This window comes from Myotis daubentonii, chromosome X (genome assembly GCF_963259705.1).
Source record: "Myotis daubentonii chromosome X, mMyoDau2.1, whole genome shotgun sequence".
NCBI classification, from domain to species: Eukaryota; Metazoa; Chordata; class Mammalia; order Chiroptera; family Vespertilionidae; genus Myotis; species Myotis daubentonii.
The window spans coordinates 43,663,428-43,912,949 of record NC_081861.1 but is presented as its reverse complement, the minus strand read 5'-3'; the positions used below and the strand labels follow the sequence as shown (position 1 = coordinate 43,912,949).

The 249,522-nt window shown below is 48.2% G+C and overlaps 1 long non-coding RNA gene and 3 pseudogenes across 1 annotated transcript; 2 read left to right on the top strand and 2 right to left on the bottom strand.

The window, feature by feature from the left end:
* Positions 1–18,551: 18,551 nt before the first annotated feature.
* LOC132223468 (heterogeneous nuclear ribonucleoprotein A3-like) lies at positions 18,552–19,841 on the top strand (annotated as a pseudogene).
* Positions 19,842–22,063: 2,222 nt separating this feature from the next.
* On the bottom strand, positions 22,064–214,163 carry LOC132224186 (uncharacterized). Its single transcript, XR_009450617.1, has 3 exons — positions 213,860–214,163; positions 164,931–165,135; positions 22,064–22,231 (listed from the first exon to the last, which is right to left on the bottom strand). It is a non-coding gene; the product is annotated as an uncharacterized LOC132224186 (long non-coding RNA).
* Positions 208,708–213,356, top strand: LOC132224563 (elongation factor 1-beta-like; annotated as a pseudogene).
* Positions 214,164–231,259: 17,096 nt separating the features above from the next.
* Positions 231,260–232,914, bottom strand: LOC132223986 (ER membrane protein complex subunit 10-like; annotated as a pseudogene).
* Positions 232,915–249,522: the final 16,608 nt, after the last annotated feature.

The window sequence follows — 249,522 nt, the reverse complement described above, 5'->3', positions numbered from 1 at the left end:
CAACAGAAACAGTAAGGAAATCCTGAAGTAACTTCAATGATACTCTACAATTTCTGGAATGATAGAAACCTTGATTACCTCCAAGATAAGTCATATTCTAAAGAGACAAAGTATGCAAGCACTTTATCTTGCTATCAGAGGCTGAAAACAAGAGGTTTCAGACTTGTGCTTCTCTCTTCCACCACCAGAAGAGAATTATTGTACTAAAGTTTCATAGGAACAAAACAGTTGGTAGAACCTAATGTAATTGCAGTTATGCTTTCATGAAAAAATCTAGATATAGTAAAATTCCATGTTTATTTAACATCCATTACATACAGTTTATTGAAACCAGATTTTGTAAAGACAAGTAGCATTTCTTTGTTTTTCAGGATTTTTTTATTTTAAGAAAAAATTTTTTAAATATAATAATGTTACATGCAATAAACCTTAATATTTCAAGAAAAATGATCTTAAATATAATGTTACTGTATAAACATTACTATCTCAAGAAAAATGATTTTAAATACGATACTGGAGGAAACCATGATGGCGGCATAGGTTAACGCTGGAGTTTGCTGCCTCGAACAACCACTTCAAAAATACAACTAAAAGATGGAACGGACATCACCCAGAACCACAGGAAGGCTGGCTGAGTGGAAGTTCTACAACTAGGAGGAAAGAGAATAGCATACCGAGACTCAGAGGAGGCGCAGTGCTGAAGTCAAATACTAAGGTGCGGAGGTGTGTGCGGAGCGGGCTGGCAGCTGAGGGTGCAGTTGTCTGTTTCAATCGGGAGGGAGTCTCAGACTCTGAACTCCAGATCCGGGCGAGTCTCTAGGGACCCAGACTCAAACGGGAGAGGCGGGACTGTCTGTCTTTGGTTAGAACACGAGGGCACCTTTCTCTCCGAGGTTTGCAGTGGTTGCTGGGACTCTGAGAGGCAGAGCCTCTGGGGATGGGACTGAGAGCAGCCATAACTGCTCACTCCACCCGCCCTGTAGATCCCCTGGGACCCACCCTGCCCAAGCCCTGCACAGAGGCATTGCCGGATGGCCTCAGGCAAAGGCTAGATTAGCACTGCCCTAAAGATCAAGCACAGAAGTTCTCCCACTGCAGACACAGCTGATTCTCATAGCCAGTTGGCCTGGAGGTCAAATCCCCACCAGTGTTACCTACAACAATCAAGACTTAACTACAACAAGACTGCACACAAAGACCACAAGGGGGTGCACCAAGAAAGCATAAAAAATGCAGAGACAAAGAAACATGACAGAAATGGAGTATATAGAGCTCAAAACCACACTTTTAAGGTCTTTCAATAAGTTTCTAAAAACTGCCGATAAATTTAATGAGCTCTACAAGAAATCTAATGAAACCCTCGATGTTGTGATAAAGAACCAACTAGAAATTAAGCATACACTGATTGAAATAAAGAATATTATACAGACACCCAACAGCAGACCAGAGGAGCGCAAGAATCAAGTCAAAGATTTGAAATGCGAAGAAGCAAAAAACACCCAACCAGAAAAGCAAAATGAAAAAATAATCCAAAAATACGAAGATAGTGTAAGGAGCCTCTGGGACAGCTTCAAGCCTACCAACATCAGAATTATAGGGGTGCCAGAAGATGAGAGAGACCAAGATATTGAAAACCTATTTGAAGAAATAATGACAGAAAAATTCCCCTACCTGGTGAAAGAAATAGACTTACAGGTCCAGGAAGCGCAGAGAACCCCCAACAAAAGGAATCCAAAGAGGACCACACCAAGACACATCATAATTAAAGTGCCAAGAGCAAAGACAAAGAGAGAATCTTAAAAGCAGCAAGAGAAAGAAACTCAGTTACCTACAAGGGAATACCTATACGACTGTCAGCTGATTTCTCAACAGAAACTTTGCAGGCCAGAAGGGAGTGGCAAGAAATATTCAAAGTGATGAATACCAAGAACCTACCACCAAGATTACTTTATCCAGCAAAGCTATCATTCAGAAGTGAAGGTCAGATAAAGAGCTTCACAGATAAGGAAAAGCTAAAGGAGTTCATCACCACCAAACCAGGATTATATGAAATGCTGAAAGGTATCCTTTAAGAAGAGGAAGAAGAAGAGAAAGGTAAAGATACAAACTATGAACAACAAATATGCATCTATCAACAAGTGAATCTAAGAATCGAGTGAATAAATAATCTGATGTACAGAATAAACTGGTGATTATAATAGAATCAGGGACATAGAAAGGGAATGGACTATCTATTCTTGGGGGCGGAAAGCGGTGTGGGAGATGCGGGAAGAGACTGGACAAAAATTGTACACCTATGGATGAGGACAGTGGGTGGGGAGTGAGGGCGGAGGGTGGGGCGGGAACTGGGAGGAGGGGAGTTATGAGGGGGGGAAAAGAGGAACAACTGTAATAATCTGAACAATAAAGATTTAATTTTTAAAAATAAATAAATAAATAAATAAATACGATACTGTTACATGCAAATAAACACCAATTGCTCAAGAAAAATGATCTTACATATATTACGTGCAATAAACATTAAATTTCTTTTTTTAAAACATTAACATTTCAAGAATAAAAGGATTTTAAGCATAATAATATTATGAAAACTGTCCTCTTTTTTTTGTTTGTTTGTTTTGGGTTTTTTTGTTTGGGTTTTTTTTTTTTTTTTTTTTTTTTTTTTGCTTACAGTATTACAAAGGGTATTACATATGTGTCCCTTTTTTCCCCCCGCCCTTGACAATCCCCTGGCCTCCCCTACCCCCCAGTGTCTTATGTCCACTGGTTATGCTTATATGCATGCATACAAGTCCTTTGGTTGATCTCTTACCCCCCTCCCTCCTGCCCCCCACCCCTCCCCGGCCTTCCCGCTGCAGTTTGACAATCTGTTTGAGGCTGCTCTGCCTCTGTATCTATTATTGTTCAAAAAAAACTGTCCTATCTTAATAAAAAGGGAATATGCTAGTTGACCCTCATTGTGTGGCAAAGATGGTGGCACCCACAGCCAATAAGAAAGGAATATGCTAATTGACTGCCCCACCCTCAAAGATGGTGGCACCCACAGCCAATAAGGAGGGAATATGCTAATTCACTGCCCCACCCTCAAAGACGGCGGCACCCACAGCCACAAGATGGCCAGCAGAGGAGGGCAGTTGGGGGTGACCGGACTGGCAGGGGAGGGCAGTTGGGGGCAATTGGGCCAGTAGGGGAGCAGTTAGGCATCAATCAGGCTGGCAGGGGAGTGGTTAGGGGTGATCAGGCTTGCAGGCAGAAGCAGTTAGGGGTAATCAGGAAGGCAGGCAGGCAAGCAATTGGGAGCCAGCAGTCCTGGACTGTGAGAGGGATCTCAGATTGGAGAGGGTGCAGGCCGGGCTGAGAGACATCCCCTCCTCCCCCAGTGCACGAATTTCATTCTCTGGGCCTCTTGTACTAATATAGTATGATATCACAAAAGTTGTAGTAAATATTAAAAATCTGCAAATAACAGGATTACTTCTAGTATATTCTAGTATATTCCCCCCCCCCCCCACTCTGGCTCTATTTTTGTTCAACAGTTTATGTTGTTCATTATATTGCACAAATAAATGAGATCCTGTGATATTTATCTTTCTCGGACTGGGTTATTTCACTTAGCATGATGCTTTTAAAGTATATTTTGTCGGATATGAGTATTACTACTCAGCTTCTTTTTTTTCTTTTCCATTTGCTTGAAAAATTTTTTTCCATCCCTTTACTTTCTTTTTTTTTTAATTAAATCTTTATTGTTCAGATTATTACATTTTTTTAATTAAATCTTTATTGTTCAGATTATTACATTTGTTCCTCTTTATTTTTCCCCCCATAACTCCCCTCCTCCCAGTTCCCGCCCCACCCTCCGCCCTCACTCCCCACCCACTGTCCTCATCCATAGGTGCACGATTTTTGTCCAGTCTCTTCCCACATCTCCCACACCCCTTTCCCCCCCAAGAATAGTCAGTCCATTCCCTTTCTATGTCCCTGATTCTATTATAATCAACAGTTCATTCTGTTCATCAGATTATTTATTCACTTGATTCTTAGATTCACTTGTTGATAGATGCATATTTGTTGTTCATAATTTGTATCTTTACCTTTTTCTTCCTGTTCCTCTTCTTAAAGGATACCTTTCAGCATTTCATATAATCCTGGTTTGGTGGTGATGAACTCCTTTAGCTTTTCCTTATCTGTGAAGCTCTTTATCTGACCTTCACTTCTGAATGATAGCTTTGCTGGATAAAGTAATCTTGGTGGTAGGTTCTTGGTATTCATCACTTTGAATATTTCTTGCCACTCCCTTCTGGCCTGCAAAGTTTCTGTTGAGAAATCAGCTGACAGTCGTATAGGTATTCCCTTGTAGGTAACTGAGTTTCTTTCTCTTGCTGTTTTTAAGATTCTCTCTTTATCTTTTGCTCTTGGCATTTTAATTATGATGTGTCTTGGTGTAGTCCTCTTTGGATTCCTTTTGTTTGGGGTTCTCCGCGCTTCTTGGACCTGTAAGTCCACTTCTTTCACCAGGTGGGGGAAGTTTTCTGTCATTATTTCTTCAAATAGGTTTTCAATATCTTGCTCTCTCTCATCTTCTGGCACCCTTATAATTCTGATGTTGGTACGCTTGAAGCTGCCCCAGAGGCTCCTTACACTATCCTCGCATTTTTGGATTCTTTTTTCATTTTGCTTTTCCGGTTGGATTTTTTTGCTTCCTCGCATTTCAAATCATTGACTTGATTCTTGAGCTCCTCTGGTCTGCTGTCGGGCGTCTGTATAATATTCGTTATTTCAGTCCGTGTATGCTTAATTTCTAGTTGGTTCCCCAATATAAGATCGAGGGTCTTATTAGTTTTCGTGTAGATCTCAAGTTTATCGGCAGCTTCTAAACAGTTCTTGAGAGACCTTAAAAGTGTGGTTCTGAACTCTATATCTTCCTTTGACAATTTTGTCCTGTTTCTTTGTCTCCGCATTTTGTTATGCTTCCTTGGTGCACCCCCTAGTGGTCTTTGTTCACAGTCTTATAGTTAAATCTTGATTGTTGTAGCTAATTCCAGGGAGGGTTTGACCTCCAGGCCAAGTGGCTATGAGAATCAGCTGTGTCAGCAGTGAGAGAACTTCTGTCCTCTAGGGAGGTGCTAATCTAGCCTTTGCCTGAGGCTATCCGGCAAATGCTTCTGTACAGGGCTTGGGCAGGGCGGGTAGCACAGGATCAACAGGGTGGGCTGGAGAGAGCAGTTATGGCGGCTCTCAGTCCTGTCCCCAGGGGCTCTGCCTCTCCGAGTCCCAGCACCCGCTGCAAAGCTCGGAGAGAAAGCTGCACTCGCTCTGACCGAAGGCAGACAGTCCCGCTTCTCCGGGTTGGGTCCCCAAAGACTCGCCCGGATCTGGTGCTCAGAGTCTGCGACTCCCTCCCGATTGAAAACAACAACCGCGCCCTCCGCCGCCAGCCTGCTCCGCGCACTCCGCACCTCAGAATTTGACTTCAGCACTGCGCCTCCTCCGAGTGTCCGTGTGCATTTCTCTTTCCTCCTAGTTGTAGGACTTCCACTCAGCCAGCGTTCCTGTGGTTCTGGGTGATGTCCCTTCCGTTTTTTGGTTTCACTTTTGAAGTAGTTGTTCAAAGCAGCAAACTCCGGCGTTAACCTATGCCACCATCTTGGTTCTCTAAAATTATCCCATCCCTTTACTTTCATCCTGTGTGTGTGTTTTGTTTTGAGGTGGGTCTCTTGTAGACCACATATAATTGGGTCATGTTTTTGTATCCATTCAGCTACCCTCTACACCTTTTGATTGGAGTCTTTAATCCATTTACATTTAGGGTTACTATTGAAAGGTACTTATTTATAGCCATTTTAATTCTGTATGGCTAGGTTTCTTTCTCTGTTTCTGCTTCTCAGTAATCCCTTTAGCATTTCTTATAGTGCTGGCTTGGTGGTGATGAACTCCCTTGGCCTTTTATTTTTTTTTTTTGTCTGGGAAGCTCTTTATTTAACTGTCTATTTTGAATGATAGTCTTGTTGGATATAGTAATCTTGGTCTCAGATCCTTGCTTTCCATTACCTTGAGTACTTCATGCCATTCCCTTCTGGCCTGTAGAGTTTCTGATGAGAAATCAGGTATCAACCTTATGGGAACTCCTTTGTAGGTAACAATTTTCTCTTGCTGCCTTTAAGATTCTCTCTTTGTCTATAATTTTTGGCATTTTAATTATGATGTGTCTGGGCGTGGGTCTGTTTGGGTTCTTGTTGTTTGGGGTTCTCCGTGACTCCTGAACTTGAGTGACTTTTTCCTTTACCAGGTTAGGGAAGTTTCCTACCATTATTTCTTCAAACACCTTCTCTATTCCTTTCTCCATTTCTGCCTCTTCTGGCACACCTACTATTCTAATATTGTTACATTTCACATTGTCCCACATGTTTTTAAGCTGTCCTCCTGTTTTTTAATTGTTTTTTTTCTTTTTTTTTTATTGCTTACAGTATTACAAAGGGTATTACATATGTGTCCCTTTTTTGTTTTTTTCTTTTTGGTTCTCTAATTGAGTGATATTTTCAACTCTGTCTTCTAATTCACTGATTCAATTCTCAGCTTCCCCCAATTTGCTGTTTATTCCTTCCAATGTGTTCTTTATTTATGTTATGTCATTTTTTTATATATATATATTATTGATTTTTTACAGAGTGGAAGGAGAGAGATAGAGAGTTAGAAACATCGATGAGAGAGAAACATCGATCAGCTGCCTCCTGCACATCTCCCACTGGGGATTTGCCCGCAACCCAAGTACATGCCCTTGACCGGATTCGAACCTGGGACCCTTCAGTCCACAGGCCGACGCTCTATCCACTGAGCCAAACCGGTTTCGGCTCATTTTTTATCTCAAACTGTTCTTTTTTCATAGTTATTATATCTTTTTTCATACTGTTGAGCAACAAATAGCATTTCTGATTAACATAAACAATACCATATAGTTGAAATTTATTTTGTATTTGGACATGAATAAAGATGTCATTATGCAAAAAAGAAAGAAAATCTAGGTATAAATAACATTAAGATATTAATAAAGCCATCATGTGTACAGAGGCATTTATGTAAGTCATTCACATGGAGAGAAAAGCCAAACTCAAATGTCAGCCGCTGTACATGGAGTAGCACTATCATTTGAATTTTTAATTAGAAACTTCAAAGAAGCCAAGTGGGTTCACTCTAAGCAGAAAAGGGAGGAGCAATTGCACCATTTTGTTGTTATCAAGAAAAATTACTTTGTAATAGTATTGCAATAACTATGTATGGTGCCAGGGGGAACACTTAGTAAAGTATATGATTGCCTGACCACTATGCTGTACACCTGGAACTAATAGAAAATAATATTGAATGTAAAAAAGTGGCTTTAGAGACCATAGCAGATAGAACTAGGTAACTATCTCAGTTCTATCAGAAACTACCTATAGTAGTCATAAGGAGCTAACATATAGCATACAAAGCTGATGTCTTCTGAATGCTGACCTGCTTACCATGTCAACAGGAGAGAGTGTGACAACAATATGGTTCAAAAGCCAGTACAACTATTGTAAAAGAGTACCTTTGACACCCTCATCAAACTTGTATAACTTTCTAAATCACCTATACGTGTATTACTACTAAAATAACAACAGAATAATGCATCATAAACGGCATACGCTATTGATCTTTGAATGTTATTCTGAGCCTCCGTTTGATCTAGACCAAAAAAATAATATAAAATTGGCATTTGATAGCTGTGCTTTTCTTCCTGTAAAGAAATGACAAGTGAGGTCATGCTGTCTCCTTCCCAGTAAAGATTTCCATGAGGAATAAATAAAACCACTTAACTAGAAGGCCCGTTAGCAAAGTACCTTTCACAAGGGAAGTTTCACATGATCCTGTAGAGATTCCAATGTGGGATGATAGAAGGTGCTCTCCTCAGCTTTCCTAGCTCTAGGGCTTCTGAAAATATCAGGCTAGTCTGATCGCTTCAAAAGGCCTCAGGCTACTGAAATACCCTGTCTTGTCTTCCTTTGCTCAATCTTGGGCACTAAGAACATAGCAATGTAATACTTGTCGAAGCCTAACGTACACATGACTTCTACCAAGCCTCCCTGGCACTAGTATAAAGTGGATGAAAACATTGGAGAAAGTCATGCTTGTAAAACTCAAGGGGTACAACATAGAGTTTGTACAACTGAGAGGTAGAATCCATACCTTTTAGATGTGTGAAGTCAGTTCTAGTAAAATAATGGCCTCTCTGGGCTTCAAGTTTCTGGGACCTGAAAAGGAAATAAAGTATTGTGAATACCTTTGCCGCAAATACAAATCAACATCTCTAAGTAAAGATGATCATTTAAAAAAGAAAACAAGCCTGGCTGGTGATGTTCAGTGATTGAGCGTTGACCAATGAACCAAGAGGTCACCGGTTTGATTTCTGGTCAGGACACATGCCCCGGTTGTGGGCTTGATCCCCAGTAGGAGGCGTGCAGGAGGCAGCTGATTCAATGTTTCTCTATCATTGATGTTTCTTTCTATCCCTCTCTCTTCTGCTCTCTCTAAAATCAATAAAAACATATTTAAAAAAAAAAACAAGTACCAGTCTCTTCCTTGGTCTGTAAAAGAAACCCTTCCAGCCACTGCACATGCTGAGGAGAAATAAGCCTAGGTCTAAAGATGGTCTGGACTTGATCCTGCAGACCTATTGTGATGTAATCAACTGTGACCATGTAGTGACATCACAAAGTACATTGCTGGGGTTCAGGCTTGTGGCCAATATACTACTCAGCCTTTCTACTTATTTTAGCTACTGTCCATGAGGTTAATGAAATAAGGAACCTGTTAGCCCTACATCCAGGGATACAGAAATGTTCTAGGAACTCATTGATTCCAGAGAGAGATGAGTGTCCTGGCACTGGGAGCCAAGTGGCCGTTGGGTTTTGTACACCACTGGCGCTCAAGTAGCTATGAACAGCTTACCAAACTAGACAGGGACACTTAACATGCTAGGCAAGGACCAATTTCTATACATATTCCAAAAAGATCCATTTTACAGAGGCACACAGTACCTGTGACTAGAGCCTCAATTTATTCAACGTGAAAAAGGCCTTATACCATGTCTTAAGTATGTAAACTATCAAAGTAATTGTAGCCTTAAACCTGACTGATTCCATACCGCCAAAATACAACAATGGCCCAGAACCTCTTGCATCAAACAAACCTGGCGTGGAAATGACTATTTGTCAGTGACTCAAAAATGTAACAAAGCAACAACAGTCAGTAAAAAGCACAGGATATTCCCTCTCATTACAACTTTCATCCCCAGATCTCCACGGCGCTCTCCCTTCCCCTCACTTCTTTTTTTGGTCTTTATTTCACCTTCTCAGTGAGACCTTTGCTGCACAACACACCTGAAGATGCAAATCCCCACACCTTCCCCGTGCCCTGTTCCAACTCCCTTTTGATTTGCTGCATAGTATGTGCCATTATCATGACGTTTGTGTCTTTTTTAAAAAGATGTTTTTAGCCGAAACCGGTTTGGCTCAGTGGATAGAGCGTCAGCCTGCGGACTGAAGGGTCCCGGGTTCGATTCCGGTCAAGGGCATGTACCTGGGTTATGGGCACTTCCCCAGTGGGGGATGTGCAGGAGGCAGCTGATTGATGTTTCTCTCTCATCGATGTTTCTAACTCTCTATCTCTCTCTCTTCCTCTCTGTAGAAAATCAATAAAAAATATATATATTTTTTAAAAAGATGTTTTTATTTTATTTTTAGAGAAACAGGAAGGGAGAGGGATGGAAACATTGATGAGAGAGAAACATCGACTGGCTGCCTCCTGCCCCCCACCTGGGATCGAGGTCACAACCTGGGCATGTGCCCCCAGAATCTAACTGGTGACCTCTTGGTCCATGGGTTGATGCTCAATCGCTGAGCCACACCAGCAGGGTGCTGTTTGTGTCATGTTGGTCTTATTTTTCAGCCTCCCTCACTGGAATGTGAGCCCATCTGAGCAGGTACTTTTTTTGTCTCTTTCATGGCTTTAGGCATTTCCAGCATTAAGAACAGTGTCTGACACATATGCGGTAATCAGCAAATTAATGGAAGTCACCTTTTCCCACCAGCCATGATGTTCATGCCATTTCCAGAGGTCACCATGTTAAGTGTACAGTGTACATCTTTCAGAATTTTATACCACATATTAACATTTTTGTAAAAGGGATCACTAAAAATAGATAAGCCGCACTTTGATTAAGCAGTTAAATATTTTTACAGTACTTCAAACAAATATCACCTGTCTCCAGTCCTAAATGGAGACACAACCAAATACAGATCTGTAAATGTAACCGTAATCAACTCTCTTAGGTGGTATTTTCACCTACAATCTCAATAACATACTCAAAATAGATTTACTTTATCAGTTTTGGTTTGGCATAGTTGTTTTTGTTCATCTTTTTAGTTCTTTAAAATAGGTAATTTTAAACAAAGCAGACTAAACAATATATAAATCTAAGTAGCAGTTGTCTTCAATAATAGTCAGCATTTTCCCAGTGATTTATCTTTGTATTTTTTGCTGGCATATTTCATAGCATATGCCAGATATATAAATTATTTCCTCTGCATGCTCTACTGTACCATAAATGCTAACAAATAGGGCTTTGAAAAAACATCACCAAAATACCATATTACATCTAACAAAAATTACAATTATTCCCTAGTGCCCCATGAAAACATCCATGTCCAATGAATATGCTTCATTTGTAGATGTCTCTTAAATTTGATTTGTTCTTATTAGGATCCAAACTCGTACCATACACAGAATTGGCTGAAATATTACTTCATCCTCTTTTAATCTATAACTGCCCTTCCCCTTTTTTCTTAGCCATTCCTTTGACAAAAAGATTGGATTATTTGCCCTGTAGAACCACTCACATGCCGGATGGCCCCGTAGGTATCCTTGGGCTGACCATGTTCCATTAGAAACAGAATGTCCTATAGTGAGATCTATGGACTTGGGTAGATACAGGCTCAATTGCTTTAGCGAGAACATGTCATAGTTGATGTTTTGTACTTTTATTGCATCATATCAAAAGCACCTGATATCTGTTGCTCACATTTTTCATGATGTAAAGATTGACCAAATGGTTACAGAATTCTTACCTTGATTCACCCACCCTATAACATTTCCCACTTGTCTTTTACCTCAATTGTATTGAAGTCATGTGCTGGTTTACATTTTTATTATTGATATGCTACTCACTTATCCTATAAGTCACCATATTAAAGTATACAAGTCACAATACAAAATAATATGGAATGTAAACTGTAATAGAAAAAAGTAAAATTTTAAAAAGAAATGTACAGCCCTAGCTGGTTTGGCTCAATGGATAGAGTGCCGGCCTGCAGACTGAAGGGTCCCAGGTTCAATTCCAGCCAAGGGCACATGCCTGGGTTGTGGGCTTGATCCCCAGTAGGGGGCATGCAGGAGGCAGCCAATCAATGATTCTCTCTCATCATTGATGTTTCTATCTCTCTCTCCCTCTCCCTCCCTCTCTAAAATCAATAAAATATACTTTTTTTAAAAAAGAAAAAAATGGAATGTACAAGTTACTATTCTTTAGTAAATCCATACAAGTGTGGGCCCATTACCACAGGAAATTGTAAGCATTTTCACCCCCAAAAGAAAATCCATACTTATTATCAGTCATTCCCCATTCTCCTGATGGGACTGACCACACACCTGAAGAGTTGTAAAGACACTTCAAAGTGAACACCTCTGAGCTACAACAGAGGCAATAATAAGCCTTTACTGAGCTCCCCTTATCTGACTAAAGCAGAGCTTTATAAGAGGCAGCTGCCAACCCACCCCCGAAATTTGGAAGGCATGATTAGGAGGGCTTGAGCTCGGACATTACAATATTCCAAAAGAATGTGTAAACAGGCTCATTGGATCCTTCCATACTTTGAAGTCCTAACCCACCAACTCCCTTGTGAAGCTGGGATATGAACCACTATATCTAGCTGTTTAGGGAGCCTCTCTATATGAAAGCTCCCATATAATAAATAAACTTTTCTCCTCCTAAATCACTTTAATTAATTTGCAGGACCCTAGCCTCTTGAACCTGAGAAAGAGGTAACATTTTCCTCCCAGCATTCCCCTCTCACTCGCCCCTGGCAAACACTAATTGACTTTCTCTCTCTGTAGATTTCACTGCTCCAGACATTTCATATCAATGAAATCTCACAGTGTTCTTTGGTGTCTGGCTTATCACATGTATCATCATGTTTTCAAGGTTCATCCATGTGTCAGTACTTTATTCCACATTTCACCTAAATAAAAGTCCATGGTATGGATATAGCACATTTTGCTTACACATTCATCAGTTGATGGGCATTTGGGTTGTTTTCCCTTTTGGCTTTTGAATAATGTTGCCATAAACATTCATGTACAAGTTTTTGTTTGAATGTTTTCAGTTCTCTGTGCTACATGCCTAGGGGTGGAATTGCTCATTATGTGGTCACTTTATGCTTAACTTTTTGTGAAAATGCCAAACTGTTTTTCACATTGTCCACACACCATAAAATATCCTCGCCAGCAGTGTAGGAGGGTTCCAATTTCTCCACATCTTTTTTTTTGCAGAGAGGAAATTTATTTTACTTTCCAAGGGAAGAAAGGGACAAGTATTGCTTGCTAGTTAATACGTTAGGGCAGGGAACAAAGAGTAGCTTCCACTATTAAGTAGTTGCTGTTGCTAAGCAACAAGGAAGTGGGGAGTGGGGTGGGGGTGGGGGGGGAGATTGTGTTGAAGTCTACCAAATACCCCAGATTGGGGGAGGGAGGGTGTTGTCTTGAAAAGTTATAGTTTATTTGCTTTCCGGGAGACAATTCTATCAGTAAAGGTCCTAGGGAGGTGTCTTATCAGTATTTTCCCCAAGCCTGTAGAGCAAGTTTAGAGCAAAAATTATAAAGGGTTCAAAAGACTCCTTGGTGTGAATTATCCCAAAGTTGTTAAAGCAGCAGGGAGGAGGGGGATGCAAGAAGGCAACCTTGAGAGTCTAATCTTATCTTGTCCCTCTGTTTGAATAGAGGAGCAGCTTGAATCAGGGGAGTCAACAGTCTTCCCACTGAATTACCAGATTCTTCTCATAACTTGTGGAAGGCCACAGCAAAGAAAAGAAAAGGTCTGTTTTCTGTCCTTACAATAAATACATTGAAGATGAAGATGAGACGCTATGGAGTTAGGGAAGATGCACTTAAGTTACACAAACATTGAGGTGCTTCTAATTAAGAAAACAATGGGAAAAATGGATGGTGAGAGTAAAATAGAGAAGATGGATGTAAGCAAGGAGGAGCTAAGTATTACAAGAATAGTTGCAAAGAGTTTTTGTGATTGGGGGTTAAGAAAATATTAATAAAAATAATATATAATTTTTAATGTTTTGTGTGTCTATGTGCCTTGGAGATATTAAGTAATGTTTAAAGCAAAGTTGTGAAAATTTAGCATCAGAAAGTCCTATATTCCCAGACTGACAACCTAAAAACATCATGATGAAAGGGTTAGCTAGCTAGCTTAATTAGGAAGGGTTAGGGAATAAAGAGGGTCCATTGCTGGGGTCCAACCCCAGCAGGTCCAGGGGTCCCCAAAGGTGTGGATGGAGTCGGCAAAGAGGGAAAGACTCGGAGGCAGCGTTCAGTTGATCAGCATGGTTGGGTTCTCTTGCCTGGTTCTATTGCCAGGTTCTGTAGGTTCTCCCGCCAGGTTCTGTAGCCATGTTCCCTCGCTAGGTTCTGTCCAGGTTCTCCAGCCAGGTTCTGTCACTAGGTTCTTCAGCCAGGTTCTCTCGCTAGGTTCTGTCTCTAGGTTCTGTGGACAGTTTCTGTCCAGGATCTTTTGCCATGTTCTCTCGCTAGGTTCTGTCTCTAGGTTCTGTGTCTAGGTTCTGTGTCTTCTCCACATCCTTATCACACTTATTTTGCATTTTTTAATGTTAGCAGCCCCGGGATTTTGATTTCCCAATGACTACGGATTTGAGCTTTTTGACGTGCTTATTGGCTAGTTGCAAGGAGTGAGCAATGGGGTTGTAGCAGGAGCACCCCTGTGTGTGAGACCATCCTGTGCCCGCCTGCTTCACAATGCCTACGCCACTTAGACCTCAGTGTCCTGGCACAATGAGCAGTTATTAAACCTGTGTCAGTCCAGGAAATGGGGACAGAAAAGGGGCTATGACGTGGATTTCTGCATGGGGCAGTGGCCACTACTCCCTAAAGCAGTGGTTCCCAACCTTGGCTGCACATTAGAATCACCTGGGAATCTTTTTTTTAAAATATATTTTACTGAATTTTTACAGAGAGGAAGGGAGAGAGATAGAGAGTTAGAAACATCGATGAGAGAGAAACATTGATCAGCTGCCTCCTGCACATCTCCCACTGGGGATGTGCCCGCAACCCAGGTACATGCCCTCAACCGGAATCGAACCCGAGACCCTTCAGTCCGCAGGCCGACACTCTATCCACTGAGCCAAACCGGTTTCGGCCTGGGAATCTTTTTAAAATCCCGATTTCTGGGCCTCATCCTCCGGAAATTCTGTTTCTTTGTTATGGGGTGGGGCCACAACATTAGTAACAAACAGAGTTTCCGGAGGATGAGGCCCAGAAATCAGGATTTTAAAAAGATTCCCAGGTGATTCTAATGTGCAGCCAAGGTTGAGAACCACTGCCCTAAAGTGAACGATAAGAAACACTGGGAGGAATCCAGCAGGGCAGCCGAGATCCACAGCCCTGGGATTGGTCAGGTAATTCTACCTGGAAGGAGGCGGAGGCTCTTCCAGGCTCCACTTTAAAGGTAGGGAAGTTGTGGCAGAGCCTTAAGCCGTCCCTTCACCCCCTGGGAGTTGAAGGCAGTTGTGTTTTGTGCGATTTCCTGTGTTGACCTGAAATGCAAAAAGGCAGCCGCCTGGCCCGGACAAAGCACCTCGGGGTCCTCACTATCCTCCTCCCTCCTGACCGGAATAATCCCACCCACCGCTGCCCAAACTGCAAGGGAATGAGTGGCAAAGGGGCCCGAGCCCACGGCTGGGAGCAGCCAACAGCAGTGGCTGGGGAAGCCTGGGCTCGAGCAGGTCCTTTGTGGCCAGGAGAGGAGCCGCGGGAGATTCCAGGAGCCGGGGGCCAGCAGGCCCGTGGTGCTGCGGTCTTCCCCTCCCTCTCTGCCCCACACGCGGCTCCCTCATGTGAACATGATTTTGCAAGAGGAGCGCGTTCTTTTCTCAATCGGAGGGAAGGAGTAAATCCAGGCCCCAGTCAGGCGGGAGAAACCTGCGAGCGGCTCTGACTTCGGACCCAGCACCTCCCCGCCCCCCGCCAGGCGGTGTGGACGTCCAGGGCTGCAGCCGCGGGAAAACCGAGGACGGGGCGGGGGCTCCCCAGCAGGTCCTTGGGGAAGAGCAGGCGGTGGCGGGGCGCCGGGAGTGCTGCTCTTGGGAACCTGCCTCTCACCTGAGGAGGGAACAGTGAAAGTCTGATGCCCTCGGACAAATGAATGATGCAAACTTGCAACATCAACATCGTTTGAAAGCATCACTTGTTTAAACAATTTTCCCTCTAGTTTTGCGACTATTGAGCTGTAAACTTTCCGTTGTGCTGTTCCTTCTTTCGCATTCGCCGTTTGCCCCCTTGCCCGCAGGGAACCTACAAGGGAGACAAATAGGTTCTCCTGAGGAAATGGCCCAGGACTAGAGGTTTCCCCTCCGACTTTCCCAAGCCCACCTCTCCCCGCCCCTTCTCGCGCTGTGGACGGTCTGAGGCCCTCCCACCCCTCCCCGGGGCGGGGCCAACGCCGCGGGAACCCGACTCCCCCCTCCCCCGGAGGAACTGGAGGTCTTGGGGGGAGGGGTGGCGGCATCCGCTTTAGGGCGGTGCTGGGTGGGGGTCGCAGTGGAGGCCCGCCGGCCCGCGCGAGGAGCAGCGCTGACCAGGTCTTTCCATGCCGCGTGGCCTGAGCCAGGTGGGTGCGCTCCGCCCTCTTCCCTTTGCCTTTCCCAGCTTTTTCGCGATGCGGGGTGCACGCGGGGTGGACGCGGGGACTGGGCACGGACGGGACCTTGCCGGTCCTGCGAGTGGGCAGCCCGTTGACCTGGGCCTGTGGTGGCTCGGGGACCGGGTCGGGGTCTGGAGTTTCGGTGAGACTGGCTGAGTTCTGGGGCTGTTGCCTGTATCGAGAGCCTCCAAGTAGATCCCCTCGGACGTCCGGCGTCCTGGGCCTGGAAGCAGCTCCCTGTGGCCCCAGCGCGCGGCGGGCAGTAGGATCGGGTGGGCCCGCGGATCCCATCTCCCCCCCCCCCACCCACTTAAGGGGCTGCCCGAGGGTCTCCCTAGTATGTTCGATGGAAAGCGCTGCCCGCAGGGACTGGGCTCCCCGGAATGTATCCCTAGAGAAGGAACCTTTCCTTTAATAAATTTTTGAACTGAAACATCTAGCTCCATATCATTGCATGCATTTAACCACGTGGAAGAACTAGCCCCCAAATCTTCAGGGGCTTCCCCACGTGATGGGAGCCCTGGTGGATTAACCTTTCATCTATGTACAGTTCGGTGCAATAGGAGGGATCTGAAAAAAAGGTTGATTATTAATGAAAGAAATAATGAAGCTTTTTAAAGAAATAATTTCTAGTTTTCGAAGATAATAAAAGGTGGTGGTAATAATACAAAAAATATGCATAAGGAAAACCCCAAAAGTTCAGAAGAAAACAATTGTGGTATTTATCAAAGGCGTTAAAGGCATGGGGGGAGGGGGATCACACACGTGCCCTCATGTTTCCAGTTACTAATGGTGAGGCAGAAGATTTCCAAAATTTAGAAACTCAACTTCTGCAGAGAAGATTTGATGGCGTGAGAGGGCAATCGAGATCTAAGGGTCGAGGATTTTCATATAAAGGACCGCACTTGGTTTACAGTGGGATTATAATCATTTCATGGGTAGAGCAATCTGGGGCCACTTGTCACAAGCCAGGTCCAGGAGAGGTCAGGAAATGGCAGGTAGGTAATTCAGGCCCCTCAGATGGGCAGGTTTTGGTTGGGAACTCATAATATGTAAGAAATTATACAAGAGTGTGATTTTTGTTTGTATTTCCCTTATATGAGTGGCTGGGGAATCTTTTCCTATATTTAAGAGGTGTGTGTGTGTGTGTGTGTGTTCTGTGAATTGTTAATGTCTTTTTGGCCGCTACTCTTTCCCTTAAATGATATCAAGAACCTTGCTATATAGGGAAGGCCAGGGGATTGTCAAGGACGGGGGGGGGGGGGGGGGGGAGGGACACATATGTAATACCCTTTGTAATACTTTAAACAATAAATAAATAAATAAAAATAAAATAAAAAAAAGAACCTTGCTATATATGAGGAAGACTGGAGATGTGAATTGAAAATATTTTTCCCCATTTATCATTGTTTTTCTAAGTCTGATTGTTTTTTTTAACATGGTGAATTTTATGTTCATGCTAGTAGCGTCCCTAGGCCTGGCCGGCCATCAGGGCTGATCAGGTTCCCTGCCTCCCTCAGCGCCCTGCCTCCACCTCCGGTAGCCCGCCATGTTCCGCGCTACCCCCTGGTGGTCAGCGCAGGGATTTTTTTTGGATTTCTTTGACTCAGGCTGTGCAAGGCGTTCCCCTCTTAGCCTCTACTTTCCTCCTCAACATCTCCAAAGAGAGCAATGTCATCTACCTCTTTACTCTCTGTAGCTGCCCTTCCTGTGGCATCGTCCACATGAGCGAGGGCCACACTTGCCCAAAGCTTTCCTCACTCCTGGCAGGCTGACCTTTCCTTTCCAGAAGACGTGATGTGATGGTTATACCAACGTGGGGGATGATACGAGTCGGCAAGTGGTGGGTCGAGGACTGCTTCAAATACTGCCACATCTGCTGGTGGTGCACATACCGCTCCATGTAGCACCTGGTAGTCGCCGGGCATCTGGAGGCGAGGCCGCGGGGTCTTTTCAGGTCTCCGAAACCCATGGCGGCCATCGATGTGGGAGCTGGGCGGCAGCAGAGCAAAGAGCAGTGCAGGCAGTTGGTGCCTAGTGCTGACGGGGGTGTTCGTTGTACATTTACTTCTTCTATGTATATAAAGTTTCTCCGGGTTTATTGTGAGAGGTGTAGAACTAAGAACATGCTATCGATGGCTACCCCTTTGTCCCAAGGGCATGTATACTCTCACTGATTTGGGAGTGTGCCACACTGTATAGGAAGTTTTTGTGGATATTCAGATCTATTCTTGGACTTTGTGTTCTGCTGTATACTGGGGTGAGCAAAAGTAGGTTTACAGTTTTGAGTTTAGTCTTCTATTATTATTAATTTATTAGTAATAATCATAACCTGCATGTAAACCTACTTTGGCCCCTCCCCCCACACACACACCATATTTTCATGTAGTAAGACTGGTTCTCTCACAACATGGCTGTTTTTTCATTGTGATAATTCTCCTGTATATTCCTGCCTGTTTGTTTTTCCCTATGAACAATGGAAAATAGGGTTCCATATTGAACTCGGATTGGAAGAGGTGAGTCCAGTCTCAAAATGGAGGTAAAACCACTGCCTGGTCGCCCCCAGCCTGACTCCAGCCACTGGGGGGTGGGGGAGCAGAGGGCAGGGGAGTAGGGCCATGATCCTAAGGAACCAGAGCAGTTGAGAAAACTGTTTATTGGTGGTCTGAGCTTTGAAACTACAGATGACAGTTTGAGAGAACAATTTGAGAAATGGGGCATACCCACTAATTGCATGGTGATGAGAGACCCCCAAACAAAACGTTCCAGGGGCTTTGGTTTTGTGACTTACTCTTGTGTTGAAAAGGCGGATGCAGCAATGTGTGCCCGACCACACAAGGTTGATGGGCGTGTAGGGGAACCAAAGAGAGCTGTTTCTAGAGAGGATTTTGTAAAGCCTGGTGCCCACCTAACAATGAAGAAAATTGGTGGTGGTATTAAAGAAGATACAGAAGAATATAATTTGAGAGACTACTTTGAAAAGTATGGCATGATTGAAACCATGGAAGTTATGGAAGACAGGAAGAGTGGGGGGGAAAAAGATAATTTGCTTTTGTAATTTTTGACGATCATGATATAGTTAATAAAACTGTTGTTCAGGGGAAAAAATTGTTCAGAAATACCCCAGTATTAATGGGCATAATTGTGAAGTGAAAAGGGCCCTTTAAAAAATTTTTTTTAATTGATTTCAGAGAGGAAGGGAGAGAGAGAGAGAGATAGAAACATGAATGGTTAGAGAATCATGGATCGGCTGCCTCCTGCACACCCCACAGGGGATCGCTGGCCAGGCAAAAAGGCTCTTTCTTAACAAGAAATGCAGTCTGCTTGATCTCAGAAGCTGTGGAAGTGGATCTGGCAACTTCATGGGCGGTGGAGGAAACTTTGGCCATGGTGGAAACTTTGGTGGAAGAGGAGGCTGTGGTGGTGGAGGTGGCAGCAGAGGTAGTTATGGAGGAGGTGATAGTGGATATAATGGATTTGGAGGTGATGGTGGTGACTATGGCAGTGGTCCTGATTATAGTAGTAGAGAAAGTTATGGATGTGCTGGTGGACCAAGATATGGAAACCAAGGTGCTGGGTATGGTGATGGTGGTGGTGGAAGATATGATGGTTACAACAAAGGGGGAAATTTTGGTGGTAACTATGGTGGTGTTAGGAGCTATAATGAATTTGGAAATTACAGTGGACAACAGCAATCAAATTATGGACCCATGAAGGGCAGTTTTGGTGGAAGAAAAAGGGCAGTTTTGGTGGAAGAGGCTCTGGCAGCCCCTGTGGTGGTGGCTATGGATCTGGTGGTGGAAGTGGTAGATATGGATGGTAGCAGAAGTTTCTAAAAACTCAGTAGAAAAGAGCTACAGTTCTTAGAAGGAGAGAGAGCTAGGAGTTGTCAGGAAAGCTGCGAGTTACTTTGAGACAGTCATCCCAAATGCACTGGAAGAACTGTAAAAATCTGCCACAGCAGGAACAATGATCCGTAGTTGGAAAAGTTACTGTAGCTTAAACAGGAAACTGGCCACAGTTTGCAAAAAGTGCACATCTTTACCCTTGTTTAAATCTACTTTTCTGTCCTTTGGGAATTTAAAAGTTTTCCTCATGATGATTTTTATGTGTTTTTCACATTACTCCTGAGCATATAATCTGTGTTTAGTGATTTTAAAAATCCTGTCCATTTTATTTTTAACAAAATATTTATTTGTGGAATTGGCTTGTAAAAATATTGTTAAAGCTCTTGATCGTCAAGAATTTATCAGTATCAGTCAATGGTATATTTTCCATATTATAATCAACCCTGGGAAAGGTTAAAGCATTTTGAAGCATACCACTCTGAGTGTTGGATTTTTGAGCACTGGGTGGATAAAAATAAGTTATATATCTCAGAAATGTTTCCCCTCTTAAATGCACTGTTGCAAACATACTTCAAATGTCACTAATTATTTTAATGCTTCATTGGAATGATAGTGAAACCCTTGAATTGCCCTTTTTTAAAAAAAAAACACTTTTTTTTTCTTTATTGATTTCAGAGAGGAAAGGAAAGGGAGAGAGAGATAGAAACATCAATGATGAGAGAGAATCATTGATTGGCTGACTCCTGCACATTTCCTACTGGGGATCGAGACCGAAACTCAGGCATGTGCCCTTGACCGGAATCAAACCTGGGACCCTTCAGTCCGCAGGCCAACACTCTATCTACAGAGCCAAACCAGCCAGGGCTAAAAAAACAAACTTCTAAGATTGTAAACTTTTAAAAGTTAATATTAAACGGGAAGGGGTCTGTCTGCAACTTTATTTATTAAGCCAGCAAGTAGGTCCTGATCCACACAAACACACGGCCCCTACCCATGGCTGTGAGCCAGGTGGTCTCAATGTGCCCATTTGCCTGAAGCTAACTCTGGTCCATAATGAAGATAGAAAATACAAACCACCTGCTTGAGTTCCCAGGTGTCTGTCCAAACAGGAGAAACTTGATGTCAACTGGAAGCCAGGGAAGAAGGGAATCAATTGAGCATTATGGACAAGAAGTTTGGACAATACACTTCGATGCAGTGACTCCAGAAGATGATGGATATCTCAATGAATTCATAATGAAAGGGTATAGACACACTTATTAATATATAAGTAGGCTTAGGCCTAGCTGGTGTGGCTCAGTGGTTGAGCTTTGACCTATGTACCAGGAGGTCATGGTTCGATTCCAGGTCAGGGCGCATGTCCGGGTTGTGGGCTCGATCCCCAGTGTGGGGTGTGCAGGAGGCAGCCGATCAATAATTCTCTCTCATCATTGATGTTTCTATCTCTCTCTCCCTCTCCCTTCTCTGAAATTAATTTTAAAAATATATTTAAAAAAACAACTGTGGAGTGTATAACCCAGACATTAAAGAGGATTAAAAGAGAAGAAACTACAATACACTTGCATTATCCTTCCTTTTCATGGGCTACTAAAATAAAAATCTCTATTGAAGCAAAAGGTTGCCAAATGCTGATTATTTTCTTCTTGAAAGCCTTCCATTGATATTATTGGTGCTCTTATGATATACACTGACTAACCTTTCACCGGTAATTAAAAATGAAAATGATACATATGTAAAATGTTTTAAAAAGGGAAAAGCTTGTTCTAACATTGCATAAAGGGTAGGGCTTTTTATACTTATTTGGAGCTATTTATACTTTTTTTTTTTTTTTTTTTTTAATCTTTATTGTTCAGATTATTACATTTGTTCCTCTTTCCCCCCCCCCATAACTCCCCTCCTCTCAGTTCCCGCCCCACCCTCCGCCCTCACTCCCCACCCACTGTCCTCATCCATAGGTGCACGATTTTTGTCCAGTCTCTTCCCGAATCTACCACACCCCTTTCCCCCCCAAGAATAGTCAGTCCATTCCCTTTCTATGTTCCTGATTCTATTATAATCACCAGTTCATTCTGTTCATCAGATTATTTATTCACTTGATTCTTAGATTCACTTGTTGATAGATGCATATTTGTTGTTCATAATTTGTATCTTTACCTTTTTCTTCCTCTTCCTCTTCTTAAAGGATACCTTTCAGCATTTCATATAATCCTGGTTTGGTGGTGATGAACTCCTTTAGCTTTTCCTTATCTGTGAAGCTCTTTATCTGACCTTCAATTCTGAATGATAGCTTTGCTGGATAAAGTAATCTTGGTTGTAGGTTCTTGGTATTCATCACTTTGAATATTTCTTGCCATTCCCTTCTGGCCTGCAAAGTTTCTGTTGAGAAATCAGCTGACAGTCGTATGGGTATTCCCTTGTAGGTAACTGGGTTTCTTTCTCTTGCTGCTTTTAAGATTCTCTCTTTGTCTTTTGCTCTTGGCATTTTAATTATGATGTGTCTTGGTGTGGTCCTCTTTGGATTCCTTTTGTTTGGGGTTCTCCGCGCTTCTTGGACCTGTAAGTCCATTTCTTTCCCCAGGTGGGGGAAGTTTTCTGTCATTATTTCTTCAAATAGGTTTTCAATATCTTGGTCTCTCTCATCTTCTGGCACCCCTATAATTCTGATGTTGGTACGCTTGAAGCTGTCCCAGAGGCTCCTTACACTATCCTCGCATTTTTGGATTCTTTTTTCATTTTGCTTTTCCCATTGGGTGTTTTTTGCTTCCTCGCATTTCAAATCATTGACTTGATTCTTGCGCTCCTCTGGTCTGCTGTCGGGAGTCTGTATAATATTCGTTATTTCAGTCCGTGTATGCTTAATTTCTAGTTGGTTCCCCAATATAACATCGAGGGTCTCATTAGATTTCTTGAGGATCTCACAACATTTATCGGCGGTCTCACCAGTCTTTTCGAGGGCCTTACTAAGTTTATCGGCAGCTTCTAGACAGTTCTTAAGAGACCTTAAAAGTGTGGTTCTGAACTCAATATCCTCCATTGACAGTTTTGTCCTGTTTCTTTGTCTCCGCATTTTTTATGCTTTCTTGGTACACCCCCTAGTGGTCTTTGTGTGCAGTCTTGTTGCCTTTAAGCCTTGATTGATGTCGGCAATACCGGGGGTGAGTTGACCTCCAGGCTAACTGGCTATGAGAGTCCGCTGGGTCTGCAGTGGGAGGGCTTCTGTGCTGGATCTCTAAGGCGGTGCTAATCTAGCCTTTGCCTGAGGCTATCCGGCAAATGGTTCTGCGCAGGGCTTGGGCGGGGTGGGTCCCAGGGGATCTACAGGGCTGGCCGGAGCGAGGAGTTATGGCTGCTCTCAGTTCCTTCCCCAGGGGCTCTGCCTCTCAGAGTCCCAGCAATGGCTGCAAACCTCTGAGAGAAAGCTGCCTTCGAGTTCCGACCGAAGCCAGACAGTCCCGCTTCTCCCGTTTGAGTCTTGCTCCCCAGAGACTCGCTCGGATCTGGAGCTCAGAGTCTGAAACTCCCTCCCGATTGAAAACAACAACCGCGCCCTCCGCCACCAGCCCGCTCCGCGCGCGCACTCCGCACCTGAGTATTTCACTTCAGCACTGCGCCTCCTCTGAGTCTGGGTATGATATTCTCTTTCCTCCTAGTTGTAGAATTTCCACTCAGCCAGCCTTCCTGTGGTTTTGGATGATGTCCGTTCTGTCCTTTAGTTATATCTCTGAAGTGGTTGTTCGAGGCAGCGATCTCCTGCGTTAACCTACGCCGCCATCTTGGTTTCTCCTCCGGAGCTATTTATACTTAATAGTCTTGTGTTAAAAGTGAAAGAAATAGTGAACCTTCCCCAATGCTAGTTCCTTTCTGTGTCTCCCGTAGGGAACCCAAACCCCTCCACCTCCCAGTGGTCAGCAAACTGCGGCTCGAGAGCCACATGCGGCTCTTTGGCCCCTTGAGTGTGGCTCTTCCTAAGCCTTAGGAGTACCCTAATTAAGTTAATAACAATGTGCCTACCTATATGGTTTAAGTTTAAAAAATTTGGCTCTCAAAAGAAATTTCAATTGTTGTACTGTTGATATTTGGCTCTGTTGACTAATGAGTTTGCCGACCACTGGTAAGCCATCTGTAAAACCTTCATTCTGGCCTCTCAGCGACTTTTGAGCATGCCCCCTTGAGAATGTGGTCCCCCAGCACTGGTTGGGAGTAGCTTGGACTCTACCCAAGTCAGTGTGTTTCCTGAAGTCTCGTACAAACTCCTTCTAAAGATATAGCCACCCTTGGCTGAGGAGCCAATGGGGCAAAGCTACCATCTGTGGGATTATGACTGAATGGCTCTAAGTCAGAATCCCCCCCTGGTATAACGATAAGGCAGTGCCACGGAGCCTCGGTTGACCTCCATTGACCTCTGTTGGCCTCCGTTAACCTCAGAAAGATGGTCCCCCACCATTTCGGGTCCGGGTATGGAGAGCGGAGAGCCCTTCCTCCTGGGAAACGAGTGCGTTGCGGCTGGAAGGGGCTTGCTCCCTCGCCCTTAAGGCAATGCGTGTTCCTGGGGAACCTGGTACTAAGCCATTCAGTAGATGACCTGGTTCTGGGTCAGGGTTTCTACGTAGCAGAGCAGCTCCCTTGCTGCAATCTATTGACAGTCAGCCCTCCACACAAAGGTTTGTTTTTTTTTAAAAAAAATCTAGCCACCTATAAGATCAGGTCCACTTCTAGGTGCCTCCATGAAGAGCTATTGCTTTTTGGTCACCAAGGCAGGCTAAAAGGACCCACCAGGAATGAGCTTCTGCTCCATGGAGCCCTAGAAGTGGGTGTTTGCCCTTCAAACTGGCCAATCAGTTGAGCTGCCACCTTGGAGAGAGGTTGGTCAAGGGTTGGCGTTTTTTTCTTCAGCGAAGGGTGGAGAGAAAGGACTTGAAGAGGGCAGGTTAGCATTTTTGGTGCAATACTGCCATCAAGTGGAACTTGCTTCTGATCCCATGAGTTTTACACCCTTATTTCGGTTCAGAGCCACAAGGCTGTGAACTCAGAGGCGCAGATAAGAGTTTTGACCCTCCTATACTCCACATCTCCTCCAAGCTCCAAAGCTCTGTGAGCCTTGGGCAATGTGTGGCTAAGTCACAAGGGCCTGGTAACTGGCAGGTCCAGCACAGGAAGCTGAGCCTGGGGAACCTGGCGTCTGCCATGTCTGGGCTGCACTGCCAGAGACAGCCCAGTCAGAAGGAGCCCAGGAGCTACAGCCAGGGGCTGTGGGCATTTGGTCCCTTGCACTCAGAGCAAGAGGACATTTGGCACCAGGCAGGCTTTGGGCCCTGGAAGCCTCTTTTGCATTCCATGCTGCCCAGCCACAGGCCACTGCGAAGCTGCTGTCATTGGCAGCTTGGGTGGAGGCGGGACCCATGATGTCCTGTGTGTGGCTCTGGGGATCCAGTATAGAGCCTGGCTCCCCAATTTCAGGGGGGCTTGAGGTGGTTGCTGGAGGTGTGTGTGTTTTTGTTTTGTTTTTTTTAGTGCAGGGTGGGGGGCGCTTCAGGGCAATGTATCCTTGAGTGGGGGGAGGGTGTGTGTGAGGGGTGTTCTCCCTAACAGAGTCCAGAAGGCACAGGCCCTAAATGGAAAGAGTCAATGTGGAAGAAGCAGCAGCCCCTTCCTTCCAGGCCTGGGTTGACAAAGCAGTGCCATCTCAAGGAGTTTCACCCCTCTGTTCAGACTCAACTCCAGGTGGACCAGTCCCCCAGGTCAATGCCATGGCAGACTTCAAGTTTCTGGGCCACCTTCTCCAAGACCCAGTGAGTCTTCAGAGCATGGAGAAAGAATGACCCTTGCTTCTACGTCTCAATCCCATGCTTGCTTCAGAGCTGGTGGTCATTGGACCAGGGTTGAGAGCCCACCAAAAGGGCTCAGTGCTGTTGGATATGGCCCTGGGCAGCAGGCCCACCCTCTTTTCCCCAGATCTACCAATGATCAGACGTGCCTGGCAGCTCCACGAAGGAGGCCACACTCCTGGGCACACAGACCTTACTTGGCTCACCGGCCATCCCAATCGTCCACTTATGAAGCTCTGGAGCTGGTACTGCCTTTCCTCTACATAAACACACACACACACACACACACACACACACACACACACAAACACTGTCAGAGGTGCATAGGCATGAGTGGGCACATACAAACAGGCAGGCAATCCTACCCCCACCTCTATTTCAGTCTAGGCCAGTGGTTCTCAACCTTCTGGCCCTTTAAATACAGTTCCTCATATTGTGACCCAACCATCAAATTATTTTCGTTGCTACTTCATAACTGTAATGTAGCTACTGTTATGAATCGTAATGTAAATATCTGATATGCAGGATGGTCTTAGGCGACCCCTGTGAAAGGGTCGTTCGACCACCAAAGGGGTTGTGACCCACAGGTTGAGAACCACTGGTCTAGGCAGTGCTTCCCACTAGGCTGCTCTCCTCCATTTTGCCCTGTGCCCTTTAGGCCTGAGTCAGTGAGAGGGTCTCAGGGATCAGCGTTGCGTTTCTTGGGGCAGGTGTCTACTGGTTGTTTCCAAAGTGAGCATTTGTGGGGTGTCATTAGATGGACAAGGAGGCTGGGGCGGGAGAGATCTATTCCCCCTTCTTAACTTATCAGACACTTTACCTGGTTGGTCAGAGTGTTCCCGCAATGCACATGTGTGTGAGAAAGTATGTGGTTTTTCTCTTTATAATCCACCCTGAGCTTAACAGGCATGTTTTCCAGGGGCACCTGATATGATGGTGAGGAGTTTGTCTTAGAATGTGGGCGGATTTAGGGGAAAGAGCATATAAATCTTATGCAGTAGCCCTCCCTGTCATTTCACCATAAAACACGGGAGTCCTCACAAGCATACACACACCTGGATGTTTCCCACCTCAAGCCTTCCCATGGAAGCTGTCAAGAGATTGACCCAGGGCAGGCACCAGGATGCATGTGTCCTTGGCTGAATAGGGGGGTGGGGGGGGGCACCTATGGAAGAAGAGCCAAGTCTTCAGGACCTTCCCTCATTCTGCCATGGGAATTGAACCTCAGTCTTGAACCTTCTCCTGTGCCTTTGTGTCAGGCTGCTTGAGGCCTCGGCCAGGTTGGCCACTCTTGCTGACTTATGAGCAGGCTCTGGTGAGAATGTGCCCTACCTGGGGTTCCAGATAGCAGTGGCTCAGATTCTGTGCCCAAGCTCAGAATGTTTCCTCAGTTTTCATGCAAACCTCCATTGCTAAATGTGCTGTGCCAGCACAGCCAGGTTCAGTGAGCCTGAGAGGGGGTGGTGAAGGATTAAGAAAAGATAGACAAGAGAATAAAGCTGGGTCTGGGTGGGATGCTGACTCTTTGATGGAGAGACAGTGCCATAGCCTGCAAGCCATCTCTTTATTTTATAGCCAGACTAGAAGCCTGTTGCACAAAGATTCACACAATAGGCCTTCCTTCCCCAGCTGCTGGCACCGGTTTTCCTCTGGCACCCAGGACCCAGGCCTTTGGTCCGGCTGCAGCAAGGCTTGGCTTCTCCACTGCAGCTTCAGTCTTCACTCTTCACTCTTCACTCGGTCTGGAGCCTTCAGTCTTCGCTCTGCGCTTGTGTATGCAAATTAACCACCATCTTTGCTGGGTTAATTTGCATAGTTGCTCTGATTGGCTGGTGGGCGTAGCAGAGTGACACCAATTTGCATGTTTCTCTTTTATTAGTGTAGATTCCATGAGGCAAATTAAGGGCAGGGTTACAATGTTCTCGTGGGTTTCAAGTCTACTCAATTACATGCACCTGATCGTGCTTTGTTTACTTGCTGCACCTCCCACAGCCCATATCACTCAGCCACGTGGGACCACAGGTTCAGACCATAAGGTCAAGCTTGCAACTATAGCCTTTGGCTATAATTGTGCTGAGACTTGCACATGGCTTTGCCACGAGAGGATTGTGCCCTCTCATTAGTCCCAGGCTTGAACCTGTCCCAACCCTGTAGCAGCTCTACACAGCTAAGGATATACCCACACGTAGGTTCAAGCCCAATACTGCGTACCTCAATGAGGATCTGTTGCTTTTTGGTCATAAAGGTAGCATACGAGGACCTACCAGGGAGGAGCTATGCTCCATGGAGCCCTAGAAATGGGTGTTGTCCCCACAAACTGGCCAACAAGGTGAGCCTACACTTTGGAGACAGGTTGGTGAAGGGTTGACTTTTTTCTTCAGCAAAGGGTAGAGAGAGAGGACTTGGAGAGGGCAGGTTGGCATTTCTGGTACAATACTGCCATCAAGCAGAACCCGTTTGCCAATCTCATGAACCCTGCAATTGGCTTCCAGGGAAGAAGATACCAAACCAGGCAGTGAAGTCAGAAACGCTGGGAAGAAAAGGGAGGATGCACCTTCCACCACTGCTCCTCAGAGGTCCAGAGATCTGCAGCCACCAGGTATGTGTGTATCATGGCCAGGTTGGCTAAAGGGATGAGCATTGAGACAAGGCCCTAGAATGAGGTGCCTGGTGGGTGGGGCACTGGATGCAAGGCTGGGGACCCTTGTGGCTGCACTCTGGAATTGACTGACTGAAGCTGCACTTCACGAGGAAATCAGACCAGTGGCTGAAGGCATTTGGGTGGTATCCCTTCCCCTTGGAGCAAGAGTAGGTTTAGCCCAGGCTGACCCAAGTCTCTAAAAGCCTCTTTTGGCCACTGTACTGTGGGATTATACCCATTCTAAGTATAAAGAGCTCAAAGTAATTGGCCCCACAGCTGTATGAAACATCTACTTACGAGATAGCATTTGGCTCTCTGCATGTATAGGAGAAATCCTTGCAATAAAGTAGTAAGTAATGACTAGGAGCCACTTGAAACAGACCCAAGACAGGACAAGAAACAATAGGTAATTCAGAACCCTCACAGAGACAGGACATGATATGTATAACCTTGTTTAACAGTGCAAGCTTGGTTTAGACTTTCCCTATTAGTAAGTGGGGAATCTTTTTCTGTGCTTAGGCTTTATTTGAGTTTCTCTATCCATGGACTGTTGATATTTGTTCATGTCTTCTTTGATAGGTTTTCATAGAAAAGATGTCTGGGTTTCAGGATTATGAAGGATTCAGTCAATCACATTTTGTGTTATATGATACTCTTTATTGTACATTTAATTCTTATAGTTTATTGTGTAAGGTGTGGGACTAAGAACTTATTATAGGTGGTACACTTTCTCCAGTTTGTATTTACCCACAGTGCTTAGGGACACCTCCAAATGGTATATTAACTCTGATAATTTTGAGTCTGTTTTTGGACATTGAATTCTAACACATACAGAGGACACAGCTAGTCATCCCAAAACAAGGCTACTCATTGTTAATACACAACAAGGGACTCCTGTCTGTTGTCGCCTTGTTCTACTGAGGCTTCCCTAGGAGAAGTGAGGGAAATGGACCTCAATCTCCTCAATCCTGAGAGTGGTGCCCTCATGCCAACCCATTCATTGTCTGGGACTCTGAGTGCCTCTGTTTTACTGAGACCCTCTGGTTCAGCTAGACAAGATACCCAGCTATGGCCACAATGGTACTGTGGGGAAATACACCCCTTCCTTGGGAATTGTTTATTTAGAAGGCCTAACCTTTCCAGTGGCCTGCCATGAATCGATTGTGGACCCGTTTCTTCCAGAATTTCTCCATTGGAATGGACTCTCCAGAAAGGCCACTCTCCTTTGTTGTTGGGCCTCAGAAGCCTGAGCCAGCATGGCCTGTTGTGCATGCAGTTGGGATATGGGTTAACAGTTTTTTCCTTCGCGAAGGGTGGAGGGAAGAGGACAGGTTGGCATTTGTGGTGCAATACTGCCATCAAGCGGAATGGCTTTGTGCACCCACAAGCTCGACGCCATCCTTTCCAGTGCAAGAAAATAGCAAAAGAGTGAGGACTTGCACACGAGGACAGAGGACAGGATCCCCTGAGCTCAAGAGCTTGGCCAGGCACTGTGGGTTCCCAAGAAAGCTGTCGAGATGGGTTTCGTGAGGACAGGCCACCTGGCCCATGGCTCACAGGAAGCCAAGGCGCTCTGGGAACCATGGCGGCCGCCATGACTGGGCGGGACTAAGGAAGCTGCAGCTGCTGGGACAGAGCCCAGGCTGGGGCCTGTGGGCATTTGGCCTGGTGCCCCTTCTCCTTGGGAGAGAGCAGGTGCGGCCCATCCAGGGACACCTCCCTGCCCTCCAGCCCCCTCCAAAGTGGGCACAGGAGTTCCTTGGAAGTTGGTGGCCTGAGAGGCGGCCAGTGACATTCTCAGGGAGCACCCATGGAATCCCACCTTCCAGGAGCCAGGGGACCAAGCAGCCCAGCTAGAGGGCGTACGCAGAGCCCAGATAGCAGTGCCCCTCACTGAGGCCCTCACCCAGATGAAGGAGGCAGAGCAGGGGGAGTCCTTCGCCCGGTAATGCAAGTGTGGCAGGTATGGTGCCATCCCTAGGGGTCTCTAGGGTCCCACACAGGCCCGCCCCCAAGGATACCAGAGGCACCTCCCTGAAGGGAGAGGACCTAATGGTAAACCTGGGAGTGGAACCGAAGATAGACCACCGGCCATACATTGGCAAAATTAGGTGTTCTTGGCCACCTTCCATCAAGAAGCCCTGAACAGCACTTGGGCGAAGAGAAAGAACAGCCCTGGCTTGCACTCACCCTGACTCTCCGTCCAGGTCTCCACTGAAGCCAGAGGAAGTGTGAAGATGCTGCCTCCAGCTCAAAGCAGCTGGGTTGACAGAAAGGAGCCCCCCCCCCCCCGAAATTGTCCACCTGCCCACCCCAGAAGTAGCCTGTCTGCCAAAGCCAGGAATGAGGAGCATTTCCATTTAGACCCCGAGGGTCCACAGAGCCTGCTGCCGGGAAGAACTCCTGCGGTGGCTCTTTTGTGGCCCCTGGGGAGCTCTTCCCTCCTAGGTGTCAGCTGGTCTCTGGGAGCTGGTCTCCAGGCTCAGCTTCTGCTGTGCTCACACCCTTTGCTTTCACATCTCCAGGAAGGGTGTATACATGTACTTCCATGTTCCCTGTCCCTTCTTTTCTCACTTGTGAGTGCCCCGACCTTTTGCCAAGAAGAATTAGGCCTTGTGCGGGAAGGGATCCTGGAGGCCAGCGTCCTGAGCCAAGCCCTGCCAGGTCCTGACCTAAGTGTTCCAATTGGCCTTCAGCCCCGGGGGGGGGGGGGGGGGTTGGGTACCCTTCTGGCCAGGACCAACTGCTGCATCCCCAGATCAAGGACCTGCCGGACCGAACATGGACCCGCTGCCCCAGTGTGTGTGTGTGTGTGTGTGTGTGTATGGGGGGGGGGGGGGTATGTATGTCCAAGGGTGCGCTTGGAGGGGTGTCTTCCTAGGGGGGAAGGTGCGCAGAACGCTTAGGCTCGGGGCATTCTGGGAGTGAAGTAAGGGAACTGATGTCTATCACCTTAATCCAGGCGATGATGTCCTCTCCAAATAGGAATCCTTGCCCCCTGTGACCTGATCCAAGCGTACTCACACAGTGCCCAGTGGGCGTGGGCACTCTCTGTCCCAGGGAACAGGAAGGGCCCCTGAGGGACACTGTGTGGCCTGGGACGCAGGATCGCTTTTAGGCGCGAGCCCAAGGATTCCACACACACCTCTTCACTTTAACCTGCCCTGCTCCAGTAGGACTCTGCCTTGTCTGGGACCAGCACCCTCAGGAGCGCGCACACACACACAGAGGCTCCGGGGAAATGCTCCAGAGGCTCAGGAAGAGTCCTCACGGGGCTCCCGCCTCTTCCCCTTTCCCCGTCTCCCTGTTGGTCGGGTCACAGGCCTCCGGAGGGCGCTCCCCACAGGGAGCCCACAGGTGGACCTGGCTCTCGCACAAGCCCCCAGTTCACAGGCCCCAGTAGGAGCTGGAGCTGCTGAGCTGAGAACATGGCTGCCGCCGAGGCCACGCCCTTCAGCCCAGGGCAGCCCAGGCGCCCAGCTAGGCGAGCACCGCTGCTTCCAGCGCCCACCCCGTGGCTTCCTTGGCCAGTGTGCAGGTGTGCCAGGCACCCATACCCGGCCCACAGTGCTGTGTGGTCTCCAGACCCAGCCCGCCTGGCGACCGCCATAGGCCTTCCCCAGCGGATCCACAGGCGCAGGGGCCCTGCGCTGCTGCTGCGACTGGAAAAGGATTCCGCTGGATGGCACTGTGGCTCCACAGATCCATCCTTCGGGGAGCCTGGCCTCTCCCTCCGCCCTTTGTGGATCAAAAAAGGTGCAAGGAGGCACCAGAGCCTTACAAGTCTACCCAGCCCCTTTGTTTGTCTTGGGGTATTGGGGAGCATTTGGGGTCTTGTCCCCAGCAGGAAGGGGCCTGGAAAGGCCACCAAAGCAGTTCTGGCATCTCGGGTCCCTCTCCTCATCTCTCTGGGCCACCAAATTCCCCCACCCAAGAAGCCGGAACCGCGTTCTCTCTGCCCACTAGTGAATGGTATCTTCAGGGGTTTCCTCTGGGATTCCTCAGGGGTCTTCTCAGACCATGCCCTAGTGATCCAGTCCCATGCGACATGGAGTCACAGCTCGCTCTGGGCAGAGGGATCTGGAGGTCCCCTCTTCTCCTGGCACCCTGGCCAGTCTTCTGCTCTCATCAGGCGACCTCTGTGGGCTTTCTGGGCTCAGGGGGCCGGCCCCTGCCCACAGCCAGGGGTTTCGCGCCGTCAGGCCAACCTTGGCGGAGCACTTTAATTATGGCGTGCAGCATGAAATCCAATGGATCCGCAGACAGCTGAGTCACAACGTCTCCATGATGTTCATTTGTTCAGTAGCTCATTCAAGGAAAGTTCACTTGGCAGTGTGTGTACTCTTCCCAATCACCCTCAGAGTGGCCAATTGGGTGAGCCCTGGCCTACGGTTCAGATGTGATACCTGTGTATCTTTTTTTCTGGTAGCAAAGGGCGGAGGAAGTACAAGGGGATGGTGCCAGGAAAAGGCGAGATTCACATCAGTGGTATCATACTGCCATCAAGTGGTCTCGCTTTGCTCCTTGCGAACCCTGCGAGGTCCTTTGCAGCCAAGGAGACTGACAGGGGTGTGAAGACATGCACAGAGTCTATGGGTCATGGTCCCGGGGGTGAACAGGTTGGCCAGGTGCTCCCGGGCCAAGGAAGCTATAGAGACGGGTTTCTGACCTTAAGGCGTAGGGCTCTCGGTTGCCTGTCCCCCATAGGAACCCAAGACTCAGGACCATGGCGGCCGCCATGTCTGGGTGGGATTAGAGAAAGTTGCTAGAAAGGCCATTGGCCTGTCTTGTGGGTTTGGTACAGGTGCCCCTTCAAGTGGGCTGAGTCCTTCCTGAGGTCTGTGCCAGAGTCATGTACCAAGTCCTACAGCCAGGTGCTGAGCTGGAGATTCGGATTGGACCTCAGCCCCAAGTGGTCTCAGACTGATCCTCTAGTCAGAGGACACTGTTGTAGATCAAGAACCTGCTGAGCGCATGATCCTGCGTGTGTGTGTGTGTGGGGGGGGGGGTTGTGGGTGTGGGTGTGTCCAAGGGCGCTCTTGGAGGAGGGGTGTCTTCCGAGGGGGGCGGTGCACGGAGCGTTTAGGCACGAGGCGTTCTGGAGGTGAAGTGAGGGAACTGATGTCTATCACCTTAATCCAGAGGATGATTTCCTCTGCAAATAGGCACCCTTGCCGCCTGTGACCTGATCCAAGCATAAACACGCAGTGCCCAGTGGGCGTGGGCACTCTCTGTCCCAGGGAACAGGAAGGGTCCATGTGGATCACTGTGTGGTCTGGGTACGCCGGCTCCCTTTTAGGCGCGAGCCCAAGGATGCCACACACACCTCTTCACTCTAACCTGCCATGCCGCTGCTGCATTCTGCCTTGTCTGGGACCAGTACTCTGGTGAGCACAGGAGCACAAATGCATGGGAAATGCTCCAGGTCCTCAGGAAGAGGCTGTCCTCACCAGGCTCCCGCCTCCTCCCCTATCCCCGCTCCCTGGTGGTCGGGTCCCAGGCCTCCAGAGGGCGCTCCCCACAGGGAGCCCACGGGTGGACCTGGCTCCCTCAGCCATTGCCAGCCCCCAGGACCACAGGCCCCCCTGTAGGAGCTGGAGCTGCTGAGCGGACAACATGGCTGCCGCTGAGGCCACGCCCCTCAGCCCAGGGGAGCCCAGGCGCCCAGCTTGGCGAGCACCTATGCTTCCAGCGCCCACCCTGTGGCTTCCTTGGCCACTGTGCAAGTGTGCCAGGCACCCATACCCGCCCCACAATGCTCTGTGGTCCTCAGACCCAGCCTGCCTGTCAATGGCGATCAGGCATTTCCTTGCAGATCAGGCGCAGGGGCCCTGTGCTGCAGGCCCTGCTCGAAAATCATTCCGCTGGATGGCACTGTGGCTCCACAGATACCAACTTCTGCGGGAGCCTGGCCTCTCCCTCCGCCCTTTGTGAATCAAAAAATCCGAGGGAAGTGCTAGAAGCCTTCCAAGCCCAAGCAGCCCCATTGCCTGTCCTGGGGTGTTGGGGAACCCACATCTCTGCCTTTGTGCTTCTTGTCGCCATGATGAAGGGGCCTTCAAAGGCCACCAAAGCAAGTCTCCCATCTGGGATCCCTCTCCACATCTCTATGGGCCTCCATGTCCCCATACCCAGCGAGGGGGGGGACCTTGTCCTCTCTGCCCACTGACCCATGGCTATATTGAGGGTTCTTCCCCGATTGGCCGGACCTCGTCCAAGAGCTCCAGACACATGGGACCTGGGTACACAGCTGGCCCTGGACACCGGGATCTGGACTTCCCCTCTTCTCCTGGCCCCCTGGACTCTCTTCTGCTCTCCTCAGGACCCCTGGGTCAGGTTCCAGGTCTCAGGCTGCCGGCCCCTGCCCACCTCCAGGGATTTCAGGCGGTCACTCCAACCTTGGGTGCCTCAGTGGAAAGGTGGAGGGTGGGTGCGGTCCACGGACCCGGTGGAGACACTAGCGGTTCCACCTCCACGGTCAGGTGACCGAGGCGAGGGCCATCTGTTCAGTAGCCCCTTCCTGGAAGTTCACTTCGGCAGTGTGTGTGCGCTCTACGGGCATCACCTCTCCACCCCCCTATTCATTCATAGGGCCAGTCAGTCATTCATCCCGCACGTCCATTGGTGCCAGTGTTCATTCTTGAGTGCCTTTGTCCGTCCGTTCATTCATGGATACCAACATAGCAGTCACTGCACACGTGTAAGTCGCGAATGTGCGTGCATTTGTGCACGCGTAGGCCATGTCCTGTCTCCCCTCCTCTTCCTTGTGACCCTGGCCATGCTCCTGTAGATAAGAGTTCCTCCTCACCATGAGGCACCCACCTTGCCCCTGCGTTTTCCCACAGGCACCCTGTGGACCCCACTGCAGTTCCTTGTTGCTTCTTCTGGGTGCTTCTGGGATTGAGAGCAAATGAAAGCCAACAGAAAGGCTCTGAGGGCCCTCTCCATTGGGCCTCTGTCACAGCATGTGGTTCTGCTGGTGGTAACACATGTGTGCAGAGTAGGCCTCCGGTCCCACCGCTTGATTTTCTCCGTCTGTTTGGTGACAGCTAGCCGGGCTGGGCTGGCATTGTCCCTGCCTCAGGGTAGGAGCCTAGGGCATTTCATGTGTCCCTTCTCCTGGGACACCAGGTTCCCCCTGCTCTCTTGCTCTCCTCTCTTCTGTCTTTGGCCCAACTGGCAAGGGGCGGCTTCCATACCGGTAGGGACCACTGTCAGTGTGCGTGACCAGCGTCCATCCAGAGGAAATAGGTTGGTACAGCTTTACATGGGCCCATCCCGGGATAGGTGCCCTCCTCCCCGGATGGACGTTCGGTGAGTCCCGTGGAACTGTGTGTGGGGCCAGAGAAGAGATGGCTGGTGCCTGTGGACCCACCACTCAGACCAGCGGCAGGTGGGTTGAGGGTCTGGGCCCGGGCCTGTTTCAGGCCTCAGCTCCATCAAGCCAGCCTTTGCTGACATGACCTTTCGAGTCTCCCCACCTGGTCCAGGAGAAGCAGCAGTCCCAGGCCCAGGCAGGAACCTTCCCTGTCATGGCGGCCGCTCTGTTGAGGAGGGCCAGAGCTGGCAGGCCATTTGCCTCCTGTTGTGTGAGTGCTGCCCTCTGTACACATTAGCCTAGTCCTGTAGGCTCCCGTTTGCTCTTGTGCTCAGCTCACAACCTTGGGCCTTTACCAGGCCGGGGAGCACTCTGGCACTGCTTGATGCAGGAATATTGTGAGGGTGCGCTGCTTGTGAGGGTGAGGTGGAGGGAGTAGATGGGTGGTTGGGGGAGAGTGAGGGGGATGAAGCAGGCATGTGGCTACCCTTTGCATGGCAGGCCCTTAGGTGAGTGGCGAGCATGCACTGTTGAGAAGGTACCCCATTCCCCCCCAACCACACACACACTAGTTGTGGGTGGTTTGCAGACTGTGTCTGGGAGTTCCCCCGGGGGTCTCGGGGAGGGGGGGGGAGACCTGGACTGCTAAATTTAGAACTCAGATACCTTCAGGTCCGCCTCTAGTGTGCCTGGATGGGGAGTCTCTGCTTTAGGGTCAGGAAGGGGCCTTAGAGCAACCGTCTCAACTTGTGGATCATGACCACTTTGGGGGTCGAACGACCCTTTCACAGGCGTCGCCTAAGACCATGGGAAAACACATATATAATTACATATTGTTTTTGTGATTAATCACTATGCTTTAATTATGTTCAATTTGTAACAATGAAAATACATCCTGCATATCATATTTACATTACGATTCCTAACAGTAGCAAAATGACATTTATGAAATAGAAACGAAAATAATTTTATGGTTGGGGGTCACCACAACATGAGGAACTGTATTAAAGGGTCACGGCATTAGGAAGGTTGAGAACCACTGCCTTAGAGCAGTGGTCGGCAAACTCATTAGTCAAAAGAGCCAAATATCAACAGTACGATTGAAATTTCTTTTGAGAGCCAAATTTTTTAAACTTAAACTATATAGGTAGGTACATTGTTATTAACTTAATTAGGGTACTCCTAAGCTGGCCTTTCCTAAAAATGTCCTCAATCTGATTGAGGTACGTTCGCTAAGGTCGACCCCTTCCAACTCTCCCATCCACACTAGTCTTGTATACTTGTTTAGCCTGTCTTTTGTCACACGTGGACAATTTGCAGATGCGACTAGCACTAACCACTGCACAATGAGACTGCTGACTGACTGGCTCACTCAACACATGCATGAATCTGGCTCCTCCCCCGCGCTGCATATCCCGCGGCCCTCCTGCGCCCTGTCTCCCCTCCCCTGACCAACCGACACCCCCCTCTTCCTCTAAGGCCACTTCTTCAAAAAAGACTTGCCCAGGCCAAAAACCGACTTCTGTGCATGGGCCACGAAGTTTCAATCTCACTGTACGTGCATGCCGCATGAGATATTTTGTGGAAGAGACACTCAAGGGGCCGAAGAGCCACACTCATGGGGCCAAAGAGCCCCATGTGCCTCGCCATTTCCAGGCCACTGCCTTACAGGAACCCTACCCAGAGGAGGGAGGCCCTGCAAGCTGGAGCCCCAGACCTCCAGGCACACCCCCACGGTCACAGTGGCCAAGTGGGTGAGCCTCGGCCTGTTTGTTTGGGGTTCCTTTTATTTGAGTGGTGCCTCTTGACAACCCATTCATTGGCTGGGACTCTGAGAGCCTCTGCTTTTACTGAGGCCCTCCAGTTCAGCTTGTCAACATACCCAACTATGGTCACACTGGTAGTGTGGAGAAATACACCCCTTCCTTGGGTCGTGTTTATTTAGAAGACCTACCCTTTCCCGTGGCCTGAATGAATGGATTGTGGACCCATTTCTTCCTGAATTTCTCCATTGGAATGGACTCTCCAGAAAGGCCACTCTCCTTTGCTGTTGGGCCTCAGAAGCCTGAGCCAGCCTGGCCTGTTGTGAGGTTGGGACACGGGTTGACAGTTTTTTCCTTCGCGAAGGGCGGAGGGAAGAGGACAGGTTGGCATTTGTGGTGCACTACTGCCATCAAGCGGAATGAGTTTACGCTAGCGCAAGCCCTGCGCCATTCCTCCCAGAGGAGGAGACTGACAAGAGAGGCCTTGCACAGGAGGACAGTGGTCGCGATCCCGGGAGGTCAAGAGCTTCACCAGGCACTGGGGGTTCCCCAGGAAGCTGTCAAGATGGGCTTCTTGAGGACAGGGTGCTTGGCCCCTGGCTCACAGGAAGCCAAGGTGCTCTAGTAACCAAGGCGGCCGCCATGACTGGGCGGGACTAAGGAAGCTGCAGCTGCTGGGACAGAGCCCAGGCCCAGGTCTGTGTGCATTTGGCCCAGTGCCCCTTCTCCTTGGGATGGAGTGCAGGTGCGGCCCATCCAGGGACACCTTCCCACCCTCCAGCCCCCTCCGAATTGAGCATGGGAGTTCCTTAGAAGTTGGAGGCCTGAATGGCAGGCCAAAGACATTCTGAGGGAGCACACGTGGAACCCTGCCTTCCCAGAACCGCGGGACCCAGCAACCCAGCTAGAGGGCACATGCAGAGCCCAGAAGGCAGCGCCCCTCACTGAGGCGAGGCCCTCACCCAGATGAAGGAGGCAGGGAGGTGGGAGTCCTTCGCCCAGGAATCCAAGTGTGGCAGGCATAGTGCCATCCATCCCTAGGGGTCTCCAGGATTCCAACTCAGGCCTGCCCCCAAGGATCCTGGACTCACCTCCCTGAAGGGAGAGGACCTTCTGGTAAACCTGGGAGCAGAATCAAGCTGAGCGGATGGATGACCAGCCATACATTGATTTTCAGACTTGGGCGTTCTTGGCCACCTTCCATCAAGAGGCCCTGAGCAGCACTTGGGCGAGGAGAAGGACCGGCCCTGGCTTGCATTCACCACTCACTCTCCGTCCAGGTCTCCACTGAAGCCAGAGGAAGTGTGAAGATGCTGCCTCCAGCTCAAAGCAGCTGGGTTGACAGAAAGGAGCCGACACTCCTCACCCCCATTGTCCACCTGTCCACCAAGAGGCAGCCTGTCTGCCAAAGCCAGGAATGAGGAGCATTTCCATCTAGATGCCGAGGGCCCAGAGAACCCGCATGAGGGAAGAACTGCTGGGGTGGCTCTTTTGTGGCCCCTTGTGAGCTCTTCCCTGCTGGAGGTCAACTGGTCTCTGGGAGCTGGTCTCCAGGCTCAGCTCCTGGCTGAGCTCATACCCTTTGGTTTCACGTGTGCAAGAAGGGTGCCAAATCATGCTCCCTTGTTCCCTGTCCCTTCTTGTCTCTGTTGTGAGACTCCCGTCCTTTTGCAAAGTGGACTTAGGCCTTGTGAGTGTCCTGAGCCAAGCCCTGCCAGGTCCTGACCTAAGTGTTCAAATTGGCCTTCACCCCAGGGTGGCTTAGTTTACCATTATGGCTAGGACCAAAGGCTGCATCCCCAGATCAAGGGCCCGCTGGACCGAACATGGACCTGCTGCCCCAGTCTGTATGTGTGACTGTGTGTGTGTGTGTGTGTGTGTGTGTGTGTGTGTGTGTGATGTCACACATACCTCTTCACTCTAACCTGCCCTGCTACTGCTGGACTCTGCCTTGTCTGGGACCAGCACCCTGCCATGCATGCTCACATTCACAGGGAAAATGCTCCAGGGGCTCAGGAAGAGGTTGTCCTCACGGGGCTACCACCTCCTCCCCTTTCCCCATCTCCCTGGTGGTCGGGTCCCAGGACTCCGGAGGGCTCTCCCCACAAGGAGCCCACGGGTGGACCTGTCTCCTGCAGCCAGCGCCAGCCCCCAGGGCCACATGCCCCTGTAGGAGCTGGAGCTGCTGAGCTGATAACATGGCTGCCGCCGAGGCCACGCCCCTCAGCCCAGGGCAGCCCAGGCGCCCACCTGGGCGAGCACTCCTGCTTCCAGCGCCCACCCTGTGGCTTCCTTGGCCACTGTGCAGGTGTGCCTTCCACCCAGATACGCCCCACAGTGCTCTGTGGTCCCCAGACCCAGCCCGCCTGGCGACCGCCATAGGCCTTCCCCAGCGGATCCCCAGGCGCAGGCGCCCTTTGCCGCCGGCCCTGCTCGAAAAAGATTCCGCTGGATGGCACTGTGGCTCCACAGATCCCTCTGTCTCCTGGAGCCTGGCCTCTCCCTCCGCCCTTTGTGAATCAAAAAAGGCCCAGGGAGGCACCCAATGCCTTCCAAGCCCAAGCAGCCCCATTGGCTGTCCTGGGAGCCCTTGTCTCTGCCTTTGGGCTTCCTGTTCCCAGGAGGAAGTGGCCGGCCCCTGCCCACCTCCGGGGATTTTAGGCGGTTACTCCAACCTTCGGCTCCCCAGTGGAAAGGTGGCAGTGCGTTCCATGGACCCGGTGGAGACACCAGCGGTTCCACCTCCATAGTCAGATGACCTAGGCGAGGGCCATCTGTTCAGTAGCCCCTTCCCGGAAGTTCACTTTGGCAGTGTGTGTGAACTCTACCGGGATCACCACCCCACCCCCATCCCCACACCGCCCCAATTTATTCATGTGGTCAGTCAGTCATTCATCCCACATGTCCATTGGTGTAAGTGTTCATTCTTGGGCACCTTCATTCGATCATTCATTCATGAATACAAATGTATTAGTTGCTACACCCGTGTGCATCGCGAGTGTGCGTGTGTGTGCTTGCATATGCACACACGTAGATACCCTCCTTCCTGTCTCCCCTCCTGTTTCTTGTGACCCCGGCCATGCCCCTGTAGATAAGAGCTCCTCCTCAGGAACGCAGACGTACCTCACAATGAGGGCACCCTTGCCCCTGCGTTTTACCACGGGCACCCTACAGCTCCCAAAGCAGTTTTGTGTTGGTTCTTCCGGGTGCTTCTGGTGTTGAGAGCAAATGAAAGCCAATAGGCAGGCTCCCAGGGCCCTCTCCATTGGGCCTTTGCCACATTGTATGGTTCCCCTGGCTGTGACACGTGTGCAGAGTGGGCCTCCGGTCCACCGGCTGATTTTTTCCGTATGTTTGGTGACAGTTAGCTGGGCTGGGCTGGCGTTGTCCCTGCCTAGGGGTAGGAGCCTAGGGCATTTCATGTGTCCCTTCTCCTGGGACACCAGGTTCTCTTGCTCTCTTGCTCTCCTCTCTTCTGTCTTCGGCCCACCTGGTGAGGGGCGGCCTCCAGAGCAGTAGGGACCACAGTGTCAGTGTGCGTGACCAGCGTCCACCCAGAGGAAATAGGTTGGTACAGTGTCACATGGGCCCATCCCAGGACAGATGTCCTCCTCCCCAGACAAATGGTCGGTCAGTCCCGTGGAACTGTGTGTGGGGCTGATGCCTGTTGACCTGTCAGTCAGACCAGCTGCAGGTGGATTGAGGGTCTGGGCCAGGGCCTGTTTCAGGCCTCAGCTCCATCAAGCCTGCCTTCGCTGACATGACCTTTGGAGTCTCCCCACCTGTTCCAGGAGAAGCAGCAGTCCCAGGCCCAGGCAGGAACCTTCCCTGTCAGGGAGGCCACTCTGTTGCTCTGTGGAGGAGGGCCACGCCCTGGAGGCCTTTTGCCTTCTGTTGCGTGAGTGCTGCTCTCCATATACATTGGCCTTGTCCTGTACGCTCCCGTTTGCTCTTGGGCCCTGCTCACTAAACCTTGTGCCTCCACCAGGCCTGGGAGCACCCAGGCACTGCTGATGCAGGAATATTGTGAGGGTGCACTGCTTGTGGGGGTGAGGTGGAGGTAGTTGAGGTGGTGTGGAGAGGGAGTGTAAGGGGATGAGGCGGGGATGTGGCTAACTTTTGAATCCCACTGCTTGAGACCACGCAGAATGGTTGGCCTTTCGGTGACTGGCAAGCATGCCCCATTGAGAAGGTGCCCCATTCTTCCCCCAACCACACCCCCCCCCCCCCAACCACACACAAACTAGTTCTGGGAGGCTTGGCTGTGTCTACGATTACCCCAGGTCTTGGGAGGAACCTGGACTGCAAAGTTAGAGCTGCAGATACCTTCAGGTCTGCCACTAGGGCACCAGGATGGGCAGTCCCTGTTTTGGGGTCAGAAAGGACCTTAGAAGATCCCTACCCAGAGGAGGGAGGCCCTGCAGGCTGGAGCCCCAGACCTGGAGGCATTCCCCCACCCTCACAGTGGCCCAGTGGGTGAGCCTTGGCCTGTTTGTTTGGGGTTCCTTTTATTTGAGTGGTGCCTCTTGCCAACCCATTCATTGGCTAGGACTCTGAGTGCCTTTGCTTTTACTGAGGCCCTGCAGTTCAGCTTGTCAAGATACCCAGCTATGGCCACAGTGGTAGTGTGGAGAAATACACCCCTTCCTTGGGTCGTTTTTATTTTGAAGGCCTAACCTTTCCAGTGGCCTGCCATGAATGGATTGTGGACTCATTTCTTCCAGAATTTCTCCATTGGAATGGACTCTCAAGAAAGGCCACTCTCCTTTGTTGTTGGGCCTCAGAAGCCTGAGCCAGCCTGGCCTGTTGTGAGGTTGGGACAGGGGCTGACAGTTTTTTCCTTCGCGAAGGGCGGAGGGAAGAGGACAGGTTGGCATTTGTGGTGCACTACTGCCATCAAGCGGAATGAGTTTGCGCTCCCATGAGCGCTATGCCATCCCTTCCAGGGGAGGTGAGTAACAAGAGAGTGAGGCCTTGCACAGGAGCACAGGGGCCGGGATCCTGGCAGGTCAAGAGTTTGGCCAGGCACTGGGGGTTCCCAAGGAGGCTGTCAAGAATGGCTTTGTGAGGACAGGGAGCCTGGCTCCTGGTTCACAGGAAACCATGGCACTCTGGAAACCAAGGCGGCCGCCATGACTGGGCGGGACTAAGGAAGCTCTAGCTGCTGGAATGCAGTCCAAGCCGGGACCTGTGGGCATTTAGCTCAGTGCCTCTTCTCCATGGGAGGGAGCGCAGGTGCGGCCCGTCCAGGGACACCTCCCCCCCCCCCTCCAGCCCCCTCCAAAGCGGGCACGAAAGTTCTTTGGAAGTTGGTGGCCTGAGAGGTGGGTCAGGGACGTTGTCATGGAGCACACGTGGAACCGCACCTTCCTGGAAAGATGGGGTCCAGCAACCCAGCAAGAGGGCACAAGCAGAGCCCAGAAGGCAGCGCCCCTCACTGAGGCCCTCACCCAGGCGAAGGAGGCAGGGAAGAGGGAGTCCTTCACCCAGGAATCCAAGTGTGGCAGGCATGGTGCCATCCATCCCTAGGGGTCTCCAGAATTCCAACATAGGCATGCCCCCATGGATCCCGGACACAGCTCCCTGAAGGGAGAGGACCTTCTGGTAAACCTGGAAGTGGAACTGAGCTGAGAGGACGACCGGCCATACATTGATTTTCAGACTTGGGTATTCTTGACCAACTTCTATCAAGAGGCCCTGAGCAGCACTTGGGCGAGGAGAACGACCAGCCCTGGCTTACACTCACCCCTGACTCTCAGTCCAGGTCTTCACTGAAGCCAGACGAAGTGTGAAGATGCTGCATCCAGCTCAGAGCAGCTGGGTGGACAGAAAGGAGCCCATCCCCGCCCATTATTGTCCACCTGCCCACCCCAGAGGCAGCCTGTCTGCCAAAGCCAGGAGTGAGGAGCATTTCCATCTAGACCCGGAGGGTCCAGATAGCACACATGAGGGAAGAACTGCTGGGGTGGCTCTTTTATGGCCCCTGGGGAGCTCTTCCCTGCTGGGGGTCACCTGGTCTCTGGGAGCTGGTCTCCAGGCTCAACTCCTGGCTGAGCTCACACACCGCGTGCGCGCCGTCCAAGGGAATATATGAGCATATGCTGGCCTTTAAATGTGTTCTGTTGGGGTGCCTCTGAGGGGCAAGGCGTGACTAGGCACTGGTCTTTGTAAAGGAGAAGTGAGGGAAATGCACCTCGATCACCTCCATCCTGAGAATGCGGTCGCTTTCCACATAGGGATCCTAGCCCCCTGTGACCTGATTCGAGGGTATGCACGCAGTGCCCAGTGGGCGTGGGCACTCTGTCCCAGGGAACAGGAAGGGCCTCTGTGGGACACGGTGTGGCCTGGGACACAGGCTCTCTTTTAGGCGCGAGCCCAAGGATGCCACACACACCTCTTCACTCTAACCTGCCCTGCTCCTGCTGCACTCTGCCTTGTCTGGGACCAGCACCCTCGCCAGCTAGCACGTGCCCACAAGTGCAGGGGACATGATCCAGGGGCTCAGGAAGAGGCTATGCCTCCTCCCCGTTCCCTGTCTCTCTGGTAGTCAGGTCCCAGGCCTCCGGAGAGCACTCCCCACAGGGAGCCCACAGGAGAACCTGGCTTCTGCAGCCAGAGCCAGAGGCCCCATTAGGAGCTGGAGCTACTGAGCTGAGAACATGGCTGCTGCCGAGGCCACGCCCCTCATTCCAGGGGAATCCAGGCGCCTAGCTTGGCGAGCACCACTGCTTCCAGTGCTCACCCTGTGGCTTCCTTGGCCACTGTTCAGGTGTGCCAAGCACCCATACCCGCCGCACAATGCTCTGTGGTCCCCAGAGCCAGCCTGGTCTCCAGCTGCCCTTCCGCAGGCCTTCCCAGGCGGATCCCCAGGCGCAGGGGCCCTGCTGCGGGCCCTGCTCGAAAAGGATTCCGCTGGATGGCACTGTGGCTCCACAGATCCCTCTGTCTCCTGGAGCCTGGCCTCTCCCTCCGCCCTTTGTGGCTCAAAAAAGGCCCAGGGTGGCGCCAGAAGCCTTCTAAGCCCAAGCAGCCCCATTGCTTGTATTGGGGTGTTAGGGAGCCCATGCCTCTGTCTTTGAGCTTCTTGTTGCCAGGAGAAAGGGGCCTGCAAAGGCCACCAAAGCAATTCTCTCTGGGATCTGAGATCTCTCTCCACATCTCTCTGGGCCTCCGTGTCCCCCTACCCAGCAAGGGGGGACCTTGTCCTCTCTGCCCACTGGCCCATGGCTATCCTCAGGGGTCTTCTTCTCCAAAAGGCTGGACCTCCTCTGAGCGCTCCAGACACAAGGGACACGGGTTCACAGCTGGCCCTGGACACGGGATCTGGACTTCCCCTCTTCTCCTGGTACCCTGGCCTCTCTTCTGCTATCCTCAGGGCCCATGGATCATGTTCCAGGGCTCAGGCGGCCGGCCCCTGCCCACCTCCAGGGATTTCAGGTGATCACTCCAACCTTGGGCGCCCCAGTGGAAAGGTGGCGGGTGGCGGTGCGGTCCACGGACCTGGCGAGGACACCAGCGGTTCCACCTCTAAGGTCAGATGATCTAGGCGAGGGGCATTTGTTCAGTAACACTTCCTGGAGGTTCACTTTGGCAGTGTTTGTGCACTTCAGGAGATTCCCACCTCGTATTCATTCATTCAGTTAGTCAGTCATCCAGTTCGTGAATTGCTGTAAGTGTTCATTCTTGCGCCCCTTCATCCATTCGTTCATTTATGAATACAGAGGTAGCAGTCACTATCCATGCATGCATTGTGAGTGTGCGCATGACTTCCCCTTAGGTCTCCAGGGCGGGAGTGCGGTGGGGGGAGGTAACCTGGACTGCTAAAGTTAGAGCTGCAGATACTTTCAGGTCTGCTCCTAGGGCACCTGAATGGGGAGTGGCTGCTCTGGGGTCAGGAAAGGGCCTTAGAGGAACCCTACCCAGAGGAGGGAGATCCTGCAGGCTGGAGCCCCAGACCTGGAGGCATTCCCCCACCCTCACAGTGGCCCAGTGGGTGAGCCTCGGCCTGTTTGTTTGGGGTTCCTTTTATTTGAGTGGTGCCCTCATGCCAACCCATTCATTGGCTGGGACTCTGAGGGCCCCTGCTTTTACTGAGGCCCTCCAATTCAGGTTGTCAAGAGACCCAGCTATGGCCACACTGGCAACGTGGAGAAATACACTACTTTCTTGTGTGGTGTTTATTTTGAAGGCCTACCCTTTCCCCTGGCCTGCATGAATGGATTGTGGACTCATTTCTTGGAGAATTTCTCCATTGTAATGGACTCTCCAGAAAGGCCACTGTCCTTTGTTGTTGGGCCTCAAGCCTGAGCCAGCCTGGCCTGTTGTGAGGTTCAGACACAGGTTGATAGTTTTTTCCTTCACGAAGGGCGGTTTTCCTTCACGAAGGGCGGTTTTCCTTCACGAAGGGCGGAGGGAAGAGGACAGGTTGGCATTTGTGGTGCACTACTGCCATCAAGCGGAATGAGTTTGTGCTCCTGCAAGCCCGCGCTGTTCTTTGCAATGGAGAAGGGTGACAAAAGAGTGAGGCTTCGCACAGGCAGGGACAGGGGTCCGGATCCCGGGAGTTCAAGAGCTTGGCCAGGCAGTGGGGGTTCCCAAGGAAGCTGTTGAGATGGGCTTTGAGATGGGCTTTGTGAGGACAGGGCCCCTACACCCTGTTCACAGGAAGCCAAGGCTCTCTGGGAACCAAGGCGGCCGCCATGACTGGGCGGGACAAATGAAGCTGCAGCTGCTGGGAAAGAGCCCAGGCCAGGGCCTGTGGGCATTTGGCCCTGTGCCCTTTCTCCTTGGGAGGGAGCGTAGGTGAAGCCAGGCCAGAGACACCTCCCCATCCTCCATCCCCCTCCAAAGTGGGCAGGAGAGTTCCTTGGAAGTTGGGAGTTCCTGAGAGGCAGGTCAGTGACATTCTCAGGGAGCACAGGTGGAACCCTGCCTTCCTGGAGCCACGGTACCCAGCAACCCAGTGAGCGGGCTCAAGCAGGGCCCAGAAGGCAGTGCCCCTCACTGAGGCCCTCATCCAGACAAAGGAGGTAGGGCAGAGGGCGTCCTTTGCCCAGGAATCCAAGTGTGGCAGGCATGGTGCCATCCATCCCTAGGGGTCTCCAGGATTCCAACCCAGGCCCGCCCCCAAGGATCCCGGACACAGCTCCCTGAAGGGAGAGGACTTTCTGGTAAACCTGGGAGCGGAACTGATGAGCGGACAGACAACGGGCCATACATTGGCAGACTTGGGCTTTCTTGGCCACCTTCCATCAAGATGCCCTGAGAGGCACTTGGACGAGGAGAAGGAACCGCCCTGGCTTGCACTCACCCCTGACTCTCCCTCCAGGTCTCCACTGAAGCCAGACAAAGTGTGAAGATGCTGCCTCCAGCTCAAAGCAGCTGGGTTGACAGAAAGGAGCCTGTCCCCCTCACCCTCATTGTCCACTTGTCCTCCACAGAGGCAGCCTGTCTGCCAAAGCCAGGAATTAGGGGCATTTTAATCTAGACCCTGAGGGTCCAGAGAGCCTGCTGGGGGGAAGAACTCCTGGGGTGGCTCATTTGTAGCCCCTGGCAAGCTCCTCCCTGTTCGGGGTCAGCTAGTATTTGGGAGCTGGTCTCCAGGCTCAGCTCCTGGCTGATCTCACACCCTTTGCTTTCACGTGTCCATGATGGGAGCTGAAACGTTCTCTCTTGTTTCCTGTCCCTTCTTTTCTCAGTTGTGAGTCCCCCGAACTTTGGCCTAGCAGACTTAGGCCTTGTGAGTGCAGAGGCCCTGGAGGCCAGCGTCATGAGCCGTGCCAGTGTCTGACCTATGAGTTCAACTTGACCTTCAGCCCAAGGGGGAGTTAGCATGCTCTTTGGCCAGGACCAACTGCTGCCTCCTCAGATCAAGGACCCGCCGTGCAGAACATGGACCTGCTCCCCAGTCTGTGTTTGTGAGTGTGTGAGTCTGTGTGTGTGTGTGTGTGTATTTGAGCACCCTTGTGCGCTGGCTTTGGACACCCATATATGTGTGTATTCACATGCCTCTGAGCGGCACGGAGCGCCTAGGCTAGTGATGGCGAATCTTTTGAGCTTGGTGTGTCAGCATTTTGAAAAACCCTAACTTGAGAAACCACGATGGCGACATAGGTAAACACCGCAAATTGCTGCCTCCCACAACAAATTCAAAAATACAACTAAAAGACAAAACGGACATCATCCAGAACCACAGGAAGGCTGGCTGAGTGGAAATTCTACAACTAGAAGGAAAGAGAAAAGCACACTAAGACTCAGAGGAGCTGCAGGAGTGCAGAGGTACGGAGGCACATGCGGCAAGGGCTGGCAACTGAGGATGAGGCTGTCTTTTTGAATCAGGAGGGAGTCACAAGCCCCCAACTGTTCTGAACTCCAGTTCCGGGTGAGTCTCTGGAGACCTAGACTCATACGGGGAGAAACTGGACTGTCTGGCAGCAGGCAGAACTCGGAACTCTAGGGCGGCTTTCTCTCAAAGGTGCTTGCAGGGATTACCTGGACACTGAGACGTGGAGCCTCTTATGGTAAGATTGAGGATCAGCCATAGCTGCTTGCTACGCCCTGTTGATGCCCTGAGACCCCGCCCCACCCAAGCTGTGTGCAGAGGCTTTTGCATATGAAAGGCCTGGCCCTTTGCAATCTGAAAATTATGTAACAAACTACAGCTGGGCCAGACAGACCCAGAACTTCTAAGAGAAGGCCCAAGGCCCCATAGCAGCTTGCATTGCTTCACAGCTGGGCCTCATGTGGGCACCTCAAAACCCCAAACAAGGAAGGGGAATCTGCAGATCTCTTCGTAGCTCCTGCTGGGTAGCCTCAGGCAGAGGCTAAATTAGCACCTCCTTAAATCCAAGAGCCAGTGTACCCAGTGGTCAGCGTGGGACCATCCAATTACAACTCCTCAGATCCATAAGGGACACACTCAGGGGGCAGACTCAGTGAGCACCAAAGCTCCACTGAAGCAAGTGTTGCCTCATGTTGTCTTCAGCACAGAAGTTCTCCCACCGTAGACACAGCTGATTCTCACAGCCAATTGGCCTGGAGGTCAATTCCTCCCACTGATACCTATAACAATCAAGGATTAACTACAACAAGACTGTGCACAAAGCCCCCAAAGGGGTGCACCAAGAGTGTCCACCTCAGGTAATTGGGGAGGCTGAGCCACTGGGCCCTATAGGACACCTAGCACACAAAGCCACTCTACCAACACAGGGAAGCAGCCAAAAGGCGGAGACAAAGAAACAGGTCACAAATGACAGAAACGGAGGAAAGCAAACGACTGGATATAGAGTTCAAAACCACGGTTATAAGGTTTTTCAAGAACTTTCTAGAAACTGCCGATAAATTTAGTAAGACCCTCAAAAAGACTGGTGAGACCGCAGATAAATGTAGTGAGACCATCAAGAAATCTAGTGAGACTCTTGAGGTTATGAAAAAGGACCAATTAGAAATTAAGCATACACTGACTGAACTCAAGGATACTATGCAGAGTTCCAACAGCAGACTAGAGGATCGCAAGAATCAAGTCAAAGATTTGAAATATGAAGAAGCAAAATACACCCAACCAGAAAAGCAAAATGAAAAAAGAATACGAAAATACGAAGATAGAGTGAGGAGCCTCTGGGACAGTTTCAAGCGTACCAACATCCGAATTATAGGGGTGCTAGAAGAAAGAGAGCAAGATATTGAAAACCTGTTTGAAGAAATAATGACAGAAAACTTCCCCTACCTGGTGAAAGAAATAGACTTCCAAGTCCAGGAAGCGCAGAGAACCCCAAACAAAAGGAATCCAAAGAGGACCACACCAAGACACATCATAATTAAAATGCCAAGAGCAAAAGACAAAGAGAGAATCCTAAAAGCAGCAAGAGAAAGACAGTTAGTTACCTACAAGGGAGTACCCATACGACTGTCAGCTGATTTCTCAACAGAAACTTTGCAGGCCAGAAGGGAGTGGCAAGAAGTATTCAAAGTGATGAATGCCAAGAACCTACAACCAAGATTACTTTATCCAGCAAAGCTATCATTCAGAACGGAAGGTCAGATAAAGAGCTTCACAGATAAGGAAAAGCTAAAGGAGTTCATCACCACCAAACCAGTATTATATGAAATGCTGAAAGGTATCCTTTAAGAAGAGGAAGAAGAAGAAAAAGGTAAAGATACAAACTATGAACAACAAATATGCATCTATCAACAAGTGAATCTAAGAATCAAGTGAATAAATAATCTGATGTACAGAATGAACTGGTGATTATAATAGAATCAGGGACATAGAAAGGGAATGGACTGTCTATTCTTGGGTGGGAAAGCGGTGTGGGAGATGCGGGAAGAGACTGGACAAAAATCGTGCACCTATGGATGAGGACAGTGGGTGGGGAGTGAGGGTGGAGGGTGGGGCGGGAACTGGGAGGAGGGGGGTTATGGGGGGAAAAAAGAGGAACAACTGTAATAATCTGAACAATGAAGATTTAACTTTTTAAAAAAAAGAAAAGAAAAACCCTAACATAACTCTGGTGCTGTGTCACATGTAGAAATTTTTTGATATTTGCAACCATAGTGAAACAAAGATTTATATTTTTGATATTTGTTTTATATATTTAGATACCATTTAACAAAGGAAAAATCAACCTTTCCTGGTCTCCTTGGTGGTCGGGTCCCAGGCCTACAGAGGGCGCTCCCCACAGGGAGTCCACAGGTGGACCTGGTTCCTGCAACCAGTGCCAACCCCTGGGCAACAGGCCTCAGTAGGAGCTGGAGCTGCTGAGCTGAGAACATGGCTGCCGCCGAGGCCACGCCCCTCAGCCCAGGGCAGCCCAGGCACACAGCTAGGCGGGCACCGCTGCTTCCAGCGCCCACCCTGTGGCTTCCTTGGCCACTGTGCAGGTGTGCCGGCCACCCAGACCTGGCCCACAGTGCTCTGTGGGCCCCAGGCCCAGCCCGCCTGGCGATCGCCATAGGCCTTCCCTGGCAGATCCCCAGGCGCAGGCGCCCTGTGCTGTGGGCCCTGCTCGAAAAGGATTCCGCTGGATGGCACTGTGGCTCCACAGATCCCTCATCTCCTGGAGCCTGGCCTCTCCCTCCGCCCTTTGTGGCTCAAAAAAGGCCCAGGGAGGCGCCAGAAGCCTTCCAAGCCCAAGCAGCCCCATTGCCTATCCTGGGGTTTTGGGGAGCCCAGGCTTCTGCCTTTGGGGTTCCTGTTGCCAGGAGGAAGCAGCCGGCCCCTGCCCACCTCCAGGGATTTCAGGCGGTAACTCCAACCTTGGGAGCCCCAGTGGAAAGGTGGCGGGTGGCAATGTGGTCCATGGACTGGGTGGAGACATCAGCAGTTACCATCCACACAGTCAGATGACCTGGGCCAGGGCCATCTGTTCAGTAGCCCCTTCCTGGAGGTTCACTTTGGCAGTGTGTGTGCACTCTACGGGGATCACCACCCCCTCACCCGCCCCCCCAAACCCCCCCTCCATATTCATTCATAGGGCCAGTCAGTCATTTCATCCCACGTGTCCATTGGTGCCAGTGTTCATTCCTGTGCTCCTTCGTCCGTACATTTATTCATGTATAACAACATAGCAGTCACTGCACACGTGTGCCTCGCAAATATGCGTGTGTGTGTGCACGCGTAGGCCATGTCCTGTCTCCCCTCCTCTTCCTTGTGACCCGGCCATGCTCCTGTAGATAAGAGTTCCTCCTCACCATGAGGCACCCACCTTGATGCTGCGTTTTCCCACAGGCACCCGGTGGAGCCCACCTCAGTTTTGTGTTGCCTCTTCTGGGTGCTTCTGGGGTTGAGAGCAAATGAAAGCCAACAGGCAGGATCCCAGGGCACTCTTTATTGGGCCTCTACCACATTGTATGGTTTCCCTGGCTGTGACATGTGTGCAGAGTGGGCTTCCAATCCCACCACTTGATTTTCTCTGCCTGTTTGGTGACAGCTGGCTGGCTGGGCTGGCCTTGTCCCTGTCTCGGGGTAGGAGCCTAGGGCATTTCATGTGTCCCTGCTCCTGGGACACCAGGTTCTCTTGCTCTCTTGCTCTCCTCTCTTCTGTCTTCGGCCCACCTGGCGAGGAGGCAGCCTCCAGAGCGGTAGGGACCACACTGTCAGTGTGCGTGACCAGCGTCCGCCCAGAAGAAAAAGGTTGGTACATCGTCACGTGGGCCCATCCCGGGACAGATGCCCTCCTCCCCGGAAAGATGGTCGGTCATTTCCGTGGAAATGTGTGGGGCCAGAGCGGAGTTGGCTGGTGCCTGTTGACCTGCCAGTCAGACCAGCTGCAGGTGGGTTGAGGGTCTGAGTCCGGGCCTGTTTCAGGCCTCAGCTCCATCGAGCCTGCCTTCTCTGACATGACATTTTGAGTCTCCCCACCTGGTCCAGAAGAAGCAGCAGTCCCAGGCCCCCAGTGGGAACCTTCTGTGTCATGGCGGCTGCTCTAGACGATGCCCAGGCCCTGGAGACCTTTCGCCTCCTCTTGCATGAGTGCTGCCCTCTGTACACTTGGGCCTTGACCTTTAGGCTCCAGTTCGATCTTGGGCCCAGCTCACTGAACCTTCCGACTTCACCAGCCTGGGGAGCACTCAGGCACTGGTGATGCAGGATTAGTGGGAGTGAGGTGGTGGGAGTGGAGGTGGGGGGGGGGCAGGAGGGGAAGAGGCAGGGAGAAGGGGATGAAGCAGGTGTGTGACTACCCTTTGCATCCCACTGCATCCCACTGAAACCAGGCAGACAAGCCAGCCCTTCAGTGACTGGCTAGCATGCCCCATTGAGAAAGTGCCCTGTTCCTCCCTGACACTCCCCCTGCCCCCCAAACCACACACACACCAGGTATGGGTGGATGGGGGACTGTGTGTGTGTGAGAGTTCCCTTGGGTCTTGGGGTGGGGGTGGTGGAGGGGACCTTGACTGCTAAGGTTAGAGCTGTGGGTACCTTCAGGTCTGTCCCTAAGGTGCCTGGATGGGGAGTGGCTGCTTTGGGGTCAGGAAGTGGACTTAGAAGAACCCTACCCAGAGGAGGGAGGCCCTGCAGGCTGGAGCCCCAGACCTGGGGGCACACACCCACCCTCAAAGTGGCCCAGTGGGTGAGCATTGGCCTATTTGTTTGGGGCTCCTTTTATTTGAGTGTGCCCTACTGACAACCCATTCATTGTCTGGGACTCTGAGTGCCTCTGCTTTTACTGAGGCCCTCCTGTTCAGCTTGTCAAGAGACCCAGCAATGGCCACAGTGGTAGTGTGGGAGAAATACACCCCTTCCTTGGGTCGTGTTTATTTAGAAGGCCTACCCTTTCCAGTGGCCTGCCATGAATCCATTCTGGGCCCATTTCTTCCAGAATTTCTCCTTTGGAATGGACTCTCAAGAAAGGCCACTCTCCTTTGCTTTTGGGCCTGGAAGCCTGAGCCAGCCTGGCCTGTTGTGAGCTTGGGACACGGGTTGACCGTTTTTTCCTTCGCAAAGGGCGGAGGGAAGAGGACAGGTTGGCATTTGTGGTGCACTACTGCCATCAAGCGGAATGAGTTTGCGCTCCCGCGAGCCCTGCGCTTTCCTTTGAAATGGAGGAGAGTGACAAGAGAGTGAGGCCTAGCACAGGCTTTAGAAGGAGGCTCTCTTTAAGGCGAGAGCCCAAGGATGCCACACACACCTCTTGACTCTAACCTGCCCTGCAACTGCTGGACTCTGCCTTCTCTGGGACCAGCACCCTCATGAGCACACGTCCAAGTGCAGGGCTAAAGCTCCAGAAGCTCAGGAAGAGGCTGTCCTCACGGGGTTCCCGCATTCTCCCCTTGCCCAGCTCCCTGGTGGTCAGGTCCCAAGCCTCTGGAGGGCGCTCCCCACAGGGACCTCACGGGTGGACCTGACTCTTGCAGCCAGCTCCAGCCCCCAGGGCCACAGACTCCTATAGGAGCTGGAGCTGCTGAGCTGAGAACATGGCTGCCGCCGAGGCCACGCCCCTCAGCCCAGGGCAGCCCAGGCGCACAGCTTTGCGAGCACCCCTGGTTCTAGCGCCCACCCTGTGGCTTCCTTGGCCACTGTGCAGGTGTGCCAGCCACCCAGACCCGCCCCACAATGCTCTGTGGTCCCCAGAGCCAGCCTGGTCTCCAGCCGCCAGTCCGCAGGCCTTCCCAGGCGGTTGCCCCAAGCTCAGGGACCCTGTGCTGAGGGCCCTGCTCGAAAAGGATTCCGCTGGATGGCACTGTGGCTCCACAGATCCCTCTGTCTCCTGGGACCTGGCCTCTCCCTCCGCCCTTTGTGGCTCAAAAAGGCCCAGGGAGGCACCAGAAGCCTTCTAAGCCCAAGCAGCCCCATTGCCTATCCTGAGGTGTTAGGGAGCCCAAGTCTCTGCCTTTGGGCTTCTTGTTGCCAGGAGAAAGGGGCCTGCAAAGGCCACCAAAGGAATTCTCTCTGGGATCTGGGACCCCTCTCCTCATCTCTCTGGACCTCCTTGTCCCCCTACCCAGCGAGGGGTACCTTGTCCTCTCTGCCCACTAGCCTATGGCTATCCTCAGGGGTCTCTTCTCCTACTCGCCGAACTCTTCCATCAAAGTGCTACAGACACATGGGACCTGGGTTCAAAGCTAGCCTCTCTCTTGCTCTCCTTAGGGCCTCTGGGTCAGATTCCAGGGCTCAGGCGGCTGCCCCCTGCCCAAGTCCAGGGATATCAGGCGGTCACTCCAACCTTGGGCGCCCGGGTGGAAAGCTGGCTAGTGGCGGTGTGGTCCACGGACCTGGCTATGACACCAGCAGTTCCACCTCCAAGGTCAGATGACCTAGGCGAGGTCCATCTGTTCAGTAGCTCCTTCCTGGAAGTTCACTCTGGCATGTGTGTGTGCACTCTACGGGGATCACCACCCCCTCGCCCTATTCATGTACTCAGTCAATCATTCATACCACACGTTCATTGGTGCCAGTGTTCATTCTTGCGTGCTTTCATCCGTTTGTTCATTCCTGAATACAAATGTAGCGGACACCACACACTTCACAAGTGTGTGGGTGCATGTGCACACACATAGGCCATCTCCGGTCTCCTCTCCTGCTCCTTGTGACTCCGGCCATGCCCCTGTAGATAAGATTTCCTCCCCAGGAACACAGGAGCTGCTCACCTTGAGGCACCCACCTTGCCCCTGCGTTTTCCCACAGGCAACCTGTGGAGCCCACCGCAGTTTTGTGTTGCCTCTTCTGGGTGCTTCTGGGGTTGAGAGCAAATGAAAGCCAACAGGAAGCCGCTGAGGGCCCTATCCATAGGGCCTCAGTCAAAGTATATGGTTCCCCGGGCGGTGACACATGTGTGCAGAGCGGGCCTCCGGTCCCACCGCCTGATTGACTCTGTGTGTTTGGTGATAGCAAGCTGGCTGGGCTGGCCTTGTCCCTGCCTCGGGGTAGGAGCCTAGGGCATTTCATGTGTCCCTGCTCCTGGGACACCAGGTTCCCCTTGCTCTCATGCTCTCCTTTCTTCTGTCTTCGGCCCACCTGGCGAGGAGGCGGCCTCCAGAGCGGTAGGGACCACAGTGTCAGTGTGCGTGACCAGCGTCCACCCAGAGGAAAAGGTTGGTACAGTGTTACGTGGGCCCATCCCAGGACAGGTGCCCTCCTCCCCAGATGGATGGTCGGTCAGTCCCGTGGAACTGTGTGTGGCCAGAGAGGAGATGGCTGGTGCCTGTGGACCCACCACTCAGACCAGCAGCAGGTGGGTTCAGGGTCTGGGCCCGGGCCTGTTTCAGGCCTCAGCTCCATCAAGCCTGCCTTTGCTGGCATGACCTTTTGAGTCTCCCCACCTGTTCCAGGAGAAGCAGCAGTCCCAGGCCCAGACGGGAACCTTCCCTGTCATGGCGGCTGCTCTGTGGAGGAGGGCCAGAGCCTGCAGGCCATTCACCTCCTGTTGCCTGAATGCTGCCCTCCTTACACATTGGCCTCAACCTGTAGTCCGCTGTTCGCTCTTGGGCCCAGATCACTGAACCTTGCGCCTTCTTCACCGGGCCAGGAGCACGGGGGCACTCCTGATGCAGGAATATTGTGTGGGTGCGCTGCTTGTGGGAGTGAGGTGGAGGTAGTGGACTGGATGTGGTGGTGGGGGGAGGGAGGAGGGAATGAGGGATGAAGGGGGCATGGGGCTACCATTTGCATCCCACTGCTTGAGACCAGGCAGATGGTCCAGCCCTTTGGTGAGTGGCAAACATGCCCCATTGAGAAAGTCCCTCATTCCTTTCCGACCACACCCCCCACCAACCACTCACACACTTGCTGTGGGTGGCTTGGCGAACTGTATCTGTAAGTTCCCTGGGTTCCGGTGGGAAACCTGGACTGCTAAAGTTAGAGCTGCGAGGGTACCTTCAGGTCCACTCCTAGGGCACCTGGATGGGGAGTCCCTGCTTTGGGTTTAGGATGGGGCCTGAGGGGAACCCTACCCAGTGGAGGGAGGCCCTGTAGGCTGGAACCCCAGATCGGGAGGTACCCCCCCAACCTCACAATGGCCAAGTGGGTGAGCCTGGGCCTGTTTGTTTGTGGTTCCTTTTACTTGAGTGGTCCCTCATACCATCCCATTCATTGTCTGGGAAGCTGCGGGCCTTCGCTTTTACTGAGCCCCTCCTGTTCAGCTTGTCAAGATACCGGGCTATGGCCACAACGGTAGTGTGGAGAAATACACCCCTTCCTTGTGTCGTTTATTTTTGAAGGCCTACCATTTCCAGTGGCCTGCCATGAATCCATTGTGGACCCATTTCTTCCAGAATTTCTCCTTTGGAATGGACTCTCAAGAAAGGCTACTCTCCTTTGCTTTTGGGCCTAGAAGCCTGAGCCAGCCTGGCCTGTTGTGAGCTTGGGACACAGGTTGACCGTTTTTTCCGTCGCGAAGGGCGGAGGGAAGAGGTCAGGTTGGCATTTGTGGTGCACTACTGCCATCAAGCGGAATGAGTTTGCGCTCCCGGGAGCCCCGCGCTGTCCCTTGCAATGGAGGGGAGTGACAAGAGAGCGAGTCCTAGCACAGGCTGTGGTAGGAGGCTCTCTTTAAGGCGAGAGCCCAAGGATGCCACACACACCTCTTGACTCTAACCTGCCCTGCAGCTGCTGGACTCTGCCTTCTCTGGGACCAGCACCCTCATGAGCACACGTCCAAGTGCAGGGCAAAAGCTCCAGAGGCTCAGGAAGAGGTTGTCCTCACGGGGTTCCCGCATTCTCCCCTTTCCCCGCTCCCTGGTGGTCGGGTCCCAGGCCTCCGGAGGGCGCTCCCCACAGGGAGCCCACGGGTGGACCTGGCTCCTGCAGCCAGCGCCAGCCCCCAGGGCCACAGGCTCCTATAGGAGCTGGAGCTGCTGAGCTGAGAACATGGCTGCCGCCGAGGCCACGCCCCTAAGCTCAGCGGAGCCCAGGCCCACAGCTTTGGGAGCACCGCTGCTTCCAGCGCCCACCCTGTGGCTTCCTTGGCCACTGTGCAGGTGTGCCAGCCACCCAGACCCACCCCACAATGGTCTGTGGTCCCCAGAGCCATCCTGGTTTCCAGCCGCCAGTCCGCAGGCCTTCCCAGGCAGATACCTTAGGCGCAGGGGCCCTGTGTTGCGGGCCCAGCTCGAAAAGGATTCCGCTGGATGGCACTGTGGCTCCACAGATCCCTCTGTCTCCTGGAGCCTGGCCTCTCCCTCCGCCCTTTGTGGCTCAAAAAAGGCCCAGGGAGGCGCCAGAAGCCTTCCAAGCCCAAGCAGCCCCATTGCCTATCCTGGGGTGTTGGGGAGCCCAAGTCTCTGCCTTTGGGCTTCTTGTTGCCAGGAAAAAGGGGCCTGCAAAGGCTACCAAAGCAATTCTCTCTGGGATCTGAGATCCCCCTCCACATCTCTCTGGGCCTCCATGTCCCCCTACCCAGTGAGGGGGGACCTTGTCCTCTCTGCCCACTGGCCCATGGCTATCCTCAGGGGTCTCTTCTCTACTAGCTGACCTCTTTCATTAAAGTGCTACAGACACATGGGACCTGGGTTCACAGCTAGCCTCTCTCTTGCTCTCCTCAGGGCCTCTGAGTCAGGTTCCATTGCTCAGGCAGCTGGCCGCTGCCCACCTCCCAGGATTTCAGGCGGTCATTCCAACCTTGGGCGCCCCTATGGAAAGGTGGCCACTGGTGGTTCAGTCCACAGACCTGGTGACAACACCAGCAGTTCCACCTCCAAGGTCAGATGACCTAGGCGAGGGCCATCTGTTCAGTAGCTCCTTCCTGGAAGTTCACTCTGGCATGTGTGTGTGCACTCTATGGGGATTCCCCCCCCCCCCCCCCGGTATTCATGTGGTCAGTCAGTGATTCATACCACTCGTTCATTAGTGCCAGTGTTCATTCTTGCATGCTTTCATCCGTTCTTTCATACGTGAATACTAATGTAGGAGTCACTACACACATGTGTGTCAAGAGTGTGCGTGCATGTGCGCACACATAGGCCGTTTCTGTCTCCTGTTCCTTGTGAGCCGGTCCATGCCCCTGAAGGTAAGATTTCCTCTCCAGGAACAAAGGAGCCGCTCACCATGAGGCACCCACCTGTCCCCTGCGTTTTCCCACAGGCTCCCTGTGGAGCCCACCGCAGTTTTGTGTTGCCTTTTCTGGGTGCTTCTGGGGTTGAGAGCAAATGAAAGCCAACAGGCAGGCTCTGAGGGCCCTCTCCATTGGGCCTCAGTCACAGTGTATGGTTCCCCTGGTGGCGGTGACACATGTGCTCAGAGTGGGCCTCCAGTCCACCACCTGATTGACTCTGTGTGTTTGGTGATAGCAAGCTGGCTGGGCTGGCCTTGTCCCTGCCTCGGGGTAGGAGCCTAGGGCATTTCATGTGTCCCTGCTCCTGGGACACCAGGTTCCCCTTGCTCTCATGCTCTCCTTTCTTCTGTCTTCGGCCCACCTGGCGAGGAGGAAGCCTCCAGAGCGGTAGGGACCACAGTGTCAGTGTGCGTAAGCAGCGTCCGCCCAGAGGAAAGAGGTTGGTACAGCTTCACGTGGGCCCATCCCGGGACAGATGCTCTCCTCCCCGGACGGATGGTCGGTCATTTCCATGGAAATGTGTGGGGTAGAAAGGAGATGGCTGGTGCCTGTAGATTTGCCAGTCAGACCAGCTGCAGATGGGTTGAGGGTCTGGGCCCGGGCCTGTTTCAGGCCTCACCTCCATCAAGCCTGCCTTCCCTGACATGACCTTTGGAGTCTCCCCACCTGTTCCAGGAGAAGCAGCAGTCCCAGGCCCACAGTGGGAACCTTCTGTGTCATGGTGGCTGCTCTAGACGATGCCCAGGCCCTGGAGACCTTTTGCCTCCTCTTGCATGAGTGCTGCCCTCTGTACACTTGGGCCTTGACCTGTAGGCTCCAGTTCGATCTTGGGCTCAGCTCACTGAACCTTGCAACTTCACCAACCTGGGGAGCACTTGGGTACTACTGATTCAAGATTATTGTGAGGGTGCACTGTTTGTGGGGATGAGGTGGAGATAGTGGAGGTGGGGCGGGGGAGAGGCAGGGAGAAGGGGATGAAGCAGGTGTGTGACTACCCTTTGCATCCCACTGCATCCCACTGAAACCAGGCAGACAATCCAGCCATTCAGTGACTGGCTAGCATGCCCTGTTGAGAAGGTGCCCTGTTCCTCCCTGACACTCCCCCTGCCCCGCCAACCACACACACACCAGGTATGGGTAGCTTGGTGGACTGTGTGTGTGAGTTCCCCTGGGTCCTGGGGTGGGGTTAGTGGAGGGGACCTTGACTGCTAAAGTTAGAGCTGCAGGTACCTTCAGGTTTGTCCCTAAGGTGCCTGGATGGGGAGTGGCTGCTTTGGGGTCAAAAAGGGGACTTAGAAGAACCCTACCCAGAGGAGGGAGGCCCTGCAGGCTGGCGCCCCAGACCTGGGGGCACATGCCCACCCTCAAAGTGGCCCAGTGGGTGAGCATTGGCCTGTTTGTTTGGGGTTCCTTTTATTTGAGTTTGCCCTCCTGACAACCCATTCATTGTCCCGACTCAGAGGGCCTCTGCTTTTACTGAGGCCCTCTGGTTCAGCTTGTCAAGATACTGGGTTATGTTCACAGTGGTAGTGTGGAGAAATACACCCCTTCCTTGGGTCATTTATTTTTGAAGGCCTACCCTTTCCAGTGGCCTGCCATGAATCCATTGTGGACCCATTTCTTCCAGAATTTCTCCTTTGGGATGGACTCTCAAGAAAGGCCACTCTCCTTTGCTTTTGGGCCTGGAAGCCTGAGCCAGCCTGGCCTGTTGTGCTGTTGGGACAGGGGCTGACAGTTTTTTCCTTCGTGAAGGGCGGAGGGAAGAGGTCAGGTTGGCATTTGTGGTGCACTACTGCCATCAAGCGGAATGAGTTTGCGGTCCCGCGAGCCCGCGCTGTCCCTTGCAATGGAGGAGAGTGACAAGAGAGCGAGTCCTAGCACAGGCTATGGAAGGAGGCTCTCTTTAAGGCGAGAGCCCAAGGATGCCACACACACCTCTTGACTCTAACCTGCCCTGCAGCTGCTGGACTCTGCCTTCTCTGGGACCAGCACCCTCATGAGCACACGTCCAAGTGCAGGGCAAAAGCTCCAGAGGCTCAGGAAGAGGTTGTCCTCACGGGGCTCCCGCCTCCTCCCCTTTCCCCGCTCCCTGGTGGTCGGGTCCCAGGCCTCCGGAGGGCGCTCCCCACAGGGAGCCCACCGGTGGACCTGGCTCCTGCAGCCAGCGCCAGCCCCCAGGGCCACAGGCTCCTATAGGAGCTGGAGCTGCTGAGCTGAGAACATGGCTGCCGCCGAGGCCACGCCCCTAAGCTCAGCGGAGCCCAGGCCCACAGCTTTGGGAGCACCGCTGCTTCCAGCGCCCACCCTGTGGCTTCCTTGGCCACTGTGCAGGTGTGCCAGCCACCCAGACCCACCCCACAATGGTCTGTGGTCCCCAGAGCCATCCTGGTTTCCAGCCGCCAGTCCGCAGGCCTTCCCAGGCAGATACCTTAGGCGCAGGGGCCCTGTGTTGCGGGCCCAGCTCGAAAAGGATTCCGCTGGATGGCACTGTGGCTCCACAGATCCCTCTGTCTCCTGGAGCCTGGCCTCTCCCTCCGCCCTTTGTGGCTCAAAAAAGGCCCAGGGAGGCGCCAGAAGCCTTCCAAGCAAAAGCAGCCCCATTGCCTATCCTGGGGTGTTGGGGAGCCCAAGTTTCTGCCTTTGGGCTTCTTGTTGAGAGGAAAAAGGGGCCTGCAAAGGCCACTAAAGGAATTCTCTCTGGGATCTGAGATCCCTCTACACATTTCTCTGGGCCTCCATGTCCCCCTACCCAGTGAGGGGGGACCTTGTCCTCTCTGCCCACTGGCCCATGGCTATCCTCAGTGGTCTCTTCTCCTACTAGCCAACCTCTTCCATCAAAGTGCTACAGACACATGGGACCTGGGTTCACAGCTAGCCTCTCTCTTGCTCTCCTCAGGGCCTCTGAGTCAGGTTCCAGGGCTCAGGCGGCTGACCCCTGCCCACCTCCCAGGATTTCAGGTGGTCACTCCAACCTTGGGCGCCCCTGTGGAAAGGTGGCCAGTGGCGGTTCAGTCCACAGACCTGGTGACAACACCAGCAGTTCCACCTCCAAGGTCAGATGACCTAGGCGAGGGCCATCTGTTCAGTAGCTCCTTCCTGGAAGTTCACTCTGACATGTGTGTGTGCACTCTATGGGCATCCCCCCGCCCGCCCCCCGGTATTCATGTGGTCAGTCAGTGATTCATACCACGCGTTCATTAGTGCCAGTGTTCATTCTTGCATGCCTTCATCCGTTCTTTCATACGTGAATACTAATGTAGCAGTCACTACACACGTGTGTGTCAAGAGTGTGTGTGCATGTGCGCACACATAGGCCGTTTCTGTCTCCTGTTCCTTGTGAACCCGTCCATGCCCCTGTAGGTAAGATTTCCTCCCCAGGAACAAAGGAGCCGCTCACCATGAGGCACCCACCTGTCCCCTGCGTTTTCCCACAGGCTCCCTGTGGAGCCCACCGCAGTTTTGTGTTGCCTCTTCTGGGTGCTTCTGGGGTTGAGAGCAAATGAAAGCCAACAGGAAGCCGCTGAGGGCCCTATCCATTGGGCCTCAGTCACAGTGTATGGTTCCCCTGGTGGTGGTGACACATGTGCTCAGAGTGGGCCTCCAGTCCACCGCCTGATTGTCTCTGTCTGTTTGGTGACACCTATCCGGCTGGGCTGGCATTGTCCCTGCCTCCGGGTAGGAGCCTAGGGCGTTTCATTTGTCCCTTCTCCTGGGACACCAGGTTCTCTTGCTCTTTTGCTCTCCTCTCTTCTGTCTTCGGCCCACCTGGCGAGGAGGAAGCCTCCAGAGCGGTAGGGACCACAGTGTCAGTGTGCGTAAGCAGCGTCCGCCCAGAGGAAAAGGTCAGTACAGTGTTACGTGGGCCCATCCCAGGACAGGTGCCCTCCTCCCCAGATGGTCGGTCGGTGAGTCCCGTGGAACTGTGTGGGGCCAGAGAGGAGATGTCTGGTGCCTGTTGACCTGCCACTCAGACCAGCTGCAGGCGGGTTGAGGGTCTGGGCCCGGGCCTGTTTCAGGCCTCAGCTCCATCAACCCAGCCTTTGCTGGCATGACCTTTTGAGTCTCCCCACCTGTTCCAGGAGAAGCAGCAGTCCCAGGCCCAGACGGGAACCTTCCCTGTCATGGCGGCTGCTCTGTGGAGGAGGGCCAGAGCCTGCAGGCCATTCACCTCCTGTTGCCTGAATGCTGCCCTCCTTACACATTGGCCTCAACCTGTAGTCTGCTGTTCGCTCTTGGGCCCAGATCACTGAACCTTGCGCCTTCTTCACCGGGCCAGGAGCACGGGGGCACTCCTGATGCAGGAATATTGTGTGGGTGCGCTGCTTGTGGGAGTGAGGTGGAGGTAGTGGACTGGATGTGGTGGTGGGGGGAGGGAGGAGGGAATGAGGGATGAAGGGGGCATGTGGCTACCATTTGCATCCCACTGCTTGAGACCAAGCAGATGGTCCAGCCCTTTGGTGAGTGGCAAACATGCCCCCTTGAGAAAGTCCCTCATTCCTTCCCAACCACATCCCCCACCAAGAACACAAACACTTGCTGTGGGTGGCTTGGCGAACTCTATCTGTGAGTTCCCTGGGTTCTGGTGGGGAACGTGGACTGCTAAAGTTAGAGCTGCGAGGGTACTTTCAGGTCCACTCCTAGGGCACCTGGATGGGGAGGCCCTGCTTTGGGTTTAGGATGGGGCCTGAGGGGAACCCTACCCAGAGGAGGGAGGCCCTGCAGGCTGGAACCCCAGACGGGGAGGCACACCCCACCCTCACAGTGGCCGAGTGGGTGAGCCTGGGCCTGTTTCTTTGGGGTTCCTTTTACTTGAGTGGTCCCTCATACCATCCCATTCATTGTCTGGGAAGCTGCGGGCCTATGCTTTTGCTGAGGCCCTCTGGTTTAGCTTGTCAAGATACTGGGCTATGGCGACACTGGTAGTGTGGAGAAATACACCCCTTCTTTGGGTCGTTTTTATTTTGAAGGCCTACCATTTCCAGTGGCGTGCCATGAATGGATTGTGGACTCATTTCTTCCAGAATTTCTCCTTTGGAATGGACTCTCAAGAAAGGCCACTCTCCTTTGCTTTTGGGCCTGGAAGCCTGAGCCAGCCTGGCCTGTTGTGCACTTGGTACAGGGGTTGACCGTTTTTTCCTTCGCGAAGGGCGGAGGGAAGAGGACAGGTTGGCATTTGTGGTGCACTACTGCCATCAAGCGGAATGAGTTTGCGGTCCGGAGAGCCCCGCGCTGTCCCTTGCAATGGAGGAGAGTGACAAGAGAGCGAGTCCTAGCACAGGCTTAGGAAGGAGGCTCTCTTTTAGGTGGGAGTCTAAGGATGCCACACACACCTCTTGACTCTAACCTTCCCTGCAGCTGCTGGACTCTGCCTTCTCTGGGACCAGCACCCTCTTCAGCCCATGTCCAAGTTCAGGGCAAAAGCTCCAGAGGCTCAGGAAGAGCCTGTCCTCATGGGGCTCCCGCTTCCTCCCCTTTCCCTGCTCCCTGGTGGTCGGGTCCCAAACCTCTGGAGGGCGCTCCCCACAGGGAGCCCACGGGTGGACCTGACTCTTGCAGCCAGTGCCAGCCCCCAGGGCCACAGGCTCCTGTAGGAGCTGGAGCTGCTGAGCTGAGAACATGGCTGCCACCGAGGCCACGCCCCGAAGCCCAGGGGAGCCCAGGCGCCCAGCTTTGGGAGCACCATTGCTTCTGGTGCCCACCCTGTGGCTTCCTTGGCCACTGTGTACGTGTGCCAGACACGCATACCCGGCCCAAGACCCAGCCTGATCTCCAGCCACCAGTCCTCAGGTCTTCCCTGGCGGATCCCCAGAAGCAGGGGCCCTGTGCTGCGGGCCCTGCTCGAAAAGGATTCCGCTGGATGGCAGTGTGGCTCTACAGATCCCTCTGTCTCCTGCAGCCTGGCCTCTCCCTCCGCCCTTTGTGGCTCAAAAAAGGCCCAGGGAGGTGCCAGAAGCCTTCCAAACCCAAGCAGCCCCATTGCTTGTCTTGGGGTGTTGGGGAGCCCATGCCTCTGTCTTTTGAGGTTCTTGGTCCCAGGAAAAAGGGGCCTGCAAAGGCCACCAAAGCAATTCTCTCTTGGATCTGAGATCCCCCTCCACATCTCTCTGTACCTCCGTGTCCCCCTACCTAATGAGCGGGGACCTTGTCCTCTCTGCCCACTGGCCCATGGCTATCCTCAGGGGTCTCTTCTCCTATTAGCCAAACTCTTCCATCAAAGTGCTACAGACACATGGGACCTGGGTTCACAGCTAGCCTCTCTCTTGCTCTCCTCAGGGCCTCTGAGTCAGGTTCCAGGGCTCAGGCAGCCGGCCCATGCCCACCTCCCAGGATTTCATGCGGTCACTCCAACCTAGGGCGCCCCTGTGGAATGGTGGCCAGTGGTGGTGCGGTTCACGGACCTGGCGATGACACCAGGGGTTCCACCTTCACGGTCAGATGACCTAGGCGAGGGCCATCTGTTCAGTAGCTCCTTCCTGGAAGTACACTCTGGCAGTGTGTGTGCACTCTACGGGGATTTCCCCCCACTCCCTGTATTCATGTAGTCAGTCAGTCATTCATACCAAGTGTTCATTGGTGCCAGTGTTCATTCTTGCGCACCTTCATCCGTTTGTCCATTCGTGAATACAAATGTAGCAGTCACTATACACATGTGTGTCACAAGTGTGCGTGCGTGTGCGTGCATGTGCGCACACACAGGCCGCTTCCTGTGTCCTCTCCTGTTCCTTGTGAGCCCGGCCATGCCCCTGTAGATAAGAGTTCCTCCCCAGGAACACAGGAGCTGCTCACCCAGAGCACCCACCTTGCCCCTGCGTTTTCTGACAGGCACCCTGTGGAGCCCACCGCAGTTTTGTGTTGCCTCTTGTGGGTGCATCTGGGGTTGAGAGCAAATGAAAGCCAACAGGCAGGGTCTGAGTGCCCTCTCCATTGGGCCTCAGTCACAGTGTATGGTTCCCCGGGCGGTGACACATATGTGCAGAGAGGGCCTCCGGTCCCACCGCCTGATTGTCCCTGTCTGTTTGGTGACAGCAAGCTGGCTGGGTTGGCCTTGTCCCTGCCTCGGGGTAGGAGCCTAGGGCATTTCATGTTTCCCTTCTCCTGGGACACAAGGTTCTCTTGCTCTCTTGCTCTCCTCTCTTCTGTCTTCGGCCCACCTGGCGAGGAGACGGCCTCCAGAGCGGTAGGGACCACAGTGTCAGTGTGCGTGACCAGCGTCTACCCAGAGGAAAAGATCGGTACAGTGTTACGTGGGCCCATCCCAGGACAGGTGCCCTCCTCCCCAGATGGTCGGTCGGTGAGTCCCGTGGAACTGTGTGGGGCCAGAGAGGAGATGTCTGGTGCCTGTTGACCTGCCAGTCAGACCAGCTGCAGGTGGGTTGAGGGTCTGGGCCCGGGCCTGTTTCAGGCCTCAGCTCCATCAACCCAGCCTTCGCTGACATGACCTTTTGAGTCATCCCACCTGTTCCAGGAGAGGCAGCAGTCCCAGGCCCAGACGGGAACCTTCCCTGTCATGGCGGCTGCTCTGTGGAGGAGGGCCAGAGCCTGCAGGCCATTCGCCTCCTGTTGCGTGAGTGCTGCCCTCCTTACACATTGGCATCGACCTGTAGTCTGCTGTTCGCTTTGGGCCCAGCTCACTGAACCTTGCGCCTTCGACCGGGCCAGGAGCATGGGCGCACTCCTGATGCAGGATTATTGTGAGGGTGTGCTGCTTGTGGGAGTGAGGTGGAGGTAGTGGACTTGGTGGTGGGGTTTGGGGGGACGGAATGAGGGATGATGGGGGCATGTGGCTACCATTTGCATCCCACTGCTTGAGACCACGCAGATGGTCCAGCCCTTTGGTGAGTGGCAAACATGCCCCGTTGAGAAAGTCCCTCATTCCTCCCCGATCCCCCCTCCGCCTCCCCACCAACCACTCACACACTTGCTGTGGGTGGCTTGGCGAACTGTATCTGTGAGTTCCCTGGGTTCTGGTGGGGAACGTGGACTGCTAAAGTTAGAGCTGCGAGGGTACTTTCAGGTCCATTCCTAGGGCACCTGGATGGGGAGTCCCTGCTTTGGGTTTAGGATGGGGCCTGAGGGGAACCCTACCCAGAGGAGGGAGGCCCTGCAGGCTGGAACCCCAGACGGGGAGGCACACCCCACCCTCACAATGGCCAAGTGGGTGAGCCTGGGCCTGTTTCTTTGGGGTTCCTTTTACTTGAGTGGTCCCTCATACCATCCCATTCATTGTCTGGGAAGCTGAGGGCCTTTGCTTTTACTGAGGCCATCTGGTTTAGCTTGTCAAGATATAGGGTTGTGGCCACAGTGGTAGTGTGGAGAAATACACCCCTTCTTTGGGTCGTTTTTATTTTGAAGGCCTAACCTTTCCAGTGGCCTGCCATGAATGGATTGTGAACTCATTTCTTCCAGAATTTCTCCATTGGAATGGATTCTCAAGAAAGGCCACTCTCCTTTGCTTTTGGGCCTGGAAGCCTGAGCCAGCCTGGCCTGTTGTGAGGTTGGGACACGGGTTGACCGTTTTTTCCTTCGCGAAGGGCGGAGGGAAGAGGACAGGTTGGCATTTGTGGTGCACTACTGCCATCAAGCGGAATGAGTTTGCGCTCCCGCGAGCCCAGGGTTGTCCCTTCCAGCAGAGGAGAGTGACAAGAGAGTGAGTCCTAGCACAGGCTGTGGAAGGAGGCTCTCTTTTAGGTGAGAGCCCAAGGATGCCACACACACCTCTTGACTCTAACCTGCCCTGCAGCTGCTGGACTCTGCCTTGTCTGGGACTAGCACCCTCATGAGCACAGGTCCAAGTGCAGGGCAAAAGCTCCAGAGCTCAGGAAGAGGCTGTCCTCACGGGGCTCCCGCCTCCTCCCCTTTCCCCGCTACCTGGTGGTTGGGTCCCAGGCCTCCGGAGGGCGCTCCCCACAGGTACCCCACAGGTACCCCACTGGTGGACCTGGCTCCTGCAGCCAGCGCCAGCCCCCAGGGCCACAGGCTCTTGTAGGAGCTGGAGCTGCTGAGCTGAGAACATGGCTGCCGCCGAGGCCACGCCCCTCAGCCCAGGGGAGCCTGGGGCGCACAGCTTTGGGAGCACAGCTACTTCCAGTGCCCACCCTGTGGCTTCCTTGGCCACTGTGCAGGTGTGCCAGCCACCCAGACCCACCCCACAATGCTCTGTGGTCCCCAGAGCCAGCCTGGTCTCCAGCCGCCAGTCCACAGCTCTTCCCAGGCGGATGCGCGAGGCGCAGGGGCCCTGTGCTGCGGGTCCTGCTCGAAAAGGGTTCCGCTGGATGGCACTGTGGCTCCACAGATCCCTCTGTCTCCTGGAGCCTGGCCTCTCCCTCTGCCCTTTGTGGCTCAAAAAAACGCCCAGGGAGGCACCAGAAGTCTTCCAAGCCCAAGCAGCCCCATTGCCTGTCCTGGGGTGTTGGGGAGCCCAAGTCTCTGTCTTTGGGGTTCTTGTTGCCAGGAAAAAGGGGCCTGCAAAGGCTACCAACGGAATTCTCTCTGGGATCTGGGATCACTCTCCACATCTCTCTGCACCTCCGTGTCCCCCTACCCAGCGAGCAGGGACCTTGTCCTCTCTGCCCACTGGACCATGGCTATCCTCAGGGGTCTCTTCTCCTACTAGCCAACCTCTTCCATCAAAGTGTTACAGACACATGGGACCTGGGTTCACAGCTAGCCTCTCTCTTGCTCTCCTCAGGGCCTCTGGGTCAGGTTCCAGGGCTCAGGCGGCTGGCACATGCCCACCTCCCAGGATTTCATGCGGTCACTCCAACCTTGGGTGCCCCTGTGGAAAGGTGGCCAGAGGTGGTGCGGTCCACAGACCTGGCGATGACACCAGCGGTTCCACCTTCACGGTCAGATGACCTTGGCGAGGGCCATCTGTTCAGTAGCTCCTTCCTGGAAGTTCACTCTGGCAGTGTGTGTGCACTCTACGGGGATTTCCCCCCACTCCCTGTATTCATGTGGTCAGTCAGTCATTCATACCCCGCGTCCATTGGTGCCAGTGTTCATTCTTGCCCGCCTTCATCTGTTTGTTCATTCGTGAATACAAATGTAGCAGTCACTACACACGTGTGTGTCACAAGTGTGTGTGCGTGTGCGTGCATGTGCGCACACACAGGCCGCTTCCTGTGTCCTCTCCTGTTCCTTGTGAGCCCGGCCATGCCCCTGTAGATAAGAGTTCCTCCCCAGGAACACAGGAGCTGCTCACCCAGAGGCACCCACCTTGCCCCTGCGTTTTCCCACAGTCACACTGTGGAGCCCACCGCAGTTTTGTGTTGCCTCTTCTGGGTGCTTCTGGGGTTGTGAGCAAATGAAAGCCAACAGGCAGGCTCTGAGTGCCCTCTCCATTGGGCCTCAGTCACAGTGTATGGTTCCCCTGGCGGTGACACATATGTGCAGAGCGGGCCTCCGGTCCACCGCCTGATTATCTCTGTCTGATTGGTGACAACAAGCTGGCTGGGTTGGCCTTGTCCCTGCCTCGGGGTAGGAGCCTAGGGCATTTCATGTGTCCCTTCTCCTGGGACACCAGGTTCTCTTGCTCTCTTGCTCTCCTCTCTTCTGTCTTCGGCCCACCTGGCGAGGAGGCGGCCTCCAGAGCGGTAGGGACCACAGTGTCAGTGTGCGTGACCTGCGTCCTCCCAGAGGAAAAGGTTGGTACAGTGTTACGTGGGCCCATCCCAGGACAGGTGCCCTCCTCCCCAGATGGTCGGTCGGTGAGTCCCGTGGAACTGTGTGGGGCCAGAGAGGCCATGTCTGGTGCCTGTTGACCTGCCAGTCAGACCAGCTGCAGGTGGGTTGAGGGTCTGGGCCCGGGCCTGTTTCAGGCCTCAGCTCCATCAACCCAGCCTTTGCTGGCATGACCTTTTGAGTCTCCCCACCTGTTCCAGGAGAAGCAGCAGTCCCAGGCCCAGACGGGAACCTTCCCTGTCATGGCGGCTGCTCTGTGGAGGAGGGCCAGAGCCTGCAGGCCATTCGCCTCCTGTTGCGTGAGTGCTGCCCTCCTTACACATTGGCATCGACCTGTAGTCTGCTGTTCGCTTTGGGCCCAGCTCACTGAACCTTGCGCCTTCTTCATCGGGCCAGGAGCACGGGCGCACTCCTGATGCAGGATTATTGTGAGGGTGTGCTGCTTGTGGGAGTGAGGTGGAGGTAGTGGACTTGGTGGTGGGGTTTGGGGGGACGGAATGAGGGATGAAGGGGGCATGTGGCTACCATGTGCATCCCACCGCTTGAGACCAGGCAGATGCTCCAGCCCTTTGGTGAGTGGCAAACATGCCCCGTTGAGAAAGTCCCTCATTCCTCCCCGATCCCCCCTCCGCCTCCCCACCAACCACTCACACACTTGCTGTGGGTGGCTTGGCGAACTGTATCTGTGAGTTCCCTGGGTTCTGGTGGGGAACGTGGACTGCTAAAGTTAGAGCTGCGAGGGTACTTTCAGGTCCATTCCTAGGGCACCTGGATGGGGAGGCCCTGCTTTGGGTTTAGGATGGGGCCTGAGGGGAACCCTACCCAGAGGAGGGAGGCCCTGCAGGCTGGAACCCCAGACGGGGAGGCACACCCCACCCTCACAGTGGCCGAGTGGGTGAGCCTAGGCCTGTTTCTTTGGGGTTCCTTTTACTTGAGTGGTCCCTCATACCATCCCATTCATTGTCTGGGAAGCTGAGGGCCTTTGCTTTTACTGAGGCCCTCTGGTTCAGCTTGTCAAGATACTGGGCTATGGCGACACTGGTAGTGTGGAGAAATACACCCCTTCCTTGGGTCATTTATTTTTGAAGGCCTACCATTTCCAGTGGCCTAGCATGAATCCATTGTGGACCCATTTCTTCCAGAATTTCTCCTTTGGAATGGACTCTCAAGAAAGGCCACTCTCCTTTGCTTTTGGGCCTGGAGGCCTGAGCCAGCCTGGCCTGTTGTGCTGTTGGGACACGGGTTGACCGTTTTTTCCTTCGCGAAGGGCGGAGGGAAGAGGACAGGTTGGCATTTGTGGTGCACTACTGCCATCAAGCGGAATGAGTTTGCGCTCCCGCGAGCCCAGGGTTGTCCCTTCCAGCAGAGGAGTGTACAAGAGAGTGAGGACTCACACAGGGGCACAGGGGTCGGATCCTGGGAGGACAAGAGCTTGGCCTTGCCCTTGGGGTTCCCAAGGATGCTGTGGAAATGGGCTTCCTGAGAACAGGGCGCCTGGCCCCTGGCTAACTTGAAGCCAAGGTGCTCTCATAACTAGGGCGGCCGCCATTACTGGGCGGGACAAAGGAAGCTGCAGCTGCTGGGACAGAGCCCAGGCTGGGCCTGTGGGCATTTGGCCTGATGCCCCTTCTCCTTGGGAGGGAGTGCAGGTGCAGCCCATCCAGGGACACCTCCCCACCATCAATCCCCCTCCGAACCAGGCAGGGGAATTCCTTGGAAGTTGGAGGCCTGAGAGGCGAGCCATTGACATTCTCAGGAAGCACACGTGGAAACGCGCCTTCCCAGATCCACTGCACCCAGCCAACCAGCGAGAGGGCACTAGCAGAGCCCAGAGGGCAGCGCCCCTCACCGAGGCCCTCACCCAGGAGAAGGAGGCAGGCAGAGGGAGTCCTTCGCCTGGGAATCCAAGTGTGGCAGGCATGGTGCCATCCATCCCTAGGGGTCTCCAGGATTCCAACCCAGGCCTGCCCCCAAGGATCCCGGACACAGCTCCCTGAAGGGAGAGGACCTTCTGGTAATCCTGGGAGCAGAACCGAGCTGAGTGGATGACCAATCGTACATTGATTTTCAGACTTGGGTGTTCTTGGCCACCTTCCACCAAGAGGCCCTGAGCAGCACTTGGGCGAGGATAAGGAATGGCCCTGGCTGGCACTCACCACTGATTCTCCCTCCAGGTCTCCCCTGATGCCAAAGTGTGAATATGCTGCCTCCAGCTCAAAAAGGCTGGGTTGACAGAAAGGAGCCCACCCCATTTCCCCCCATTGTCCAATTGCCCACCCATGCAGCCTGTCTGCCAAAGCCAGGAATGAGGGGCATTTCCATCTAGACCCCGAGGGTCCAGAGAGCCCTCTTGGGGGAAGAACTCCTGGGGTAGCTCTTTTGTGGCCCCTGGTGAGCTCTTCCCTGCTGGGGGTCAGCTGGTATCTGGGAGCTAATCTCCAGGTTCAACTCCTGGCTGAGGTCACACCCCTCGCGCCTGGTCCAAGGAAATGTATGAGCACTGCTGGCCCTTAAATGTGTGTGTTGGGGTGCCTCTGAGGGGCAAGGCGTGACTAGGTACTGGGCCTTGTGAAGGAGAAGTAAAGGAAATGCACCTCGATCACATCCATCCTGAGAATGCGGTCACTATCCACATAGGGATCCTAGCCCCCTGTGACCTGATCCTTGGGTGCGCACATATTGCCCAGTGGGCGTCGGCACTCTGTCCCACGGAACAGGAAGGGCCAGTTGGGGACAGTGTGTCGCCTGGGACGCAGGCTCTCTTTTCGGCGCGATCCCAAGGATGCCACAAACACCTCTTCACTCTAACCTGCCCTGCAGCTGCTGGACTCTGCCTAGTCTGGGACCAGCACCCTGGCAAGCTAGCCAGTGCCCACAAGTGCATGGGAAATGCTCCAGAGGCTCAGGAAGAGGCTGTCCTCACCGGGCTCCCGCCTCCTCCCCTTTCCCCGCTCCCTGGTGGTCGGGTCCCAGGCCTCCGGAGGGCACTCCCCACAGGGAGCCCACGAGTGGACCTGGCTCCTATAGCCAGCGCCAGCCCCCGGGCCACAGGCTCCTTTAGGAGCTAGAGCTGCTGAGCTGAGAACATGGCTGCCGCCGAGGCCACGCCCCTCAGCCCAGGGGAGCCCAGGCGCCCAGCTAGGCGAGCACCGCTGCTTCCAGCGCCCACCCTGTGGCTTCCTTGGCCACTGTGCAGGTGTGCCGGCCACCCATACCGGGACCACAGTGCTGTGTGGTCCCCAGACCCAGCCCGCCTGGCGACCGCCATAGGCCTTCCCCAGCGGATCCCCAGGCGCAGGCGCCCTTCCCTGCTGCTGCGACTGGAAAGGGATTCCGCTGGATGGCACTGTGGCTCCACAGATCCATCCTTCCGGGAGCCTGGCTTCTCCCTCCGCCCTTTGTGGATCAAAAAAGGCCCATGGAGGCGCCAGAAGCCATCCAACCACAAGCAGCCCCATTGCCTGTCCTAAGCTGTTGGGGAGCCCATAGCTCTGCCTTTTAGCTTCTTGTTGCCAGGAGAAAGGGGCCTGCAAAGGCCACCAAAGCAATTCTCTCTGGGATCTGGGATCCCTCTCCACACCTTTCTGGGCCTCCGTGTCCCCCTACCCAGCAAGGGGGGACCTTGTCCTCTCTGCCCGCTGGCCCATGGCTATCCTCAGGGGTCTTCTCCAAAAGGCTGGACCTCCTCTGAGGGCTCCAGACACAAGGGACACGGGTTCACAGCTGGCCCTGGACATGGAATCTGGACTTCCCCTCTTCTCCTGGCACCCTGGCCTCTCTTCTGGGCCTCTGAGTCAGGTTCCAGGGCTCAGGCAGCTGGCCCCTGCCCACCTCCTGGGATTTTAGGGGGTCACTCCAACCTTGGGCCCCCCAGTAGAAAGGTAGCGCTTGGCGGTGCATTCCGTGGACTCAGCGGAGATACCAGAGGTTCCACCTATATGGTCAGATGACCTAGCCCAGGGCCATTTGTTCAGTCACCCTTCCTGGAGGTTCACTTTGGCAGTGTTTGGGCACTTCAGGAGATTCCCTCCCCGTATTCATTAATTTCGGTCAGTCAGTCATTCATCCTGTGCGTCAATTAGTGTAAATGTTCATTCTTGCGACCCTTCATCCATTTGTTCATTTATGAATACAGAGGTAGCAGTCACTACACACATGTGCGTGGTGAATGTGTGCGCGAGTTCCCCTGAGGTCTCGAGGGGGAGGGTGGGCACCCGGACTGCTTAGGTTGGAGCTGCATGTACCTTCCTGCCTGACCCTAGGGCACCTGAATGGGGAGTGGCTGCTTTGGGGTCAGGAAGGGGCCTTAGAGGAACCCTACCCAGAGGAGGGATGCCTGCAGGCTGGAGCCCCAGACCTGGAGGCATTCCCCCACACTCACAGTGGCCCAGTGGGTGAGCCTTGGCCTGTTTGTTTGGGGTTCCTTTTCTTTGAGTGGTTCCCTCATTCCAACCCATTCATTGGCTGGGACTCTGAGGGCCTTTGCTTTTACTGAGCCCCTCCGGTTCAGCTTGTCAAGATACCCAGCTATGGCCACAGTGGTAGTGTGGAGAAATACACCCCTTCCTTGGGTCATTTTTCTCTTGAAGGCCTACCCTTTCCCCTGGCCTGCATGAATGGATTGTGGACTCATTTCTTCCAGAATTTCTCCATTGGAATGGACACTCAAAAAGGCCACTCTCTTCCCGAAACTTGTTTGACTCAGTGGATAGAGCGTCAGTCTGCGGACTGAAAGGTCCCAGGTTCGATTCCGGTCAAGGGCATGTACCTGGCTTGTGGGCATATCCCCTGTAGGAGATGTGCAGGAGGCAGCTGATCGATGTTTCTAACTCTCTCTCTATCTCTCTCCCTTCCTCTCTGTAAAAAATCAATGGAACATATTTAAAAAAGAGAAAAAGAAAAAAATAAAAAGCCACTCTCCTTTATTGTTGGGACTCAGAAGCCTGAGCCAGCCTGGCCTGTTGTGAGGTTCAGACACGGGTTGACAGTTTTTTCCTTCGCGAAGGGCGGAGGGAAGAGGACAGGTTGGCATTTGTGGTGCACTACTGCCATCAAGCGGAATGAGTTTGTGCTCCCGCGAGCCCAGAGCTATCCCTCGCAATGGAGGAGAGTGACAAGAGAGTGAGGCTTGGCACAGGCTGGGACAGGAGTCGGGATCCCAGGAGGTCAAGAGCTTGGCCAGGCACTGGGGGCTCCCAAGGTAGCTGTCGAGATGGGTTTCCTGAGGAAAGGGCGCCCAACACCCTGCTCACAGGAGGCCAAAGCGCACTGGGAACCAAGGTGGCCGCCATGACTGGGCAGGACAAAGGAAGCTGCAGCTGCTGGGACAGAGCCCAGGCCAGGGACTGTGGGCATTTGGCCCTGTGCCCTTTCTCCTTGGGAGGGAGTGCAGGTGCAGTCAGGCCAGGGATACCTCCCACCCTCCACCTGCCTCCAAAGCGGGCAGGAGAGTTTTTTGGAAGTTGGCGGTCTGAGAGGTGAGCCAGTGACATTCTCAGGAAGCACACGTGGAACTCTGCCTTCCTGGAGCCACGGGACCCAGCAACCCAGTGAGAGGGCAAAAGCAGAGCCCTGAAAGCAGCGCCCCTGATTGAGGCCCTCACCCAGGTGAAGGAGACAGGGCAAAGCGAGTTCTTCGCCCGGGAATCCAAGTGTGGCAGGCGTGGTGCCATCCATCCCTAGGGGTCTCCAGGATTCCAACCCAGGCCTGCCCCCAAGGATCCTGGACACAGCTCCCTGAAGGGAAAGGACTTTCTGGTAAGCCTGGGAGCAGAACCGAGCTGAGTGGATGACCAATCGTACATTGATTTTCAGACTTGGGTGTTCTTGGCCACCTTCCATCAAGAGGCCCTGAGCAGCACTTGGGCGAGGATAAGGAATGGCCCTGGCTTGCACTCACCCCTGACTCTCCCTCCAGTTCTCCAGTGATGCCAAAGTGTGAAGATGCTGCCTCCAGCTCAGAAAGGCTGGGTTGACAGAAAAGAGCCCACTCCCTTTCCCCCCATTGTCCACCTGCCAACCACAGGCAGCCTGTCTGCCAAAGCCAGGAATGAGGGGCATTTTCATCTAGACCCCGAGGGTCCAGAGAGCCCGCTTGGGGGAAGAACTCCTGGAGTGGCTCTTTTGTGGCCCCTGGTGAGCTCTTCCCTGCTGGGGGTCACCTGGTATCTGGGAGCTAGTCTCCAGGTTCAACTCCTGGCTAAGATCACACCCCTCTCGCCGGTCCAAGGAAATGTATGAGCACGTGCTGGCCCTTAAATGTGTGTGTTGGGGTGCCTCTGAGGGGCATGGCGTGACTAGGTACTGGGCCTGTTGAAGGAGAAGTAAGGGAAATGCACCTCCATCCTGAGAATGCGGTCACTCTCCACATAGGGATCCTAGCCCCCTGTGACCTGATCCTTGGGTGCGCACATATTGCCCAGTGGGCGTCGGCACTCTGTCCCACGGAACAGGAAGGGCCAGTTGGGGACAGTGTGTTGCCTGGGACGCAGGCTCTCTTTTTGGCGCGATCCCAAGGATGCCACAAACACCTCTTCACTCTAACCTGCCCTGCACCTGCTGGACTCTGCCTAGTCTGGGACCAGCACCCTGGCAAGCTAGCCAGTGCCCACAAGTGCATGGGAAATGCTCCAGAGGCTCAGGAAGAGGCTGTCCTCACCGGGCTCCCGCCTCCTCCCCTTTCCCCGCTCCCTGGTGGTCGGGTCCCAGGCCTCCGGAGGGCACTCCCCACAGGGAGCCCACGAGTGGACCTGGCTCCTATAGCCAGCGCCAGCCCCCAGGGCCACAGGCTCCTTTAGGAGCTGGAGCTGCTGAGCTGAGAACATGGCTGCCGCCGAGGCCACGCCCCTCAGCCCAGGGGAGCCCAGGCGCCCAGCTAGGGGAGCACCGCTGCTTCCAGCGCCCACCCCGTGGCTTCCTTGGCCACTGTGCAGGTGTGCCGGCCACCCATACCGGGACCACAGTGCTGTGTGGTCCCCAGACCCAGCCCGCCTGGCGACCGCCATAGGCCTTCCCCAGCGGATCCCCAGGCGCAGGCGCCCTTCCCTGCTGCTGCGACTGGAAAGGGATTCCGCTGGATGGCACTGTGGCTCCACAGATCCATCCTTCCGGGAGCCTGGCTTCTCCCTCCGCCCTTTGTGGATCAAAAAAGGCCCATGGAGGCGCCAGAAGCCATCCAACCACAAGCAGCCCCATTGCCTGTCCTAAGCTGTTGGGGAGCCCATAGCTCTGCCTTTTAGCTTCTTGTTGCCAGGAGAAAGGGGCCTGCAAAGGCCACCAAAGCAATTCTCTCTGGGATCTGGGATCCCTCTCCACATCTTTCTGGGCCTCCATGTCCCCCTACCCAGCGAGGGGGGACCTTGTCCTCTCTGCCCACTGGCCCATGGCTATCCTCAGGGGTCTTCTTCTCCAAAAGGCTGGACCTCCTCTGAGCGCTCCAGACACAAGGGGCACGGGTTCACAGCTGGCCCTGGACATGGGATCTGGACTTTCCCTCTTCTCCTGGCACCCTGGCCTCTCTTCTGGGCCTCTGAGTCAGGTTCCAGGGCTCAGGCAGCTGGCCCCTGCCCACCTCCTGGGATTTTAGGGGATCACTCCAACCTTGGGCCCCCCAGTAGAAAGGTAGCGCTTGGCGGTGCATTCTGTGGACTCAGCGGAGATACCAGAGGTTCCACCTATATGGTCAGATGACCTAGCCGAGGGCCATTTGTTCAGTCACCCTTCCTGGAGGTTCACTTTGGCAGTGTTTGGGCACTTCAGGAGATTCCCTCCCCGTATTCATTAATTTCGGTCAGTCAGTCATTCATCCTGCTAGTCAATTGGTATAAATGTTCATTCTTGCGACCCTTCATCCATTCCTTCATTTATGAATACAGAGGTAGCAGTAACTACACCCATGTGCGTGGTGAGTGTGTGCGCGAGTTCCCCTGATGTCTCGAGGGGGAGGGGGTGCACCCGGACTGCTTAAGTTGGAGCTGCATGTACCTTCCTGCCTGCCCCTAGGGCATCTGAATGGGGAGTGGCTGCTTTGGGGTCAGGAAGGGGCCTTAGAGGAACCCTACCCAGAGGAGGGATGCCTGCAGGCTGGAGCCCTAGGCCTGGAGGCATTCCCCCACCCTCACAGTGGCCCAGTGGGTGAGCCTTGGCCTGTTTGTTTGGGGTTCCTTTTCTTTGAGTGGTTCCCTCATTCCAACCCATTCATTGGCTGGGACTCTGAGGGCCTTTGCTTTTACTGAGCCCCTCCGGTTCAGCTTGTCAAGATACCCAGCTATGGCCACAGTGGTTGTGTGGAGAAATACACCCCTTCCTTGCGTCATTTTTATTTTGAAGGCCTACCCATTCCCCTGGCCTGCATGAATGGATTGTGGACTCATTTCTTCCAGAATTTCTCCATTGGAATGGACGCTCTAGAAAGGCCACTCTCTTCCTGAAACGGGTTTGGCTCAGTGGATAGAGCGTCAGTCTGCGTACTGAAAGGTCCCAGTTTCGATTCCGGTCAAGGGCATATACCTGGGTTGTGGGCATATCCCCTGTAGGAGATGTGCAGGAGGTAGCTGATCTATGTTTCTATCTCATCGATGTTTCTAACTCTCATCTCTCTCCCTTCCTCTCTGTAAAAAATCAATGGAATATATTTAAAGAAAAAAAAAGAAAGGCCACTCTCCTTTATTGTTGGGACTCAGATGCCTGAGCCAGACTGGCCTGTTGTGTGGTTGGGACATGGGTTGACAGTTTTTTCCTTCGCGAAGGGCGGAGGGAAGAGGACAGGTTGGCATTTGTGGTGCACTACTGCCATCAAGCGGAATGAGTTTGTGCTCCCGCGAGCCCAGCGCTATCCCTCGCAATGGAGGAGAGTGACAAGAGAGTGAGGCTTGGCACAGGCTGGGACAGGGGTCTGGATCCCAGGAGGTGAAGAACTTGGACAGGCACTGGGGGCTCCCAAGGCAGCTGTTGAGATGGGTTTCCTGAGGAAAGGGCGCCCAACCCCCTGCTCACAGGAGGCCAAAGCGCTCTGGCAACCAAGGCGGCTGCCATGACTGGGCGGGACAAAGGAAGCTGCAGCTGCTGGGACAGAGCCCAGGCCAGGGACTGTGGGCATTTGGCCCTGTGCCCTTTCTCCTTGGGAGGGAGCGCAGGTGCAGCCAGGCCAGGGACACCTCCCACCCTCCATCTGCCTCCAAAGCGGGCAGGAGAGTTTTTTGGAAGTTGGCGGTCTGAGAGGTGAGCCAGTGACATTCTCAGGAAGGACATGTGGAAACCCTGCCTTCCTGGAGCCACGGGACCCAGCAACCCAGAGAGGGCACAAGCAGAGCCCAGAAGGCAGCGCCCCTGATCGAGGCCCTCACCCAGGAGAAGGAGACAGGGCAAAGCGAGTTCTTCGCCCGGGAATCCAAGTGTGGCAGGCGTGGTGCCATCCATCCCTAGGGTTCTCCAGGATTCCAACCCAGGCCTGCCCCCAAGGATCCTGGACACAGCTCCCTGAAGGGAGAGGACCTTCTGGTAAGCCTGGGAGCAGAACCGAGCTGAGTGGATGACCAATCGTACATTGATTTTCAGACTTGGGTATTCTTGGCCATCTTCCATCAAGAGTCCCTGAGCAGCACTTGGGCGAGGATAAGGAATGGCCCTGGCTGGCACTCACCCCTGACTCTCCCTCCAGGTCTCCACTGATACCAAAGTGTGAAGATGCTGCCTCCAGCTCAAAAAGGCTGGGTTGACAGAAAGGAGCCCACTCCCTTTTCCTCCATTGTCCACCTGCCAACCACAGGCAGCCTGTCTGCCAAAGCCAGGAATGAGGAGCATTTCCATCTAGACCCCAAGGGTCCAGAGAGCCCTCTTGGGGAAGAACTCCTGGGGTGGCTCTTTTGTGGCCTCTGGGGAGCTCTTCCCTGCTGGGGATCAGCTGGTATCTGGGAGCTAGTTCCAGGTTCAACTCCTAGCTGAGCTCACACCCCTCTCGCCAGTCCAAGGAAATGTATGAGCACATGCTGGCCCTTAAATGTGTGTGTTGGGGTGCCTCTGAGGGGCATGGTGTGACTAGTTACTGGGCCTTGTGAAGGAGAAGTAAGGGAAATGCACCTCCATCCTGAGAATGCGGTCACTCTCCACATAGGGATCCTAGCCCCCTGTGACCAGATCCTTGGATGCGCACACAGTGCCCAGTGGGCGTGGGCACTCTATCCCACGGAACAGGAAGGGCCAGTTGGGGACAGTGTGTTGCCTGGGACGCAGGCTCTCTTTTTGGCGCGATCCCAAGGATGCCACAAACACCTCTTCACTCTAACCTGCCCTGCAGCTGCTGGACTCTGCCTAATCTGGGACCAGCACCCTGGCAAGCTAGCCAGTGCCCACAAGTGCATGGGAAATGCTCCAGAGGCTCAGGAAGAGGCTGTCCTCACCGGGCTCCCGCCTCCTCCCCTTTCCCTGCCCCCTGGTGGTCGGGTCCCAGGCCTCCAGAGGGCGCTCCCCACAGGGACCCCATGGGTGGACCTGGCTCCTGTAGCCAGCACCAGCCCCCAAGGACACAGGCTCCTGTTGGAGCTGGATCTACTGAGGTGAGAACATGGCTGCCGCCGAGGCCACACCCCTCAGCCCAGGGGAGCCCAGGCGAGCCCAGGCGCCCAGCTGGGCGAGCACCACAGCTTCCAGCGCCCACCCTGTGGCTTCCTTGGCCACTGTGCAGGTGTGCCAGCCACCCATACCCGCCCCACAATGCTCTGTGGTCCCCAGAGCCAGCCTGGTCGCCAGCTGCCCTTCCGCAGGCCTTCTCAGGCGGATCTCCAGGCAGAGGGGCCCTGTGCTGCGGGCCCTGCTTGAAAAGGATTCCGCTGGATGGCACTGTGGCTCCACAGATCCTTCTGTCTCCTGGAACCTGGCCTCTCCCTCCGCCCTTTGTGGCTCAAAAAAGGCCCAGGGAGGTGCCAGAAGCCTTCCAAACCCAAGCAGCCCCATTGCTTGTCTTGGGGTGTTGGGGAGCCCATGCCTCTGTCTTTGAGCTTCTTGTTGCCAGGAAAAAGGGGCCTGCAAAGGCCACCAAAGCAATTCTCTCTGGGATCTGGGATCCCTCTCCACATCTCTCTGGGCCTCCGTGTCCCCCTACCCAGCGAGGGGGGACCTTGTCCTCTCTGCCCACTGGCCCATGGCTATCCTCAAGGGTCTTCTTCTCCAAAAGCCTGGACCTCCTCGGAGCGCTCCAGACACAAGGGACACGGGTTCACAGCTGGCCCTGGACATGGGATCTGGACTTCCCCTCTTCTCCTGGCACCCTGGCCTCTCTTCTGGGCCTCTGAGTCAGGTTCCAGGGCTCAGGCAGCTGGCCCCTGCCCACCTCCTGGGATTTTAGGGGGTCACTCCAACCTTGGGCCCCCCAGTAGAAAGGTAGCGCTTGGCGGTGCATTCCATGGACTCAGTGGAGACACCAGCGAACGGTTCCACCTATATGGTCAGATGACCTAGCCGAGGGCCATTTGTTCAGTCACCCTTCCTGGAGGTTCACTTTGGCAGTGTCTGGGCACTTCAGGAGATTCCCGCCCCGTATTCATTCATTTAGTCATTCATCCTGCGCGTCCATTGGTATAAATGTTCATTCTTGCGACCCTTCATCCATTCCTTCATTTATGAATACAGAGGTAGCAGTCACTACACACATGTGCGTGGTGAATGTGTGCGCGAGTTCCCCTGAGGTATTGAGGGGGAGTGGGGGCACCCGGACTGCTTAAGTTAGAGCTGCATGTACCTTCCTGCCTGCCCCTAGGGCACCTGAATGGGGAGTGGCTGCTTTGGGGTCAGGAAGGGGCCTTAGAGGAACCCTACCCAGAGGAGGAATGCCTGCAGGCTGGAGCCCTCACAGTGGCTGAGTGGGTGAGCCTTGGCCTGTTTGTTTGGGGTTCCTTTTCTTTGAGTGGTCCATCATACCAACCCATTCATTGGCTGGAACTCTGAGGGCCTTTGCTTTTACTGAGCCCCTCCGTTCAGCTTGTCATGATATCCAGCTATGGCCACAATGGTTGTGTGGAGAAATACACCCCTTCCTTGGGTCGTTTTTATTTTGAAGGCCTACCCTTTCCCCTGGCCTGCATGAATGGATTGTGGACTCATTTCTTCCAGAATTTCTCCATTGGAATGGACTCTCAAGAATGGCCACTCTCTATGTTGTTAGGCCTCAGAAGCCTGAGCCAGCCTGGCCTGTTGTGCGGTTGGGACACGGGTTGACCGTTTTTTTTCCTTTGCGATGGGCGGAGGGAATAGGACAGGTTGGCATTTGTGGTGCACTACTGCCATCAAGCGGAATGAGTTTGTGCTCCCGTGAGCCCCGCACTGTCCCTTGCAATGGAGGAGAGTGACAAGAGAGTGAGGCTTGGCCCAGGCTAGGACAGGGGTCGGGATCCCGGGAGGTCAAGAGCTTGGACAGGCACTGGGGGCTCCCAAGGAAGCTGTCGAGATCTGTTTCCTTAGGAAAGGGCGCCCAACCCCCTGCTCACAGGAAGCCAAAGCGCTCTGAGAACCAAGGCGGCTGCCATGACTGGGCGGGACAAAGGAAGCTGCAGCTGCTGGGACAGAGCCCAGGCCGGGACCTGTGGGCATTTGGCCCTGTGCCCCTTCTCCTTGGGAGGGTTTGCAGGTGTGTCCCGGCCAGGGATACCTACCTACCCTCCAAAGCGGGCTTGGGAGTTACTTGGAAGTTGGCGGCCTGATAGGAGGGCCAGGGACATTCTCAAGGAGTACATGTGGAACCCTGCCTTCCTGGAGCCAGGGGTCACAGCAACCCTGTGAGAGGGCGCAAGCAGAGCCCAGAAGGCGGTACCCCTCACCGAAGCCCTCACCCAGATGAAGTATGCAATGCAGAGGGAGTTCTTCGTCCCCCTCCCCCCTCAACTCCCCCCCCCCCCCACCACCACCCAATCCAAGTGTGGCAGGCAAGGTGCCATCCCTAGGGATCTTGAGTGATGGGGACGATAAGACAGGTTTGAGGCTAGCAATCTGAATTTGTCCCAGTAACCTGCTTTCTACTTAACACTCTTGCTAGCTGATTATTAACTCCATTTGTGAAAGAATGTAAGAGACTAGCAGACGGACTCGGTACCTAATTTAATCAGTGTCTATAATGGACATTCCTGAAGTCACTGCCCGTTCCTTAATAATCTGATCTTGCAAGAGCTATTTACCCCAAAACTTCCAATATACAGGGGGCCATAAACCAAGGATGTAACAGTTTATCTAGCCGGAGGTCAGTGGCGCCATCCAGGATGGACATTAGATACAATCTAAGTTAACCATTCTAACTGACTTGAGGGGGGCTGTGAGAGTCCACTACAGAAGTTTGGTAGTTAGGAAACAAAGAAACTCAAATATATAAAGAGAAAATCTCATTGTCTAAGTTGTTCAGGATCTGGATTTTAAGAGTCCCCTGAACCAGCAGCGGTGCTGTGAATGAAGGCTTTTCCTTAAACCTCAGAGTGTCCAACTGTCTCTTCTGCGCCGATTCCATATTCCATAACATTTTGGTGCATTGGCCGAGAATGCGTCAGTTGTGACTGGCTCTTGAGGCCACCGCTGAGGAGAGTGGACCCCGGAGCACTCGGCCTGGGCTCTGTGACCCTGGGAAGGTGCCTCCAGCACATTCGCTGGTTCCTGGACTCATGGGGCCCGGGAAGACTGCTGCGCTTCCGTGCTCCAAGCGGACTCTCCTGAGGCAGGAAACACCTTTTCTGGACCAGACGTTTGACGGGTAAGTGACCCTTGGGGAATCAGTCCGATGTCAGGCCTGCCTTTAGGGGCAGAAGAAATAGCTGATCACTACTTAGGCAAAATATTTGCCTCAGTTCAGGGAATTTCCATGAGTGGAAGTCAAAGCTCCGACTGACTGCTGTGTTAATGAGAGTTTGAAAGCCTGTGCTCCATGGCGAAAAGCTACAGAGCCTATGTGAGCCCTACCCCATGGTTCAGTGGTAACCTCATAGTGCTAAGGGAGGCGTTGTCACCTGGGGGACTGAGGCGACTCGGTCCCTCCCTGTGGTGGCATTCCGGGTCCTGGGTTTATATGGATCCTACATCAAAGCTAAGAGTCACCTAAGTCTAGGCCACCGGCATGGCTGGGCGGGCGAAGCGAAAGTTACTTCCTGTTTGTCTTGCGTCTTCCTTCATTGGGTGGGGCTACATACTTGCAACATGGGAAATAACTCCTCAACACCCACTGTCTTAGAATGTATGTAAAGGATTTGCTGGGGACTATGGGGTAATATTAGTCTCTTGGAAGTTAAAAAGAATGTGTGAAATAGACTGGCCGTCTTTTGGAGTAGGATGGCCACTGGAGGGCACATTGGATGTCCCCACAATTAGGAATGTTCACAGAATTATAACAGGAGACCCCGGTCATCCTGATCAGTTCCCTTATATTGGCCAGTGGCTAGGAATAGCTCTGCACTAGCCTCCTTGGATCCGGCTCTGTGGGTGTAAGAAGGGACAGAGTAAGGTTTTAGTGGTAGAAGAAAAGAAGCAGGCAGGAGAAAAGAAACAGGTCCCTTAGAAGGAAACTCAGCCCTCTATTCTACAGGAACCCCTTGAGGAAGCCCCGCCAGTTTTATCACCTCCGTATGTGCCTCAACTGGCACCCAGTGCTCCCTTGCCTGGCCAGGGAAGTTTAGATACACCACCTCCTTCCGTCTCTCCCCAACTGGACTCTTCAGAGCTAGTTGGACGGCGCTTGCGCTCAGCTGATCAGAGACCCAAGCCACATCCAGTCTTCCAGATGCCTCTCCGGGAGATTCAGGGTCCCCAAGTGCTTTGAGAAGATGGGATCCTACAAGAGAGGAGACCGGTCTTTTACTATCAGTCTCTTATCATGAACGATCTCCTGAATTAGAAGCATCCCACTCCTGCTTATTCTGAAAAACCTCAGGCCATGGTAGACCTCCTCAAGTCAATATTCCAGACCCAGAAGCCCAGCTGGGTAGACTGCAAGCAGCCCCTTTTCACGCTCTTTAACCCTGAGGAGCGCATGAGAATAGTTACAGAGGCTCAGAAATGGCTCTAGATCCAGGTCCTGGTAGGGATATTAGACACAGACAGATGGGCCAGGGAGGCCCTCCCAGATGAGGAACTTAATTGGGCCCCAAACTCAGAAGACGGAAGGGCCAGGCTGCCGGGGTCCAGCCCCAGCGGTCCAGGGGTTCCCAAAGGTGTGGACAGTGTTGGCGAAGAATGAAGGACATGGAGACAGTGTTCAGATGATCAGCATAGCCAGGTTCTCTTTATTGTCCTGTTACAGCTGTATTTTATACTACTCGATTCTATAAGCATGCCTCTATATCAGTGATGGTGAACCTATGAACTCATTTTTTTGGTTGATTTTTCTTTGTTAAATGGCATCTAAATATATAAAATAAATATCAAAAATATAAGTCTGTTTTACTATGGTTGCAAATATCAAAAAATTTCTATATGTGACATGGCACCAGAGTTAAGTTAGGGTTTTTCAAAATGCTGACACGCCGACCTTAAAAGGTTCGCCATCATTGCTGTATATCATGGTATGTTTTGGGTCCTCCCTTGACCTTCTACAGTTCCTTGTTTTATGTTTATAGTTTCTTATCTGACCTTTGCTAAAAATCTTATCTCTATCTAGCTCTGTTGATTTTAATCCTATCCATTCTATTCCAAAATTTGTTATCTCCATTCCAAGGTCACTACTCTACTGCTCTACGGTTAAGCTACAAGGAAGTAACTGAAGGAGATAATCCTATTCTGTGGCCCAAGTAAAGGTTATGTCCTTTTAGCCTTGCTGGTGGTCTTCCTTGGGACTGCCCTGCGTCGGTGGGTTTTCATAGGCTTTGATACTTTCTCTGGTGGGTAGACCCCTGGGGATATAGGCCTAGCAAGTCCCAAATTCATTGCCAACAGTCTTAGTCTAAGTTCTTCATAAGTAGTACACAGTATTTCTGTAACACTAAGGGTTTTTACTGATTTATTTCCTTCCTTAGTCCCGTTAATCCCTAACTCCAGGGAAACATCCCCACCCCGGGGAAACAACCTTTCTCGGGGAGGTGGCCCTGTTTAGAACACATAGCACTAAGAAGGAGAGCAAACATATTAAGAACAGTATGCCATATACGCCAGGTCCCTTGAAACATATGCTGTGCGGATGTTTCTTCCCTGCAGCGACTGTGTCAGCAGCAAGGATGGACCGGCTTCCGGCACCAGGCTAGAAAGATATCAGCTGGCCTTCCTCCAGGGGCTCAGGGCCGGGGCCAGGAAACCCACCAATATGGCTAAGATCTCTGAGGTCTTCCAGAAGCCTGATGAAAGTCCACGGCTGACTATGTGAGGCATACTGGGTCTATGCTCCTTTTGATCCTGAAGCTTCAGAATATCAAACTATGGTAAATGCGGCCTTTGTGGGCCAAGCCCAGCCTGACATAAAAAGAAAGCTACAGATGCTAGAAGGATTTGCAGGGGAATAAACGCCACCGAGCTGCTAGAAATAGCAAACAAGGCTTTCATTAACCGAGACAGGGCAGCTAAGAAAGAAGCGGAGGAGAGACTGAAAAAGAAAGCAACCTTGATAGCGCTGGCTATCAAGGACTCAAGCTCCCAGATAGATAAGTAAGGGAAACAAGGACCTAGGCTAGGGGGAAGGAGGACAAACCCGAAGTGAGACCAGTGTGCTTAATGTAAGGAATCTGGACACTGGAAGAATGAATGTCCAAAGCACCAGAAAGGGAAGTCAGGGTCATCCAACCCACCCAGCCGCTACTGGCTGGAACCGCCTGAGGCAGACCTTATTGGGCTGATGGCAGCTGACTCTAACTAGGACAGACAAGGCTCTTTCTGGCTGGGCCCCCATGAGCCCATGGTCAGAATAAAAATTGGGGCCCAAACTGTGGACTTTATGGTTGATACAGGAGCTGAGCACTCAGTAGTCACTCAGAATGTAGTGCCTCTCTCAGGAAAGGAAGTCACCATTACTGGAACTACTGGGGACCAGACCCGTAGACCATTCTGCCGCCCTTGCAGATGCCAACTTGGCGGCCACCAAGTAACTCATGAATTCCTGTACTTGCCAGATTGCCCAGTGCCTCTAATGGGTAGAGACCTTTTAGCCAAGATGGGGGCAGGGGTCACCTTTGCCCCAGATGGCTCAGTACAGCTGCGCCTAGGTGAGGAGACCTCTCCAATGGTCCTGTCCTTAGCAGTTCCCTGGGAGGAAGAATGGAGACTTTATACCTCCAAGTCAAAGATCTCACCATTAGAGCCTGAATTAGAGGAAGAATCCCTCTGGTCTGGGCAGAAGGAAATCTCCCTGGCCTGGCCAAGGACCATGCCCTGGTACTAATTGACTTAAAGCCTGGGCACAGCCTATCAAAATCCTCCAATATCCAATTGTAAGGGAGGCATGCCTAGGAATCCAGGTCCAGTTTGACCGGCTGCTTCAGTGGGGACTTCTTAAATGATGTCAGTCTCCATGGAACACCCCTCTCTTGCCTGTCAAAAAGCCTGGGACTAATGATTACCACTTGATGCAGGACCTGTGGGCTGTTAATGAGGCTGTTATAACCCTGCACTTGGTGCTGCCAAACCCCTACACTCTTCTGGGACTCATTCCATCAGAGGTGGAATGGTTTACATGTCTAGATCTGAAAGATGCCTTTTTCTGCCTTCAGTTGGCACCCTCCAGTCAGCCTCTGTTCACCTTTGAGTGGGAAAACCCAACTATGGGGACCAAGGAGCAGTTCACCTGGACCATACTGCCACAAGGGTTTAAGAACTCCCCTACTCTTTTTAGTAGAGCACTAGCATCTGATCTGTCTATGTTCCCAAGACAGGACTTGGGATATGTTCTACTCCAATATGTAGATGACCTCCTACTGGCTAGCTCCACGTGAGCTCGGTTCTGGGAAGCAATGCGAGCCCTTCTGAGACTCTTAACTGAAACAGGTTACTGGTGTCCAAGAAAAAGGCAAAGATTTGTCAGAAAGAAGTCAAGTATCTAGGCTCCCGAATCGCCTAAGGGAAATGAAGGCTAGGGACTGAAAGAAAGCATGAAGTATGTGTTATCCGAGTCCCTAGCACCCAGTGGCAGATTCTGGAATTCCTGGGAGCTGCAGGGTTCTGTCGGATTTGGATCCCAGGGTTTTCAGACCTAGCTAAGCCTCTCTATGAAGCTTTGAAAGGGGATGAGAAGGCACCCATTGACTGGGGTCCTGAGCAGGAAAAGGCCTTCATCACCATAAAGACAAAGCTCACCGAGGCCCCAGCACTAGGGCTACCAGCTGTGACACGAGCCTTTAACCTCTTCGTTCACGAGAACAGTGAGGTAGCCCTAGGAATTCTAACCCAGGAGTTTGGACCCTGGCAAAGACCAGTAGCCTATCTCTCCAAGCAGATTGACCCAGTTGCCTCCAGGTGGCTCCCATGTTTCAGGGCCCTTGCAGCCACAGCATTATTAGTGAAAGAAGCAGGATAAGCTTACCCTGGGACAAAACTTAAATGTAAAAGTACCTCATTCTGTTGTTACTCTAATGGAAGCTAGGGGGCAGCACTGGCTGACTCATGCTTGAATGACTCAGTATCAGGGGCTCCTATGTGAAAATTGGCAGGTGTAATTAGAAGCAGTGAGAACTCTTAATCCTGCCATCTTTTTACCCATCGCTGAGGGAGCTCCTGAGCATGATTGCCTAGAAGTCCTAGAGGAGGTTTACTCCAGCCAGCCAGATCTAACAGACAAGCCCCTACAGAATCCGGACTTAGTATTGTTCACAGATAGCAGTAGCTTCCTAGATGAAGGAAAGATGAGCCGGTATGCAATGGTATCAGACTTTGAGACAATCGAGGCACAGGCCCTCCATGAAGGATGGTCAGTGCAGAAAGCAGAACTTTGGGCCCTAGTCAGAGCCTTAGAACTCAGTGAGGATAAGTGCACCAACATCTACACTGACTCGCACTATGCCTTCGCTACCCTGCATATCCATGGGGCCATATATAAGGAAAGGGGGTTCCTGATGGCCAGAGGAAAAGGAATCAAAAATCAGAATGAGGCCGAAACCAGTTTGGCTCAGTGGATAGAGCATCGGCCTGTGGACTGAAAGGTCCCAGGTTCGATTCCGGTCAAGGGCATGTACCTGGGTTGCGGGCACATCCCCAGTGGGGAGTGTGCAGGAGGCAGCTGATCGATGTTTCTCTCTCATCGATGTTTCTAACTCTCTATCCCTCTCCCTTCCTCTCTGTAAAAAAATCAATAAAATATATTTTTAAAAAATCAGAATGAGATCTTGAAGTTACTATAAGCAGTCTGGGAGCCCAAGGAAGTAGCAGTCATCTGTTGTAAAGGACACCAGAAAGGGAAAGACTCAGTGTCAAAAGGGAACCTTCACGCAGACGCAGCGGCAAAGCTGGCTGCTAAGGAGCGGGTGGTGCCATTGCGGATCATGTTGGCTCCTGAATTATCTGAGCCTCCAAAGAGGAATGGGCCCAGCAAGAAGGGGGTAAGAGGATGAAGGAAGGTTGGTGGATACTCCCAGATCATAAGGTCTATGTCTCAGAACAGTTAGCCCATAAGGTAGTCCTCCAGCAGCATGAACTTACTCATTTAGGGAAGACTGCCCTAGAAGTTTTGTTAGGCAGATACTACCTGATTGCCTGCCTTCCCTCCTTGTGTGCCTCAGTGTCTCAGTGTTGCCTCCTCTGTGCACAGAACAATGCCAACCAGGGTCCTGTAGGACCGATAGGAGTTCAGTGCTGCAGGCACGCTCCCTCTGAGGACTTAGAAGTAGATTTTACAGAAATAGGGCCTAGCAGAGGGAATAAATATCTACTGGTCTTTGTTTGTACCTTTTCAGGCTGGGTCGAGGCATATCCCACTTGCACAGGAAAGGCAAGAAAAGTCACTAAGGCATTGCTGAAGGACATAATTCCATGCTCTGACCACAGTTGGATAATGGCCCAGCCTTTGTAGCAGAAATAGTACAACAGGTAGCCAAGGCTTTACGAATTAAATGGAACCTACATACAGCGTATAGGCCTCAGAGGTCAGGGAAAGTAGAGCGCATGAACCGGACAATCAAGCAGGCAATGGCTAAGCTATGCCAAGAGACAACCTTACCCTGGACAGATATCTTACCTCTTGTACTCCTGGGGGTATGCTGTGCCCTGAAGGCCAGGGTAGGTTTCTCTCCCTTTGAAATTCTATATGGCAGACCTCCTCCCTTAATTCAGCCAAAGGGAAATTTGGGGGAAATAGGGGACTTAGGAATTCAGAAGCAATTACAGGGACTTGGACAAATTGTCTTTGAGGTCCACAGATGGGTTATTGACTGATTACCCATCTCTCTAGGAACAGCTGTACACCCTTATAAAACTGGAGTCCAGGTTTGGGTAAAAGACTAGAAAAAGGAGCCCCTTAAGCCAACTTGGAAGGGATCCTATCCATTCATACTAACCACCCCTACAGATCTCAAGGTTGCAGAACTGAACTCCTGGGTGAAAGCAGCCCACCAGCCGAGCAACGCCCAGCCTGAGTGGAAGGTGACCTCCAACCAGAAACACACCCCCTGTGGATCACCCTCAAGAAGACGGAGGACCTGGCTGATCACCTGCTCCAAGTAATTCAGATAACACCCTGCTGAATTCTCCCTTACACTAATATTTCTTTCTTATCTCTCCCTAAAGGTAATATGCTCTGGTATTTCTGGATAATCATGGTTTTTGTCTTTCTAATAATTCTTATTTTTGTCTTTTTATGAGTGCCACCGGAACCCGAGGCTAGTACCAGGAGGAGAACTCTTCTGACCTTGCTGGGACACAGAGCACCATAAAATTAGTACCTCCTACACAGCAACGGAACAAGATGAGGCTGAGGCTGGTTCTTTTACTGTTACTGAACTCTCTTAATCTAGACCATTCCCAGGTCTACACGCTGCCTCTTAAGAATCTCCTAAGTCCTCACTATCTCTACCAAAGACTTAACCTCACCCTCTCCCTCTTAAATCAGACCAACCCAGCCTTAGCCAGGGAATGCTGGCTCTGCCTTTCCCTCTCTTCTTCAGCATATATAGCCATCCCTACACCCATTGAGGGATGGAACCAGGCCAAAACCACTCTGGCTTATAAAAAAGAAAAGGGGAATGTATTTTCTGACAGAGCTGACACCCTATTAGGTGATTATCCTACCACCCAGGCAAACCAAGCCTCCCTTCTCTTTCGTACCTATATTCAATCTCTTGCTAAAGTAGCTTCGTCCTCTCTCCCAGTCACAGGCCCTATTGCTCTACATACCCCACTGCTCACCCAGGCCCCTTTATGCTTTACAAGATCACAGGGCAATATATCAATGGGTGACCTCCCATCCTCTGCTTGCAACACCACAGTCAAACTGGAACTACCAAATACCTATTGGTCCCAACGGATTGACTACCAAGTCTCCCCAGAAGCCAATGGTCATTTTCTACAGCCAGTCCGTTTTACTTCTTATCCAACAGTCCAGGCCCGAGACTTCAATTGTTCTTTTCCTTCCCTTTCACTTTTTCCTTGGATAACGTCTCATACTAGTATTCCTACCCACTTTCACTGCAAAAGAGTCTCAACTTCTCACCTGTCACCCCTTATCGGAAGCGCCATGGCAGCCACCCTCTCGGTTTGGAGCGCAGAATCAGGACAGAGACCGCCATATCCTTCAACTCACCTTTTTTCTCTACACCTTTCAGCTTGTCTCCATAATGAAGGCATCTTCTTCCTCTGTGGACAAAACACGTATGTCTGTCTCCCCACAAACTGGACAGGGACTTGCACTCTCATCTACCTCTCACCCAATGTAGATATAGCCCCCAATAATCAGTCCTTGCCCATCCCTGAAACACACCATATCCGATACAAAAGAGCAGTCCAACTAATCCCTCTCCTTAAAACGCTTGGCATTACAGCAGGTGTTAGCACTGGAACAGGGGAACTGGCAACTTCCCTCTCCTACTATCAGAGCCTATCCAAAGACCTTGCTGACAGCTTAGAAGAAATAGCCCAAAGTATTGTTGCAGTACAGGAACAGATTGACTCGCTGGTAGCTGTTACTCTCCAGAATCAAAGAGGACTGGACCTTTTCACAGCAGAAAAAAGAAGGCTGTGCCTGTTTCTTGAGGAAGAGTGCTGTTTTTATGTCAACAAGTCTGGTATTGTAAGGGATGGGGCCAAGAAGCTAGCTGATCAGGCTTCAAAAAGAAGACAGGAATTATCAGAATCTTGGAGTTCCTGGAATAATATATGGAACTGGGCCTCGTGGGTACTTCCACTAGCAGGTCCCCTTTTAATGATACTCCTAGCTCTGTTATTTGGCCCCTGTATCCTCAATATGCTAACACAGTTTATCTCTTCTTGCTTAGAAGCCTTTAAGCTCCAAACGGTACTACAAGCCAGGAACCTGCACTACTACGACCCCTTGGGGGAAGATGATGAAGACTTGGCATGCTGAACCCCTTTATCTCGACATCCCCCTTCAGCCGGAAGTAGTTAGAGCGGTCATCGTCCCTATCCCCAATCACTGAGTCTTCTATAATCCGCCATGCTAAGGCTAGCTTATGGATCAAGGGGGAGGGGGATGACGGGGAGCATAAGACATTTTTGGGGCTAGCAAACTGAATGTGTTCCAGTAACCTGCTTTCTACTGCACCCTCTTGCTAGCCGATAATTAACTCCATTTGTGAAAGAATGTAGGAGACTAGCAGCCGGACTCTGTACTTAAGGTAATCAGTGTCCCTCATGCACATTCCTGAAGTCACTGCCCCTTCCTTAATTATCTGGTCTTGCAAGAGCTATTTACCTAAATACGCCCAATTAATTAACAAGGGGCCATAAATGAAGGATGTAACAGCTTAACTAGAGGTAGGTCACTGGTGCCATCCAGGATGGACATTAGATTTGTCTAAGTTAACCATTCTAGCTGATTCTTAGGGGGGGGGGAGGGCGCGGGACGCTGTGAGAGTCCACTACAGAAGCGGGTAGTTAGGAAACAAACTCAGAAATATATAAGGAGAAAATCTCATTGTCTAAGTGGTTCAGGATCTGGGTCTTTGAGTCCCTTGAACCAGCAGCGCTGCTTTGAATAAAGGCTTTTCCTGAAACCTCAGAGTGTCCAACTGTCTCTTCTGTGCCAATTCCATAAATTCCATATTCCATAACACCAGGATTCCAACCTAGGCCTGTCCGCCAAGGATCCCGGAAGCACCTCCCTGAAGGGAGAGGTTCGCCTGGTAAACCTGGGAGTGGAATGAAGTTGAGCGGATGGACCACCTGCCATACGTCGGCAGACTTGGGCATTCTTGGCCACCTTCCGTCAAGAGGCCCTGAGCAGCACTTGGGCGAGGGGAAGAATGGCCCTGGCTTATACTCACCCTTGACTCTCCAGGTCTCCACTGAATGCTTGGCTGGCCCACAGGCAGGTTGGAGAAACAAGACAAAGTGTGAAGATGCTGCCTCCAGCTCAAAGCAGCTGGGTTGACAGAGAGGAATCCCCCCTCCCCCCATGTCCACCTGCCCACCACAGAGGCAGCCTGTCTGCCAAAGCCAGGAATGAGGAGCATTTCCCTAGACCCTGAGGGTCCAGAGAGCCCCCTGCGGGGAAGAACTCCTGGGGTGCTCTTTTGTGGCCCCTGGGGAGTTCTTCCCTGCTGTGCGTCGGCTGGTCTCTGGGAGCTGGTCTCCAGGCTCAGCTCCTGGCTGAGCTCACACCCTTTGCTTTCACATGTCCAGGAAGGGTGCTGAAAAGTGCTCCCTTGCTCCCTGTCTCTTCCTTTCTCAGTTGTGAGTCCCCCGACCTTTTGCCAAGCATACTTAGGCCTTGTCAGTGCAGAGGCCCTGGAGGCCAGTGTCCTGAGGCGAGCTGTGCCAGGTCCTGACCTTTGAGTTCGAATTGGCCTTCAGCCCCAGGGGGTCTTGGCGTGCCCTTTGGCCAGGACCAACTGCTGCATCCCCAGATCAAGGACCTGCTGCCCAAGTATGTGTGTGTGTGTGTGTGCGCACACGCGCATATATGTGTGTTGGCATGCCTCTGAGGGGCACGGAGCACCTAGGCACTGGGCCTTGTGAAGGAGAGTGAGGATAATGGACCTCGATCACCTCCATCCAGAGAATGCGATCCCTCTCCACAAGGGCTCCTAGTCCCCTGTGACCTGATCCGAGCGTACACACGCAGTGCCCAGTGGGCATGGGCACTCTGTCCCATGGAACAGGAAGGGCCCGTGTGGGACACTGTGTGGCCTGGGATGCAGGCTCTCTTTTAGGCGCGAGCCCAAGGATGCCACACACACCTCTTCACTCTAACCTGTCCTGCTCCTGCTGGACTCTGCCTTGTCTGGGACCAGTACTCGCATGCACATACACAAGCGCCGGGGAAATGCTTCACAGGGTCATGAAGAGGCTGTCCCTTAATGGGGCTGCCGCCTCCGCCTCTTTCGTCTCCCTGGTGGTTGGGTCCCAGGCCTCCGACGCCACACCCCTCAGCCCAGGGGAGCCCAGGCTCCCTTCTGGGCAAGCACTGCTGCTTCCACCTCTTCCTATGGCTTCCTTGGCCACCCAGACCCGGCCCACAATGCTCTGTGGTACCCAGACCCAGCCCCCCCCACCCACTGCCCGCCCGCCCGCAGGCCTTCCCCAGTGGATCCCCAGGTGCAGGGGCCCTGTGTTGCTGGCCCTGCTCGGAAAGGATTCCGCTTAATGGCACTGTGGCTCCACAGATCCCTCTGTCTCCTGGCCTGTCCCTCCGCCCTTTGTGGATCAAAAAAGGCCAGGGAGGCGCCAGGAATATTCCAAGCCTACTGAGTCCAGATGCTTCTCCTGGGTTGTGCCATGCATACAGCCCACTCAGGTGTGCATGTAGAGTGCCCAGCTCAGGTGACTTGGGAGGGCATCTACTACACAAGGCTGCTCTACCTGAAAGCAGCCAAAATGCAGAAATAAAGAAACATGCCACAAATGAAAGAAATGGAAACAAGCAAACTACTGGATATACGGTTATAAGCTTACTCAAGGGCCGTGAAACTTTCAAGGATTTTAGTGAGAATATCAGAGACATGAAAAAGGATCTGTCAGAAATTAAGCATACACTAACTGAAATAAGAACAATTTACTGGGATTCAACAGTAGAGATAGAGAATGTGGAGAATCAAATCAAGGATTTGGAATATGAGGAAGCAAAAAATACCCAATCAGAAGAGCTAAAAGAAAAGAAGACTCCAAATATATGAAGATAGTGTATTTCACTTCTGGGACAACTTTAAATGTGCAAACATTTGCATTACGGGTGTGTCAGAAGGAGGAGAGAGAGCAAGATATTGGAAACCTATTTGAAGAAATAATGAGAAAAAACTTCCCCTACCTGGTGAAAGAAATAGACTTACAAGTCCAGGAAGTACAGCGAGTCCCAAACAAAAGTCCCACACCAAGACACATCATAATTAAAATATCAAGGGCTAGAGACAATCTTAAAAGCAACAAGAGAAAAGCAGTTAGTTACCTACAAGTGTATGCCCATGAAACTGTCAGCTGATTTCTCAACAGAAACTTTGCAGGCCAGAAGGGAATGGCAAGAAATATTCAAAATGATGAGCAGTAAAGACCTATAACCAAGATTACTCTACCCAGCAAAGCTATCATTTGGAATTAAAGGTCAGATAAAGAGTTTCACAAGCAAGAGAGAACTAAAGGAGTTCATCATCACCAAACTGGTATTACATTAAATGGGGAAGGGTAGTCTTTAAGAAGAGAAGGAGGTAGAAGAAGTAGAAACAAAAAACATGAACAATAAAATGGCAAAAAATACATATCTATCAGTAATTGAATCTAAAAATTAAAATAAACAAACAAGAAATTTAATGAACAAAATAAAATGGTGAATAAAATAGAATCAGAGGCATGGAACAGACTATGCATCTCAAAGGGAAAGTGGGGGAGGTCGAGACAGGAAGAGATTAATCAAAGATCTTACCTATGGACATAGACAGTGTGGTGAAGGCCTGGGGTGGGGTGAGAACTGGGTGGATGGGTGCAATGTGGGGGGGGGAGGGGAACATCTGTAATACTCTCAACAATAATGATTATTTTAAAATTTCTTTTTTTTAAATTAAATCTTTATTGTTCAGATTATTACATTTGTTCCTCTTTTTTCCCCCCATAACCCCCCTCCTCCCAGTTCCCGCCCCACCCTCCGCCCTCACTCCCCATCCACAGTCCTCATCCATAGGTGCACGATTTTTGTCCAGTCTCTTTCCGCATCTCCCACACCCTTTTCCCCCCCAAGAATAGTCAGTCCATTCCCTTTCTATGTCCCTGATTCTATTATAATCAACAGTTCATTCTGCTCATCAGATTATTTATTCACTTGATTCTTAGATTCACTTGTTGATAGATGCGTATTTGTTGCTCATAATTTGTATCTTTACCTTTTTCTTCTTCTTCCTCTTCTTAAAGGATACATTTCAGCATTTCATATAATACTGGTTTGGTAGTGATGAACTCCTTTAGCTTTTCCTTATCTGTGAAGCTCTTTATCTGACCTTCAGTTCTGAATGATAGCTTTGCTGGATAAAGTAATCTTGGTGGTAGGTTCTTGGTATTCATCATTTTGAATATTTCTTGCCATTCCCTTCTGGCCTGCAAAGTTTCTGTTGAGAAATCCGCTGATAGTCGTATGGGTATTCCCTTGTAGGTAACTGAGTTTCTTTCTCTTGCTGCTTTTAAGATTCTCTCTTTGTCTTTTGCTCTTGGCATTTTAATTATGATGTGTCTTGGTGTGGTCCTCTTTGGATTCCTTTTGTTTGGGGTTCTCTGCGCTTCCTGGACCTGTAAGTCTATTTCTTTCACCAGGTAGGGGAAGTTTTCTGTCATTATTTCTTCAAATTGGTTTTCAATATCTTTGTCTCTCTCATCTTCTGGCACCCCTATAATTCTGATGTTGGTACGCTTGAAGCTGTCCCAGAGGCTCCTTACACTATCTTCGTATTTTCAGATTCTTTTTTCATTTTGCTTTTCTGGTTGGGTGTTTTTTGCTTCTTTGCATTTCAAATCTTTGCCTTGATTCTTGCGCTCCTCTGGTCTGCTGTTGGGAGTCTGTATAGTATTCGTTATTTCAGTCCGTGTATGCTTAATTTCTAGTTGGTTCTTTATCATAACATCGAGGGTCTCATTAGTTTTCTTGAGGATCTCACTACATTTATCGGCGGCTTCTAGACAGTTCTTAAGAGACCTTAAAAGTGTGGTTCTGAATTCAATATCCTCCATTGACAGTTTTGTCCTGGTTCTTTGTCTCTGCATTTTTTATGCTTTCTTGGTGCACCCCCTAGTGGTCTTTGTGCCCAGTCTTGTTGTAGTTAAGCCTTGATTATTGTCGGCAATACCGGGGGTGATTTGACCTCCAGGCTAACTGGCTATGAGAGTCCGCTGTGTCTGCAGTGGGAGGGCTTCTGTGCTGGATCTCTAGGGCGGTGCTAATCTAGCGTTTGCCTGAGGCTATCTGGCAAATGGCTCTGTGCAGGGCTTGGGCAGGGCGGGTCCCTGGGGATCTACAGGGCGGGCAGGAGCGAGCAGTTATGGCTGCTCTCAGTTCCGTCCCTAGGGGCTCTGCCTCACAGAGTCCCAGCAACCACTGCAAACCTCGGAGAGAAAGCTGCCTTCGAGTTCCGACCAAAGCCAGACAGTCCCGCTTCTCCCGTTTGAGTCTGGGTCCCTAGAGACAAGCTGGGATCTGGAGCTCAGAGTCTGAAACTCCCTCCCGATTGAAAACAACAACCGCGCCCTCCGCCGCCAGCCCGCTCTGTGCGCACTCCGCACCTGAGTATTTCACTTCAGCACTGCGCCTCCTCTGAGTCTGGGTATGATATTCTCTTTCCTCCTAGTTGTAGAATTTCCACTCAGCCAGCCTTCCTGTGGTTCTGGATGATGTCCGTTCTGTCGTTTAGTTGTTTTTTGAAGTGGTTGTTCGAGGCAGCAATCTCCGGCGTTAACCTATGCCGCCATCTTGGTTTCTCTGATTGGAATTCACCTTTGTATTTTCCGCACTGTGCCTCCTCTGAGTCTTCTATGCTGTTCTCTTTCCTTCTAGTTGAAGAATTTCCCCTCAGCCAGTCTTCCTGTGGTTCTGGGCAATGTCCGTTCCGTCTTTAGTTGTATTTGGGAAGTGGTTGTTCGAGGCAGCTAACTCCAGTGTTTATCTATGCCGCCATCTTGTTTTTTCCATCCTGTTTCTCAAATCAATAAAAATGTCCTCAGGTGAGGATTAAAAACAACAACTGCAAAACTGTTACTCTCTGGAGCATTTCAGATCTTGCTGTGTGACATATGTTGTCAGTTTGGTTCAAATAACCTCAGGGAAGTTCTCTACAGTTTTGGACGTTCCTTTTTCTTAAAAAATTTCTCGATTGGAATGGACTCTAAAGAAATGCTACTCTCAACTTTTGGGCTTGATAAGCCATTAGTAGTGGTGGTCTGACCGTTTTTTTTGTTTTGTTTTTTTTCTCCTCTCTCTCTGTGTAGTAAAAAAAGCTTTATTAAAAAAAAAAAAAAGCTTTCTGAGTGTTTCCTACAAATCAGAGTCTTCATTCAGATGGAACCTGCCAGCCAGCTCCAAAGGAAACTGATTGTCATCTATATGATCCAATGTTTGGGGCCTTTGAATTTGTTTGGGACAAAATTGGTTCAGTTGGAAATGTGAATGTGTGTCCGGGGTTTCTTTCTGTTGTGATGAAAATGTAAAAAAAAAAAAAAAAAAGAAAATTTTGCTTATGCGTGAAGAACTCTATGTATATACTAAAATCAACTGAATGTTTTACTTTAAAGAGGTGATTTTTATGGTATATGTTGCAATATAAACATTACTCGATGGTAATTATAATTTTATAAACGTGTATTTTCAAGCAGAACAAACTTAAATCAACCACTTAATTTGTCACTTAGAAATCAGAAAAGATGTGCAATCTTAACAAAAGCTCTCCAAAAGAGGGACATAAAAGTTTAAGACAGGGATAAATGAAATACAGAATGGTAAAAGAATGAAGAAAACTAGTAGTTGGTTCTTTCAAAAATCAGTTACATTCATACATCTTTAGCTAGACTGAATAGAAAAAAGGTAAATGACTAAAGTTAAAAACAAATGAGGGTTCATCATGGCCCAAGTTACAGATATTAGTTGGATAAGATTGTATTGTGTACATTTGTACCCACAAAAATAATTAGATGAAATTACTAGGAACACACAAATCATGCAAAACTGACTCAAGAAGATATAGACAATCTGAAAGACCTACAACAGGTACATTTTTTGAATATTTAATAAATTCTCCTATTAAATAAAAAAACTTGAAATAAATTTTACCAATCACATAAAGAGGAATTATTACTAATCCTCAGGTTTTCCAAGAAAAAGATTAGGAAATACATCTGTATTAGTTAGGGTTCTCCAGGGAAAAGGATGTATATAGAGAGGGAGAGAGGTTTATTTTGTGGAATTGTCTCATGTGATATTGGAGGCAGAGAAGTTCAAAATCTGCACAGTAGGCCGGCATGCTGGACACCCATGAAATGTTCATGCTGAAACTGGAATTCTAAGGCACTGTGAAGAGAGAATTTCCTCTTCCTTGTACAACCTCTTTTTTCTCTTAAAGCCTTCAACTGATTGGACAAAAACCTACCCATATTATGGATAGCAATCTGCTTCCTTAAAATATTAATCTCATTAAAAAAACCCTTCACTTCAACATTTAGACGGGAGTTTAAGCAACTGTCTATGTACCATAGTTTAGCTATGTTGACACATAACATGAGTTATCTTAACATCCCATGTCATTCTTTGAGACCAGCCTTACCGTGATACCAAAACCAGGTAAAAAAAAAAAAATGACACAAGGAAACGACAGACCAATATTTTGTGTGATATACACATAAAAGTCCTCAACAACATTTTAGAAAACCTAATTTAAAATATTATATATATCAATAACAATTGAGCTTTACCCCAGGAATGCAAGGGTAGATCAACATAAGAAAATTAATCAATGTAATACACACACAAGTAGAATGAAGGGGAAAAACCACATGATGATCTTAATTGATGTAGAATAAGCATTTGACAAAATCCAATACCCTTTTATGATAACACTCAATAAAATAGGAATAGAAAGCAACTTCCTGAACATGATAAAGGGCACAAAAACGTGCAAAAAGCACAGCTACGGTGAAAGACTGAAATCTTCCCCATTGAAATCAGGAAGAAGACAAGGATGTCTGTTATTTTCACTTTAAGATATTATTGGGAGTTCTAGCTATAGCAATTAGGCACCCAAATTGGAAAATCTTTCTGCAGGTGACATGATTCTAATACATGAAGTATCCCAAAGAATTTGTAAAAATATACTAGAGCTAATAAACCAATTTAGCAAAAGTGCAGAATATAAGATTAACATGCAAGAATCAGTTGTGTGGCCCATAAATGCAACCTCATCTAGCTCCTCATGGTAGAAGGGAGCTTATACACAGACAGTAGGAGGTGAAGGCAATATTAAGACAGAACACAAATATGTGGCCATGATCTAAGGAATGCCAAAAGCACCGGAAGCTGGAAAATGCAAGGAAGAGTTTATCCCCTATAGGTTTCTGGGAGTCTGACCCTACCAATACTCTGATCATGGACCTGTCTCCAGACCTGGGAGAGATAAATTTTATAAACCACCCAGTTTGTGGTAATTTGTTATGGCATCCTTAGGAAATGAATATAAATTATCCCTGCACTACTTTACTGTTTACTCTTAGCCTTGTACATGAATTTCATGTACTCTATGGCATTTGTAATTATTGAGATACTGTAGTGAAAGAAAAACATAAGATGGTGAGCTCAGAAAGGAAGACAAGAGTCAGCAGTCATATTCTCTCATGTTACACCAGTCTCATACTCAGCTATGCAGTTATTTGCATATTAATGACAACGAGTGGCTAAAAGATTCTAAAAACCTCTACTCAAAATTTTGCCTTTGATGCCGGGGCCGGTTTGGCTCAGTGGATAGAGTGTCGGCCTGCGGACTGAAAGGTCCCAGGTTCAATTCCGATCAGGGGCAAGTGCCTGGGTTGCGGGCATGTCCCCAGTGGGGGATGTGCAGGAGGCAGCTGATTGATGTTTCTCTCTCATCGATGTTTCTGACTATCTCTCTCCCTTCCTCTCTGTAAAAAATCAATAAAATATATTTTTAAAAAAATTGCCTTTGACGATTTGGTTGTCTATGGAGAAGCACGTCATGCAGTTCAAGAATCCATACGTTCAGGTTTACCTTTATTACTACTTCATTTCCTAAGTTAGAGCAGGTGGTGATCCTGAACAAAAGTTGCTGAAGGCTAAAACAGTAGTTAGCATAATAAATGCGAGAAGTTCCTCAGGGGGCGGACGGACATCTTCAGCAGGGCTGAAGATCTATATATTATTACCTGCTGCCAAACAGCTGAGGGCAATTCCCCTAACCTGATAATCATTTGTTGTTTACCATACCTTAACTTTGATATGTATATCTGGTTTGCTAAAGGGCAAAATGTGTGAATAAAAAGCTGAAGGTCCAGACATTCAGGGAGCCACTCCACTAGAGAGCTGGTTTCTGCCTGGCTTTCCCCCATGCCTTCCAAATTTATATTTCTTTTCTAGTCTTTATCCATTTATGTCACAGCCCCTCCTCCAGATTCCTGAACCTTTGCTGTGAAAAGACTGTGGCATTTATGGCTTCCAAACAGGGACATCTGGAGATTATTTGCCTACGCCTGCTGTAGACCAATTCCAGCATGTCACAATTTCAAGAGTTTCATCAAAAGGTTGATGATACTTGGGGACTCGACAGGGTTGAGTCACACATATAGTCACCTGTTGGAAATGGCTAAAGGCATTTCCCCAAACCTGCATAGGAAACTGATTGTGGCTGCCAGACAGTTAAAGGGCATCTTAATCTACATGTTATTGCCTCCTAGTGGCCAAACACCTGTACAGCCATAGGCTATTCCCCAAACTGACAATGCTTCTGTACCCTTAGAAATGTATTATTTCCACCTCGCATTAGGACAAATTGTGTTAATAAAAGCAAGGGTCCAAGACAAGGAGAAAGTCTTCAGTTCCTTTAGCTGAAGGTCCTCTGACCCCCAATGCCTTTCAAAATTATATCTCGTCCCTGGACTCTTTATTAGTCTCTGGATTCCTATGTTATCTACACATGGCCCCTTCTCCAGATTCCTGAACCCTTCTTGATGCTGGGACAAGAACCCTGGCATATGCCCTAGCCAGTTTGGCTCAGCGGATAGAGCGTTGGCCTGCGGACTCAAGGGTCCCAGGTTTGATTCCGGTCAAGGGCATGTACCTTGGTTGCAGGCACATTCCCAGTGGGGAGTGTTCTGGAGGCAGCTGATTGATGTTTCTCTCTCATCGATGTTTCTAACTCTCTATCCCTCTCCCTTCCTCTATTTAAATCAATAGATTTAAAAAAAATAAATCAATAGATTTTTTAAATCTATTGATTTAAAAAAAGCAATAAATTATATAAAAATAAAAATAAAAAAGAAGAACCCTGGCATAAATGGCACCCGAACAGGGACTTTCTGAACCCTGGAAGCACCAACATTAATGGTGTTGGACATCTGGAAAAGAAGGATTTGCCTGAGTGTAAACACCAATAATGGTGGTAAGATTAACAATGCGTAGAGCCCATGTTAGCTTCAGAAGCCCGTGGATCGGCAAGTGCATAGGTGATACTTTGTGTTTAAGTCAGATTATTATGGGAAAAAATTTGATAAGAAGGCAAAATTATAAAGAAATTGGAATATCAAAAGGTACTTTTAAAAATAAGGCTGAAAAAAGAGTGCCATGGTCATCTTTAATATGGTTTCTTGTTCAAATTAAAATCTTAATTCGTATTTGGAATCTAAAATCTGTAATAAGAAATGAAACCCCACTGCTGAATCCGCCTCTGGTGCGGAGAGATTCAAAGGTGGCTGGAGAGGGCAGAGCTATCGGCTCGCCCACAAAAAGACTAGCTTTGTTTAAAAATTACCGGAGAACACGTTTGGAACACCTAAAATTGGCCAAGGTTACCTTGGGTGATAGCTATGATTTTGGAAAGCAAAATACGAAAAAATTTAAAATCTGTTTTTCTATTAAGCATGACTTTGGAAAAAAATACCCTGCCAGGTCACTTGCTGAAACTTCCCCCAAAGCAAGATGTGGGGGAAGGGAGAAAGGGAGCCACATGGCGATCCAATATGGATGCCCCCTCCCCAAGTATGCTAATTTAGTCTTCTTGTAATTGAAAAGTTTTACAAAATTTAAAAATGCATCTGGGATTTCTGTGCAAAGAGAAAACTGGCTGTAAACAGATGTGCACAACTGTCCTGTTTTTGGACATTTACATAGAGTTTTGAGCTGAAATCTCTCTACAAATGTACAAAATAAAACCCCAAGACTGATTATTTCCTAAGAAAAATGGCGAATTTGACCCAAGGAAAAAGAATGCAGGCTGGTCCTAGCAACAAGATTAGTATTTCCAAAATAAAGAGTAGTCTTTAAAATGCTAATGAACCGCATTCCAAAGTTAACTTTTAGGCTGAAAAGAAGATTCACTAAATTGTCTGTTACAAAAATTTGCTTAAAAATATGCCTTAAGGACAGAACCAAGATGGCGGCATAGGTTAACGCCAGAGTTTGCTGCTTTGAACAACTACTTCAAAAGTGAAACTAAAACACAGAACGGACATCGCCCAGAACCACAGGAACGCTGGCTGAGTGGAAGTCCTACAACTAGGAGGAAAGAGAAACGCATACGGACACTCAGAGGAGGCGCAGTGCTGAAGTCAAATTCTGAGGTGCGGAGTGCGCGGAGCGGGCTGGCGGCGGAGGGCGCCGTTGTTGTTTTCAATTGGGAGGGAGTCGCAGACTCTGAGCTCCAGATACAGGCGAGTCTTTAGGGACCCAGGCTCAAACGGGAGAAGCGGACTGTCTGGCTTCGGTCAGAGCGAGTGCAGCTTTCTCTCCGAGCCTTGCAGCGGGTGCTGGGACTCAGAGAGGCAGAGCCCCTGGGGACAGGACTGAGAGCCGCCATAACTGCTCTCTCCGGCCCACCCTGTTGATCCTGTGCGACCCGCCCTGCCCAAGCCCTGCACAGAGGCATTTACCGGATAGCCTCAGGCAAAGGCTAGATTAGCACCTCCCTAGAGGACAGAAGTTCTCTCACTGCTGACACAGCTGATTCTCATAGCCACTTGGCCTGGAGGTCAAACCCTCCCTGGAATTAGCTACAACAATCAAGATTTATCTATAAGACTGCGAACAAAGACCACTAGGGGGTGCACCAAAGAAGCATAACAAAATGCGGAGACAAAGAAACAGGACAAAATTGTCAATGGAAGAAATAGAGTTCAGAACCACACTTTTAAGGTCTCTCAAGAACTGTTTAGAAGCTGCCGATAGACTTAATGAGATCTACACGAAAACTAATAAGACCCTCGATCTTATATTGGGGAACCAACTAGAAATTAAGCACACACGGTCTGAAATAACGAATATTAAACAGACGCCCGACAGCAGACCAGAGGAGCGCAAGAATCAAGTCAATGATTTGAATTGCGAGGAAGCAAAAAACATCCAACGGGAAAAGCAAAATGAAAAAAGAATCCAAAAATGCGAGGATAGTGTAAGGAGCCTCTGGGACAGCTTCAAGCGTACCAACATCAGAATTATAGGGGTGCCAGAAGATGAGAGAGAGCAAGATATTGAAAACCTATTTGAAGAAATAATGACAGAAAACTTCCCCCACCTGGTGAAAGAAATGGACTTACAGGTCCAAGAAGCGCGGAGAACCCCAAACAAAAGGAATCCAAAGAGGACCACACCAAGACACATCATAATTAAAATGCCAAGAGCAAAAGATAAAGAGAGAATCTTAAAAACAGCAAGAGAAAGTAACTCAGTTACCTACAAGGGAATACCCATACGACTGTCAGCTGATTTCTCAACAGAAACTTTGCAGGCCAGAAGGGAGTGGCAAGAAATATTCAAAGTGATGAATACCAAGAAACTACAACCAAGATTACTTTATCCAGCAAAGCTATCATTCAGAATTGAAGGTCAGATAAAGAGCTTCACAGATAAGGAAAAGCTAAAGGAGTTCATCACCACCAAACCAGGATTATATGAAATGCTGAAAGGTATCCTTTAAGAAGAGGAAGAAGAAGAAAAAGGTAAAGATACAAATTATGAACAACAAATATGCATCTATCAACAAGTGAATCTAAGAATCAAGTGAATAAATAATCTGATGAACAGAATGAACTGTTGATTATAATAGAATCAGGGACATAGAAAGGGAATGGACTGACTATTCTTGGGGGGGAAAGGGGTGTGGGAGATGTGGGAAGAGACTGGACAAAAATCGTGCACCTATGGATGAGGACAGTGGGTGGGGAGTGAGGGCGGAGGGTGGGGCGGGAACTGGGAGGAGGGGAGTTATGGGGGGGAAAAAAAAAGGAACAAATGTAATAATCTGAACAATAAAGATTTAATTAAAAAAAAAGAAAAAAAAATGCCTTAAAATAATAATTATTAAATTTAAATCTAAAAATTATTGAAAAATAGATAATTAAAAAATCTAAGTAGCCCTTTGTTAATTAAGAAAGCTAGCTGTGCCTCTCAAATAGAGGAAGGGGCTAGCCGCCCTTCCCTGAGCAGAAAAAAATGTGGTATTTTTAAATTAGCCAGATAGGCCAGAACCTGCTTTGCAAGTCTTAAATGTGGTTTTCCAAGGCCCCTAGCAAGTTGAAACTTTAAAGTTCGCTTAATCAAATAAAAAATTGTTCAATAATCTGAATTTGCCTCATGAAAATTCTAGAGGACAGAATTGAATCTATTGATTGTGTCTTGTATTTTTTTTAAAATATATTTTATTGATTTTTTTACAGAGAGGAAGGGAGAGAGAGAGAGAGAGAGAGTTAGAAACATCGATGAGAGAGAAACATCAATCAGCTGCCTCCTGCACATCCCCCACCGGGGATGTGCCTGCAACCCAGGTACATGCCCTTGACCGGAATTGAACCTGGACCCTTCAGTCCGCAGGCCGACACTCTATCCACTGAGCCAAACTGGTTTCGGCTGTGTCTTGTATTTTTGAAGTTTATTCTTAAAAATATAAGGTGTTATTAATCTAAAGAAATGCTAAATATTTGACTTGCCAGCTAAGAGTTTAAAGTTCTAGTTAAATTAAATTGGAGAAATTATAGTTGTGGTAGTAACTAAATGCCTGAAGTACAGAAATTTATGGCCCATTTTTTGATTGGGCTCTTTATCTTCCTTTTGTTAAGTTGTGTGAGTTCCCTGTAAATGTTGAAGACTAAACCTTTATCAGAAATATCATTGGCAAATATGTTCTCCCATGCAGTGGGTTTTCTGGTTTTGTTGATGGTTTCTTTTGTTGTGCAAAAGATTTTTTGTTTTGATATAGCCCCATTTGTTTATTTTCCCTTTAGTTTCCATTGCCCTAGGAGCTGTGTCAGTGAAGAAATTTCTTCGTCATATGTCTGAGATTTTGCTACCTTTGGATTCCTCTAATATTTTTATGGTTTCCCGTATTACGTTTAAGTCTTTATCCAATGTGACTTTATTTTTGTGTATGGTGTAACTTGGTGATCTAGTTTTATTTTTTTATAAATATACATATTTTTATTATTTAAGATATTACATATGTGTCCTTACCACATGTTACCCCCATCCCCCCGCTCACGCCCCCAACCCCCTGTTGTCCAGTCCATTGGTTAGGCATATATGCTTGCATGTAAGTCCTTTGGTTGATCTCTCCCCCTTACCCCCCACCTCCCCTACCTTCCCTCTAAGGCCTTACAGTCCAACAAATGCCTCTCTGTCTCTGGATCTGTCATTGCTCATCAGTTTATGTTATTCATTATATTCCACAAATGAGTGAGATCGTGTGGTATTTATCCTTCTGTGACTGGCTTATTTAACTTGCATAATGCTCTCCAGTTCCATCCATGCTGTGGCAAATGGTAAGAATTCCTTCTTTTTTATAGCAGCGTAGTATTCCATTGTGTAGATGTACCACCGTTTTCTAATCCATTCATCTATTTATGGGCACTTATGCTGTTTCCAAATCTTAGCTATGGTAAATTGTGGTGCTATGAACATAGGGTTGCATATATCCTTTCTGATTGGTGTTTCTGGTTTCTTGGGATATAATCCTAGAAGTAAGATCACAGGGTCAAATGGGAGTTCCATTTTTAACTTTTTGAGGAAACTCCATACTGTCTACCATCGTGGCTGCACCAGTCTGCATTCCCACCAACAGTGCAGGAGGTTTCCTTTTCCTCCACATCCTCTCCAGCACTTGTCATTTGTTGATGATAGCCATTCTGGCAGGTGTGAGATGGTACCTCATTGTTGTTTTGATTTGCATCTCTCAGATGATTAGTGGCTTTGAGCATGTTTTCATATGTCTCTTGGCTTTCTGAATGTCCTCTTTTGAAAAGTGTCTATTTAGGCCCTTTGCCCATTTTTTGATTGGATTGTTTATCTTCCTTTTGTTAAGTTGTAAGAGTTCCATATAAAAGTTGGAGATTAGCCAAAACCGGTTTGGCTCAGTGGATGGTACGTCGGCCTGGGGACTGGAAGGTCCCAGGTTCGATTCCGGTCAAGGGCATGTACCTGGGTTGCGGGCACATCCCCAGTGGGAGATGTGCAGGAGGCAGCTGATCGATGTTTCTCTCTCATCGATGTTTCTGACTCTCTATCTCTCTCCCTTCCTCTCTATAAAAAATCAATAAAATATATATTAAAAAATGGAAAAGTTGGAGATTAAACCCTTATTGGTGATAACATTGGTGAATATGTTCTCCCATAAAGAGGGCTTTCTTGTTGTTTTGTTGATAGTTTCTTTTGCTGTGCAGAAGCTTTTTATTTTGATGTAGTCCCATTTCTTTATTTTCTCTTTAGTTTCCAATGTCCTAGGGGCTGTATTGGTGAAGAAATTGCTTCGGCATATGTCTGAGATTTTTTTAAAAATATATTTTACTGATTTTTTACAGAGTGGAAGGGAGAGAGATAGAGAGTTAGAAACATCGATGAGAGAGAAACATCAATCAGCTGCCTCCTGCACATCTCCTATTGGGGATGTGCCCGCAACCCAGGTACATGCCCTTGACTGGAATCGAACCTGGGACCCTTCAGTCCGCAGGCCGATGCTCTATCCACTGAGCCAAACCGGTTTCGGCATATGTCTGAGATTTTGCCTTTGGATTCCTCTATTATTTTTATGGTTTCCTGTCTTACACTTAAGTCCTTTATCCATTTTGAGTTTACTTTTGTGTATGGTGTAAGTAGGTGGTCTAGTTTCATTTTTTTTTTTTGCATGTATCTGTCCGATTTTCCCAACACCATTTATTAAAGAGACTGTCTTAACTCCATTGTATGTTCTTGCCTCCTCTGTCAAATATTAGTTGAGCATATTGGTTCGGGTCAATTTCGGGATTCTTTATTCTATTCCATTGATCTATATGTCTCTTCTTGTCCCATTACCAGGCAGTTTTGACAACAGGGTCTCTGTAATACAGCTTGATTATCTGGTATTGAGATCCCTCCTACTTCATTCTTCTTTCTCAGGATCACTGCAGCTATTCAGGGTCTCTTTTTATTCTAGAGAAATTTTTGGAGAGTGTGTTCTAGGTCTGTGAAATATGCCGTTGGTATTTCAATGGGGAGCGCGTTGAATTTATAGATTGCTTAGGGCAGTATGTACATTTTGATGATGTTGATTCTACCAATGCATGAATATGGTATGTTCTTCCATCTATTTATGTCTTCTTCTATCTCTTTTTTCAACGTCCTGTAGTTTTCAGCATATACGTCGTTTACCTCCTTAGTTAAGTTTATTCCTAGGTAACTTAATTTTTTTGTGCAATGGTTAATGGGATTGTATTTTTAATCTCTCTTTCTGTAAGTTCATTGTTGGTGTATAAAAAGGCCATTGATTTCTTGGCATTAATTTTGTATCCTGCTACATTGCCAAATTCATTTATTAATCTTAATAATTTTTTGATGGAGTCTAGGATTTTCTATGTACAGTATCATGTCATCTGTGAATAATGACAATTTTAGTTCTTCTTTACCAATTTGGATACTGTTTATTTCTTCTTCTTGTCTGATTGCATTGGCTAGCACTTCCAGTACCATGTTGAATAGGAGTGGTGAAAGCGGACATCCCTGTCTTGTTCCTGTTCTTAAGGGAAATGGTTTTAGTTTTTGCCCATTGAGTATGATGTTGGCTGTAGGGTTTTCATATAAGGCTTTTATTATGTTGAGTTATGATATTTCTATTCCCACTTTGCTGAGTGTTTTTATCAGAAAAGTGTGTTGGACTTTGTCCAATGCTTTTTCTGCATCAATTGATAGGATTATATGATTTTTGTCTCTCAATTTGTTTATATGGTGTATCACGTTTATTGATTTGTGGATATTTACCAGCCTTGCATCCCTGGAATAAATCCCACTTGGTCATGGTGTATGATCTTTCTAATGTAATGCTGGTTCTGGTTTGCTAGAATTTTGTTGAGGATTTTAGCATCTATGTTCATCAGGGATATTGGCCTGTAATTCTCTTTCTTTGTGGTGTCTTTATCTGGTTTTTGGATTAGGGTAATGCTGGCTTCATAAAAAGGGCTTGGAAGTGTGCTTTCCTCTTGAATTTTTTGGAATAGTCTGAGAAGGATTGGTTTTAGTTCTTTGAATGTTTGGTAAAATTCCCCTGTGAAGCCATCTGGTCCAGGGCTTTTGTTTGCTGAAAGCATTTTGATTACTGTTTTAATTTCATCAGTAGTTATCGGCCTATTCAGGTGTTTTGATTCTTCCTGGTTAAGTTTTGGAAGCTTGTATTTTTCTAGGAATGTGTCCATTTCATCGAGGTTGTCCAGTTTGTTGGAGTAGAGGTATTCGTAGTATTTTTTGACAATCCTATGTATATCAGTGGGATCAGTTGTTACTTCACCTCTTTCATTTCTGATTTTGTTTATTTGGGTCCTCTCTCTTTGTTTCTTGTTGAGTATGGCGAGAGGTTCATCAATCTTGTTTATCCTTTCAAAGAACCAGCTCTTGGATTCATTGATCTTTTTTTATTGTTTTTTTTGTCTCAATGTCATTTAATTCTGCTCTGATTTTTATTATCTCCTTCCTTCTGGATACTGTGGGCTCTTCTTGTTGGTCTCTTTCAAATTCTTTAAGTTGCAGGGTCAGGTAATTTATTACCATTTTTTCTTGGTTTTTTTGAGATAGGCCTGTAGAGCTATGAACTTCCCTCTCAGGACTGCTTTCATTGTGTCCCATAGATTTTGGATTGTTGTGTTTACATTGTCATTTTTTTTCCAGGATGCTTTTTATTTCTTCTTTGGTCTCTCTGGTAACCCAGTCATTGTTTAATAGCATGCTATTTAGCCTCCAAGTGTTTCATAATTTTAATGTTTTTATTGTAGTTGATTTCTAGTTTTATGCCATTGTGATCTAACAAGATGCTTGTTATGATTTCTATTCTCTTGAATTTGAAGAGAGTCTGCCTGTGTCCTAATATATTGTCTATCTTTGAAAATGTTCCATGTGCACCATAGAAGAATGTATATTCTGTAGCCCTGGGGTGAAATATTCTGAAGATGTCAATTAAGTCCATCTGATCAAGTGAGTAATTTAGGATTGCTGTTTCTTTGCTGATTTTTTGTTTAGAGGATTTATCCAGTGATGTCAGTGGGGTATTGAAGTCCCCTACTATGACTGTATTGCTATCGATCTCACCCTTGATATCTTCCAGAAGTTGTTTTATGTATTTGGGTGCTCCTGAATTGGGTGCATATATGTTTACCAGAGTTATATGTTCCTGTTGATTGCTCCCTTTAGTATTATGTAGTGGCCTTTCTTATCTCTTGTTGTGGACTTTACTTTGAGGTCTATCTTGTCAGATATAAGTACCACAACCCCAGCTTTTTTCTCATTTCCATTTGCCTGAAAAAATTTTTTCCATCCTCTCACTCTCAGTCTGTGTGAATTCTTTGTTCTGTGGTGGGTCTCGTGTAGACAGCAGATATATGGGCCATGTTTTCTTATCCATTCAGCTACCCTGTGTCTTTTGATTGGAGCATTTAATCCATTTACATTTAGTGTTATTATTGAAAAGTACTTGTTTGTGGTCATTTTTATTCTTAATGTTTGTGTTTCTTCTTGTCTTGCTGTTTCTTCTTTTTACAGCAGTCCCTTTAGCATTTCTTTTTTTAAAATATATTTTATTGATTTTTTACAGAGAAGAAGGGAGAGGGATAGAGAGGTAGAAACATCGATGAGAGAGAAACATCTATCAGCTGCTTCTTGCACACCTCCTACTGGGGATGTTCCCACAACCAAGGTACATGCCTTTCACTGGAATCGAACCTGGGACCTTTCAGTCCGCAGCCGATGATCTATCCACTGAGTCATACCAGTTAGGGCCCGTTAGCATTTCTTGTATTGCTGGCTTGGTGATAATAAACTCTCTTAGTCCTTTTTTGTCTGTGAAGCTCCTAATTCCACCTTTAATTTTGAATGATAGCGTTGCTGGGTATAGTATTCTGGTATTCAGTCCCTTGCTTTGCATCACTTTGTATATTTCATTCCATTCCCTTCTAGCCTGGTGTGTTTCTGTTGAGAAGTCAGCTGATATTCTAATAGGAGATCCCTTGTAGGTAACTTTCTGTCTCTCTCTGGCAGCCTTTAAGATTCTTACTTTGTCGTTGGTGTTTGCTAATTTAATTATGATGTGTCTTGGTGTTGGTCTTTTGGGGTTCATCTTGTTTGGCACTCTATGTGCTTCTTGGACTTCTGTAGTTTTTTTCCTGCCAGTATCAGGGAAGTTTTCTGTCATTACTTCTCTGAACAGGTTTTCTATTCCTTGCTTCTCCTCCTCTCCTGTTGGTACGCCTATTAAGTGAATGTTGTTTCGTTTTGCATTGTCCCAAAGCTCCCTTAGGCTCTCCTCTTGCTTTTTATGTATTTTTTCCAGTTCCTCCTGTGTTTGTGTGTTTTTTCCTACCTTGTCTTCTAATTCGCTGATGCAGTCCTCAGTCTCTTCTAGTCTGCTGTTTAAGCCTTCCATTGTGTTCTTTATTGCAGCTATGTCGTTCTTCATTTCCTCTTGGTTCCTTTTCATGTTGGTGACATTCTCATTCAGCTCCTTATAATTCTCATTGAGTTTGTGTATTTGTCATCCAGCTGTTTGAGCATCCTTATAACCATTACTCTGAATTCTTTCTCTAATAAGTTAGTAGCTTCAATTTCATTTAACTCCCTTTCTGGTGATTCCTATTTTTCTTTCCTTTGTGGGTTGCTTTTTTGTCTTCCCATGTTTTGCTGTAATGTTTTAATTGTAGCTCTGATCGCTTTGCTGCCCAGTATGTTTTGGGTATGGTGCTACTGGTGTGTCCTCTCAGGTCTCCTGGGCTTGGTAGTCTAGTGTAGCTCTCTACTTGGGCTATTTGAGTTCTCTTGATATAGGCCTGTGAGCTGGAAAGGCGCAACTGAGGTGTCTAGAAGTCAGCAGCCATGGAGGGGATGTCCCAATTTTTGCTGTCTTGTGCCCTTGGTTGAAATCACGCATGCCCAGCGGGAACTCACAGTGGCACCCAGGAACCATCTGTTGGGATGGTGGGGCTCAGGAGGCCTGCATTCTGGAAAGGTATGACTGTGGTGTCCAGAGTTCCGTAGTTGTGGGGTGGGCAGACTTAACTTTTGCTGCTGCCTCCATGGTTGGATACACATGATCCCAGCGGCAGTTCACAGAGGCACCTGTGGTGTGTTTGCCAGCAGGGTGTACTGACACACTCTGAAGGGCCCTGGCACTGAAGCCACTGGATTGCAGTGTCTGTGGGCAGGTATCCCAGAAGAGGGAATTTAGCATTTCTACAGCCCAGCAGTGCACCCCTGTTTATTTAAGTGTGTGTCCAGCGGGGCTCATAGCGGGGCCCCAGGGCTGTCTGTGGAGTGGTGGTCTTGGGAGACCTGCAAGCTGAAAATCATGCAACTGTAGTGTCCAGAGTTCTGCAGCTGTTGTGTGGGGAAACTCAGTTTTTGCTGATGCACCTGTGGTGGATAGGCACATGTTCCCGGTGGTGACACACAGGAGCACCTACAGTGAATTTGCTAGTGCAGGTGCACTGAAGCACTCTGAAGGGCCCTGGCATGCTTAATTGAGGTGTCTTTGGGCCGTTATCCAGGATGGGTGAATTCAGAATTTCTACCGCCCAGGGGAATGCGTCCCTATTTGTCCAAGATCGGACCCAGCGGAGGCTCACTGCGGCTTCCCAAAGTGGCCTGTGGATAGATGGGCTCAGGGGGAATGAGCAATTGTGGCAGTGCTTTTGCTGGGCGCTGAGCTCTGCCGCACTCTGAGGGGCCCTGGCGTTTAAGTTGCACAGCTGGGTGTGTGTGGGCAGTGATTCAGGCAGAGGGAATCCAGAATTTCTACTGGGGGCAGTGCGCCTGTGTCTGTACAAAATCACACCCCGCTGGGGCTCACAGTGACTCCTAAGAGGAGTGTATGGAGTGGTGTGCCTCAGAGAACTGCAAACTGGAGATGTGTGAATGCTATGTCAAAAGTCTGCCACTGGGGAGGGGTAGGCTGCACTTACTGCTGCGGGCGCGGTGCTCCTTTGGAGGTGGAGATCCCAGGGTTTGTGAGTCTGCGGGTGGGCAGCAGGATTTTGGCTGGAGTGGCTGCTGGGTTGCGGGCAGTATCACAGGCCTGTCTGGGTGGTGGTGCTGATGAGTTCCTAGAAGAGGCCGCTCTCCCGTTTAAGGTGGCGTGGGCTCCATGCCCGAGTCCCGCAGTCCAGGGAGTGTCCGCAGCGGTGGTAGTCTCTCCCTGTCCCAGAGAGCCTGGTCTGCCAGCCTCTGCTGCTCCTGCTGGATTTAGCTGTCCCTCACTCACTCACACACACAACACATACTTCCACACACTCTTTTCATCCCCTCACTCACTCACTTCCTATCCCTCACCTCTGTCCTGCCAGCTGCCATCTTTTTCGCTCCAATTAAATATTGTATTTGTGATAAATTACTATGCTTTAATTATGTTCAATTTGTAACAATGAAATCGGGAGTCTCCACAACATGAGGCACTGTATTAAAGAGTCGCGGCATTAGGAAGGTTGAGAACCACTGGCCTAAGCAAAAGAGGAGGTCCACCGGTAAAGGTGGGGATCACTGGAAAATTTGGTGGCGAGATTTACTGTGCATAAAGCTTGCACTAAGCTTTGGAATTCGCGATCCAAAGTGTTGGGGTCCAACCCCAGCAGGTCCAGGTGTCCTCAAAGGTGTAGACGGAGTCGGCAAAGAAGGAATGACACAGAGGCAGCATTCAGTCGATCATCATAGCCAGGTTCCTCAGCCAGGTTCTGTCTCTTATTGTCCTGTTACATCTGTATTTATACCAGTTGATTTTAATCCTGTCAATTTCTATTCCAAAAGTTACAGCGTTTCTTATCTTCATTCCAGGGAGTAAAGATTATGTAGCTTAAGGGTGATTGTTTGTAGTTAGTGATTAACTACCCGGGTAGCATTTAGTTAAGGGGTTTTATTCCCTCCCTAACTTCAGGGAAAAATCCCTACCTGGGGAAACAACCTTTCTCAGAGAGGTGACCTTGGTTAAAACACATAGTGCCAAGAAGGTGAGTAAACATATTAAGAACAGTATGCCATATACCCCAGGTCCCTTGAAACATATGCTGTGCAGATGTTTCTTTCCTGCAGCGACTATGTCAAGCAACAAGGATGGACCGGCTTCCAGCACCAAAGTGGGCAAGGATGTCTTTTTCAAGCCAGGCCATAACCGGGAAGAATTGAGCTAAAAGGCAAAATTATAAGGAAATTAAAATGTCAAAGGGTACTCTCTTAAATCAGGCTCAAGAAAAAAGTGTGCCATTCTCATATTTAACTATGTGGAATCTTGTTCAAATTGCAAAATCCCTAATTTTTATTGGGGATCAAAAGTATGTAATTAATAAAAAGGCACCTGATCCTCTGCCTCTGGTGGGAAAAGGCTCAGCAGGCAGGGATGATAGAGGTGTTAGTTCTCAAGCAGGGGAATTCTCTGATGCTTTGTTTGAAAATTATCATATGACGCCTTGGGACAGGCAGAGTTTAGTTAAAATAACTTTAGAGGGTAGACAATGCTATGGAGAAAAATTTCCAGAAAAAGAACTTTGATTTATTAAATCTTGTCTATATGGGTTTTTTTTAAAATTTTATTGTTTAAGATATTACAAATAGTAGTACATATGTCTCCTTTTATTTCCTCCCACTGACCTCCCGCCAGCCTCCCCTACCCCCTGTATATGTTTTTTTGATTCTGGTTTTTATCTGTCATTTTTGTTTGGTTTAATGTGTTTATTATTAGTCTATTAAGCATGCCTTTAATTTAATTGGGTAAGTACAGAAACCTAAATGACCATTTAAATTCAGAACATTTACTGAATTTCCCCAGAGCAAGCAGGATGTGGGGGTTGGGAAGACATGTGGTGATCCAGTAAAATGGACGCCCACTCCCGAGAGTGCTATTAAAAAGTCTTATTTTTGCCATGTTTTTTTTTTTTTTTTTAATTTCCTGGTCCATCATTGAAAAATTTTGCAGAACTTAGGAATGCGTCTGGGATTTCTGTACTCATGAACAGAAAAAAGCTGGCGTAAGACAAAAGTGTGCTCCATCCGATTTGGGATAGGTCTTGGGCTAAGCTCAATCTCTTTGCGAACGTTATAGAATAAACCCAAGACTGTTTTTCTCAAAAAGATGGTGAAAATCACCCAAGGAAAAAATACAGGCTGGGTTCTAAGCAACAAGATTAGTATTTCCATAATAAAGGGTAGTTTTTAAATAATAATAGACCGCATTCCTCACAGGTAATAAGTTATCGCTGTTACAGGATTTGCCAAAGTAAATGCCTTAGATGGTAATAATTGGATTTAAAATCTCAAAATTGTTGAAACATGGATAAATTAAATGTAACTAAAATGAAGGATTTGTGGTAGAGCTTTTCAGTGATAAATATAGGTACATTTATAGTGGGGGTCCAGTAGCCTGGGACAGAGAATACCTTCGCCTTTCTGATGGAAGAGGGGCTAGTCACATTTCGTGCAGCAGAAACTTTAGGAAGAATATGGCGGTTTTACATTTAAATATCTACAAGCTTGCTTCCCTGCTTCCCCCTCCTTTCGCCAGCCAGAAACATAGTTTTCCAAAATCTTTGGCAACTTAAAATTGTTAGGTTAGGTGGCTCAGGAGGCGGTGAAGGAAATAAAGAGAGTTGATCAGAAAAGGAAGGAAGGAAGGAAAGTTTATTCTGTGTCCCTCCCGGGGAGACCCATGTACCCCCAAGGACAGGGCACGTGGATTCACACCAACAGGGAGGGGGGCGCTTTTTTTATACTGCAGTTGGGTGAGGGGTGGGGACATGAGCTGAGGTATTCAGCTGAGGAAGTTTCAGCTGCAGGGGGTCATCAAGGTATTCAGGAAGGAGTCAGTATCTGTGTGGGGGTTGTGGAGAAGCCAGTATCTGTGTCTGGCATGCTGATCTGTTAGAAATGCCAGGGGTAGTCCATTATCTCGTCACATGTCTGCATGTATCCGATCCTGGGCTCTCTCCGACCTAACAAAATCTTTGGGGTGGGCTAAATTAAATAATAAAAAAACATTAAATATCTAGGTACTTTAAAATGACAAAATACTGAAATATTAATCTGAATTTGAATCATATGAAAAATCTATAGAAGAGAATTGAATCTATTAATTAAATATGTATTGTATTTTATTTGAAATATATTCTTTAAAAATATATATATTTTATTGATTTTTTACAGAAAAGAAGAGAGAGGGATAGAAAGTTAGAAACATCGATGAGAGAGAAACATCTATCAGCTGCTTCTTGCACACCTCCTACTGGGGATGTGCCTGCAACCAAGGTACATGCCCTTGACTGGAATCGAACCTGAGACCCTTCAGTCTGCAGCCCGATGTTCTATTCACTGAGCCAAACCGGTTAGGGCTGAAATATATTCTTAAAAATGGGAAGTTATTACTAATCTAATAAATGTTAAGTATTTAACTAGCCAGCTAAAATTTAAGGCTTTAAGAGTTTAACGTTCAAATTAAGTTGGGAGCAATTATATAGTTGTGATAACAAAATGCATAAAGTATAGAAATATATTTATTTATTTTTATTAGTTAAGGTATCACAAATGTGTCCTCATCCCCCCCGCATTAAACCTCCATCCTCACTCTTAGGTTTTATGCCGATGCAAGGAAAAACCGTGAGTCCAAACAGAGACCAGATTAAACAGGCTTTATTGGGAGCACACGGGCGGGTTCACCAGCTCAGAGAGGGGAGCCAGAAAAGCCGCGCCCAACCTGGGCAGGGGCAAGGTTTTATACTTTTCTGAGGCAATTGTTGCTGGCCGAAACTGGTGGCAGTCGGGGCTTTCCAGGGTCAGGTGAAACCTGCGGTCTGTCCTGCGGTTTGGCCATTGTCCGGCAGGGATTTTTCACCGGGGTGGGGTGGTTTCCAGACGTCAGTGTGGACAGGTCAGCTTCTCACCGGCCCAAGAAAGGGAGGGGGTCCTTTCACCCCCGGGGCAGGGTGCCAGCGAATACCAGACACTCACCCCCCCACCCCCCGCACACTCATGCTCCCATCCCCCTGTTGTCCATGTCCATTGGTTTGGCTTATATGTGAGTATACAAGTCTTTCGGTTGATCTCTTCCCCTTACCCCCTCCCTCCCCTACTTTTCTTCTGGGGATTGATAGCCTGATCTCTGTTTCTCAGTCTTTGGATCTGTGCCTGTTCATCAGTCTATGTTGTTCTCTATAATCCACAAATGAGTGAGATCATCTGGTATTTTTCCTTCATTGACTGGCTTATTTCACTTAGCATAATGCTCTCCAGTTCCACCCATGCTGTTGCAAAAGCCAAGAGTTCCTTCTTTTTTTACCACAGCATAGTATTCCATTGTATATATGTACCACGGTTTTTAATCCACTTGTCTGCTGATGGCCGCTTAGGCTGTTTCCACATCTTAGCTATGGTGAATTGTGCTGCTATGAACATAGGGGTGCACATATCCTTTCTGATTGGGGTTTCTGGTTTCTTGGGATATATTCCTAGTAGTGGGATCACTGGGTCAAATGGGAGTTCCATTTTTAGTTTTTTGAGGAAGCTCCATACTATTCTCCACAGTGGCTGCACCAGTCTGCATTCCCACCAGCAGTGCAGAAGGGTTCCTTTTTCTCCACATCCTCTCCAATACTTGTTGTTTGTTGATTTGTTTATGATAGCCATTCTGACAGGTGTGAGATGATAACACATTGTCGTTTTGATTTGCATCTCTCATATAATTAGTGACTTTGAGCATGTTTTCATATATCTTTCGGCCTCCTGTATGTCCTCTTTCGAAAAGTGTCTATCTGGGTCCATTGCTCATTTTTTGATTGGATTGTTTATCTTCCTTTTGTTAAGTTTCATGAGATCCCTGTAAATGTTGGAGATTAAACCATTATCGGTGGTATCATTGGCAAATATGTTCTCCCATGTAGTGGGTCTTCTTGTTGTTTTGTTGATGGTTTCCTTTGTTGTGCAAAAGCTTTTTATTTTGATGTAGTCCCATTTGTTTATTTTCTCTTTAGTTTCCATTGCCCTAGGAGCATTGCCGGAGAAGAAATCCCTTTGGCATATGTTTGCGATTTCGCTGCCTGTGGATTCCTCTAGTATGTTTATGGTTTCCCGTCTTACATTTAAGTCTTTTATCCATTTTGAGTTTATTTTTGTGTATGGTGTGAGTTGGTGGTCTAGTTTCATCTTTTTGCATGTATCTGTCCAATTTTCCCAATACCATTTATTGAAGAGACTATCTTGCCTCCAATGTATGCTCTTGCCTCCTTTGTCGAATATTAATTGGGCATAGTGGTTTGGGTCGATTTCTGGGTTCTCTATTCTATTCCAGTGATCTATGTGTCTGTTCTTGTGCCAGTACCAAGCTGTTTTAAGAACAGTGGCTTTGTAATACAATTTGATATCTGGTATTGAGATCTCACCTACTTTGTTCTTCTTTCTCACGATTGCTGTAGCTATTCGAGGTCTCTTTATTCCAGATGAATTTTTGGAATGTTAATTCTAGATCTGTGAAATATGCCGTTGGTAATTTAATGGGGATTACATTGAATCTATAGATTGCTTTGGGTAGTATGGACATTTTGATGATGTTGATTCTATCAATCCATGAACACAGTATGTTCTTCCATCTGTTTATGTCTTCCTCTATCTCTTTTTTCAGTGTCCTGTAGTTTTTCGCATATAAGTCTTTTACCTCCTTAGTTAAGTTTATTCTTAGGTATCTTAATTTTTTTGGTGTGATGGTAAATGGGATTGCTTTTTTAGTTTCACTTTCTGTAAGCTCACTATTGGTGTAAAAAAATGTCATAGATTTCTTGGCATTAATTTTGTATCCTGCTACATTGCTGAATTCATTTATTAAGTCTAATAATTTTTTGATGGAGTCTTTAGGGTTCTCTCTGTACAGTATCATGTCATCTGCAAGTAAGGACAGTTTTACTTCTTTTTTTCCAATCTGGATGCCTTTTATTTCTTCTTCTTGTCTGATCGCAACGGCTAGTACTTCCAGTACTATGTTGAACAGGAGTGGTGAGAGGGGGCATCCCTGTCTTGTTCCTGTTTTTAGGGGGAATGGTTTTAGTTTTTGCCCATTGATTATGATGTTGGCTGTGGGTTTGTCATATATGGCTTTTATTATGTTGAGGTATGATCCCTCAATTCCTATCTTGCTGAGAGTTTTTATCAAGAAAGGGTGTTGGATTTTGTCAAATGCTTTTTCCGCATCAATTGATATGACTGTGGTTTTTTTTCCCTCTCAATTTGTTTATGTGATGTATCACATTTATTGATTTGCAGATATTGTACCATCCTTGCATTCCTGGGATAAATCCTACTTGGTCATGGTGTATGATCTTTTTGCTGTACTGCTGGATCCAATTTGCTAGGATTTTGTTGAGGATTTTGGCATCTATGTTCATGAGGGATATTGGCCTGTAATTCTCTTTCATTGTGTTGTCTTTACCTGGTTTTGGTATTAGGGTGATGCTGGCTTCATGGAATGAGCTGGGAAGTGTTCTTTCCTCTTGAATCTTTTAATATAGTCTGAGGAGGATAGGTTTTAGGTCTTCCTTGAATGTTTGGTAAAACTCCCCTGTGAAGCCGTCTGGCCCCAGGCTTTTGTTTGCTGGAAGCTTTTTGATGATTGCTTTGATTTCCTCCATAGGAAATTGAGATTTTTAGATTGTTCCTGATTAAGTTTTGGAAGGTTGTATTTTTCTAGGAATATGTCCATTTCCTCCAGGTTGTCTAGTGTGTTGGAGTAGAAATTTATTTTTGAGAAAAACAATTCTTATATTTTCTCTGGAGAAATTAATATCTACACTAATAAAAGAGAAACATGCAAATTGGTGTCACTCTGCTATGCCCACCAGCCAATCATAGCGACTATGCAAATTAACTGAACAAAGATGCCGGTTAATTTGCATATGCAGGCGCAGAGCGAAGACTGAAGAGGCTTGGCTTCTCCACTGCGGCTGGACTAAAGGCATGGGTCCTGGGTGCCGAAGGAAAACCAGTGCCGGCAGACAGGGGAAGGAAGGCCTAATGCGCGAATCTTCGTGTAACGGGTATCTAGTATATATATATTTGATGGTCTTTCCAAGTTAAATTTCAAGACTTTAACCGAGATGATTTTGGGACAATCCAAGGGCCCTAGAATGATTCAAGGATTTATTCTCTCTTTTTAAAAGAAATATTTTTGAACTGAATTGAGCTGATCTAACATACTTAAAATCATGTGGAAAGTTTTATCAAATAAAAATTAATAACTATATTTTATTTATATACATACATTTTAAATGTTATAAAGGTTTTAACCTCTAAAGTAGGGCAAGGAAAGATTACTGAATATTTCTTAAGCAAAACCAGATAATTCAGCAGCAGAATTTTAAAACAAAAGCACTCAGGCAGCCTGCTTTTTAAATAGGCTGGGGGGATTGGACGGCATCTGTACCTCATGTATCAAACGTATAAGTTTGCTTACTTTGTTTTTTTAATAAAGTTGCCTACTTTAATTACTTAATAAATTAGCTTTTTATAATATAATCAAGGTCTCATATAATTTCAATTATATGAGAAGCCAATATTTTTATAAGCAATTGGGTCAAACGAAGGCCAATGTAAAAATATGCATTCCTGAGACCTCCCATAACCCCTCTGTGTATGCAAATGAGCACTCGCCAAAAAGAATGCTGTTTGAAAGTAAATTTTAAGCTTAGAAAAGATAAAAGGAGAAGTTTTAAAATCTCTTCAGCCACTCTTCACAGGGTAAACTAAAGGTTATTATTCAAGCATTAAATCTGATCATTAATAAGTCACCATAAGTAAAATGAGTTACTTTTGTTTGGTATGTATGCATGGCAGTATTAGCCAGCATCTGAAAAACAAGCAAGTTTGTTGTTCAGTTTAAAAGAAAGACAAAGAAAAAAAAATGTTTTAAAAAAGAAACTCTCTAAATATGACCTAGAAATTACTCTGGGAGAAAATAAAGGGAGATTTCCTTCAAATATTTAGAAACTGCAATTAAAGGTCAAGGTATTAGGGCTCGGAAAGAAAAGTAAATAATTTGCATTTTGCTTCACTAACAAAGCTTATGTATACTCAAAGACTGATAGCAGAAATTCAATTAATGTCATTTACTATCCACACCTAAGGACAAATAAAGTTAGGAAATAAGCCTTATTTCAGACTGATTTAAATTGGCAAATTGAAATAAGTGAATATTCATGGGAACTTAGTTGTACTAGGCAGGAACCTATTCCTGGAGCATTAACAAATTTTTTTACTGATGGTTCATCTCATAGTAAAGCTGCTTATCATGCAATGAATTCAGAGCAGTCATACGTCTGTACTAAATTGAATTAAAAGCTATCAAGGCTGCATTGCTGGATTTTCAAAAGCCAAAATATTGTACAGCAAGAAAAAAAAAGTCCTCCTTCCAATTTAAAATGAAAAAAGGGGAGATAGTGGAGTAATCTCCTGTAAGTAAATTACATCAAGCCGTAATTACTTTAAATTTTTTCACTTTGAATTTTTTTCCCTTGTAATGCGGAGACACACATGGTGTCAGAATTAGCCAAAGGAAAATGGTTTGGCAAAATGAAAACATCCAAGTCTAGTTTATAGAAAGGTCCCTTTATCCTTAACCTGTGGTCGAGGATATGCTTATATATTTCCAGAAGACTCCTCCATGCCCGTGTGGATTCCTGCAATAATGGATCCCTGAGAGGAACTGGCCAGACTACTGCAGCCACAGATAGCAGTGGCCCCAAGCAACACGCTGATGAGACAGAGGAAAAATAGGCCAGAGATGGTGGATGGTAAAGACGCCCTGCCATGCTAGCAGTCATTAGCTATGCATGGCTGCAGGCTGCCCTGGACAAAGCCAAAGAAGGTCAGACCTGCATTGCCATTGCTCACCATTTGTCCACCATCCAGAACTAGAGTCTCATTGCTGTCATGTCACAGGGGGCAATGATTGAGAAGGAAACCCATAAAAAACTGTTGGTTAGTGATTGGAAAGGGGACTCAAAGAACTGTTGGCCCAGAAAGGGGCTTACTGCAGACTGATTCTTTTGATGACTGGCAGCAATTTAAAAGGACATGAAAGAACTCAATCCTTTCAATTGAATTTAAAAATCTTAAAAGGATCTGAGCTCTGCAAATGGCATACATACTTGTTAAATTTATTAAATAAAAAAGGGGGATATGCTGGGGGCTAAGAACAGTAATTAGCATAATGAATGTGAGAAGTTACTCAGAAGGTTGAATATCTACATATTATTACCTGCTGTCAAACAGCTGAGGGCAATTCCCCTAACCTGATAATCATTTATTGTTTACCAAACCTTACCTTTGATATGTATACCTGCTTTGCTAAAGGGCAAAATGTGTGAATAAAAAGCCCTGGGTCCAGACATTCAGGGAGCCACTCCACTAGAGAGCTGGTTTCCATCTGACTCTCCCCCATGCCTTCCAAATTTATATTTCTTGTCTAGTCTCTTTTCATTTATGTGTAGCCCTTCTCCATATTCCTGAATCCTTGCTGAGAAAAGACTGTGGCAAAAAGTGATGGTGGTGGGTTAGTATGCCATTTCATGGTGGTAAAAGAGTTGGGAGGAGGAAGAGCAATTCCCACAGGTAGAGATGGTGTTGGTAGAACTGGTGGTGGTGGGTACAGCACTCCAAATGCCTAACGGATGTGGTGGAGAAGGTCCTGGCATTTATGAGCAACCTGCAATTCTATGTTCCTGTAATATAAATAATCCAATGTTCAAAGATTTTTAGTAGAATATGCAGCCCACAATATAAAGTAATAGATGATTATAGTTTTTAAAGACTATTCACTGTTTAGTAATGTATCAGCATTCAATGATTAAACAGTACATGCAAACGAAATATAGGTATCTGATGAGTATTTCAAACACTACATAATAACTGGATCTGGTGACATTTTAATGCTTAGTACAATTAGTGTCCTTATCAAAGGCCTTGTAAAATACTACTCTAAAATGATGAAAGCCTAGATTTGATGATAAACATGTGAAGAAGAATTACTCTCTATGGCTTTGGCCAGTCTGACTAGTTAGTTCAAATATGGATAATACAAGGTCATGGTTTCATCTCTAAGATAATCTGTCTAATAGCAACAATGACTGAGCCATTTTTAAAAAATTAAATGTTTATTGTTCAGATTATTACAGTTGTTCCTCTTTTTTTCCCCCAAAGCTCCACTCCACCCGATAACCACCCCACCCTCTGCCCTTACCTCCCTCACTGTCCTCATCCATACAGATATGATTATTTTCCAGTCTCTTCCCACACCCCCCACACCCCTTTCCCCCTGGGAATTGTCAGTTGACTCCCTTAATATGCCCCTGATTTTATTATATTCACCAGTTCATTCTGTTCATCAGATTATTTATTCACTTGATATTTATTTATTTATTTATTTTTTAAAAAAATATATTTTATTGATTTTTTACAGAGAGGAAGGGAGAGAGATAGAGAGCCAGAAACATCGATGAGAGAGAAACATCGATCAGCTGCCTCCCGCACATCTCCCACTGGGGATGTGCACGCAACCCAGGCACATGCCCTTGACCGGAATCGAACCCGGGACCCCTCAGTCCGCAAGCCGACGCTCCATCCACTGAGCCAAACCGGTTCCGGCTATTCACTTGATATTTAGATTCACTTGTTGATAGATATGTATTTGTTGTTCATAATTTTTATCTTTACCTTTTTCTTCTTCTTCCTCTTCTTAAAGGATACCTTTCAGCATTTCATATAATCCTGGTTTGGTGGTGATGAACTCCTTTAGCTTTTCCTTATCTGTGAAGCTCTTTATCTGACCTTCAATACTGAATAATAGCTTTGCTGGATAAAGTAATCTTGGTTGTAGGTTCTTGCTATTCATCACTTTGAATATTTCTTGCCACTCCCTTCCGGCCTGCATAGTTTCTATTGAGAAATCAGCTGACAGTCTTATGGGTACTCCCTTGTAGGTAACTGACTGTTTTTCTCTTGTGCTTTTAAGATTCTCTCTTTGTCTTTGGCTCTTGGCGTTTTAATTATGTGTATTGGTGTGGTCCTCTTTGGATTCCTTTTGTTTAGGGTTCTCTGCACTTCCTGGACTTGTAAGTCTATTTCTTTCACCAGGTAGGGGAAGTTTTCTGTCATTATTTCTTCAAATAGGTTTTCAATATCTTGCTCTCTCTCTTCTTCTAGCACCCCTATAATTCAGATGTTGGTACGCTTGAAGCTGTCCCAGAGGCTCCTTACACTATCTTCGTATTTTCGGATTCTTTTTTCATTTTGCTTTTCCGGTTGGGTGTTTTTTGCTTCTTCGTATTTCAAATCTTTGACTTGATTCTTACGATCCTCTAGTCTGCTGTTGGAACTCTGCATAGTATCCTTTATTTCAGTCAGTGTATGCTTAATTTCTAGTTGGTCCTTTTTCATATCCTCGAGGGTCTTACTAGATTTATCGAGGGTCTCACTAAATTTATTGGTGCTTTCTAGAAAATTCATGAAAAACCTTATAACCGTGGTTTTGAACTCTATATCCAGTAGTTTGCTTTCCTCCATTTCTGTCATTTGTGACCTGTTTCTTTGTCTCCGCATTTTGGCTGCTTCCCTGTGTTGATAGAGTGGCTTTGTGTGCTAGGTGTCCAATTAGGGCCCAGTGGCTCAGCCTCCTCCATTACCTGAGGTGGACACTCTTGGTGCACCCCTTTGTGGGCTGTGTTCACAGTCTTGTTGTAGTTAAGCCTTGATTGTTGTAGGTATCACTGGGAGGAATCGACCTCCCCAGGTCAATTGGCTGTGAGAATCAGCTGTGTCTGCAGTGGGAGAACTTCTGTGCTGGAGACACCCTTCTGGGGCAAGACTTGCTTCAGTGGGGCTTTGGTGCTCACTGAGTCTGCCCCCTGAGTTGTGTCCATTATGGATCTGAGGAGTTGTAATCTGGATGGTCCCACTCTGACCACTGAGTACACTGGCTCTTGGATCTCTAAGGAGGTGCTAATTTAGCCTCTGCCTGAGGCTACCCAGCATGAGCTACAGTGATATCTGCAGATTCCTCTTCTTTGTTTGGGGTTTGGAGGTGCCCAGTTGACGCCCAGCTGTGAAGCAATGCAAGCTGCTGTGGGGCCTTGGGCCTTATTTTGGATGTTCTGGGTCTCTCTGACCCAGTTGCAGTTTGTTAGGTAATTTTAGATTGCAAAGGGCCAGGCCATTCATATGCAAAAACCTCTGCACACAGCTTGGGTGGGGTGGGATCTCAGGGAATCAACAGGGAGGAGCAAACAGCTATGGCTGATCCTTAGCCCTGCCCTAAGAAGCCCCCGGTCTCTGTGTCCCATGGTAATCGCTGTGTGTCCTCTGGTAATCGGTTATGTGCCCTCTGGTCAACTGGTAATTTCTGTAACAACAGCAGCTGGGCTGACATAATTTTTAATAGAATTGTAGATACAGACCAATTTAAGAAACAAACACCCACTGAGAATCCACTATGTTAATATGCCATCTTCACATTCTTCACATTCCCTCCAAACATAAGGTGTCTTGAGGAGAGTACTTAATCAGCTGTAACGTATAGATGATCTATTTCAGATCCATGGGAAGAGAATGTAGGTAGAAAGGTAAAGTTTACAGGTTTTTAAATGATTTGTAGTCAAGACCGTAAAGGTCTACAAAAGAATTAATCACTACTTTCTTCATATTCCCTCAAGATGAACGTCTTGAGGAGAATAGTTAATCACTCCTAAAGTTTAGACCTTCTAATAAAGACCCCCTTTTAAGTGTATAAAGGGATCTTTTGGTCATAGATAATGTAGGTAGATCTGTCAAGTGTTTTTAAGATGATTGTAGTCGAATTTTAAAGAGGCACAAAAAGCTTTCAGAATTATTAAGACTATTGATGATTTTCTTTTTGAAAGGAAATACTGTGGACCCAGTTTTTAAATCATAATAAAAATTTCCTCTCAACAATTTTACTTCTTCAATATTCCGGGATGTCTAAGAAACTAATGAGAGAGAAAAAATGGCAACTGAATAGGCAGACCTGTTGGGCACCTCTTTCCATGGCCAGGCTAGAAATACAACTACCTTGGAGAACATTCACCTGGAATTTCCAACTGTGGTCCAGCTGAGGAGGTGACTTATAACAAGGAAGAACAGAAGGTACCTGGAGACTGGGAGGAATGGCGAGATCTAGAGAAGGGGGTGGCCCGGAGCACACACACCTGCCTGCAGAAGCAACGACCAACCAGAAGTGCCACTGGATTTGTAGTGGCGTGACCCACAGCAGCCCTATCATCCAAGGTAGCAAGACTGCTTGTGGCAGCAGAGTCCAGGCCCCACAAATCAGAGCCAGTGCTGGAGAGAGCTGCGGTTTTGATTGTCTTTTAAAAAAAACCTCTAATCCCAGAGCACAGGAGTATTCATTTACAACTACATACCCGAAGCACTGGCGCATGGAGGGAGGTGTGGACTTGAGGTACTTAAGGACAGATGGGGGTGAGAAGCAGGGCAGGAGTGCTGCATTGGGTTGTTCATATACTTCCAAACAAAAGGACCATTTTCCCTGGGAGGAGCTACCTGGGGAAAAAGAACAACCCATCCTAGCTGATACAGCCTGCCACACCCTGCAATTTAAGCTACACTGAGGAAACAAAGGCAGAGGCCAAGCTTACCAGTCTGAACAGTCTCAAGGAGCCCTCAGTGACCTGAGTGGAGTACGGGCCATCTGCTCCACTATTCTAGGAACCAGACTGATAAAAACTCTAGGGTCCCAGCTAACCCCATTGATCTCCTTATAAGAACTTCTGTCCGACCAAGGGTAGAACAATATTTAGGGCAAATCGCGGAGGACTAGCTCTGGAACAGAAAAAAAAACACCCACCATATTCCTTGAGTTAACATAAAAACATTCAAACCTGTAAAAAATTTCTGTGAGTTTTTTTTGAGTCAAACTGTCGACAATTTCCGGGAAGCAGAACCTCAGTGGATTGAGGTAATGCTCCAGAGAGGCGGAAGAAAGCAAAGGGGAGTGGGGTGGAGGGGAAACTCTGGGATTGGATAAAAAATAAAATGATAGTATGTACTTAGGTGGGTGCAGGAGGTGTTAACAGTTAACAATTAACATGACAACAATAATAATGAAGAAATTTGTGGTATCTGTCCAGTTGTCCAGGCACATTAGTTTGTGACCCAAGGGGTCTGGAAAATAGGTAAGTTACAAGTTACCTAGACATTTCAAGTGAAGCATCCATCTTATATAAAAACTGCTGTTTGAAATTTTAACTCTGCTATTTTGGCTTTTGTAAGTGCTGGCTTGCTTTCATAATAAGGAAAATAAGACGCATTTCAGAGAGACCATTAAACCTTCCCCAGATGAAGTTATCAGCAATGGCACCAGGCCAAGCCTTTGGTTGAGGTCTGAAAACCCCATAGGGGATCTTTAAGAACTTGTATAGGGGACCGGAAAACCCCATATTTGGGAGACAAAGAGGGTAAAAAGGTATAAATACAGGAAACTTCCTGTGTGACTTTGCCCAGAATTCTAGAGACATTTTTCTCTGGGCCTGCACATAATAATAATAATCCTATCTAATAATAGAGAAACATGGTAATTAACCGTAACTTCACTACACTTCCCATTGGCTAATCAGCGAGATATGCAAATTAACTGCCAGCCAAGATGGCGGCCGGCAGCCAGGCAGCTGAAGTGAACAGGAGGCTTGCTTGCTCCAGTGATGGAGGAAGCCAAGGTTCCCCGCCTGCCGCAGCCCAGCTCTGAGCTCTGGATGCAAAAATGTTGCAATTATAGAACCTAAACAAACCAAAGATACCTGCTTTCAGCCCTCAATGCCCTCAGAGCTGGAGCCGGCTCTCAGCTCCAGTGACTGCTATAGAAGGTAAATAAATCCCAGAATAAAAAAGAAAAAAAGAAAAAAGGTGAGGCTGGGAGCTTCAGTCACTCACCAGCCTGAAAACAGCCCTCAGCCCCTCACCCAGACTGGCCAGGCACCCCAGTGGGGACCTTCATCCTGAAGGGGGTGTGACCAGCTGCAAACAGCCATCAGCCTGTCATCCAGGCTGGCCAGGCACCCCAGTGGGGACCCCCACCCTGAAGGGGGTATGACCAGCTGCAAACAGCCATCAGCCCATCATCCGGGCTGGCCAGGCACCCCAGTGGGGACCCCCACCCTGAAGGGGTTGTGACCAGCTGCAAACAGCCATCATCCTCTCATCCGGGCTGGCCAGGTACCCAAGCGGGACTCCCACCCTGATCAAGGACACCCTTTAGGGCAAACAAGCCGGCCCCCACCCATGCACCAGGCCTCTATCCTATATAGTAAATGGGTAATATGCAAACTGACCCTAACAGCAGAAGGACTGGGAATGACTGATCAGTATGACACACACTGACCACCAGGGGGCAGACGCTCAATGCAGAAGCTGCCCTCTGATGGTCAGGGCACTCTCACATGGGAGGAGCTCTGCTCAGCCACAAGCCAGACTGATGGCTGCCAGTACAGTGGTGGTGGTGGGAGCCTCTCCCGCCTCCTCAGCAGCGCTAAGGATGTCCGACTGCAGTTTAGGCCTGCTCCCTGCTGGCAAGTGGACATCCCCCGAGGGCTGCCGGGCTGCCAGAGGGATGTCTGATTGCCATCTTAGGCCCAATCCCCTGGGGAGCAGGCCTAAGCCAGCAGGTGGTCATCCCCTGAGGGGTCCCAGACTGCGAGAGGGCACAGGCTGGGCTGAGGGACCCCCTTCCCCCCGAGTGCACAAATTTTTGTGCATTGGGCCTCTAGTAATAATAACAATAACAATAATAATAATAATAATAATAATAATAATAAAAAATGTAACTCCATCTCTCTAAGCATTGCTTGGTTCTTCTCCAGTCTTCTGTAACACAAATTTAGGTTATTGCAGATGCAAAAAGACAGATAGGCCCAGTTAAGGTAAAGGTTGACCTTGTCAATTAAAGTTTAATTTCATACCATCCTTTGGGGTTACTTAGGTCTTTGAATTTGCAAGACCGCTATGTAGGCCTTCCCTGAGCTTGTCAGGTTAGCATTTGGCCCCTTTAATCCACACCTGAAAGCAAAACAATACTAAAGCCACCTAGAGCCCTGTCAGAAACACTCTTTTTTTTTTAAATTAAATCTTTATTGTTCAGATTATTACATTTGTTCCTCTTTTTCCCCCCCATAACTCCCCTCCTCCCAGTTCCCGCCCCACCCTCCGCCCTCACTCCCCACCCACTGTCCTCATCCATAGGTGCACGATTTTTGTCCAGTCTCTTCCCACATCTCCCACACCCCTTTCCCCCCCAAGAATAGTCAGTCCATTCCCTTTCTATGTCCCTGATTCTATTATAATCAACAGTTCATTCTGTTCATCAGATTATTTATTCACTTGATTCTTAGATTCACTTGTTGATAGATGCATATTTGTTGTTCATAATTTGTATCTTTACCTTTTTCTTCCTCTTCCTCTTCTTAAAGGATACCTTTCAGCATTTCATATAATCCTGGTTTGGTGGTGATGAACTCCTTTAGCTTTTCCTTATCTGTGAAGCTCTTTATCTGACCTTCAATTCTGAATGATAGCTTTGCTGGGTAAAGTAATCTTGGTTGTAGATTCTTGCTATTCATCACTTTGAATATTTCTTGCCACTCCCTTCTGGCCTGCAAAGTTTCTGTTGAGAAATCCGCTGATAGTCGTATGGGTATTCCCTTGTAGGTAACTGAGTTTCTTTCTCTTGCTGCTTTTAAGATTCTCTCTTTATCTTTTGCTCTTGGCATTTTAATTATGATGTGTCTTGGTGTGGTCCTCTTTGGATTCCTTTTGTTTGGGGTTCTCCGCGCTTCTTGGACCTGTAAGTCCATTTCTTTCACCAGGTGGGGGCAGTTTTCTGTCATTGTTTCTTCAAATAGGTTTTCAATATCTTGCTCTCTCTCATCTTCTGGCACCCCTATAATTCTGATGTTGGTATGCTTGAAGCTGTCCCAGAGGCTCCTTACACTATCCTCGCATTTTTGGATTCTTTTTTCATTTTGCTTTTCCGGTTGGATGTTTTTTGCTTCCTCGCATTTCAAATCATTGACTTGATTCTTGCGCTCCTCTGGTCTGCTGTCGGGCGTCTGTATAATATTCGTTATTTCAGTCCGTGTATGCTTAATTTCTAGTTGGTTCCCCAATATAAGATCGAGGGTCTTATTAGTTTTCATGTAGATCTCATTAAGTTTATCGGCAGCTTCTAAACAGTTCTTGAGAGACCTTAAAAGTGTGGTTCTGAACTCTATATCTTCCATTGACAATTTTGTCCTGTTTCTTTGTCTCCGCATTTTGTTATGCTTCCTTGGTGCACCCCCTAGTGGTCTTTGTTCGCAGTCTTATAGTTAAATCTTGATTGTTGTAGCTAATTCCAGGGAGGGTTTGACCTCCAGGCCAAGTGGCTATGAGAATCAGCTGTGTCAGCAGTGTGAGAACTTCTGTCCTCTAGGGAGGTGCTAATCTAGCCTTTGTCTGAGGCTATCCGGCAAATGCCTCTGTGCAGGGCTTGGGCGGGGCAGGTCGCACAGGGTCAACAGGGTGGGCCGGAGAGAGCAGGTATGGCTGCTCTCAGTCCTGTCCCCAGGGGCTCTGCCTCTCTGAGTCCCAGCACCCGCTGCAAAGCTCGGAGAGAAAGCTGCACTCGCTCTGACCGAAGCCAGACAGTCCCGCTTCTCCTGTTTGAGTCTGGGCCCCTAAAGACTCGCCCGGATCTGGAGCTCAGGGTCTGCGACTCCCTCCCAGTTGAAAACAACAACCGCGCCCTCCGCCGCCAGCCCGCTCCACGCACTCCGCACCTCAGAATTTGACTTCAGCACTGCGCCTCCTCTGAGTGTCCGTATGCGTTTCTCTTTCCTCCTAGTTGTAGGACTTCCACTCAGCCAGCGTTCCTGTGGTTCTGGGTGATGTCCCTTCCGTTTTTTGGTTTCGCTTTTGAAGTAGTTGTTCAAAGCAGCAAACTCTGGCGTTAACCTATGCCGCCATCTTGGTTCTCAGCTGGTTTCACTTTTGAAGTAGTTGTTCAAAGCAGCAAACTCCGGCGTTAACCTATGCCGCCATCTTGGTTCTCCTCTCGTGAAGATTCAGAAACAGACTCTTGAGTGATTAAGATTGACAGCTGGAGGAGACAGACATAAGCTGTGGACCAGTGGATCGCTTGGAGCTTCAAGCAGGGTGTTAAAAGTCAAAAGACTTTGGCTGACAGTGTTTAGCACCTAAATACCTAACAGGAACTGAGAATTGGCAGACAGAAGAGTGGGGTCCTAAGCTGGTTCCCATGGGGCTGAAGAGAAAGACATTTCTTCATTTTTTTTTATTTTTAGCACCTTTTAATTCCTCTCTTCTCTTTCTTCCCATTTTTCTTCACCTTTCTCCTTTTTAATTTTTTCACTTTCTTTTCTTTTCCCCTTTTTTAGAATTGATCTTCCTTACTTATCTCTTTATTGATTTATTATTCTACTCTCTGTTGTTTTGTTCATATATCTAATTTCCTCTTCCCTGCTCCAACTCAATCTCCTTTTCTCTATTCTTTTTTTTCACCACTCCATTTTTAATTTTTTTCTCTTCTTTCTCTTCTCCTAATTAACTTGTTCCACCTTCTAAATTTAGGACTATCTTCTCCCTCCTCTACTTTCCTTTTCAATGTTTTTATTATCTTATTTATTTTCTCCCTGCTTTATTTTAAACCGTAGCCCTTACCTATTCCTCTAATTCTTTAATATTATTTTCTTTAAAAAAATATTTATATTGATTTCAAAGAGGAAGGGAGAGAGAACGAGAGATAAAAACATCAATGATGCCCTGATAGGTTTGGCTCAGTGGATAGAGCGTCGGCCTGGGGACTAAAGGGTCCTGGATTTGATTCCGGTCAAGGGCATGTACCTTGGTTGCGGGCGCATCCCCAGTAGGGGCTGTGCAGGAGGCAGCTAATTGATGTTTCTCTCTCACCAATGTTTCTGACTCTCTGTCCCTCTCCCATCCTCTCTGTAAAAAAAATCAATAAAATACATTAAAAAAAAAAAAACACCCACATCAATGATGAGAGAAAATCATTGCTTGGCTTCCTCCTGCATGCCCCCTACTGGGGATGGAGCCCACAACACGGGCATGTGCTCCTGACTGGAATCGAACCCAGGACCCTTCAATTCACAGGCCAATGCTCTATCCACTGAGCCAAACCAGCTATGGGGGTGTGCAGGAGGCAGCTGATAGATGTTTCTCTCATCAATGTTTTTCTCTCTCTCGCCCCCTCCCTTCCTCTCTCTCTAAAAAATCAATAAAAATATTTTTAAAATAATACAAAATGTTATGAGAGTGAAGATCAGAGGTGCTAAGCCAAAGACACTATCTGAATCGGGGTAAAGGGTACCAAATATGCCACCCAAAATATGCCTTTTTGGATTAGAGATTATTTCTTTTTGTAAAGGAAATTTCCATTTGTAAAAAGTGTCACTCTCCGTTATCAGGAAGAGGAGGACTCTTACCATTTTATTTTGTTGCCAGCTTTATTGAGATGTAATTGACATAAATATACACTTTAAAACTTAATAAGTTTGAGTTGTACAAGCTGATTTATGTATATACAGTGCGTGCCTCACAAAATGTATACACACTTCAACAACTGATAGCTCAATTTTGAAAATGAGGTTCGTGAGGCGGCTGATGGTCGAGCAATTTCCGCCCCAATACCAACTAAGCCTTCGCCAGGACAGCTAGCTGGGCGTCTGAGGGAGTGGAGCGAGAGGCTCCGGGTGGCGGCTGGTCCATCCAGCAGAGATGTTCGTTGCTCCATCTGCGTCTGTGAGAAGAAGGGCTCGGGGAGACCCCGGGACCGTGAGGGGCGCTTCCAGCACATTGTGAGATCCCTTGGTTCTGGTCGCCTGAGGTGGTGGTGGCTGAGCGTCCCCTTGGATGGCGTCTGTGGGGACGCTTGGAGGGGGCCGTGGCACCCACGCATGCCTGTGTGCCATGCAGGTGCGGGGCTCAGAATGCGGCCTTGTGGGTTGATGCCTTGGGGTTTTAACAAGTTACCCAACCGCTTGCTACTGCCATACAAAGTGAGACTCAATCTCCTTCCTGCTGAATGTGATAGTGCAGAGAGGGGTGCAGAGGTGTCACTGGGACCCACCTTCTTGCCCGAGTTCCCGGGAGACGGCGCTTTTCAACTCTTTCGTTCATGAATGCACCTACGCAGGCTCTTGAGAAACATTTGTTGAGTGAATAAGTTCACAGGGTAGGACGATGACGACCAGTTCTGTAACGCGAGCTCATTTCACTCTACAACAAGCGATGGAACTGCCTGGTAAAGCTGTCTCTCTGAAGAAAATAGGATGGCGGGACCATTGGGATTTTAACCTAGACCTGTTTCGATTTCCGACGGACCTACCCTAACACATCCGCCAGTTTCCCTGAGGCTGTGTGTTCCAGCCCTAATCTCTCTCTAGGGTGGGGCCTGGGAGCCTTCCCTCCCACCCCCAGCAAAAGTGTGAGAAACCCTGCCGGAGCCAGACTTCGAATCCAAACGCGTTATAAAGCATCACAAAGGTAGATGGAAGGGAGGGACAGGAAGGAATCAAATACACACGGTGAAGTTAAATTTTAAATATACAGCGGACATCTGACAAAGGATTTCCCTCCTCAACATCCAGTGGGGCTAGCGTTGTAGGACTAATGGCTCAGTGGGAAAAATACAGAGTCTACACCTGCGTCATCCAATGGTTGCCACTTACCCACCACCTGGGGCGTTTGCGTGCTCGCAAGGAGGCCAGTCCATGGAAGAAGTGCTGTAACTGTGAAGTACACACGGACTTGCGAGATCTCAGTATGAACAAAAGAATGTAAACTGCCCCTGATGATATTTCATATTGTTTTGGATGTGTGGCATTAAAGAATACATTACAAAAATTAATTTCACCTGTTTCTCTTTATAATGTTAAGTGTGTCTACAAGAAAATGTTCAATTGTATATGTGACCATCATTTCTACTGAACTGCACTATCTGGAGACAAACCTGTATTTGATTCTCAATTCTTCTACTTATTTCTTACTCTCTTGTCATCAAGGTAGCTTTACTTAAGGACCCAATAGCCGACCTGTCCTTAAAAGTTTGAAAATCTGAGATCCAGAGAAATCAATAAAATGTTAAGGCTGTGGTCTTAAAGCTTGCTTGTAATGATGGCATTGATGATGTGCTTTTTGAATTCAAGAATGGGAACTTCTTGAGCTCAGGGCTATCCTCTGACTGGCATCTCAGAAGTAAAGAAGAGATGGAGCCCAGTGGACGTGGCTCAGTGGTTGAGCGTCAACATATGAACTGGGAGGTCACAGTTTGAATCCTGATAGGGGCACATGCCCAGGTTTTGGGCTCAGTCCCCAGTGTGGGGCATGCAGGAGGCAGCCGATCAATGATTCTTTCTCATCATTGATGTTTCTGTCTCTTTCTCCCCCTCCCTTCCTCTATGAAATAAATAAAAATATATTTAAAGAAAAGACCACTAGGGGGTGCACCAAGGAAGCATAATAAAATGCGGAGACAAAGAAACAGGACAAAATTGTCAATGGAAGAAATAGAGTTCAGAACCACACTTTTAAGGTCTCTCAAGAACTGTTTAGAAGCTGCCGATAAACTTAATGAGATCTACACGAAAACTAATAAGACCCTCGATCTTATATTGGGGAACCAACTAGAAATTAAGCACACACGGACTGAAATAACGAATATTATACAGACGCCCGACAGCAGACCAGAGGAGCGCAAGAATCAAGTCAATGATTTGAAATGCGAGGAAGCAAAAAACATCCAACCGGAAAAGCAAAATGAAAAAAGAATCCAAAAATGCGAGGATAGTGTAAGGAGCCTCTGGGACAGCTTCAAGCGTACCAACATCAGAATTATAGGGGTGCCAGAAGATGAGAGAGAGCAAGATATTGAAAACCTATTTGAAGAAATAATGACAGAAAACTGCCCCCACCTGGTGAAAGAAATGGACTTACAGGTCCAAGAAGCGCGGAGAACCCCAAACAAAAGGAATCCAAAGAGGACCACACCAAGACACATCATAATTAAAATGCCAAGAGCAAAAGATAAAGAGAGAATCTTAAAAACAGCAAGAGAAAGAAACTCAGTTACCTACAAGGGAATACCCATACGACTGTCAGCTGATTTCTCAACAGAAACTTTGCAGGCCAGAAGGGAGTGGCAAGAAATATTCAAAGTGATGAATACCAAGAACCTACAACCAAGATTACTTTATCCAGAAAAGCTATCATTCAGAATTGAAGGTCAGATAAAGAGCTTCACAGATAAGGAAAAGCTAAAGGAGTTCATCACCACCAAACCAGGATTATATGAAATGCTGAAAGGTATCCTTTAAGAAGAGGAAGAGGAAGAAAAAGGTAAAGATACAAATTATGAACAACAAATATGCATCTATCAACAAGTGAATCTAAGAATCAAGTGAATAAATAATCTGATGAAAAGAATGAACTGGTGATTATAATAGAATCAGGGACATAGAAAGGGAATGGACTGACTATTCTTGGGGGGGAAAGGGGTGTGGGAGATGTGGGAAGAGACTGGACAAAAATCGTGCACCTATGGATGAGGACAGTGGGTGGGGAGTGAGGGCGGAGGGTGGGGCGGGAACTGGGAGGAGGGGAGTTATGGGGGGAAAAAAAAGGGGGAACAAATGTAATAATCTGAACAATAAAGATTTAATTTAAAAAAAAAATCAAAAAAATATATATATATATTTAAAAAAAGAAAATGAAGCCCTAACCGGTTTGGCTCAGTGGATAGAGCATCGGCCTGCGGACTCAAGGGTCCCAGGTTCGATTCCGGTCAAGGGCATGTACCTTGGTTGCGGGCACATCCCCAGTGGGGAGTGTGCAGGAGGCAGCTGATCGATGTTTCTCTCTCATCGATGTTTCTAACTCTCTATCCCTCTCCCTTCCACTCTGTAAAAAATCAATAAAATACATTTAAAATAAATAAATAAATGAAAAAGAAAATGAAATGTACGTTAATAAACACTTCCTTTATAATTATTCCAAGTGTGTGTATATAGTACATTTTGGGGGATGCCCTATATTGTGAAAGGATTACCACAATAAGATTAGTTAACACATCCATCACATCACAGTTATTTTCAAGTATACAATGCCGTATCATTAACTATAGTCACCATGCTCTACATTACATCCCCAGCATGAATTCATTTTACAACTGGCAGTTTGCACCCTTAGATCAACTTCACCCATTTTCCTAACCCTCTTCTGGAAACCACCAATCTACTCTGTTTCCACATACAGTGAGATCATCTAGTGCAGTGGTTCTCAACCTTGGCTGCACATTAGGATCACCTGGGAATCTTTTTAAAATCCTGATTTCTGGGCCTCATTCTCCGAAAATTCTGTTTCTTTGTTATGGGGTGGGGCCACAACATTAGTAACAAAGAAACAGAATTTCCGGAGGATGAGGCCCAGAAATCAGGATTTTAAAAAGATTCCCAGGCCGAAACCGGTTTGGCTCAGTGGATAGAGCGTCGGCCTGCGGACTGAAGGGTCCCAGGTTCGATTCCGGTCGAGGGCATGTACCTGGGTTGCGGGCACATCCCCAGTAGGAGATGTGCAGGAGGCAGCTGATCGATGTTTCTCTCTCATTGATGTTTCTAACTATCTCTCTCCCTTCCTCTCTGTAAAAAATCAATAAAATATATATATATATAAAAAGATTCCCAGGTGATTCTAATGTGCAGCCAAGGTTGAGAACCACTGATCTAGTGTTTGTCTGACTTATTTCACTTAGCATAATGCCCTCAAGGTTCATCCATGTTGTTGCAAGTGGTAGGATTTTCTTTTCTATGAGTGAATGATAGGCCACTGTATATATACGTACCACATTTTCATTATCCATTCCTCCATACATGGTCACCTAGGTAGTTTCCATGTCTTGGCTATTGTGAACCATATCTTAGATACTGTGAACTTAACTAAACCACCCTTGTTTACCATACTTTTGCTGGTCACCTTCCTTTTTTGCTTAGCCCAAAATGATTTATAAACTCAAGTTCTAACCACCCCTTTGGGTTATTCATCACAGGGTGCTCCAACGTGTGCTTGTGCAATATGCATATTAATAAATTTCTGTTTGTGTATTTTAATAATCTGTCTTTAGCCAGTCTAATTTACAGGGCTCCGGGTTTAGAACCTAAAATGGGTAGAAGAAAAGGTTTTTTTCCTCCCTTACAAGGACCGTTCATCTGGTGCATCCTGTCCCACTCCACCTTCCTAAGGCCTCTAAATAGGTTCAAACAAGCCTGAATACTATGGGTGAACCCAGCTAGGGTCTGACTATATAAAGGTAATACTTCCATCCTCTTTGCTTTTTTTTGGATACTTCATCTTGAGTTATTTTAGAACGGTATACTTGCTTCTAAATGACAGAATTTCTGTTTCTAAAACTGATGTATCTTCCTAGCCAGAATTCTTTCTAGAGTATGGGATACAAATTATTTTAATTGTTATTAAATATTCATTCTCAGAGTAGATTTAACCTTTGGAAATTGTAACAAGTCACTTAGATTCAAGTCTGAAGAAAGAGCCGGTGAGCAATATGAAATACTATATAAGAATTACTTTATCCATTCATATCAGAGTCCCTGGAAAATGGGCCACTGTGGCTAAATAAAATCTTCTCTAGGTTCTTTACATTTCAAAACCTCCCTGAAAGTCATTACGCTCATGATCAATCAATGACGTGGTTTCCTAATTAATGATTTGTTTATAATCACAGGTGGCAGGTTGGTGAGGTCATAAGGGATCTATGATGCTGACTACCCTCTCTCCTCCTGTCCCCTCTTCTCTCCCTCCCCCAACTGCTGATTCACAGAACATAGTCATAAGCAGCTGGCACATAGCCGATGTCTGCTTAATTTTGACCTGCTTACCATGTCAACAGGAGAGAGTGTGACAACAGTATGGTTCAAAAGCCAGTACAGCCCTGACCAGTTTGGCTCAGTGGATAGAGCGTCAGCCTGCGGACTGAAGGGTCCCAGGTTCGATTCCGGTCAAGGGCACGTACTTTGGTTGCGGACACATCTCCAGTAGGTGCTGTGCAGGAGGCAGCTGAGAAGATGTTTCTCTCTCATCGGTGTTTCTAAACTCTCTATCCCTCTCCCTTCCTCTCTGTAAAAAATCAATAAAATATATTTAAAAACAAAAAGCCAGTACAGCTATTGGAGAAGAGTACCTTTGACACCTTCATCAAACTTGTATAACTTTCTAAATCACCTACATGTGTTTTATTATTAAAATAACAACAGAATAATGCATCATAATTGGTATACACTATTGATCTTTGAATATTATTCTGAGCCTCTGTTTGATCTAGACCAAATAATATAGAATTGGCATTTGATAGCTGTGCTTTTCTTCCTGTAAAGAAATGACAAGTGAGGTCATGCTGTCTCCTTCCCAGTAAAGATTTCCATGAGGAATAAATAAAACCACTTAACTAGAAGGCCCTATAGCAAAGTACCTTTCACAAGGGAAGTTTCACATGATCCTGTAGAGATTCCAATGTGGGATGATAGAAGGTGCTCTCCTCAGCCATTAGGGGGACAAATCAGACCCCCTTGAATGCTTTCCTAGCTCTAGGGCTTCTGAAAATATCAGGCTAGTCTGATAGCTTCAAAAGGCCTCAGGCTACTGAAATACCCTGTCTTGTCTTCCTTTGCTCAATCTTGGGCACTAAGAACATAGCAATGTAATACTTGTCAGAGCCTAACGTACACATGACTTCTACCAAGCCTCCCCGGCACTAGCATAAAGTGGATGAAAACATTGCAGAAAGTCATGCTTGTAAAACTCAAGGGGTACAACACAGAGTACAACTGAGAGATAGAATCCATACCTCTTAGATGTGTGAAGTCAGTTCTAGTAAAATAATGGCCTCTCTGGGTTTTGAGTTTGAACTGAGTTCTGTGGTGTTGAAACTTACCCAATGGGCCAATATTTCCGAGGGCACAGGCAGAACTGTCATGATCATCATAATCAACAATTATAGCAATGGAGTATGCAGAGACAGTGCTGAACCAGATCTTGACAGAGGAGGTTCAGTGAGAGACCTATCTAGAAAAAGGAGCCTGCTGTACAGAGAGGGATAGCACAGAATCAAAGTCCAACTTAGAGTTACATACCTAATAGAAGGGTGAGATCAGGATCCGATGTTCACCTATGCTTGAACTCTGGGTCACCCCACGTCAATGCCGCAGGAGCTCTGGATCATGCTGTCCAGTTTTCTAATAAAACTGGAACCTGTAAAGAAAATAAAGTATTGTCAATATTTTTGCCACAAATACAAATCAACATCTCTAAGATCATCATTTAAAAAAGAAAACAAGTGCCAGTCTTTTCCTAGGTCTGTTAAAGAAACCCTTCCAGCCACTGCACACGCTGAGGAGAAATAAGCCTAGGTCTAAAGATGGTCTGGACTTGATCCTGCAGACTCATTGTGATGTAATCAACTGTGACCATGTAGTGACATCACAAAGTACATTGCTGGGGTTCAGGCTTGTGGCCAATATACTACTCAGCCTTTCTACTTACTTTAGCTACTGTCCATGAGGTTAATGAAATAAAGAACCTGTTAGCCCTACAACCAGGGATACAGAAATGCTCTCGAAACTCATTGAACTCATTGATTCCAGGGAGAAATGAGTGTCCTGGCACTGGGTGCCAAGTGGCAGTTGGGTTTTGTACACCACTGGCACTCAAGTAGCTATGAACAGCTTACCAAACTAGACAGGGACACTTAACATGCCAGGCAAGGACCAATTTCTACACAAATTCCAAAAAGATCCATTTTCCAGAGGCACACACTTAGTACATGCAGCTAGAGCCTCAATTTATTCAAAGTGGCAAAGGTCCTATATCATAAGTATATAAACCATCAGGGTAATTGTGACCTTAAACCTGACTGATTCCATAGCGCCACAATACAACAATGGCACCGCTTACATCAAACAAAACTCACAGGCAAATGACTATTTCTCAGTGGCTCAAAGATATAACAGAGTAACATCAGTAAGGAGCACAAGATATCCCCTCTCATTACAACTTCCCCTGATCTTCACAGGGCTCTCCTTTCCACTCGCTTGCTGGAGGCAAAGACCAACAAGTAGTTAGCATAATAAATGTGAGATGTCCATCAGAAGGCTGATGGACTTTGGGGCTTTAGCAAGGGCTAAAAGCTATGCACCGATTGTTCTGTCCAGACAATGGTGGCTGAAGGCAATCTTCTAACCTGATAATCTTTTATGGTTTACTAAACCTTACCTTTGATATGTCTGTTTGCTTTGCTGAAGGGCAAATGTGCATTGTAGTCAATAAAAAGCCATAAATCCAGAGATTCGGGGAGCCACTCCACTAGAGGGTGAGGCCTTCACCTGGCTTTCCTCCATGCCTTCTAAACTTATATTTTTTATCTAGTATATCCATTTCCATGTAGCCCCTTTTCTAGATTCTCAATCCTTGCTGCAAAAGGTTGCAGCCTTTCTGGCCCCTTAACGAAGGACATCTGGAGAAGAAGATTCACTGGAGCAAAAAAAGGAAGTTCACTGGCAAAGGTGGGGATCACTGGAAAAGGTGGGGAAATTCACTGCATGCAAAGCTTGCACCAAGCTTTGACAATCGCCATCCAAAGTTCCAGGACATAATGGAGAAGAATTCGGTTAAAAGGCAAAGGTATCACTGTAAAATTTCAGCTTGTATTCTCAAGGATAAAGAAATTCTCTTAAATCAGGTTCAAGGAAAATGAACATCCTTGTCATTCTTCACTGACTCTGTCCACACCTTTGGGAACCCCTGGACCGCTGGGGCTGGACCCTAGCAACTGGCGCCCGAACAGGCCGAACAGAATACCTCTAGGTAAGCTCCCCTCCGCCCTGCCCCTGCACTCAGGATGAATAGGACTCCACCGTAGGGTGCTGCAGACCCCCCTATAGAGGATAAGTAGGGTAAGAGGGTGGATAGTACAGAACTTAGATTGAGAAGATGGGCTATACTGAGTCTAAAGAAAAAAGACTGTCTTGATCTTTTAACACATATGCATGCTAGCAGAGGAGTTAAGGTTACTCCCAGTCAGACAGTATGTTTTTTTTAAAAAATATATTTTATTGATTTTTTACAGAGAGGAAGGGAGAGAGATAGAGAGGAACATCGATGAGAGAGAAACGTCGACCAGCTGCCTCCTGCACACCTCCTACTGGGGATGTGCCCGCAAACCAAGGTACATGCCCTTGACCGGAAACGAACCTGGGACCTTTCAGTCCGCAGGCCGACGCTCTATCCACTGAGCCAAACCGGTTTCGGCCAGACAGTACGTTTTATACAAGAAGTATGTCCATGGCTTCCTGACGAAGGAACTGTTAATTTAGAAAATTGGACTAAAGTAGGAGAACAATTAAAGACTTATTACAGCTTCCATGGACCTGACAAGGTCCCGGCAAATACCTTTTCCCTCTGGAATTTAATTTGTGACACCTTGGCACCAGAGGCAGAAACGGTTAAACTTTCTCAAACTTTAAATAGTCCCTCTGCTCCACCTAGAGAGGACACATCATTATTATCTCCAGCTCAATCTAAGAGCAATTTAGTTATGCCTACTGATCGGAAGGAGAATAAATATGATGAGCCTCATTTCTTTTCACCCCAAGATCAGGAAGATTTAGAGGAGACAGCAGTGCAGTATCATAAACATGACCCTTGGTCCTTTCCAGTCAATAGAGAGGAGAAAGGCCTTCCTATTCAAAACAGGTTCCCTAAATTAGAAAGGAAGCCTAAACCAGGTCCTCCAGCTCCTATGAGCTCCATGTCTAAATTTCAAAGGGTGTTAAGAGAAGCTGAAGCTAATGGAGATCTTGAATTCTCACTCTGCTTCCCAGTTGCATATGAGAATGAGTTTGGTGAGGATGATCCCATGTGGGAGCCTATACCTTACAAAGTACTTAAAGAATTAAAATCGGCCTATTCTGAATATGGACTTCTAGCTCCTTACACACAAACGTTGGTTGAAGCCCTAGCCAGTAAATGCATGACTCCCTATGATTGGTCACAGGTTTGTAAAGCCTGTCTCTCAGGAGGCGATTACTCATTATGGAAAACTGAATATAATGATCTTGCTAAGAGAGCTGCAGCCACTAGCAAAAATTCCAGAGGAGGAATAACCCTAGACATGATATTAGGAGAAAGTGATTTTATCATGGCTCAGGAGCAAATGGTAATGCCCAAAGAGGCACTTATTAAAGTAACCAGTTATGCAGTAAATGCCTGGAAATCCCTACCTTGTACAGCAGGAAAAACAACTACCCTTACTGAGGTTAAACAGAAGGTTGAGGAACCGTATCAGGATTTCCTTTCTCGCCTCATACAGGCTGTCAAGTGAATAATCACTAATGAAGAGGCAGCCGATATCCTAATCAAACAACTGGCTTTTGAAAATGCTAACAACACCTGTCAGGCTTTATTAAGGCTGATTCGCAAAACGGGAACTAGAAATCATTTTATAAAACAGTGTGCCGTTGTAAGTCCAGCGTTTATACAGGTTCTAGCTATAGCTGCAGCCCTCAAGGGGGAGACATACCCTCAATATGTACAGGGCATAGGACAAGCCAGCAATAATACAGATAATAAAAGAAATATGAACTGCTACTCTTTGGCCAGCTCGGGCACTTTAGCAAAGAATGCCCAACTAAAAATAATAATACTCAGGCCAGATGGCAAGCTCCTCAACAGCCTGGAAATACATCAGGGAATAATATTAATTCTCCAAAAACTGTTTGTCCCCGATGTCAGAAAGGATTCCGTTGGGCAAAGGAATGTAGATCAAAATACCATAAAAATGGTCAGCCTTTAAATTCTACAAACCTCTCCCAAGTAGATTCTATCCCATCACCTCAATCGAGAAACTTGAGAGGGGGCCAGCCCCAGGCCCCTGCAATAATAGGGGCATCAACCCTCAACCGCTTTGCAAATTTCAATCAGTCAGTGACCTCTTCAGGGCAACCCCAGGCAGTGCAGGATTGGACCTCCATTCCAACACCCACCCAATACTAACCCCAGACTCGCCGGTAGCAGCCATTCCTACAGGTGTGTCTGGGCCGCTGCCTGAGGGAACTGTAGGTTTAATATTAGGACGGAGCTCCACCTCATTACAGGGGATCTTAGTCATCCCAGGAGTTGTTGATGCAGGCTTCACAGGAGAAATATAGATGTTACTTTCCCCGCCCACCACAACTATACAAATTTAGCCCAACCAGAGAATTGCCCAATTACTCCTGTTACCAGTACATAAAAACTTGCATTCATAAACGAGAAAAGGCTTTCTATCTATATTGGACATATTAGAGCTCATTCCTGCCTACCAGGACCCTTAAGCGAAGGAAATTATCTGGTGGATCTACTAACTCGCCCAGTAGTTTGTACAGCTCTAGAAGAAGCCCGGTGGTCTCATGCCATTCACCATCAAAATGCTTCTGCTCTCCGACTATATTATCGCATATCTCGAGAAGCTGCTCGAGGTATTGTGCATGACTGCGGCCATTGTCCTACTCATTTTCTTAGCCCTGCTACTGGAGTTAATCCAAGAGGACTTAGACCCTGTGACTTATAGCAGATGGATATTACTCATGTCCCATCTTTTTGCAAACTTTGCTATGTGCATGTTTGTATTGATACCTTTTCTCATGTTATCCTTGCTTCTGCACCCACAGGAGAAGCCTTTAAAGATGTAAGTCAACATTTATTCCAATGTTTTTCCTACCTAGGAATACCAAGGGCACTTAAAACAGACAATGGGCCTGCCTATACCTCTACAGACTTTAAAAACTTATGCTCTGCATTCGGCATCACACATACTACAGGAATATCCTACAATCCTCAAGGCCAAGCAATAGTAGAAAAGGGCTCACCAAACTTTAAAAACACAACTTAAAAAATTACAAGAAAATGAGTTTAAATATTCCTTTCCTCATCATGTTCTACAACATACTCTATTTGTAATTAATAAACTAAATGTAGATTCTGAGAGAAATTCCCCAATGTACAGACATTGGAACCCTGATGTAACTAAACCTAAAGCCCTTGTCAAATGGAGAGACTTACTTACAGGAGCCTGGAAGGGACCTGATGTACTTTTAACCTGGGGGAGAGGATATGCTTGTATATTTCCACAGGATGCAGGCTCACCTGTGTGGATTCCAGACCGTCTAGTCCGACCTTATGTCACACCGCTCTCTGTCTCTGCCTCATCCTCCTCCTCCCTGGTATCATCCATATCGGCTGACCCAGAGGGGACAGCTGACTCCTCCCCAGAAGCCGACACCACCATCAAGCACGGCACTGAAGGACCAGTTGATCCAGCTGTTCAATGCGTTGATGCTTCAGGAAGCCCGAAGCCAGCGACGCCACCCACTAGCCAGATCAAAGAGGACAACGAAACCACTGACTTGGGGACAGTTGAAACCCTTGACTGAAGAGGCCAGCAACCTTCTACAGGAACAAGGCTCCGTGTGCACTCCATCCACTATGTTTATTGCTATGCTCGCTATCATTGCTTGTCAGGTACCTTTAACTTTCGCTTTACCACAAACTCATTGGGCTTATATACCATAGCCTCCAATATTAGAGCTAGTATACTCAGCATCACTTGTGGAGAGCAATTGCCGCCACGGCGCCTATAACTCTTTATAGACCCCAGTCCCCGCCTAATGGCAAAGAAACTTATCATATTAGAGCTTGTCTACCATCCCCATATGTCTTTCTACAAAAAGATTCTCACAGTAACCTAGGTATGACCACAAATGAAACCATCTTCACTGTTTCCTGTCACAAGTGTATTTTGACCACATGTATTGATTCTAGGTTATCTATTCAGACAATTTTATTGTAAAGCAACCTCTTTATCTAATGTTACCTGTACAATTGCATACGCCATGGTATGATGATTCTGGGTTACAAGCTATTAGAAAAATTACCAACACTTTAACATGCTCAAAAAAAAATTGTAGAATTAGTCTTAGGCATAACTGCACTCATTACAATTATAGGATCACTTGCTACTGCAACAACAGCCTTAGTACAGGAAGTCCATACAGCTCAGCATGTAGATCAATTAGCAAAGAATATTTCTTTCACTCTAACTACCCAAGAAATAATAGACAAAAAATTAGAAGCCAAGGTTAATGCTCTTGAAGAAGCCCTTACAAGGATACATCTCTAAACAAAGCATTATCCCCATGCTTTTAAGCGCAGGCCTATTTTTATTCATAACATTAATAATTATTTGTCTTTTTTCCCAGTCTTCTTCCGAGTCTTTTTTTTTTTAGTTTCTTCTTGTAAAAAAAATCTTTATTTTTCTGATTATTACAGTTGTTCCTCTTTTTTCCCCCCAGAGCTCCCCTCCACCCAGTTCCCACCCCACCCTCTGTCATTACCCCCATCTCCACTGTCCTCATCCATAGGTGTACGATTTTTGTCCAGTCTCTTCCCGCACCTCCACACCCCTTTCCACCCGAGAATTGTCAGTCCACTCCCTTTCTATGCCCTGATTCTATTATATTCACCAGTTTATTCTGTTCATCAGATTTTTTAAAAATATATTTCTTTATTGATTTCAGAGAGGAAGGGAGAGGGAGAGATAGAAACACCAATGATGAGAGAGAATCATTGATCAGCTGCTTCCTGCACACCCCCTACTGGGGATAGAGCCCACAACCCAGGCATGTGCCCTTGGCCAGAATCGAACCTGGGACCCTTCAGTCCTCAGGCTGGCACTCTATCCACTGAGCCAAGCCGGCTAGGGCTGTTCATCAGATTTTTTTATTAACTTGATTTTTAGATTCACTTGTTGATAGACATGTATTTGTTGTCCATAATTTTTATCTTTACCTTTTTCTTCTTCCTCCTCTTCTTTTTTTCTTTATTGAATAAGATATTACAAATGTGTCCTTGTCCCCCAATGTCCCCTCATCCCCCCAATCCTGCCCTCCCCCTCCCCCCTGTTGTCCACATCCATCACTTGTGCTTATATGCATGCATACAAGTCCTTTGGTTGATCTTTTCCCCTCACCCCACCCTCCCCTGCCTTCCCTCTGAGTTTTGAGCATCTGATCGATGCTTCTCTGTCTCTACATCTGTTTTTGTTCATCGGTTTATGTTGTTCATTATAATCCACAAATGAGTGAGAGCATGTGATATTTATCTTTCTCTGACTGACTTATTTCACTTAGCATAATGCTCTCCAGCTCCATCCATGCTGTTGCAAATGGTAGGAGTTCCTTCTTTTTTACAGCTGCATAGTATTCCATAGTGTAGATGTGCCAAATTTTTTTAATCCACTCATCTGCTGATGGGCACTTAGGCTGATTCCAAATCTTAGCTATGGTGAATTGTGCTACTATGAACATAAGGATGCATATATATCCTTTCTGATTGGTGTTTATGGTTTCTTGGGATATATTCCCAGAAGTGAGATCACTGGGTCAAATGGCAGTTCTATTTTTAGTTTTTTGAGGAAATGCCATATTGTTCTCCACAGTGGCTGCACCAGTCTGCATTCCCACCAGCAGTACAGAAGGGTGCCTTTGTCTCCACATCCTCGCCAGCATTTGTCATTTGTTGATTTGTTGATGATAGCCAGTCTGACAGGTGTGAGATGGTACCTCATTGTCATTTTGATTTGCATCTCTCGGATGATAAGTGACTTTGATAAGTATGTTTTCATGTCGCTCAGCCTTATGTCCTCTTTCAAAAAGTGTCTATTTAGGTCCGTTGCCCATTTTTTGATTGGGTTGTTTATCTTCCTTTTGTTGAGTTGTATGAGTTCCCTATAAATGTTGTAGATTAAACCTTTATCGGAGATATCATTGCAAATATGTTCTCCCATGCTGTGGGTCTTCTTGTTGTTTGGTTGATGGTTTGTTTTGCTGTGCAGAAGCTTTTTATTTTGATATAGTCCCATTTGTTTATTTTCCCTTTAGTTTCCATTGCCCTAGGAGCTGTGTCAGTGACGAAATTCCTGCGGCATATATCTGAGATTTTGCTGCCTGTGGATTCCTCTAATAATATTATGGTTGCCCATCTTACGTTTAAGTCCTTTATCCATTTTGAGTTTATTTTTGTGTATGGTGTAAGTTGGTGGTCTAGTTTCATTTTTTGCATGTATCTGTCCAATTTTCCCAACACCATTTATTGAAGAGAATGTCTTGAGTCCATTGTATGTTCTTGCCTCCTTTGTCAAATATTAATTGAGCATATAGGTTCGGGTTGATTTCTGGGCTCTCTATTCTATTCCATTGATCTATATGTCTGTTCTTGTGCCAGTACCAGGTTGTTTTGAGAACAGTGGCATTGTAATATAGCTTGATATATGGTATTGAGATCCGACCTACTTTGTTCTTTCTCAGGATTGCTGCAGTTATTTGGCGTCTTTTTTTTAATTGCAGATGAATTTTTGGAGAGTTCGTTCTTGGTCTGTGAAATATGCAGTTGGTATTTTAATGGGGATTGCATTGAATCTATAGATTGCTTTGGGTATTATGGATATTTTGATGATGTTGATTCTACCAATCCATGGACACGGTATGTTCTTCCAGCTATGTCTTCCTAAATCTTTTTTTTTTTCAGTGTCCTGTAGTTTCCTGTGTATAGTTCTTTTAACTCCTTAATTAAGTTTATTTGTAGGTATCTTAATTTTTTGTTGCAAAGGTAAATGAGATTGCTTTTTAAGTCTCTCTTTCTGTAAGTTTACTATTGGTGTATAGAAATGCCATAGATTTCTTGGCGTAATGTATCCTATTACATTGCCGAATGCATTTATTAAGTCTAATAATTTTTTGATGGCGTCTTTGGGGTTTTCAATGTACAATATCATTTCATCTGTGAATAAGGGCAACTTTACTTGTCCTTTTCCAATTTGGTTGATTTTATTTCTTCTTCTCTGATCCCAGTGGCTAGTACTTCCAGTACTATGTCAAACAGGAGTGCTGACAGTGGGCATGCCTGTCTTGTTCCTGTCCTTAAGAGAAATGGTTTTAGTTTTTCCCGTTGAGTATGATGTTGGCTGTGGTTTGTCATATATGGCTTTTAATATGTTAAAGTATGATTCTTCTATTCCCACCTTGCTGAGAGTTTTTATCAAGAAAGGGTGTTGTATTTTGTCAAATGTTTTTTTCTGCATCAATGGATATGATTATATGGTTTTTATCTCTGTTTGTTTATATGGCGTATCACATTTATTGATTTGTGGATATTGTACCATCCTTGCATCTCTGGAATAAATCCCACTTGGTCATGGTATATTATCTTTCTAATGTAATGCTTGATTTGAGTTGCTAGAATTTTGTTGAGAAATTTTGCATCTATGTCCATGACAGATATTGGCCTGTAATTCTCTTTCTTTGTGTCGTATTTATCTGGTTTTGGGATTAGGGTAATGTTGGCTTCGTAGAAAGAGCTTGAAAGTGTGCCTTCCCCTTGAATTTTTTTGGAATAGTCTGAGGAAGAGAGGTTTTATTTCTTCTTTAAATGTTTGATAAAACTCCCCTGTGAAGCTGTCTGGTCCCAGACTTTTGTTTGTTGGAATTTTTTTGATTACTGCTTCAATGTCCTCCATACTTACAGGCCTATTCAGATTTTCAGATTTTTTGATTCCTCTTGGTTGAGTTTTGGAAGGTTGTATTTTTCTAAGTATATGTCCACTTCTTATAGGTTGAGCAGTTTGTTGGAGTAGAGTTGTTCATAGTATTTTTTTTTTTTTTTTTTACAATTCTTCCTATTTCTCTGGGGTCTGATGTTATTTCCCCTCTTTTGTTTCTGATTTTGTTTATTTGGGTCCTCTCTCTTTGCTTCTTGGTGAGCCTGGCTAGAGGTTCATCAATCTTGTTTATCCTTTCAAAGAATCAGCTCTCGGTTTCATTGAATTTTGTATTGTTTTTTGGTCTCTATGTCATTTATTTCTGCTCTTTATTATTTCCTTCCTTCTGCTCACACTGGGCTTTTCTTTTTTTTAAAATAAATATTATTGATTTTTTACAGAGAGGAAGGGAGACGGATAGAGAGTTAGAAACATCAATTAGAGAGAAACATCGATCAGCTGCCTCCTGCACACTTCCTACGGGGGATGTGCCTGCAACCAAGGTACATGCCCTTGACTGGAATCGAACCTGGGACCTATCAGTCCGCAGGCCGACGCTCTATCCACCGAGCCAAACTGGTTAGGGCTTCTTGCTCTCTTTCTAATTCTTCAAGTGGCAGAGTTAGTTTATTACCAGTTTTTCTTTTTTTTTTGAGGTAGACCTGTAATGCTATGAACTTTCCTCTCAGAATTGCTTTCACTGTGTCCCAAAGATTTTGGACTGTTGTGTTTTCATTCTCGTTTGTTTCCAGGATATTTTTAATTTCTTCTTTAATCTCTTTGGTAACCCACTCATTGTTTAATAGCATGCTATTCAACCTCCAAGTGTTTGAACTTTTGTGAATCTTTTTACTGTAGTTGATTTCTAATTTTATGCCATTGTGGTCTGAGAAGATTCTTGATATGATTTCAATCTTTTTTAATTTGGCAAGACTTTGCCATTGACCCAATATGTGGTCTATCTTTGAAAATGTCCCATGCACACTTGAGAAGAATGTATATTCTATAGTTTTGGGGTGGAATGCTCTGATAATTTTGATTAGGTCCATCTGATCTAGTGAGTCGTTTAAGATTGAAGTTTCCTTGCTAATTTTTTGTCTAGAGGATTTATCCAGTGATGTTTCTGGGATATCAAAGTCTCCTACTATGACTGTGTTGCTGTCAATCTCTTCCCTGATATCTTCTAGATGCATTTTTATGTATTTGGGTGCTCCTGCATTGGGCACATAAATGTTTACTAGAGTTATATCCTCTTGATGTATTGATCCCTTTAGAATTATGAAGTGGCCTTTCTTGGCTTCTGTTGTGGTCTTCACCTTGAGGTCTATTTTGTCAGATATAAGTATTACTACCCCTGCTTTTTTTCATTTCTATTTGTCTGATAAATATTTTTCCATTCCTTCACTTTCAGTCTGTGTGAGTCCGTTGTTCTGAGGTGAGTCTCCTGTGCAGAGCGTATAAACTGATTGGCCAGATTATCATGACCACCTGACGTTTGTAGGCAAATTAGCTGTAAACTGCATTGTATGGGATATGGAAGCTGAAGGCCTGTTCGAATACCTTTGCTGTCTGCACTTACCAAGATAAAACGTCTCCAATTTACATAGGATCACAAGGATTGGACAGTCAAGCATTGGAAAAAAAGTCATGTGGTCCAATGAATCACATTTCCAGTTGCATCATGCAGATACCAGAGTGAGAATTTGGCGGAAACAGCATGAAAGCATGCACCCCACATGCATGAGTACAACCCTTCAAGCTGGTGGGGGCAGTGGTATGGTTTGGGGCATGTTTTCCTGGCATAATTTGGGCCCTTTATTTTGTGTGGAACAACGTCTCAATAGCACAACATACCTAAGTATTGTTGCTGATCAAGTTCATCCTATCATGTTGATGGCGTATCCCAATGGACATGACTTCTTCCAACAAGACAATATGCCATGCCATGGTGCTCGTATTGTGCAAGAGTGGTTTTAAGAACATGAGGGAGACTTTCTCTTGCTTAGGTGGCCCCCACAATAACCAAATCTCAATCCAATTGAGCATTTGTGGGACGAAGTTAAAGAGCCATCAGGCAGCTGGTTCCACAACCATCAAATCTCACAGAACTGGACAGTGCTATTCATCAGGCATGGTGTCAGATTCCTCGCATCACCTTTCAACATCTCGTGGAATCAATGCCAAGAAGGATCGCCACAGTATTGAAGGCAAAATGTGGCCCAACGAAGTACTGACGGGGTGGTCATAATAACCTGGCCACTCAGTGTATATGGGTCATGTTTGCTTTTTTTTTCTTTTTTTCTTTATCTTGCTCTTTTTTTTAATTTAATTTTTCTACCTAGATAATACATTGATATGATTTAAAAATTGAAATAAAATAATAAGCCATGCAGAATACATACATATAGCTAAACAGAATTCTTTTTCAAGGTAGCTCTAAGCCTGCCGAGTAAGCACCATTGCTGGGGTCCAACCCCAGCAGGTCCAGGGGTCCCCAAAGGTGTGGATGGAGTCAGTGAAGAAGGAATGACACGGAGACAGTGTTCAGTTGATCAGCAGCCTAGCCAGGATCTCCAGCCAAGTGTTGTCCGGTCATGTTTTCTTATCCATTCAGTCACTCGATGTCTTTTGATTGGAACATTAATCCATTTATGTTTAATGTTATTATTGATAGGTATTTGTTTGTAGCCATTTCTGTACTTTATGCCTATGATCCTTCCTCCCTTTCTATTTTTTCTTTTTACAGCATTCCCTTTAGCATTTCTTGCATAGCTGGCTTGGTACTGATAAACTCCCTTAGCACGTTTTTGTCTGTGAAGCTCCTGATTCCTCTTCAATTTTGATTGATAGTCTTGCTGGATAGAGTATTCTTGGATTCAGTCCTTTGCTTTGCATCACTTTGTATACTTCATTCCATTATTTTCTGGCTTGGTGTGTTTCTGGTACAGTGTTTCCTTGAACAACTTGGGCTAGAACCAAATTGTTTGATATTAGAGAACTGAGGTTGGATTGCAACTCTTTCCCTGGTGGTTTGCTACATGTTACAATTACACCATAACAATGTAAGATATTAATAATAAGGGAAATTGGATATAGGGCATACGGCTACAATCTTCACAATTTTTCTGTAAATCTAAAACTATTCTAAAATAAAACACCCATTAAAACAACACACAAAATACTAGGTAATGATAATATCTGGGGGATAATAGAATGGACCACTGAATGGATGGGGGCAGGGGAGGGTATGGGAAATGGCATAGAGAAAACACCACCTCCCTGCCAAATGCTGGACAATCATTGAACTAGAGGAAATGAGGGAGTGAGAGGTCCGTTTGGGAAACATTTTAGGAGGTATTGTGGAAGCTCCCCTTTCTCTCACCAGAGCACCTGAGTCTTCCGTGTCCTCTACCAGCTACCCCTTCTGGATGGTCAAGCTGAGACTTTGTGATGTCAAGCCACACCATGAAGACCACTGACTATTGGCCAATCAGAGCTCAAGGGTGTAGCTTCTCATTTTTCTGCAGGGTATATATAGAGGCCAGGAGCCTTGGAGTAGGGTCTGTTGCTACAACAAAGCCAAAGTTACTAAGAAAATACTGTGGCCTCGTTTAGATAAGGAATCAAACTCCAACTGCAAGGATGGACCAAGAAACTTCAAGTACTAAAGTGAATTGGAAGACCGTTTCCCAACTCTATGACAAAGAAAAGGATAAGGTCAGACTACCCTACTCATATGCTTCCTCTACTTCCCCAATAATTCCTCACCCAAGACACTGGCCTTGTTCTTTTTTGGCACAGACACTTCCTCAATCAATCCATTCTCATTCTATTACATGCCCCTTTTCCAACCATTGTCCAATTTCTGTCAAAGTCACATGTCTGGGTTGTGCTCTCAATCCCGAGTAGGGGTCGTGTAGGAGGCAGCCGATCAATTTTTCTCTAACATCACTGATGTTTCTCTCTTTCCCTCTGCCTTTGCCTTTTGAAATCTATAGAAACTTAAAAAAAAGAAAACCAAACGATTTTTCCCATTAGATATATACTGAGTGGCCAGATTATTATGACCACCTGATGTTTGTAAGCAAATTAGCTATAATTTCACGCTGAAATTGCTTGAGGGCCAGATCATCATAAACGTCTGAATAGCACAACATACCTAAGTATTGTTGCTGATCAAGTTCATTGTATCATGTTGATGGCGTATCCCAATGTAGATGGCTTCTTCCAACAAGACAATATGCCATGCCTCGTTGTCGTATTGTGCAGGAGTGGATTCAAGAACATGAGGGAGACTTTACCTTGCTTAGGTGGCCCCCACAATTACCAGATCTTAATGCAATTGAGCATTTGTGGGACGAAGTTAAAAGAGCCATCAGGCAGCCAGTTCCACAATCATCAAATCTCACAGAACTGGACAGTGCTATTCATCAGGCATGGTGTCAGATTCCTCGCATCACCTTTCAACATCTTGTGGAATCAATGCCAAGAAGGATCTTTGCAGTACTGAAGGCAAAAGGTGGCCCAACGAAGTACTGATGTGGTGGTCATAATACTCTGGCCACTCACAGTCAACATATCCCATGTTCAAAGGCTGTTAAATCACGTTGTTTACCCATATCTTCAGAAAAAAATCACTTCTACTGTTGTGGTAAACAACCTGCTTCCCTATTTATAATCGTTTGGCCCTCTAGCAACTTTAGCACGAAATTATAGCTAATTTCTACAAACGTCATGTGGTCATAATAATATGACCACTCAGTGTATATATCTGCCCTAATACAAGAGCAAGATGCAAATTGACCATACCTCAGTGATAACCACCAGCCAATCAGGAGTGAGCATGCAAATCAATACAACAAAGATGGTGGGTTAATTTGCATATGCAGGTGCCAAGCGGCCCAGGGCCAGGCAGGACACTTGCGTCATCACCATGCCAATGACACAGGCATTCCACACCGCCCCTGCCGCTCTAGCCCTTTGGGCAGCATGGGAAGGAGGAAAGGTGGCTCTGGGCCAGAATGAAGGCAGAAACGAGGCTCCAGCCATAGCAAAGGTGGTACCAGCAGCCAGAGGAAGGAAGGCACATTCTTACACGAATCTTCCTGCATCATGCCTCTCTCTCATATATATATTTGATATATTTGACAAAGCTTCCCACATGATTTCAAGCAAGTACATTAGACTAATAAATGCTTGAATCATTCCAGGGTCCTTGAAATGTCCCAAAACTATCTCTCAGTTAAAGTCTTGAAATTTAACGTGGAAAGTCTATCAAATATACATAACCCAAAGATTATATTACACATTTTTTGTAATTATTCTAAAAGACATTAATTGAATTTTTTCTTTTTATTTATTTATTTATTTATTTTATTTTTATTAGTTAAGGTATTACAAATGTGTCCTCATCCCCCCCCATTTAACCCCCAACCTCCCCCCCACACACAAACTCATGCTCCCACCCCCCCGTTGTCCATGTCCATTGGTTTGGCTTTAATTGAATTTAAACTGGTTTTAATATTAAAAATTTGGTTCAGACCACAGATTTAATCCTTTTTATTAATCAGACAAATAATATTATATCCTACTTTAAAATTTTACCACACATAGTATACAGACACACTTATGCCTAAAGGCTATAATGTACTTCAAGCTACTAATTTTTCAGAAAAAATCAAGAATTATTTCTCTCAAAAATGAATTTCCATATTTCATGTATTCTATTATCACAACTATATAATTTCTCCCAACTTAATTTGAACTTCTAACTCTTAGAAGCCTCAAATTTTAGGTGGCAAGTTAAATACTTAGCATTTCTCAGATTAGTAATATATTCATATTTTAAGAGATATTTCAAATAAAATATAAGACATATTTAATTAATAGACTCAAATCTATCCTCTAGATTTTTTATAGGAGGCAACTCAGCAGTATCTTGTTATTTCAAAATATCTAGATATTTAATATTATTTAATTCAGCAAACTCCAAAGTTTTTTTTATCCTCCCAAAGTTTTAAGTTATCAAAGACTTTGTAAAACTACATTTAGGCATATATACTAGGCAATTATCACAGAAAAAGATTTACCAGATACCCTTTATTTTAGATATATATTTTTTGCCTTAACAACTTTGAGATTTTAAAGCCAATTATTATTACCCAAGGCATTTTTTCGGGGGGCAAATTCTGTAACAGAGATAACTCACTGGCTTTCAGTGGATTTAATGTTAGAGTATTATTTTATTTAATTTTCCTTTATAAAACAAGAGTGCCCCCAGGACCTGGGAGGCAACCTTGGAGTGTGGTTCATCGTTATTCAAGAACTGCCCACTATCATGGAAACATTAATCTTGTTTCCAAAACTCAGCCTGTATATTTTCCTTGTGTCATTTTTGCCATCCAAAAACAAAAAACAAAAAAAAAAACTAGTCTTGGGCTTAGGCCAAGAGGCCACCCAAAATCAGGTGGCACGCACCTTCTCTTGAGCTAGTCCTTTTCTGTTCATGGGTATAGAAGTCCCGGATGTGTCCCCAGATTGTGAGAAATGACTCATCTTACTTAAATTTCAAATGATGGGCTGGGAAACAAAAACATGGTGAAAATGAGACTTTTAATAACACTCCCGAGAGCGGGCGTCCATTTTACAGGATCACCAAGAGACCTAGTAATTAATGTGCTGGGGCCATTTTTAGTTAACTTTACCTACCTTTATCTAGGGGAATTATCCTAGGGCCTGTGTTATCAGCCATGTGTACTGCTCGTATTCTTTCTCCCCACCACCACATCCTGTTTGCTCTGGGGAAAGTCAGTAATGGTCTGGCTACCTACTGATTCTTTCCTATGAAGATAAATCAGAGGCATGCTTAATAGACTAACAATAAACAAATTAAACCAAACAACAAGGACAGATAAAACAACAATCAACACACAAGCATCATAACTCATAGGCAAGACTTAATAAATCAGCATTCTTTTCATGGATCTTTCAGATGTTTTATAGTGCCCAGGAATTACAGCCAGAATGAGGCCCAGAGGGCTCTCAGGTGGTTTCCAGTGAACACCCACAAAGAGCCAGTTGTTTACAGGCCTTATCATATTCTGCTCTCCATAGCATTGACTGGCATCTGAAGTCATTTTAGCTAAAATCTGCCAGTCCCAAGGAGTCATGTGGTATTTTCAGACAAAGAATTAAAGAGTCCTTTTATAAAAGGACTGTTGGCCCCATTTTCTCTAGTTGATGAGCCTTCCCACACCAGAGGTGGAAGATCCAGGGCCTTAGGTTTTGTAGGCTTTTGATCCTCAATACGAAGTGGGCATGTAGTAGTTCAAACAAGAGCCCACATAGTTAAAGATGACAAGGGCACTCATTAACCTTGAGCCTGATTTAAGACAGTATCTTTTGACACCTCAATTCCTTTATCCTTGAGCATGCAAGCTAAAAACTTACAATGATGTTTTTGCCTTTTACTCGAACTCTTCCCCATTATAACCTGGCTGATTACTGAAATGTCCCCATCCACTTATGGTTGCAACTCTGAAGCTGGACTGGGCTTTGTGCACCAGTGAATTTCCACCTTTCTGGTGAGTTTTCACTTTTTCTTTTTCACTCTGTTTTTCACTCAGGCGAATCTTCTCCTCTTGTTGCTCTTCAAACATCAATTACTGTGACCTTCGCAGCTGGCTTCCAAATCTGAAGGAGGGGCCAACACACAAATGAAAATGCTATACAAGAAATATGAATTTAGAGAGAAACCAAGATGGCCGCATAGGTAAACAATGGAAATTGCTGCCTTGCACAACCACTTCAAAAATACAAATAAAGACAAAATGGACATCATCCAGAACCACAGGAAGGCTAGCTGAGTGGAAATTCTACAACTAGAAGGAAAGAGAAAAGCACACTGAGACTCAGAGGAGGTGCGGAACTAAAGTGCAGAGGTACCATGGTGCACGTGGAAAGGGCTGGCAACTGAGGATGCGGTTGTCTTTTTCAAATGAGAGGGAGTCTCAAGCTGCCGACTGCTCCAAACTCCAGTTCCGGGCAAGTCTCTGGGGACCCAGAGTCATACAGGGAGAAACTGGACTGTCTGGCATCAGTTGGAACTCGAGGGCGGCTTTCTCTCAGAGGTGCTTGCAGTGATTACCGTGGAACACTGAGACCCAGGGCCTCTTAGGGCTGGACTGAGGATCAACCATAGCTGCTTGCTCCGCCCTGTTGATTCCCTGAGACCCCCCCCCCAAACTGTGAGCAGAGGCTTCTGCATATGAATGGCCTGGTCCTTTGAAATCTAAAATAACCTAACAAACTGCAGCTGGGTCAGAGAGACCCAGAACATCCAAAATAAGGCCAAGGCCCCACAGCAGCTTGCATTGCTTCACAGCTGGGCGTCAACTGGGCACTTCCAAACCCCAAAAAAAGAAGAGGAATCTGAAGATCTCTACCTAGCTCCTGGTGGGCAGCCAGCCTCAGGCAGAGGCTAAATTAGCACCTCCTTAGAGATCCAAGAGCCAGTGTACCCAGTGGTCAGAGTGGGACCAACCAGATTACAACTCCTCAGATCCATAAGGGACACACTCAGTGAGCACCAAAGCCCCACTGAAGCAAGTCTTGCCCCAGAAGGGTGTCTCCAGCACAGAAGTTCTCCCACTGCAGACACAGCTGATTCTCACAGCCAATTGATCTGGAGGTCAATTCCTCCCAGTGATACCAACAACAGTCAACGCTTAACTACAACAAGACTATGAAAACAGCCCACAAAGGGGAGCACTAAGAGTGTCCACCTCAGGTAATTGGGGAGGCTGAGCCACTGGGCCCTAATTGGATACCTAGCACACAAAGCTACTCTATCAACACAGGAAAGCAGCCAAAATGCGGAGACAAAGAAACAGGTCACAAATGACAGAAATGGAGGAAAGCAAACTACTGGATAGAGTTCAAAACCACGGTTATAAGGTTTTTCAAGAATTTTCTAGAAACCGCTCATAAATTTAGTGAGACCCTTGAGGATATGAAAAAGGATCAACTAGAAATTAAGCATACACTGACTGAAATAAAGAATAATATACAGAGATCCAACAGCAGACAAAAGGATCCCAAGAATCAAGTCAAAGATTTGAAATATGAAAAAGCAAAAAATACCCAACCAAAAAAGCAAAAAGAAAAAAGAATCAAAAAATATCAATATAGTGTAAGGAGCCTCTGGGACAACTTCAAGCGTACCAACATCTGAATAATAGGGGTGCCCAGAAGAAGAGAGAGAGATCAAGATATTGAAAACGTATTTGAAGAAATAATGACAGAAAACTTCCCCTACCTGGTGAAAGAAATAGACTTACAAGTCCAGGAAGCGCAGAGAACCCCAAACAAAAGGAATCCAAAGAGGACCACACATCATAATTAAAATGCCAAGAGCAAAAGACAAAGAGAGAATCTTAAAAGCAGCAAGAGAAAAACAGTCTATTACCTACAAGGGAGTACCCATATGACTTCCAGCTGATTTCTCAACAGAAACTATGCATGCCAGAAGGGAGTGGCAAGAAATATTCAAAGCGATGAATAGCAAGAATCTACAACCAAGATTACTTTACCCAGCAAAGCTATCATTCAGAATTGAAGGTCAGATAAAGAGCTTCACAGATAAGAAAAAGCTAAAGGAGTTCATCACCACCAATCCAGTATTATATGAAATGCTGAAAGAGAAAAGAAAGAAGGAAAGTGAAAAGCACACTGAAAAGGTAAATATACAAATTATGAACAACAAATACACATCTATCAACAAGTGAATCTAAAAATCAAGTGAATAAATAATCTGATGAACAGAATAAACTGGTGAATATAATAGAATCAGGGGCATAGAAAGGGAGTCGACTGACTATTCTCGCAGGGAAAGGGGTGTGGGGGTGCGGGAAGAAACTGGACAAAAATTGTACAACTATGGATGAGGACAGTGGGGGGGGGTAAGGGCGGAGGATGGGGTGGGAATCGGGTGGAGGGGAGCTATGGGGGGAAAAAGAGGAACAACTGTAATCATCTGAACAATAAAGATTTAATTTTAAAAAAAGAAAACCAGAAGTAGGAATTTAGAAGGCATTGGGAGGCCAGGTGGAGCCTCTTTCTTGAATAGACACACTGAGATTTGGACTAATCCTCTTTTTATTCAGTTTTAGAGACACATCTTGCCCTCAGGAAAGCATGGCAAACAAGTAGCAGACAGACAGTCTCAAAGGTCAGTAAAGATCAGTAAGGTCCTGTAAACATTTACTTGGAGGCTATCAGTCAGGAGATTGCTTTGAGCCACCGCTATCTCAACATGAACAATTGGTGCCTAGGATCAGCCCTGCTAATGCTCAAGGTCCACTGGCCTCCCACATTCCTTGGTGCATAATTGAGACAGTATTGGCAAGGGTGGCTTCCCGCATGAAACAAAGATGTTTTTCTTGCAAGTGCAAAACAAAATGTTGCAAAAAGCCTAGGAACCAATCAGAGAGCAGCACAGATAAACAAAGAGCAGGCCTTTACCAGATTAATGGGAAGAGCAGAATGCTTTGGGGGCAATCCATTTAAATTTTCTTCCCGAGTGGGGAGCCTATGTTTGTTTGCAATAAACTCCTGCCTTGTTTGAACTCCTCTGGTCTATGGCTTCATTCTATGATTCTGAGAGACTTGGTCCTGGGAAGAATTCCTACTCACCAGTTCTGATATCATTATCAGAAAAATAAACTAACAATTGTTGGTGAGGATGTTAATTCAAACTCTTGTGCACAGTTGACAGTATTATAAAATGAATCTACCACTATGGAAAACAGTGTGGGAAATCATAAAAAAAATTGAAAATAGAACTACCATATGACCAAGCAATTTCAATTCTAGGTACATATACAAAATAATTGAAAGCAGAGTTTTGAAGAGATGTTTACAAACTCATTTTTATAACAGCACTATAATGTAGAGGAAGAAAGACCTTAATGTGGACAAAATATGGTATTGAAAAACCATATTTTTCAGATGAATGAAAAAACAAAATATGGTATATCCACAAAATGGTATATTATTCACCTCTTAAAAGAAAGGCATAGGAACCAAGATGGTGGCATAGATAAACTCCTGTATTTGATGCCTTTCACAACCACATCAAAATTACAACTAAAAGACATAACAACTATCATCCACAACCGTGGGAAAGCTGGCTGAGTGGAAGTTCTACAACTGAAGAGGTAAAGAAGAAAGCACATTGAGATTGGAAGAAGGTGCGGTGATGCGGAATGGTCTTGCAGCCAGGTGCACTGCTTTTTTAATCAGGAGGGAGATATAAACTCTCGCTTGCTCTGAACTCTTGTTCTGCTGGGCGAGACTGGGGGGGGACCCAGACACATACAAGGAGAAACTGGACTGTCTGGCATCGGGACAGGAATGTGAGGGCGACTTTCTTTCAGATGAAGGTGCACACAGCGGTCATTGTACCTGTGTGGGGAACTCTCTGGTGCAGGGCTGACTGGCAATCATTGCTGTTTGATCCACCCTGGTGATTCCCTGAGACCCTGCCCCACCCAATTTACAACCTCCCTCAAGCTGTGTGCAGCAGCCTTTACATATGAATGGCCTGTCCTTTCTCAGCCTAACACCTGTCAAACAAGCAGCAGCTGGGTGAGGGAGCCCCAAAGCAATCCCACAGCAGCAATCTGTCTTGCAACACAGCTCGGCCTCATCTGGGCACTTCCAAACCCCATACGAAGAGGAAGAATCTGCAGATCTCTGTAGTTCCTGCTGGGCAGCCACAGGCAGTGGCTGACTTTGCACTTCCTTGGAGATCCAAGAGCCAGTGTACCCAGTGGTCAGTGTAAGACCATACCAAATCACAACTCTTCACATCCATAAGTGAAACACTCCAGGGGCAGACTCTGTGAGCACCAAAGCCCCACTGAACAAGTCCTGCCCCATAAGGGTGTCTCCTGCACAGCAGCTCTTCCATTGTAGATACAGCTGGTCCTCATAGCTAATTGGCCTGTGGGTCAATTCCTCCCAGTGACATCAACAGCAATCAAGGCTTAACTACAACATGACTGTGCACACTGCCCACAAAGGGGTGCACCAAGAGTGTTCACCTTAGGTGACTGGGGAGTCTGAGCCACTGGGCCCTATAGAGTGGCTACACAAGGCCACTCTATCAACTCAAGGAGACTTAGCAGCTACCCAGTACATAGAAACAAACACAGGGAAGCAGCCAAAATGTGGAGACAAAGAAGCGTATCACAAATAAAAGAAATGGATGAAAGCAAAATACTGGATATAGAGTTCAAACCAGTTATAAGGTTACTCAAGAATCTTCTAGAAACCTCCAATGAACTTAGTGAGACCTTAAATGCCGGGGTCCAGCCCCAGCAGGTCCAGGGGTTCCCAAAGGCGTAGACGGAGTGGGCGAAGAAGGAATGACACGGAGACAGCGTTCAGTTGATCAGCAGCCTAGCCAGGATCTCCAGCCAAGTTCTGGTCTGGATCTCCAGAGAGGTTCTGCTGTTTATTGTCTTGTTACATCCGTATTTATCCCAGTTTATTTTAATCCTGTCAATTTCTATTACAAAGGTTAGGGCGTTTCTTATTTCCATTCCAGGGAGTAAAGATTATGTAGCTTAAGCATGATTGTTTGTAGTGATTAACTACCCGCCTGGCACTTAGTTAAGGAGTTTCATCCCCTCCCTGACATCAGGGAAAAATTCCTACCTGGGGAAACAACCTTTCTAGGAGAGGCATCCCCTCCCTAACTTCAGGGAAAAATTCCTACCTGGGGAAACAACCTTTCTCGGAGAGGTGACCTTGGTTAAAACACACAGCGCTAAGGGGAGCAAACATATTAAGAACAGTATGCTATATACGCCAGGTCCCTTGAAACATATGCTGTGCAGATGTTTCTTTCCTGCAGCGACTGTGTCAAGCAGCAAGGATGGACCGGCTTCCGGCACTTAAATAATCTAAGTGAGAATGCCAATAAAATGGAAAAGAACCAGTCAGAAATTAAGCATACACTGACTGAAATAAAGAATACACAGAGGCTGAAACCGGTTTGGCTCGGTGGATAGAGCGTCGGCTTGCGGACTGAAGGGTCCCAGGTTCGATTCCGGTCAAGGGCATGTACCTGGGTTGCGGGCACATCCCCCGTAGGAGGTGTGCAGGAGGCAGCTGATCGATGTTTCTCTCTCATCGTTGTTTCTAACTCTCTATCTCTCTCCTTTCCTCTCTGTAAAAAATCAATAAAATATATTTAAAAAAAAAAAAAGAATACACAGAGATTCAACAGTAGACTAGAGGATCCCAAGAATCAAGTCAAAGATTTGAAATACGAGAAAGCAAAAAACACCCAACTGGAAGAGCAAAAAGAATACAAAAATATGGAGATAGTGTAAGGAGCCTTTGGGAAAACTTCAAGTGTATCAACATCCAAATTATGGGGGTGCCAGAAGAAGAGAGAGAGCAAGATAATGAAAACCTATTTGAAGAAATAATGACAGAAAACTTCCCCTACCTGGTGAAAGAAATTGATTTACAAGTGCAGGAAGTGCAGAGAACCCCAAACAAGAGAAATCCAAAGAGGATCACACCAAGACACATCATAATTAAAATGCCAAAGGCAAAAGACAAAGAGAGAATCTTAAAAGCAGCAAGAGAAAAACAGTTAGTTACCTACAAGGGAGTACCTATACAACTGCCAGCTGATTTCTCAAAAGAAACTTGCAACACAGCTGGGAATGGCAAGAAATATTCAAAGTGATGAACAGCAAGAACCTACAACCAAGATTACTCTAGCCAGGAAAGCTATCATTTAGAATTGAAGGTCAGATAAAGAGCTTCACAGACAAGAAAAAGCTAAAGGAGTTCATCACCACCAAACCAGTATTATATGAAATGCTGAAGGGTATTCTTTAAGAAGAAGAGGAAGAAGAAAAAGGTAAAGTTAAAAAATTATGAGCAAAAAAGTGACAACAAATACATATCTATCAACAAGTTAATCTAAAAATCAAATGAATATAAAATCTGATGAACAGAATAAACTGGTGAATGGAATAGAATCAAGGGCAAGGAAAAGGAGTGGACTGACAATTCTCGGGGGAAAGGGGATGTGGGGGATGTGGGAAGAGATTGGAAAAAGAGCTTGAACCGGAAAACCAAGATGGCGGCATAGGTAAACACTGGAGTTAGCTGCCTCGAACAACCACTTCACAAATACAACTAAAAGACGGAAGGGACATCGCCCAGAACCACAGGAAGACTGGCTGAGGGGAAATTCTTCAACTAGAAGGAAAGAGAACAGCATACGAGACTCAGAGGAGGCGCAGTGCGGAAAATAGAAAGGTGCGGAGGTATGCGCGGAAGGACGGGCTGGTAGCTGAGGGCGTGGTTGTCGTTTTCAATCAGGAGGGAGTCTCAGATTCTGAGCTCCAGTTCTGGGTGAGTCTCTAGGGACCCAGACTCAAACGGGAGAAGCGGTACTGTCTGGCATCGGTCGGAACACGAGGGCAGCTTTCTCTCTGAGGTTTGCAGCGGTTGCTGGGACTCTGAGAGGCAGAGCCTTTGGGGATGGGACTGAGAGAAGCCATACCTGCTCCCTCCACCCGCTCCGTTGATCCTGTGCTGCCCGCCCCGCCCAAGCCCTGTGCAGAGCCATTTGCCAGATAGCCTCAGGCAAACGCTAGATTAGCACCTTCCTAGAGGACAGAAGTTTTCCCACTGCAGACACAGCTGATTCTCACAGCCAGTTGGCCTGGAGGTCAAATACCCCTAGTATTAACTACAACAATCAAGGCTTAATTACAACAAGACTGTGCACAAAGACCACTAGGGGGTGCACCAAGAAAGCATAAAAAATGCGGAGACAAAGAAACAGGACAAAATTGTCAATGGAGGATATTGAGTTCAGAACCACACTTTTAAGGTCTCTCAAGAACTCTCTAGAAGCCGCCGATAAAGTTATTGAGATCCTCAAGAAATCTAATGAGACCCTCGATGTTGTGATAAAGAACCAACTAGAAATTAAGCATACATGGACTGAAATAACGAATATTATACAGACTCCCAACAGCATACCAGAGGAGCTCAAGAATCAAGGCAAAGATTTGAAATGCGAAGAAGCAAAAAACACCCAACCAGAAAAGCAAAATGAAAAAAGAATACGAAAATACGAAGATAGAGTGAGGAGCCTCTGGGACAGCTTCAAGCGTACCAACATCTGAATTATAGGGGTGCCAGAAAATGAGGGAGACCAAGATATTGAAAACCTATTTGAAGAAATAATGACAGAAAACTTCCCCTACCTGGTGAAAGAAATTGATTTACAAGTGCAGGAAGCACAGAGAACCCCAAACAAAAGGAATCCAAAGAGGACCACACCAAGACACATCATAATTAAAATGCCAAGAGCAAAAGATAAAGAGAGAATCTTAAAAACAGCAAGAGAAAGAAACTCAGTTACCTACAAGGGAATACCCATACGACTGTCAGCTGATTTCTCAACAGAAACTTTGCAGGCCAGAAGGGAGTGGCAAGAAATATTCAAAGTGATGAATACCAAGAACCTACAACCAAGATTACTTTATCCAGCAAAGCTATCATTCAGAAGTGAAGGTCAGATAAAGAGCTTCACAGATAAGGAAAAGCTAAAGGAGTTCATCACCACCAAACCAGGATTATATGAAATGCTGAAAGGTATCCTTTAAGAAGAGGAAGAGGAAGAAAAAGGTAAAGATACAAATTATGAACAACAAATATGCATCTATCAACAAGTGAATCTAAGAATCAAGTGAATAAATAATCTGATGAACAGAATGAACTGGTGATTATAATAGAATCAGGGACATAGAAAGGGAATGGACTGACTATTCTTGGGGGGGAAAGGGGTGTGGGAGATGCGGGAAGAGACTGGACAAAAATTGTGTACCTAGGGATGAGGACAGTGGGGGGGGGGCGGGTAAGGGCAGAGGGTGGGGTGGGAACTGGGTGGAGGGGAGCTATGGGGGGGGGGAAGAGTAACAAATGTAATAATCTGAACAATAAAGATGTACTAAAAAAAGGAAGTTAAAAAAACAAAAAGAGCTTGAACCTATGGACGTGGATAGTTGGGGGGGGGGGGCGAGGGCCTGGGGTGGGGTGGGAACCGGGTGAAGGGGAGCTATGGGGGGGGGGGGGAAAAGGAACCTCTTTGATAATCTGAACAATAAAGATTTTTAAAAAAGTCAATATGGCCCATGGACACAGAAAATGGGGTGGTGAGATCCAGGGAGTTGTGTGGGGACGGACTAGAGGGGATCAATGGGGGGAAAAGGAGACATAAGTAATACTTTCAACAATAAAGAATTTTTTTTTTTTAAAAAAAGGAAGGCAGTCTGGTCACATGAAACAACATGGATGAACTTGAGGACATTATGCAAGTGAAATAGGCCAGTCACATAAAAAATACTATTAGTATTCCACATACATATGGTTATGTCAAGTGACCAAATTAATAACAAAAAAAACTAAATAAAATGGTGAATACCAGTAACTGGGATGATTGAAAACAGGGACTTGTTGTTTAAACTATATAGAGATCACTTTTGAAAGATGGAAACTGTCCCATGTACATTCTGGGAAAGGATCTGGGGTGTTTATCTAAGGCATCCCTTGAGATGAACTTGAACTGTGCAGGTGTGGGACATTCAAGTAGTTGCTAGCGAAGAGGCTACTCTACGTAAGCAGGACCAAGGGCAGGCCTAGGACCGAAAAGACCAGAAGCTTTAATTTAAACTTTAAGCGTACGCAAAATAATTTAATTAACTGCCGGAGTTACAGTTAATTACAGCACATGAAACACATGCAGTTGCAAATCACACAGCACTTTATTACTCACACAAGTTCCTGATGCTACGGGTGCAGGCTTAATGGGGGATCCCGGTGGTGCTGTCCCAGTCCGGATGTAGGGGTCCAGGCTTCCTCACCCGAGAGCTTGGTTGCGTCTCAATCAGGAGGTACTGGCCATTCTTCTGCCATCTGGCAGGAAGAGGAGTGTGGAGTGGAATCGCTTGCCCGACTGACAAGAGGACGTGCCTGTGTGGCTGTCTCGACACAGGAGCATTTGGCTGGTCAGGATCCCCATTTTTATTTTATTTTTTATTTTAATATATTTTATTGATTTTTTAACAGAGAGGAAGGGAGAGGGATAGAGAGTTAGAAACATCGATGAGAGAGAAACATCGACCAGCTGCCTCCTGCACACCTCCCACTGGGTATGTGCCCGCAACCAAGGTGCATGCCCCTGACCGGAATCGAACCCGGGACCCTTCAGTCTGCAGGCCGACGCTCTATCCACCGAGCCAAACCGGCTTTGGCAAGGATCCCCATTTTTAAAGCCTGTATCACATCCGCAGCAGTTCAAGTGGCTATCAATTAATTAAGTCAATGCACATATGTTAATCTCAAACAGGACGAGGGGCTACATATGGTTATCTAGGTAGAGTACATCACTCACTCAAATGGTTATCTTGATAAGTCACTCTGAATCAGTTACTGAAGTTCAAATCATTATCTATGAGGGACACACGCTTCAGGGCAGTGGGGAATGTGTCCTTAATATCATGCTTTAAGTTTCAAGGAAAGTTACCTCAAACATTTAAAAACATTCTTAGACATTTTCAAAGCATTTTTAAACATTTCTATATATTACTACAGCAGAAACATTTTAGAGATCTATAGCATAACAGATACTTAACACTATTGACCAGTACAGTAAAACCTGGTTATATGGTAAGTTGTATTTTCCAATATTATTTTTAAAATGTCTGAGTAGATTTTCCACATAATACTAATTAAGTTTCAGGGGCGGGGGGATCCAGAAGAGAAAACACAATAACGGTATTTGTTTCTAACTGCCAAGATTAAGGTTCTGTGGGTACAAGTATAACTATATAGGCTTTCTTTCAACTTACTCCTAATAAGAACTTTGGATTTTTGTTGTAAAATATAAAAATACAAATAAAATTTTCTGTGGTTATGATTTAATGGTGTTTGGGAGCAATAGCACATGTGTCACAAATTTGGATAAAACAAACTGATCCTGACAGAGTGGTGCCTGGTACGCAGTGCCATGTTGTGTTGTATTTTGTGCCTTTAAATCAACGCAGCAGATCCAAACAACAGCAGCCTCCTGAGCACCACACCCTCTGTCTGAGGAACATCAGCTGTACGTGAAACCTCCCACCACCAGCCAGAAGAGGTACCACAGCTGTGAACAGCACCCAGCAGAGGAGCTGCTGCCAACTGAGAAGCAGCTGCTAACGCAACCGCCCGAAGAGCAACCACAGCCCAAGGAGTCACTGCCACCAAGGGAGCAGCCACTGAACGACTCAACGTCTAGATATGTCAGTGAGATCAAACATGCGTAGACAAAGAAACCCCCAAAGGAAAGAAAAAGAGGACTCACCAAAAAAGCAGCTAAGTGATACAGAGGCATGCAACATGACCAAAAAAGAATTCAGAATAAGGGTCCTAGAGTTCATAAACTGGACGGAGGAAAAAATCAATAACATATGGAAGAAGCTAGAAGAAACAGATGAAAAAATCAACAACTTAAGTAAGACCCAAGAAGAAATGAAGAGTGATATAACTGCAATGAAAAACACCATTGAAAGTATCAACAGTAGACTAGGAGAAGCGGAGGACCGAATTAGTGAATTAGAAAACAAGGAAGCAAAACACACCCAAACTGTACTGCAATTGGAGAAAAAAATTAAAAGACAGGAGGAGAGCCTAAGGGAGCTTTGGGACAACATGAAACGAAACAACATACGAATAATAGGGGTGCCAGAACAACAGAAAGATGAACAAGGATTAGAAAACCTACTCGAAGAAATAATATCAGAAAACTTCCCTGAGGTGGGGAAGAAAAAAGTCACACAAGCCCAGAGAGTCCCAAACAAGGTGAACCCAAAAAGACCCACACCAAGACACATCATAATTACCATGGCAAATGTTCAGGACAAAGACAGAATCTTACAAGCTGCAAGAGAGAGACGGAAAGTTACATACAAGGGATCTCCCATTAGATTATCAAATGACTTCTCAACAGAAACACATCAGGCCAGAAAAGAATGGACAGAAATTTACAAAGTGATGCAAAGCAAAGGACTGAATCCAAGAATACTCTACCGAGCAAGGCTATCATTCAAAACTGAAGGGGAAATAAGAAGCTTCACAGACAAAGAAAGACTAAGGGAGTTTATCACCACCAAGCCAGCAATGCAAGAAATGCTAAAGGGACTGGCGTAAAAAGAAGAAATAAAAAGCTCAGAAAGAAAACAGCCACACAAAAAAAGAAATGGCTACAAACAAGTACCTTTCAATAATAACTTTAAATGTAAACGGACTAAATGCTCCAACCAAAAGACATTGAGTGGCTGAATGGATAAAAAAACATGACCGATACATCTGCTGTCTACAAGAGACCCACCTCATTAGAAGGGACTCACACAGACTGAAAGTGAAGGGATGGAAAAATATCTTTCAGGCAAATGGAAAGGAAAAGAAAGCTGGGGTAGCAATACTTATATAGGACAAAATAGACCTCAAAGTGAAGGCCATGACAAGAGATAAGGAAGGCCACTTCATAATGCTAAAGGGATCAATACAACAAGAAGATATAACTCTGGTAAACATATATGCACCCAATGCAGGAGCACCCAAGTTCATAAAAAAAACTCCTGGAAGATATCAAAGGAGAGATCGACAACAATACAATCAAAGTAGGGGACTTAAATACACCACTGACATCACTGGATAAGTCCGCTAGACAAACAATCAGCAAAGATACAGCAATCCTAAATGACTCACTAGATCAGAAGGACTTAATAGACATCTTCAGAACACTTCACCCCAAAGCCAGGGAATATACATTCTACTCAAATGCTCATAAGACATATTCAAAAATAGACCATATATTGGGACACAAGCAAAGTATCCCCAAATTCAAGAAGATTGAAATCATAAAAAGCATCTTCGCAGACCACGATGGCATAATATTAGAAATAAACTACAATAAAAACAACCCAAAATACTCAAACACCTGGAAGCTGAATAGCATGCTATTAAATATTGATTGGGTTACCAATGAGATCAAAGAAGAAATAAAAAACATCCTGGAAACTAATGACAATGAAAACACAATAATCCAAAACCTATGGGACACAATGAAAGCAGTCCTGAGAGGGAAGTTTATAGCTCTACAGGCCTATCTCAAAAAAACAAGAAAAAATGGTAGTAAATCATCTAACTCTACAACTCAAAGAATTAGAAGGAGAGCAACAAGAAAACCCCAGAGTGAGCAGAAGGAAGGAGATAATAAAGATTAGAGCAGAAATAAATGACATAGAGACCAAAAAAATAATACATAAAAATCAATGAAACAAAGAGCTGGTTCTTTGAAAGGATAAACAAAATTGACAAACCTCTAGCCAGACTCACCAAGAAGCAAAGAGAGAGGACCCAAATAAACAAAATCAGAAACGATAGAGGCGAAATAACAACAGACCCCACAGAAATAAAAATGATTGTTAAAAAATACTATGGACAGCTCTACTCCAACAAACTAGACAACCTGGAGGAAATGGGCAAATTCCTAGAAAAATACAGCATTCCAAAACTCAATCAGGAAGAATCTAAAAATCTCAACAGGCCAATAACTATGGAAGAAATTGAAGCAGTCATCAAAAAGCTTCCATCAAACAAAAGCCCAGGACCAGACGGCTTCACAGGGGAGTTTTACCAACAAACATTCAAGGAAGAACTAAGACCTATCCTCCTCAGACTACTACAAAAAATTCAAGAGGAAGGAAGACTTCCAAGCTCATTCTATGAAGTCAGCATCACTCTAATACCAAAACCAGGTAAAGACAACACAATGAAAGAGAATTACAGGCCAATATCCCTCATGAACATAGATGCCAAAATCCTCAACAAAATCTTAGCAAATCGGATCCAGCAGTACATCAGAAAGATCATACACCATGACCAAGTAGGATTTATCCCAGGGATGCAAGGATGGTACAATATCCGCAAATCAATAAACGTGATACATCACATAAACAAATTGAAAGAAAAAAACCACATGGTCATATCAATTGATGCAGAAAAAGCATTTGACAAAATTCAACACCCATTTTTGATAAAAACTCTCAGTAAGGCGGGAGTAGAAGGGTCATACCTCAACATAATAAAAGCCATATATTACACGCCCACAGCCAGCATCATACTCAATGGACAAAAACTAACACCATTTCCCCTAAGAACAGGAACAAGACAGGGATGCCCCCTCTCACCACTCCTGTTCAACATAGTACTGGAATTGTTAGCCATTGCAATTAGGCAAGAAGAAGAAATAAAAGGCATCCAAATTGGAAAAGAGGAAGTAAAACTGTCCTTATTTGCAGACGACATGATATTATACATACAAAACCCTAGAGACTCCATCAAAAAGCTACTAGACTTAATACATGAATTTGGCAATGTAGCAGGATACAAAATTAACCCCAAGAAATCTGAGGTATTTCTATACACCAATAGTGAACTTTCAGAAAGAGAGATTATAAAAACAACCCCGTTTACCATCGCACCAAAAAAATTAAGCTACCTAGGAATACACTTAACTAAAGAGGTAAAAGACCTCTACTCAGAAAGCTACAGGACATTGAAAAAAGATATAGAGGAAGACATAAACAGATGGAAGAACATACCGTGTTCATGGATTGGTAGAATCAACATCATCAAAATGTCCATACTACCCAAAGCAATCTATAAATTCAACGCATTTCCCATTAAAATACCGACGGCATACTTCATAGATCTAGAACGAACTCTCCAAAAATTCATCTGGAATAAAAAAAGACCCCGAATAGCTGCAGCAATCCTGAAAAAGAACAAAGTAGGTAGGATCTCAATACCAGATATCAAGTTGTATTACAAAGCCACTGTTCTCAAAACTGCCTGGTACTGGCACAAGAATAGGCATATAGATCAATGGAATAGAATAGAGAGCCCAGAAATCGGCCCGAACCAATATGCTCAATTAATATTTGGCAAAGGAGGCAAGAACATACAATGGAGCCAAGATAGTCTCTTCAATAAATGGTGTTGGGAAAATTGGACAGATATATGCAAGAAAATGAAACTAGACCACCAACTTACACCATACACAAAAATAAACTCAAAATGGACAAAGGACTTAAATGTACAACAGGAAACCATAAAAATTCTAGAAGAATCCAAAGGCCACAAAATCTCAGACATATGCCGAAGCAATTTTCTTCACTGATACAGCTCCTAGGGCACTCGAAACTAAAGAGAAAATGAACAAATGGGACTACATCAAAATAAAAAGCTTCTGCACAGCAAAAGAAACCATCAACAAAACAACGAGAAAACCCACTGTGTGGGAAAACATATTTGCCAATGTCATATCTGATAAGGGCCTAATCTCCAAAATTTATAGGGAACTCATACAACTTAACAAAAGGAAGAGAAACAATCCAATCAAAAAATGGGCAAAGGGCCGAAACCGGTTTGGCTCAGTGGATAGAGCGTCGGCCTGTGGACTGAAAGGTCCCAGGTTCGATTCCGGTCAAGGGCATGTACCTGGGTTGCGGGCACATCCCCAGTAGGAGATGTGCAGGAGGCGGCTGATCGATGTTTCTCTCTCATCGATGTTTCTAACTCTCTACCTCTCTCTCCCTTCCTCTCTGTAAAAAATCAATAAAATACATTTAAAAAAAAAAAATGGGCAAAGGACCTAAATAGACACCTTTCAAAAGAGGACATTCAGAAAGCCAAGAGACATATGAAAACATGCTCAAAGTCACTAATCATCCAAGAGATGCAAATCAAAACAACAATGAGGTACCATCTTACACCTGTCAGACTGGCTATCATCAACAAATGAACAAACGACAAGTGCTGGAGAGGATGTGGAGAAAAAGGAACACTTGTGCACTGCTGGTTAGGAATGCAGACTGGTGCAGCCACTATGGAAGACAGTATGGAGTTTCCTTAAAAAACTGAAAATGGAACTCCCATTTGACCCTGTGATCCCACTTCTAGGAATATATCCCAAGAAACCAGAAACACCAATCAGAAAGGATATATGCACCCCTATGTTCATAGCAGCACAATTCACCATAGCTAAGATCTGGAAACAGCCTAAGTGCCCATCAGTAGATGAATGGATTAGAAAACTGTGGTACATCTATACGATGGAATACTATGCTGCTGTAAAAAGGAAGGAACTCTTACCATTTGCAACGTCATGGATGGAACTGGAGAGCATTATGCTAAGTGAAATAAGCCAGTCAATAAAGGAAAAATACCACATGATCTCACTCATTCATGGACAATAGAGACCATTATAAACTTTTGAACAATAATAGATACAGAGGCAGAGCTGCCTCAAACAGATTGTCAAACTGCAGCGGGAAGGCCGGGGAGGGTTGGGGGGCAGGAGGTAGGGGGGTAAGAGATCAACTAAAGGACTTGTATGCATGCATATAAGCATAACCAATGGACATAAGACACTGGGTGATAGGGGAGGCTAGGGGACTGTCTAGGGCGGGGGGATAAAATGGATACATATGTAATACCCTTTGTAATACTTTAAGCAATAAAAAAAATAAAATAAAATAAAAAATAAAATGTAAAAAAAAAAAAAATGGGCAAAGGACCTAAATAGACACCTTTCAAAAGAGGACATTCAGAAAGCCAAGAGACATATGAAAACATGCTCAAAGTCACTAATCATCCAAGAGATGCAAATCAAAACAACAATGAGGTACCATCTTACACCTGTCAGACTGGCTATCATCAACAAATCAACAAACGACAAGTGCTGGAGAGGATGTGGAGAAAAAGGAACACTTGTGCACTGCTGGTGGGAATTCAGATTGGTGCAGCCACTATGGAAGACAGTAAGGAGTTTCCTCAAAAAACTGAAAATGGAACTCCCATTTGACCCTGTGATCCCACTTCTTGGAATATATCCCAAGAAACCAGAAACACCAATCAGAAAGGATATATGCACCCCTATGTTCATAGCAGCACAATTCACCATAGCTAAGATCTGGAAACAGCGTAAGTGCCCATCAGTAGATGAATGGATTAGAAAACTGTGGTACATCTACACGATGGAATACTATGCTGCTGTAAAAAAGAAGGAACTCTTACCATTTGCAACGTCATGGATGGAACTGGAGAGCATTATGCTAAGTGAAATAAGCCAGTCAATGAAGGAAAAATACCACATGATTTCACTCATTCATGGATAATAGAGACCATTATAAACTTTTGAACAATAATAGATACAGAGGCAGAGCTGCCTCAAACAGATTGTCAAACTGCAGCGGGAAGGCCAGGGAGGGTTGGGGGGCAGGAGGTAGGGGGTAAGAGATCAACCAAAGGACTTGTATGCATGTATATAAGCATAACCAATGGACATAGGACACTGGGGAATAGGGGAGGCTAGGGGACTGTCTAGGGCGGGGCTGGGGGGGGTGGAAATGGACACATATGTAATACCCTTTGTAATACTTTAAGCAATAATAAATAAATAAATAAATAACAAAAAGAGGAACGCTGGCTGAGTGGAAGTCTTACAACTAGGAGGAAAGAGAAACGCATACGGACACTCAGAGGAGGCGCAGTGCTGAAGTCAAATTCTGAGGTGCGGATTGCGCAGAGCGGGCTGGCGGCGGAGGGCGCGGTTGGCGTTTTCAATCGGGAGGGAGTCGCAGACTCTGAGCTCCAGATCTGGGCTAGTCTTTAGGGACCCAGGCTCAAACGGGAGAAGCGGGACTGTCTGGCTTCGGTCAGAGCGAGTGCAGCTTTCTCTCCCAGCTTTGCAGCGGGTGCTGGGACTCAGAGAGGCAGAGACCCTGGGGACAGGACTGAGAGCCGCCATAACTGCTCTCTCCGGCCCACCCTGTTGATCCTGTGCGACCCGCCCCGCCCAAGCCCTGCACAGAGGCATTTGCCGGATAGCCTCAGGCAAAGGCTAGATTAGCACCTCCCTAGAGGACAGAAGTTCTCTCACTGCTGACACAGCTGATTCTCATAGCCACTTGGCCTGGAGGTCAAACCCTCCCTGGAATTAGCTACAACAATCAAGATTTAACTATAAGACTGCGAACAAAGACCACTAGGGGGTGCACCAAGGAAGCATAACAAAATGCGGAGACAAAGAAACAGGACAAAATTGTCAATGGAAGAAATAGAGTTCAGAACCACACTTTTAAGGTCTCTCAAGAACTGTTTAGAAGCTGCCGATAAACTTAATGAGATCTACACGAAAACTAATAAGACCCTCGATCTTATATTGGGGAACCAACTAGAAATTAAGCACACACGGACTGAAATAACGAATATTATACAGACGCCCGACAGCAGACCAGAGGAGCACAAGAATCAAGTCAATGATTTGAAATGCGAGGAAGCAAAAAACATCCAACCGGAAAAGCAAAATGAAAAAAGAATCCAAAAATGCGAGGATAGTGTAAGGAGCCTCTGGGACAGCTTCAAGCGTACCAACATCAGAATTATAGGGGTGCCAGAAGATGAGAGAGAGCAAGATATTGAAAACCTATTTGAAGAAATAATGACAGAAAAATTCCCCTACCTGGTGAAAGAAATAGACTTACAGGTCCAGGAAGCACGGAGAACCCCAAGCAAAAGGAATCCAAAGAGGACCACACCAAGACACATCATAATTAAAATGCCAAGAGCAAAAGATAAAGAGAGAATCTTAAAAACAGCAAGAGAAAGAAACTCAGTTACCTACAAGGGAATACCCATACGACTGTCCGCTGATTTCTCAACAGAAACTTTGCAGGCCAGAAGGGAGTGGCAAGAAATACTCAAAGTGATGAATACCAAGAACCTACAACCAAGATTACTTTATCCAGCAAAGCTATCATTCAGAATTGAAGGTCAGATAAAGAGCTTCACAGATAAGGAAAAGCTAAAGGAGTTCATCACCACCAAACCAGTATTATATGAAATGCTGAAAGGTATCCTTTAAGAAGAGGAAGAGGAAGAAAAAGGTAAAGATACAAATTATGAACAACAAATATGCATCTATCAACAAGTGAATCTAAGAATCAAGTGAATAAATAATCTGATGAACAGAATGAACTGTTGATTATAATAGAATCAGGGACATAGAAAGGGAATGGACTGACTATTCTTGGGGGGGAAAGGGGTGTGGGAGATGTGGGAAGAGACTGGACAAAAATCGTGCACCTGTGGATGAGGACAGTGGGTGGGGAGTGAGGGCGGAGGGTGGGGCGGGAACTGGGAGGAGGGGAGTTATGGGGGGGGGAAAAAAAGGAACAAATGTAATAATCTGAACAATAAAGATTTAATTAAAAAAAAATAACAGAGAGAACCAAGATGGCAGCATAGGTTAACGCCGGAGTTTGCTGCTTTGAACAACTACTTCAAAAGTGAAACTAAAACACGGAACGGACATCACCCAGAACCACAGGAACGCTGGCTGAGTGGAAGTCCTACAACTAGGAGGAAAGAGAAACGCACACGGACACTCAGAGGAGGCGCAGTGCTGAAGTCAAATTCTGAGGTGCGGAGTGCTCGGAGGGGGCTGGCGGCGGAGGGCGAGGTTGTTGTTTTCAATCGGGAGGGAGTCGCAGACTCTGAGCACCAGATCCGGGCGAGTCTTTAGGGACCCAGACTCAAACGGGAGAAGCGGGACTGTCTGGCTTCGGTCAGAGCGAGTGCAGCTTTCTCTCCCAGCTTTGCAGCGGGTGCTGGGACTCAGAGAGGCAGAGACCCTGGGGACAGGACTGAGAGCCGCCATAACTGCTCTCTCCGGCCCACCCTGTTGATCCTGTGGGACCCGGCCTACCCAAGCCCTGCACAGAGGCATTTGCCGGATAGCCTCAGGCAAAGGCTAGATTAGCACCTCCCTAGAGGACAGAAGTTCTCTCACTGCTGACACAGCTGATTCTCATAGCCACTTGGCCTGGAGGTCAAACCCTCCCTGGAATTAGCTACAACAATCAAGATTTAACTATAAGACTTCGAACAAAGACCACTAGGGGGTACACCAAGGAAGCATAACAAAATGCGGAGACAAAGAAACAGGACAAAATTGTCAATGGAAGATATAGAGTTCAGAACCACACTTTTAAGGTCTCTCAAGAAGTGTTTAGAAGCTGCCGATAAACTTAATGAGATCTACGCGAAAACTAATAAGACCCTCGATCTTATATTGGGGAACCAACGAGAAATTAAGCATACACGGACTGAAATAACGAATATTATACAGATGCCCGACAGCAGACCAGTGGAGCGCAAGAATCAAGTCAATGATTTGAAATGCGAGGAAGCAAAAAACATCCAACCGGAAAAGCAAAATGAAAAAAGAATCCAAAAATGCGAGGATAGTGTAAGGAGCCTCTGGGACAGCTTCAAGCGTACCAACATCAGAATTATAGGGGTGCCAGAAGATGAGAGAGAGCAAGATATTGAAAACCTATTTGAAGAAATAATGACAGAAAACTTCCCCCACCTGGTGAAAGAAATGGACTTACAGGTCCAAGAAGCACGGAGAACCCCAAGCAAAAGGAATCCAAAGAGGACCACACCAAGACACATCATAATTAAAATGCCAAGAGCAAAAGATAAAGAGAGAATCTTAAAAACAGCAAGAGAAAGAAACTCAGTTACCTACAAGGGAATACCCATACGACTGTCAGCTGATTTCTCAACAGAAACTTTGCAGGCCAGAAGGGAGTGGCAAGAAATATTCAAAGTGATGAATACCAAGAACCTACAACCAAGATTACTTTATCCAGCAAAGCTATCATTCAGAATTGAAGGTCAGATAAAGAGCTTCACAGATAAGGAAAAGCTAAAGGAGTTCATCACCACCAAACCAGGATTATATGAAATGCTGAAAGGTATCCTTTAAGAAGAGGAAGAGGAAGAAAAAGGTAAAGATACACATTATGAACAACAAATATGCATCTATCAACAAGTGAATCTAAGAATCAAGTGAATTAATAATCTGATGAACAGAATGAACTGTTGATTATAATAGAATCAGGGACATAGAAAGGGAATGGACTGACTATTCTTGGGGGGGAAAGGGGTGTGGGAGATTTGGGAAGAGACTGGACAAAAATCGTGCACCTATGGATGAGGACAGTGGGTGGGGAGTGAGGGTGGAGGGTGGGGCGGGAACTGGGAGGAGGGGAGTTATGGGGGGGAAAAAAAAGAGGAACAACTGTAATAATCTGAATAATAAAGATTTAATTTAAAAAAAAATAACAAAAAACCAAAAACTGATCCTTAAGTACACTGTGATAAGTAATATTTTAAAGAAAGGGAAAAAATGAATGGCCCTTGTCCCTCTACAAATCATTGAACTATGACACAGCAATTCCTACACCACATTATATTCACCTTGACCACATGGAAGTATAAAGCTAGGCTCCCTACTCTATGGATAAAGACAACAGACCCAATTACTGTAATGGAATTACCATTAAATTCACTATAGACTAGAACAAGTATTAGGAACACTGCCCATCAAAGATGAACCTACTTCTGCTCCTAGAGGAAGTGACTCAACAAAATGCCTAAAGTCTGAGACCAGGACTCCTTTGGCAACACAAGGCAGCCATGAGGGTCCTAAGCACATGAACTGGCACTTATACTATACCAACCAGTTAGGCCTAGGTTCTTTCTGGCATCTTTCTCTAGTACTACCCAGACATGGCGACAGCCATGGTCCTGAGTCTTGGCTTTCTGTGAGGAGGTGGACATGTACCCCCACCATGCGTCTTTCCACATGACACCCGGCGATTGACTCTACAGCTACTTTGACACAGCCAGGACCTGGACAATCTCTTGAACGACAGATTCATAACCCCTGTTCATGACTTCACGTCTTTTTCAGTCTCCTATGCTGGAAAGAATAGTGCAGGATTGGTGGAAGGAACAAATCTATATTGCTTGATGGCAGTACTGCACCTCTAAAGTGAATCAGGCACTTCCCTGGCACCGTCCAAATACTCTCACTCCGACCATCACTACCAAATAAAAGGTACACAGGTATCATATCTGAACAGCAGTCAAAGACTCACCAAACTGGCCACTCTGAGGTGATCAGGAAGAGTACAGACACTGCCAAGTGAACTTTCCTGAAAGGGCTACTGAACAAATGACCTTCACGGCGAGCTTCTGAATCAACTGTCTGCCGGTCCACTGGATTTGCTAATGACAAACAAAGTGCTGCCACCAAGATTGGACTGACCACATGAAACCGGTGTATGTGGGTAGAGGCTGGCCACCTGAGCCCTGAAACTTGACTCAGGCCACCTGTTGAGATTAGGAGACAGGCCAGGGTGCCAGGAGAAGAGGGGACCCCCATGTCCCTCTGCCCATAGGAAGCTGTGACTCCATGTCGCATGGGACTGGAGCGCTTGGGCATAGTTGGAGAAGACCCGGAGCATACCCAGAGAAGACCCCTGACGATACCGTTCACGAGTGGGTAGAGAGGACAAGGTTCCGGCGCCTTGGGTGGGGGAATTTGGTGGCCCAGAGAGACGAGGAGAGGGATACGAGATGCCAGGTCTGCTTTGGTGGCCTTTCAAGGCCCTTTCCTGCTGGGGACAACACCCCAAATGCTCCCCAACACCCCAAGACAAGCAAAGGGGCTGGGTAGACTTGTAAGGCTCTGGCGCCTCCTTGCACCCCCTTTTTTTAAAAAAAATATAATTTTATTGATTTTTTACAGAGAGGAGGGAGAGGCATAGAGAGTTAGAAACATCGATAAGAGAAACATCAACCAGCTGCCTCCTGCACACCTCCTATTGGGGATGTGCCCCTAAGCAAGGTACATGCCCTTGACCAGAATTGAACCTAGGACCTCTCAGTCTGCAGGCCAATGCTCCATCCACTTAGCCAAACCAGTCAGGGCACCTTGCACCTTGATCCACAAAAGACAGAGGGAGAGGCCAGGCTCCCGGAAGGATAGATCTGTGGAACCACAGTGCCATCCAGCGGAACACTTTTCCAGGCGCACCTGCAGCACAGGGACCTTGAGCCAGAGGACCCCCTTGGGAAGGCCTGTGGCAGTCCCAAGGTGGGCTGGGTTTGGGGACCACAGAGCATTGTGGGGCTGGTATGGGTCCCCAGCACACCTGCACAGTGGACAAGGAAGCCACAGGGTGGGCTCTAGAAGCAGCCATTCCAGCCCAGCTGGGATCCTGGGCTTCCCTAGCCTGAAGGGGCACGGCCTCAGGGGCAGCCATGTTCTCAGCTCAGCAGCTCCAGCACCTACTGAGGCCTGTGGCCTCCAGACTTGTACTGGTTGTGCGAGCAGGGTTTACCCCTGGGCTCCAAGATGGTAGCGCCCTCCAGAGGCCTGGGACCCAACCAACAGGGATTCCAGGAAAGGAGAGGAGGCTGGAACCCAGTGAGGACTCCCTATTCTTGAGCCTCGAGGCATTTCCCCTGGGCGGGTGCGCGCATGCGCACTCACAGGGGTGCTGGTCCCAGACCAGGCAGAGTCCAGATAAGCAGGGCAGGTTAGAGTGAAGAGGTGTGTGTGGCATCCTTAGGCTCGCGCCTAAAAGGGATTCTGGGTCCCTGGCCACACAGTGTCCCACATGGGCCCTTCCCGTTCCCTGAGAGAGAGAGTTCCCACGCCCATTCGGCACTGTCTGCTTACCCTCGGATCAAGTCATAGGCAGCAAGGATGCGTATTTGGATAGGAAATCATCCTCTGGATTAAGGTGATAGACATCAGTTCCCTCACTTCACCGCCAGAACGCCCCATGTCTAAGCACTCCGCGCACTGCCCACCTCGGAAGACACCCCTCCTCCAAGAGCGCCCTTGGACACACCCCCTGCCCCCCCGCCCCCCCCCCCCACACGCAGGATCATGCGCTCAGCAGGTTCTTGATCTACAACGGTGTCCCCTGACTAGAGGGTCAGTCTGAGACCACTTGGGGGTGAGGTCCAATCTGAATCTCCAGCTCAGCACCTGGCTGTAGGACTTGGTAATGACTCTGGCACAGACCTCAGGAAGGACTGAGAGCACTTGACACACCACCTGTACGAAACACACAGGACAGGCCAATGGCCTTTCGGGCAGCTTTCTCTAATCCCGCCCAGACATGGCGGCCGCCATGGTCCTGAGTCTTGGCTTCCTATGGGGGACAGGCGCCCGAGAGCCCTATGCCTTGTGGTCAGAAGCCCGTCTATACAGTTTCCTAGGTAGGCCAGCACCTGGCCAACCTCTTCACCTTCGGGACCCAGACTCAAAGACTCTGTGCATGTCTTCACGCCTCTGTGGGTCTCCTAGGCTGTAAAGGACCTTGCAGGGTTCGCGAGGAGCAAAGCGAGACCACTTGATGGCAGTATGGTACCGCTGATGTGAATCTCGCCTTTTCCTGGCACCATCCCCTTGTACTCCCTCCGCCCTTCGCTACCAGAAAAAAGAATACACAGGTATCATATCTGAACCGTAGGCCAGGGCTCACCCAATTGGCCACTCTGAGGGTGATTGGGAAGAGTACACACACTGCCAAGTGAACTTTCCTTGAATGGGCTACTGAACAAATGAACGTCACAGAGACGTTGTGAACAGGCTTTCCGCGGGTCCATTGGATTTCGTGCTGCACGCGATAATGAAAGTGCTGCGCCAAGGTTGGCCTGAGCGCCCGAAACCCCTGGATGTGGCGGGGTCCGGCCCTCTGAGCCCTGAAAGCCAACCAAGTCACCTGAGGAGAGCAGAAGACAGGCCAGGGTGCCAGGAGAAGAGAGGACCTCCAGATCCCTCTGCCCAGAATGAGGCGTGACTCCATGTCTCATTGGACTGGAGCTTAAGGGCAAGTTCGGGGAAGACCCCTAAGAATACCCAGAGAAGACCCCTGAAGATACCGTTCACAAGTGGGCTGAGAGGACAAGGTTCCGGCTTCTTGGGTGGGAGAGTTTGGTGGCCAAGAGCTGAGGAGAGGGATGCGAGATGCCAGAACTGCTTTGGTGGCCTTTCCAGGCCCCTTCCTGCTGGGGACAAGACCCCAAATGCTCCCCAACACCCCAAGACAGGCAAAGCTGCTGGGTAGACTTGTAAGGCTCTGGCGCCTCTTTGCCCCTTTTTTGATCCGCAAAGGGCGGAGGGAGAGGCCAGGCTCCCTGAAGGACGGATCTGTGGAGCCACAGTGCCATCCAGCGGAATCCAATTCCAGTCGCAGCAGCAGCGCAGGGCCCCTGCGCCTGGGGATATGCGGTGGAAGGCCTATGGCGGTCGCCAGGCGGGCTGGGTCTGGGGACCACACAACATTGTGGGCCGGGTCTGGGTGGCCGCACACCTGCTCAGTGGCCAAGGAAGCCACAGGGTGGGCTCTGAAAGCACGGGTGCTCGCCCTACTGGGCGCCAGGGCTGCCCTGCACCGAGGGGCGTGGCCTCGGCAGCAGCCATGTTCTCAGCTCAGCTGCTCCAGCTCCTACTGAGGACTATAGCCTGGGGGCTTGCGCTGGTTGCGAGAAATGGGTACACCCGTGGGCTCCAATATTGGAGCGCCCTCCGGAAGCCTCTGACCCGACCACCAAGGAGACGGGGAAAGGGGAGGTGTCTAGAGACCCATAAGTACACCCTCTTTCTGAGCCGCCAGAGCATTTCCCCGCGCTTGAGTGCACATTCCCGCTCTCCTTAGGGTGCTGGTCGTAGACGAGGAGAGTCCAGCATGAGCAGGGCAGGTTAGAGTGAAGAGGTGTGTGTGGCATCCTTGGGCTCGCGCCTAAAAGGGATTCTGCGTCCCTGGCCACACAGTGTCCCACATGGGCCCTTCCCGTTCCCTGAGAGAGAGAGTGCCCACGCCCACTGGGCACTGCGTGTGTACGATCGGATCAGGTCACAGGAGGCAAGGATGTCTAATTGGAGAGGAAATCATCGTCTGGATTAAGGTGATAGACATCAGTTCCCTCACTTCACCGCCAGAACGCCCCATGTCTAAGCACTCCGCGCACTGCCCACCTCGGAAGACACCCCTCCTCCAAGAGCGCCCTTGGACACACACACACCCACCCCCACCCCCCGCAACCCCCACACACACGCAGGATCATGGGCTCAGCAGGTTCTTGATCTGTAACGGTGTCCCCTGACTAGAGGGTCAGTCTGAGACCACTTGGGGGTGAGGTCCAATCTGAATCTCCAGCTCAGCACCTGGCTGTAGGACTTGGTAATGACTCTGGCACAGACCTCAGGAAGGACTGAGAGCACTTGACACACCACCTGTACGAAACACACAGGACAGGCCAATGGCCTTTCGGGCAGCTTTCTCTAATCCCGCCCAGACATGGCGGCCGCCATGGTCCTGAGTCTTGGCTTCCTATGGGGGACAGGCGCCCGAGAGCCCTATGCCTTGTGGTCAGAAGCCCGTCTATACAGTTTCCTAGGTAGGCCAGCACCTGGCCAACCTCTTCACCTTCGGGACCCAGACTCAAAGACTCTGTGCATGTCTTCACGCCTCTGTGGGTCTCCTAGGCTGTAAAGGACCTTGCAGGGTTCGCGAGGAGCAAAGCGAGACCACTTGATGGCAGTATGGTACCGCTGATGTGAATCTCGCCTTTTCCTGGCACCATCCCCTTGTACTCCCTCCGCCCTTCGCTACCAGAAAAAAGAATACACAGGTATCATATCTGAACCGTAGGCCAGGGCTCACCCAATTGGCCACTCTGAGGGTGATTGGGAAGAGTACACACACTGCCAAGTGAACTTTCCTTGAATGGGCTACTGAACAAATGAACGTCACAGAGACGTTGTGAACAGGCTTTCCGCGGGTCCATTGGATTTCGTGCTGCACGCGATAATGAAAGTGCTGCGCCAAGGTTGGCCTGAGCGCCCGAAACCCCTGGATGTGGCGGGGTCCGGCCCTCTGAGCCCTGAAAGCCAACCAAGTCACCTGAGGAGAGCAGAAGACAGGCCAGGGTGCCAGGAGAAGAGAGGACCTCCAGATCCCTCTGCCCAGAATGAGGCGTGACTCCATGTCTCATTGGACTGGAGCTTAAGGGCAAGTTCGGGGAAGACCCCTAAGAATACCCAGAGAAGACCCCTGAAGATACCGTTCACAAGTGGGCTGAGAGGACAAGGTTCCGGCTTCTTGGGTGGGAGAGTTTGGTGGCCAAGAGCTGAGGAGAGGGATGCGAGATGCCAGAACTGCTTTGGTGGCCTTTCCAGGCCCCTTCCTGCTGGGGACAAGACCCCAAATGCTCCCCAACACCCCAAGACAGGCAAAGCTGCTGGGTAGACTTGTAAGGCTCTGGCGCCTCTTTGCCCCTTTTTTGATCCGCAAAGGGCGGAGGGAGAGGCCAGGCTCCCTGAAGGACGGATCTGTGGAGCCACAGTGCCATCCAGCGGAATCCAATTCCAGTCGCAGCAGCAGCGCAGGGCCCCTGCGCCTGGGGATATGCGGTGGAAGGCCTATGGCGGTCGCCAGGCGGGCTGGGTCTGGGGACCACACAACATTGTGGGCCGGGTCTGGGTGGCCGCACACCTGCTCAGTGGCCAAGGAAGCCACAGGGTGGGCTCTGAAAGCACGGGTGCTCGCCCTACTGGGCGCCAGGGCTGCCCTGCACCGAGGGGCGTGGCCTCGGCAGCAGCCATGTTCTCAGCTCAGCTGCTCCAGCTCCTACTGAGGACTATAGCCTGGGGGCTTGCGCTGGTTGCGAGAAATGGGTACACCCGTGGGCTCCAATATTGGAGCGCCCTCCGGAAGCCTCTGACCCGACCACCAAGGAGACGGGGAAAGGGGAGGTGTCTAGAGACCCATAAGTACACCCTCTTTCTGAGCCGCCAGAGCATTTCCCCGCGCTTGAGTGCACATTCCCGCTCTCCTTAGGGTGCTGGTCGTAGACGAGGAGAGTCCAGCATGAGCAGGGCAGGTTAGAGTGAAGAGGTGTGTGTGGCATCCTTGGGCTCGCGCCTAAAAGGGATTCTGCGTCCCTGGCCACACAGTGTCCCACATGGGCCCTTCCCGTTCCCTGAGAGAGAGAGTGCCCACGCCCACTGGGCACTGCGTGTGTACGATCGGATCAGGTCACAGGAGGCAAGGATGTCTAATTGGAGAGGAAATCATCGTCTGGATTAAGGTGATAGACATCAGTTCCCTCACTTCACCGCCAGAACGCCCCATGTCTAAGCACTCCGCGCACTGCCCACCTCGGAAGACACCCCTCCTCCAAGAGCGCCCTTGGACACACACACACCCACCCCCACCCCCCGCAACCCCCACACACACGCAGGATCATGGGCTCAGCAGGTTCTTGATCTGTAACGGTGTCCCCTGACTAGAGGGTCAGTCTGAGACCACTTGGGGGTGAGGTCCAATCTGAATCTCCAGCTCAGCACCTGGCTGTAGGACTTGGTAATGACTCTGGCACAGACCTCAGGAAGGACTGAGAGCACTTGACACACCACCTGTACGAAACACACAGGACAGGCCAATGGCCTTTCGGGCAGCTTTCTCTAATCCCGCCCAGACATGGCGGCCGCCATGGTCCTGAGTCTTGGCTTCCTATGGGGGACAGGCGCCCGAGAGCCCTATGCCTTGTGGTCAGAAGCCCGTCTATACAGTTTCCTAGGTAGGCCAGCACCTGGCCAACCTCTTCACCTTCGGGACCCAGACTCAAAGACTCTGTGCATGTCTTCACGCCTCTGTGGGTCTCCTAGGCTGTAAAGGACCTTGCAGGGTTCGCGAGGAGCAAAGGGAGACCAGTTGATGGCAGTATGGTACTGCTGATGTGAATCTCGCCTTTTCCTGGCACCATCCCCTTGTACTCCCTCCGCCCTTCGCTACCAGAAAAAAGAATACACAGGTATCATATCTGAACCGTAGGCCAGGGCTCACCCAATTGGCCACTCTGAGGGTGATTGGGAAGAGTACACACACTGCCAAGTGAACTTTCCTTGAATGGGCTACTGAACAAATGAACGTCACAGAGACGTTGTGAACAGGCTTTCCGCGGGTCCATTGGATTTCGTGCTGCACGCGATAATGAAAGTGCTGCGCCAAGGTTGGCCTGAGCGCCCGAAACCCCTGGGTGTGGCGGGGTCCGGCCCTTTGAGCCCAGAAAGCCAACCAAGTCACCTGAGGAGAGCAGAAGACAGGCCAGGGTGCCAGGAGAAGAGAGGACCTCCAGATCCCTCTGCCCAGAATGAGGCGTGACTCCATGTCTCATTGGACTGGAGCTTAAGGGCCAGTTCGGGGAAGACCCCTAAGAATACCCAGAGAAGACCCCTGAAGATACCGTTCACAAGTGGGCTGAGAGGACAAGGTTCCGGCTTCTTGGGTGGGAGAATTTGGTGGCCAAGAGCTGAGGAGAGGGATGCGAGATGCCAGAACTGCTTTGGTGGCCTTTCCAGGCCCCTTCCTGCTGGGGACAAGACCCCAAATGCTCCCCAACACCCCAAGACAGGCAAAGCGGCTGGGTAGACTTGTAAGGCTCTGGCGCCTCTTTGCCCCTTTTTTGATCCGCAATGGGCGGAGGGAGAGGCCAGGCTCCCTGAAGGACGGATCTGTGGAGCCACAGTGCCATCCAGCGGAATCCAATTCCAGTCGCAGCAGCAGCAGCGCAGGGCCCCTGCGCCTGGGGATATGCGGTGGAAGGCCTATGGCGGTCGCCAGGCGGGCTGGGTCTGGGGACCACACAACATTGTGGGCCGGGTCTGGGTGGCCGGCACACCTGCACAGTGGCCAAGGAAGCCACAGGGTGGGCTCTGGAAGCACGGGTGCTCGCCCTACTGGGCGCCAGCGCTGCCCTGCACTGAGGGGCGTGGCCTCGGCAGCAGCCATGTTCTCAGCTCAGCTGCTCCAGCTCCTACTGAGGACTATAGCCTGGGGGCTTACGCTGGTTGCGAGAAATGGGTACACCCGTGGGCTCCAATATTGGAGAGCCCTCCGGAAGCCTGTGACCCGACCACCAAGGAGACGGGGAAAGGGGAGGTGGCTGGAGACCCATAAGCACACCATCTTTCTGAGCCGCCAGAGAATTTCCCTGCGCTTGAGTGCACATTCCCGCTCTCCTTAGGGTGCTGGTCGTAGACAAGGAGAGTCCAGCATGAGCAGGGCAGGTTAGAGTGAAGAGGTGTGTGTGGCATCCTTGGGCTCGCGCCTAAAAGGGATCAGTCGTCCCTGGCCACACAGTGTCCCACACGGGCCCTTCCCGTTCCCTGAGAGAGAGAGTGCCCACGCCCACTGGGCACTGCGTGTGTACGATCGGATCAGGTCACAGGAGGCAAGGATGTCTAATTGGAGAGGAAATCATCGTCTGGATTAAGGTGATAGACATCAGTTCCCTCACTTCACCGCCAGAACGCCCCATGTCTAAGCACTCCGCGCACTGCCCACCTCGGAAGACACCCCTCCTCCAAGAGCGCCCTTGGACACACACACACCCACCCCCACCCCCCGCAACCCCCACACACACGCAGGATCATGGGCTCAGCAGGTTCTTGATCTGTAACGGTGTCCCCTGACTAGAGGGTCAGTCTGAGACCACTTGGGGGTGAGGTCCAATCTGAATCTCCAGCTCAGCACCTGGCTGTAGGACTTGGTAATGACTCTGGCACAGACCTCAGGAAGGACTGAGAGCACTTGACACACCACCTGTACGAAACACACAGGACAGGCCAATGGCCTTTCGGGCAGCTTTCTCTAATCCCGCCCAGACATGGCGGCCGCCATGGTCCTGAGTCTTGGCTTCCTATGGGGGACAGGCGCCCGAGAGCCCTATGCCTTGTGGTCAGAAGCCCGTCTATACAGTTTCCTAGGTAGGCCAGCACCTGGCCAACCTCTTCACCTTCGGGACCCAGACTCAAAGACTCTGTGCATGTCTTCACGCCTCTGTGGGTCTCCTAGGCTGTAAAGGACCTTGCAGGGTTCGCGAGGAGCAAAGGGAGACCAGTTGATGGCAGTATGGTACTGCTGATGTGAATCTCGCCTTTTCCTGGCACCATCCCCTTGTACTCCCTCCGCCCTTCGCTACCAGAAAAAAGAATACACAGGTATCATATCTGAACCGTAGGCCAGGGCTCACCCAATTGGCCACTCTGAGGGTGATTGGGAAGAGTACACACACTGCCAAGTGAACTTTCCTTGAATGGGCTACTGAACAAATGAACGTCACAGAGACGTTGTGAACAGGCTTTCCGCGGGTCCATTGGATTTCGTGCTGCACGCGATAATGAAAGTGCTGCGCCAAGGTTGGCCTGAGCGCCCGAAACCCCTGGGTGTGGCGGGGTCCGGCCCTTTGAGCCCAGAAAGCCAACCAAGTCACCTGAGGAGAGCAGAAGACAGGCCAGGGTGCCAGGAGAAGAGAGGACCTCCAGATCCCTCTGCCCAGAATGAGGCGTGACTCCATGTCTCATTGGACTGGAGCTTAAGGGCCAGTTCGGGGAAGACCCCTAAGAATACCCAGAGAAGACCCCTGAAGATACCGTTCACAAGTGGGCTGAGAGGACAAGGTTCCGGCTTCTTGGGTGGGAGAATTTGGTGGCCAAGAGCTGAGGAGAGGGATGCGAGATGCCAGAACTGCTTTGGTGGCCTTTCCAGGCCCCTTCCTGCTGGGGACAAGACCCCAAATGCTCCCCAACACCCCAAGACAGGCAAAGCTGCTGGGTAGACTTGTAAGGCTCTGGAGCCTCTTTGCCCCTTTTTTGATCCGCAAAGGGCGGAGGGAGAGGCCAGGCTCCCTGAAGGACGGATCTGTGGAGCCACAGTGCCATCCAGCGGAATTCAATTTCAGTCGCAGCAGCAACGCAGGGCCCCTGCGCCTGTGGATCCGCTGGGGAAGGCCTATGGCGGTCGCCAGGCGGGCTGGGTCTGGGGACCACACAACATTGTGGGCCGGGTCTGGGTGGCCGCACACCTGCACAGTGGCCAAGGAAGCCACAGGGTGGGCTCTGAAAGCACGGGTGCTCGCCCTGCTGGGCGCCAGGGCTGCCCTGCACTGAGGGGCGTGGCCTCGGCAGCAGCCATGTTCTCAGCTCAGCTGCTCCAGCTCCTACTGAGGACTACAGCCTGGGGGCTTGCGCTGGTTGCGAGAAATGGGTACACCCGTGGGCTCCAATATTGGAGCGCCCTTCGGAAGCCTGTGACCCGACCACCAAGGAGACGGGGAAAGGGGAGGTGGCTGGAGACCCATAAGCACACCCTCTTTCTGAGCCCCCAGAGCATTTCCCCGCGCTTGAGTGCACATTCCCGCTCTCCTTAGGGTGCTGGTCGTAGACAAGGAGAGTCCAGATAAGCAGGGCAGGTTAGAGTGAAGAGGTGTGTGTGGCATCCTTGGGCTCGCGCCTAAAAGGGATCAGGCGTCCCAGGCCACACGGTGTCCCACACGGACCCTTACTGTTCCCTGGGACAGAGAGTGCCCACGCCCACTGGGCACTGCGTGTGTATGCTCGGATCAGGTCACAGGAGGCAAGGATGTGTAATTGGAGAGGAAATCATCGTCTGGATTAAGGTGATAGACATCAGTTCCCTCACTTCACCGCCAGAACGCCCCATGTCTAAGCACTCCGCGCACTGCCCACCTCGGAAGACACCCCTCCTCCAAGAGCGCCCTTGGACACACACACACCCACCCCCACCCCCCGCAACCCCCACACACACGCAGGATCATGGGCTCAGCAGGTTCTTGATCTGTAACGGTGTCCCCTGACTAGAGGGTCAGTCTGAGACCACTTGGGGGTGAGGTCCAATCTGAATCTCCAGCTCAGCACCTGGCTGTAGGACTTGGTAATGACTCTGGCACAGACCTCAGGAAGGACTGAGAGCACTTGACACACCACCTGTACGAAACACACAGGACAGGCCAATGGCCTTTCGGGCAGCTTTCTCTAATCCCGCCCAGACATGGCGGCCGCCATGGTCCTGAGTCTTGGCTTCCTATGGGGGACAGGCGCCCGAGAGCCCTATGCCTTGTGGTCAGAAGCCCGTCTATACAGTTTCCTAGGTAGGCCAGCACCTGGCCAACCTCTTCACCTTCGGGACCCAGACTCAAAGACTCTGTGCATGTCTTCACGCCTCTGTGGGTCTCCTAGGCTGTAAAGGACCTTGCAGGGTTCGCGAGGAGCAAAGGGAGACCAGTTGATGGCAGTATGGTACTGCTGATGTGAATCTCGCCTTTTCCTGGCACCATCCCCTTGTACTCCCTCCGCCCTTCGCTACCAGAAAAAAGAATACACAGGTATCATATCTGAACCGTAGGCCAGGGCTCACCCAATTGGCCACTCTGAGGGTGATTGGGAAGAGTACACACACTGCCAAGTGAACTTTCCTTGAATGGGCTACTGAACAAATGAACGTCACAGAGACGTTGTGAACAGGCTTTCCGCGGGTCCATTGGATTTCGTGCTGCACGCGATAATGAAAGTGCTGCGCCAAGGTTGGCCTGAGCGCCCGAAACCCCTGGGTGTGGCGGGGTCCGGCCCTTTGAGCCCAGAAAGCCAACCAAGTCACCTGAGGAGAGCAGAAGACAGGCCAGGGTGCCAGGAGAAGAGAGGACCTCCAGATCCCTCTGCCCAGAATGAGGCGTGACTCCATGTCTCATTGGACTGGAGCTTAAGGGCCAGTTCGGGGAAGACCCCTAAGAATACCCAGAGAAGACCCCTGAAGATACCGTTCACAAGTGGGCTGAGAGGACAAGGTTCCGGCTTCTTGGGTGGGAGAATTTGGTGGCCAAGAGCTGAGGAGAGGGATGCGAGATGCCAGAACTGCTTTGGTGGCCTTTCCAGGCCCCTTCCTGCTGGGGACAAGACCCCAAATGCTCCCCAACACCCCAAGACAGGCAAAGCGGCTGGGTAGACTTGTAAGGCTCTGGCGCCTCTTTGCCCCTTTTTTGATCCGCAATGGGCGGAGGGAGAGGCCAGGCTCCCTGAAGGACGGATCTGTGGAGCCACAGTGCCATCCAGCGGAATCCAATTCCAGTCGCAGCAGCAGCAGCGCAGGGCCCCTGCGCCTGGGGATATGCGGTGGAAGGCCTATGGCGGTCGCCAGGCGGGCTGGGTCTGGGGACCACACAACATTGTGGGCCGGGTCTGGGTGGCCGGCACACCTGCACAGTGGCCAAGGAAGCCACAGGGTGGGCTCTGGAAGCACGGGTGCTCGCCCTACTGGGCGCCAGCGCTGCCCTGCACTGAGGGGCGTGGCCTCGGCAGCAGCCATGTTCTCAGCTCAGCTGCTCCAGCTCCTACTGAGGACTATAGCCTGGGGGCTTACGCTGGTTGCGAGAAATGGGTACACCCGTGGGCTCCAATATTGGAGAGCCCTCCGGAAGCCTGTGACCCGACCACCAAGGAGACGGGGAAAGGGGAGGTGGCTGGAGACCCATAAGCACACCATCTTTCTGAGCCGCCAGAGAATTTCCCTGCGCTTGAGTGCACATTCCCGCTCTCCTTAGGGTGCTGGTCGTAGACAAGGAGAGTCCAGCATGAGCAGGGCAGGTTAGAGTGAAGAGGTGTGTGTGGCATCCTTGGGCTCGCGCCTAAAAGGGATCAGTCGTCCCTGGCCACACAGTGTCCCACACGGGCCCTTCCCGTTCCCTGAGAGAGAGAGTGCCCACGCCCACTGGGCACTGCGTGTGTACGATCGGATCAGGTCACAGGAGGCAAGGATGTCTAATTGGAGAGGAAATCATCGTCTGGATTAAGGTGATAGACATCAGTTCCCTCACTTCACCGCCAGAACGCCCCATGTCTAAGCACTCCGCGCACTGCCCACCTCGGAAGACACCCCTCCTCCAAGAGCGCCCTTGGACACACACACACCCACCCCCACCCCCCGCAACCCCCACACACACGCAGGATCATGGGCTCAGCAGGTTCTTGATCTGTAACGGTGTCCCCTGACTAGAGGGTCAGTCTGAGACCACTTGGGGGTGAGGTCCAATCTGAATCTCCAGCTCAGCACCTGGCTGTAGGACTTGGTAATGACTCTGGCACAGACCTCAGGAAGGACTGAGAGCACTTGACACACCACCTGTACGAAACACACAGGACAGGCCAATGGCCTTTCGGGCAGCTTTCTCTAATCCCGCCCAGACATGGCGGCCGCCATGGTCCTGAGTCTTGGCTTCCTATGGGGGACAGGCGCCCGAGAGCCCTATGCCTTGTGGTCAGAAGCCCGTCTATACAGTTTCCTAGGTAGGCCAGCACCTGGCCAACCTCTTCACCTTCGGGACCCAGACTCAAAGACTCTGTGCATGTCTTCACGCCTCTGTGGGTCTCCTAGGCTGTAAAGGACCTTGCAGGGTTCGCGAGGAGCAAAGGGAGACCAGTTGATGGCAGTATGGTACTGCTGATGTGAATCTCGCCTTTTCCTGGCACCATCCCCTTGTACTCCCTCCGCCCTTCGCTACCAGAAAAAAGAATACACAGGTATCATATCTGAACCGTAGGCCAGGGCTCACCCAATTGGCCACTCTGAGGGTGATTGGGAAGAGTACACACACTGCCAAGTGAACTTTCCTTGAATGGGCTACTGAACAAATGAACGTCACAGAGACGTTGTGAACAGGCTTTCCGCGGGTCCATTGGATTTCGTGCTGCACGCGATAATGAAAGTGCTGCGCCAAGGTTGGCCTGAGCGCCCGAAACCCCTGGGTGTGGCGGGGTCCGGCCCTTTGAGCCCAGAAAGCCAACCAAGTCACCTGAGGAGAGCAGAAGACAGGCCAGGGTGCCAGGAGAAGAGAGGACCTCCAGATCCCTCTGCCCAGAATGAGGCGTGACTCCATGTCTCATTGGACTGGAGCTTAAGGGCCAGTTCGGGGAAGACCCCTAAGAATACCCAGAGAAGACCCCTGAAGATACCGTTCACAAGTGGGCTGAGAGGACAAGGTTCCGGCTTCTTGGGTGGGAGAATTTGGTGGCCAAGAGCTGAGGAGAGGGATGCGAGATGCCAGAACTGCTTTGGTGGCCTTTCCAGGCCCCTTCCTGCTGGGGACAAGACCCCAAATGCTCCCCAACACCCCAAGACAGGCAAAGCTGCTGGGTAGACTTGTAAGGCTCTGGAGCCTCTTTGCCCCTTTTTTGATCCGCAAAGGGCGGAGGGAGAGGCCAGGCTCCCTGAAGGACGGATCTGTGGAGCCACAGTGCCATCCAGCGGAATTCAATTTCAGTCGCAGCAGCAACGCAGGGCCCCTGCGCCTGTGGATCCGCTGGGGAAGGCCTATGGCGGTCGCCAGGCGGGCTGGGTCTGGGGACCACACAACATTGTGGGCCGGGTCTGGGTGGCCGCACACCTGCACAGTGGCCAAGGAAGCCACAGGGTGGGCTCTGAAAGCACGGGTGCTCGCCCTGCTGGGCGCCAGGGCTGCCCTGCACTGAGGGGCGTGGCCTCGGCAGCAGCCATGTTCTCAGCTCAGCTGCTCCAGCTCCTACTGAGGACTACAGCCTGGGGGCTTGCGCTGGTTGCGAGAAATGGGTACACCCGTGGGCTCCAATATTGGAGCGCCCTTCGGAAGCCTGTGACCCGACCACCAAGGAGACGGGGAAAGGGGAGGTGGCTGGAGACCCATAAGCACACCCTCTTTCTGAGCCCCCAGAGCATTTCCCCGCGCTTGAGTGCACATTCCCGCTCTCCTTAGGGTGCTGGTCGTAGACAAGGAGAGTCCAGATAAGCAGGGCAGGTTAGAGTGAAGAGGTGTGTGTGGCATCCTTGGGCTCGCGCCTAAAAGGGATCAGGCGTCCCAGGCCACACGGTGTCCCACACGGACCCTTACTGTTCCCTGGGACAGAGAGTGCCCACGCCCACTGGGCACTGCGTGTGTATGCTCGGATCAGGTCACAGGAGGCAAGGATGTGTAATTGGAGAGGAAATCATCGTCTGGATTAAGGTGATAGACATCAGTTCCCTCACTTCACCCCCAGAACGCTCCTTGCCTAAGCATTCCGCGCACTGCCCGCCTTGGAAGACACCCCTCCTCCAAGAGCGCCCTTGGAAACACCCCCTGCCCCCCCCCGCCCCCCCCCCCCCACACACGCAGGATCATGCGCTCAGCAGGTTCTTGATCTACAACGGTGTCCCCTGACTAGAGGGTCAGTCTGAGACCACTTGGGGGTGAGGTCCAATCTGAATCTCCAGCTCAGCACCTGGCTGTAGGACTTGGTAATGACTCTGGCACAGACCTCAGGAAGGACTGAGAGCACTTGACACACCACCTGTACGAAACACACAGGACAGGCCAATGGCCTTTCGGGCAGCTTTCTCTAATCCCGCCCAGACATGGCGGCCGCCATGGTCCTGAGTCTTGGCTTCCTATGGGGGACAGGCGCCCGAGAGCCCTATGCCTTGTGGTCAGAAGCCCGTCTATACAGTTTCCTAGGTAGGCCAGCACCTGGCCAACCTCTTCACCTTCGGGACCCAGACTCAAAGACTCTGTGCATGTCTTCACGCCTCTGTGGGTCTCCTAGGCTGTAAAGGACCTTGCAGGGTTCGCGAGGAGCAAAGCGAGACCACTTGATGGCAGTATGGTACCGCTGATGTGAATCTCGCCTTTTCCTGGCACCATCCCCTTGTACTCCCTCCGCCCTTCGCTACCAGAAAAAAAGATACACAGGTATCATATCTGAACCACAGGCCAGGGCTCACCCAATTGGCCACTCTGAGGGTGATTGGGTAGAGTACACACACTGCCAAGTGAACTTTCTTGAATGGGCTACTGAACAAATGAACGTCACAGAGACGTTGTGAACAGGCTTTCCGCGGGTCCATTGGATTTCGTGCTGCACGCGATAATGAAAGTGCTGCGCCAAGGTTGGCCTGAGAGCCCGAAACCCCTGGATGTGGCGGGGTCCGGCCCTCTGAGCCCTGAAAGCCAACCAAGTCACCTGAGGAGAGCAGAAGACAGGCCAGGGTGCCAGGAGAAGAGGGGACCTCCAGATCCCTCTGCCCAAAACGAGGTGTGACTCCATGTCTCATTGGACTGGAGCTTAAGGGCAAGTTCGGGGAAGACCCCTAAGAATACCCAGAGAAGACCCCTGAAGATACCGTTCACTAGTGGGCTGAGAGGACAAGGTTCCGGCTTCTTGGGTGGGAGAATTTGGTGGCCAAGAGCTGAGGAGAGGGATGCGAGATGCCAGAACTGCTTTGGTGCCTTTCCAGGCCCCTTCCTGCTGGGGACAAGACCCCTAAAGCTCCTTAACACCCCAAGACAGGCAAAGCGGCTGGGTAGACTTGTAAGGCTCTGGCGCCTCCTTGCACCTTTTTGGATCCGCAAAGGGCAGAGGGAGAGGCCAGGGTCCCCTAAGGATGGATCTGTGGAGCCACAGTGCCATCCAGCGGAATCCAATTCCAGTTGCAGCAGCAGCGCAAGGCCCTGTGCCTGGGGATCCTCTGAGGAAGACCTATTGAGGTTGCCAGGCGGGCTGGGTCTAGGGACCACATAGCACTGTGTGCCGGGTCTGGGTGGCCAGTACACCTGCACAGTGGCCAAGGAAGCCACATGGTGGGCTCTGGAAGCAGGGGTGCTCGCCCTACTGGGCGCATGGGCTGCCCTGGGATGAGGGGCGTGGCCTCGGCAGAAGCCATGTTCTCAGCTCAGCTGCTCCAGCTCCTACTGAGGACTGTGTTGGGGGCTTGTGCTGGTTGCGGGAGCCAGGTCTACCTGTGGGCTCCATGTTGTGTGCGCCCTCCAGAGGCGTGGGACCAGACCAACAAGGATTTGGAGAAAGGAGAAGAGGCGGGATCCCACTGAGGACACCCTATTCTTGGGCCTCTGGAGCATTTCCCCTGGGCTGGTAGGCATGTGCGCACTTACTTGGGTGTTGGTTTCCAGACAAGGCAGAATCCAGCATGAGCAGGGCAGGTTAGAGTGAAGAGGTGTGTGTGGCATCCTTGGGCTTTTGCCTAAAAGTGATTCTGCCTCCCTGGCCACACAGTGTCCCACAGGGGCCCCTCCTGTTCCCTGGGACAGAGAGTTCCCACGCCCACTGGGCACTGAGTGCATACCCTTGGATCAGGTCACAGGCTGCAAGGATGCGTATTTGGATAGGAAATCATCCTCTGGATTAAGGTGATAGACATCAGTTCCCTCACTTCCTGGCCAGAACGCCCTGTGCATAAGTGCTCGGCGCACCGCCTCCCTTGGAAGACACCCCTCCTCCAAGGGCGCCCTTGGGGACACACACCCCCCCCCCACACACACACACATAAGCAGGATCATGCGCTCAGCAGGTTCTTGATCTACAATGGTGTGCCCTGACTAGAGGGTCAGTCTGAGACCACTTGTGGCTGAGGTCCAATTCGAATCTCCAGCTCAGCACCTGACTGTATGACTTGGCACATGACTCTGGCACGGACCTCAGGAAGGACTGAGAGCACTTGATGCACCACCTGTACGAAACACACAGGACAGGCCAATGGCTTTTCTGCCAGCTTTCTCTAATCCCGCCTAGACATGGCGGCCGCCATGGTCCTGAGTCTTGGCTTCCTCTGAGGGACTGGGGCCCGAGAGCCCTATTTCTTGTGGTCAGGAGCCCGTCTCTACATCTTTCTATGTTGGCCAGCACCTGGCCAACCTCTTCACCTTCGGGACCCAGACTCAAAGACTCTGTGCATGTCTTCACGCCTCTGTGGGTCTCCTAGGCTGTAAAGGACCTTGCAGGGTTCGCGAGGAGCAAAGCGAGACCAGTTGATGGCAGTATGGTACTGCTGATGTGAATCTCGCCTTTTCCTGGCACCATCCCCTTGTACTCCCTCCGCCCTTCGCTACCACAAAAAAAGATACACTGGTATCATATCTGAACCACAGGCCAGGGCTCACCCAGTTGGCTACTCTGAGGGTGATTGGGAAGAGTACACACAGTGCCAAGTGAACTTTCATGAATGGGCTACTGAAGAAATGAACGTCTGGGAGACCTTGTGACTCAGCTGTCAGGGGGTCCATTGGATTGAGTGCTGCAGGCGATAATGAAAGTGCTGCACCAAGGTTGGCCTGAGTGCTCGAAACGCCTGGATGTGGACAGGGGCTGGGCATTGTTCCCTGAATGCTGACCATGGCCGCCTGAAGAGAACAGAAGACAGGCCAGGGTGCCAGGAGAAGAGGGGACCCTCAGATCCCTCTGTCCACAATGAGCCGTGATCCATGTCGCATGGTGTTTGAACGTTGGGGCAAGATCGGAGAAAACCCCTGAGGATACCCTGAGAAGACCCCTGAAGATACCGTTCACCAGTGGGTAGAGTGGACAAGGTTCCGGCTCCTAGGGTGGGGGAATTTGGTGGCCCAGAGAGATGAGGAGAGGGATGGGAGATGCCAGGACTGCTTTGGTGGCCTTTACAAGCCCCTTTCTCCTGGGGATAAGATCCCAAGTGCTCCCCAAAACCCCAAGTCAAACAAAGGTGCTGGGTAGACTTGTAAGGCTCTGGCGCCTCTTTGCACCTTTTTTGATCCACAAAGGGCAGAGGGAGAGGCCAGGCTCCCCTAAGGATGGATCTGTGGAGCCACAGTGCCATCCAGCGGAATCCAATTCCAGTCGCAGCAGCAGTGCAGGGCCCCTGCGCCTGGGGATCCTCTGCTGAAGGTCTATGGCGGTCGCCAGGCGGGCTGGGTCTGGGGACCACATAGCACTGTGGGCCGGGTCTGGGTGTTCGGCACACCTGCACAGTGGCCAAGGAAGCCACAGAGTGGTTTCTGGAAGCAGGGGTGCTCACCCTACTGGGCGCCTGGGCTGCCTTGGGGCGAGGGGCGTGGCCTCGGCTGCAGCCATGTTTTCAGCTCAGCTGCTCCAGCTGCTACTAAGGATCGTGTCAGGGGACTTGTGCTGGTTGCGGGGGGCCAGGTCTACCTGTGGGCTCCATGTTGGGTGCGCCCTCCAGAGGCGTGGGACCAGACCAACAGGGATTTGGGGAAAGGAGAGGAGGCGGGATCCCAGTGAGGACACCCTATTCTTGAGTCTCTGGAGCAATTCCCCTGGACTGGTACGGGTGTGTGCGCTCACAAGGGTGTTGGTACCAGACAAAGCAGAGTCAAGTATGAGCAGGACAGGTTAGAGTGAAGAGGTGTGTGTGGCATCCTTGGGCTCCCAGCTAAAAGAGATCCTGCGTCCCTGGCCACACAGTGTCCCACAGGGGCCCCCGCCAGTTCCATGGGACAGAGAGTGCCCACACCCACTGGGCACTGAGTGCATACCCTTGGATCAGGTCACAGGCTTCAAGGATGCATATTTGGATAGGAAATCATCCTCTGGATTAAGGTGATAGACATCAGTTCCCTCACTTCCCCGCCAGAACGCCCTGTGCATAAGCGCTTCGCACACTGCCTCCCTCGGAAGACACCCCTCCTCCAAGGGCGCCCTTGGGGACACACACACACACACACACACACACACACACACACACACTCAGGCTCAAGCGCTCAGCAGGTTTTTGATATACAATGGTGTGCCCTGACCAGAGGGTCAGTCTGATACCACTTGTGGCTGAGGTCCAATCCGAATCTCCAGCTCAGCACCTGTCTGTAGGACTTGGCACATGACTCTGGCACAGACCTCAGGAAGGACTTAGAGCACTTGATGCACCACCTGTACGAAACACACAGGACAGGCCAATGGCCTTTCTGGCAGCTTTCTCTAATCCCGCCCAGACATGGCGGCCGCCATGGTCCTGAGTCTTGGCTTCCTCTGAGGGACTGGGGCCCGAGAACCCTATTTCTTGTGGTCAGAAGCCCGTCTCTACATCTTTCTATGTTGGCCAGCACCTGGCCAACCTCTTCACCTCCTGGACACGAACCCATAGACTCTGTGCATGTCTTCACACCTCTGTGGATCTCCTAGGCTGCAAAGGATCTTTCAGGGTTAACGAGGAGCAAAGGGAGACCACTTGATGGCAGTATGGTACCGCTGATGTGAATGTCGCCTTTTCCTGGCACTATCCCCTTGTACTCCCTCCGCCCTTCGCTACAACAAAAAAAGATACACAGGTATCATATCTGAATCACAGGCAGGGCTCACCCAATTGGCTACTCTGAGGGTGATTGGGAAGAGTACACACAGTGCCAAGTGAACTTTCATGAATGGGCTACTGAAGAAATGAACGTCAGGGAGACCTTGTGACTCAGCTGTCAGGGGGTCCATTGGATTGACTGCTGCACGCGATAATCAAATTGCTGCACCAAGGTTGGACTGAGCGCCCGAAACCCCTGGATGTGGGCAGGGGCCGGGCCCTGTGCCCTGAATGCTGACCAAGGCCCGCTGAGGAGAGTAGAAGATAGGCCAGGGTACCAGTAGAAGAGGGGACCCTGAGATCCCTCTGACTACAATGAGCCGTGATCCATGTCGCATGGCCTTTGAGCATTGGGGCAAGGTTGGAGAAAACCCCTGAGGATACCCAGAGAAGACCCCTGAAGATACTGGTCACCAGTGGGCAGAGAAGACAAGGTTCTGGCTCCTAGGGTGGGGGAATTTGGTGGCTTGGAGAGATGAGGAGAGAGATACAAGATGCCAGGACTGCTTTGGTGGTCTTTCCAGGCCCCTTCCTGCTGGGAACAAGACCCCAAGTGCTCCCCAACAACCGAAGACAAGCCAAGGTGCTGGGTAGACTTGTAAGGCTCTGGTGCCTCTTTGCACCTTTTTTGATCCGCAAAGGGCGGAGGGAGAGGCCAGGCTCCCCTAAGGATGGATCTGTGGAGCCACAGTGCCATCCAGCGGAATGCTATTGTAGTCTCAGCAGCAGAGCATGGCCCCTTACCTGGGGATAAGCTGGGGAGGGCCTATGGTGGTCGCCAGGCGGGCTGGGTCTGGGGACCACACAGCACTGTGGGCCGGGTCTGGGTGACCGGCTCACCTGCACAGTGGCCAAGGAAGCCACAGGTTGGGCTCTGGAAGTAGTGGTGCTCGCCCTACTGGGCGCCTTGGCTGCCCTGGGGTGAGGGGCGTGGCCTGGGCAGCAGCCATGTTCTCAGCTCAGATGCTCCAGCTCCTACTGAGGCCTGTGGCCTCTGGACTTCAGCTGGTTGTGCAATCCAGGTTTTCCCATGGGCTCCAAGTTGGGAGTGCCCTCCAGAGGCCTGTGACCCGACCAACAGGGTTTCGGGGAAAGGAGAGGAGGCGGGAACCCAGTGAGGACACCCTGTATTTGAGCCTCTGGAGTCCTGTACTGGTGCGCGCCTGCCCGCTCATGAGGGTGCTGGTCCCAGACAGGGCAGAGTCCAGCATGTGCAGGGCAGGTTAGAGTGAAGAGGTGTGTGTGGCATTCTTGGGCTCGCCCCCAAAAGGGATCCTACGTCCCTGGCTACACAGTGTCCCACAGGGGCCCATCCTGTTCTCTTGGACATTGTGTGCCCACGCCCCCTGGGCACTGCCTGCTTTCCCTTACATCAGGTCACAGGCAGCAAGGATGCCTATTTGGAATGGCAATAATCCTCTGGCTTAAGGTGATAGATATCAGTTCCCTCACTTCACCGGCAGAACGCCCCATGCCTAAGCGCTCAGCACACTTCCCCCCTCGGAAGACACCTCTCCTCCAAGGACTCCCATGTAGGCACACACATGCAGGCTAATGTGCTCACTAGGTTCGTGGTCAACAATGGTGTGCCCTGAGTAGAGGGTCAGTCTGAGACCACTTGGGCCTGAGGTCCAATCCGAATCTGCAGCGCAGCACAAGGCTGTAGGACTTGGTAATGACTCTGGCACAGACCTCAGGAAGGACTCAGAGCACTTGAAGGGGCACCTGTACCAAACCCACAAGACAGGCCAATGGTCTTTCTGGCAGCTTTCTCTAGTCCCGCCCAGACATGGCGGCCGCCATGGTCCTGAGTCTTGGCTTCCTATGGGGGACAAGGGACGGAGAGCCCTATGCCTTGTGGTCAGAAGCCCGTCTCTATAGCTTCCTCGGCCAGGAAGAACCTGGCCAACCTCTTTACCTCCGGGAACCGGAATCATATACCTTGTTCATGTCTTCATGCCCCTGTCAGTCTCCTAGGCTGTAAAGGACCTTGCAGCGTTCGCAAGGAGCAAAGCGAGACCACTTGATGGCAGTATGGTACCGCTGATGTGAATGTCGCCTTTTCCTTGCATCATCCCCTTTTACTCCCTCCGCCCTTCCTTACCAGGAAAAAAAGATACACAGGTATCATATCTGAACTACAGGCCAGGGCTCACCCAATTGGCCACTCTGAGGGTGATTGGGAAGAGTACACACACTGCCATGTGAACTTTTCTCGAATGAGCTGCTAAAGAAATGAACGTCAGGGAGACCTTGTGACTCAGCTGTGTGCTGGTCCATTGGATTTCGAGCTGCACGCCATAATTAAAGTGCTCCGCCAAGGTTGGCCTGACCGCGCGAAACCCATGGGGACCACAGAGCACTGTGGGCCGGGTATGGGTGGCCTGCACACCTGCACAGTGGCCAAGGAAGCCACATGGTAGGCTCTGGAAGCAGGGGTGCTTGCCCTGCTGGGCGCCTGGGCTGCCCTGGGCTGCCCTGGGCTGAGGGGCGTGGCCTCGGCAGCAGCCATGTTCTCAGCTCAGCTGCTCCAGCTCCTACTGAGGACTATAGCCTGGGTGCTTGCGCTGGTTGCAAGAACTAGGTCTGCCCGTGGGCTCCAAGTTGGGAGCGCCCTCTGGAGGCCTGTGACCCGACCACCATGGAGACGGGGAAAGGGGAGGTGGCTGGAGCCCCATGAGAACACCCTCTTCCTGAGCGTCTGGAGCATTTCCCCGCGCTCCTGAAGGGTGCTGGTCCCAGACAAGGCAGAGTCCTGCAGGAGCAGGGCAGGTTAGAGTGAAGAGGTGTGTGTGGCATCCTTGGGCTCGCGCATAAAAGGGATCCTGCTTCCTGGTCCACACAGTGTCCCACACGGGCCCTTCCTGTTCCAAGGGACAGAGAATGCCTACGCCCACTGGGCACTGCCTGCTTACCCTCGGATCAGGTCACAGACGGCAAGGATGCTTATTTGGAGTGGATATCATCATCTGGATTGAGGTGATAGACATCAGTGTCCCTCACTTCCCCTACAGAATGCCCTGTGCCTAAGCACTCCGGGCACCGCCCTCCCTGGGAAGACACCCCTCCTCAAAGGGCGCCCTTGGAGACACAGACAAATACACACACAGACAGACACACACACACACACACACACACACACACACACACGCGTGCGCAGGCTCATGCGCTCAGCAGGTTCTTGATCTACAATGGTGTGCCTGGACTAGAGGGTCAGTCTGAGACCACTTGGGGCTGAGGTCCAATCAGATTCTGCAGCTCAGCACCTGGCTGTAGGACTTGGTAATGACTCTGGCACAGACCTCAGGAAGGACTTAGAGCACTTGACGCACCACCTGTACGAAACACACAGGACAGGCCAATGGCCTTTCTGGCAGCTTTCTCTAATCCCGCCCAGACATGGCGGCCGCCATGGTCCTGAGTCTTGGCTTCCTATGGGGGACAGGCGCCCGAGAGCCCTATGCCTTGTGGTCAGAAGCCCGTCTCTACATCTTTCTATGTTGGTCAGCACCTGGCCAAGCTCTTGACCCCCCGGACCCGGACCCATAGTCCCTGTGCATGTCTTCACGCCCCTGTCAGTCTCCTAGGCTGCGAAGGACCTTGCAGGGTTCGCGAGGAACTGCCACTTGATGGCAGTATGGTACCGCTGATGTGAATGTCGCCTTTTCCTTGCACCATCCCCTTGTACTCCCTCCGCCCTTCGCTGCCACAAAAAAAGATACACAGGTATCATATCTGAACCACAGGCCAGGGCTCCACCCAATTGGCCACTCTGAGGGTGATTGGGAAGAGTACACACACTGCCAAGTGAACTTCTCTGGAATGAGCTACTAAAGAAATGAACGTCAGGGAGACCTTGTGACTCAGCTGTGTGTGGGTCCATTGGATTTCGAGCTGTACGCCATAATTAAAGTGCTGCGCCAAGGTTGGCCTGACCGCGCGAAACCCATGGGGACCACAGAGCACTGTGGGCCGGGTATGGGTGGCTGGCACACCTGCACCTTGGCCAAGGAAGCCACATGGTAGGCTCTGGAAGCAGGGGGTGCTCGCCCTGCTGGGCTCCTGGGCTGCCCTGGGCTGAGGGGCGTGGCCTCGGCAGCAGCCATGTTCTCAGCTCAGCTGCTCCAGCTCCTACTGAGGACTGTAGCCTGGGTGCTTGTGCTGGTTGCAAGAACTAGGTCTGTCCTTGGGCTCCAAGTTGGGAGTGCCCTGTGGAGGCCTGTGATCGGACCACCATGGAAATGGGGAAAGGGGAGGTGGCTGGAGCCCCATGAGGACACCCTCTTCCTGAGCGTCTGGAGCATTTCCCCGCGCTCCTGAAGGGTGCTGGTCCCAGACAAGGCAGAGTCCTGCAGGAGCAGGGCAGGTTAGAGTGAAGAGGTGTGTGTGGCATCCTTGGGCTCGCGCATAAAAGGGATCCTGCTTCCTGGTCCACACAGTGTTCCACAGGGGCCCTTCCTCTTCCAAGGGACAGAGAATGCCCACGCCCACTGGGCACTGCCTGCTTACCCTCGGATCAGGTCACAGGCGGCAAGGATGCTTATTTGGAGAGGAAATCATCGTCTGGATTAAGTTGATAGACATCACTTTCCGTCACTTCACCTCCAGAACTCTCCGTGCCTAAGCGCTCCGCGCACCATCCCCCCGGAAGACACCCCTCCTCTAAAGGCGCCCTTGGACACACACACTCACACTCCCACACAAACACACATACGCTCACCAAGATATTGGTCTACGCCCTAACCGGTTTGGCCCAGTGGATAGAGCGCAACCTGTGGACTGAAAGGTCCCAGGTTCGATTCCAGTCAAGGGCACGTACCTTGGTTGCGGGCACATCCCCCAGTGGGAGTTGTGCAGGAGGCAGCTGATTGATGTTTCTCTCCCTTCGATGTTTCTTAACTCTCTACCCTTCTCACTTCCTCTCTGTAAAAAATCAATAAAAAAAAAAATATATATATATATATATATAAATGATCTTGATCTACAGTGGTATGCCCTGACTAGAGGGTCAGTATGAGATCACTTGAATCTGGAGCTCTTCACCTGGCTGTAGGACTTGGCACATGACTCTGGCACAGACCTCAGGAAGGACTCTGAGCACTTGACAGGCCAATGGTCTTTCTTGCAGCTTTCTCTAATCCCGCCCAGACATGGCGGCCGCCATGGTCCTGAGTCTTGGCTTCCTATTGGGGACCAGGGCCCCAGAGCCCTATTCCTTGTGGTCAGAAGCCCGTCTCTACATCTTTCTATGTTGGCCAGCAACTGGCCAACCTCTTCACCTCCGGGACCCGGACCCATAGACTCTGCTTGTCTTCACGCCCCTGTGGGTCTCCTAGGGTGTAAAGGACCTTGCAGGGTCCGCGAGGAGCAAAGCGCCACCACTTGATGGCAGTATGGTACCGCTGATGTGAATCTCGCCATTTCCTGGCACCATCCTCTTATACTCCCTCCGCCCTTCCTTACCAGAAAAAAGGGTACACAGGTATCATATCTGAACCACAGGCCAGGGCTCACCCAATTGGCCACTCTGAGGGTGATTGGGAAGAGTACACACACTGCCAAGTGAACTTTCCTTGAATGGGCTACTGAACAAATGAACTTCACGGAGACCTTGTGACTCAGCTGTCTGCGGGTCCAATTCATTTCGTGCTGCACGGGATAATTAAAGTGCTGCGCCAAGGTTGGCCTGAGTGCCCGAAACTCCTGGATGTGCGCAGGGGCCGGCCCTCTGAGCACGGAAAGCCGACCGAGGTCAACTTAGGAGAGCAGAAGACAGGCCAGGGTGCCAGGAGAAGAGAGGACCTCCAGATCCCTCTGCCCAGAATGAGCTGTGACTCCATGTGGCATGGGACTGGAGCATAAGGGCAAGTTCGGGGAAGACCCCTGAGGATACTGTTCACTAGTGGGCAGAGAGGACAAGGTTCTGGCTTCTTGGGTGGGAGAACTTGGTGGTCCAGAGAGATAAGCAGAGGGATGCGAGATGCCAGAACTGCTTTGGTGGCCTTTCCAGGCCCCTTCCTGCCGGGGACAAGACCCCAAATGCTCCCCAACACCCCAAGACAAGCCAAGGGGCTGGGTAGACTTGTAAGGCTCTGGCGCCTCCTTGCACCTTTTTTGATCCACAAAGGGCGGAGGGAGAGGCCAGGCTCCCCCAAGGACGGATCTGTGGAGCCACTGTGCCATCCTGCAGAATCCTATTCCAGGTGCAGCAGCAGCCCAGGGCCCTTGCACATGGGGATAAGCTGGGGAAGGCCTATGGCGGTTGCCAGGCGGGCTGGGTCTGAGGACCACATAGCACTGTGGGCCGGGTCTGGGTGGCCGGCACACCTGCACAGTGGCCAGGGAAACCACAGGGTGGGCTCTGGAAGAAGCAGTACTGCCCAGCTGGGCGCCTGCGCTGCCCTGAGACGAGGGGCGTGGCCTCGGCGGCCGCCATGTTCTCAGCTCAGCAGCTCCAGCTCCTACTGGAGCCTGTGGTCCTGGGGACTCCTGCTGGTTCAGGGAGCCAGGTCCACCCGTGGGCTCCCTGTGGGGAGCACCATCCAGAGGCCTGGGACCCTACCACCAGGGAGACGGGTAAAGGGAATGGGGAGGGAGCCCCGTGAGGTCACCCTCTTCCTGAGCCTCTGGAGCGTTTCCCCTAAGCTTGTGCGCTGGTGTATGGTCAGGAGGGTGCTGGTCCCAGACAAGGCAGAGTCAAGCAGGCGCAGGGTAGGTTAGAGTGAAGAGGTGTGTGTGTCATCCTTGGGCTCGCGCCTAAAAGGGATCCTGCGTCCCAGGCCACAGAGTGTCCCAGGAGGGCCCTTCCTTTTTCTTGGACATAGTGTCCCATGTCCATGGGAACTGTGTTTGTACCCTTGGATTGGGTCACAGGGTGCTAGGATCGCTATGTGGAGAGGGACTTCATTCTCTGGATGGAGGTGATTGAGGTCCATTTCCCTCACTTCTCCTTCACAAGGCGGAGTGCCTCGGCAAGAACACCCAAGTCTTAAAATCAATGTATGGCCGGTCGTCTGTTCCCTCAGCTTGGGTCCGCTGCCAGGTTTACCAAAAGGTCCTCTCCCTTCAGGAAGGTGCATCCAGTTTCCTTCTGGGCTGGCCTTGGTTGGAATCCTGGAAACCCTGAGGATTGGCACCATGCCTGCCTCACTTGGATTCTCAGGGGTGGGGGTGGGGGGCAGGAGGGCAGGGGGAAGAGGGTTGAAATGGGTGGCAAAGGACTCCTTCTGCCCTGCCTCCTTCGTCTGGGTGAGGGCCTTGGTGAGGGGCACTATCTTATGCGCCCTCTAGCTGGGTTTCTGGGTCCCCTGGCTCCGGGAAGGCGGGGTTCCACGGGTGCTCCCTGAGAATGTCACTGGCCTGCCTCTCAGGCCTCCAACTTCCAAGGAACTCCCGTGCCCGCTTTGGAGGGGGCTGGAGGGTGGGGAGGTGTCCCTGACCAGGCCGCACCTGCTCTAGCTCCCAAGGAGAAGGGGAACCAGGCCAAATGCCCAAAGGCCCCGGCCTAGGCTCAGTCGCAGCAGCTGCAGCTTCCTTTGACCCTTCCAGTCATGGCGGCCACCATGGTTCCCAGAGTGTCTTGGCTTCCTGTGAGCTAGAGGCCGAGCGCCCTGTCCTCAAGAAGCCCATCTCAACAGCTTCCTTGGGAACCACCAACACCTTGCCAAGCTCTTGACTTCCCAGGATCCCGATACCTGTCTCCCTGTGGGAAGCCTCACAGTCTCATCACTCTCCTCAGCTGGAAGGGACAGCACAGGGCTCATGAGAGCACAAAGCCATTCCGCTTGATGGCAGTATTGCACCACAAATGCCAACCTGTCTTCTTCCCTCCTCCCTTCAAGAAGGAAAAAACTGTCAACTGGTGTCCCAATGGCATAACAGGGCCAAGCTGGCTCAGGCTTCTCAGGCCCAAAAAGGGAGAGTGGCCTTTCTTGAGCATCCATTCCAATGGAGAAATTCTGGAAGAAATGGGTCCACAATCCATTCATGGCATGCCACGGGAAAGGGTAGGCCTTCAAAATAAAAACAACGCAAGAAAGTGGTGTATTTCTCCACACTACCAGTGTGGCCATAGCCGGGTATATTGACAATATTGACAAGGTGAACTGGAGGGCCTCAGTAAAAGCAGAGGCAGTCAGAGTCCCAGGCAATGAATGGGTTGGCATGAGGGCACCACTCTAATAAAAGGAACCCCAAACAAACAGGCCGAGGCTAACCCACTGGGCCACTGTGAGGGTAGCAGTGTGCCTCCAGGTTTGTGGCTCCAGCCTGCAGGGACTCCCTCCTCTTGGTTGGGTTCCTCTAAGGCCCCTTCCTGACCCCAAAGCAGCAACTCCCCATCCAGGGGCCTTAAGGGCAGACCCGATGGTACCCGCAGCTCTAACTTTAGCAGTCCAGGTCCCCCCCACCCCCAGACCAGTGGGAACTGGAAGACACAGTCCGCCAAGCCACCCCAACTAGTGTGTGTGTGGTTGCAGGTGCGGGGAGTTGGTGGGGGAGGAATGAGGCACCTTCTGAACAGGGCATGCTTGACAATCACCTAAGGGCCAGCCCTTCTGCCTGGTCTCAAGCAGTGGGATGTAAATGGTAGCCACATATCAGCTTCATCCCCCCCCCCCACACACACATCTACTACCTCCACCTCACCCCCACAAGCAGCGCACCCTCACAATATTCCTGCATCAGCAGTGCCCAAGTGTTCCGCAGCCTGGTGGAGGCGCAAGGTTCAGTGAGCAGGGCCCAAGAGCGAACGGGAGCCTACAGGACGAGACCAATGTGTACAGAGGGTAGCATTCATGCAACAGGAGGCTAAAGGCCTTCAGGGCCTGGCCTTCCTTGACAGAGCAGCTACCCTGACAGGGAAGGTTCCTGCCTGGGCCAGGACTGCTGCTTCTCCTGGACCAGGTGGGGAGACTCAAAAGGTCATGTCAGCGAATGCTGGCTTGATGGAGCTGAGGCCTGAAACAGGCCCGAGCCCAGACCCTCAACCCACCTGCAGCTGGTCTGACTGGCAGGTCAACAGGCACCAGCCATCTCCTCCCTGGCTCCACACACAGTTCCACGGGACTCAGCGACCATCTGTCTTGGGAGGAGGGCATCTGTCCCAGGATGGGCCCACGTGACAATGTAGCAACCTTTTCCTCTGGGCAGACACAGGTCACGCACACTGACACTGTGGTCCCTACCGCTCTGGAGGCCGCCTCCTCACCAGGTGGGCCAAAGACAGAAGAGAGGAGAGCAAGAGAGCAAGGGGAACCTGATGTCCCAGGAGAAGGGACACATGAAATGCTGTAGGCTCCTACCCCGAGGCAGGGACAAGGCCAGCCCAGCCGGCTAGCTTTCACCAAAGAGACGGAGAAAATCAGGCGGTGGGACCGGAGGCCCGCTCTGCACACATGTATCACCGCCAGGGGAACCATACACTGTGACTGAGGCCCAGTGGAGAGGGCCCTCAGACCCTGCCTGTTGGCTTTCATTTGCACTCAACCCCAGAAGCACCCGGATAAAGCAACACGGAACTGCGGTGGGCTCTGCAGGGTGCCTGTGGGAAAACGCAGCTGCAAGGTGGGTGCCCTCATGGTGAGGGGCTTCTGTGTTCCTGGGGAGGAACTCTTTATCTACAGAGGCATGGCCGGGGCCACAAGGAACGGGAGGGAGACAGGAAACGGCCTACGCGTGTGCGCATGCATGCACACTCGCGATGCACATGTGTGCAGTGACTGCTACATTGGTATTCATGAACGAATGGGCGTATTAAGATGAGCGAGAATGAATACTTGCACCAATGGATGCACTGGACGAATGACTGACAGCATGAATGAATATGAGGGGGGGGGGGTTGGTGGTGGTGTGATACCCGTAGAGTGCACACACACTGCCAAAGTGAACTCCCAGGAAGGGGCTACTGAACTGATGGCCCTCGCCTAGGTCTTTTGACCGTGTGGGTGGAACTGCTGGTGTCTCCACCGGGTCCGTGGACCGCACCGCCACCCGCAACCTTTCCACTGGGCAGCCAAGGTTGGAGTGACGGCCTGAAATCCCTGGAGGTGAGCAGGGGCTGGCCGCCTAAGCCCTGGAACCTGACCCAGGGGCCCCGAGGAGAGCAGAAGAGAGACCAGGGTGCCAGGAGAAGAGGGGAAGTCCAGATCCCGGTTTCCAGGGCCAGCTGTGAACCCGTGTCCCTTGTGTCTGGAGCACTTGGACGGATGAGGTCTGGCTGGTCGGACAGAGAAGACCCCTGGTAGAGAGGACAAGATCTCTGCTAGCTGTTTAGGGGGACAGGAAGGTGCAGAGAGAGGTAGAGAGGGACCCCAGATGTGAGAATTACTTTGGTGGCATTTGCAGGCCCCTTCCTCCTGGCTACAAGAAGGCCAAAGGCAAAGATATGGGCTCCCCAACACCCCAGCCCAGGCAATGGGGCTGCTTGTGCTTGGAAGGTTTCTGGCGCCTCCTTGCACCTTTTTTGATCCACAAAGGGCAGAGGGAGGCCAGGTTCATGGGGACAGACAGATCTGTGGAGCCACAGTACCATCCAGTGGAATCCTTTTCCAGCTGCACCGGCAGCACAGGTTCCCTGCGCCTGGGGATCCGCTGGGAAATGCCTGTGGTGGTTGGCAGGTGGGCTGGGTCTAGAGACCACAGAGCATTGTGGGGCAGGTCTGGGTGGCCAGCACACCTGCACAGTGGCCAAGGAAGCCACAGGGTGGGCTCTGGAAACAGCCGTACTGCCCAGCTGAGTGCCCAGGGCTCTAGGACTGAGAGGCATGGCCTCGGCGGCAGCCATGTTCTCAGCTTAGCAGCTCCAGCTCCTACTGGGGCCTGTGCCCCTGAGGGCAGGCTCTGCCTGTGGAAGCCAGGTCCACCCGTGGGCTCCATGCAGGGAGTGCCCGCTGGAGGCCTGGGACCCGACCATCAGAGATGGGGAAAGGGCATGAGGCGGCAGCCCAGTGAGGGACAGCCTCTTCTTGAACCCCTGGAGCTTTTGCCCTGCGCTTGCGTGTGTGCTCACGAGGGTGCTGGTCCCAGACAAGGCAGAGTGCAGCAGGAGCAGGGCAGGTTAGAGTGAAGAGGTGTGTGTGGCATCCTTGGGCTCGCGCCTAAAAGAGAGCCTGCATCCCAGGCCACACAGTGTCCCGCAACAGGCCCTTCCTGTTCCATGGGACAGGGTGCCCACGCCCACTGGGCACTTCGTGCGTACCCTTGAATCAGGACATGGGGGACTAGGATGCCTATGTGGAGAGGACATCATCCTCTGGATTGAGGTGACAGAGATCAGTTTCCCTCACTTCACCTTCAGAACGCCCCGTGCCTAAGCGCTCCACGCACCGCCCCCCTAGGAAGACACCCCTCCTCCAAGGGCGCCCATGGACACCCACACCCACACACACGCAGGCTCCTACGCTCAGCAGGATCTTGATCTGCAATGGTGTCCCCTGACTAGAGGGTCAGTCTGAGACCACTTGGGGCCAAGGTCCAATCTGAATCTGGAGCTCAGCGCCTGGCTGTAGGACTTGGCACATGACTCTGGCACAGACCTCAGGGAGGACTCGGAGCACTTGAAGGGGCACCTGTACCAAACCCACAAGACAGGCCAATGGTCTTTCAGGCAGCTTTCTCTAATCCTGCCCAGACATGGCGGCCGCCATGGTCCTGAGTCTTGGCTTCCTATGGGGGACAGGGGCCCGAGAGCCCTATGCCTTGTGGTCAGAAGCCCGTCTATACAGCTTCCTTGGCCCGGCCAGCACCTGACCAAACTCTTGACCTCTGGGACCTGGACCCTTAGTCCCTGTGCATGTCTTCACGCCCCTGTCAGTCTCCTAGGCTGCGAAGAACCTTGCAGGGTTCGCGAGAAGCAAAGCGAGACCACTTGATGGCAGTATGGTACCACTGATGTGAATCTCGCCTTTTCCTGGCACCTTCCCCTTATACTCCCTCCGCCCTTCAACACCACAAAAAAAGATACACAGGTATCATATCTGAACCAGAGGCCAGGGATCACCCAATTGGTCACTCTGAGGGTGATTGGGAAGAGTACACACACTGCCAAGTGAACTTTCCTTGAATGGGCTACTGAACAAATGAATGTCTGGGAGACCTTCTGACTCAGCTGTCTGTGGGTTCATTGGATTTCGCGTTGCACGCAATAATTAAACTGCTGTGCCCAAGGTTGGCCTGACTACCTGAAACCCTTGGATGTGGGCAGGGCCTGGCCCCCTGAGCCCTTAAAGCTGACCCAGGTCTCCTGAGAGCAGAAGACACTCCAAAGTGTCGGGAGAACAGGGGACCTCCAGATCCCTCTGCCCAGAGCGAGCTGTGACTCCATGTCGCATGGGACTGGAGCGTTCAGGCAAGGTTGGAGAAGACCCCTAAGACTACCCAGAGAAGACCCCTGAAGATACCGTTCACTAGTGGGCAGAGAGGACAAGGTTCCGGCTTCTTGGGTGGGGGAATTTGGTGGCCCAGAGAGATGAGGAGAGGGACCCGAGATGCCAGAACTGCTTTGGTGGCCTTTCCAGGCCCCTTCCTGCTGGGGACAAGACCCCAAATGCTCCCCAACACCCCAAGACAGGCAAAGTGGCTGGGTAGACTTGTAAGGCTCTGGCGCCTACCTGCACCTTTTTTGATGCACAAAGGGCGGAGGGAGAGGCCAGGCTTGTGGGTTTAGAGGGTTCTTTGGAGCTGCAGTGCCATCATGTTCACAGCTCAGCAGCTTCAGCTCCTACTTTGGCCTTTCGGTCTGTGGCACAGCAGTGCCATTCAGTGGATTTGTTTTTTATTAGGGCCTGCATCACAGGGCCTTTTTGCCTGGGGAATCCATGGGGCAGATCTGTGGTTGGCAGGCGGGCTGTTTCTTGAGCCCAGAGTGTATTCTGTGGAGAGTTCAAGGCTGGATACATCTTGAGGAACATGAGGACACATCACCTTCTCCTGACAGAGCATACACCTGTGAACCGCTAGAGTAATTCAAATACCTATTTTTATTTTCAGAAACCAGAATGCCTTTAACATGCCAAATATGTGTGAGTAATCTCCTTTGTCAATTACCCTTTTATTACTTCACCCTGGCCAGCAAGAACAGTGCCTGCCAATTGGCCAATCTCACTGCTGATACTTTACAACTCAATATCACCTGCTGGCTTAGTTTCTAATCTTGCAGCTGGGGATATATAAAACCTTTATCTCTCTGGAATTGCGGAACACTTCCTAGTGATCTACCTCAACACACTTTTCTAATGCATGGAGTACCTCACTTCTTCCAACCTAAAGAAATGTCAGACAACACTGATGGATCTTCTTGTTCACCCCTTCACCCAAAACTCTAGCCAGACACTCACAGGCACACTCTTCTCTTACCTGGCTAATTACTAAATTTTGGCTTCCCTTTGCTGTGCCCATATATTTTCATACTACTATTAATATTTGGACGCATAGTAATTTATTAAAACAATTCATTCTCGTATAGCATCCATACAGCTATAAATGGTACTGTCTGAAGGACACCAAGCCCTCAGTCTTACAGAACAAACTTGTTATTTTGGGCCCTTGGACAGACATCGGCAGCAATCTTCGTCAGCAAGGAACAAGTATGGGAGCTACCAATTTCTTGGAAGGCGCCTTAGAGCAGCAGTCCCCAACCTTTAGGACCTCATGGGTCATCAGTGGTCTGCAGACCAGCGGCTGGTGATCGCTGCCTTAGAGCAAGCATGTCAAACTCGTGGCCCAGCCGTATGCGGCACACAATGAGTATTTTTGCGGCCCAGCCAATATAACGGTATATAAGAAACATTTTAATAAAAATTTCGTAACTTAATTTTTACAATATCCTGTAATACATAATTATTAATAATGAACTACAATGTTCGCTAATGACTGATTAATGCTGTTGCATGCCCTTCCCTTTCGCGGCTTACTCGCTCCCCCCTTGGCCCTGGCTCCTCCCAAGCGCCGCCGTACGCGCCTCCGCGCCGTACGCGCCTCCGCGCCGTACGCGCCTCCGCGCCGTACGCGCCTCCGCGCCGTACGCGCCTCCGCGCCGTACGCGCCTCCGCGCCGTACGCGCCTCCGCGCCGTACGCGCCTCCGCGCCTTACGCGCCTCCGCGCCGTACACGCCTCCGCGCCGTACACGCCGTACGCGCACCATTTCTCTCCACTAATACTAGCAACGAATATTTTAGCAGCCGATTGCCATGTCATTAGTCTTGGGCTGACTTGTTTGGTGTGCGCAACAGGAAATATTTTGCTTTTGGAGTATAAGAAAAGTAGGTTTATTTGGGTTACGCTTATTAATTTGTGCAGTTATTCAGTGTCTGATAAGTAAATGTTCAAGAAAAAATATTCATTTTTATTAAAATGTTCTATTATTTTATGTTAACGATGATTCATTTATTTCAGCCCTTTGTATTCGGCATGTCTCTATCGAAATAAACCTACGTTTCTATGAAAAGTGAGGGTTTTTTTGTGGCCCAGATAAACTTAAACCTTGTTTATTTAGTCCTTGTTAGCCTTTGAGTTTAACATGCTTGCCTTAGAGCAGCGGTCGCCAACCAGTGGTCCGTGGACCACCGGTGGTCCGTGTGGTCCGAAAGGTTGGCGACCGCTGCCGTAGAGCAGTGGTCGGCAAACTCGTTAGTTAACAGAACCAAATATCAACAGTACAATGATTGAAATTTCTTTTGAGAGCCAAATTTTTTAAACTTACACTATATAGGTAGGTACATTGTTACTAACTTAATTAGGGTACTCCTAAGGCTCAGGAAGAGCCACACTCAAGGGGCCAAAGAGCCGCATGTGGTTCGCGAGCTGCAGTTTGCCGACCACGGCCTTAGAGGATCCTACCCAGCGGAGGGAGGCCATGCAGTTAACTTCAACACATACAAATATGAGAGTTAACAAGTATGGGAACCCAAAGCCCCACAAAGATCCGATCAGCTTGAAAGTGGTCAGAGTGGTCTTCGCCCAGAAGTCCCCAAAGAATTGGGTTTCCATACCTTGAGAGGGGTAATTATTAGGTAGGAAGTTAGCCATGAATGGCTGGGATGAAGCCCGCCCTGGGGTCCTGAACATGGGTTGGGCCAACATTGCCTTCAGTCCGCCTCCCTTATGGGCTGCTCAGCTGAGCACCAGGAAACCGGCAGCAGGCAAATTTGGAGCCAGCCAATTCTTGGCGCAAGCTCAGAGGAGGAAAAGAATATGACCTCATTGCCAATGTGACCACACTAGGACCCTGGGCTAATTAAAATGAAATTTGCATTTCAGCATGCCCAGAAGAAATATTGTTTCTATCAATCATGCCTGAATGCAGATGAAAGGCTCCATCAAGAAAATCCCCCTTTAAACCCAGGAATTTGGGATCTCTCTCTCTCTCTCTCTCTCTCTCTCTCTCTCTCTCTCTCCCCATTCCTTCCTCCCTCCCTCCCTCCCTCCCGCCCTTTGGACAGGCCCACTCCTTATTTGGCAGGGATCTTCAATAACCCCCATTTTATACTACTTGTATTTTTGTTGACCGTGAAATCTTTTCTGCATCGATAAAAAGAACCGAGGTCCCAGCCAGTAACCCCAATCGATAACACCTGCACTGCTCTTTGCTCTGCTGCCGCCCAGCTCCCACATCAATGGCCGCCATGGGTTTCGGAGACCTGAAAAGACCTGGCGGCCTCGCTTCCAGATGCCCGGCGACTACCAGGTGCTACATGGAGGGGTATGTGCACCACCAGCAGATGTGGCAGTATTTGAAGCAGTCTTCGACCCACCACTTGCCGACTCGTATCATCCCCCATGTTGGTATAACCGTCACATCACGTCTTATGAAAAGGAAAGGTCAGCCTGCCAGGAGTGAGGAAAGCTTTGGGCAAGTGTGGCCCTTGCTTATGTGGACGATGCCACAGGAAGTGCAGCTACAGAGAGTGAAGAGGTAGATGACATTGCTCTCTTTGGAGATGTTGAGGAGGAAAGCAGAGGCTAAGAGGAGAACGCCTTGGACAGCATGAGTCAAAGAAATCCAAAAAACCTGCACTTGTTGCCAAGTCTTCCATCTTATTGGATGTGTAAGCTTGGGATGAGACACAGATTTGGCAAAATTAGGGGGGCTCCACGGGAGCATTCAAGCAGACTGCTTGGTCTGGGGCTCTTCTAAACAGGATTGGGTGTGATATGGAACTAAATTCAGATACAGTGTGTAATAGAAGACAATAAAATTGGAACAGATATGCTAGAGGCGCAGATCACTGCTTTGGAGGACTCTGTGCAGTCCATACACGTGGCTGCTTTCAACAAGGTTTAAAGACCACCACACACACACACACACACACACACACACACACACACACAAATAAATAAATAAATAAATAGTAGCAAGCCACCAGAAAAAGACGTCAACAGTTCACAGAAAATAACAATAAATACATATCTATCATCCATGTTCATTGCAGCATTATTTATAATAGCCAAAATATGTAAGCAATCTAAGCGTCCATCAATAGATGGAGAAAAAAGTGGTGTATACATCCAATTTGTGAATAAGTCTCAGGAATAAAAAAAATAAAACACTGCTATCAGCAACAACATAAATAGAACTAGAGGGTATTGTGCTGAGTGAAATAAATCAGAGAAAGACCAGTAGTAGCCACCACAGGCCCAGGTCAATGGGCTGCCCCCTCGCTGCAGAACGGGCAAGTTCCGTCCGGGCAAGTTCCGTCCGTGCCCAGCCCCCGCGTCCACCCCGCGTGCACCCCGCATCACGGAAAAGCTGGGAAAGGCAAAGGGAAGAGGGCGGAGAGCACACACCTGGCTCAGGCCACGCGGCATGGAAAGACCTGGTCAGCGCTGCTCCTCTCGCGGGCCGGCGGGCCTCCATTGCGACCCTGGCTGCTCCACCCGACCAGTTCTTCGGTTCCGTGGGATGGGTGGGGGTGAAGTGGGGATTGCAGGTAAGGTGAGGAGGCAGTGCGGTTCCCGCGGCGTTGGCCCCGCCCCGGGGAGGGGTGGGAGGGCCTCAGACCGTCCACAGCGCGAGAAGGGGCGGGGAGAGGTGGGCTTGGGAAAGTCGGAGGGGAAACCTCTAGTCCTGGGCCATTTCCTCAGAACTTATTTGGCCCCCTTGTAGGTTCCCTGCGAGCAAGGGGGCAAACGGCGAATGCGAAAGAAGGAACAGCACAACGGAAAGTTTACCGCTCAATGGTCGCAAAACTGGAGGGAAAATTGTTTAAACAAGTGATGCTTTCAAAACGATGTTGATGTTGCAAGTTTGCATCATTCATTTGTCCGAGGGCATCAGACTTTCACTGTTCCCTCCTCAGGTGAGAGGCAGGTTCCCAAGAGCAGCACTCCCGGCGCCCCGCCACCGCCTGCTCTTCCCCAAGGACCTGCTGGGGAGCCCCCGCCCCGTCCTCGGTTTTCCCGCGGCTGCAGCCCTGGACGTCCACACCGCCTGGCGGGGGGCGGGGAGGTGCTGGGTCCGAAGTCAGAGCCGCTCGCAGGTTTCTCCCGCCTGACTGGGGCCTGGATTTACTCCTTCCCTCTTCTTGCAAAATCATGTTCACATGAGGGAGCCGCGTGTGGGGCAGAGAGGGAGGGGAAGACCGCAGCACCACGGGCCTGCTGGCCCCCGGCTCCTGGAATCTCCCGCGGCTCCTCTCCTGGCCACAAAGGACCTGCTCGAGCCCAGGCTTCCCCAGCCACTGCTGTTGGCTGCTCCCAGCCGTGGGCTCGGGCCCCTTTGCCACTCATTCCCTTGCAGTTTGGGCAGCGGTGGGTGGGATTATTCCGGTCAGGAGGGAGGAGGATAGTGAGGACCCCGAGGTGCTTTGTCCGGGCCAGGCGGCTGCCTTTTTGCATTTCAGGTCAACACAGGAAATCGCACAAAACACAACTGCCTTCAACTCCCAGGGGGTGAAGGGACGGCTTAAGGCTCTGCCACAACTTCCCTACCTTTAAAGTGGAGCCTGGAAGAGCCTCCGCCTCCTTCCAGGTAGAATTACCTGACCAATCCCAGGGCTGTGGATCTCGGCTGCCCTGCTGGATTCCTCCCACTGTTTCTTATCGTTCACTTTAGGGAGTAGTGGCCACTTCCCCATGCAGAGATCCACGTCAAAGCCCCTTTTCTGTCCCCATTTCCTGGACTGACACAGGTTTAATAACTGCTCATTGTGCCAGGACACCAAAGTCTAAATGGCGTAGGCATTGTGAAGCAGGCGGGCACAGGATGGACTCACACACAGGGGTGCTCCTGCTACAACCCCATTGCTCCCTCCTTGCAACTAGCCAATATGCTGTGGCAGAATGCATGGGAGAAGGATCAGCCAGAATTCTGAGGGAGGAAAGTTTAACCTTTATTTCGCAGATCTGCTAGTCCAGGGGAATTCCAGATCCAAAGCCTGAACTGAACTCATGGGGAGGCTCTGACATATATATCTTCTCCTGTGGTGGCCCCTGAGTGTCCTGGCAGCTCCACCCAAGTCAGTCTTGGGGGGCCCTGGGGTTAGGCTTTGCAGATCCACCCAAGTCAGTCAGAGTGGGGAAGTAAGACTACAGTTTTAACCTGATGGTGAACTAGGTTGCAAGCCCCCCCCCCCATTTTCCTTTTCAAATAGGCACATCAAAAAGATGCCCAAATCCGTAGTCATTGCTAAATCAAAATCATGGGACTACTAAAATTAAAAAAATGCAAAATAACATGTAAGAAACATGCCTCTGATTTATCTTCATAGAAAAGAAACGGCATGTGGCCAGGCAGCTACTGAATTTTCCCAGAGCAAACAGGATGTGGGGGCTGGGAGGGGGTATGAGAGATGTACACCTGGCTGATAGCACATGTCCTAGGAAGATTTCCCTAGACCAGTGATGGCGAACCTTTTGAGCTCTGCGTGTCAGCATTTTGAAAAACCCTAACTTAACTCTGGTGCCATGTCACATATAGAAATTTTTTGATATTTGCAACCATAGTAAAACAAAGATTTATATTTTTGATATTTATTTTATACTAGAGGCCCGGTGCACAAAAATTTGTGCACTCGGGGGGAAGGGGAGGTCCCTCAGCCCGGCCTGTGCCCTCTCGCAGTCTGGGATCCCTCGGGAGATAATGCCCTGCTGGCTTAGGCCTGCTCCCAGGTGGCAGAGGGCAGGCCCAATCCCTAGGTGCAGCCCCTGGTCGGGCTCAGAGCAGGGCCGATTGGGGTGTTGGGGCGCCACCCCCTGTCATGCACAGAGCAGGGCCAATCCGGGGGTTGGGGCGCTGCCCCCGTCACACACAGAGCAGGGCCCATCAGGGGCTTGAGGAGCTCCCCCCTGTCACTCAAAGAGTAGGGCCGATAGGGGGGTTGGGGCGCTGCCCTCTATCACCCACAGAGCAGGGACGATCAGGGGGTTGGGATGCCGCCACTCTCACACTCAGGGCAGGGCCGATGGGGAGGTTATGGCTCTACCCTGTCACACACAGAGCAGGGCCCGTGGGGGGGAGGGGCGGGTTGGGGCACCGCACCCTGTCACACACAGAGCCGGGCCGATCAGGGGGTTGGGGCGCCACACACTGTCACACACAGAGCCGCAGGGCGATCAGGGGGTTTGGGTGCTGCCCCCTGTCATGCTGATCCCAGTGCCTGGAGGCCTTGCAGCTCCGCTGATCCCAGTGCTGGGAGGCATATTACCCTTTTACTATATAGGGTAGAGGCCTGGTGCATGGGTGGGGCTGGCTGGTTTGCCCTGAAGGGTGTCCTGGATCAGGGTGGGGGTCCCCACTGGGGTGCCTGGCCTGTCTGGGTGAGGGGCTGAGGGCTGTTTTCAGGCTGGCAGGTGACGGAAGCTCCCAACTGCTCCTTTTTTTCTTTTTTCTTTTTTTAATTCTGGGCCAGCTTTAGCTCTGAGGCTCCAGCTCTTATGCTTCAGCTGCTGAAAGTAGGTATCTGGTTTGTTTCGGTTCGAAACAATGTATAACTCCAGCTCTGACTCCAGCTCTGAGATCCCAGCTCGCTGAAAGCTGGTTTCTGGTTTTTTTTGTTTTTTTTTAGCTAAAATGTTTCAAACTGCAGGCTCAGAGGCCTGCAAGGCAGGTGGGAACGTTGGTTTCCTCCCTCACTGAAGCAAGGGAGCCTCATGTTAGTTTCAAGCTGCCTGGCTGCCAGCCGCCATCTTGGCTGACAGTTAATTTGCATATCTTGCTGATTAGCCAATGAAAAGAGTAGTGGTCGTACGCCAATTACCATGTTTCTCTTTTATTAGTGTAGATATTTAAATGCCATTTAACAAAGAAAAATCAACCAAAAAAATGAGTTCTTGTGTCACCTCTGACATGCGTATCATAGGTTTGCCATCACTGCCTAGACAAAGGGAGTTAGCCTCTTGGCCTGAGCCCCATCTCCCCTTGGATGCCATAAAATAGGCCCTAGACTATTTTTCTTAGGAAGATGGTGGAAACAACACAAGGGGGATATACTAACATTTGCCAAACAGGCAAGCCACATGCATGGGCCAAAATGGTAAATTGGACTAAGTGACGTTTTGGTGGTTGGGTATCCCTGGAGACCGGGTATATGTGACTGGGAAAGGTCTGGGACATAAAGTGAGTGTGGAGTTCTGATATGTGGTTCTGTTTTCTGACAAAGGAAATGGCCAGAGAGGGGCAAAGTGGATCTCAGGGAGTGTGAGACATCTCCAATATGGGGGGTGGGGGTTGAGCACGAATGTACAGTCACTACGGACCTGCCGAGGATGGGAAACGGAAATTCTAAGTCTAGGGAATACATTCTCCCATAGTCTACTGGGGAGAATGCTGAGGTTCTGGGGAGGGCAGTTCCTGTACCAGGGGTAGGAGACATTGCTCTGCTGTGCTGTTGTTTTTAATGAAGCACGTTCTGTGTTGTAATTTTAGTACATTGTGCATGCCTGTATAAGAGTGTTTCTGTTGATGTTTTGTGTCTCTGTTGTTTGTTTAAAGATGGGGCAAGTCCCGCTTTGGGGAAGCCCAGTTATGTGTGGTGAGGCTGAACACGTGACAGAGATGGCAGGAATGTCTTAGCAGCAGCCAAGAATTCTTAATCTTGGGGACTCTTCCTGCTCTACCTCTCAGGGCGTCAGCCACCAGAAACTCTTAGCTACTGAGATTTCCGTCTGTGTTGTACTTTTGGCTTTCTATCTTTTGGGGACTTTAGTTTGCTCTTCCCTGCTTTATGAATATAGGGACAAAGATTAAATGGGAAGTAGGAATTACAGGCATGGAGAAGTAAGCAATGCAGGCTGGGTTGGGACTCCATTGTTTGGGCAACAAGATTAATGTTTCCCTGATAATGGGCAGTTCTTGAATGAGAATGGACCACATCCCAAGGTTGACTCCCAGGTCCAGGGGGCATATGACTCCCAGCCATGTTGGTATATCCAGAAAAAGCAATCATGGCTAACAGAGCATGATTGATATTTGTCATAACTGTAACTAGTCCCCAATGTTCTATTTTTGCCTATAACACTGGAAGGAACAGATCAGTGGAAATACCCTCCAGCCGGCTTCAAAATAGCAGTGGTGGTGGGGGGGAACTCCTGTTTTTATAAAGGAAAATAAAATAAAATGGTACTTTCACATCAAAGCCACTGAAGGCCGATGAGTTATCCCTGTTACAAAGTTTGCCAAGAAAATGCCTGGGATAATAAAAATTGGCTTCAAAATCTCAAGGTTGTTATAAATAAAACAAAAGTAAAGGTTATATGATAAAGCTTTTTCAGAGTTTTCCAAAATTTTTGGTAACCTAAAACTGAAGTTTGCCAGTGAAACGTGGTGTTTAGGGTGCAGATTTTCTTCCTGTGGGTTCTTGTCCTCAGGAAGTTTGAAGAATATCTTGAGGACAAAATGGCTTCTTTAGTAAAAAAAAAATGTAGAAATATATTGGAAGCATATACAAACCCCATCTGGGCAAGGATGTCCCAACCCACACACACATGCCCGCTGCCCACACAGCATTTTGGTGATTGCTCGTTGTGGCGTGAGGGCGTCACAGTTTGAGGACACCGTGACCACATAGGCTTTTTTATATACTAGAGGCCTGGTGCACAAAAATTTGTGCACTGGGGGGGGGACCCTCAGCTTGGTCTGTGCCCTCTCACAGTCTCCCCAGGTCACGGATCAGAGGCCTGGATCCCGCAGGCAGAGTCTTACGCTACCCGCCCCACCTGCAGTATGCAAATTTAACGGCCATCTTTGTTGGGTTAATTTGCATACTCTTCTGATTGGTGGATGTGTGTAGTGAAGGTACGGTCAATTAGCATCTTTGTCTTTTATTAGTGTAGACTAGTAGCCTGGTGCACAAAATTTGTGCACATTGAAAGGGAATTAATTAGAGGAACGTAATTTGGACTCACTAATATAAATAATATGTGAGCGTGAGGCAGTCCGTGTTTCTGAAATTCAATGACATGAATTTTAGCTATTACTTTGCCAAATAAATGGAATTTACAGATATCATTTAAAAGAGCATTCAGCTTAATATTAAAAACTCTGGCTACCAAGTCAGGTCTGTTTTCAACTTTTTGCCAACGTTGTAAACTGTTTGCAATATCTGCCCATTTGGGATTGCATGTCATGGTTAGGAATAAATTGGGCTTGTCATACTTTGTTACAATTACCATAGCATCCTGATATTGTTGCTGCATATTTCCGGGACTACCCTCAGAAGATGACGGCACATTGTCATTTTTAGATCTAGATTTGAGATAATCCATCAAACCACTATATTTTTCAACTCTCAACTTAGATTGGTTTGCTTTGATGAAATTTATCCGATTGGCCTCCATTTTTGAATACGAATCCACGATAAACTGGTGAGTTAATTTTCCTGCATTTAAAATAGGATTAAACGTGTCTCACACAGAGAGATGAAATCCATAATACTGCATTTGTGTGACTTGTGTCCTTACATTTTGTCTAGTATTATTGTTGATTACACTGTTGTCTCTGAGTCTTAATGCAATATCTGTTCCCTAGCCTTTTTCACCATGTGGAAAAAGAATAGGATATGTCATTGCATCTAATGTAGGAAACAGGATATTGATTTGTTTCATTTTAGTGGCATTTGGATTATTGGGATCTGGTTTACAATGAATGAGCAAGTGCCTTTCAAAAGGAGGTTCTCCATCTTCATTTCGGAATATGACAGCAACCTCAGTTATACGGGGAGAATTATATCTACCTGGGTCACTGTTACGATCATATTTAATTGCCATTGTTACTTCTGTGGGAGCAATACCTTTTGCTGTTGCTTCAGATTGGGTTTCCTTTTCTACCTTATGTAGCATCTTGTATGATTTTGTTAATTCATTTATTTCATGCATCAGGTTGTTGATGTTGATCATGAGTCTTTCTGAGCAGCCCTGGTTTTCTGGCATTGCTAATCTTTTACTTGTAGCTTCGGCTGTATCCAAAATATAGAGTTGAGCAAACTTCCAAGAAACACCATCCGAAGGATGTAAAGTTCCAGTATGGTGATAAACTTGTCCTTGTATTCTAAAACAGTATGGCCCATATCCTGATGGTGATGCAATATTTGCACCCATGGAAGCAAAAGCAAAAGAACTATTTATGGGGAAAATATTTTCCATGAAATTTTTACTGTCAGAATCTTTGTCATTAATCTTTTTAAATATGCTGGGTAATCTGGAAAATGTATATCATTTGGACAGACTTTCTCTTTGCTACAACATCGAGTAAATTTCCCATTGGATGGTTTTTCACCAGAGAAATTTAGTGATAGGCAAAATTCACATCGAACAGTCACTCCACCACAACTATGTTCGAGAATTGCATCCTCATGTACTCCATTTTTGCTGAGAAGGCAGTTCCTACCAGTATTGGTAGTACTTGTTGATGACTGTTCTCTAGACAAATCAAAACAACAATGCAGTATCATCTCACACCTCTCAGAATGGCTATCATCACCAAGTCAACAAATGACAAGTGCTGGAGAGGATGCGGAGAAAAAGGAACACTCGTGCACTGTTGGTGGGAATGCAGACTGGCGCAGCCACTGTGGAAAACACTATGGAGTTTCCTCAAAAAAATAAAAATGGAACTCCCATTTGACCCAGTGATCCCACTTTTAGGAATATATCCCAAGAAAACAGAAACACTAATTAGAAAGGATATATGCACTCCTATGTTCATAGCTGCACAATTCACCATAGCTAAGATTTGGAAACAGCCTAAGTGCCCATCAATAGATGAGCAGATTAAAAACTCTGGTACATCTACACAATGGAATACTATGCTGCTGTAAAAAAGAAGGAACTCTTACCATTTGCAACAGCATGGATGGAACTGGAGAGCATTATGCTAAGTGAAATAAGCCAGTCAATGAAGGAAAAATACCACATGATCTCACTCATTCGTGGATAATAGAGACCATTATAAACTTTTGAACAATAATAGATATAGAGGCAGAGCTGCCTCAAACAGATTGTCAAACTGCAGCGGGAAGGCTGGGGAGGGTTGGGGGGCAGGAGGGAGGGGGCTAAGAGATCAACCAAAGGACTTTTATGCATGTATATAAGCATAACCAATGGACATAAGACACTGGGGGGTAGGGGAGGCCAGGGGATTGTCAAGGGTGGGGGAAAAAAAGACACATATGTAATACCCTTTGTAATACTTTAAGCAATAAAAAAATTAAAAAATAAATTAAAAATAAAATAAAATTCATATGTCAGCCCTAAAAAAATAAAAATAAAAAATAAACAAACAAATAAATAAATTCTCACACTCTAAAAAAAAAGAAATAGCCCTAACCGGTTTGGCTCAGTGGATAGAATGTCAGCCTGCAGACTCAAGGGTCCCAGGTTTGATTCTGGTCAAGGGCATGTACCTTGGTTGCGGGCACATCACCAGTAGGGGGTGTGCAGGAGGCAGCTGATCGATATTTCTCTCTCATCGATGTTTCATCGATGTTTATCCCTCTTCCTTCCTCTCTGTAAAAAATCAATAAACAAAAATATATATAAATGAAATGAAAGGCATCCAAATTGGCAAGGAGGAAGGAAAACTGTCACTATTCACAGATGACATGATTCTGTACACAGAAAACCCCAAAGACTCCATAGAAAAAACTACTAGACTTATTAAATGAATACAGCAATGTAGTAGGATACAAAATTAACATCCAGAATCTATGGCTTTTTTTATACACTAATAATGAAGTCACAGAAAGAGAAACAAACAAACAAAAACCAATCCAATTTACCACTGTATCAAAAAAATTAAGATACCCATGTATAAATTTAACTATGGAGGTAAAAACCTGTATTTGGAAAACTATAGGATGTTGACAAAAGAGATATAAGAAGATATAAACAAGTTGAGTAATATATCATTTTCATGGATTGGTAGAATTAACATAATTAAAATGTCCATACTACCCAAAGCAATCTATATATGCAATGCAATCCCTATTAAAATACCAGTAGCATATATGATAGATCTAGAACAAATACTCCAAAAATTTATATGGAACCAAAAATGACCCCCATTAGTAGCAGCTATTCTGAGAAATAAGAACATAGTTGAAGGGACCACAAAATCATATATTAAATTATACTACAAAGTCACTGTAACCAAAACAGCTTGGTACTGACACAAGAATATGCATATAGATCAATGGAACACAACAATGAATCCAGAAATTGATCCAAGCCATTACTCAATTAATATTTGACAAAGGAGGCAAGAACATATAATGTAGTCAAGACAGTTTCTTCAATAAATCATGCTTGGAAAATTGATAGATACATGCAAAAATATGAAACTAAACCACCAACTTACACTCTACACAAGAATAAACTCAAAATGAATACAATATTTAAATGTAAGTTGTGAAACTATAAAATTCCTAGAAGAAATTGCCAGAAGCCGGTCCACCCTTGCTGCTTGACACAGTCACTGCAGGGAATAAACATCTGCACAGCTTATGTTTCAAGGGACCTGGTGTATATGGCATATGTTTGCTCCCCCTCTCAGCGCTATGTGTTTTAACCAGGGCCATCTCCCCGAGAAAGATTGTTTCCCCAGGTAGGGATTTTTCTCTGGAGTTAGGAATTAACAGGACTAAGGAAGGGAATGAATCAGTAATATCCCCTAGTTTTACAGAAATACCATGTACTACTTATGAAGTACTTGGACTAAAACTGTTGGCAATAAATTAGGGACTTGTTGGGCCCACATCCCCAGGGGTCTGCCCACCAGGGAAAGCACCAAAGCCTATACTCCTGGAGACCCACTGACACAGGGCAGTCCCAGGGAAGGCAAGCAGCGAGGCTGGGAGGACATAACCTTTACTGAGTAGGATAATCTCCTTTAGTCACTTCCTTGTAGTTTATCAGTAGAGCAGTGACCTTGGAATAGCCCTTATAATGGAACACAGAGATTAACCAAACAGGACTAAACTCAACAGAACTAGATTAACAAACGCCCTAACCTTTGGAATAGAATGGATAGGATTAAAATCAACTGATAGAAATACAGATGTAACATGACAATAAAGACAGAACTTGGTTGAAGAACCTAGCTAGAGAACCTGGCGAGAGAACCTGGACAGAACCTGGCTGGAGACCCTGACTAGATAACCTGGCTAGGCTGCTGATCAACTGAACGCTGCCTCCGTGTCATTCCTTCTTCACCGACTCCATCCACACCTTTGGGGAACCCCTGGACCTGCTGAGGCTGGACCCCAACAAGAAATCATAGGCAACAGTATCTCAGACATCTCTCATAGCAATATGTTTACTGATACATCTCCCAGGGCAGTGGTTCTCAACCTTGGCTGCACATTAGAATCACCTGGGAATCTTTTTAAAATCCTGATTTCTGGGCCTCATCCTCCGGAAATTCTGTTTCTTTGTTATTCGGTGGGGCCATAACATTAGTAACAAAGAAACAGAATTTCCGGAGGATGAGGCCCAGAAATCAGGATTTTATTTTTTTTAAATATATTTTATTGATTTTTTACAGAGAGGAAGGGAGAGGGATAGAGAGTCAGAAACATCGATGAGAGAGAAACATGATGAGAGAGAAACATGGATCAGCTACCTCAGGCAACCAAGGTACATGCCCTTGACCGGAATCGAACCTGTGACCCTTGAGTCTGCAGGCCGATGCTCTATCCACTGAACCAAACCGGTTAGGGCAGAAATCAGAATTTTAAAAAGATTCCCAGGTGATTCTAATGTGCAGTCAAGGTTGAGAACCACTGTCCTAGGGCAAAGGAAACTAAGGAGAAAATAAACCAATGGGACTACATCAAAATAAAAAGCTTCTGCACAGCAAAAGAAACCATCACCAAAATGAAAAGGGACCCAACTATATGGGAGAACAGATTTGGCAATGATATATCTGATAAAGGGTTAAGATTCAAAATATATAAGGAACTCCTACAACTTAACAACCTGGCTGGGAGTTGCACCTGGGACCTGGGAGCTCACTTGGAAAAGTGGCCCATCCTCTCCATCTGGGAGCTGCTATTATAATGGAAAGATGAGCAAACCTTGTTGCAGAAACCAGAGCCGCTAGCCCTTTGAAGACCCCCCCAGCCTTTGCACACCTGCAGGACTAAGCAGATCTCCAGCCTGCATTACCTATAAACTGCCCATTTGGCATACCCTTTTGCTTACTTCCCCTTGTAATCTTTGTCCTGCTACCTGATATAAGCAGTTGGCTTATGGTAGTGGTGGTGGGGGGGGCGTAGAGCAGATTTTTGTGGATGACCTGCTGCTCTCCCATACTGCCGGCAGTAGTGGAATAAACGCTCATATATGATTCAACCCTGTGTCTGCTTAATTGGCTCAAGTATTGACAAGCAGTGCAGACCCATTGATTGTCTGATTACGTAACGGCATCAGTAAGAAGCACAGGATATTCACTCTCATAGCAACTTTCATCCCCACACCTCCACAGGGCAATCCCTTCCCCTCACTTCCTTTAGGTCCTTATTTCAACTTCTCAGTGGGACTTTTGCTGCACAACACACCTGAAGGTGCAAATCCCCACACCTTTCCCATGCCCTGTTCCACCCCTTGCCTTTGGTTTCCTGCATAGCACATATCATTATCTACCATGATATTCATGTCTTATTGGTCTTATTTTTCTGTCTCTCCCACTAGAATGTGAGCCCATCTGAACAGGTACGTTTTTGTCTTTCATGGTTGTATTTCCAGCATTAAGAAAGTGTTTGGGTGCTGTCCCGTTACCCCCCCTCCCCCCAGGCACGCTACCATTAGCTTCCTCACTCACAAGCTTCAAGGGCCCTTCCTTTACCTCCATAACTTGTTTCCTAAGCCTATTTCTTCTGGGATTTACTTTTTCTATATCTGTAATTTACCCAATAAATGTTCTCTTAGTTTGGGTCTTGCTCTGATTCTTTCCTAGCGAGAATTCAAGTACGGAGGTTACTGAACCCAGGTTTCACCTGACTCCACCGGTCAGACATGTGGTGCCTGTTTTCACTGCCTACAAAAAATTGGGTGCTGCATGACTCGGAGTGTTCTTGTTCGTTTCCTCAATGGTAAGCCAGTTGTCCTCGCCACCTTGGCTTGAATGACATGACTGCGTTCTATTTCCTCCTGCGTCTTTTCCTCTGGCCATGGCTTTTTTTTTTTCTCAATCTCTGTGTATTGCTGCACTGTGAGGGCATGGGTTCAGCATTTAAAAGCCATTATGGTGCTTGCGGATAGAAGACTCCCATGACAGGATTAGTTGGTCATGCACCTGGGAAGTTTCTACTAGGCACCCCACCCTCTGCAAGACAATGTCCATGCACCCAGGAGCACTGTGAAATCACACAAGGCCCTTCCCTGCGGCTGTTCCCTGTCAGGTTACTAGTTATAAGGGAGAGAGAGAGGGGGGTGGGGAGAGAGGGAATGAGGGAGAGAGAGAGGGAGGGAGGGAGGGAGGGAGGGGAGAGAGAGAGAGAGAGAGATAGATTCTTGCCGTTTGACTGGAAGGATGTTCTTTTCTTCCCTTTCTTTTCCTTTGTGTCTTGCTTAAGTTCAGGCTGATTTTCTTGGAGCTTTTTGAAATCCCCAAGGTTAAGAGTTGAGACTCTAGGCTATAGATAAGGGTCAAGGTAATTAAGGACAGAAAACAGAAAGAAAAATGGGTGGCTGCTTTTTTTTGCTTTGGCTTTTTAATTGGGATTGCTTTCTGAGGGTCTGAGGAGGACTTTTTGCTAGATCAGTGGTTCTCAACCTTGGCTGCACATTAGGATCAACTGGTAATCTTTTTAAAATCCTGATTTCTCGGCCTCATCCTCCGGAAATTCTGTTTCTTTGTTATGGGGTGGGGCCACAACATTAGTAACAAAGAAACAGAATTTCCGGAGGATGAGGCCCAGAAATCAGGATTTTAAAAAGATTCCCAGGTGATTCTAATGTGCAGCCAAGGTTGAGAACCACTGTGCTAGATAAATGAGAGCCTAAACTCATCCAGCTGGGAAAATAAGGGACACCTGGCAGTTTCCAATTTTCCTAAAGAAGGCCAACAAAATTTTCCTTCAAAGCCTGAGGTGCTGCCTATGTCTGGCTGGCCCAGACACAGGTCACTAGGAATCTTTTCTGATCCCTGTAGGCCTCTCATCTTTTTTTAAAAAAATGCATATTTTATTGATTTCATAGAGGAAGTGAGAGGGAGGGAGAGATAGAAACACCAATGATGAGAGAGAATCATTGATAGGCTGCCTCCTGCACACCCCACACTGGGGACTGAGCCTGCAACCCGGGCATGTGCTCTGACTGGGAATCCAACCGTGACCTCCTGGTTCATAGGTGGACTCTCAACCACTGACCATGCTGGCTGGGCAAGGGCTCCTATCTTTTAATACACCTTTTCTGTATACTCCTTAAGGTCCCTGAAACCAGGAAGGGGACCACTCTCAACTTCTACACTCTTTTAACCACCCTTTCTTTATTTCCAACTTCTATGAGAACCTCAGGGATAACTTAATAGCGACTCTTTCTTCCCTTTGAGGGACAGCTGCTCTCCTAGGCCTCTTAAGGGATCAGGATTTTGGAAACATGAAAGGCAGGACTACAGATCACTAGCCCAACAATTGCAAACTAGAGTTGTAGGACGAGTGTTCCATCGAAGACCATGGAGATATTAGGTACCCCTTGTACTGACAGATACCATAGGGGGGACCTCCAGTAAGGCTAACTAAGTCCGGAGGCCGGCAAGCAGGAACGCCTCGCTTGGGATTTTTGTAGAGTGGAGTCTACATGTCTGAGAAGAATAAGTCCATTGTTCCTGTGCCCAGCCATCACTGCAACCATAGGTAAGTCTGTCCTCAGGACACAGGGAAAACCTATATGGCTGGGTGGCACCCGAATGCCAGGATATCCCTGTGGAGTGGAGTCCACTTGACTGAACGGAGTGAGTCCATCCTCCCCGTGACTGGCCGTCATGGGAAGTGTTGGAAAGTCTGCCCTCAGGACACAGGGTAAAATTTCACGCCCCAGGTACTGTATTTGCCAGGTGAAAAGGGACCTGGGCTACCGTGGTATTCAGATCATAGGACAACAATGACCCAGGACAGCCCAGAGGCTAGCTGGGCCACTTCTAACTCTCCACTGGGAATTTATATGTCGCCATAGATGGGGAACTGGTGCACAGTGCCTTGAAATGCCCCTTTGAGTGAAATTTGACCCTGAATCCCTGAAGCTTCTTTTGCAACATAGCCTGGCCCCACTATAATGTGGGCAATGGAGAGGTTTGGCCAGTTAGTGGCACCATTAAGTTTCATGCTATCCTGCAGTTAGATCTGTTTTGCTGTTTCCCAGGGGAAGTGAATGGAGAATGAGGCCTCCTTAGAGCAGTGTCTTTTCCACACTTGCAAGCCATTTGGATGCTCAGAAATGACTCTCAGCTATATGCTACGCGTAAACTAGATCTCTCTGTAATTGCTACAGAGCCTGAAAGAAAATACATCCAAAAGGAAAGAAACATTCCAAAAACTGGATGAATGAATTTTAGTCCTTTGCCAACATTTGCCTATCCTTAATTTACTAGAAATGACTTCCCTTGTTTTACAGATAAAATCTTCACAGGGTCAGAGGTGTGGCTCCAGAAACAATTCAAGCCAGCAAATGCTTTTACCTTTCTAAAACATTCCTATGGGGCTCAAAATGCTTATAGATAATTGACTTTATGAAACCAAATTCCTAGGACTTTTGAAATGCAAGTACCTGGTCTAAAACTTTTATCTAGGCTATCTTTTAAATTGCAAGTTTTGGGGAGGTAACCCTTATTGAAAGGAAAAAACAAAACAGAAAACCCTTAGCCATGTGAGCAAATAAAATTAACTCACTTCAGCTATTAAACATTAAGTGTACCTACTTTGAGCTTCTTAATACAAAAAAGCTAGAAAACAGATTTGGAACTCTTGGTATATTCTTTCTATTTCGTTGAAAATGTGTTGCTTGAAAATAAGAGCATGTTTAACCCATTGTGTGCCATAAGCGTCTGTAGACACAGGCAGCAGACCTTCCCAGCATGCCATGCGCGTCTATTAAAAAAAAGTTTTCTCTAAGTGGCAGCCCTGACCAACTTTAACATCATTTTTCGTGAGAATTTTTAGGTGGAAAATATTCAAATACACAGAATTGTGAGTAATATATTAATTTTTATAATATTCATTGCAAATTGATTTTTTAAATTAAATTCAAAATATCATGGTGTGGGGATGGTTTCCGTTTTGGACACGTGGCAGTAAGGTGCTCATAGCCCTAGCTGGTTTGGCTCTGTAGATACATTGTTGGCTGGTGGACCAAATGGTTCCAGGTTCGAGTCCAGTCAAAGGCACATACCTTGGTTGCAGTCTACTCCCTGGCTTGGGGCCTGGTTGGGGGCTCATGTAGGTGGCAACCATTCGATGTGTTTCTCACACATGGATGTTTCTCCCATCGATGTTTCTCTCTGTCTTTCCCTCTCTCTTCCACTCTCCATAAAAATCAATGGAGCCCTGGCTGGTTTGGCTCAGTAGATAGAGCATCAGCCTTTTGGACCAAAGGGTCCCGGGTTTGATTCCAGTCAGGGCATATGCCTGGGGGTGCCTGCTTGATCCCCAGTAGGGGGTGTGCAGGAGGCAGCCAATCAATAATTCTCTCTCATCACTGATGTTTCTAGCTCTCTTTCCCTGTTGCTTCCTCTCTGAAATCAATAAAAATATATTTTAAAAAAATCAATGGAAAAATATCCTTGAGTGAGGCTTGACATAAATAAATAAATAAATAAATAAATGAATAAATAAATAAATAAATTGTGTTCATTAAAGTCAATCTAAGGAATGCTGGTCATTTACTTTGGTTATTATTGGAAATTGAGGTTTCTAAGAGTTAAAAGTTCAAATTAGTTGTGTGGACAAAAGGGCCACATGACCTGACAAGCTCAGGGAAGGCCTGCATGGCAGTTTAACCACAAGGATGGTCAGAAATGAAAACTTTTAACTAAAAGCAGTTATGGTAGGTAGTCATCTCCTAGGCCTGTATTGTTTTTTGGCAAGGTCAATCTTAACTGAGCTCATTATCTTTTTGGATCTATGATAACATATCATTGAAATATCAGGGTAACTTGTAACTTCCTTTTTTTTGGACCCCTCGGGGCAAAAGCAATGCCCTGGGCAACAGGACAGATACTACAAATTCCTTCATTGTTATTGTTATCATGTTTTTTTTTCAGGTGTTGTTTTAAAATTATTTTTTTGTTTGTTTTTGTTTAGATGCTGGGTTTTAAAAATTTTTTATTGTTTATTTATTTTTCTTTATTGATTAAGGTATTGCATAAAGGTCCTTATCCCCCCCATTGCCACCCCCCACCACACTCCCGTTCATGTCCTCACACCCCTGGTGTCTGCGTCCATTGGTTATGCTTATATGCATGCCTACAAGTCCTTTGGTTGATCTCTCCCCCTTACCCTCACCCTCCCCTACGTTCCCTCTGAGGTTTAAGCACCTGATCGATGCTTCTCTGTCTCTGGATCTGTGTTTTTTTTTATTCATCAGTTTATGTTGTTCATTATATTCCATAAATGAATGAGATCATGTGATATTTATCTTTCTCTGACTGGCTTATTTCACTTAGCATAATGCTCTCCAGTTCCACCCATGCTGTTGAAAATCGTAAGAATTCCTTCTTTTTTACAGCAGTGTAGTATTCCATTGTGTAGATGTACCACAGTTTTCTAATCCACTCATCTGCTGATGGGCATTTAGGCTGATTCCAAATCTTAGCTATTGTAAATTGTGCTGCTATGAACATAGGGGTGCATATATCTTTTCTGATTGGTGTTTCCAGCTCCTTGGGATATAGTCCTAAAAGTGGGATCACTGGGTCAAATGGAAGTTTCATTTTTAGTTTTTTGAGGAAACTCCATACTGTTCTCCACAGTAGCTGCACCAGTCTGCATTTCCACCAACAGTGCATGAGTGTTCCTTTTGCTCTGCATCCTCACCAACACTTGCCATTTGTTGATTTGTTGATGATAGCCATTCTGACAAGTGTGAGATGGTACCTCATTGTCGTATTGATTTGCATCTCTTGGATAATTAGTGACTTTGAACATGTTTTCATATGTCTTTTGGCCTACCTTCTGTCTTCTTTCGAAAAGTATCTATTTAGGTCCATTGCCCATTTTTTGATTGGGGTGTTTATCTTCCTTTTGTTAAGTTGTATGATTTCCCTGTAAATGTTGGAGATTAAACCCTTACCAGTGATAACATTGGCAAATATGTTCTCCCATGCAGTGGGCTTTCTTGTTGTTTTGTTGATGGTTTCCTTTGCCGTGCAAAAGCTTTTTATTTTGATATGGTCCCATTTGTTTATTTTCCCTTTAGTTTCCATTGCCCTAGGAGCAGTATCAGTGAAGAAATTACTTCGGCATATGTCTGAGATTTAGCTGCCTGTGGATTCCTCTAGCATTTTTATGTTTTCCCATCTTATGTTTAAGTCCTTTATCCATTTTGAGTTTATTTTTGTGTATGGTGTAAGTTGGTGGTCTAGTTTCATTTTTTTTTGCATGTATCTGTCCAATTTTCCCAACACCATTTATTGAAGAGACTGTCTTGACTCCATTGTATGTTCATGCCTCCTTTGTTGAATATTAATTGTGCATATTGATTTAGGTCGATTTCTGGGTTCTCTATCCATTGATCTATATGTCTTTTTTTTTTTTTGAACATTGGGGACCAGTTTAATCAACTGCCACACAGCATGGAGGAGTGTCCTGCAGCCATGACAACAACAAGGGCCATCTTCTGGGGTTTCTGCATAATTCACAACGTGAACATGGAGATTCAACAATGCTACACACGTATACACACACATGCACCAGGAGCCAAGTCCACAGTGCACTTGGCTGCTGGAAATGGTAACTTTCAAACCTTCAAATATTTCAGTACATTCTCTCAATGGTTTTAACTAGATAAGCTGGGGGGGGGGGGGCGGGGGTGGTGGTGTAAAGGCAGAGGCCCAGCGTCCTCACCCGGGCCCGCGGCCCAGCGAAGGCAGCCTGCGGCGGGAGTGAAGGCCGGGCCTGCGCACACGGAAGCCGTCTGCTCTGTGCTGACGTAGACACGGGGCCTGGCATCCTGGGCAGAAAAGGGGCAGAGCAGGCCCGAGGGCAGGGCCAGGGAGGAGCGGAGCCAGTCGCTCACACCCATGCCAGCCCGTCCTGCTGTGCCCTCAGGGTACAGGGACAGGCGTGTGGCCGATGAGGTAGGGGCCATGGAGCCCAGCCGGAATCAGGGTGAGAACAAAGGCACGGAGCTGGTGAGCTCCCGGACTGCAGGGCTTGGGGGCGCTGGGGGTGACAGGACAAGGGGTCAGAGGGAAGCCTTGGGGCCACGGGGGCAGGCAGGGGGCAGCAGGGCCAAGAACCCCACCGCCCTCCAGACAGGAACACAGGGGCCCCTGGGGAGAGGCTCTGGGGGAGGGGCCAGCAAATCCTTTTGGGATGAGCAAGGCCTGGCTCTCTGGGCAGGAGGGAAGCCCCGCGCCCCTCAACGGCCACTGCCCCCTCTGCCACCCCCACCCCCACTGCCCCCCTGGCCCCGGGCATCCGGTGCTCCCGACATCATGAGGAACAGGACGACAGGAATGATGTACATCCAATATTTGGCGAAAAAGGGTTCTGCTCCTGTGGGTTCTTGGCCTTCTGGGCCTGCTCCATCTCCAGAAGCTCGATGAAGGCCGCAGTCTCTGGGCCTGGGGCCGTGACCGGCCGTGACCGGCGGCTGCAGCTGCACAGATGTGTTGAACAGCTCCAGGTCCACGTCCTCCACCTCCTGGCTCCGGCAGCCCCCGGGGTGCGTCACCACCGACAGGCCCACCACATTGCCGGCCACATCCACAAGCAGCGTCAGCTGATCCGAGAGGTGCAACTCCACCAGAGAGCACGCGGGGACGAAGGAGGAGACGTAGCCGCCAGCTTCTGGGCCATCAGGGGAGCCAGGCTGCCTCGGAACTCGACCAGGTACAGGCCATTGAGGGCTGCCACATCCCGGAGTCGGCCCCGCTCCTCCTAGCTGAGCTGCAGCTGCGACAGGGACAAGGTGCTGTCCTGCTGGTTCCAGAGTATGGAGCCGCGCTTCCAGAAGTGGGCGCTGTCATCGATCTTAAATGAGTGCTCCAGGGCAGCCCCACGGTGCCACAGGCCTCATCTGGACCTTCCACCCCAGCCTCCCTCGGAGCAGCCCCGGACTGGCAACCACGGCCCCGGGCACCGCTGGGGGCTGCGGCTGCCATCAGCAAGAGCAGGAGCAGCCTAGTGGCCCTGGCGCCGGCCGCTGCCATTTTGGCCCGTTCCCACCAGCCCACGGGCCAGAGTGCGCCAAGCGCCACGGAGCACTCTGGGAGGAACAGACCGCATCCCTCGCGCCTGCGCGCCTGAGGAACAGACCGCATCCCTCGCGCCTGCGCGCCTGCCTGCGCGCCTGCGCGCCTGCCTGCGCGCCTGCGCGCAGGCTCCTCGGGTCTGCGCACTCTATGTCTGTTCTTGTGTCAGTACCAGGAAGTTTTGAGAACAGTGGCTTTGTAATACTGCTTGATATCTGGCATTGAGATCCCACCTACTTTGTTCTTCTTTCTCAGGATTGCTGTAGCTATTCGGGGTCTTTTTTTATTCCAGATGAATTTTTGGAAAGTTTGTTCTAGGAGTGTGAAATATGCCATTGGTATTTTAATGGGGATTGCATTGAATTTATAGATTGCTTTGGGCAGTATGGACATTTTAATGATGTTGATTCTACCAATCCATGAACATGGTATGTTCTTCCATCTGTTTATGTCTTCCTCTATCTCTTTTTTCAACGTCCTGTAGTTTTCTGAGTAGAGGTTTTTTGCCTCTTTAGTTAAGTTTATTCCTAGGCATCTTAATTTTTTGGTGCAATGGTAAATGGGATAGCTTTTTTAGTCTCTTTTTCTGTACGTTCACTATTGGTGTATAGAAATGCCATAGATTTCTTGGCATTAATTTTGTATCCTGCCACATTGCCGAATTCATTTATTAAGTCTAATAATTTTTTGATGGAGTCTTTAGGGTTTTCTATGTACAGTATCATGTCATCTGCGAGTAAGATCAGTTTTACTTCTTCTTTTCCAATTTGGATGCCTTTAATTCCTTCTTCTTGTCTAATTGCAATGGCTAACACTTCCAGTACTATGTCGAACAGGAGTGGTGAGAGTGGGCTTCCTTGTCTTGTTCCTGTTCTCAGGGGAAATGGTGTGAGTTTTTGCCCATTGAGTATGATGTTGGTTGTGGGTTTGTAATATATAGCTTTTATTATGTTGAAGTATGATCCTTCTATTCCTACCTTGTTGAGCGATTTTATCAAGAAAGGGTGTTGGATTTTGTCTAATGCTTTTTCTGCATCAATTGATATGACTATGTGATTTTTATCCCTCAATTTGTTTATGTGATGTATCACGTTTATTAATTTGCGGATATTGTACCATCCTTGCATCCCCGGGATAAATCCTACTTGGTCATGGTGTATGATCTTTCTGATGTACTGCTGAATCCGATTTGCTAGAATTTTGTTGAGGATTTTGGCATCTATGTTCATGAGGGATATTGGCCTGTGATTCTCTTTCATTGTGTTGTCTTTACCTGGTTTGGGTATTAGGGCGATGCTGGCTTCATAGAATGAGCTTGGAATTGTTCTTCCTCTTGAATTTTTAAAAATAGTTTGAGGAGAATAGGTTTTCTTTCTTCCTTGACTATTTGATAAAACTCCCCGTGAAGCTATCTGGCCCTGGGCTTTTGTTTGCTGGAAGCTTTTTGATGACTGCTTCAATTTCTTCCAAAGTTATCAGCCTATTCAGGTTTTTAGATTTTTCCTGATTGAGTTTTGGAGGGTTATCTTTTTCTAGGAATATGTCCATTTCCTCCAGGTTCTCTAGATTGTTGGAATAGAATTGTTCATAGTATTTTTTAACAATGCTTTGTATTTCAGTGGGGGCTATTGTTATTTTGCCTGTTTAATTTCTGATTTTGTTTATTTGGGTCCTCTCTCTTTGCTTCTTGGTGAGCCTGACTAGAAATTCATCAATCTTGTTCATCCTTTGGAAGATCCAGCTCTTGGTTTCATGGATCTTTTGTATTTTTTTCTCTATTTCATTTATTTCTGCTCTGATCATTAGTCTCTCATTCCTTCTGCTCATCTGGACTTTTCTTGTTCTACCACTTGTTTAAGTTGTAAAGTTAGACAATTTATTACAATTTTTTTTGAGGTAGGCCTGTAGAGCTATGAACTTCCCTGTGAGGACTGCTTTTATTGTGTCTCATAGATTTCAGATTGTTGCGTTTTCATTGTCATTCATTTCCAGGATGTTTTTGTTTAAAAATATATTTTATTGATTTTTTTACAGAGAGGAAGGGAGAGGGATAGAGAGTTAGAAACATTGATGAGAGAGAAACATTGGTCAGGTGCCTCCTGCACACTCCCTACTGGGGATGTGCCCACAACCAAGTACATTCTCTTAACCAGAATCGAACCTGGGACCCTTGAGTCCACAGGCTGATGCTCTATCCGCTGAGCCAAACCGGTTAGGGCTCCAGGATGTTTTTAATGTCTTCCTTGATCTCTTTGGTAACCCAATCATTGTTTAATACCATGCTATGTTTTTATTTTTATTTTTTTAAGTTGAATTTGTTGCACTTTTTTATTTGTTTTATTGCCTAAAGTATTACAAAGAATATTACATGTCTCCTTTTTTTCCCACCCCTGACAATCCCCTGGCCTCCCCTACCCCCCCCCCCCAGTGTATTATGTCCATTGGTTATGCTGATATGCATGCATACAAGTCCTTCAGGTGATCTCTTACCCTCCCCTCCTGACCCCCCAACCCTCGCCGGCCTTCCCGCTGCAGTTTGACAGTCTGTTTGAGGCAGCTCTGCCTCTGTATCTATTATTGTTCATAAGTTTATAATGGTCTTTATTATCCATAAATGAGTAAGATCATGTGGTATTTTTCCTTCATTGATTGGCTTATTTCACTTAGCATAATGCTCTCCAGTTCCATCCATGCTGTTGCAAATGGTAAGAATTACTTCTTTTTTACAGCAGCATAGTATTCCATCATGTAGATGTACCACAGTTTTCATTTTTTTAAAATTATCTACTCTGCATGTTTCATAATAGCATAATAAATTATAATACTACTTTTATAAACAATGTAAATAAACATAATTTGAGAGTATATGCTTAAATAACATTTGAAAATTGGAGTATTACTCTGCTCAACCTTTTTTATTTATTTATTTTTTTATTGCTTAAATATTACAAAGGGTATTACATATGTGTCCATTTCCCCCCCCCCCCCCCCGCCCAGACAGTCCCCTAGCCTCCCCTATCCCCCAGTGACTTATGTCCATTGGTTATGCTTATATGCATGCATACAAGTCCTTCGGTTGATCTCTTACCCCCCTACCTCCTGCCCCCCAACCCTCCCGGTCCTTCCCGCTGCAGTTTGACAATCTGTTTGAGGCAGCTCTGCCTCTGTATCTATTATTGTTCAAAAGTTTATAATGGTCTCTATTATCCACGAATGAGTGAGATCATGTGGTATTTTTCCTTCATTGACTGGCTTATTTCACTTAGCATAATGCTCTCCAGTTTCTTCCATGCTGTTGCAAATGGTAAGAGTTCCTTCCTTTTTAGAGCAGCATAGTATTCCATCGTGTACATGTACCACAGTTTTCTAATCCATTCATCTACTGATGGGCACTTAGGCTGTTTCCAGATCTTAGCTATGGTGAATTGTGCTGCTATGAACATAGGGGCGCATATATCCTTTCTGATTGGTGTTTCTGGTTTCTTGGGATATATTTCTAGAAGTGGGATCACAGGGTCAAATGGGAGTTCCATTTTCAGTTTTTTGAGGGAACTCCATACTGTCTTCCATAGTGGCTGCACCAGTCTGCATTCCCACCAGCAGTGCACGAGTGTTCTTTTTTCTCCACATCCTCTCCAGCACTTGTCGTTTGTTGATTTGTTGATGATAGCCAGTCTGACAGGTGTGAGATGGTACCTCATTGCTGTTTTGATTTGCATCTCTCGGATGATTAGTGACTTTGAGCATGTTTTCATATGTCTCTTGGCTTTCTGAATGTCCTCTTTTGAAAGGTGTCTATTTAGGCCCTTTGCCCATTTTTTGATTGGATTGTTTCTCTTCCTTTTGTTAAGTTGTATGAGTTCCCTATAAATGTTGGAGATTAAACCCTTATCGGTGATAACATTGGCAAATACGTTCTCCCATGCAGTGGGCTTTCTTGTTGTTTTGTTGATGGTTTCTTTTGCTGTGCAGAAGCTTTTAATTTTGATGTAGTCCCATTTGTTTATTTTCTCCTTAGTTTCCAATGCCCTAGGAGCTCTATCAGTGAAGAAATTGCTTCAGCATATGTCTGAGATTTTGTTGCCTTTGCATTCTTCTAGTACTTTTATGGTTTCCTGTCGTATATTTAAGTCCTTTATCCATTTTGAGTTTATTTTTGTATATGGTGTAAGTTGGTGGTTTAGTTTCATTTTTTTGCATGTATCTGTCCAATTTTCCCAACACCATTTATTGAAGAGACTATCCTGACTCCATTGTATGTTCATGCCTCCTTTGTCAAATATTAATTGAGCATATTGGTTTGGGCCGATTTCTGGGCTCTCTATTCTATTCCATTGATCTATATGTCTGTTCTTGTGCCAGTACCAGGCCGTTTGGAGAACAGTGGCTTTGTAATACAGCTTGATATCTGGTATTGAGACCCCACCTACTTTGTTCTTTCTCATGATCACTGCAGCCATTCGGGGTCTTTTTTTATTCCAGACTAGTGGCCCGGTGCACGAAATTCATGCACAGGAGGAGGGTGTCCCTCAGCCCAGCCTGCACCCTCTCCAATCTCGGACCCTTTGGGGGATGTCGACTATTGGTTTAGGCCTGATCCCAGGATGTCCTACTGCCGGGATTGGGTCTAAACCGGCAGTTGGACATCCCTTTCACAATCCTGGACCACTGTCTCCTAACCACTCACCTGCGTGCCTGCCTGATTGCCCCTAATTCGTGCACGGTTGCGGGGAGTTCCTCAGCCTGGCCTGCACCCTCTCCAATTTGGGACCCCTCAGGGCTGCTGGCACCTAACTGCTCACCTGCCTGATGGCCTGATCACCCTAACTGCTCTCCCCTGCTGGCCTGATCCCTCTAACTGTTCTCCCCTGATGGTCTGATCCCCCTAACTGCTCTCCCCTGTTGGCCTGATCCCTCTAACTGCTCTCCCCTGATGGTCTGATACCCTTAACTGCTCTCCCCTGCCATCCTGATTCTCCTAACTGCTCTCCCCTGCCTGCCTGATCACCTCTAACCGCCTCTGCCTCAGCCCTGCCACCATGGCTTTGTCTGGATGGACGTCCAGAACCTCGTCTGGAAGATGTTTAGTCTAATTAGCATATTACCTTTTAATTAGTATAGATGCCACCTTGCCTAAAAATGCAGGTTGTTAGCAGGTTTTCCCATCATGGAAGGAGAGCCCGCAGTAGCATCCTGGGTTCTGACCAGGGCTTATGCACTCGTTCTTTATCTCAGCAGATGAGATTCCTAGAAGATTCTTGGATGTACCTTGAACATGTCTATCGATTTTGCCAAATCATCCTCCAAAAATGTTGAATCACTTTAAACTCCCACCAGCAACCATGCATGTGCCCTCTGTCCTACTTGATGCCAGTATCATTGATTTCCCCCTAGAAGCTTCCCTCCCCTCAGCCGGGACTGCTTGGCACTTGAGCCAAACTCACTGTTCAGCCCAGGACTTGATTTCCCAAGATAGAATTATGGAAGAGGAAAAATAGTTTTCCTCTACCCTTCTGAGTTCTTAGCGGAGGCCCTTGTAATGAAAGACAGATTACCAAGAGAAAAACCAAAGTTCATTAACATGTGTACCTCGTGTATATGTGGGAGATCCCAGGGAAAAATGAATAACTTCCCAAAGTGGCTTAGAATCCAGATTTAAATACCTTCTTTCTAGGGAAAGGGAACAGGATATGTAGGCCTCTTAGAGGAGAGTACATGACTTTTAGGAAAGATGTATGGGGGTGGGGGAGATAGTTTGTAACAAAGTTTGGATGTGATGTCAACTTCTAGTCTCCTGTCCTGTGACAGGAGTCAGTCTTCACTGGCTGATGGCACTTTTCCCATCAAGGGAACCTTTTGGGGGGTCCGATTTTAGGCAGATCAGGAGACTTCAGTGAAAACCTCTCCTTGCATTTGCTGTTTTTCAAGCATCTGCAGGTCAAGATCGTCAATATAACAACATGGCATATGTTGGGGTGGTCTGTTCTCTGACTTTCAGAATAAACCCAACAAAAGCTTGTTTCCTCTCTTAGATAATTTGCCACAGTAGCGTTATTCCCTGGAAATAGTATTCTGACCAGTATTCTGATCACTTCCTGGGAGTGATCATAACATACCCTGTGCTTGTAGAAAGGTGTGGGCCATATCACTAAATAAATCAGGGTCAGTTTTCTCATCTTGTGGAAAGGGAGATAAAGTTATGATAGTTGATCTCCCTTTCCACAGGTTTCCTTCCAGTTTGTGTCTCTGCTGCAGCCCCAGTGGCCCCAGCGCCTCTCAGGCCTTGGGGTTATGGGCTGCTGGGTGCCGGCCCCCCTGCAGGCTGTGTCTATGGTCCTCTGACCCCAGCGCCGAGGTGGGGCTTGAGGCTGCTGGGTGCAGGTCACCCTGTGGGCTGTGTCTCTGCTCCCCCAACCCCAGCTTGAGGCGGGGCTTGGGGCGGCTGGGTGCCGGCCCCCCTGCGGCCTGTGTCTCTGCTCCCCCAACCCCAGCGTGAGGCGGGGCTTGGGGCGGCTGGGTGCCGGCCCCCCTGCGGCCTGTGTCTCTGCTCCCCCAACACCCCGGCAGTGCTGACCAAGCAGGCCCAGAGGCCCTCCACCAGCGGGTTGAGGCAGACCGCCTGCGTCCTCACCAGGCTTCGCTCTGCCACTTGGAGCCTATGTATGTAAATTAGCCGCCACCTTGGCTGGCAGTTAATTTGCATATCATGCTAATTAGCCAATGGGAAGGGTAGCGGTTGTACACCAATTACCATGTTTCTCTTTAATTAGATAGGATGAATTTTTGGAGAGTTCTTTCTTGGTCTGTGAAATATGCCGTTGGTACTTTAATGGAGAGTGCATTGAATTTATAGATTGCTTTTGTTAGTATGGACATTTTAATGATGTTGATTCTACCAATCCAAGAACATGGTATGTTCTTCCATCTGTTTATGTCTTCCTCTATCTCTTTTTTCAACGTCCTGTAGTTTTCTGAGTAGAGGTCTTTTACCTCTTTAGTTAAGTTTATTCCTAGGTAGCTTAATTTTTTTGGTGCAATGGTAAATGGGATTATTTTCTTAGTCTCTCTTTCTGTAAGTTCACTATTGGTGTATAGAAATGCCATAGATTTCTTGGTGTTAATTTTGTATCCCGATACATTGCGGAATTCATTAAGTCTAATAGTTTTTTGATGGAGTCTTTAGGGTTTTGTATGTATAATATCATGTCATCTGCAAATAAGGACAGTTTTACTTCATCTTTTCCAATTTGGATGCCTTTTATTTCTTCTTCTTGTCTAATTGCAATGGCTAACACTTCCAGTACTATGTTGAACAGGAGTGGTGAGAGTGGGCTTCCCTGTCTTGTTCCTGTTCTTAGGGGAAATGGTGTGAGATTTTGTACATTGAGTATGATGTTGGCTGTGGGTTTGTCATATATGGCTTTTATTATGGTGAGGTATGATCCTTCTATTCCCACCTTGCTGAGAGTTTTTATCAAAAATGGGTGTTGAATTTTGTCAAATGCTTTTTCTGCATCAATTGATATGACTATGTGTTTTCTTTCTTTCAATTTGTTTATGTGATGTATCACGTTTATTGATTTGCGGATATTGTACCATCCTTGCATCCCTGGGATAAATCCTACATGGTCATGGTGTATGATCTTTCTGATGTACTGCTGGATCCAATTTGCTAAGATTTTGTTGAGGATTTTGGCATCTATGTTCATGAGGGATATTGGCCTGTAATTCTCTTTCATTGTGTTGTCTTTACCTGGTTTTGGTATTAGGGCGATGCTGGCTTCATAAAATGAGCTTGGAAGTGTTCCTTCCTCTTGGATTTTTTGTAGTAGTCTGAGGAGGATAGGTTTTAGTTCTTCCTTTTATGTTTGGTAAAACTCCCCTGTGAAGCTGTCTGGTCCTGGGCTTTTGTTTGCTGGAAGCTTTTTGATGACTGATTCAATTTCTTCCATAGTTATTGGCCTGTTGAGATTTTTAGATTCTTCCTGATTGAGTTTTGGAGGGGTTATCTTTTTCTAGGAATATGTCCATTTCCTCCAGGTTGTCTAGTTTGTTGGAGTAGAGTTGTCCATAGTATTTTTTAACAATGATTTGTATGTCTGTGGGGTCTGTTGTTATTTTGCCTCTATCATTTCTGATTTTGTTTATTTGGGTCCTCTCTCTTTGCTTCTTGGTGAGCCTGGCTAGAGGTTCATCAATCTTGTTTATCCTTTCAAAGAACCAGCTCTTGGTTTCATTGATTTTATGTATTGTTTTTTTGGTCTCTATATCATTTATTTCTGCTCTAATCTTTATTATCTCCTTCCTTCTGCTCACTCTGGGCTTTTCTTCTTGCTCTCTTTCTAATTCTTTGAGATGTAGATTTAGATGATTTACTACCATTTCTTCTTGTTTGTTGAGATAGGCCTGTAGAGCTATAAACTTCCCTCTCAGGACTGCTTTCATTGTGTCCCATATGTTTTGGATTGTTGTGTTTTCATTGTCATTAGTTTCCAGGATGTTTTGAATTTCTTCTTTGATCTCATTGGTAACTCAATCAATATTTAATAATATGCTATTCAGCTTCCAAGTGTTTGAGTATTTTGAGTTGTTTTTATTGTATTTTATTTCTAATATTATGCCCCTGTGGTCTGAGAAGATGCTTGGTATGAATTCAATCTTCTTGAATTTGGGGAGACCTTGTTTGTGACCCAATATATGGTCTATTTTTTTTATTTATTGCTTAAAGTATTACAAAGGGTATTACATATGTGTCCATTTTTTTCCCCCCGCCCTAGACAGTCCCCTAGCCTCTCCTATCCCCCATGTGTTATGTCCATTGGTTATGCTTATATGCATGCATACAAGTCCTTTAGTTGATCTCTTACCCCACTACCTCCTGCCCCCAACCCTCCCCGGCCTTCCCGCTGCAGTTTGACAATCTGTTTGAGGCAGCTCTGCCTCTGTATCTATTATTGTTCAAAAGTTTATAATGGTCTCTATTATCCACGAATGAGTGAGATCATGTGGTATTTTTCCTTTATTGACTGGCTTATTTCACTTAGCATAATGCTCTCCAGTTCCATCCATGCTGTTGCAAATGGTAAGAGTTCCTTCCTTTTTAGAGCAGCATAGTATTCCATCGTGTAGATGTGCCACTGTTTTCTAATCCATTCATCTACTGATGGGCACTTAGGCTGTTTCCAGATCTTAGCTATGGTGAATTGTGCTGCTGTGAACATAGGGGTGCATATATCGTTTCTGATTTGTGTTACTGGTTTCTTGGGATATTTTCCTAGAAGTGGGATCACAGGGTCAAATGGGAGTTCCATTTTCAGTTTTTTAAGGAAACTCCATACTGTCTTCCATAGTGGCTGCACCAGTCTGCATTCCCACCAGCAGTGCACAAGTGTTCCTTTTTCTCCACATCCTCTCCAGCACTTGTCGTTTGTTGATTTGTTGATGATAGCCAGTCTGACAGGTATGAGATGGTACCTCATTGTTGTTTTCATTTGCATCTCTTGGATGATTAGTGACTTTGAGCATGTTTTCATATGTCTCTTGGCTTTCTGAATGTCCTCTTTTGAAAGGTGTCTATTTAGGTCCTTTGCCCATTTTTTGATTGGATTGTTTCTCTTCCTTTTGTTAAGTTGTATGAGTTCCCTATAAATTTTGGAGATTAGGCCCTTATCAGATATGTCATTGGCAAATATGTTTTCCCACACAGTGGGTTTTCTCGTTGTTTTGTTGATGGTTTCTTTTGCTGTGCAGAAGCTTTTTATTTTGATGTAGTCCCATTTGTTCATTTTTTCTTTAGTTTCAAGTGCCCTAGGAGCTGTATCAGTGAAGAAATTGCTTCGGCATATGTCTGAGATTTTGTTGCCTTTGGATTCTTCTAGAATTTTTATGGTTTCCCGTCGTACATTTAAGTCCTTTATCCATTTTGAGTTTATTTTTGTGTATGGTGTAAGTTGGTGGTCTAGTTTCATTTTCTTGCATATATCTGTCCAATTTTCCCAGCACCATTTATTAAAGAGACTATCTTGGCTCCATTGTATGTTCTTGCGTCCTTTGTCAAATATTAATTGAGCATATTGGTTCGGGCCGATTTCTGGGCTCTCTATTCTATTCCATTGATCTATATGCCTATTCTTGTGCCAGTACCAGGCAGTTTTGAGAACAGTGGCTTTGTAATACAACTTGATATCTGGTATTGAGATCCCACCTACTTTGTTCTTTTTCAGGATTGCTGCAGCTATTCGGGGTCTTTTTTTATTCCAGATGAATTTTTGGAGAGTTCGTTCCAGATCTCTGAAGTATGCTGTTGGTATTTTAATGGGAAGTGCATTGAATTTATAGATTGCTTTGGGTAGTATGGACATTTTAATGATGTTGATTCTACCAATCCATGAACACGGTATGTTCTTCCATCTGTTTATGTCTTCCTCTATATCTTTTTTCAACGTCCTGTAGTTTTCTGAGTAGAGGTCTTTTACCTCTTTAGTTAAGTTTATTCCTAGGTAGCTTAATTTTTTTGGTGCAATGGTAAACGGGATTGTTTTTATAATCTCTCTTTCTGAAAGTTCACTATTGGTGTATAGAAATGCCTCAGATTTCTTGGGGTTAATTTTGTATCCTGCTACATTGCCAAATTCATGTATTAAGTCTAGTAGCTTTTTGATGGAATCTCTAGGGTTTTGTATGTATAATATCATGTCGTCTGCAAATAAGGACAGTTTTACTTCCTCTTTTCCAATTTGGATGCCTTTTATTTCTTCTTCTTGCCGAATTGCAATGGCTAACACTTCCAGTACTATGTTGAACAGGAGTGGTGAGAGGGGGCATCCCTGTCTTGTTCCTGTTCTTAGGGGAAATGGTGTTAGTTTTTGTCCATTGAGTATGATGCTGGCTGTGGGCCTGTCATATATGATCTTTTATTATGTTGAGGTGTGATCCTTCTACTCCCGCCTTGCTGAGAGTTTTTATAAAAAATGGGCGTTGAATTTTGTCAAATGCTTTTTCTGCATCAATTGATATGACCATGTGGTTTTTTTCTTTCAATTTGTTTATGTGATGTATCACGTTTATTGATTTGCAGATATTGTGCCATCCTTGCATCCCTGGGATAAATCCTACTTGGTCATGGTGTATGATCTTTCTGATGTACTGCTGGATCCGATTTGCTAAGATTTTGTTGAGGAATTTGGCATCTATGTTCATGAGGGATATTGTCCTGTAATTCTCTTTCATTGTGTTGTCTTTACCTGGTTTTGGTATTAGGGTGATGCTGGCTTCATAGAATGAGCTTGGAAGTGTTCCTTCCTCTTGAATTTTTTGTAGTAGTCTGAGGAGGATAGGTTTTAGTTCTTCCTTGAATGTTTGGTAAAACTCCCCTGTGAAGCCGTCTGGTCCTGGGCTTTTGTTTGCTGGAAGCTTTTTGATGACTGCTTCAGTTTCTTCCATAGTTATTGGCCTGTTGAGATTTTTAGATTCTTCCTGATTGAGTTTTGGAATGTTGTATTTTTCTAGGAATTTGTCCATTTCCTCCAGGTTGTCTAGTTTGTTGGAGTAGTGCTGTCCATAGTATTTTTTAACAATCATTTGTATTTCTGTGGGGTCTGTTGTTATTTCACCTCTATCGTTTCTGATTTTGTTTATTTGGGTCCTCTCTCTTTGCTTCTTGGTGAGTCTGGCTAGAGGTTTGTCAATCTTGTTTATGCTTTTGAAGAACCAGCTCTTGGTTTCATTGATATTCTGTATTGTTTTTCGGTCTCTATGTCATTTATTTCTGCTCTATTCTTTATTATCTCCTTCCTTCTGCTCACTCTGGGGTTTTCTTGTTGCTGTCTTTCTAATTCTTTGAGTTGTAGAGTTAGATGATTTGCTACCATTTCTTCTTGTTTTTTTTTTTTTTATTATTATTAGTTAAGGTATTAGAAATGTGTCCTCATCCTCCCCATTAACCCCCAACCTCCCCCCCACACACAAACTCATGCTCCCTTCCCCCCGTTGTCCATGTCCATTGGTTTGGCTTATATACATGTATACAAGTCCTTCTGTTGATCTCTTCCCCTTACCCCCGCACTCCCCTACTTTCCTTCTGGGGATTGATAGCCTGATTGCTGTTTCTCAGTCTTTGGGTCTGTCCCTTTTCATCAGTCTATGTTGTTCTCTATAATCCACAAATGAGTGAGATCATGTGGTATTTATCTTTCTCTGACTGGCTTATTTCACTTAGCATAATGCTCTCCAGTTCCATCCATGCTGTTGCAAACGGCAAGAGTTCCTTTTTTTTTTTTACCGCAGCATAGTATTCCATTGTGTATATGTACCACAGTTTTCTAATCCACTCATCTGCTGATGGGCACCTAGGCTGTTTCCAAATCTTAGCTATGGTGAATTGTGCTGCTATGAACGTAGGGGTGCATATATCCTTTCTAATTGGCGTTTCTGGTTTCTTGGGATATATTCCTAGTAGTGGGATCACTGGGTCAAATGGGAGTTCCATTTTTAGTCTTCTGAGGTAGCTCCATACTGTTCTCCACAGTGGCTGCACCAGTCTGCATTCCCACCAGCAGTGCAGAAGGGTTCCTTTTTCTCCACATCCTCTCCAACACTTGTTGTTTGTTGATTTGTTGATGATAGCCATTCTGACAGGTGTGAGTTGATAACGCATTGTCGTTTTGATTTGCATCTCTCGTATAATTAGTGACTTTGAGCACGTTTTCATATGTCTTTCGGCCTTCTGTATGTCCTCTTTCGAAAAGTGTCTATCTAGGTCCGTTGCCCATTTTTTTATTGGATTGTTTATCTTCCTTTTGTTAAGTTTCATGAGATCCCTGTAAATGTTGGAAATTAAACCCTTATCGGTGCTTTCATTGGTAAATATGTTCTCCCATGTAGTGGGTCTTCTTGTTGTTTTTCTTCTTGTTTTTTGAGATAGGCCTGTAGAACTATAAACTTCCCTCTCAGGACTGCTTTCATTGTGTCCCATAGGTTTTGGATTGTTGTGTTTTTGTTGTCATTAGTTTCCAGGATGTTTTTAATTTCTTCTTTGATCTCATTGGTAACCCAATCAATATTTAATAGCATGCTATTCAGCTTCCAGGTGTTTGAGTATTTTGGGTTGTTTTTATTGTAGTTTATTGCCGGGAGCCGGTCCATCCTTGCTGTTTCAAGGGACCTGGCATATATGGCATACGGTTCTTAATATGTTTGCTCACCTTCTTGGTGCTGTGTTTTAACCAAGGTCACCTCTCCGAGAAAGGTTGAATCCCCAGGTAGGTATTTTCCCCTGAAGTTAGGGAGGGAATAAAACCCCTCAACTAAGTGCCAGGCGGGTAATTAATCACTTTAACTACGAACAATCACACTTAAGCTACATAATCTTTACTCCCTGGAATGGAGATAAGAAACGCCCTAACCTTTGTAATAGAGATTGATAGGATTGAATCAACTGGTATAAATACAGTTGTAACAAGACAGAAAGAGACAGAACTTAGAACTCAGAACTTAGAACAGAATCAAGAAGACAGAATCTACACGGAGCCTAGAGACAGAAGAACTTTGCTGGAGAGAGCATGCCGGAGGATCCTGGAGAGGGACTGGCCTCGGAGCCTAGAGACAGAGCCTAGCGGGAGAACATGGCAATAGACCCTGGACTGAACCTGACTATAGAACATGGCAAGAGAACCTGACTAGAATGTGGCCACTGAACCTGACTGGAGAGCGGGGACAGAACCTGGCTGGAGAACCTAGCGAGGGAACATGGCTACAGAACCTCGCTGGAGATCCGAAGCAGAACCTCTCTGGAGATCCGGGCTAGAGATCCTGGCTAGGTTGCTGATCAACTGAACACTGTCTCCGTGTCCTTCCTTCTTCGCCGACTCCGTCCACACCTTTGGGAACCCCTGGAACAGGATTCCCTTAGGTAAGCCCCCCCCATTGAGAACCCCACACTCGGGACGGATAGGACTCCACCAGGGTGCTACAGACCCCCCTATAGAGGATAAGTAGGGTAAGAAGGTGGATAGTACAGAACTTAGATTGAGAAGATGTGCCATACTGAGTCCAAAGAAAGAAGACTCTGTATTGATTCTTAGATTGAGAAGATGTGCCATACTGAGTCCAAAGAAAGAAGACTCTGTATTGATCTTTAGATTAAGAAGATGTGCCATACTGAGTCTAAAGAAAAAAGACTCCGTATTGATCTTTTAACATATATGCTTATTAGCAGAGGAATTAAGGTTACTCCCAGTCAGACAGAACATTTTATACAAGAAATACGTCCATGCTTTTCTGAGGAAGGAAAGGTGCCGGAAAGGTAAATGTAGAGGCATGGGAGAAGGTAGGCCCAAGGAGCCTTATCCTTAACCCCACTGCAGCCTTTCCACCCCGGGAAAGTGCAGGATTGGCAAGCTCTCCCTGGGGTGATAGATCAGGACTCAGGTAATAGCAGAAAGCGCCAATCCTACTCTTAAAATGGATACAAGAGAGCATTTCAGGTTTTTCTTTTTAATGCCTGCTTTTAAAAAATAAAAAAGGGGGAATTTGCCGGGAGCCGGTCCATCCTTGCTGTTTCAAGGGACCTGGCATATATGGCATACGGTTCTTAATATGTTTGCTCACCTTCTTGGTGCTGTGTTTTAACCAAGGTCACCTCTCCGAGAAAGGTTGAATCCCCAGGTAGGTATTTTCCCCTGAAGTTAGGGAGGGAATAAAACCCCTCAACTAAGTGCCAGGCGGGTAATTAATCACTTTAACTACGAACAATCACACTTAAGCTACATAATCTTTACTCCCTGGAATGGAGATAAGAAACGCCCTAACCTTTGTAATAGAGATTGATAGGATTGAATCAACTGGTATAAATACAGTTGTAACAAGACAGAAAGAGACAGAACTTAGAACTCAGAACTTAGAACAGAATCAAGAAGACAGAATCTACACGGAGCCTAGAGACAGAAGAACTTTGCTGGAGAGAGCATGCCGGAGGATCCTGGAGAGGGACTGGCCTCGGAGCCTAGAGACAGAGCCTAGCGGGAGAACATGGCAATAGACCCTGGACTGAACCTGACTATAGAACATGGCAAGAGAACCTGACTAGAATGTGGCCACTGAACCTGACTGGAGAGCGGGGACAGAACCTGGCTGGAGAACCTAGCGAGGGAACATGGCTACAGAACCTCGCTGGAGATCCGAAGCAGAACCTCTCTGGAGATCCGGGCTAGAGATCCTGGCTAGGTTGCTGATCAACTGAACACTGTCTCCGTGTCCTTCCTTCTTCGCCGACTCCGTCCACACCTTTGGGAACCCCTGGAACAGGATTCCCTTAGGTAAGCCCCCCCCATTGAGAACCCCACACTCGGGACGGATAGGACTCCACCAGGGTGCTACAGACCCCCCTATAGAGGATAAGTAGGGTAAGAAGGTGGATAGTACAGAACTTAGATTGAGAAGATGTGCCATACTGAGTCCAAAGAAAGAAGACTCTGTATTGATTCTTAGATTGAGAAGATGTGCCATACTGAGTCCAAAGAAAGAAGACTCTGTATTGATCTTTAGATTAAGAAGATGTGCCATACTGAGTCTAAAGAAAAAAGACTCCGTATTGATCTTTTAACATATATGCTTATTAGCAGAGGAATTAAGGTTACTCCCAGTCAGACAGAACATTTTATACAAGAAATACGTCCATGCTTTTCTGAGGAAGGAAAGGTGCCGGAAAGGTAAATGTAGAGGCATGGGAGAAGGTAGGCCCAAGGAGCCTTATCCTTAACCCCACTGCAGCCTTTCCACCCCGGGAAAGTGCAGGATTGGCAAGCTCTCCCTGGGGTGATAGATCAGGACTCAGGTAATAGCAGAAAGCGCCAATCCTACTCTTAAAATGGATACAAGAGAGCATTTCAGGTTTTTCTTTTTAATGCCTGCTTTTAAAAAATAAAAAAGGGGGAATTTGCCGGGAGCCGGTCCATCCTTGCTGTTTCAAGGGACCTGGCATATATGGCATACGGTTCTTAATATGTTTGCTCACCTTCTTGGTGCTGTGTTTTAACCAAGGTCACCTCTCCGAGAAAGGTTGAATCCCCAGGTAGGTATTTTCCCCTGAAGTTAGGGAGGGAATAAAACCCCTCAACTAAGTGCCAGGCGGGTAATTAATCACTTTAACTACGAACAATCACACTTAAGCTACATAATCTTTACTCCCTGGAATGGAGATAAGAAACGCCCTAACCTTTGTAATAGAGATTGATAGGATTGAATCAACTGGTATAAATACAGTTGTAACAAGACAGAAAGAGACAGAACTTAGAACTCAGAACTTAGAACAGAATCAAGAAGACAGAATCTACACGGAGCCTAGAGACAGAAGAACTTTGCTGGAGAGAGCATGCCGGAGGATCCTGGAGAGGGACTGGCCTCGGAGCCTAGAGACAGAGCCTAGCGGGAGAACATGGCAATAGACCCTGGACTGAACCTGACTATAGAACATGGCAAGAGAACCTGACTAGAATGTGGCCACTGAACCTGACTGGAGAGCGGGGACAGAACCTGGCTGGAGAACCTAGCGAGGGAACATGGCTACAGAACCTCGCTGGAGATCCGAAGCAGAACCTCTCTGGAGATC